The 288,358-nt window shown below is 38.5% G+C and overlaps 2 protein-coding genes, 2 long non-coding RNA genes and 2 pseudogenes across 12 annotated transcripts; 4 read left to right on the top strand and 2 right to left on the bottom strand.

Moving 5' to 3' along the window:
• Positions 1-15,992: 15,992 nt before the first annotated feature.
• LOC145817845 (putative disease resistance protein RGA3) lies at positions 15,993-20,876 on the top strand. The gene is made up of 3 exons (XM_082912765.1): positions 15,993-16,233; positions 16,378-16,575; positions 19,717-20,876. The coding sequence occupies exons 1-3, from the start codon at positions 15,993-15,995 to the stop codon at positions 20,874-20,876; spliced, it is 1,599 nt and encodes a 532-aa protein (XP_082768891.1).
• A 30-nt stretch (positions 20,877-20,906) lies between these two features.
• LOC145817832 (putative disease resistance RPP13-like protein 1) lies at positions 20,907-23,159 on the top strand. The gene has a single exon (XM_082912764.1). It carries the CDS (start codon positions 20,907-20,909, stop codon positions 23,157-23,159), a length of 2,253 nt encoding a protein of 750 aa, XP_082768890.1.
• A 15,908-nt stretch (positions 23,160-39,067) lies between these two features.
• On the top strand, positions 39,068-42,321 carry LOC114315604 (cation/calcium exchanger 4 pseudogene; annotated as a pseudogene).
• Positions 42,322-65,717: 23,396 nt separating this feature from the next.
• On the bottom strand, positions 65,718-233,100 carry LOC145820268 (nuclear pore complex protein NUP107-like; annotated as a pseudogene). The gene is made up of 17 exons (XR_014361486.1): positions 232,789-233,100; positions 109,036-109,271; positions 108,900-108,957; positions 105,516-105,604; positions 104,872-105,003; positions 103,674-103,796; positions 102,357-102,480; positions 102,089-102,276; positions 89,937-90,111; positions 89,695-89,817; positions 77,517-77,550; positions 77,143-77,345; positions 71,876-72,017; positions 71,078-71,254; positions 67,307-67,371; positions 66,984-67,100; positions 65,718-65,893 (listed from the first exon to the last, which is right to left on the bottom strand). The product of XR_014361486.1 is annotated as a nuclear pore complex protein NUP107-like (transcript).
• On the top strand, positions 220,360-229,628 carry LOC145820267 (uncharacterized). Of its 2 annotated transcripts, XR_014361477.1 has the most exons (5): positions 220,360-221,013; positions 222,404-222,489; positions 227,193-227,272; positions 227,950-228,006; positions 228,644-229,628. It is a non-coding gene; the product is annotated as an uncharacterized LOC145820267 (long non-coding RNA). The 2 variants fall into 2 exon arrangements; XR_014361478.1 differs by lacking the exon at positions 227,950-228,006.
• Positions 233,101-233,639: 539 nt separating the features above from the next.
• Positions 233,640-243,898, bottom strand: LOC114294086 (uncharacterized). Of its 7 annotated transcripts, none has more exons than XR_014361483.1 (10): positions 243,598-243,898; positions 242,291-242,403; positions 242,127-242,186; positions 241,007-241,140; positions 237,298-237,384; positions 235,921-235,979; positions 234,995-235,187; positions 234,819-234,865; positions 234,146-234,273; positions 233,640-233,817 (listed from the first exon to the last, which is right to left on the bottom strand). It is a non-coding gene; the product is annotated as an uncharacterized LOC114294086 (long non-coding RNA). The 7 variants fall into 7 exon arrangements; XR_014361485.1 differs by having other exon boundaries at positions 234,193-234,273; XR_014361479.1 differs by lacking the exon at positions 235,921-235,979 and having other exon boundaries at positions 241,007-241,256.
• Between the last annotated feature and the right edge of the window lie 44,460 nt (positions 243,899-288,358).

The following is a 288,358-nucleotide window of genomic DNA, read 5'->3' as shown; positions in this document are numbered from 1 at the left end:
CGTAGAGTAACCCTGATGGATTCTCCGCAAATCAGTGCAACAGCCGTTCTCCTAGACACAGAGAGGCTTCAATTTCAAAAAACTATTTGGCATGGACTTGCTACACTTTTACCCCTTGAGAGGCTCGCTGGGCCGAAAACCCGGAAGGGCGGTCCAGGCAAAAGTTAGAGCAAGAGAAAAATACAAAAAAAAGAGACAAAAGATACAAAAAAAATAAGAAAAGAAAAAAAAATAGAAAAGAGAAAAGAAATGAAAAAAGAAATAGAAAATGAAAAGAAGCTCGCAAGGTCGAAAACCCGCATTGGGCGCCTTGGCAAAAGTGAGAGCCAAACAAAGTGAAGGTTAAAATACCCGAGTGGACCTTAACCGGAACTACGTAAGGCTTGATTCCCATGTTTGGGATACGTAGGCAACTTCATCATGAAGTCCAGCCCCCAACGCTTTCATAAGCGTCTCAGTCCATGCAATGGTTTCAATTTCGTTCCAAAGTCCAGTGGCCAACACCTTCCAAGGTGACTGTGTCCATATATGTGTTATGGCCGTCTTCGTCATCTCTGTGTCCGAGAACTCGACCACCGCTAATGAAGACTGTCTGCAGATTGCTGCGGCACCACCCAAACAAGGGGCAACTTTCCGTTGCCACGAGCCGCTGTGAGCCGCCATTCAAACTAGGGGCAACTTTCCGTTGCCTCTCACCCCCCTTCAAACCAGGGGCAATTTTCCATTGCCTCCGATCCGAGGTTGCGCATCTCGAAGAGTAAGTTCCATTCTTGTTAAGCATCAGCTGTTTGAAAAATAGTTTTTGAAAATTTTTACTGAAGTTGACTATTTTCTCGAAAACTATTTCGTTTTCCAAAACCGGACCATTGTCTTGGACCCAAAAAAGGAAAATTTTCAGTGCTTGCAGCTTGACTTGCATGATTTTCAAATCAAAAGTCGAACAAGTACGTTAATCCAACTCTCGTTTTGATCAAAACCGTTTTAGTAGAAGGTAAAAACGAAAAAATGGTTAAAATGATGAACTAGGGGCACAGTTGAGCCAGGCGTTCTGTCTCTCCCCCGTCATCGACGTACTTGCCAGAAGAGCACTCTGCCCGCCGGAAGAAATAGCCGTGAGCTAACGGTGTTGAGCATGAACCCGCACCTTTCCATTTATCCATCAATCACCCCGGGGAGGGATGAAAATGAGAGATTGAAGAATAGAGAGGTGTAAGTTGAGAGAAAAGAGAGGAAAAGGGTTTTGAGAGAAAATCCGAGCTTGAGAGTCGAGTGATGTGAGGATCACAAATGAGAAAGGGTGGGAAACAATACCCAGATTGAACTGGCTCCTCGTGGTCCGAGGTCCCCCATCTTTGGTTACGCGTCTGTGTGTCGTGTCTCTTTCATTTGACGGTCTCGTCTTTTGTTTTGAGTCTCTCCCGAGCGTGTCTCGTTGTGTTTAGGTCATGCACCTCTTTATTTGAGTCCTTTCCGCTGTGTTCAGTGGTAGGCTCGATATCCCGGTTTGAAAAACCCTCATTCAATTTCAAAAATCGCTTATGCTCAGAATGCTGTGCCATTCTCTACATTTGAACGCATTTCGACACCAACCGGTTCCATCTTTGAGGTCCGTCCTGTCAAATTGGGCTGTTTGTTCAGAAATTGCTGTGTGCAGAATGAACCGAATGCTGTGTTTTGGTCTGTATGCAGATCAATCCCCAACAGAGTAAGGGCCGTGTGTCAAGAATCAGGCAGTGGGTTGCTTGGGTTATTTTGCTGTTGGCTGTTTAAGTTATCTGATTATTACAGTGCAAGTGTTCAATTTTCAGACAACCAATCAGTTCCATTTACATTGAGGTGTAACATGATGAGATGCGATGCAATGCATGAAATGTGTAAATGTAAACACTTTTTCAGATAAAAAGTCTGTTTCATTTCACTATCTTTTCAAATGTACAAGCTTTGGGAACAAAACCTGCCTGCGGCAGTACAAGGTAATCTATCTACCAACCAAAAAGAAAAGTACAAAGAAAGAAAGAAAAGATAGCAAAAATCTGCATCTGTGTCAAGCGCTCCGAAGGGCCGTCAGTCCGTCCTGGTCCTCTTCCTGGACGAAGGTCCAGGGGCATCATCAGCGTCGTCGTCAGAGCCCGAGCTAGAATCGCCTCCGGTCTCCTCCTCCGATGACCCTCCCTCCGCCTCTGACTCCTCGTCGTCGTCATCGTCCGGGACTGGAGCTCGCGAGCTGCTCCCGACGTGAGTACACCCACCCCTAGTGCGGGGAAATATCCGGCCCTCCTCATCTCTCCCCCGAGTAGGGACAGCAGGTCTAGCTGGAGCACCTCCCGCCATGGGAATCTGAAAAGGAGGCTGAAAAGTACACGAAAAGGAAATGCATCAGTATGCCGTGAGCAGTTTAACAGTGCAGAATGCAGTGTGTGAGTACAGTGTATGAATGCCGTGAGCAGTTTAACAGTGCAAAATGCAGTGTGTGAGTACAGTGTATGAATGCTGTGAGCAGTTTATCAGTGCAGAATGCAGCGTACGCAGTGTTCAGATACTGTGGGATCAGTGTATCGGATGTTGTGCCGTGCGTCAGATTATGTAAAGCAGAGTATGAATGGTTTGAGGCCAGTGTCAGAAGGACATACCGGTATGCTGTAGACGGCCAGGAGGTCAAATGTCCGCTGGAGCATCCCCATCATCGAGGCATTCATCGCCAACGACTGACGGGTGTACTCAGAAGAAACCTGCAAAGGTATCAGGTGCATTAGTATTCTGTGGAATATCAAGTAAACTGAAATGAGTAACTGTACGAAGTGCAATGATACATACCGGCGGAAGGTCGGGGATGTCAATGAACTCATGCCCAGCCGGTGGAGGGGCGAAGGGGATCTGATAGGTCGCCCCACCCTGCCCCTGGAAAGTCAGTACAGCGGGCAGGGCAGGCCAGCCAGCTCCTCGTCCACCCCGCACTCCGCCCCTGCCACGGACCCGGGCCCTCCTCGAAGATCCAGCCCCTACTCCTGCTCCGGCCCCAGCCGCCGATGCTACAGGCCTGGCCCCCTCTGCTCGACGACTGCTCAGGGGGCGCATCAGGTATGTCCGCACGTACTCCTGATAGTCTCCAGTGCCTCGGAAGCCGGCCTCCTCCCAGCCGATGGAGTAATCATCCAGCTGCTCAGCGGTAAGCCCCTCGGTCTCCCTCATCTCTGCAGGAGGGTGGGCCGGGACTATCTGCTCAGGTAACCCGCGGGTCTGGCGTAGAAAGCGCTCCCCCAGGTACCAAGCCCGACAGACCGGGCCCTCCAGCAAAATCCGGAAACGCGAGGTCTCCTCAGCACCAGGGAACCGACCCCGCATCGCCGACGGCAGCGAAGCCCATGGCCGCCATGTGATCTGAAAGTGACAGACAGTTTGTTATCTACTGTTATTGAAATATGCAGTGGGAAAGCGAAGCCTAAATGAACTGAAAGTAAAGCATACCTCCGTGGGGGTGATGGTGTCGAAATATCGGCGGAAGAAGCCGAACGTCTCCCGTGGTCGCCGGGTGCATCCCCCGTCAAAGCGACTCGAGAAGGGAACAGCCGGAGGAGGCTCCGCAACTGGCATGGGTGCAAGCCTAGGGAAGTAGGCGTAAACCCACAACTGCAAAACAGATGTCAGTATGACCATCAGATAAAGCAGAATATACAGAATGAAGCAGAAATGGCAGAGCCGTGTGTTGAGCCGTGTATTGTGTGCAGTGTACAGTGTGAACAGTGTACAGTCAGTGTAAGGCAGAATGTATGTGTGTGCCGTGTGTACAGTATACAGCAAGTCTAAGGCAGACTACAGTGTGTGCAGTGTACAGAGTACAGAAAGTACGAGACAGAAAGGAAAAGCGGAGAAGGAATGTACCTCCCAAGCCCGCCAGTAACCTCCAAGCAGCTGGCCGCTGCCACGAGAAGCCGAGCTCATATAGCCGTACAGGGTGGCCAGAGCAGCGCCGCCCCAGTCATAGTGCAAGATGTCCCGGACGTCCACCAGTGCGCTGAGAAGGCAGAGAGGCACGGTATTCGTCCGGTCGGTGAAGATAGTAGTCCCGAACAGGAACATGAGGAAGCCGCGGGCATACCTCTCCACGTCCTCCTCGGTCATCTGAGTCTCCTCTCCCAGTGCGGGCTGGACCCTGAACTGTGCCTCGAACCAGGAATATCGGACGAAGCCTGGACGAGCTAGCGGTGGGGCCTCCCCTAGTAGATGGACCTGAGCGGCGGTCCACTCATCCATCGCTATGTCGAAGGGGATCGGATCACCCCCTACCCCGATGCCTGTGAGCATCGAGAAGTCATAAGGGGTCATCGTCATGTCTCCTGCAGCAGAAAAATGGAAAGAATCGGTGGTGTCCCACCACCTATCCGCCAAAGCAGCGAGGAGAGGCCTGCATGTGGACAACCTAGAGAGCCCTCGGCAGAAGGTGCCGAAGCCCGCCCGATCCACGATGCGCTGGACCGCATCAGGGAGCTCATCATACCACTCCCACGCACCAGTATTCCCATACCCGCGAATGGTATGGGAACCCTCCTGCAAACAGAAAATGACAATTGCAAGACAACATTCAAAATGCAGTTGTGAAAAGACAGATATGGCATATATGCAAGTTTGTCAGATTCAGGCAGATACCGGGTGCCGGTGTGCTTACAGAAAATACGTGTGCTGTGTCAGCGTGTTTGGGTGTTTTAGAACAGATGTAGCATGTATGCAAATCTAACAGATTCAGACAAATACTGGGTGCCAGTGTGTATGCAGTGGAATGCAGTGTGTGCCGTGTGTTTGAGTGATTCAGGGCTAGCGCAGTGTGTGTGCATATGTCAGTCTCAAGCAGATATCAGTTGTATGTATGTTTACAGTCAACTACGGTCTACGGCATATCAGATTTCAGCAATTAAAGAATACAGCTAACTATGGCAGTTTTGTATCCTACATTGCAGAAAGTAAAGCAGAAGATGAAGAGTTACCTCGGGAGTGCCGAATGAAAGGTGGGAGGTAGGCTCACGCAGCAGTAGCTCAGGGGCCGCGTACCTCTCAAAGCTCCGGAACTGACGCAGGCCGTCTGGGGGCAGAACGTGGATCGCCGGCCGGTAGGTCGCCGGGTCGAACGGGCGCTCGCTCAGTGGTAAGACCTCAACCCCGGGATCCATCTCGTGGTCCGGGGGAGTCCCGCCATGTGGAATGTCGTCCGCCATGTAGAGAGTGGTGTGAAAATGGCCGGAAAAGGAAAACCGAGCCGGAATGCGAAGAGTCAACCGAAAAGTCAACTCCTGAGAGGGTCGAAAATGGCCGGGAAGGCCGGAATGTGAAGAGGCACGGAAATGAAGAGGAAAGTGAGGGGAACAAACCCCGAAAAGGCGAGAACGCCGAACGAGGCACCGAAACGAGAATGTGATCGGTGGAAAATGTCCGAAACGCGAAGAGGATCGCGAATCCGACGACGAAACGAGCGTAGAACGCGAAGAAACGGGCGAAAAATGAGAGAGAAGCACTCTAGAGAGAGAGAGTGAAGGATTTCGGCGGTGGAAAAGTAAGGAAATAGGGCATGAAGCCCTATTTTATAACACCCAAGGTGAAAAGACAAAACTGCCCCGCACCAGCAACTGTCTGCCGGTCGGCAATGTTTTGTGCCGGCCGGCACTTTTTTGTGCCGATGGAATTGTTTTTGTGCCGATGGCTAGCCGGTGGCCTCATCTTTCTGCCGGTGGGGTTCCCACAGCCTTGTGTAGGCCATTTGAGGAGTTCGTGGTCTTCATAGCTCAAGAAAGTGCAAGAAAGTGCATCTCCGACGTTCAACCGGCCTCCGTTTTGACCGCGGGCCGTGTCTCCAGTGCGTGGCACTCAAATTCGTACAAGGTGTATCCTTTTTGTATCCTTTTGAATTCAACAGTTACCCCATGTGTGTTGCACAAGTTCATCACACTACTTCGGTGCATTACATCGCGCTGTCGCGCGCCACACATTCGCATTGTTATGCACGTGTTACATGCGTTGCAACACGCACCCCTTTGCATTGTCGTGCACATTTCTCATGCATCTCATTGCATTTTGCATGCATTCCATCGCACTGTCCTGTGCACTCGCGTTGCCTAACGCATTGCGCTATCTTGCGCATCATACCATCGTGCAATATACGGTCTGGCGAGACCTTAAACGCGCACGGTCTGGCGAGACCTTAAAGGCGCACGGTCTGGCGAGACCTTAAACACGCACGGTCTAGGAGACCTTAAATCCTTTGGAGGTGCGAAACCTTCAGCGCATTGTCACGCGTCTTGCAATACCCCACGGTCTGGCGAGACCTTAAACACGCATGGTCTGGCGAGACCTTAAACACGTACGGTCTAGGAGACCTTAAATCCTTGGAAGGTGTAAGACCTTTAGTGTTCGCATTGTCGTACACTTCGAGAGCCGCGTGTTGTCGCGCATTCCATGCAACATGCATTTCACTTGCATCATTTGCATTTCAGAAAAAAAAACAAAACAAAAAAAAACATGCATTGTCATGCATACATTTTGCATCCCGGTCTAGGAGACCTTAAATCCTCTGAAGGTGCAATTCCTTCGGTGTTTGTCGTGCCCGAACGACTTTTCGGTGGTCCGGTAAAGCCACCAGTCTGTGCTTGCGATGAGTTCCTAGAAGACCAACTGGGACGGTGGAAACTAGAGTTCGAACGGCTTATGCCTAGAACGCAAAGGTTCGGGAGTTCCGAGACTAAAGTCTGGTTTAAATACCCAGAGGTTTACCCTCGGCTTGAAATCTGTATGGAAGCCCCATAGGTTGAGGCGGCATGTCTACGCCTCAGTTCTGGATACTGAACCAACCTAGTATATCACCCTGTTGGTAAGATAGGGAAAGTTGCAATCATAGTCATTGCATCATAGTGCATTGTCATGCATTTGCATTGTAGATTGCATGCATTCATTGCATCACCTTCCGCCTATGGCTTGCGCCTTTCCAGGTTGAGCTTGGTCTGGTATGTGTCCTTACATTTCATGTTAAAACACAGTTCTGTATGTGTATCGCGCCGATTCCACGTTGATATGTTGGTTGAGGGTTGCGGCACCTTTTCTGTGTTACACATGGCTCGTATGTATGCATGCCTTTCCTAGGCAAGATTTGGTTTGGCTTGTATGCCATATCCATTGTATCCATTCCATTGCATATTTGTAGATATTGCATTGTAGATTGCATGCATTCATTGCATCACCTTCCGCCTTTGGCTTGCGCCTTTCCAGGTTGAGCTTGGTCCGGTATGTGCCCTTACTTTTCATGTTAAAACACAGTTCTGTATGTGTATCGCGCCGATTCCACGTTGATATGTTGGTTGAGGGTTGCGGCACCTTTTCTGTGTTACACATGGCTTGTATGTATGCATGCCTTTCCTAGGCAAGATTTGGTTTGGCCTGCGTGCCATATTCATCCATTACATTGTAGTGTAATTTTTGCATCCGGCATTAGGATCGTAGTCCTTCCTCCAGCGGGTTGTTTCCCCACTTATGTCAATTCCACCCAATACTTGTTCTTGCGTCTGTCTACAATACTCATAGTTCAGTTGACCGTTCTATGGTAGACAGACTTGTTACCTCCATCAATCTATTTGACATAGGTGTGGTTTCGAACCGTTCGTGATTGGATCACGATTCAAATGCTTTGCATATAGCTTGCATTGTTTCAAATACATTGCATCTTCATTTGCATTGTTTATACATTGTTTTGTATATATTGCATTTCGTTTTGCATCCATTTTGCATTGTCATGCATGTTGCTAACAATATTGTACCCGTTAAGTTTGTTTTCTTTGCAGGCACGATATTGTATGTACGGTTCATTTGAAGCTGGTATAACCAGACGAGCCGCACAGGTATTGTATCTCCCGAGTGAGACGTATTGAGAATTCCATAATTCTCTTACATCCTTTCTGCATTGTAGTGTAGTTTGGTATGCTAGCTTAAAATTGTCGCATGTTTGCTTCATTACAGCTTTCTTTGCATGATCATAAGTTATGCTCGGCTCTGTGCATTGTCTTGCATTTTGCCCCTGCCTGCGGGCGCATACCTTGTTTGTCTTGCATGTTTGTCTAAGTCTTCGGCCTTGTCAAAAATGGGTCGTCTCTGGGCTTCGACATTCACTCCCGTCATTGTTATGACTTCCGAGTTCTGTCAAAGAGGGGCAACTGTAGACACCCCATTTTTGACCGTCCTCAAGACTTGGACGTCACCGTTTGAACACTCGGTGATTATCCATGTTTGTGTTCGTTTGGAGTTCCCGGAGGTCTCGGCTCGCGCGCCCCGCCTCAGGATCCCCGAACTCGACCGTTTAGTGTCTGGTTTTGCACCAAACACTTGCATCTTGCCTTTGAGAGGCAGGGTGGGGCTTGTAGACCATCCCCACCCATCACCGGTAGTGGCTAGATGCCACCGGCTGGTTTTTGCTGCCACCGGCAATATAGTTTGCCGGTCGGCACTATTTGTTGCCGGTCAGCACTTTTTTGTGCCGGTCGGCACTTTGTTTGGCCAAGATGGCATTTTTTGCCGGCCGATTGCTGTTCATCTGCTTTTGTAGATATTTTAGGACAGCTGTATTAACTTTTGCTCCCCTCCATACACGTGTATGGAGGGATCTCCCTCTTGCAAAGCTTGTCTTGTAAGCTTTACAAGAGGCTTATAGAGAGAAGCTCTCTCTAAGGCAAAGGAGAAGGCTTTAGACATTTTAGAGAGAGAAAAGACAGAGGAGAGCTCTGGTTTTCTAGGGTTAGGGTTAGATACACTCACCTATCTCTCTTTCTCTTCCATTTTGTTCACTAGGTGTTTTGTGCCTTACTATTGCACACAAACACCTAGTGTTTCACCTTCCTCTAGGAGCTGAGGTTCTAAAGAGTGTGTTTTGGAGTTTTTGTCTTGGATTCAAGCTCAAGGAGGCCATTGGAGCATCTTTGTTGAAGAAGGCTACAAGGGTGAGAAACTAGTCCCTTTTTCCCCCTTTTTTGCATTGAGTTTTCATCTATCTTAGAGCTATTTTTGTGATTATTGTATAACATAAAAAATTTCTATTTTTAAGCCCTCTTTATTGTTTATTAAGAGTGTTTTGTTGTTTGAGGGGTGTTGACCACCCTTAGGCCTCAAAAGGCCTCATTTTGAGCCATTTTGTGCTAGCTCCGGGATTTTGGTGTTGAGGTCTCTTCACCACTGAAATCTTGAGGGATTTCAGTGGTGAAGATGATGCTTTGAAGTCCCAAGAAGGAGAGGGCCACCCCCTCTCCTTGTTGTCCTTGAAAAGTGCACATTTTGGCCTCTTAAAGAAGCCTATGCTTGAGTGTGTGTTGAGCATGTTTGGTATGTTTTTCATGCTTATATATCCATGATATAACATGATTTCAAGTTGGTTTTGGAACTCCATGCATGCTTAGCATAGTTGCCTTGTAATGCCATATTTGTGCCTTAACATGTCTAGGTTGTTAGCCTTTGTTGGAGCATGTTTTAGGCTTGTATTTGTGAAGATTATATGCTTATTTTGCCATGTTTTAGATCTGTCCATAGTCGTTTGGGTCGATTTTAGCATGCATTATATGGCTCCTTTGTATTTGGGCTTGTTGGCCTTGAGTATGTGCATGTGTAGCATGCCATCTTTGCATTGTTTTGATGATTTGGGATCATTCTATATGTCATTTCAGTCCCATTTCCATGCTTGTTTGATTGCCTTGCATGCCTCTTTAATGCTTTGAAAGCATATGTTGCAATGCTCCATGTTTTGGTGCCTTTGCATGCCTTTGTCTTTGAGCCATCTAGACGCCATCTAAGTGGTCTTTTGGGCCTCATGTTATGAGCTAAAAACCTGTTTTAGGTTGTTCAATGCATGCCATGTTTGTTGTGATAAACATGCTTCAAAGCTTCATGACTTGCTTCAAGTGCTTAGACCATGCTTACATGCATTTGCTTGTCTTGCTTAATATGATTTGGCATCATTTTATGACATGATTTCAATGCTTAGGTTTCATGCTAGTTGCTCTCGTTTATCCCTTTTAAGTGTGCTTGAGGGTTGTTTAAATTGTGCCCAAGTGTAGGCCTTCCATCATGTGTATGTGTGCATGTGTTTTGGCTTCTTGTTTTGGTCATTATGGCCACTATTTTAGGCCTTATTAGAGCTGCCTAATTCATGTATAAGTCCATCTTGCCATCCATTTGCATTGCCCTATGTATGCTTGCATGATTGCATAAGTGCTTTGCCATGTCATGTTGCATTCCTAGCTTGTATGCCTAGGTTGCATTGCATTTTGCATGCATGCCTTGTTCCTTGAATTGGTGATAGGAATTGGGCCTAATTTGTTTGATTGGTTTGCATGCATTTGAAACCAAAGTTGCATACTTGGTTCCTTGGGCCATCATGCATGGAAATGCGTGATTGGTGGTCCGAGAACCGAGGCACATGTCCCTTTGAGTCATCACAATGATAAGAGACATGGTTAGTGCATACATGTCTTGAAATATGCTGTCATGCCTTGTTTTGCCCTCTGTTGCTGTGAGTTGCAGGTTCTGCAGGAATACTCTGCCGACCGGCAGTGTAATGTGCCGACCGGCACAATTTTCTCTGCCGACAGGCCCTATTTTGTGCCGATGGACATACTACACTGCCGGTGGAAGTTTCATTCAGCCGGTGATGATCCCCTCTGTCCAAGGATGCAGTCCTGAGGCTTTGACAGCCTCCAGAGGAGGAAAGGAAGGAAAACAGAGGCAGCTTGCGCATGGTGGCACGCTTCCCGAGGCGTTTTTCTGCTTTAATTAATTAGTTAATTTGTTAATTAGTTAATTTGTAATATTAATTAGCTTGTGTAGTTAATTAATTTGTAACATTTATTTGGTCCCTCCGAGCGAGGGCAAATCTGTAATAAGTGTGCGTGAGTGTGTGTATGTCTTCCAACCTCACGTCTTTCTTCCCTTTTATTTACCTGTTTACGATGGTAGATTAGGGCACGTTTAATTTAGCATACCTCATGCTATGCATGTGTGTATCCATGCATTTGTATTGCATGCATTAGGCTCGGTACATCACGCTAATTGCATCAATACTTCAAATTCTCAAACTGAATATGTGATAACTGTGCATTTTCACATGACATGTTTAGGATAGCCGAGCTTATTCTAGTAACATTTTGTATGCGATGTATTAGGCACTTCACATGGACTTGGATCATGCATGTTTGCTAACAAGTTCTTTGTTTTGGCACGGAGTACGATGTAAGTATTTCCGCTTTAGCATATCGCATGAGTGTGAATGTTGCCATAACAGCATGCTTAACATGTGGCTAGATGCTTATGTGTTAAACTGTTTTGAATGCCTGTGGGTGAAGGTTGGATTGTTTGAGTTGGAAAGACTCGTTGAAATCCGCATTTTAGCCTACTTGCGAGTAGCAAATTCCAAAGCATTTTCAAACCAAACGGATATGCAATGTTTATTTCCAAATTAGGCAATCTAGTCTATACTTGTTTGCTGTGCGCATAACATAGTAATTCTAGGCTAATAATTGGTTATAAGAACACATAAAGTTTTCAAAAATGGATATCACGGTTAGTAGAGGCCGGTCTTCGGACCGGGCGAAAGGGGGTGCTCATAGCTGACCTTCCCCGATCGTACCCAAGCTCCCGAGCCGAGACAACTCCGGTGATGACGGACATGTGGCCTTCGGCACCGAGTCAGGGTTTCCTAAATTCTCCCATAAAAAAAAATATTTAGGTGGCGACTCTGTATCTGGCAAAGCAGTCCATGTTTGGCACTACTTTTTCAAAAAAATCTGTTTTCTCAAACGATTTGCCAGATTTGGACTCTTTGGTTCAGATTAAGAACCGTGACACAAATCGAGTCCGAACTGTAGCACGAGGCCCCCACGCGGGCGCTGCTACACTTAGCGACAATTTAATTTGTTTTTGCAGGTGTTGCTATGGGTAATAGTTGCTATGATCGAGCAGGTGATATTGGAGCTAAACTAAGATTTTTTTTTAAAAAAAAAATTGAGGACTTAAATTTGTTAGTATTTTGTATAAATACTCTTAAACGATGGTTGATGGATATTTGTTTTGTTGTATGGACTTAAATTTGTTAGTATTTTGATGGATATTTGTTTTGTATAAATTTCTAGCAAAGGCTATGAAGCCATTTTGTTTAGTGTTTTCGCACATTTTCGAAGCAAATGCGCAACAGCAAGTGCATATAGAAAATTGAATGCCATTATTCAATCGTCTTTTCCCATAAAATATTCTCTTGAAAATGGCCAAACCATCATTTTAGCTCTGACAATTCTTTGCACAGTAGCATTTGCCACCAAAACGTCAATTGGAACTAATTGGCAGCATGCCTTGTTATTGTCGACCTCTTGTTTACTTTTATCATCGATGTTCTATGATTCGAGAATTTTATTTTTTTCATCTTGAAGAGTTCAGTTGGTACACCCTTCTCAATCTAGGGTCTTGGCCTTTTACAGCAATGAAAAGGATAAAGAAAGGTGACAGGCCTTTTACAGCTTTTAAAATTTTTATAAATATAAACTGAAAACTAAAAACGGAATAGTTACCAAACAGACCATAATATTGTAATCAAGTCACAAAGTTTTGTGATATAAAACAGAAAATACATAACTGCATCACTAATTGGCGTAACGAAATTGTTTAAAATTCTAGAAAATCACAAATGTCGTAACTAATTTCCAAAATTTCATAACATTAACCAAAAATTATGTAACTATCCACTAATTGGTGTAACAAAAACATCTAAATTTTTTAAATAATTTAATCACCAATTGGGATCTCTAATGATACAGATAAACACAGAATGTAATGACAATAATCAAATAATTTAATCCACGACTTATAGCCATGGAACAAAAAATGAGAGTTAGAGAAAATTAACCAATAGAGCGAAAGGAAAGGGAATATGAGTAAGAGAGACTGAACGGACTTGTCGTCTGTGAAAATAATGTCAAAGATGGTGTTGTTTCCGATAAGGAACATCGGAGATATCTACAGTGACAGTAAGGAATGAGAGAGATGTTTGATAGATGAAGAGAGCTGAGATAGCAAAACAGTACAACAAAATTGTAATATTCATTTTCAACAGTTCTATAAGATATGTACAAATTGATAAAATCATAACTACGGCCAAAGATTTGTATATGTATGAAAGTTTAGAGAGAATGAGAGTTTGAGAGACAAATTTGTTGTGAGAAATAAAATGTGAGAGGGGTGGTATTTATAGGACTTGGGAGGGAGGAGTTAATTTATATATATAAAAATAAAAAAAAATAAAATTGATTGTTGGTGGAATTAACGGTTATATGACCCTTTCAAATTGTTTTGATTTAAATTTTTGACCATTGCACTGACAATGGGGGCAAGGAGCCATTGGGGTCAGGTCGAGCTAGATGGGAAAGAAAATTTTGGGGCGATCTCACGGGATGGGTCACACTCCATAAAACACCAGGGTCGGGTCGGGCTCTAGAACACATAGCTCAGGGTATTAGGTTGGGTTTAGACTCAAGCCTAGTTAGGCCTACCCAGGGCACGAGCAGACTTGGGGTGTGCCGCGAGCTCATGGGCTAAATTTATACCCCTATATGTGGGTAGTGGTTCTGAGATATATGATCAGTAGTTATGATATATGTGATATTGATTATGAAACAAAGGGTGCTAGTTATGAGATGTGGTTATAATATATGTGGGTAAAGGTAATGAGATATATGATTAGTGATTACGAGATATGTGATTTTGGTTATGAGCAGAGTGGTATAGTTATAAGTCAAAAGGTGTTTGGTTATGAGATATGTGATTAGTAGTTATGATATATGTGATGTTGGTTATGAGATATGTGGGTAATGGTTATGAGTAAAGTGGTGTTAAAGGGTGTTTGGTTATGCTATATGTGTTAGTGGTTATGAGATATGTGGGTAATGGTTATGAGCAAAGTGGTGTCAAATGGTGTTTGGTTATGCTATATGTGTTAGTGGTTATGAGATATGTGGCTAATGGTTACGAGCAAAGTGGTGTCAAAGGGTATTTGGTTATGCTATACGTGTTAGTGGTTATGAGATATGTGGGTAATAGTTATGAGCAAAGTGGTGTCAAAAGGTGTTTGGTTATGCTATATGTGTTAGTGGTTATGAGATATGTGGGTAATGGTTATGAGTGGTTATGAGATATGTGGGTAATAGTTATGAGCAAAGTGGTGTCAAAAGGTGTTTGGTTATGCTATATGTGTTAGTGGTTATGAGATATGTGGGTAATGGTTATGAGTAAAGTGGTGCCAAAGGATGTTTGGTTATGGTATATGTGTTAGTGGTTATGAGATATGTGGATAATGGTTATGAGTGGTTATGAGATATGTGGGTAATGGTTATGAGCAAAGTGGTGTCAAAGGGTGTTTGGTTATGCTATATGTGTTAGTGGTTATGAGATATGTGGGTAATGGTTATGAGTGGTTATGAGATATGTGGGTAATGGTTATGAGTAAAGTGGTGTCAAAGGGTGTTTGGTTATACTATATGTGTTAGTGGTTATGAGATATGTGGGTAATGGTTATGAGTGGTTATGAGATATGTGGGTAATGGTTATGAGCAAAGTGGTGTCAAAGGGTATTTGGTTATGCTACATGTGTTAGTGGTTATGAGATATGTGGGTAATAGTTATGAGTGGTTATGAGATATGTGAGTAATGGTTATGAGCAAAGTGGTGTCAAAGGGTATTTGGTTATGCTATATGTGTTAGTAGTTATGAGATATGTGGGTAATGGTTATGAGCAAAGTGGTGTCAAAGGGTATTTGGTTATGCTATATGTGTTAGTGGTTATGAGATATGTGGGTAATGGTTATGAGCAAAGTGGTGTCAAAGGGTGTGGTTATGCTATATGTATTAATGGTTATGAGTTATGAGATATTGGTTATGTGACTAGTGGTTGTGAGATATGTGATGTTGGTTATTAGATATGTGACTAGTAGTTATGAGATATGTGATGTTGGTTATGATCAAAGTGATGTGGTTATGAGCAAAAAGGTGTTAATTATAAGATATGTGATTAGTGGTTATGAAATATGTGATATTGGTCATGACAAAAAGGTGTTGGTTACGAGATATGTAACTAGTGGTTATGAGATATGTGATGTTGGTTATGACTCAAAGGGATTGGTTATGAGATGTGGTTATGATGTATGTGGGTAGTAGTTATGAGATGTGTGATTAGTGGTTATGAGATATGTGATATTAGTTATGACAAAAAGGTGTTGGTTATGAGATATGTGACTAGTGGTTATGAGATATGTGATGTTGGTTATGACTCAAAGGGATTGGTTATGAGATGTGGTTATGAGATATGCGATCAATAGTTATGAGATATGTGATAGTTGTTATGATCAAAGTGGTGTTGGTTATGAGATATGTGATTATGATTATGAAATATGTGATGTTAGTTATGACTAAAATGGTGTTGGTTATGAGATGTGGTTATGAAATATGTGATATTAGTTATGAACAAAATGGTGTTGGTTGTGAGATGTAGTTATAGCTAAGTTATGATCAATTTGATTATAGTTATGAAGAAATATGATTTTAGCTCATAACTATAAAAAGTGACCTGTTTAGCAGGTCACTTTTAATGACCTGGTTATGAAGTAATATGGTATAAGTAAATAATTGAATATAACTAAGTTATGAGTTAATATGGTGATAGTTATGACTAATATGGTATAGGTTATGATATAAAATCATATAAGTTCATAACTAAATGTATGGTACACCTAAATGTACCATAGCATCATCCCTCGAAAGGAAGCTAATGGCAGAGGAGAAGATGATGGAAAGAAGACCAGCTATGTTTCGACGACTCTCTATTGTTCCGTTCAATCGAAAAATGGGTCTAAGCTAAATAAGATTACTAGTCAATTGCAAGAAATTGCTGCGAAAGGAAAAGAATTTGGTTTAGATAAAACAAACTTGTTGGGAAGATGTCTACAAACATATGTCCAATATCACCAAGTACATGTTTGAGGGAGCGTCACATTCATGGCAGAGATGAAGACATCAAGAAAATTATCGAATTGCTACTTGAGGATGCACCTACTGCAAAAAAGTTTGATGTAACTCCTATTGTAGGCATGGGTGGGATTGGCAAGACTACACTTGCTCAGCACATCTACAATCACAACCAAGTGGAAAAGCATTTCAATCTGAAAGCATGGGCTTTGTGTTTCTGATGAATTCGACGTTCTGAGAATAACAAAGTTAATTCTCGAGTCGTTCACTCATCGTTCATGTAATTTGGGCAGCTTAAATGACGTTCAAGTTCAACTTAAACACACACTGGAAGAAATTTTTTTTTGCTTGTCCTAGATGATGTGTGGGATTATGGATATGATGGGTGGAATTTGCTACGATCGCCATTTGGAACTGGAGCACCTGGAAGTAAAATTATTGTGACAACACGAAACACAAATGTTGCATTATCATATGATAGTTGTTGTTTAATCTTTTACCAACATGCATTTGAGAATAGAGATATCACGGAATACCCAGAATTGGAATCAATTGGTAAGAAAATTGTTGTGAATAGGTGCTGAGGCTTGCCATTGGCAGCCAAGGCCCTTGGCAGCTTACTACATTGTAAACAGGAAGAACATGAATGGAAAGAGATACTAAACAGAAATATATGGAATGAGGAAAGTGGCATTCTCCCAGCATTGAAATTGAGTTACCTTCATCTCCCTTCTCATTTAAAGGGGTGCTTTTCCTACCGCGCAATTATCCCAAAGGACTGCGAATTTGGGAAGGAGGAATCTTGCTATGGATGGCTGAAGGTTTAATTGAATAATCAAATGGTCAAGAGCAAATGGAAGACTTAGGTCGCAAGAATTTTCAAGAATTGGTATCAACGTCATATTTTCAATCCTCAAGTGATTACGATTTCCTATTCATTATGCATGACCTCATCAATGATTTAGTTCAATGGTTTTTCAGTATTTGTTCCCCCTTTCAAATTTCCAAGATGAGAACTATTGAGTGGTTCCATTTTTGTATTGAAATGCTAATTTTTATTTTTATTTTTGTTCTAGAGAGGACAACTATTGAGTGACTCATTTACTTAAACCAAGTTTTGATTCTGTATTCAGTTTAGTAGATGTTCGTAGCGCAAAATGCTAGTTTGGACCTTGGAACATAATACTTGCAAAAATAAAATAAAAAAACTATGGAGTCAAGTATAAAATTGTCTAGGGGAAAAAGGCAGAAATACATATATCATGTATGTGGACATACGTACATGTCTACGCCATACATATTGTCAAAGCCTTAAACTCATTTATCTAATCTAATTTCATTCCATTACTGTCGTATAGGCTGAGAATATTATTCCTCATTTATGGCTATCAACTTGTGGGATGATTCTTCCGCAAAATAGAGATTGATATAATGCTGAAGGGCCTCATGTTCATTATGGCTATATGGCGAGCTCAATCACTCTCAAGCTGAAGTTAGAACAGTTTGTTTAACTCTCAAAAACCAGACTGAGTCTTTTAATTTTAGGACTCATTTCTCAACACTTGAGAATGTGTAACTATTCGAATTTTCAAAAATTTGAAGAATCTGCTTGATATTCCCATGTCTCATCCAAAAACTAAAGAATTTGGAAAGTTTTTCTCAATTCAATGCCAGGCATCAAAGTAACAACAGGAGGACAATGATCTGAACCTATAGGGGCCAAGAAATCATCTTCGATTTCTTTGAGAGCATCTTCATCCCAAGGGGGGATACAAAACAGGACTTCATATTATTATCCAGAAATTCAACTGTGCAAGTAATAATTGTTCAGAGGTTTGCAACTTTGAAACTTTTAAGTTGTGTTTGGATAAAGGATTTAAGGAGGTATTTGTGGAAGGGAAGTAAAAGAAAACAGTGTAAGAGTATCTCTTTCTTTCTCATTTTATTCTCATTTATGAATTTCCAAACTTCTCTCTGTTTATTGTTTTCAAATCAGGTATGGGTATTCTTGACAGGTCTTTTAGTTGTAAGCTTGGTTCATTAATTAGCATCATTTAATTAAACTATTTCCTAAGCATTTCTATAATGTGTTCTCAATTTGGAAAGCATTTATTAATATGCATCATTCCCCTTCTAATCTGCCTTAAAGCTAATCATTTTGTTCACATTGTTTAATTAACCTATAGGTCCTAATAAATATCATCAATGTGACAAAATGAGAGGCCTACCTAATAGCACCTTGCGTTTGACAATCCCTTTTCTTTGAAATTTCTTCGAAAACAGTGTCGGAGCATTCCCCAATATCCATCTTTTCCTCGATTTCAATTTTTTATTTTTATTTTATTTTCTAAGTAATAATGACCCACTCTTCCTTTTCAGGATTTTCATTTGTTGATTTCACTTTCCACTACTTTTCATTTTATTTCCCACAAAGCATTTCATTTCGTTATGTCCAAACAATTTGCATTTAGTGTATCCAATGGGTTTCCAAGGATATTTGATTGATTTAACCCAAGTATCAACACTGGAAAACTACAACTTTATTTTCTCTGGAAACATAAAATAAAACCCACCTCAATTGCAGATTCTCGGAAAGATCCACATATAGTGGCAACCTATGAATCTGTTTTGGAAATTTATTTTGTTTCTTCTGTTCATTCTGCTGGTGAGATACATATAGCTTTGAGCAACTCTCAATATTTGGATTCTAATAAGCTCCACAAAATCTATATGCTATGACTAATTTCTTCCCTTGATCCGAACTTGCCCATATCTGGTCATCACCACAACAAATTTACGTATTAGAGAGAAAAAAATTAGGGACAAATTATCTTAGTTGCCAAAAGTGTCATTGTTGTATTTTTAGCAACGAAATTGAAAATTTCATAATGAATTACTATGCTTTTGGAATTTTTGTCACAAAAAGAAACCTTTTCGTACGAATTTATTTTTGTCCCTAAATATACTTTTATAACTGACATTTTAAAAAGTTACACATTTGCTTTTGGTCAAAACTTACAGTCTTCAGCTACTACACATTTGCAGAGCTTCTTCAAACTGTTTGTTTGTTTTATCTCTGTATTGCTTTGTTTTTGAAGAGTTTCTGGCTTTTCATATCCTTCATAATTCCAAAGTTGTTTGAAGTTTGCAGAGTTTCAGCATGTTTTTGATCTCTGTATGCTTCGTTTCTTACCTTTCATATCTTTTATTTTCCAAAGTTGGTCCAAGTTTGTAGAGGTTCTGCCTGTTCTTGATCTGTGTATTGCTTCATTTTGACTTAATTTCTTACCTTTGCCACCAAAGTCTGTTTATCTGTATTTTGCCGTAAACCTGTTCTTCAATTTCTTACCTTTCCTTCTTTCAGAACAAACACCATGGATGTATTTGGGATCTTTATCTCTCCATTAATACAAGCTATGGTTGATAAATTGTCCTCTTATTTTAGCAACTTAGTGAGCACAGTGGACGTTGGCACTGGCATCCACAATCTGAAGAAGGCATTAGAGGATTTATGCTGTGTTTGGTTGGGGGATTTGGGGAGGAATTTGAAAAGGGAAAGGGAAAAGGTGTGTGAAACTATGTGAAATGTAAGTATATTTTTTTTACATTTCACCTACCTTTTCTATTTCCCTTTCCAAATCCCTCATCAAATCCCTCAACCAAACACAACATTAGAGATTTTGTTGGCTGATGCAGAGAACAAACAGATATACCACAAGGATATCAAAAAGTGGCTTGAAGAGGTTTACCATTTGGCTTACGATGCAGATGACATATTGGATGATTTTGCCACTGACGATCTCGAAAGGAAGCTAATGGCAGAAAGGAAGCTAATGGCAGACGAGACGACGATCAAAAGAAGACCAGCTAAGTTTCCACGGCTCTCCGATATTGTTCCATTCAATTTAAAAAATGGGTCAAAGTTAATTGAGATTACTAGTCAATTACAAGAAGTTGCTACAAAAGGAAAAGAACTTGGTTTAGATAACAGACTTGTTGGGAGGATGTCTACAGATTTACGGCAGAGATCACAAACTACTTGTTTGAAGGAGCCTCACATTCATGGCAGAGATGAAGACATCAAGCAAATTATCGAATTGCTGCTTGCGGATGGTCCTGCTGGAAACTTTTTTGATGTAATTCCTATTGTAGGAATGGGTGGGATTGGCAAGACTACACTAGCTCAGCACATTTACAATGATGACCGAGTGGAAAATTATTTCAATCTAAAAGCATGGGTATGTGTATCTGATGACTTCGAAGTTACGAGGATAACAAAGGCAATTCTCGAGTCGTTCACTCACGGTTCATGTAATTTTAGTAACTTAAATGAGGTTCAAGTTCAACTTAGCAAAACGGTGGCAGGGGAAAAGTTTTTGCTTGTCCTAGATGACGTGTGGGACTATGGACGTGATGGGTGGAATTTGTTACGATCCCCATTTGGAGCTGGAGCACCTGGAAGTAAAATCATTGTGACAACGCGAGACAGAGGTGTTGCAAAGCAGATGGGAATGGATAAATACCACAATTTGCACAACTTATCATATGGCGATTGTTGGTTAATCTTTTCCCAACATGCATTTCAGAACAGAAATATTGAGGAATACAAAGAATTGGAATCAATTGGTAAGAAAATTGTTGAGAACAGGTGTAGAGGCTTACCTTTGGCAGCGAGGGCTCTTGGCAGCTTATTGTGCTGTAAACAAGAAGAACGTGAATGGAAAGAGATACTAAACAGCAATATATGGAATGAGGAAAGTGGCATTCTCACAGCATTGAAATTGAGCTACCTTCATCTCCCTGTCCAGTTGAAGAGGTGCTTTTCCTACTATGCAATTATCCCAAAGGACTACTGATTCACGGAGGAGGAATTAGTCTTGCTATGGATGGCTGAAGGTTTAATTGAGCAACCAAAAGGTGGAGACCAAATGGAAGATTTAGGCTGCAAGTATTTTCACGAATTGGTGTCAAGATCATTTTTTCAACCGTTAAGTGGTAACAAATCCCTATTCATAATGCATGACCTCATCAATGATTTGGCTCAAGATGTCGCAGGGGATAAATGTTTTAGGTTGGAAAATAATTTAGAAGGTGGCAGGCAGAGCAAGATTTCTGTCAAAGCTCGACATGCATCTTATGTTGGTAGCTACATTGATGGAATCAAAAAATTTAAAGTTTTTGATGATGCCAAATGCTTACGAACATTCTTACAGTTTTTTCCACTGAGTTTCCATGCAACGAGGTACTTGTTTCATGATTTGTTGCCAAAGTTAAAATGCTTACGTGAGTTGCGTTTACATTATAATAGCATGGATGAACTACCAGATTCCATTGGAGATCTAAAGCATTTGAGGTACCTTGATGTATCCTGTTCTGGGTTTACAAGGTTACCTGACACGGTAGTAACTCTCTACAATTTACAAGTCTTGTTTATGAAATTTTGTCGTCGACTTCGGAAGTTACCTCCAAACATAGGGAGGCTAGTGAACTTGCGCCATTTTGACATGACTGGAGTGCATATTCCATCATCAGAAGAGATGTCGCTACATATAGGTAAATTAACTAATCTCCAAACATTGTCAAATTTTATGGTGGGTAAAGATTGTGGGCGTAAAATAGGAGAGTTGAAAAACCTATCGCACATTCGAGGGGCAATACACATATCAAGACTGGAGAATGTCAGTGGTGTTAAGGATGCAAGGGAGGCCAATTTTATGTCTAAGGAGGAGTTAAAAGAGTTATCACTAGAATGGGGTAAATCTCACCGTTCACAGAATGACATAGTTGAGAGGGATATGCTAGATGTGATGAGACCTTTCAAATTGTTGGAACGACTCACCATCAGATGGTATGGCAGTACAAAATTTCCAAACTGGGTTGGAGATGTTTCGTTCTCCAAAATGGTGTTCGTGCAATTAAAAGGTAGCAAATGTTGTAGATCTTTGCCACCACTTGGACAGCTACCCTTGCTTAAAGACCTTTGCATTGAAGGAATTAGTGCAATAAAGCGCTTGGGTTGTGAGTTCTATGGGCAACAGTGTGGTGCCAAACCTTTCCCCTCTCTAGGGAGACTGAGCTTTGAGTTTATGCCAGAATGGGAGGAATGGTCTGCTTTTGAAACAGAGGGAGTTCAGCCGTTCAGTCATCTCAGTGAGCTTTCCATAAAAAATTGTCCCAAACTTGTTGGAAGATTACCAAAGGATCTTCCTCGTCTCAATTCTCTCAAAATTGATGGTTGTCCGCAGTTGTTGATTGATGTTTCGAGCCTCGTTCAACCATCACTTGCGTCCTTGTCAATGAATAATGTTATTCTTCCAAGAGAAAGCCATGTTACAGTTCTCAACTCCCTCTGTGATCCAAGCACAACTGATGAAGAGTTACTGGCTAATGAAATGTCTAACCATTTGACTTTAATAACTGCCTTGAGCATTTCTGATATTGAAAAACTGGCATGCCTACCAACATGGTTTACTCAAGCTTTGATGGGACTCGAGAAATTGGACATTAGTAACTGCCAAGAACTCATAACATTGTGGCGGAATAAGGTGAGAATACAAGTATGTCTCCCTTCCCTCTGCCATTTGAAGATTTCTCGTTGCCCTAAAGTTGTTTGCTTGTTTGAAGAAGAGCAAGAAAAAGGAGGAGAAGGTTGGAAAAAGCAGCAACATGAGGGGCTACCTTGCATGACGAGACTTGAGTATTTAACAATTGAAGAGTGTGGAATGCTGAAGAAATTGCCACAAGATCTGCACACATACACATCTCTTGGGGTGCTTAGAATCCACCATTGTGCAAGTCTTATCTCTTTTCCAATGAAAGGTTTGCCATCTATGCTGAGAGAACTTAGGGTTTCAAATTGTGATGCTTTGGAGTCGCTACCCGAGTTGATGACACTCAATAATCTGCAAGAGTTGCTGGTTTCTGAATGTGCATCACTCGCATATTTATTGTCAAGAGGTGGGCTACCATCCACACTAAAACAACTTGGGATTGAGTTGTGTGAAAATCTGGAGTCACTTTTCGTAGCGGAAGGGATCAAAATTGACTGTCCATCTCTTGAAACTATTCGTATCGAATTTTGTGGGAGTCTCAAATCTTTACCTGAAGCCAATAATCTTAGGAATCTCAGTGAATTGTAGATAAACTATTGTTATAATCTGGAGCCCCTGTCACTTGGTGGTCATGATGAGAACAACAACAACATGAACCAGCTCAGTTTGCTTCAAAAGCTGTGTTTATGTAAATGCAGAGCAGGAATGGTCTCCTACTTTGTCAAGGAAGGGAGTTTCCCCACCAACATCACTTCACTTGAAATCGGGAATTTGAGAGGGGACGACGTCGGTCAACTTCCACTTCCGTTAAAGTGGGGTTTGTACAAACTCTCTTCTCTTACAACACTCCAACTTCAAGGCCGAGATTGGCCGTGGAGAGATACGGTGTCCTTTCCAGAAGAAGGGATGTTCCTGCCCACCTCTCTTCTCAATTTGACCATCATCCAACGTGGGAAAATTTGGGCTAACCAGTCGTCCTCCCGGACGCCTGGTCGGTTGACTAGAATAGTGCTATTTTCTTATTTTTTTTTTAACAATTGGCACCTGGTATTTTTTATATTTTAAATAAAAAAAATTGGAAATTTTTAAATTTTTTTATAAGTTTTGAATATAATTTTGATTTGAGTTGTGTGTTTGGTTATAAGTTGTAAGTTTTTGTATCACATGTCACATCAAAAATTTCCCACTCAATTCAAAACTCATTCACCAAATAAAATTTTCACACTCAAATCATAATTCCAAAACTCATAAACTCAAAATACAACTCTATTCTCAAATCATATTTAGAAAACTCTACCAAACGCTACCAAAAGTTCTTAAATTACAACTCCAATCAAACTTAAAACTTAGTCTTACTATATTCATGAAAGAAAAACACAAATATAAAAAAGAAACCTATAGAAAAACTAGAAAACTCAAAAAAATGGTTCATGGGACATGGGCACACTTTAAGCTAATCAAGGCTGAATGCCGCCTTCCAAGACCTCGGTGTTTCCTTTAGTTTCTTTGGTACCTAACATAAAATGCCAGGGCAACGGGAATGCCAATGAGTGACGAGCTCAATAAGATACAATAACCCAAAATACCCACCCCAATAATAATACTCATAGTTAATGAATATTGTGTAGTAATAGAGTAACAAGCAGTGTTTAATATGTATAACAAGATTGCTATTAGTTGAAATAATAACAATAGACAATAAGAACAATGGCAAGCAGAAGCAGTATTTCATCATAAGGAAGATGCCAACTTTTCTTTATAATTCACATCGATTAGTTTATCGAGTGAGTCTAAGTAACTCCCCGTGGAGCATTATTTCCACTCAACCGCTAAACAATAGCCACGGGCAATTCTGACTCCCCCTTGGTAAAATATTCAAATGTTACTTGCTGTAACTACCAATGATGCCCACGCACCAGGGTTACGTACTCGAGTCGTGACATCACGGTCTGCCCCAAGGGAACAATATATGTTGTGACACCCGCACCACCAACCTTATATCGCCTATACCAATAAGAGCCGAAATACCTTCCCGTGCCATGTTAGGGTTCGCAACTCACTTGTGCAAGACTCTAAACTGGGCTCACCCCATCAGTTTTAAACTTTAATGCATATGTTCAATTTTGTGTTTCTTTACTTTGTCGAACTCACATTTTGATGCATGTGCGAGTTCTAGTTTGAAAACCATAGTAACATAAGGTTTATATAGCACAACACAACCATGTATGACAACCAAAATAAGTATTACTAAATGTCTTAGGAGTCATCACAAAATTTCTTAGAATTTCCCACACTTCTTATTTTCAGCACTGAATGATCGGACTAAAATTAATGAAACCCATACCAAACAAAATTCAATTATTACGATATTTTAACTGGTACTAGTTAATTGAGTTAGGAAAATATTTTGAGAGAATACCAGGGCTAAAAATGATTTTAAAATGACGAAATAAAATTTGGAAGAAAATTGTTTTTCTGGGACAGTGAGTTACAGCAACTTCCAGCACAGGTGTTCTGTGTTTGAAAAATAAAAAACGGCCTCAAACAGTGTCAAAAAGAGGTATGGTCAAAATGACTTGCTAGATATTTGAGTTTAGAACATATGTACAGAAGAGTTTGAAAACTGAAACCAATGGAAGATGGTCAAATAATTTTTCTAAGAAAATTGGACAGATTCTGTCTCATTTTAGTAAAATTGCGATTTCTCCTCTTAGACTTATCCATTTTTTGTGAAATCAGCGGAAAATGAAAGATAACTCTTATATCTAACCATCCCAATTGGTTGTGCAAAAAAATAACATTTTCAGAGAAAATGGAACCTATTTGAAGTCACTGTTCCTACTATGTTGTAAGCGGCACTTAGAACAAATATTTATTTCGGTAAGAACATGGTGTCCAATGATTTTAGAAAAAATTTACACCGTATAGAACACCTATATATACTCCTAGTAAAAACAGATTTTTGACACAAGTTATTTTCAATTTATTTGAGCATTTTTCATCCGATAAAAATCTGAAACAGTGAAGAAAATATAAGTTTCAAGTATAAGTGAATCAACTTTATCTCATTTTACTCTCATGCAAGATTATTTCAAATAATGGAAAATGTTTGAGCACGTAAGAACATAAAATCAATTGCTAAACCATCTAATCTATGCTTGCAAGAAGGAGTAAAAATCATATAATCATGAAATTCTCATTCTATCAAAATGTTAACATGCATTGAGCTATTCTTGCTATGTATGTATTAACAATGCATACTCTTGCATACATTTAATATATAGGTTCAGTAAAAAAAATATCTAAGGAAGGATAGGGGTTGAGTATTCCTACCTCAAGAGCTTTTGCACACTATTCTCAAGATTAGTTTTGAAATGGTGACCAACAAGCACCCTCTCCTCTTTCTCTCTTTTTCTTTTTCTTTTCTACTCTTTCTCTCTTTTTTTTTTTTCTCTTTGCTCAGCCGTAGTAGTAGAATGGCTGAATAGTGTTCTTATTTGTAGGAGTTTGGAGGCCTATTTTTATTTTATTTTTTCCTCTTGGCTTAGGAAATATTACCTACATGTATAGGCTTAGAGTGTAAATGTATGCATGCCCTCCAGCAGCCTTCTTAGAAAGGAGGGGGCCGAATTTCCCTGCCCAAAATCTGATTTCATATCTTTTTTTTTTTTGTGTGTGTACAAATAAAATTAGTTTATATATAACCTATTCACTGGATGTTTTGCTTCCTACTATCCTCTAACTAACTTAATTATTATTTGTTTAAATCATTTAGTTTTCCACAACTGTATTTATATACAGTCACCAAAAGATAAATAAATTTATTTAAAGGAGTTTAATATTGGTATTAATCATAATGCTATTAACATTATAATTTAATAATTTAATAATCACTATTAATTGACTTAATATTGTTATTAACAAACTAATTAGTTGTCTAAAAATTCAGGTTCTTACATCTTCTATGCAAGTCTTCAATGGAGGAAATTTCACTTCAGACCAAACTCTTCAAGGGCATGGGTGGGTCAACGTGGAAGTAGGGTCAATCAAAAGTGTGTAGGAAGACGGTTAGTGGTGTGTGTACAATGGTTATGAGTGAAGGGTGTAATTGTAACTTTAAGTGTGTGGATTAAGAAAATTAATTGGTAATCAAATTAATAAGTGAATGTATTGAAAAAAGATGTGACCTGAGCTAATTAGATGTGTGAAAATAGAATTTCTCTCGCAAGAGAGTTCCAGTTTGTTGTGCATGTTGAAATTACCAATACATTATTGATTAATTAAACACACTGCTCTGTTTTTCAATTCATTCTTTGTCTTTTCCTTTCAAATATTTCCTTTTCTCTTAATTTTCCCTTAATAATTGTGACATCCCGACTCTCTCATATTCTTTACTTATATGTGTGATTATATGTTTGATGTGAAATTACATGTTTAAATGTGTGACTTACATGATTATGAAATTGTATCTGTCGGCTATAAGAAAATCTATTGAAATTACGACACTTGGACTGAAAATTGAAAGTCTTAGAGGCACGATAAACCGAAATCGACTTTATAGTTATGATTAGCATAATTTGTAGGACATGATATAAAATTTTGTAAAAATTTGATTCGTAACGAATTAATTGGGTTTAATTATACTAAACTCTTAATTAAGCTTGACTATAGACTCAAATAAGCTAATCCTTAGTTAGACGAGAGATATATACATGAGCTTAGTCTTAAAACTTAGACTCCAACACAAAAATATCTCCTAGAGGAGAACTAGAGGAAGAAAAGAGAGAGAAAAGAGGAATTTCACCTAAAGCTTGGAGATTGAAGAAATTGAAAGAGTAATTCAAAGAATTAGCTCAAGGTAAGTGTAAATCAACTAAAATAGCTTAAATATTTCTTCAATTGGTTAAAATCAACACTTAAGAGGAAGCTTTGACACTCATAAAAGTTAGGGTTTTTGGATTATGATCTTAACTGAACAAATCTCATGAAAGTGAACATGGAATCCTTGGGTTTGTTTAATTAAAGGGTTGATTCTTTTATTTTGGGCTTGTCTTGTGTTAGATTGTGACAAATTGCTTTCTAATCTTGAGTCTTTGCATGATTTGAACTCATGTAAGCAAATATAAGCATGGACACCATGAAAAGATAAGGAAAATGAAGGAACTACGGAAGTTAGGGTTTTCTATTTGGAATTAAAGTAAGTTATGATCTAATTGAGCTTGAATGTCATTCTTAGTATGTTCATATATCATGTTTTTGAAGTGAATTTTCTTGAATTGAACCTTAGAAATGAGTTTGGGAACTTGAACATTGAATAATCTTCGGACTGCACAAACAGGGTAAGAACCGCACGTGCAGGGCTCACAGCCGCATGTTCGGAAAACAGGGCAATTCAGAGCATCGGTTCTGAAATAAAGGCACATGCGGTGGGGGTCTTCCACACGTGCGGAAAACAAGGGGAAAAACTATTAAATTTTGTTCATCTTTTTGACCCTCTGAATCTGTTAATGAGTGTGTTTAAGCCCTCCGAAATGCTTTAAGATAAATAGAAATTGAATGAAACAAAAAAATGATTAAATAAAAGAGGCTAAGAAAAGAATGAATTGCTTATTAAGTTGGATGTGTGTAATGTGTAGGTCACTCGCCAGAAGGGACCACTGCACGACCAAAATCACTGTGAGTAGTAGTAGTGTAACGATATGTTATGACTTATGTATTTTCGATCGTGAATGATATGCTTTATACAAGTTGTGTTTTGTTTGAAATGATTGAGCATTTGCCCACAATGGCATATGAAATGGACCCGAGGTCGTTCTGTTTCTGTTATATATGATGGGTCCGAGGTCGTTATGTTTGGTATGGATTGCTTATGAATTATGGGCCTAAGGCCGTTCCGTTCTATATAGGAGATGGAGACATGTCGATGTTCCATCTACTCTATGATACGAAATGTTTGGACCTAAGGTCGCTTAGAACAGCTGTTACCATGTTAGGCTTGAGACCGTTCCGTATTATGTTGGGCCCAAGGCCATTCCGTCTTATGTGGGCCCGAGGTCGTTCTGGAAAGCAATCATGAATGATAAATGTATAAGTTATATATATATATAGATTTCTCAAGACACATGCTCATTCATTTTAACCTCCTTACATTATTATTACTCACTGAGCCTCGCTCACTCTGTATTTTTATTAATATGTAGGTGATCAAGTCGGAGACCAGCCTTAGGTCGGCTTCAGGAGTCATTTTTGATGGACCTGCGTTGATAAGCCTCCAAAATGGAGCCTTTTGTCTTTTTGGGAATTTCTATGATGATAAATGTTTGTTAAGTCTTTTGCTGACTTTTGTTTGGACACTTTGTGAGCCTATAACTTTGAGTTGCTGACTTCTTGTATATATCTACATGAATTGTACTTGTATGTATGAACTGTGTATGCAAACTTTCAGCATATGACATGATGTCTAAATTCAGGCATATAAGCATTGCTCAATGGACGTTTTGTTATTTTGTTTGCTTCCGCTTAGGCTTTGTTATTATAAATTCTCTGTAATCTGTTTAAGGCTGTAGGTAATATAGCGATCCCGGTTTTTCCTTCCTTTGTATACTGTATTCTGGACTTGGTTCCGTGGACTTGTTTTTGTATCATTATCACTTCTAGCCTTTCCTCTTTGTATTTGAATCTTGGGTTGTGATGGGCAGGTTTGAAATAGGTTGGTTGCACTTTGAAACCAAAAGGTGATGTCCAGATTTTGGCCTTCACGCTCGAGCGGAAGTTTTAACGCTCGAGCGGGCTCTTCGTTGTTGCTTATCCGCTCGAGCGGGAGTTTTGACGCTCGAGCGCGTTTTTCCATCTCCCAGTACTTTACTCTGCAGTCCCTCCGCTCGAGCGGAGAGTTTGCCGCTCGAGCGGGTACCATCGCCTGCAAAACTTCTGGAAGTGTGCAATCGACGCTCGAGCGGCTCTTTTCACGCTCAAGCGTGAGTCTGTGTCTGACGCTCGAGCGGGGATTTTCACGCTCGAGCGGGGAGTCGACTACATCAGTCCGAGATTTCACTTTTTGGATCACTTTTTGACCTACTTTTCTTTCTTAACTTTTAGAAAATCGCCCCTTGAGAGTCTCTCTCTCTTTCTCTCTCTCTAAACCTGCCTTCTCTCTAAAAATTGATCTACCTAGGGTGAGTATCTAACCTTGGTCCTTTATTAAAAAGATAGAGTGAGTCAAGGGCTTTCATTCAATCTGAACGTTTGGTGGTTTGAAGCACTTTGGAATTTGGGTATTCATCTTCGTCTTCTCCATTCGGGTTATTTTCTTCGAGGTAGGGATTTCCTACTCCATCCTATAAGTTTTGTTCTAAGTTTTGGTATTTTGATATGTTGGGAGTACTTTGGTAATTTTGGGAAAAACCCTAGTTGTATTAATAAATTAATTTGTATAATTAATATAAGGAAATTGGGAAAATTGGTTAAATGCATAAAATTGAGGAATTCATTGATTAAATGGTGTAGTTGGATAATTAAAATCACTCGCCTATTGAATTGTTGATATATTTATTTCCAGTCTTGAAATAACAGTTTTGGGCTATCGGTGGAGGGTAGTCGTGTTTGTTGTAGACATTGCATGTGGATTAGGGAAAATTGAAACTAATCAATTTGTTTAAGTCATAAATTTAGACTATTGAATTTAATACAGAAAATACATGTATTGATTGAGCATTGCATATGCATATTGTTTGGGAGGAGATAGGGGATGTACTCCACGGTTTAGGGGAAGATAGGGGATGGACCTCTAAACCGGATTTTTGTTTGGGAGGAGATAGGGGATGGACTCCATTAGCATCACTATTATGTGTGCTTATTATATTGAAGTGTTTTTACATGTTATTGATACAGCACTAAAATGTGTATCAAATGAGAAGTACGAAGTGTTTTGATATGAGCTTGAGTCTCATCTGTGTTGTTGATATTGGAAGTAATGTGAATGTGATATATAGTTCACTGTTGTAAGTTTGGCCAGGTTGTGAGCCATATTGATAATAATGGGAATTGAAACATGTCATAGACATTAGTGTCATGAGACAGTATCAAGTTATAATTGATTATCTTGGTTAACCATCTATTGAATGCTATAGCTTTATTCAATGCTTATATTTGGTTTAGTATTTTTCTACTGGGCTGTGGCTCACCCTTTATGGGAACATCATTTTCAGGTTCAGGTGATAAGCTACCTCCAAGGGCTTAGCTTGGAAGGAATTGGAGTTGAAGACTCTGTTTAGTTTAGTTGTTATTTATTTGTTTGATATTACATGTAAACATTCAAGCCTAGGGCTTTATTTGTATTTGAGTTAGAACTCATATTCTGTGTCCAAGTGTTGGCTTGGAAAGATGTTAGCCCGTAGGGCATTTAATTTGATGTTTCATGTAACGCTTTTATTTAGTAATACTCTGATGAATGAATTAATGAATTGTTTTCTTTAAATATTACATGTCAGTGATATATATATATATATATATATATAGTGGGTTAATTTTGAGGGCGTTACAGGTAATCTGGCCGATCATGATCCAAACTTTTAGGGGCGGGTTTGGGTTGTGACAATAATGAATGGATAATTTTCATTCTCATTTGTAATTTTATCTTGTATTATTTATAGGTGCTGATGGAAAAATTGCCCTATTCGTTTTGAAAAGAGTTTTGAATTGTGTGTTTGGTTATGAGTTTTAAAAATAGTTTTTGAATTGAGTTTTGAGTTGTGTCTTTGGTTATGGATTTTGAAATTTTTTGATTAGAATCACAATTCCAGAAGTTAACCAAACGCAACCTATTTTTCTATAACATGTTTTCTCTAGAAAATGATCTCCTATGTTTGATTGCAACTTGAAACTAATGTACTAGTGGTTGTATTAGCAGTGGTGTTGGGTGCAGTGGAGGTGGTGGCGGCTGTGGTGGTGGTGCTAGTGTGGTGGTGGTGGTGGTGGTGGTGGTGGTGGTAAGACTTTAGACCAAAAAATGTTTTACACTTCAGGAAAAAAATTTCACCTTCAACAGTGTAAAGCATTTTTCACTCAAAAAGGTGTGTTTTTTATTGACCATAGAAAACATTTTCCATTTAACTTTCATTTTCTATCATACTAACCACCGAAAAATGTGACAAACACTTTTCCAAAAAACATTTTCGGCCAAAACAAACAGAGCATAAGAGATGAATTTTTTCTAGGTTTAGCAAATATTCTGTCAAAGGGGTGGCTATTGATGACTGTTTGGTTTCAAGTTTCTGTATCAAGTTTGTTCCCTTGTTTTTACTCACCCTGAGCTCAATTCATGCATAATCAACTGCCATTCTTCTAAAATTCTACTTGTTCCCACATTAATTCATCCATGTTTAAGTAAACAATAGAATCCTTGCACTTTTGTTCTACAAGTACCAGAATGGAAGGAAAAATTTTACTTCTGCACCATGTTTCAATTATATTTTGAGTTTGCATTTTTGTTAGGACCTTAAGAGAATCTTTATTTTACTGTTGTGCATTTAACATGGATTCCATCTCATTCTGGAGAAAAAAAAAATGCATGTACAAGCTTTGAACTTTGTAAAATAGTTTTTTGAAGTCTATTGAAAAGTATAGCATCACTTTTTGATACTCTTCACGATAGTAACTCACTCAAACATAATCCTTCTATTGTTACCATCATTGTAATTTTTAGTTGTTTCAGGTTCTAGCTTTTGTAAATTTGAAATTTACTGATGACAAGCTTATGCATAAATTTTGAGTTTCAGATTTTATGGTCTTGCTTAGAATGAATAGCTGGCAGATTGAAGAATTTTATTATCCTTAAAAGACAACAATGCTTCTCTCCCAAACCGTATAAGTGACAATCTCTAAAGATGTGGAGCTCATCAATCATCCAAAATCTTAGTCACTATGTTCATGGTCTTCTATGCTTACCTATGGATGACAATCAAAATCTACTCTGTAGGTTGTGATGGTTCACTTTTACTTTAGGAATACATTAGTTCTCTAATTCATCCTTGTCACCAACTCAAGCAAAAATATTTTTTTTCCAAGTTCTTCATTCACAATCTAAGCTAGACGGTACCTTTTCCCTTGATCTTTCATTTTTCCTGTATTGCTGCTTCGATTCCAGATAATTGGCAGACAAAATTTCCTTTGTCTTTAATTTCATTATGTTATCTATTTGTAGTCCATACCATGGCTTCCAGTTTCACTTCAATAGAATTAGAATTATTTATTCCACTTATGCAATTTTTTGGACTTAGGTGGGACATGAAAGTTTAGTGTGTCCCATTTATGTAGAACATATAGTAGTGTTAGAGACAGCATAATGTATAATTCCCATAGCAGCATGGAATATATTTTGGCAGCATGATGTATTAGCTAGTTGCATAATGTTTCCAATGGCTACAAAATAAATGGTTCAGTAATTTGTATTAGTTCGAATTATTTCTTCTTTTTTGAAATTGCCAAGACGAGAGCTAATGAGTGGTTCCATTTCACTTGGAATGTTGACATTGTTTTTCATCTGCTTCATGAGTACGTTCGCATATACTGCACCAAATGCAAACACACCTCCACGAGCATCGACAATATTTTTAACCCTAAAGAGGACAACTTCCCCAGTCTGTTACAAACCTGTATTTTCAACTTGTAAATCTGTGCTTTTCTGTATTTTTTGGGCAAATTACATATACCTCCCTCGATGGAGGTTTAGCAAAATTACAGATACCCCCCTGAGGTTTGAGAAATTACAGATACCCCCCTGAAGGTACTATTTGCATAACGAATTAGGGGGCAAATTGTTATGAAAATATAAACCTCAAGGGGCAATTTGTTATGAAAATATAAACCTCAGGGGGGTATCTGTAATTTTCGAAACCTCAGGGGGGTATCTGTAATTTAGCTAAACCTCGAGGGAGGTATATGTAATTTGCCCGTATTTTTTCTATGTTTGTTGAAAATTTAAATAGAAAAATGTACTGACTATTGTTATTACCTTTTTATTCTGATGGCTTTGTTGTTGTGGAAACAAACTTTAGGATGTATGCATGCTCATCATCTAAACTGCATTGTGAGTTTTTACGCCTCTTTTCAAGGTATGCCCGAAATTTGCTTGATAAGTGCTTTGGATGCTCTATTCTAAAATAAGGCTTTATCCAGTAATGTAAAAAACTCTCATAGGTGATAAAGGATTAAGAGACAGAAAAAAAAATGATAAATGATTAAGGTTCAAAAAAAAATGTTAAAGAAGTAAGAGATATTTCAAGATAATTGAGAAGAAGTCCTTTCCATAATTGAAAAAACCTCCCTCCAGCAGACTCTTAAGCAAGACTTTTGATCATTTAAATTTCCAGACCTTGCAAAAAATCAATTTGTGTTTTTAAGCCTTTCTCTTTGCATGCTATTCTACATTTGACAGTTAGTAAGCCATCTAGTCTGGTCAAAATCCATGTGGGCAATCCATAGTTATTTTACCACTCCAAAAATGGCAATATGGAAGAATCAATCATTTCATCTTTTACTTGATAGAGTAGCTAAGACTTTACAATAATAGTTAATAAAATGATGAAGTTTGGTCCTTTTTCCTTTACGTGGTTTGGTTGCTAATTTCAATTTATTTGTTATTAAGCAAATTCGCTTGCCTTCTCATCTCTACTACAATTGTGTGCATGTATATTACTTTGAACCTCTTATCAACTTATGGTTTTGTTTCCGTATCTTGTAGGTAGCTTTTGAGGATGCTTGAGACTCTCCACAGCAATGTTGAGGTTTGTTATGGGAAAACTTAAAAAAAAAAATTAAAAAATAGTAGTGCAGGCTGTAATACCCATGCACATCTGAGAGTTCCCTCGTCGTCAAAGGCAATAGATTCTGTGTGCAATCTGCAAGAAAGGATTTGAAGTGATTTGAATGTCTGGTGTGTGATGATTTGGAAAGTTAGACAAATTCCATGCTGATGCTAAATATAGCGACCCCGGTCTTTTCCCATTTGATTATTGTATCCGGACTTACGTTCCGTAGATTCCGTCATTGTATAATTGTTGTTGTCATTCATTATTTTCTTATTTTGAGTCTTGGGTTGTGTTGGGAAGATTTGGAGCAGGTTGGTTGAGCTTAGGAACCAAGTCTAGTTGCCCAGATTTTGGCTTGTCCGCTCGAGCGGGGGTTTGGACGCTCGAGCGGGGAATACACCCATCCAGTATGTCCTGTGTAGTGTTGGACGCTCGAGCGGGAGTCTGTGAGTGGCGCTCGAGCGGGGGTTTCCACGCTCGAGCGGGGCGACTGGTATAAAAATCCGAGATCCGACTTTCAGGATCATTTTTCATCTCCTTTTTGATTTTAAAACCCTAGAACCGTCTTCTCCCTCTCCCTACACACCTTCTCTCTTAGGTTTGATCTACTTAGAGTGTATTTCTACCCTAAGCCCTTTGTTAAAAAGATAGAGTGGGTCGAGGGCTTCCGTTTAATCTGAACAATCTTGGGTTTGGAGCACTTTGGTTTTCGCCATCTTCTCCATTCGAGTTCTTCGCTTCAAGGTAGGGATTTCCTACTCCATCCTATAAGTTTTGTCCTAAGTTTTGGTATTTTGATATGTTGGGAGTACTTTGGTAATTTTGGGAAAAACCCTAGTTGTATTAATAAATTAATTTGTATAATTAATTTAAGGAAATTGGGGAAATTGGTTAAATGCATGAAATTGAGGAATTCATTGATTAAATGGTGTAGTTGGATAATTAAAATCACTCGCCTATTGAATTGTTGATATATTTATTTCCAGTCTAGAAATAACTGTTTTGGGCTATCGGTGGAGGATAGTCGTGTTTGTTGTAGACATTGCATGTGGATTAGGAATAACTGAAACTAATCACATTGGTTAAGTCAATAATTTTGACTATTGCATTAATACAGAAAATACGTGTATTGATTGAGCATTGCATTTGCATATATATTGTTTTGTGTGGGAGGAGATAGGGGATGTACTCCACGGTTTAGGGGAAGATAGGGGATGGACCTCTAAACCGGATTTTGTTTGGGAGGAGATAGGGGATGGACTCCATTAGCATCACTTTTATGTGTGCTTATTTATATTGAAGTGTTTTATTTGATACAGCACTAAAATGTGTATCAAACTGGAAGTATGAAGTGTTTGATTTGAGCCTGAGTCTCATCTGTTTGTTGACATTGGAAGAATGTGAATATAATATATATAGTTCACTGTTGTAAGTTTGGCCAGGTTCTGAGCCATATTGATAAAGTTGGAAAGTAAAACGTGTCTTAGACAATATTGTCATGAGACGGTAAGATGATGTAATTGATTATCTTGGTTAACCATCTATTGAATGCTAATGCTTTATTCAATGCTTATATTTGGTTTAGTATTTTTCTACTGGGCTGTGGCTCACCCTTTATGGGAACATCATTTTCAGGTTCAGGTGATAAGCTACCTCCAAGGACTTAGCTTGGAAGGATTTAGCTTTTGGATTCTGAAGACCATCTTTAGTTATTTGTTTTTATTTGATATATAATCAAGCCTAGGGCTTTATTTGTATTTGAGTTAGAACTCATATTTTGTGTCTAAGTGTTGGCTTGGAAAAAATGTAAGCCCGTAGGGCATTTAATTTGGTATTACATGTAATGTTTTTATTTAATAATACTCTGATGAATGGGATAATGAATTGTTTTCTTTTAATATTGCATGTCAATGATGTATATATAATGGGTTTATTTTGAGGGCGTTACACTAAAGTTTGTTCCATTATTAATGAAAGCACTGATGTTTGAAATGCAATGAAGCTCTCATCACATAGTGCTTTTTGGATTATGAAGCTGAGTTTATATGTAAAATCCCTTTTTTTCCCAAGGGTCACTGATGACAAGCTGGTTTGGCACTTCACTAAAAATGGCATTCTTTTTTCTATTAATCGACATATCATTTGGAGGTGGATTTGCAAAGAAGAGAAAAATGGGTCAGTTCTTCCGATGGGGCGAGTTTTGAAAGGGCATTTTGGAAGAAGATTTGGCTACAGAAAGTTCTGAATAAAGTGAAAATCTTTGGATGGAAAATCTGTTTGAATATCCTTCATGTTCAGTGAAACTTGAGTAGGTGATTAGTGCTGTTTTTGGTGGTTTGAGTTAGCTTACAATGTGATTGACAATGTTAGCATTGTAGTCATTCACTTCCACACCTAACACAATTTGTGGATCAATGCAGTTCTAGGCCCTTTTTAAGTCTCTTGACACAACACATTTTCATTTGTAGCTCTGCTTAGGTGGCTGATTCATTAGAATTTAACTTTCTTCTTGTCTGTGCCACAGGGGCCTAATTGAATGTTCACATGGTATTTACTTTTCAAAAGCATTCTTGAGAGAGAGTATGTTTTGTTACTTCCTCACATAAATGATGTAGAAGCACAATCACTTGAACAAAGTTCTGATCCTGTATTCAATTTAGTTATGTTCTGAGGCAAAATGCTAGTTTGGCACATGGAACATAATACCTGCTCAAAAAAATAAAAAATAAAAAATTCTATTGAGTCAAGTATAAAATTGGCTAAAGGAAAAAGATGAAATACGTATACGTGGACATACATAATATATCTATACCACATATATATATGTGTGTGTGTGTATTCAAAGCCTTAATCTCATTTATCTATTCTAATTTCTTCCCATTATTGTCATAATGGCTGATAGTATTATTCCTCATTCTATGGCTGTCAACTTTAATCTTATTCTAGCATTGTAGTTGTGGAATGATTCTTTTGCAACAAACAAATTAATATAATGTTGAAGGGCATCTTGTTTTTTTATGGTTATATGGAGAGTTAAAAGACGTGGATCTAATTTAGTTTCTCTTTTGCTTCTAATGACTCTCAAACTGAAGTTAGAGTAGTGTTTTTTGTTCACTTTTCTTCGTACAAACTCAAGTCTTTTAATTTTAAACCCATTCTCAATACTCAGAGAACCTGATACTTGTTGAATTTTGAAAAATCTCCTTGATGTATCCATGCTTCATCCAAAAATTCAAGAATTTGAAAATTTTCTCAATTTAATTTTGGGTATTTAAAGTGATAACTGGAAACATTAGAACAATGATAGTTAAAAACATGAACCCATTGGGTATTATTAACTAATACTCTATCTAACTTGCTGGTTTTTTTTCTTTTTTCTTGTTTTTTAGTCCAAGTGAACCAAACTTTGGCATTAAGGTCTTCCACAAGTAGTTCAACAAGGCAACCATTGAACTCATGTATTGCAGCTCATCAAGATTGCTAGTTCTAGTGTTTCACTTTGAAACTTTCAAGGCTATGTTTAGATTAAGAATTCTGGGATTATGGAGGGGGAGAAAAATAGATAGGGAAGTGAAAAAATTTAGACTGTGTTAGGTGTGAGTTTCAAATCAAGTTTCCACCCTCATATTTGAATGCTATGTTTGGTTTGAGTTTTCAAATTTTGATTCCAAATCAATTTCAAAACACATTTTGAAAACACGTTTGGTAAACTAGGCAATTTTTGAATTTTTGGTCTACCCGGCAGTCTGGCCGCTTGACCGGAACAATACTCTCTTTTTTTTTTTTTTTTTTGCAATTGTCAATCGCCACCTGTTATTTGGAAAATATATATATATAAATATATATTTGTTTTTGATATTTTTTAAATATACAAATTATTTTTTTAGACCAAAATGACAAATTATTTTTTGGAATTAAATTTTAAAAAGAGTTTGGTTATGAGTTTTGAATAGAATTTTCAATAGAGTTTTGAGTTGTGTGTTTGGTTATGAGTTATAAGTTTTTAAATTAAGGTTTGAAAACTCTTTTTAAAACTCATAACCAAACAACTTTTCTAATTTCATATGTCATATCAAAAATTCAAAACTCAATTCAACACTCTTTTCAAAACTCATAGCCAAACAAATTTTCTCTTCTCAAATCATAATTCCAAAACTCACAAACTCAAAATACAACTCTATTCTCAAATCATAATTCTAAAACTCTGCCAAACGCTACCTTAGCTTCTATTTCATACATTTTTTCCCTTCTTTTTTTCCTTCCTTCCACAAATCCCCTGCAAATCCTTGATCCAAACGCATGCTAAGAATATCCTCATCCCAAGTGAGGCATGAATCATGTCATGTCGTGTCGTGTCATCATGGGTTCGTGTCCAAAACACCCAACACTAACATGATCCATTTAATTAAGTGTGTCAAATATCATGACACTAACCTAACCTACTTGTGATCATATCAATTTGAACGTGACACGGCTAACATGGTTAGCATTAGAATTTATTTTAGATTATAAACAGTTTGTGCAACCTAAATCAAGCAAACTTGTTTCAAATCACATATAAGGGTAACTTATATAAACATTAACACCCACAACATAATATATAGAAGAAAATACATTAAAGTGTGAATAACTTAAAGTAATTGCACTTATATGGAGATGCAAGTTGGAGCAATGTGAGAGGTGTATCCCATGCCACATATTCCACATGCAGCTCGTCATGTGTCACTTTCATTGATTTTGTATGCTTGTAAGGTGAGTGTGGGGGGAGCCATCGCATTTGTCTTGAGTTATGCGGTTTATGCATTTGTTGTTGCTGCGAATGAGATTTTGAAGAAACATGCTCGGAGGTTGAAATTGGATGTTGTTACGTTGTTGCTTCCTGTCAAAGGAAGTGTGTTCTCTCAATGGAACCAAGAGGGTGACTCTATCTATAGTACTTTGCTTGACATGGACACAAAAAGTGATACAATCATATCCCATAGTGCATTGCCTCAGTAGATGTGGGCATCAAATGTCGCAATATATTCAAATCAGTTAACTAAGGTGTCTGATAATGAGAGTCCTGTGTGGGGCTGGACTGATGATGGCATAGAAACTGAGCACTCGTTATTCTCCTATTCTAAACTATGTTTGATAATGGAGTTGCCTTTAACAGTGCCATGCTGGTTGACAATTCCTCTAGTTGAGGAGGAATCTTGATCAAAAGTCTCTATGTTGTAGGCAGTGCTTCACTTGCTCCCATTCTTTTGGCATTTCTCTAGAGTACTCAAGACTGTGGGTTCTAAAAGCAGAAAGGTTTCTTATACGCTTGGTGTTTCTATTGGTTGTGCACTAGGTGTTCTTGCATTTTGGTACACTAGATCACATCGTCCACCTCAAAAGTTTTTACTTCCATTGGTTTTGGATGGATTTTTGATAAGTATCGTTTGGTTCTACATGATTGCAAACGAGCTTGTTGCTTTGTTGGTAGGATTGGGTGTAATTCTAGGGGTTAATCCATCAATCCTTGGATTAAATTTATTGGCATGGGGTAACTCGATGGGTGATTTAGTGTCAAATGTTGCACTGGCAATCAATGGTGGGGATGGTGTGTAGATCACCTTGTCTAGATGCAATGCAAGTCTAATGTTCAACTCACTTATTGGTTTGAGGATCTCTCAATGCTGCTTGAATCCTGGTCAGAGAAACCTGGCTTGTACATTGTTCCACAAGACAGAAGCCTCTTCTATACTATGGGATTTCTCATCTCAGGACCTATTTGGCCACTTGTTTTACTAAGGAATGATATGCGTCCTACTAGGAGGCTTGGAGTCGGTAGCATTGCTCTCTACTTGATATTTCTCTCTGTTAGGGTAATCAGTGCCACGGGAATCATATCATTGGTTGGTCTAAGTTGACATTTGATGTAGCGAATATTAAGGAAGAGCAGGTTAACTACAAAGATTTTTGAAGATGATGATGTGTATTTTGTCTTATCTATTATTGTCATCTTGAAGCTGTTTCTCATGAAGGACTAGGAGAAGAAAAAAACCCATGATCATGATCAGTTATTGTACTTGCAAGTTGGAAATGGGTAATCAATTGTTGTACAATTAAATTCACTACAAGAAAAAAGGGATATGGCAATGCTTTTGTATGCTTTATTCTGATTTATGATTGCTTGTTTTGTACAAAGATAAGATGATATATTTTGAATTTACCATCCTCTACTTTTATGTTGTGATTTCCCTGTTTCAGTATAATTTGAAAATCAAACCAAACATGAAATTTGAAAATCAAATTTGAACACTGGAGGTAAGTAGTATTCTGTTAAAATTCTATTGGTTTCACTGAAATTGCAAGTGCAATCTTTCTCAGTATAATATGAAAATCAAACCAAACATGAAATTTGAAAATCAAATTTGAACACTAGAGGTAAGCAGCGTTCAGTTAAAATTCTGTTGGTTTCACTGAAATTGCAAGTGCAATCTTTCTTTACTTTCAAGATTTTTGTAGGTTAATTATTGACTTCATTTTCATATCAGACAATGCTTATGTTAGAGAACATATTCTTCTCATTTGGAAATTGGATTGGTTGCTTAATTATTATTGGGGGGAGAAAAAAAATTTGGGGTGGTTAAAATTAGTTGGATTTTTGTTTGTTAGGTAAGTAGTCGTTTTTGTATTATTGATGAAATTTTTTGTTACTTTTTTGGGTGGTTAATATGTATATTTATCTGTTTGTGATTAAATAGTCACTGTTATTTGTATAGTGTAGGCAACTGCATTTTCTATTAGGTGCAAAATCAAACTTCAAATTATAGTAGTGTCTTTTGGCTTCTATTGCTGGTATGTGTTATTTTGTTTTATCATAGTAGTTTTTATGTTTATTTGTATTATCTTCAAGGGCTACTTGCTCACTTTGATCTTCTCTCTCTTCACTCAAAATTTTGCACGAAATTTCTGATTTGAATATATATATATATATATATATGCAGTGATGAAGTTAATATTCCAGATTTGAGTATATATTGTAGATATGAAGGGGCATGAGTTTTGGAGTGGCCCCTTGACTGAGTTTTGGCTCAATGAGGTGTGTATATTTTGCAGTGTAATTGATTTATTTATACATATGTAGCTGATTTTTTCTTTTTGAATTTCAAAATGGCAATTTTAATAAATTTGCACTAGCTTATAGATGGGCCACTCCAAAGGCATTAAGTTCCATAAATTCTATTAAAAAAAATTAAACTAAACAACATTTACTTTGTTTGGCTTTGAATGATTTTGAGTTTTCAAAAACAATTTTTATTTTTTTATTTTTTGTGTTTTGTTATCTTTAGAGGGGGAAAATATATATTTTTTACTTTTTAGATGTACCTGACCTATATGCATCTAAAAAACAAAATATTGGTAATTGTTTTTTTAAAAAATTCAACGAATACAAAAAAAAAAAAAATTAAAATATACTATTTATTTATTGTATGTAAGTGAAGTTTTAAAATATTTTTCATAAATATTTTACTTTTGAAATGTATCTAAGTGTGTAGATTAAGTGAATCCACAAAGTAAAAAAAAAAAAATTACTTAAAATATTTGAAAAGTTCACTAAAAATGAAAAATAAAAAACTCAAAAACTATTTTTAATAATTGTAAGAGTGATTTAAACTTCTCAAAACAATAGATCGTGAATTTATATTTGATGAGGGTCTCTTAATTTTTTAATGAGATTAATTTATATCAAACAAAATATTGGTAACATAAATAATTTTTTTTAAATTTTTTTTGATAGTTTGATGGGTTACTCGGACCCCATCGGTTACTATGTGGAGTCGCCCCTAAACAAGATACATCTCCACTACTTAGTGACGATGGTGGACATTGATCACATTGACGACTACGATTGGGGTGGTGCTGCACTAGTCACCCTCTACAGATACGCTAGTGTTGTCATGCGTAGTTGAGAGATGACCATCGAAGGGCATTAGAAATGATGGAAGGTACAATTTACTGTTTTATGTCATTTCTACATTGCACATGTCATTTATGCATTTATTCTAAAATTTTTGCCTCATCTTGTACTAATCAACTCTTTGAATTGTAGATCTAGAGCTTTGAGTATTTCAGGGCTAATGCCCTTGACGCTCAGGAGATGGACTAGCACATTATCCCTTGGTCCCAACAATACTTTTGTTAGCATCGCCACCAGTCCCCACAATTGTCAAGCTTTTACAAGTTTAGATAGTATTTCAACATAGTCACCCCCGATCAGGTAATTGGCTTAATCCCTGTTCAATCATGTACTATATTGCTTTCATTCATTATGCTCTGAGATTTCTATACCTCAAACTTTTGTGACTTGGGCGTTGTGGGCAGCTATGGCATCGGATATCGTGATGTGCTTCATCGCAGTGCTCAACATCACTCTGGTGAGTTGGAGAGGATTTTGCTAAAGGGCCTCTTCTGTTGAGTTTGGTATTTCGACAAGCTGGGATGATGCTAGTCTATGGGGATGGCTGCCCCCAGAGTGCCTACCGTGGTAACAGATTGCATGCGAACTACTGACACCTTCACTCTAGAGGACATCATACCAGCCATAGAGGGCACCGATATAGAGATATTCTATGTTGTGGCATCTAATTCCTTCATGACCATGACTTCCCAACTAAGTGAAGGCAAAGAAGCATATATGGCACAGTAAAATCCATCCATCCCTAATATTATGATCAATTCATCAGGCATGCACCTTGTGTGAGATAAGAGTTTGTGCTTGTGTGTGACTACATCCATTTTTTATGAAAATGTAATAACCCTTGTCACTGTTTACCAATTAACCACTGGTTACTGCTAAATTGAGACTGATTATGATTGGTAACTGAATTGATTGAAGTACTAAACTGACTGACTGAAATCTGGAACTGAATTGATGAAGTATATCTGTTTAATTGTATGTCTATCTGTTGACTGTTTGATTATCTGTTCATGCCTTGTGTTTAAATTGTGAATTGAAGGCCTCATCGGCGGCCGAATCTGAAATTGATTGATGATTTGTGATCCTTAGAATTAATGTGATTTTATGGCATATTCAGTTAAAATGTGATTTAGTACGATTAAATTAGGTTAAATATTGATAAATTACATATATTGGCTTTAACTACCATTTTGCTACATGAGTGGCCCACTACCTAGACTATATTTGAGCCTCACAACACTTTAACAAAACATTTCATCAGTCCATTTCTTGTTCTTGCCGACTTGAGAGAGTGAGAGGTAGGGAAAGCTTGAGTTCTTCACAATTTGGCTTAGAGTCTTGTAGAGATTGAAGGATTCTTGCATATTGAGCCTCTAGACTTGTAATTGAGGAACCTAGGTATGAATTTCATCCTCCTTATTATGTATTTAAGTTCCTTCTAGCATGAATCATGGTAGTTTAAAGAGTTAAGCCAAGAATTGGTTCAATAATGTTGAATTGGAGCTCATTCCATTCATGCATGTTTGAATTGTTGAGTTGTGAGTTGATTTCATGGTAAAATGTTATATGCACGTTCATATTGTGTTTAAGTCCATGATTTCATCTTGTCCTTGGAAGAATTGGCTCATTAGAGCATGAAATTGAAGCTTTGAAATGGTTTAAATTCAAACATGTTATGTTTGATTTATGTTCATGAAAATTGGTTTCAAATTGATTTGAATTGATCTTCCTTTGGGGCTTTGATTTTACAATTGAGCTTTGAATCATGTTAAACTATGAGTTTTGATGTGTTTTCCAGCAAACTAGCCCAAGAGGATCGAAATTTATGTTTTAAAAGTTGAATTTGAGCTTGAGGTTCAAATCTGGGAATTCTAGATTTTGAACTCACACTCGAGCGGGGTGACTGGCACTTGAGCGTGAAATTCGTGCTTCCAGTACTTTGCACTGTTTTGAAGACCGCTCGAGCGGAATAATTGACACTCGAGCGGGACTTTCTGTCTCATGCTCGAGCGGGTGTCGAGCGCCCAATCGAGTGTGATTTTCACCTATCCAGTACTTTTGACTGTTTTTCATAACGCTCGGACGGGTAAGGATACGCTCGAGCGGAAACCTTTGTCTGCATGTCCGCTCGAGCGGAGTGACCTGCGCTCGAGCGTGACCCCTGTTTCTGAAAATTCTGAAAATGCTTTTAAAGTGCATCTTTGCATCTTCATCTCATCCTAGGCATTATTAGGCCTAGTTTAGGGCATCTTAATGAGGATATAAATGTAGAACACACCGAGGCAAATTAGGGATTAAGTTATTATTTTCCCAACTGTGTACCTTAGTGTGTATTCAATCTGTAAACTGTGTAGGGTTGGCGACTGGGGACGCGCTCTAGCTATACTGTAGCCCAGAACTCTGTGAGTAACAACTGTGTAAAGATATGTTCAAAATGATTATCTTCTGAACAATCGAACTGTACTGCTTTCTGAACTGATACTGTTAATTGAATGAATGTATGTCCTATATTCTGAACTGTATTGTGGCATCCTTAGCAACTACTGTTTACTATTACTGTTACAGAGATCTCTGTCGGTTCCCTTGTTGGAACTACTACTGTTTACCGATTGATGGCCATCATTTACTGCTCGGTCTTTTAAGACCTACTGTTTACTGTACTGTTATGCTAATGGATGTACCACATATGACTGAATAACTGATATACTGAATTAACGAACTGTTTTCATTACTGTAAGGACGTTCATTCTTAACCTCTTTACGCATTACGTTATTCACTGGGCTTTAGCTCACTGCTCATATATATATGTAGGTGTACAGGCACCAGACCGCGGCTAGAAGCGTCGGGGTTAAGCTCCAGTTTTGTCAAGCCAACCACTATGCCTCACTGCGAGGTTCCGAGCCTGTCAAGCTAAGGCTATGGGGTGTTTTAGTTTTCCCCCGTTTGTCCCTGTAACTGTTTTGTAAACTGTATAGACTGTTACTGTACTGTTTAGTAGGGATTGGGTCCCTGAACTGAATGATTGTTGATATGTACATACTGTTCATGTATATGTGTATGAAAAGTCTTTTTGGCATACAGACTGTCACAGCTCATTGAACATTGTTTATTTACTGTTTTGGCTTTCGCCATGACCCTGTACTCTGGATTACTGTGTTACTGTTAAGCAGGCCTTCGGTAATCTTGGATTACTAGCCGGTTACGGTGCTAAACCCATAGGGGCGGGTTTGGGTCATGACAGAGTGGTATCAGAGCGATACTTACCACGAGTTATACCGCACACACGTGTCCAAATGAGCTATAGGATGTCCTAGAAAAGCGATTAGGGCATTACATGAGCATGAAAAGTGTGTGTGGCTATGACATAACTGAATAGTGCTAATGTGATAAACCGTTTAAGTATACAACTGCTTATGTTTAAAATTGCTTTAACTGCTTATAGTGAAATGGATAATACAAGAACTGCAAATGAATCTGAATCCTCATCCTCAGAGGCAAGAATGGCAAGACTGGAAAGAATGATGGAACTAATAACTGAAAAACTAGATCAACAACAGAATCAACAGCCCCTACCTCCTCCTCCGGTATAGCCGGAACAGAATGCCAATGTTAATGATGGGGACATAATTGCTCTCACCCATAAGTTCAGCAAAATGAAACCGCCATCCTTTCAGGGAGGCCTTGAACCATTAAAAGCTGAAGCATGGGTTCTCGAGACAGAAAAATTGTTTGAGGTTTTTCCGTGCTCCGAAGCACATAAAGTGCTATTGGCCACCTTTACTCTGCAAGAAGAAGCTAGAAGGTGGTGGATGTTTATCCATGATGACAATACTGTAATGACTTGGGCTCAATTCAAAGGAGCCTTCTTTGAAAAGTACTTCCCTCAGTGTGTTAGGGACAGAAAAGTAACCGAATTTGAATAGCTGAGACAGGGCACAATGTCCGTTGCTGAATATGAAATGAAGTTCACCGAACTTGCTAGATAAGCACCACATATGGTTGACACTGACTACAAGAAGGCCATAAAGTTTGAAGGCGGCCTTAATGTTGCAATACTCGACAGAATAAATGTTCTGAAATTACCAAATTATGTAAATGTTCTTGACCGAGCCTTGATGGCTGAATCGAACATCGAGGCACTGAAAACTGAAACACCAGCGTCTGAATGGCGTGGTAAAAGGCAGGGTTTTAAATTCAAGAAAGGCAAGCATAATCCATTGAACAAGAAACAGAATACGGGGTCAACAACTAGCCCCAACCAAGGGAGTGGTTTCATACCACCCTGTTCTGAGTGTGGCAAGAAGCACAAAGGGGTCTGTTACAAAATATCTGGAGCCTGTTACAAGTGTGGCAAGGTGGGCCACATGGTTAAAGACTGCCCCTCTGCTCCACAAGCCAATAGTAAAGCTGCACCAAGCGTGGCAGCATCAACTGTTGCACCAAAACCGAACCCCAGAGCTACCGGGAAAGAGCCCATGAGGCAGGGCCGAGTGTTCGCCATAGTATCGGGAGACGTACAGAATACCGAGACCGTTGTGCCAGGTATTCTCTCTATTTGTACTCAAAATGCTTTTGTACTGATTGATTCGGGGTCTACGCATTCATATGTGTCGCATGCTTTTTCGCGAAAACTGAATAGACCATTAGAACCCATGAATTATCTGTTAGTTGTATCATCACCCATTGGGGGATCTATGACCTGTGCATATATGTACCCTGCGTGTGAAATTATTGTTGGAGATGCACATTTGTTTATTGACTTACTGCCCCTGAACATTGATCATTATGATGTAATATTCGGAATGGACTGGTTAACGAAATACCATGCTACCATAGACTGTGTAATGAAACAAGAAGTTTTCCGCCCACCGGGTTTACCCGAATTTGTGTTTAACGGGGTTGGAGTAGTACCTCCTCCGTATTTGATTTCATCTGTGAAAGCTGTTAAATTGATTAGAAAGGGGTGTAAGGGATATCTGTGTTCTGTATTGACTGTATCTACTGATGATAATGCTAATGTGAACAGTATTCCCATAGTCAGAGAATTCCTAGATGTTTTTCCAGATAATCTGCCAGGGGATTTGATTGACAGGGAAATTGAATTTACCATTGATGTAATCCCGAGTACCCAGCCAGTATCTAAAGCTCCTTACCGAATGGCTCCAACTGGACTGAAAGAATTGAAAGTGCAACTGCAAGAACTGCTAGATAAGAAGTTCATCAGGCCTAGCACTTTGCCATGGGGCGCTCTTGTTTTATTTGTGAAGAAGAAAGATGGCTCACGGAGACTGTGTATTGACTACCGTGAACTGAACAAGGTAACTGTGAAAAATAAATACCCATTGCCACGTATTGATGACTTATTTGATCAGTTACAGGGTGCTCAAGTGTTCTCTAAGATCGACCTCAGATCAGGATACCATCAGTTGAAAGTTAAACCAGAAGACATTGACAAAACTGCTTTTCGAACGAGGTATGGACATTACGAATTTTTAGTAATGCCTTTCGGAGTTACCAATGCACCTGCTGCATTTATGGACCTCATGAACAGAATCTTTAAACCATACCTTGATGACTTTATTGTAGTGTTCATTGATGACATACTGATTTACTCCAAAAGTATAGAAGAACACGAACATCATCTGAGACTTGCCTTACAGACTCTAAGAGAACAGAAACTTTATGCTAAACTGTCTAAATGCGAATTTTGGCTTGATCATGTTATGTTTTTGGGGCATGTTGTTAGCAAAGATGGAATTTCTGTTGATTCGCAGAAAATTGAAGCTGTAGTAAATTGGCCTAGACCAACAAATGTGACAAAAGTCCGAAGCTTTTTGGGATTAGCCGGGTATTACAGAAGATTTGTCAAAGATTTCTCCAAAATTGCCTTACCGTTGACTCAGTTAACTCAGAAGGGGATATTATTTGACTGGACTGACCAAAGGGAATCAACATTCCAAGAGTTGGAAACTTGACTTGTAACTGCACTGATTCTTACCTTACCTTCAGGTACGGATGGCTTTACTGTATTTAGTGATGCTTCTCATAAGGGTTTGGGATGTGTTTTAATGCAGATTGGGGGAGTTATTGCTTATGTTTCCCAACAACTAAGACCGCACGAAAAGAACTACCCGACCCATGATCTGGAACTTGCTGCAGTAGTATTTGCACTGAAAATCTGGCGTCACTATCTGTATAGGGCGACATGTGAGGTGTATACAGATCACAAGAGTTTGAAATATTTCTTCACACAGAAAGAACTGAACATGAGACAGCAGAGATGGCTAGAACTGATTAAAGACTATGACCTACAGATTCTGTACCATCCCAGGAAAGCCAATACCGTTGCCGATGCACTGAGCTGGAAATCAATTGGAAATTTAGCCTGTTTGCTTACCGGGCAGAAGGAATTGCTTTGTGACCTTGAAAAATCTAAAATTGAAATCGTTTTGCGAGAACAAGGTGGAACCTTAGCTGCTATTTCTGCTCAACCAGCACTAATTGAAGAGATTAAAGAGAAACAGCAACTGGATGACTTCTTAAAGAAGATCATCGAAGAAAGGGAAACTAAACCAAGACCGGGTTTCAAATTTGAAAGTAATGTACTGAAATTTCAAGAAAAACTGTGTGTACCAAATGATTCTGATTTGAAAAGAAGAGTTCTGCAAGAGGGCCACAATTCAAAAGTTTCTACCCATCCAGGGAATACGAAAATGTATCAAGATCTGAAACTGAATTTCTGGTGGCCCAGAATGAAGAAAGAGATTGCTGATTTTGTGGCAAAATGTCTTCATTGCCAACAAGTTAAAGCCGAACATCGGCGACCCGCAAGCTTATTGCAGCCCTTACCCATATCGGAGTGGAAATGAGAACATATCACCATGGATTTTATTGTGGGATTGCCTCGCTCCAGTAAAGGTATAGACTCAATTTGGGTTATTGTTGATAGACTGACTAAATCTGCTCACTTCTTACCTGTTAAGACAATTTATAATGCGGACAAATTGGCTATACTCTATATTGATGAAATTGTTAGACTGCATGGAGTGCCTGTGTCCATTGTTTCTGACAGGGATTCGAAGTTCACATCGAGATTTTGGCAAAGCTTACAGACTGCATTGGGTACTGAATTGAGACTGAGTAGTGTTTATCATCCTCAGACCGATGGCCAGTCAGAAAGGACCATCCAGACTCTGGAGGATTTATTAAGAATGTGTGCCCTTGATTTTCAGGGAAACTGGGAAAGCCGTTTGCCCTTAGCTGAATTCGCCTACAACAATAGTTATCATTCAAGTATTGGTATGGCGCCTTTCGAGGCATTGTATGGCAGAAAATGTAGATCTCCGATTTGTTAGGCAGAAGTTGGAGATGGGCCTTTGCTTGGGCCCGAGATTGTATACGAAACGACTGAGAAAGTGAAACTGATACAACAGAGACTGAAAACCGCACAGAGCAGACAGAAAAGTTATGCTGATGTCAGAAGACGGGATAGAGAATACGAAGTGGGTGATCACGTATTTGTGAAAGTGACACCGATGAAAGGCCAGACTCGTTTTGGAGTCAAAGGCAAGTTAGCGCCGAGGTACGTCCGACCATATGGGATTATTAAGAAAATCAATCCGGTGGCGTATCAAGTTGCGTTTGCTCCTGAAATGGAGCATATGCACAACGTCTTCCACATTTCTATTTTGAGGGACTACCTCTGGGATCCTTTTCTTGTGATAGAGCCTACTCGTGCAGTGCTGAGTGATAACTACACTCATGAGGAACGGCCTATTCAGATTGTAAACAGACGGATCAAGAAGTTGAGAAACAAAGAGATCCCGTTAGTGAGAGTTGACTGGCAAAACCATGGTGGCATGTATGCCACTTGGGAGAGGGAAGATGACATGGCTAAAAGATATCCTGAACTGTTTCCACTGAATCCTGTTTTCTTCCAAAGCGAAGGTAACTCGAGTTTAGAGGACTAAACTCTTTTTAAGGAGGGGAGACTGTAACAACCCTCGTCACTGTTTACCGATTAACCACTGATTACTGCTAAACTGAGACTGATTATGATTGGTAACTGAATTGATTGAAGTACTGAACTGACTGACTGAAATCTGGAACTGAATTGATGAAGTATATCTGTTTAATTGTATGTCTATCTGTTGACTGTTTGATTATCTGTTCATGCCTTTGTGTTTAAATTGTGAATTGAAGGCCTCATCGGCGGCCGAATCTGAAATTGATTGATGATTTGTGATCCTTAGAATTAATGTGATTTTATGGCATATTAAGTTAAAATGTGATTTAGTACGATTAAATTAGGTTAAATATTGATAAATTACATATATTGGCTTTAACTACTATTTTGCCACATGAGTGGCCCACTACCTAGACTATATTTGAGCCTCACAACACTTTAACAAAACATTTCATCAGTCCATTTCTTGTTCTTGCCGACTTGAGAGAGTGAGAGGTAGGGAAAGCTTGAGTTCTTCACAATTTGGCTTAGAGTCTTGTAGAGATTGAAGGATTCTTGCATATTGAGCCTCTAGACTTGTAATTGAGGAATCTAGGTATGAATTTCATCCTCCTTATTGTGTATTTAAGTTCCTTCTAGCATGGATCATGGTAGTTTAAAGAGTTAAGCCAAGAATTGGTTCAATAATGTTGAATTGGAGCTCATTCCATTCATGCATGTTTGAATTGTTGAGTTGTGAGTTGATTTCATGGTAAAATGTTATATGCACGTTCATATTGTGTTTAAGTCCATGATTTCATCTTGTCCTTGGAAGAATTGGCTCATTAGAGCATGAAATTGAAGCTTTGAAATGGTTTAAATTCAAACATGTTATGTTTGATTTATGTTCATGAAAATTGGTTTCAAATTGATTTGAATTGATCTTCCTTTGGGGCTTTGATTTTACAATTGAGCTTTGAATCATGTTAAACTATGAGTTTTGATGTGTTTTCCAGCAAACTAGCCCAAGAGGATCAAAATTTATGTTTTAAAAGTTGAATTTGAGCTTGAGGTTCAAATCTGGGAATTCCAGATTTTGAACTCACGCTCGAGCGGGGTGACTGGCGTTTGAGCGTGAAATTCGTGCTCCCAGTACTTTGCATTGTTTTGAAGACCGTTCGAGCGGAATAATTGACGCTCGAGCGGGACTTTTTCTCTCATGCTCGAGCGGGTGTTGAGTGCCCAATCAAGCGTGATTTTCACCTATCCAGCACTTTTGACTGTTTTGCATAACGCTCGAGCGGGTAAGGATACGCTCGAGCGGAAACCTTTGTCTGCATGTCCGCTCGAGCGGAGTAACCTATGGCGACCCCGGTCTTTTCCCATTTAATTATTGTATCCGGACTGTTCCGTAGATTCTGTCATTGTATAATGGTTGTTGTTGTTATTCCTTATTTTCTCATTTGGAATTATAGGATGTGTTGGGCAGGTTTGTTTCAGGTTGGTTGGGTTTAGAAACCAAGAGTTGCTGTCCAGGTTTTTGGTTCTTCGCTCGAGCGAGGAGTTGTTCGCTCGAGCGAGAGGTAGTGTTTGATTTGGACCTGTAGCTGTGCATTCTTGGCTCGAGCGAGCTTTTCTTCGCTCGAGCGAGTTAGTTCATCCTTCGCTCGAGCTATAGTTCCTTCGCTCGAGCGTGTGTCTGGGTTCAGACCTGAGGGTTTGAGTTCTTCGCTCGACCGAGCTTTCTTTCGCTCGAGCGAGCATTTGAGTTGTTGGCTCGAGCAAGTCTTCCTTGGCTCGAGCGTAGTTTCTCTGTGTCTGGTCGCTCGAGCGACCAAGTCTTCGCTCGAGCGAGCCTGTCCAGTTTATATACACAGCAGTGGGATTTGATCAGTCTTTTTCATTTTCTTTTGATTCCAAACCCTAGGTCCGACTTCTCTCTCTCCCTACTCACCTTCTTTCTTAGATTTGATCCACTTAGGGTGTGTTTCTACCCTAGATCCTTCATTAAAAAGATAGAGTGAGGCAAGGGCTACCATTTAATCTGAGCATTTGGCGATTTGGAGCACTTTGGTATTTGGGCACTCATCTCTTTCTTCACCTTTTGGGTTGTTTTCTTTGAGGTAGGGATTTCCTACTCCATTTTATAGGCTATGTTCTAAGTTTTCGTATTTTAATATGTTGGGAATACTTTGGTAAATTTTGGGAAAAACCTTAGTTGAATTATTGAATTGATTTGTATAAGTAATTCATGGAATTGGGGAATTCATTGATTAAATGACATAATTGGATAATTTGAATCATTTGTCTATTGAATTGTGGACATAGTTATTTTCAGTTTAGAAATAACTGTTTTGGGCTATCGGTGGAGGATAGTCATGATTGTTGTAGACATTGCATGTGGATTAGGAATAACTGGAACTAATCACATTGGTTAAGTCATTAATTTTGACTGTGGCATTGATACAGAAAATACGTGTGTTGATTGAGAATGGCATTTGCATACATTGTTTGTGTGTGGGAGGAGATAGGGGATGTACTCCACGGTTTAGGGATGGACCTCTAAACCGGATTTTGTTTGGGAGGAGATAGGGGATGGACTCCATTAGCATCACTTTTATGTGTGCTTATTTATATAGAAGTGTTTTATTGATACAGCACTAAAATGTGTATCAATCTGGAAGTATGAAGTGTTTGATTTGAGCTTGAGTCTCATTTGTTTGTTGATATTGGAAGGATGTGAATATGATATATGTGATTCACTGTTGTAAGTTTGGCCAGGTTCTGAGCCATGTTGATAAAATTGGAAAATAAAACGTATCTTAGACAATAGTGTCATGAGACTGTAAAATAAAGTAATTGATTATCTTGGTTAACCATCTGTTGAATGCTATTGCTTTATTCATTGCTTATATGTGGTTTAGTATATTTCTACTGGGCTGTGGCTCACCCTTTATGGGAACATCATTTTCAGGTTCAGGTGATAAACTACCTCCAAGGAATTAGCTTGGGAGGGTTTGGCTTCTGGATTGAAGAAGACTACTTTTAGTTAACTGTCTTAAATTATTAGTACATGTAAACATTCAAGCCTAGGGCTTTTCTTGTATTGAGTTAGAACTCATATTTTTGTATCCAAGAGTTGGCTTGGAAAGATGTAAGCCTGTAGGGCATTTTATTCGATGATACATGTAATGCTTTATTTTGTAATACTCTGATGAATGAATTAATAGATTGTCTTCTTTAAATAATGAATGTCAATGATATATATAATGGGTTAATTTTAAGGGCGTGACAACTTGGTATCAAAGCGTACCGGGTTTGAATACTTTGGGTACGTGGGAAGTGATTAGTATCACATTGGGTTCGTCTCGTTTGATAGAGACTTAGTGTAATGTTATATGCTTATGTGATAACATGTTTATGTGATTATGTGGGTATGGAATGTAGTTTCTAGGATGTTGATTGGACCCTTGAGTTTCTTGTAGTCTTGTTGGAAAGGCACTTGATCACTGCTGCTTCCAACCGGAACTATAGTAACGCATTGGGACTATCATTATCCGGGAATGAAATTCGTAGGTGCTTATCTGATTATGTGCTTACGTGGAATGAATTATTGTTGTCCATTGAATTAGGACGCGAGTGTTTAGCTTCGGCACATTTATTAATGTGCTAATGTCTTTGTTTCCTTTATTAGGATGTCAGGACGAGGACGAGGACATGGTAGGCGTGGTAGGCCGGGTAGGCAGGAGGTGCCTGTGCCAGAGGAGATTCCGGCAGCTCAAGAGGGAATTGGCCAGGCCAATGTGGCCGAGCCAGTAGGCCAGCAGGCTATGGGCGCTCTAGCCCGAGAGATAGCAGGGGCATTCAGGGAGTCAGTAGGCATTCTTAGAGCTGAGAATCAAGCTCAGGCTGGTATTGCGGATGCAGGACCTTCCTTTCTGAAGAGGGAGTTATTCCGGTCCAATCCGGATGAATTTGTGGGTGATCCTAAAGAGCCACTTAAGGCGGATGAATGGCTCGAACAGACAACGAAGACATTTGAGATGCTTGGCATCGAAGACGAGGGGTTGAAAGTGACCTTGGCATCTTTCTAGTTGAAGGGGGATGCGGGTCAGTGGTGGAAGTTTACTAAGGGGCGTATAGGAGGTACGTGGGAGGCTTTTGTGAATGCATTCCAGGAGAAGTTTTTATCTCCGGCAGTCAGGGAGAAGCTGCGAGACCAGTTTTGTCAGCTTAAGCAGGCGAGTTCTTCAGTGGCCGAATTTGAGGCTGCATTTACTAGTTTGTCCAGGTTTGCACCTGAGTTGGTGGCGTCTGAGGAACGCCGTTGTATTGAGTTTGAGAAGAAGTTGAGGCGTGGCCTCAAGCTGAGAGTTGGGGGAACTATGATTCGGGATTATGGGCGTATGGTTGATGCTGCAGCCCATATGGAGATCATGATGCAGGAGGAGGAGGATGGGCAGAAGGGCTCCAAGAGGAGTCAGGATAGTCAGAGTGATGGTAGGAGACAGAAGGGTTTTAATCCCCAGCAGTCTCAGGGTAGCTTTTCGAGATCGACTTTTCCTGTACCGAGTGCTAGTTCGGGGAAAGGCAGTCAGGGAGACATTACCTGTTTCAAGTGTGGCCAGCAGGGCCACAAGTCTCCAGTTTGTCCTCAAAGGGGAGGAGTTCAGAGAGCAGCATCTTCTTCGGCTCGATCTCAGAGCCAAAGTCAGGGTAGAGGTCAGCCACTCTCGTGTTATCAGTGTGGTCAGCCAGGGCACATGAAGAGGTATTGCCCACAGTTGGGTGGCACACCTGGTGCATCTGGTTTGAGGCCGATTCTGGGTCAGCAGCCAGCTCAGTCGGGTCAGGCCTCAAAGGCCAATCAGGGGGCTTCATCGTCTCAGTCGGTGCAGCAATCTTATGCTCCTAGGGTTGAGCAGGGTGATCAGAGGTCGTCTGGGCGCGTGTACGCTGTTACCGCGCAGGATCTTGTACCGACTCCATCAGTTGTGAGAGGTACCTTCTTGTTTTGCAACTCGGTTGCTAATGTTTTGATTGATACGGGTGCATCTCATTCCTTTGTGTCTGCTGCATTTGCATCTGTTTTGGAGTTGGAGTTAGCACAGTTAGCATCTCCTATATGTGTAGTATCACCTCTTGGGGGTGAATTGATTTTGAAACAAGGCGTTAGGGGTTGTGATATAGAGGTTGATTATCATAGAATCCCATTTTCCTTTGTAGTTATGCCTATGAGGGGTTTCGATGTTATTTTGGGTATGGACTGGTTATCGTCATACCGGGCAGTTATTGATTGCTACCGCCAGAGGGTCACTTGTTGTACTGTGAGCGGAGAGTATTTTCATTTTCTGGGGGACCGGGTTGGTGATGTGCTGCCACCGGGGTATGTTCCGCGAGGACGGAGTGAGCTTAGTGGTTTACTTGCTAACCTTTTGATTAACGAGGATGTTGAGACTCAGATTGAGTTGCCAAGGGTGGTTTGTGAGTACTCGGACGTCTTTCCCGAGGATCTTGTTGGTTTGCCACCGCATCGAGAGACTGAGTTCTCTATTGACCTGGTGCCCGGCACGGCGCCGATTTCTATGGCACCTTATCGTTTTGCCCCAGCCGAGTTAGTTGAGTTGAAGATCCAACTCCAGGAGTTACTAGACAAGGGTTTTATACGCCCTAGTGTTTCGCCGTGGGGAGCACCGGCCCTCTTTGTTAAAAAGAAAGATGGTGCTTTGAGACTTTGTATAGATTATCAGAAATTGAATCGGGCTACGGTTAAGAATAAGTATCCTATGCCTCGTATAGATGATCTGTTTGACCAGTTGAAGGGTTCCCGTTGTTTCTCTAAGATAGACTTGAGATCGGGTTACCACCAGTTGAGGGTCAGGGAAGAGGATATTCCGAAGACGGCATTCCGTACGCGGTATGGCCATTATGAGTTTTTGGTGATGCCATTCGGGCTCACCAATGCACCGGCAGTTTTTATGGATTTGATGAACCGGATCTTCCGGGAATTCTTGGATCGGTTTGTAGTCGTTTTTGTGGACGACATCCTTATCTATTCGCCTTCTGAGGAGGAGCACGAGGCACACTTGAGGGTGGTGCTTGAGTTACTTAGAGCCCATAGGCTGTATGCCAAGTTTGGGAAGTGTGAGTTCTGGCTGAGGGAAGTCAAATTCTTAGGCCATGTGGTATCCGGTGAAGGAGTGTCTGTTGATAGATCCAAGGTAGAGGCAGTGCAGGATTGGGCACAGCCTAAGAGTGTATTTGAGATCCGCAGTTTTCTGGGATTAGCTGGGTATTACCGTCGGTTTGTGAAAGATTTCTCCAGGTTAGCATCACCGTTGACTAGACTGACTCGGAAGGGAGTCAAATTTGTATGGAGTGAGACTTGTGAAAAGTCGTTTCAGGAGTTGAAAGTCAGACTGACTACCGCTCCAGTATTGATTATTCCAGAGAGAGGGTTGGGTTATGCAGTCTATTGTGACGCCTCATGAGAGGGTCTGGGTTGTGTGTTAATGCAAGAAGGGAAAGTAGTTGCCTATGGCTCTCGTCAGTTGAAAATTCATGAGCAGAATTACCCTACACATGATCTAGAGTTAGCAGCTGTGATATTTGCCTTGAAGATTTGGAGGCATTATCTTTATGGTGAGAAATTCGAGGTGTTCTCGGATCATAAGAGTTTGAAGTATTTATTTACACAGAAAGACTTAAACTTGAGGCAGAGGAGGTGGATGGAGTTCATAGAGGATTATGACTTTGAGTTGCATTATCATCCGGGAAAGGCCAATGTGGTGGCCGATGCTCTTAGCAGGAAACCTGTTGGTGACATAGCTTGCATAGCCATCCGAGAGTGGGAGATGTTGGGTGCACTTGGAGAGTTTGATTTACTTATGGGCGAATCCGTTGAGGCTGCGGCCTTGTTTTCTGTTATTGCACAGCCTTCACTTGTGACTCGAGTGTTAGAGGCTCAGAGAGGTGACTTTGAGGTAGAATCTCTCCGTGAGAAGATTTCCGGTGGGAAGGGTGAGAAGGGTTTGATGGTATTTTCTGACCTGAGTGTGAGATACCGTGACCGTCTGTTTGTGCCGGAGTCTTGCCGAGAGGAGGTACTCCGAGAGTTTCATCATTCACGCCTTGCGGTGCATCCGGGAGGCACTAAGATGTATCGGGATTTGAGTCGCCAGTTTTGGTGGCGGGGTATGAAGAGAGATGTAGCAGCTTTCGTATCTAAGTGCCTTACTTGCCAGCAAGTGAAGGCCGAGCATCAGAGGCCAGCGGGTTTATTGCAACCCTTGCCTATTGCTGAGTGGAAGTGGGAACACGTCACTATGGACTTCGTTGTGGGTCTTCCGAAGACTCAGCGGGGTAGTGATGCTATTTGGGTGGTTGTAGATCGGTTGACTAAGTCGGCACACTTTATTTCTATGCGTGTGAGAGATTCGGTAGATCATCTTGCCGACTTGTATATTCGGGACATAGTGAGATTGCACGGGGTCCCAGTGACGATCGTCTCAGATAGAGATCCTCGTTTTACTGCCAGGTTGTGGCAGAGTTTGCAGAGTGCCTTAGGCACTAAGTTGACCTTTAGCACGGCTTATCATCCTCAGACTGATGGACAGTCCGAGCGTACTGTTCAGATACTTGAGGATATGCTTCGGGGTTGTGTTCTTGACTTTAGTGGGTCGTGGGAGAGGCACTTACCGTTGGTGGAGTTTGCCTACAACAACAGTTTTCAGTCTAGTATCGGTATGGCACCATTTGAGGCCTTGTATGGCCGACCGTGTAGATCTCCTGTGTGTTGGGCCGAGGTGGGTGATGCACCTCTGTTGGGTCCAGAGTTGGTGAGGGAAACGACGGAGAAAGTTGAGCTTATCCGTAAGAGGCTTGTTACAGCACAGAGTCGTCAGAAATCGTACGCCGACCGTAGGAGGAGACCTTTGGTGTTTGAGGTGGGTGATCATGTCTTTCTGAAGATATCACCTAGACGGGGTTTGATGAGGTTTGGGAAGAGTGGGAAGTTGTCCCCTCGATTCATTGGTCCGTTTGAGATCCTTGAGAGGATTGGCGAGGCTGCTTATCGTTTAGCTTTGCCGCCGCAGTTGTCCGGAGTACATGACGTGTTTCATGTGAGTATGCTTCGGAAGTATGAGCCAGATCCATCACATGTGTTGGATTGGACCGATTTAGTAGTTGATGAGGATGTTTCATATGAGGAGAGACCGATTCGAGTCTTGGATAGGCGGGATCAAGTTTTGCGAGGCAAGACCATCCCTTTGGTCAAAGTTTTGTGGAAACACCACGGAATGGAGGAAGCCACTTGGGAACGTGAATTGAAAGTCCGCGAGAAATATCCGGACATGTTTGTTGTTTTGTAATCTTATAATTAGATTCTGTTATATTGTTGAACTTAAGAGCTTTACATATGTCTTAAGTTGTAAAACATTGAGTATGTTTTGGTAAATGGGTGTATCTTGAAACTTGTTTCATTATAGAAAGATTAATGTAACATTGTTTATGTTGATTACATTGTTGGATGTGGTATATATATCATGCAGTTGAATATGATATGGAAATTGTTAACATTGAAAGGAATAATGCATAATAGTGGTGCAGGTTGAAATACATGTTGTTTTATATATATTGTGGGATGCCTCTTGATAAAGAGATAAAGTGACCAGTATTGGGTCAAGTTGTTTATTATTGTTATATACTATCTTTGGGTATTGAGAAAGAAAAAAAAAAAAAAACCTGTTTTCAAATTTGTGCCTAATTTCGGGGACGAAATTCTTTGAAGGGGGGGAGGTTATAGCGACCCCGGTCTTTTCCCATTTAATTATTGTATCCGGACTGTTCCGTAGATTCTGTCATTGTATAATGGTTGTTGTTGTTATTCCTTATTTTCTCATTTGGAATTATAGGATGTGTTGGGCAGGTTTGTTTCAGGTTGGTTGGGTTTAGAAACCAAGAGTTGCTGTCCAGGTTTTTGGTTCTTCGCTCGAGGGAGGAGTTGTTCGCTCGAGCGAGAGGTAGTGTTTGATTTGGACCTGTAGCTGTGCATTCTTGGCTCGAGCGAGCTTTTCTTCGCTCGAGCGAGTTAGTTCATCCTTCGCTCGAGCTATAGTTCCTTCGCTCGAGCGTGTGTCTGGGTTCAGACCTGAGGGTTTGAGTTCTTCGCTCGACCGAGCTTTCTTTCGCTCGAGCGAGCATTTGAGTTGTTGGCTCGAGCAAGGCTTCCTTGGCTCGAGCGTAGTTTCTCTGTGTCTGGTCGCTCGAGCGACCAAGTCTTCGCTCGAGCGAGCCTGTCCAGTTTATATACACAGCAGTGGGATTTGATCAGTCTTTTTCATTTTCTTTTGATTCCAAACCCTAGGTCCGACTTCTCTCTCTCCCTACTCACCTTCTTTCTTAGATTTGATCCACTTAGGGTGTGTTTCTACCCTAGATCCTTCATTAAAAAGATAGAGTGAGGCAAGGGCTACCATTTAATCTGAGCATTTGGCGATTTGGAGCACTTTGGTATTTGGGCACTCATCTCTTTCTTCACCTTTTGGGTTGTTTTCTTTGAGGTAGGGATTTCCTACTCCATTTTATAGGCTATGTTCTAAGTTTTCGTATTTTAATATGTTGGGAATACTTTGGTAAATTTTGGGAAAAACCTTAGTTGAATTATTGAATTGATTTGTATAAGTAATTCATGGAATTGGGGAATTCATTGATTAAATGACATAATTGGATAATTTGAATCATTTGTCTATTGAATTGTGGACATAGTTATTTTCAGTTTAGAAATAACTGTTTTGGGCTATCGGTGGAGGATAGTCATGATTGTTGTAGACATTGCATGTGGATTAGGAATAACTGGAACTAATCACATTGGTTAAGTCATTAATTTTGACTGTGGCATTGATACAGAAAATACGTGTGTTGATTGAGCATTGCATTTGCATACATTGTTTGTGTGTGGGAGGAGATAGGGGATGTACTCCACGGTTTAGGGATGGACCTCTAAACCGGATTTTGTTTGGGAGGAGATAGGGGATGGACTCCATTAGCATCACTTTTATGTGTGCTTATTTATATAGAAGTGTTTTATTGATACAGCACTAAAATGTGTATCAATCTGGAAGTATGAAGTGTTTGATTTGAGCTTGAGTCTCATTTGTTTGTTGATATTGGAAGGATGTGAATATGATATATGTGATTCACTGTTGTAAGTTTGGCCAGGTTCTGAGCCATGTTGATAAAATTGGAAAATAAAACGTATCTTAGACAATAGTGTCATGAGACTGTAAAATAAAGTAATTGATTATCTTGGTTAACCATCTGTTGAATGCTATTGCTTTATTCATTGCTTATATGTGGTTTAGTATATTTCTACTGGGTTGTGGCTCACCCTTTATGGGAACATCATTTTCAGGTTCAGGTGATAAACTACCTCCAAGGAATTAGCTTGGGAGGGTTTGGCTTCTGGATTGAAGAAGACTACTTTTAGTTAACTGTCTTAAATTATTAGTACATGTAAACATTCAAGCCTAGGGCTTTTCTTGTATTGAGTTAGAACTCATATTTTTGTATCCAAGAGTTGGCTTGGAAAGATGTAAGCCTGTAGGGCATTTTATTCGATGATACATGTAATGCTTTATTTTGTAATACTCTGATGAATGAATTAATAGATTGTCTTCTTTAAATAATGAATGTCAATGATATATATAATGGGTTAATTTTAAGGGCGTGACAAACCTGCGCTCGAGCGTGACCCCTGTTTCTGAAAATTTTGAAAATGCTTTTGAAGTACATCTTTGCATCCTCATCTCATCCTAGGCATTATTAGGCCTAGTTTAGGGCATCTTAATGAGGATATAGATGTAGAACACACCGAGGCAAATTAGGGATTAAGTTATTATTTTCCCAACTGTGTAGCTTAGTGTGTGTTCAATCTGTAAACTGTGTAGGGTTGGCGACTGGGGACGCGCTCTAGCTATACTGTAGCCCAGAACTCTGTGAGTAACAACTGTGTAAAGATATGTTTAAAATGATTATCTTCTGAACAATCGAACTGTACTGCTTTCTGAACTGATACTGTTAATTGAATGAATGTATGTCCTATATTCTGAACTGTATTGTGGCATCCTTAGCAACTACTGTTTACTGTTACTGTTACAGAGATCTTTGTCGGTTCCCTTGTTGGAACCACTACTGTTTACCGATTGATGGCCATCATTTACTGTTCGGTCTTTTAAGACCTACTGTTTACTGTACTGTTATGCTAATGGATGTACCACATATGACTGAATAACTGATATACTGAATTAACGAACTGTTTTCATTACTGTAAGGACGTTCATTCTTAACCTCTTTACGCATTACGTTATTCACTGGGCTTTAGCTCACTGCTCATATATATATGTAGGTGTACAGACACCAAACCACGGCTAGAAGCGTCGGGGTTAAGCTCCAGTTTTGTCAAGCCAACCACTGTGCCTCACTGCGAGGTTCCGAGCCTGTCAAGCTAAGGTTATGGGGTGTTTTAGTTTTCCCCCGTTTGTCCCTATAACTATTTTGTAAACTGTATAGACTGTTACTGTACTATTTAGTAGGGATTGGGTCCCTGAACTGAATGATTGTTTATATGTACATACTGTTCATGTATATGTGTATGAAAAGTCTTTTTGGCATACAGACTGTCACAGCTCATTGGACATTGTTTATTTACTGTTTTGGCTTCCGCCATGACCCTGTACTCTGGATTACTGTGTTACTGTTAAGCAGGCCTTCGGTAATCTTGGATTACTGGCCGGTTACGGTGCTAAACCCATAGGGGCGGGTTTGGGTCGTGACAGAAAAATGCTAGGAACCCACACTTACGGAACCCAAAGTTATCTCAAATGTGTTTTTGTGTAGTGGAGATTGAATTGATGAACTATGAGGTCTACATATGAAATGAATATGAGCCATTGATTTTTTTTATTTTTTTTTCCTGGTAAATCCTTGGTTGATAAGGGTGGATTAGTAGTATTGTTGCTTTTTTATATGAGTCAGAGTTTCTATTTCATCTTACCAGTTATTTTATTTATTTATTTATTTTTGCATAATTCAATTTTTACAAGTTTTTATTTCCAAAACCACAACGTTATAAATTTTAGCCAATTGAGATTTTACTATCTTAACGTTAGCTTAGACAATGAAATCCAACCACCACCATCACTAACCATCACAATAATCATAGATGAAATATCATTTTGCCCCCCAAACTTTCACTCGTTTTTTAATTTGACCCCTAGACTTCGATTAATATCAATTTTACACCCAAACTTTTGAAATTTTGATCAATTTGACCCCTGCTGTCACATTTTGTCTACAATTGGACAGAATGTACTGACGTGGCACCAAAGTTCATTAGAAATTTTATTTTACCCCCAAACTATATCTTAAAAATCAATTTGCTCCCCAAACTATACCTTAAAAATCAATTTACCCCTTTTACTATGTTAACGTTAGCTTAGACAATAAAATCCAACCACCACCATCACTAACCATCACAATAATCATAGATGAAATATCATTTTGCCCCCCAAACTTTCACTCATTTTTCAATTTGACCCCTAAACTTCGATTAATATCAATTTTACACCCAAACTTTTGAAATTTTGATCAATTTGGCCCCTGCTGTCACATTCCGTCTACAATTGGACGAAATGTGTTGTCGTGGCTCCAAAGTTCATTAGAAATTTCATTTTAGCCCACAAACTATACCTTAAAAATCAATTTGCTCCCCAAATTAAAAATCAATTTGACCCCCAAACTATACCTTAAAAATCAATTTATCCCCCACGTCAGCACATTCCATCCAATTGTAGATGGAATGTGACGGCATGGGCCAAATTGATCAAAATTTTGAAGGTTTAGGTGTAAAATTGATATTAATCAAAGTTTAGGGGTCAAATTGAAAAACACGTGAAAGTTTGGAGAGCGAAATGATATTTTCTCATAATCATAACACATTTTAATTATTATATCAAATATCTTATAATTTGAAATATAAAAATCAAACAAACAAAACCCAAATTGATTAAAAAATCAATTTGTTCCAAAAATCTTAAAATTAATCAAGATTTTTGAAGCAAATCAATTTTTTAGGAACCACCAGAATTAATTTATGTATATTGCACATACATATCACTCCCTACATTAAAGACTCCAACATGAAACCCATGCTTTGATGTGCATACCATGCCTTTTTGGTGATTATTAATATTTTTTTTTTTGTGAGAAGCAAAGAAATAGATATATATTGGCTTCTGCAGCCATTAACTTGTCTAGCTAGTACATGAGTCTTGATTACCTTTAGAAATAGAAAGAAAATCAAAATCCTTACTAATTAGCTTAATATCATTAATAATAGTTGCAATGCTCCAATCAGGGATGCCTTGCCCTTGCAAAGTAGATATCAAAGCTTGACTATCCGTAAAAATGGAGATACTTAACAAATGCTGGCCTTTAGCCCAATGAATAGCTTCCCAGCACACTTTAACTTCGACCAACAATGGAGAAGGAAGCTACATCCTAGAAGCATAATCTTGAACCCGTGATTGATCTATATTGAAACAAACACATGCCACACCCGCACTTTGATTAGCTACCTACTGTGAACCATCTATGACAAAAGTCCACACCTTGTAATCTGTTATATTAGAGAGAGGATTTACAAGCATACATATATCATCATCATTACAAACATCAGCAATAGACGTTGAGGTATTAAAGCCTGCTCTAAACATAAGGATGATCTTCGAGTAACATTAGAGGTAAGCTTTTCAGCAAGAAGATTTGCTTGTCCTTGTGTCATATTCATGCCTTTAAACACATAACTATTTCTCTAATGCCAAACGGCCCAAAGAATAGCAATGGATTGAACAATAATTTCATGATCCCAAACCTTCTTAATCTATTGTTTGAACCAATTTCGAAAAAACATGGGCTTTCCTCTACAAAAATTAGGCCTAATGAAGAAGCTCACCAAACTCGTTGAGAATACTAGCATTCAAAGAAACAGTGTTCCACAATCTCAATCCCTTTATCACATCGTGGACAACTAGGCTCAGTGGAAACTCCTCACATATAACACCCATCAGACCGAAAAGATACAGTGAAGACACTTCTATAAGAAGAGTGTCCTCTTAGGTAGTCTAAGATTCTACAATTGCTTCCAAATGAGATCACTAGAATGGTAACGTGTACCCCTACGGCCTGAGCTTGTTGCATATAAATAACCCGCCTTAATGGTGTATTGGCCAAATTTAGTAAAGCCCCAAATAATTTGATCTTGCAAAGGCACCACTGATAAATAAATATCCCAAATATAATCTATGCACTCCAGTGGAAAGAATACTCGTAGAAGATTAAGCATGATTTTGAGTACCAATGAAGTGAGATAGATTCAAGCATGTTAAAGAATTGCGAATAGTTGGAATCCATTGATCCTCCAAAGAGGATTAATTAACTTACCATCCCCTACCACCCATCTTTTCTCTAATTTTAATAAGTCTCTTCCTCATAAAATTCCTTTCCATCCCCATGAAGCATATCGATAAGAAAAGATTGAGATGAACAATATTTCCCCAATAGAGCCTTGGAGAATAGGGATTTAGGTCAGTCAAAATCCTCCACACATGTTTGGCTATAAGTTCTTGATTAAAAAGACTTAAATATAATCATTTCTCGGTCTACTAATTATAATCGCCAAAAACATTTGATAATTATAATTAATAGACCAAGAGATGACTTGGTACTGAGCCCTTTTATTTTGTTATTGTGAATTATAATATGTTAATTAGTCTTCGATGTCTAATCTAAACATCAATGACCTATTTATATATTTTTATTTCTATATTTCAATTTGTATATGTAATTCATGGTTGGGATGCGCATTTAATTTAACCTTTTGAAGATCAAAATAACATTTTAACAAAAATCACAAGATATGGGCATGTTTTACGGGACAAACCGGTTCTTTTTATAACTAATGAAAATGATAAAAACATGGACTTGAAAAATTTTAATGGAATAAAAGTGAGAATTTTACTAAATAATTATGCTAAAAAATAATTAGTTTTCGATGAACTAATTTTTTTTTTTAAATTAAAAAATAATAATCAGTAGCTTAAAGGGGGAATTTCATTTCGATGTTAGTAAAAAAAATATTTTCAATTTAGTGGTTAAAGTTAGTTAAATTTTCTTTTGATATTGCAAAGTTTCCACTAAATTAATATTATTTTTTTTCAACTTTTCATTAAAATGGTATTCCCCTTGCGTAAAAAAGAACAAATACAGGATCTTCCTATTGCGTAGAAAGAACTATCCAAAACATGCCACTTACCAGTTTTGATCATCTCAAGCTATTTTAATTAAAATTAAAAAAAAATGAAAAAAAACTTCAACCCTTCATCCATTCCACAAAAATACCATGATACCGGCAGAGCATTATACAACACTACTACTAGATCAGCACCTCATAATTAAACCCTAAATCAGCACCTCATAATTTCATACAAATCAACAAGGAAGTTCGTCTCCAAGCTCCAATTTGCATATACAGTATTCTCTCTCTAATAATAAAAATTCCTGGACAAAACAAAACCAAATTATCAGCACAATCAATGGTATTTAATTGTTGTATCAACCAAAACAACGACAAGTTACAATGCAAAAATGGATTGTTTGTGATACCTATAAAATTCTGAATAAATTATCAAATAGATCTTAATAGTTGGATTTAATCTCCATCAAATCCTAATAAAACAGTCGCTAAAAATAATTTTTTGTAACAACTTTTTGCATTTCGCTAAAAATTGACAATTTGTAATTTTTTGTCACAATCTTCATAAATTGTCACTAAAACTTACAATTAGTGACGTTTTTCTATGATAAATTTTTTAAACTCACTGTAAGTTGAAAATTAGTGACTTTTTTTTTGTGATGATTTTTTTTAAACCATTGCTAAAACTTATAATTAGTGACATTTTTTGTAACAATTTTCAAACTATCGATGAAAATTAACAATTAGTGACGTTTTTAATAGTTTTTGATGAAAAATGCCATTAATTATCATATGACCTATTTAACAATAAATCCACCTATTAGGACCTATACGTAAATCCCCCTAAAATTCTCAAACGGATGAAAAATTATATACCTTTTATCTTTCAGGCAAATTTCGAACATAGTAAGATTATGGGTTAATTACATTTTTAGTTCCCAAAATATGACTAAATTGGAACAGTTTTTATACATTGGGGAAACGATTGACACAATTTAAACATTGAGGACCAAATTGAAACACCTTCATACATTAGGGACCAAATTGACACAACTTAAATATTGAGGACCAAAATGACACAACACTCATACTTTGGAAGCCAAAAATGTAATTAAGCCTAAGATTATGGTAGGGCCCTAATCTTGGCAACTTGACCAGAAACCAAAAAAATAAAAATAATAATAATAATAAATAAATAAATAAAAAGGTGGATGGGCAAAATTTAGGAGGGCAACACTATTGCCAAGGAAAAAATTATGTTGAATTGACAAAACTGCCATCCAAGTCAATTCTCCTGTCAGGGAAGTCAACGATGACTGAGAAGAATGAAAAGAGAAAATTTGATAATAGCCACCCCAAGCAAGTAAAGACTCGTTATCCAGATAATTAGATTACTTGCAATTGTTGCTGACTAAATAAATGGAGAAACCCAGTTTCAGGCAATGCAACTAGTTCAATCAGCTCATCATGGCTTTCGGGTGGATTTCCCGACTCCACAAGCGATACAGAAATCTGTGAATTTAGCAAGAAGCAAAACTAAAAACTACTGTTCTTTACCATAGATCCTTTGTTTCTCTTACAAATTTACTTGAGATTGCAAAGAAAAAATATGTTATTTTTAAAATGAAGAAATTGGCAAAATGGTAGAATGTTACATGGTAAACCAACTAATTTGAAGAAACACAAAAGGACTTCCGGCTTCCTGAAAACAACTTTACCTGCATACATCTAAGAATAACTTCTGGAATGCAACACCTTTGTGTAACATGTCCACGGGGGGGACCTCGTGCTACAGTTCGGACTCGATTTGTGTCACGGTTCTTAATCTGAACCAAAGAGTCCAAATCTGGCAAATCGTTTTGAGAAACAGATTTTGAAAAAGTAGTGCCAAACATGGACTGCTTTGCCAGATACAGAGTCGCCACCTAAATATTTTAAAATGGGGAAATTTAGGAAACCCTGACTCGGTGCCGAAGGCCACATGTCCGTCATCACCGGAGTTGTCTCGGCTCGGGAGCTTGGGTACGATCGGGGAAGGTCAGCTATGAGCACCCCCTTTCGCCCGGTCCGAAGACCGGCCTCTACTAACCGTGATATCCGTATTTGAAAACTTTATGTGTTCTTAAACCAATTGTTAGCCTAGAATTACTATGTCATGCGCGCAGCAAACAAGTATAGACTAGATTGCCTAATTTGGAAATAAACATTGCATATCCGTTCGGTTTGAAAATGCTTTGGAATTTGCTACTCGCAAGTAGGCTAAAATACGGATTTCAACGAGTTTTTCCAAGTCAAACAATCCGGCCTTCACCCACAGGCATTCAAAACAGTTTAACACATAAGCATCTAGCCACATGTTAAGCATGCTATCATGATAACATTCACACTCATGCGATATGCTAAAGCGGAAATACTTACATAGTACTCCGTGCCAAAACAAAGAACTTGTTAGCAAACATGCATGATCCAAGTCCATGTGAAGTGCCTAATGCATTGCATACAAAATGTTACTAGAATAGGCTCGGCTAATCCTAGACATGTCATGTGAAAATGCACAATTATCACATATTCAGTTTTTGATTTAAAAAACATATGCGGTTAGCATGATGTACCGAGCCTAATGCATGTAATACAAATGCATGGATGCACACATGCATAGCATAAGGTATGCTAAATTAAACGTGCCCTAATCTACCATCGTAAGCAGGTAAATAAAAGGGAAGAAAGACGTGAGGTTGGAAGACATACACACACTCACGCACACTTATTACAAATTTGCCCTCGCTCGGAGGGACCAAAATAATAACACAAATTAATTAACTACACCAGCTAATTAATATTACAAATTAACTAATTTAATTAACAAATTGAATAAATTAAATAAAGCGGGAAAATGCCTCGGGAAGCGCGCCACCATGCGCAAGCTGCCTCTGTTTTCCTCCCTTTCCTCCTCTGGAGGTTGTCAAAACCTCAGGACTACATCCTTGGACAGAGGGGATCATCACCGGCTAGATGAAATTTCCACCGGCAGTGTTGTATGGCCATCGGCACAAAGTTGAAGCTGTCGGCAGAGAAAATGGTGCCGGTCGGCACATTACACTGCCGGTCGGCAGAGTATTCCTGCAGAACCTGCAACTCACAGCAACAGAGGGCAAAACAAGGCATGACAGCACAATTCAAAGCATGTATGCACCAATCATGTCTCCTATCATTGTAATGACTCAAAGGGACATGTGCCTTGGTTCTCGGACCACCAATCACGCATTTCTATGCATGATGGCCCAAAGAACCAAGCATGCAACTTTGGTTTCAAATGCAATGCAAACCAATCAAACAACTTAGGCCCTATTCCTATCACCAATTCAAGGGACAAGGCATGCATGCAAGATGCAATGCAACCTAGGCATACAAGCTAAGGATGCAACATGGCATGGCAAAACACTTATGCAATCATGCAAGCATACATATGGCAATGCAAATGGATGGCAAGATGGACTTATACATGAATTAGGCAGCTCTAATAAGGCCTAAAACAGTGGCCAAAATGACCAAAACAAGAAGCCAAAACACATGCACACATACACATGATGGAAGGCCTACACTTGGGCACAATTTAAACAACCCTCAAGCACACTTGAAAGGGATAAACAAGAGCAATTAACATGCAACATAAGCATTGAAATCATGTTAGGATGGTGCCAAACCAAGCAACAAAATCAAGCCAAAACATGCAACGAATAGTCCAAGTGTTCAAAGCAAATCAATAAGGCATTGAACTACACTTAACATGACCAAACATGGCATGCATTAAACAACTAAAAACAGATTTTTAGCATGTTAAAACAAGGCCAAAGGACTCCTTAGATGGCATCTAAGTGGCCCAAATTCAAAGGCATACACCATGGCCAAAACATGGAGCATTGCAACACATGCTTTCAAAGCATTAAAGAGGCATGTAAGGCAATCAAACAAGCATGGAAATGGGACTGAAATGACATGTAGAATGATCCCAAATCACCAAAACAATGCAAAGATGGCATGCTACACATGCACATACTCAAGGCCAACAAGCCCAAATACAAATGAGCTATATAATGCATGCAAAGATCAACCCAAACGACTATGGACAGAGCTAAAACATGGCAAAATAAGCACATAAACTTCACAAATGCAAGCCTAAAACATGCTCCAACAAGGCTAACAACCTAGAACATGTTAAGGCACAAATAAGGCATTACATGGCAACTATGCTAAACATGCATGGAGTTCCAAAACCAACTTGAAATCATGTTATATCATGGATATATAAGCATGAAAAACAAACCAAACATGCTCAACACACACTCAAGCATAGGCTTCCTTAAGAGGCCAAAGTATGCCCTTTTCAAGGACAACAAGGAGAGGGGGTGGCCCTCTCCTTCTTGGGACTTCAAAGCATCATCTTCACCACTGAAATCCCTCAAGATTTCAGTGGTGAAGAGACCTCAGCACCAAAATCCCGGAGCTAACACAAAATGGTCCAAAAAGAGGCCTTTCAAGGCCTAAGGGTGGTCAACACCCCTCAAACAATGAAACACTCTTAATAAACAATAAAGAGGGCTTAAAAACAGAACTTTTTTATGTTATACAATAAGCACAAAAACAGCTCTAAGACAGGTGGAAAATCAATGCAAAAATGGGGAAAAAAGGGACTAGTTTCTCACCCTTGTAGTCCTCTTCAACAATGGTGCTCCAATGGCCTCCTTTGGCTTGAATCCAACACCAAAACTTCAAAACACACTCTTTAGAACCTCAGCTCCAAGAGGAAGGTGAAACACTAGGTGTTTGTGTGCAATAGTAAGACACAAAACACCTAGTGTGCAAAATTAGAGGGAAAGAGAGATAGGTTGTGTATGTAACCCTAACCCTAGGAAAAACCAGAGCTCTCCTCTGTCTTCTCTCCTAAAAAATGTCTAAAGCCTCCTTCTTTTTCCTTAGAGAGAGACCCTCTCTATATGCCTCTTGTAAAGCTTACAAGACAAGCTTTGCAAGAGGGAGATCCCTCCATACACGTGTATGGAGGGGAGCAAAAGCTATACAGCTGTCCAAAAATATCTGCAAAAGCAGATGAACAGCAATCGGCCGGCAAAAAATGCCATCTTGGCCAAAAAGAGTGCCGACCGGCACAAAATAGTGCTGACCAGCAACAAAGAGTGCTGGCCGGCAAACTATATTGCCGGTGGCAGCAAAAACCAGCCGGTGGCATCTAGCCACTGCCGGTGGTGGGTAGGGATGGTCTGCAAGCCCTACCCTGCCTCTCAAAGGCAAGATGCATGTGTTTGGTGCAAAACCAGACACTAAACGGTCAAGTTCGGAAATCCTGAGGCAAGGCGCGCGAGCCGAGGCCTCCGGGAACTCCAAACGAACACAAACATGGAAGATCACCGTGTGTTCAAACAGTGACGTCCAAGTCTTGAGGACGGTCAAAAATGGGGTGTCTACACTTTGACAAAGGCCCCGCACAATATATGTAGCTGGGGCTTCCAGGGAACCATCTTTGCTTGAATACCAGGCATCTAATCGTGAGATCTCCATTGTTATACCAGCTTGAAATCGAACAAGCTCTCCTGCATTCATACATTATATAACCCAGAAGAAAGTCAATGTTGTTTTAAACAATATACAACCTATAACTAGCGGCTCACATCCAGGTTGGTCATTGTGTTTACATCTCCATTTACTAAATACCATGTAGGAAAGGACATATGATGTCAAACAGCTCCTAGTAATTCCTGTTGGATGCCTTGTATTAGACTTTAACCAATCCGACATATAGAACCAAATCGTATTTCAGCAAATTTAGACAAGGACCTAAAGGTATTGGCCAATTTGTGACAGAAGAGCCAACAATCCAACTGCCAATATCCTTTTTTCAAGCAACGTGCAGAGAGGGCCAAGAAACTTTTGTAGACTTTCAAATTATCCCATCAACCTTTGTATTTTAGTTGTAAATTCTATTCAACACATAAACATGGCATGATTTTTTTGGAAACAAAAAAGTATTTAATTAAAGCCACAAGCTTGCAACTCTGTGTACATGTTCATATATACATATAACAAGCTTCTATTTTTTCAAGGTGTATTTGGATGTCCCCTCAAATTTGATTAGTTCTATTGCACATCATGTGGAATCTGAACTAAAAGTTGATCACCTAAAAAATTGAGCCATCAAGTAAAATAGGAGTCTTCAACCAATTCCAGTTATCAGATTTAGGTTCCAAAGTAATGCAGTTACAACCAGCCCTTACCTTTAAAGCCAGCAGCAATCACTGTAGCAAGAATACCACCATCATTAAGTTCATGTGGACCAAGTCCATCACCGTCTGCTGCCAAGCCGCGAAGAACAACCTCAATGCAGCAATTGTCTGTTGATGAGATAGAGACGCTCACCTTGCCATCAAGTAAAAATGTCAGAGACAAAAGATGTGTGTATATATATATAGAGAGAGAGACCTAACTTAAAAAGCTTATGTGGTGAAAACTAGTTTTTTTTTTTTTTTTTTTTTTTTTTTTTTTTTTTTTGAACTAGATGAAAACTAGTTTGGAAGAAGCAAATTTTACATATTACATAATTATATCCTACACCTCATCAACATATGTAGATTATACAGGACTTAAATATCAAGTGATTCATAAACAAATCAACTGATATGTAATGGTATTGTTTCAGGAACTAAAAGGTTTAATTTGAGTTGCGGTCAAAAGTTTTTAAAGGCGAATGCGTAACTCGAGGATTTATTTATTTATTTTTTATTGGCACCGGGTGTCCGGATCACAGTCTGACTAATTCCCAACGGTGCGCAAGCCCTCGGCAAGGATCTTTCCGCAAGTGGACCACGGTTAATTCAAGGGTTTTCCCCCCAATCTGATAGCTCCAAGAAATTGTTAGCACCTCAGAGGTTTCGATCCCTGAACCTTGGAGGGAGCACACCCCCAAGACCCAAGGCTTTGCCTCCAGGCCAACCCCTTGGGGTTTAACTCGAGGGGAGGCGTAAGCCTTAATGCGTTGAGGCATAAGCCTTCAAAATTTATATTTTAATATTTAGCTATTAAATCAAATATTTTAAATTACTAGATAAATAAAAAAAATTACTAAAATATAAAAGTGTAAATATTTTTCTCCTTAGATTAAACATTTCACTGTAGAGAAGGAAACTTGCCTTCATTAAAAGTGAAATCATTAGCTTTAGTGATTGAACTTCTCACTTGACCATTAACTATGTTTTTTCTTGATTGATCATTTCCTCTTATAGAATATAGTTGCAAAAATGGTTCTTTTTATTTTTTGCTTTTTTATGTTTGTTTCATCTACTAGACTAAGTTTAACAAGAGCCTAGGGGAACTTCTTCATATGCCCTCATATGCTTCTGTGCAAAAAATGTACAAGGCTTGACTATGATGCGCAACCCTTTGGGAAACATAGTCTAAAAATCAAAGCCTTGATATGTTTTACCTTAGCCTTGAGGCAAGGTGAACATTAGGGCGAGCCTCAGTAAAACCTTTTAATACTTTGGTTGTGGTATGAAACCCAAGAAGTAAGGATACAGACAACACAGCAAGTTCCAAATATAACCACAGTTGAGTCATGGCTAATTATCTATTTAATATGAAATTAAAAATAAATTATTGATTTTTTTACATAGCAAAATTTCTATTTACTGTATGAAATAATAACAAATACATCATGTTCTACATATAAATGTTGAAAAGAATTAGGAAGAGAACTTAATGTTTTGCTTTTAGAAGTCACAATTGACGAACAATTTTGAAGTTGTAAAAGTTAAGGGTTCTAAATATTAAAAAACCCAAATGATCGATAAATATATAAATCCATACTGCTAATTGTTCTTTGAACTTTTCAAAAAACCACATGTTCATACTTTATACATCATATTCTATGAAGCACGGACACTTCATCTGACGTAACATATCAGTGTCCAACACGTCTGGGACACAAATATGTTCGGAGACGCGGCAGATATGTGTTGGACACACCCTCTCTTGTGTCCCATTTTTTTCACTTTTTTTGGTTGTTGGACACACCTCTGACATTCTCCAGACATGCGTGTCCCTTTCTGGAACAATCCTTGGACACAATGATGGCCTCAAAAAAAAAAAAAATCACTGATTTTGTTCATGCAGCCTGCAGGAACCCTAGATCTACGATTCAAAGAAAAAGTAGAACTAATCATGCCAGCATAACCATGATTAATGTTAAAAAAAGAAAAGGCAAAAGAAAAAGAAACGTACTTACCTAAGTTCAGCTTAGTCTTCTTCAACAAATCTTTACTTTTTTATTAGGGTTTGTAACCTTTACATCTCACCAAATGGGCTAGGCTGTAATACTCTCTTTTTTTGTAACGCCCTCAAAATAACAACATTAAACCCATCAATAAGGATATGCATTAATATGTAAAAGTTCCACGTTCTTCCATTTATCAGAGTTTCATTACAAAAAGTATTACATGTTAACAACAAAAGCAAATGCCCTATGGGCTTACAGCTTTCCAAGTTAACACTTGGTTACAACAAAAGAGTACTAACTCATTTACACATTAAGCCCTTGCCTGAATTTACATGTAATACATCAAAATAAACAAAACGACAAAAGTATGTCCGCCTCTAGCCTCCCAAGCTATGTCCTTGGAGGTGGCATGCTACCTGTACCTGAAAATGATATTCCCATATAGGGTGAGCCACAGCCCAGTAGAAATACACTAAACCAACCATGAACAATGACTAAAAGATTAGCAATTGATAGATGGCCAACACTGATACATCCACACAAATCACATTTTATGTCATACGACTTATGAGTCCAAGTTACTTTTCATTTTTCCTTTTTCAACAGATAAACATGTTAGCTCTATCATCATTTCAACAGATATGGATAAAAACTATATCCCACATTCACAGATAAGCATATAAGCTATATCCACATTCCCAACAGATATATATAGCAACAATATCCCACATTCACAGATAAGCATATAAGTTGTATCCACACTTCACAAAGATAAGCATATAAGCTCTATCTTCACTTCTCTAGACAAGCATATGAGCTGTATCTACGGAGTTCATCCCCTATCTTCTCCCAACACTATCCGGTTTAGAGGTACATCCCCTATCTTCCCCTAAACCGCGGAGTACATCCCCCATCTCCTCCTCTACACATAACGTATACAAACACATTGGTTCTATATACAATCACTCAATACATACAGTTAATGTATTCTATCAACCGTCAAATTCCATGACACATTCCATTGATTAGTTTCCGTTTGCCTAATCATCATGCATTGTCTACAACAATCACGACTATCCTCTACCGATAGCCCAAAGCAATTATTTCTAAACAGAAAATAAATGCACAAATGGATATTCAATCAACATTTCATTCCAGTGAGTGATAAATAATTCAACTACACCCTTTAACCCTTTACATTCCCAATCTCAACAATCTCATTTCATTTCCTCATTTCTCACAATTAATTATCCCAATTAATTAAACAATGTAATTAGGTCATTTTTCATAATTAACATTTCAACCCTTAGGTCCCATTTTCATCAATGATTCAACATTTATTCCATTTCTCTATGCCAAACATGCATCTAGGTTTATTATGAATAAAACCCCAACTTTTGTAAAATAACACAAAAGCCCCAAACTTTCACCAAATTACCAAACCAACCCCAACATCTCAAAATACTAAAATTCAAAGACAAAATCCATAGAGAGGAGTAGGATATCCCTACCTCGAAGTTTGAGCCAAAAAGGAGATGAAGACTCGAAGATCAACGTGTTCCAAATCCAAACTTTTTCAGATTAAGTCGAAGCTCTCAATGCCCTCTATCTTTTTAACAAAGGCCCTAGGCTAGATTCACACTCTAGGGAGATCAAATCTTAGAGAGAGTGTAGGTTTAGAGAGAGAGAGTCTCGGATCTAGGGTTTGAAAGAAAAAGAAAGTGAAAAACTGATGTTCAAAAACGCTACTATCCGCTGATATAAAACACGCTCGCTCGAGCGAAGCCTTTGTCGCTCGAGCGACCAGACACAGAAAACTCTCGCTCGAGCCAAGAAGTTCTCGCTCGAGCCGAAAACTCAGAAGTGCGCTCGAGCGAAAGAATGCTCGCTCGAGCCAACAACTCAAACCCTCAGGTCCAGAACCAGACGCAATCGTTCGCTCGAGCGAAGCCACTCTGGCTCGATCCACCAGACACGAACTCAACTCTCGCTCGAGCGACCAACTCCTCGCTCGAGCGAAGGTCCAAAAATCTGGGCAGCAACACTAGGCTCCCAAACACAACCAACCTGTAACAAACCTGCCCAACACATCCTATAACTCAATATACAAAGTAAAAAGGATGCAAACAAGATAACAAACAACTACCAACATCCACGGACACATGTCCGGATCACTGTACAACAAGGGTAAACCCGGGATAGCTATATTTTTGTTGGTCTGTTGTACACCTATTATGGGATTTGTTGGGTGTTTTATTCTACATTTCCATCGATCCAATTCATTATGCAAGGCTTTGCATTTGGATCTTAGTTGAACGAAGCAGGGGTGGGGGAGAGAGAGCATATAGAAGTTTTTAAGGTTGGGAATGCCTATGGAAGCGTATATATATTTCATAAATTAAATGTATAAATATATTCTAACAATTAATTTTCTACGTAGACATAAAATATGTATTAAAATATGAATAAGAATTTGTGATTGATGTCAATTCCAAATTGTTTTTGTCAAGTATGAATACACATATTATATAAATAGAAAGTACTATCATTAGCTTAAGTTGTTATTCTTTTGTTTCTTTAATATTTGTATGTTTTTCGTTTCTATCTCAGTTGAGAGCTTGTTTCTTCCTTAACTGAAGGGAGTTTCTTACAAGTTTCTTACTTGGAAGCACAGAAACACGTAAGAAGCGCCACCTCAGTAGAAGTTTTCTGCTACTAAAATTTGGATATCATCAAGCCCATCATTTCAAAGGAAGATACGTGGAAAAGAAACATTGCAAACAAAAAAATAAATAAATAAACTAGTTTATTATTAGATAAAAACATGTCCAACAAAAAAGAAAAAAAAGCATAAAACTCAATATTAATTTAGTATTTTTGAAATTCATGAATATTGTAATGTATATGGCATATAAAATATATAAAAATGTCTTTTCACGCGTCCATAGACATGTCGTGTCTTGCTTTTTTGAAAATCGTTGTGTTGGCAAATCCGAATCATGTTGTATATTTGTCACGTGTCAAGTGTCTGTGTAATAGATGGACCTAATCATGGATAAAGTAGCAGTGACCTTTGGAAAAAAGTGCACCTTAACACATTACCAGACCATCCCACTTAAAATAATGCAATCAAATTTGGCATATAGATCCTTAAGGCACAATGAAGCACAAAAGTGTAAAGCTATCCTCAAATTACCAAAAACTAATATACCATTTCATTTGGCTCCTATCCCTCTGAATCATATGACAGGACAAAAGGAAGCAACATACCATGAGCTGGCGATTTAAGACAACTTCCTCGCTTACTGAAGAATAAAGGGCACTCATTAGTGTTGCACACAAGGTGGCATCTGGGCACATACATTCACCAGAAGGCAGACAGAGCATTGCAATGGCATGCAATTCTAGGAACAAAGGTTCTACTGATTCATAAACACGATCTTCATTGGGAACCAACCATGGATTTTCTTTTCCTAAAAAATAAAATATATCAATTAATTCAAACCTGAAAGCTCAGAAGTGGAAGAACATAAAATGATGTGACCAAGTCAACGATCCGTAATAAAAACTACACAAATAAACATCGTGGCTACTCCAATGATCTCTACATGCAATGTTTGTAGCATATAGTTAAATCAACTCACTTAAGAGCAGTGAAAATGATGAATTTAGTGTTTCCTTATATAGCGATCCCGGTTTTCCCTTCATTGTTTAATTGTATTTCAGACTCGGTTCCGTGGATGTATTGTTGTCTTTTTCCTGTTTCCATCCTTTACTCTTTGTATATGAGTCTTTGGTCGTGTTGGGTAGGTTTAAAACAGGTTAGTTGTGTTTGGAAACCAAGGGTTGATGTCCATTTCATTCCAACTAGTGTCTATTAAATTTTCATAATGGTTCATTCAATTCGAATTAGCGATCCATTCATATTCCATTAGTGGGATTTTATGACAAACTTGTCCATTCATATTTCTAACTAGTGTTCATTTAATTCTAGTTAGTGTTCATTTAATGCTAGTTAGTGTTCATTTAATTCTAACTTGTCCTTTCATTTTCCAATTAATGGGCTTTAATAACAACCTTTCAATATCACTTGTTCATCTCCCTTTTGATTTCAAAACCCTAGAACCATCTTCTCTCTCCCTACACACCTTCTCTCTAGGTTTTCATCTCCCTCTAGTGTAAATCTATACTAAGTCCCTTGTAAGAAAGGTAGAGTGGGTTGAGGGCTTCATTTTTAATCTGAAAGTTTGGCGATTTGGAGCACTTTGGTTTTTGGCCTTCATCTTCTCCATTTGGTCTCTCCATTTGAGGTAGGGATTTCTTTGTTCCTTTTCAATACTCCGTCTATAGATAGACATGTGGTAGTTTTGTATTGCATGAAAATCATATCCGTGTTGGATTTGTTTGAAAATCATGAGGGGAACCTAGGGTTGGTTGTTTAAGAATGGTTTTGTTATCACTGACTGTGGTTTGGACTAATTAGAGAGTAAAATTAGCATGTTATTGTTGAAAGAAGAGAAAGTCCTAAATTATATTTTGATTTGGTAAAATAAAAAGGATTTACGGTTGAACAATGTTGGTAAATTTCTATTGTTAATATGAGTTGTGTAGAAGGTGTTAACAGTTAAGGGATTAATTATGGTTTTGGGGTTATTTTGAAATGAACGTATTGAATCAAGTTGGGTTATGGCTTATTATCCATGGAATTGATTTTGTAAAATGAAGAGAATGTAATTGGTTTTGTGAAAAGGGAAAAGTGTTTTTGAAATAAGTGATGGAACATGTTGACTTAAGAAAATTATGAAGTTGATCTTGAAAATGGTAAATGAAATGTTAACTCTATGTGAGTCTCGGAAAATAAATTTGAGAATTAAACTATTGTATCATGAGTGTCGAATACACATATTTGGGGGTTTTATCCTTACCTATCGTACTAGTGTCGCTGTTGGGTTTTGTAACGCCCTCAAAATTAACCCATTATATTTCATTGACATGCGTTATTTAAAGAAGACCATATATTTATCCATTCATCAGAGTATTACTAAATAAAGCATTACATGTAACATCGAATAAAATGCCCTACAGGCTTACATCTTTCCAAGCCAACACTTGGATACAAAAATATGAGTTCTAACTCAATACAAGAAAAAGCCCCAGGCTTGAATGTTTACATGTACTAATAATTAAAGACAATTAACTAAATGTAGTCTTCTTCAATCCAGAAGCCAAACCCTCCCAAGCTAAGTCCTTGGAGGTACTTTATCACCTGAACCTGAAAATGATGTTCCCATAAAGGGTGAGTCACAGCCCAGTAGAAATATACTAAACCACTTATAAGCAATGAATAAAGCAATAGTATTCAACAGATGGTTAACCAAGATAATCAATTACTTCATTTTACAATCTCATGACACTATTGTCTAAGATACGTTTTAGTTTCCAATTTTATCAACATGGCTCAGAACCTGGCCAAACTTACAACAGTGAATCACATATATAATGTTCACATCCTTCCAATATCAACAAACAAATGAGACTCAAGCTCAAATCAAACACTTCATACTTCCAGATTGATACACATTTTAGTGCTGTATCAATAAAACACTTCTATATAAATAAGCACACATAAAAGTGATGCTAATGGAGTCCATCCCCTATCTCCTCCCAAACAAAATCCGGTTTAGAGGTCCATCCCCTATCTTCCCCTAAACCGTGGAGTACATCCCCTATCTCCTCCCACACACAAAACAATGTATGCAAATGCAATGCTCAATCAATACACGTATTTTCTGTATCAATGCCATAGTCAACATTAATGACTTAACCAATGTGATTAGTTTCAGTTATTCCTAATCCACATGCAATGTCTACAACAATTACGACTATCCTCCACCGATAGCCCAAAACAGTTATTTCTAAACTGAAAATAACTATGTAAAGAATTCAATAGACAAATGATACCAATTACCCAATTACGCCATTTAATCAATGAATTCCCCAATTCCATGAATTTAACCCTCTTTTCCCAATTCCATGAATTACTTATACAAATTAATTCAATAATACAACTAGGGTTTTTCCCAAAATTTACCAAAGTATCTCCAACATATCAAAATACCAAAACTTAGGACAAAACCTATAAAATGGAGTAGGAAATCCCTACTTCAAAGAAAACAACCCAAATGATGAAGACAGAGATGAGTGCCCAAATTCCAATGTGCTCCAAATCACCAAATGTTCAGATTAGAATGAAGCCCAAGCCGCCCTCTATCTTTCTTACAAAGAACTTAAGATGGATTCACACTAGAAGTAGATGAACACCTAAAGAGAAGATGAGTTTTGAGGGAGAGAAGTCGGACCTAGGGTTTAGAACCAAAAAGAATAAGAAAAGACTGATCAAAACCCGCTGCTGGGTATATAAACTGGACAGGCTCGCTCGAGCGAAGACTTGGTCGCTCGAGCGACCAGACACAGAGAAATTACGCTCGAGCCAAGGAAGCCTTGCTCGAGCCAACAACTCAAAAGCTCGCTCGAGCGAAAGAAAGCTCGATCGAGCGAAGAACTCAAACCCTCAGGTCTGCAACAAGACACACGCTCGAGCGAAGGAACTATTTCTCGAGCGAAGGACGAACTCACTCGCTCGAGCGAAGAAAATCTCGCTCGAGCCAAGAATGAACAGCTACAGGTCCAAATCAAACGCAACCATTCGCTCGAGCGAACAACTCCTCGCTCGAGCGAAGAACCAAAAACCTGGACAGCAACACTCGGTTTCTAAAGCCAACCAACCTGAAACAAACCTGCCCAACACATCCTATAATTCCAAATGAGAAAATAAGGGACAACAACAACAATTATACAATGACAGAATCTACGGAACCTAAGTCCGGATACAATAATCAAGTGGGAAAAGACCGGGGTCGCTATAACCTCTCCCCCTTCAAAGAATTTCGTCCCCGAAATTAAGCTTAAGTTTTTGAAAACAGATTTTTCTCAATTCCCAATGATATTATAAAACAATAATAGACAGCTTGACCCAATGCTGGTCACTTCATCTCTTTATCAAGAGGCATCTCACAACATATACAAAATAACATATATTTCAACTTGTATCAATATTATGCATTATTTCTTTCAATGTTAACAATTTTCATTTCATATTCAATCGCATGATATATACAACCCATTCACAATGTACTCAACAAATGCAATGTTACACTAAACTTCTATAATGAAGCAAGTTTCAAGATACACTCTTTTACCAAAACAAACTCAATGTTTTACAACTTAAGACATATATAAAGCTCTTAAGTTAAACAATATAACAGAATCTAATTATAAGATTACAAATCAATAAACATGTCCGGATATTTCTCGCGGACTTCTAACTCACGTTCCCAAGTGGCTTCTTCCACTCCGTGGTGTTTCCACAAAACTTTGACCAAAGGGATGGTTTTGCCTCGCAAAACTTGATCCCGCCTATCCAAGACCCGAACCGGTCTCTCCTCATACGAAATATCCTCATCAACCACTAAATCGGTCCAATCCAACACATGTGATGGATCTGGCTCATACTTCCGAAGCATACTCACATGAAACACGTCATGTACTCCGGACAACTGCGGCGGCAAAGCTAAACGATAAGCAGCCTCGCCAATCCTCTCAAGGATCTCAAACGGACCAATGAACCGAGGGGACAACTTCCCACTCTTCCCAAACCTCATCAAACCCCGTCTAGGTGATATCTTCAGAAAGACATGATCACCCACCTCAAACACCAAAGGTCTCCTCCTACGGTCGGCATACGATTTCTGACGACTCTGTGCTGTAACAAGCCTCTTACGGATAAGCTCAACTTTCTCCGTCGTTTCCCTCACCAACTCCGGACCCAACAGAGGTGCATCACCCACCTCAGCCCAACAAACAGGAGATCTACACGGTCGGCCATACAAGGCCTCAAATGGTGCCATACCGATACTAGATTGGAAACTGTTGTTGTAGGCAAACTCCACCAACGGCAAGTGCCTCTCCCACGACCCACTAAAGTCTAGAACACAACCCCGAAGCATATCCTCAAGTATCTGAATAGTACGCTCGGACTGTCCGTCAGTCTGAGGATGATAAGCCGTGCTAAAGGTCAACTTAGTGCCTAAGGCACTCTGCAAACTCTGCCACAACCTTGCAGTAAAACGAGGATCTCTATCTGAGACGATCGTCACTGGGACCCCGTGCAATCTCATTATGTCCCGAATATACAAGTCGGCAAGATGATCCACCGTATCTCTCACGCGCATAGGAATAAAGTGCGCCGACTTAGTCAACCGGTCTACAACCACCCAAATAGCATCACTACCCCGCTGAGTCCTCGGAAGACCTACAACGAAGTCCATAGTGACATGCTCCCACTTCCACTCGGCAATAGGCAAGGGTTGCAACAAACCCGCTGGCCTCTGATGCTCGGCCTTCACTTGCTGGCAAGTAAGGCACTTAGATACGAAAGCTGCCACATCTCTCTTCATACCCTGCCACCAAAACTGGCGACCCAAATCCCGATACATCTTAGTGCCTCCCGGATGCACCGCAAGGCGTGAATGATGAAACTCTCGGAGTACCTCCTCTCGGCAAGACTCCGGCACAAACAGACGGTCTCGGTATCTCACACTCAGGTCGGAATACACCGTCAAACCCTTCTCAACCTTCCCACCGGAAATCTTCTCACGGAGAGATTCTACCTCAAAGTCACCTCTTTGAGCCTCTAACACTCGAGTCACACGTGAAGGCTGTGCAATAACAGAAAACAAGGCCGCAGCCTCAACGGATTCGCCCAGAAGTAAATCAAACTCCCCAAGTGCACCCAACATCTCCCATTCTCGGATGGCTATACTAGCTATGTCACCAACAGGTTTCCTGCTAAGGGCATCAGCCACCACATTGGCCTTTCCCGGATGATAATGCAACTCAAAGTCATAATCCTCTATAAATTCCATCCACCTCCTCTGCCTCAAGTTCAAGTCTTTCTGTGTAAACAAATACTTCAAACTCTTATGATCCGAGAATACCTCAAATTTCTCACCATAAAGATAATGCCTCCAAATCTTCAAGGCAAATATCACAGCTGCTAACTCTAGATCATGCGTAGGGTAATTCTGCTCGTGAATTTTCAACTGACGTGAGCCATAGGCAACTACTTTTCCCTCTTGCATTAACACACATCCCAGACCCTCTCGTGAGGCGTCACAATAGACTGTATAACCCAACCCTCTCTCTGGAATAATCAATACTGGGGCGGTAGTCAGTCTAACTTTCAACTCCTGAAACGACTTTTCACAAGTCTCACTCCATACAAATTTGACTCCCTTCCGAGTCAGTCTAGTCAACGGTGATGCTAACCTGGAGAAATCTTTCACAAACCGACGGTAATACCCAGCTAATCCCAGAAAACTGCGGATCTCAAATACACTCTTAGGCTGTGCCCAATCCTGCACTGCCTCTATCTTGGATGTATCAACAGACACTCCTTCACCGGATACCACATGGCCTAAGAATTTGACTTCTCTCAGCCAGAACTCACACTTCCCAAACTTGGCATACAGCCTATGGGCTCTAAGTAACTCAAGCACCACTCTCAAGTGTTTCTCGTGTTCCTCCTCAGAAGGCGAATAGATAAGGATATCATCCACAAAAACAACTACAAACCGATACAAGAATTTTCGGAAGATCCGGTTCATCAAATCCATAAAAACTGCCGGTGCATTGGTGAGCCCAAATGGCATCACCAGAAACTCATAGTGGCCATACCGCGTACGGAATGCCGTCTTCGGAATATCCTCCTCTCTGACCCTCAACTGGTGGTAACCTGATCTCAAGTCTATCTTAGAGAAACAACGGGAACCCTTCAACTGGTCAAACAGATCATCTATACGAGGCATAGGGTACTTATTCTTAACCGTAGCCCGATTCAATTTCCGGTAATCTATACAAAGTCTCAAAGCGCCTCCTTTCTTTTTAACAAAGAGAGCTGGTGCTCCCCACGGCGAAACACTAGGACGTATAAAGCCCTTATCTAGCAACTCCTGGAGTTGGATCTTCAACTCAACTAACTCAGCTGGGGCAAAACGATAAGGTGCCATCGAAATCGGCGCCGTGCCGGGCACTAGGTCAATGGAGAACTCAATCTCCCTATGCGGTGGCAAACCAACGAGATCCTCGGGAAAGACGTCCGAGTACTCACAAACCACCCTTGGCAACACAATCTGTGTTTCCTCATCCTCACTAATCGAAAGGTTAGCAAGTAGACCACTAAGCTCACTGCGTCCTCGTGGAACATACCCCGGTGGCAACACATCACCAACCCGGTCCCCCAGAAAATAAAAATACTCTCCGCTCACAGTACAACAAGTGACCCTCTGGCGGTAGCAATCAATAACTGCCCGGTATGACGATAACCAGTCCATACCCAAAATAACATCGAAACCCCTCATAGGCATAACTACAAAGGAAAATGGGATTCTATGATAATCAACCTCTATATCACAACCCCTAACGCCTTGTTTCAAAATCAATTCACCCCCAAGAGGTGACACTACACAAATAGGAGATGCTAACTGTGCTAACTCCAACTCCAAAATAGATGCAAATGCAGCTGACACAAAGGAATGAGATGCACCCGTATCAATCAAAACATTAGCAACCGAGTTGCAAAACAAGAAGGTACCTCTCACAACTGATGGTGCTGGCACAAGATCCTGCGCGGTAACAGCATACACACGCCCAGACGACCTCTAATCAACTTGCTCAACCCTAGGAGCATAAGATTGCTGCACCGACTCAGACGATGAAGCCCCCCCTGATTGGCCCTCGAGGCCTGACCCGACTGAGCTGGCTGCTGACCCTGAATCGGCCTCAAACCAGATGCACCAGATGTGCTACCCAACTGCGGGCAATACCTCTTCATATGCCCTGGCTGACCACACTGAAAACACGAGAGTGGCTGACCTCTACCCTGACTCTGGCTTTGAGATCGAGCCGAAGAAGGTGCTGCTCTCTGAACTCCTCCCCTCTGAGGACAAACTGGAGACTTGTGGCCCAGCTGGCCACACTTGAAACAGGTAATGTCTCCCTGGCTGCCTTTCCCCGAACTAGCACTCGGTACAGGAAAAGTCGATCTCAAAAAGCTACCCTGAGACTGCTGGGGATTAAAACCCTTCTGTCTCCTACCATCATTCTGACTATCCTGACTCCTCTTGGAGCCCTTCTGCCCTTCCTCCTCCTCCTGCATCATGATCTCCATATGGGCTGCAGCATCAACCATACGCCCATAATCCCGAATCATAGTTCCCCCAACTCTCAGCTTGAGGCCACGCCTCAACTTCTTCTCAAATTCAATACAACGGCGTTCCTCAGACGCCACCAACTCAGGTGCAAACCTGGACAAACTAGTAAATGCAGCCTCAAACTCGGCCACTGAAGAACTCACCTGCTTAAGCTGACAAAACTGGTCTCGCAGCTTCTCCCTGACTGCCGGAGATAAAAAATTTTCCTGGAAAGCATTCACAAAAGCCTCCCACGTACCTCCTATACGCCCCTTAGTAAACTTCCACCACTGACCCGCATCCCCCTTCAACTGGAAAGATGCCAAGGTCACTTTCAACCCCTCGTCTTCGATGCCCAGCATCTCAAACGTCTTCGTTGTCTGTTCGAGCCACTCATCTGCCTTAAGCGGCTCTTTAGGATCACCCACAAATTCATCCGGATTAGACCGGAAGAACTCCCTCTTCAGAAAGGAAGGTCCTGCATCTACAATAACAGCCTGAGCTTGATTCTCAGCTCTGAGAATGCCTACTGACTCCCTGAATGCACCTGCTATCTCTCGGGCTAGAGCGCCCATAGCCTGCTGGCCTACTGGCTCGGCCACATTGGCCTGGCCAATTCCCTCTTGAACTGCCGGAATCTCTTCTGGCACAGGCACCTCCTGCCTACCCGGCCTACCACGCCTACCGCGACCTCGTCCTCGTCCTGACATCCTAATAAAGGAAACAAAGACATTAGCACATTAATAAATGTGCCGAAGCTAAACACTCGCGTCCTAATGCAATGGACAACAATAATTCATTCCACGTAAGCACATAATCACATAAGCACCTACGAATTTCATTCCCGGATAATGATAGTCCCAATGCGTTACTATAGTTCCGGTTGGAAGCAGCAGTGATCAAGTGCCTTTCCAACAAGACTACTAGAAACTCAAGGGTCCAATCAACATCCTAGAAACTACATTCCATACCCACATAATCACATAAACATGTTATCACATAAGCATATAACATTACACTAAGTCTCTATCAAACGAGACGAACCCAATGTGATACTAATCACTTCCCACGTACCCAAAGTATTCAAACCCGGTACGCTCTGATACCAAGTTGTAACGCCCTCAAAATTAGCCCATTATATTTCATTGACATGCGTTATTTAAAGAAGACCATATATTAATCCATTCATCAGAGTATTACTAAATAAAGCATTACATGTAACATCGAATAAAATGCCCTACAGGCTTACATCTTTCCAAGCCAACACTTGGATACAAAAATATGAGTTCTAACTCAATACAAGAAAAAGCCCCAGGCTTGAATGTTTACATGTACTAATAATTAAAGACAATTAACTAAAGGTAGTCTTCTTCAATCCAGAAGCCAAACCCTCCCAAGCTAAGTCCTTGGAGGTACTTTATCACCTGAACCAGAAAATGATGTTCCCATAAAGGGTGAGCCACAGCCCAGTAGAAATATACTAAACCACTTATAAGCAATGAATAAAGCAATAGTATTCAACAGATGGTTAACCAAGATAATCAATTACTTCATTTTACAATCTCATGACACTATTGTCTAAGATACGTTTTAGTTTCCAATTTTATCAACATGGCTCAGAACTTGGCCAAACTTACAACAGTGAATCACATATATAATGTTCACATCCTTCCAATATCAACAAACAAATGAGACTCAAGCTCAAATCAAACACTTCATACTTCCAGATTGATACACATTTTAGTGCTGTATCAATAAAACACTTCTATATAAATAAGCACACATAAAAGTGATGCTAATGGAGTCCATCCCCTATCTCCTCCCAAACAAAATCCGGTTTAGAGGTCCATCCCCTATCTTCCCCTAAACCGTGGAGTACATCCCCTATCTCCTCCCACACACAAAACAATGTATGCAAATGCAATGCTCAATCAATACACGTATTTTCTGTATCAATGCCATAGTCAACATTAATGACTTAACCAATGTGATTAGTTTCAGTTATTCCTAATCCACATGCAATGTCTACAACAATCACGACTATCCTCCACCGATAGCCCAAAACAGTTATTTCTAAACTGAAAATAACTATGTAAAGAATTCAATAGACAAATGATACCAATTACCCAATTACGCCATTTAATCAATGAATTCACCAATTCCATGAATTTAACCATCTTTTCCCAATTCCATGAATTACTTATACAAATTAATTCAATAATACAACTAGGGTTTTTCCCAAAATTTACCAAAGTATCTCCAACATATCAAAATACCAAAACTTAGGACAAAACCTATAAAATGGAGTAGGAAATCCCTACTTCAAAGAAAACAACCCAAATGATGAAGACAGAGATGAGTGCCCAAATTCCAATATGCTCCAAATCACCAAATGTTCAGATTAGAATGAAGCCCAAGCCGCCCTCTATCTTTCTTACAAAGAACTTAAGATGGATTCACACTAGAAGTAGATGAACACCTAAAGAGAAGATGAGTTTTGAGGGAGAGAAGTCGGACCTAGGGTTTAGAACCAAAAAGAATAAGAAAAGACTGATCAAAACCCGCTGCTGGGTATATAAACTGGACAGGGTCGCTCGAGCGAAGACTTGGTCGCTCGAGCAACCAGACACAGAGAAATTACGCTCGAGCCAAGGAAGCCTTGCTCGAGCCAACAACTCAAAAGCTCGCTCGAGCGAAAGAAAGCTCGATCGAGCGAAGAACTCAAACCCTCAGGTCTGCAACAAGACACACGCTCGAGCGAAGGAACTATTGCTCGAGCGAAGGACGAACTCACTCGCTCGAGCGAAGAAAATCTCGCTCGAGCCAAGAATGAACAGCTACAGGTCCAAATCAAACGCAACCATTCGCTCGAGCGAACAACTCCTCGCTCGAGCGAAGAACCAAAAACCTGGACAGCAACACTCGGTTTCTAAAGCCAACCAACCTGAAACAAACCTGCCCAACACATCCTATAATTCCAAATGAGAAAATAAGGGACAACAACAACAATTATACAATGACAGAATCTACGGAACCTAAGTCCGGATACAATAATCAAGTGGGAAATGACCGGGGTCGCTATAGGTTTAAGGTTTGCTTGAGAGTTGAGTCTCTTTTATTAGGTGTACTGAATACATGCATCTAGAGGTTTTGTCCTTGGTCATCGGTGGAGGATGACATTGGTGTGTTGAATTGTGATGTATGCGTTACACTTGTGTTTGTTAAACATTATTGAATAGTTTATGTGTATGTATTACACTTGTTATTGATGCTTTGTTGTATTGAGGAATTTGTATATGATAATTGTTTATATACATTGTGTTGTGTGGCAGGAGATAGGGGATGTACTCCACGGTTTAGGGGAAGATAGGGGATGGACCTCTAAACCGGAAACTGTTTGACATTGATACAGCACTACAATGTGTATCATTTGTGAAGTATAGAAGTGTTTTTGTTTGATATTGATACAACACCAAAATGTGTATCATTTGTGAAGTATGGAAGTGTTTTTGTCTGAGATTGATACAGGACTAAAATGTGTATCTATTATGAGGTATGAAATGTTTAAAATGAGTTATTATCTCGCTTATCGCTTTGGCATATCCTTAGCTACTGTGCATATAGCCGGTAGAGCAGAGTTTTAATTGTTATCGTCAGTGTATCTGAGTATGTTATGGGTTGCGATGGTTACTGTTTTGAAAGGCTGGGCTGCCTCATTTGTGGATTATATACATGTTGATGATTTGTTATTTCCCTTTTATTTAAGGCATGCATGTATTGATATGAATGTATTAGGAACAAACCAAAATTCCATTTTGAGATTTTGGAAAGTGTGAAGGAAAGTGGGGTATTTGTGAACATGTTTTCAAAAAAGGTCATTTTGTTGTAATTACGGAAAGTGGGGGAAGAGTGATGGGCTTGGTGAAATTGTTTTTTTTTTTTTAAAAAAAAAACTGTTATAGTCATGAAAGTTTGGGAAAATGGGTAATTAAAAGGAAAGAAGGTGAACCGCTTATAGCGTTGAATGAAATGGCTGTTTTCGAGAAAAGTTCATACTTATGTATATTTTGTATAAACTGCCACATTACTATTCTAGTATGAGATTGAACATTCATGATCATAGCTATCTGTAAGTTGTTATTGTTGAGGATCATGTTGAGATCTCTACTGGACTATATGTTCATCCCACGTTGTTGAATCTTTTTCAGGTGATAGCCAGGATGTGCTACAAGGTTTTGGATCTTCTTATTTGTTGGCCACGGGGCCTCTTTTGTGTTGGCGGAATGCCATTTATGTAAAAGGGTTATATCCTTCTTCTTGACTTTTAATGATGTAAGCCCAAGGGCAATTTATTTAGTGTTCTCATGTTGTATTTACCTGCATACGAATGAGAGCAATGTTATTCACTTCTACAAGTTGAATATACGAGTTTATTTCTGCATGTTATCTCTGAAATGGAATTAAGTAAATGAAATTGGTAATACTTCGAGTAATAAAAAGTGGGGCGTGACACCTTAACTGCGGCAATCGCTCTTTGCTTTTCCTCGACTGACAATTCAAGGGGAGAAACTTCCATATTCTCTAACTCAACTTTCAACCAGTTGCGATAAGTTGCATCACAAGAGTAGTACTCACTCTAATTTAATGAAACATTGTACAAACTTGCAGTCTTAGAAGTGATAATGTATCAAGGCCAAAAAAAAGCATAAACAACATTGAGTGCAATGAACAAAAACAGATCTAAATAAACCATACCCAGTCCTGGAATTCTCTTAGGTTCTCAGAAACATCATGATCCTCAGTAGAAAGAAGAGTTTCAGCTGGCTATTTCAAAGGCTCTGCAAGAAATCTTAGCAATGTGTGGGCACCTATGGGCATTGCAGGCACCCTCCACATGGAAATAAGAGCAAACTCCCTGAACAGTATGTTGCTACAATAACAATGAAAGATCAGTATATAGCAAGCCAACAAGATGAGAACAAGAAAATAGGTAGGTAAGAAAAATAGTAAAGTAATTAGTCAAGCATGTATAAGAATAATGCAAGAAGAGACCACAGTAGCAGACAATGGGAGAAACTAGACAAATTCAAACCACAAATAGATGATAGAGCTTAATCAAAGGAACGAGAAAAACATATTCAAAACCTAGGTTACCAGAAAACGCTAATACCCTAACAAATTATGTATTGGTATGCACGTTCCAAAACATGGTACACTTCCGTTCCAAAATGATAAATTTAGTGATCCAAAGCGATTCCAAAAGTTTTTTTCAATATATGTCCTTAAATGTTACCTTAGAAGGAAAAATATCAAATATAATGAACTAAAATCTAAGGTGAGTTAAGTTTTGACAAGACAAAAACATCAACAAAAAAAATGGGTCATAATGCTAATAGAAAATATCACATTTATTGGATGTCTAATAGTTTTAAGAAAATTATTTTAGAAGTATCTTAAATTTTTAAGTACAATATATGCAGGTCTACCCCTATCATACCACATTTTAGAGCATGTGGCATATCACGTGCCCGTTCTCGTTCCTGTTTCACGTACTGGAACGATCCATGTCCCTGGTAACATAGTTCAGAACCCAGAAGCACTAGCATTAAAGACAATATCACAAATGTAATTGCTTCCAATTTTAAATCATGTAAAGAACAAAAATAAAAATAAAAATAAAAATCACTAAGCTCTCATCATTCACTGAAAAAAAGCATTTTTTACATGATTTGTGGACATGTATACAAGTATCAAATGTCAGTACTAGAACCAAATGTATGATATGGAAAACCGCACAATTCAAGACACGGGGAAAATGACTCATATTTGTATTCATCTAAGTTCCATTACCCTTGTACTAAATACACTCCTGTAACTTGGTAGACATCAGATGGGTAAAGAAATTTATAACTAGGTGAGGCCAAAGCCAATTTGCTGGTGTTGGTTCGACCTATTGAAAGCATTAGGAGAAAGTCAAATTTAAGCATAACTATATGGGTGAGAAGGAAATTACCTAGTGTTGATTTCTCCAATATGGGGAACAAATCAAACTAGGAACAAACCTCACATTTGGCGTAGGTACAAACAAAACCTTTTGTAATTTTTCAACAAAGTGACTATCTTCATGCCCAAACCTTCATACTCACACTTGATAACCCACATTTATCCATAATTTGGTAGAGCCATTCACATTGATTATGTTAGTGCAATCTATGACGCATCGACGCTTCAAAACGAGTGTCGTAGCCGTATTGGACACGCAGGCATTGCGGGGACACGTATAGGACACGCCACATGTCGTGTCCCCTTATTTAATTAATTCAGTTTTAGGGGACACGTGGCACCACTTCGGGGACACATATAGGACACACGGCGTGTCCCCTTATTTATTTTTAAAACAAGTGCTTTTGGTGAATGTTGGACGTTTACAGTGTTTAAAAAGGCTCTAGGCGCACTGAGGCGATACGGTCTGCTATAGCCTAAGCGCGAGGCGCGAGGCAAAGTGCGTGCCTCACCAAAGCGAAGCTCAAGTAGTAGAAGAAAAGCAAAATTATAAAATAGGCAAATTTTTCAACATAACAAATATATATATATATATATATATATAATATTTAAAAAATCATAACCATTTTCGATAATTTCTGAACATAACATTCAATCTTCTAAAAATTAGAAATATAACATCCAACAAAAGATATAAAGTATAACATTCAATCTTTTATCACTTTTTGCTCTCTTTTGACTACATTTGGTCATTTTATATTGAATAGTTTTGAATCCCTGTGGGTATGTCCACAAAAAAAGCACTTAATCAACAATTGGAGTAGAAAAATGGGTAAAGCCCATGAGGCCCACGCCTTGCGCCTCACAGAAAGCCCTCGCCTCAGCGCCTAAGCTGCGCCTCGCCTCGATCTGTTCGAAGCGCAAGGTTGCACCTCATTGCGCCTCGTGCTTAGGCGCGCGCCTTTTAAAACACTGGATGTTTATTCTTTTTTTGTTAGATTTAAATAATTAATAAATCATCTATTAAAAAAAAAAGAAAAAAAAAGACATAAATGATAAGTGTTAATTTAAAAGTTTTTTTTTCCAAAGAATTAGTGTTAGATTTTGTTAATTTTTGATTGTTTGTAGATGTAATATTAATCTACATAGCAAATAAAAATATATGAAAAAATATTTTATTGTTGTGTCACCACTGGGTCTGTGTTGCATTTTTTGAGATCACCGTACCTCGTGTCCATGTTCATGCTTCTTAGAGTGCAATTAAGCATATAAACAAAAATAGATGATAGGGATCATCCTGAAGTATTTACAATTCATTTAAAGCTTCAATAATTACTTGAGTACATGGGCTTATGGACCACTTGTTTCCAAGTTGAATCTGGAGGTATGCAGAAAAGCCTCTTTGAGCATGGTGTTTTATTTTTGAACTCAACTTCCAGTTGCAGCCAACAAAGCACCAATAGGAGGGGAAAAAAAATAAGAATTCCACTCTAATGGACACATCCTCTGAAGACTCAAGAACGCCTAGGCTGCTTCAAGTGACAGGATAGGACAGGAAAGGAAAGGAAAGAAAAGGAAAATCATTTTCTTTTACTGTCATGTACACGTGTTCAATTGTTACAAGAAAATGTAGGTTCCACCATAACTATTTCCTTTAAGGAACTAGTTTTCCTCAAATCCTTTCCTATAAAAAGTACAGGATTCAGCATCGCGGAAAAGTTGAAATTATTTTTTTACATAAATTTTCTTTTAAACTGAATAAATAACAAGAAAACAAATTATTTCTATTTTATTTTCCTTTCCTTTATGTTAAACCATTTTCTCAAGAAACATTTTCCGGTCACAATATATGCCTGACATCAAGTTGTGGAAGGGGGCTATTCTTTTTTAATTTTTTCTTTACTGTTTGTATTAGAATGAGTCTTCCTGAGACAATTTTTCTACATTTCAAGTGGATTCAAAGCCTCATAGAAGGATCTGCCTTTACAAACTTCACTTTCTAGAGTTGTTGCCAGGTGTTTCACATATAAAATATTTTTCCAACCAAAGAATTTTCTTTCACATATTGCAAGGCCTTTAGTTTAAAGCTACTATGGATATGTCTTTGTGAGAATATATTGTATATATTCTATATAGGCATAGTTCTGATTGTATATAGTTGGCTTGATTTAGGCACGATTGTAATTATGTTATATTAGGTATGAATGTGATTATGTAATCTTTGTATTTCCTCTTTAGTTTTAGGTAACGGGTTACATATACTGAGGTTTTGATGTAACTATATATACAATTGAATATACAAATTTCTCATAAAACCTACAGTCTTGACATATAAAATCATGAAATTCCTTTATAGATAATAATGGATCCACTATAGAGAAAACTACAACCAAAACATTTCAAATACCGTCAATTCCAAACATGGTTATTGAGAAGTTGGCAATGTTTTTTTTTTTTTTTGATCAGCAACAGAAAAGAAAAATTTTATTAAGGCACAAGGCCAAAAAGAAAGAGAGGATGAGGCATCCTCAACAAGGAAAAAGAAAAAATACATCCAAAGAAGACAAAGAAAACCAAAAGACCACCAACTACATATTATTCAAAGCAAACCGACACCCAATCTGAAGCAATAAAAAACAAAGGGATCCCGCGGAACACAGGACTCGCCGAAGCCCAAAAAGATGCCAAGTATCTCACTCTATCCCATAAATAATCTATATCACTATTTCCTCCTTCGAAAATACGCCCATTCCTCTCCAGCCAAATGACCCAGGAGATTACAAAGACTACACAACTGCAAAGAACTTTAGCCCTCTTTGACCTTCCAAAAACTTGAAAATCAAATAATAGTATTTGAGAAACTCCTTTAGGAGCCACCCACTGTACATTGCCCAAACCAAATGCCCCATTCCACAAAAGCCCTCCCACCGAACAATGCAAAAAAAGATGATCCAAAGATTCTCCACTTTTGCAACACATTATGCACCATTGAGGATTAAGATACCATGAAGGTCTTCTCTTTTGCAATGAATCATTTGTCAAAGTACCCCCATGAACCAAGATCCACATGAAAACTTTCACCTTAAGAGGAGCACATGCCTTCCAAATCATTTTGTGAAACAAAAACTGAGGTACATGCGGAATATCAATGATTTTATCCAGAAAGGATTTGCAAGTAAAAGATCCTGGCGAATGAATATTCCAAAACCATCGATCCTCCAAAATTGGAGACAAAGAAACATTTTCAAGCCTTGACAATAAAGATATCAACTCGGGAACTTCCCTATCATGAAGATGACGGGAAAAATTAAAATTCCACGAACAAGGAGCCAACGAAGAAACAGCCACGGACGAAACAGAACAATTATGAGATTGAGAAACTCTATACAGAAGCGGATAGGATTCAGCAAAGGACAAAGAACCCACCCAAACATCTTCCCAAAATCTTACCGTGTCCCCCTTACCCACCCTTACAGAAATGAATTGGGACCAAATTGGATAAATATGAGAGATAGACTTCCACGGAGCACACCCGTTACCCCTAGAAACCACCCGAGAGTCCCTCCTATTAACATGCAACCCATATTTACTTTTGATAACTGCATGCCATAATGAATCACGCTCAATTGGGAATCTCCATAACCACTTGCCCAATAAAGCCATATTTCTAGCCAGTATATTACCAACTGCCAAGGCCCCCTTCTCCTTTGGTAATGACACCGTTTCCCATTTCACCAAATGATCCTTCCTTCCTTCATCCTTCCCTTCCCACAGAAAATCTCTCATTAGCTTTTCTATGGTTTTTGCTACCTTGACCGGAATCTTGAACAAAGACAAGAAATAAATAAGAATCCCACTCAGCACTGTCTGAACCAAAGTGTACCTACCCCCACGGAACAATAAGGCCCTACTCCACCCTTCTAACCTCTTACCTATCCTTTCTACCACTGGATTCCAAAAACCGTCACCTCTTGGGTTACCTCCCAATGGGAGGCCTAAATACTTCATAGAAAAAGTCTCAATTGCGCAACCAAGCAAATCGGGCACACTTTGAATCAGCCTAGGATCGGCATTAATACCCACTACCCTACTCTTTTCTAGGTTAACCTTAAGCCCTGAAATCACCCCAAAGAGCCTTACCACAGAAAAAAGGTTTGCCACTTGGCACTCGTCCCCCGTAGAGAAGAAAATAGTGTCATCCACAAATTGCAAATGTGACACACTAATTCTATCTCTACCAACCTGTAAGCCTTCAAACAGGCCTACCTCTTTAGCTCTCTCAATCATCCTATCTAACACATCCACTACCAAAATGGATAGAAAAGGAGATAAAGGGTCTCCCTGTCTCAACCCTTGTGAGGCCTTAAAACACTTCCCTGGCTTACCATTAACTATCACCGACATATTACAAGACACCAAACAACCCCTAATCCAAGATCTCCATCTCACACCGTACCGTTTCTTATTCGTCACGAAATCTAAAAAACGCCAATCTACATGATCATAAGCTTTCTCAAAATCTGCCTTGAACACAATACCTGCCTTTCCCGACTTCCGACACTCCTCTACCACCTCGTTTGCCACCAGAACCACATCTAGAATCTGTCTACCTTGCACAAAAGCCCCCTGTGTCTAAGAAATTGTATCCCCTACAGAACATCTCAGCCTTTTTGGCAATACCTTACCCAAAATCTTGTAGAGTGATGTAATCAAACTAATGGGTCTAAATTCTCCCATTCTAATGGCTCCCTACCTCTTAGGAATCAAACAGATAAAAGTGGCATTTGTACATAAATTAACCACCCCTGTCTCGTAAAACTCCATGAAAACTCTTACCAAATCCCCCTTCACCACCTCCCAGCAGTCTTGAAAAAACCACCATGGAAAATCCGTCTGGACCCGGAGCCTGATCCCTTTCACACTCAAAAACTGCTTCCCTAATCTCGTTTTCCTCAAAAGGTCGCTCTAACCACATCGCAATTCCCTGATCAATAGGCTGCCACTCAAGCCCGTCTATCCCAGGCCTAACAATATCATCCGCCGAAAACAAATTAGAATAAAAATAAAAAATCCCTTGAACTATTTGCTCCTCTATCCACCACTACACCTGACCTTACTTCCAATCGCTTAATGAATTTCTTCTTCCTTTTCCCATCCGCAATTCTATGAAAAATTTTTGAACTAACATCCCCTGCCTTTAGCCATTTCACCTTTGCTTTTTGTGCCCAAAAAATCTGCTCCCTAAGATTCAACTCTTCCAATTTCAAACCTAACTCCCTCCTCTCTCCCCTCAAGGCCTCAATCTCACTCCCTTGCATCTCCAAAGTATCTATCTCCTCAATCCTGCGCAAAACCTGACATTTAGTTGATTCCAAGTTCCCGAAAACCTCCCTATTCCACTATTTCACATTCTCTTTAATCACTTTCAACTTTCTCATGAATCTATAACCCTCCCACCCCTGACAAGTAGCTGAATTCCATCACTCCTCAAAGGCCTCTTTAAATGAATGATGTTCCAACTGCATACTCTCAAATCTAAATGGAGCCGGACCCCACCTAAAAGGACAACTCTTAAACATCACTGGACAGTGATCAGATACCAATCTTGGTAATGCCTCCTACCTGACATTGGGAAAAACCCCCTCCCACCCCAAAGAAAATAAAAATATGTCCAATCGACAACATACCCGCATTTCCCTTAAATTAGACCATGTGAACCTAGCATTAAATAGAGGAGGGTCAACCAACTCGCACCCTTTAATAAAACCATCAAAATCTCTCATACTTCTATTGATTCTGTTCCCATTAAGCTTTTCTGAAACCTTCCTAACCACATTAAAATCCCCCCCTAAACACCAATTAGGAGAGCATAACCCAAATAAACCAAATAACTCACCCCACCAATCCTTTCTCCTAGAAGGGCCATTTGGACCATATACCCCCGACAGCCACCACTCACTGAGATCTAGATTCCTAAACCTAATTGATAGTGAAAACTCTCCGACTACTGATTCACACTCTGACACAACCCTCTCATCCCAAATACTTAAAATACCTCCTGACCTTCCCACTGAAGGTACAAAAGCCCACCTTTTATGTCTAGTTCCCCAAATACTTTTAATAAAAGTCCTATCACAAGCCTCTACTTTAGTTTCTTGAAAAATGACTATGTTAGGTTGATGTGTCCTCAAAAAACCCCTAATGATCCCCCTTTTCTTTCGGGATCCCTAACCCCTCACATTCCAACTAACAATCTTCATTGATAATCATTGTCACCCCTAACCTCCACATGCCTTCTGTCGTAATTAATTGTACTCACCAAATTCCTTAACTCCCTGGCCCCCTTTCTAACCGAAACCCCTCCTCGTCTAGTACTCTCTCCTCTAGTGACACTATTATCCACTCTACTACCATCACCCTTTACCATTTAAACTTACTAGGGGCAGCCCCATAACTTGAAGCAAATGCTTGAAATGGGGTACTTCATTCTCCTCAATTGGACATGATGCATACTTGCTTAACTCCATCAACCAACGCTCTGTCTCTACCTCACTATAACTCAAACTACTAAAAACACAGCCTCTTCTGTGCAAATGCATTACAGAAACTCCCTCTTGAGCATCATTTACGAGGACTGCATTTATATTTGCATTATAGGATACAGGGTTAGTGATAGGAACATCCCTCATGGCTCCCGAGATATCTGGAGTGACTCCTCTATCATCCCTTCCCCTAACAGAACACTTGAGACCAAGACACTGAGAAACCCCTATCCAATCCCCAAGAGAAAAAGAGTCAGGAATAACAATGTGACCCTTCTGTGATGACAGTTCTGTATAGTCATGATGAACAGAGTCACTGACATGATCCATTGTTTCGGAGACCTCAATTTCATCCTCCTTGATAATGTCGTTCTCAATTTTGTCCTCCTCAACATTGTCCTTCTCAGTAAAAAGATTAATAAGCTCGAGATCAGATTCTTCTTGATCTTCTTCTTCACAACCTGAACCAGAGTCATAGTCTGAACTCTCCTCAGACCCAGACCCATAAATATTCAAGGCTTGCAACACTTCAGTAGGTTCGAAACACCCTTCATCCACCTTTCGACTCAACAATTCAGCATCATTCTCTTCTTCGATTCTTTCATCGACCCATTCATCCACTTCCGCCGTTAGTCTCTGCTCTCCTTCAACAGAGTCGTCCACCCTATCAGCTAAACCAAGCTGAATCTCCTCCTGCGTTAGTCAATCCTGACTGTCCCTCTGTAAATACCCATCACCTTCGCCATCGACACCTCCTTTCGTGCCAGACGACAGCCGTCGCTGGATCTCTATCGCTCCAAGTGGTTGTCCTTCGTCTTCGATCAAATCGGGTCGAACTTTAGCTCCCAATGGTTGAGACTCAGCCCTAATTCCCTCCTCCAAGATATGAGCCCCATTCATATAACCCACTGGGCCCAATTCATTTGAATTGAGCTCGTCACTTCTATTAGGCCCACCATTATATTCCTTGTATTGTTTAGAAAATGGCCCATCCCTTGGAAAAAACAGAAATGGGCTTTTGATAATTAAACTCTTGGCCCACATTTAGAAAATCACTTGAACCCAAAATTTTACTCGGCCCATCATGTTCCTTCTGTGGCCCATTCAATATCATTTTGATCCCCCTATCTCTTGATCTTCCCCCTACCACCACTACATCATCGAATCTGTCCCCAGACCCTTCAACTCCTTTCTCCCCTTCGACTTCCCCTAACCAAGCTTCCACGTGTCCTCCCTGACCCATCAACTTCCATGTCATCGGCGATGGGATCGCCTGAAGGTGCTGGTCGGAAAACCTTTGGCCACGTTTCCACTTGGCGGCGCACTGTCTTGGACAAAGATTTCAGACGAACCATTGACGATCGTCCTTCCATCTTCACCTCCATGAACGCCAGCAGAAAACTAGAGTCGAAGCCTCTGACTTTCAACCTAGCCTCAAAAAGATTATCCAAAGCTATGGTTCTTCGATCAACTTCCAACAAACCACCACATTTCTCTCCTATGATCTGGAAAACCTGATCATTCCAAAAGGTAAAAGGCAGATCGCACATTGGCAAGTTGAAAAAAAAGATTAGCATCCATTACACTGGCAAGTTGAAAACGAGTTGAGAAATACCTAGGTGTAGAAGTTATTATTAAGGATGGGATGTTGGGGTTAATAGTAGGGTTGTTCATTATACCTACTAACCCGCATAAATCGTCCGACACAGACTGCCTCATGATGTTAGAGACAATTTCAAGCAAGTGAATGATTGGCTACGGTTTTCTAATATATTATTTCACCAGTTTGCGGTCGAAAATGGATACAAAAAATACACACCTGACCAAATAAATAAAATTATATAGCATTTTATACTGGTGGCCTTGGAAGTACACTTGTGTCAGTCTGAGTTCTCTATGACAGACTGCTACACTTTCTCATAACCATTCAATATCTTTCTCTCATAAACCCAAAGCCTTTCCCAAAAAACAAAGATACTTTCTATCTCTCACTCTCTCTTACTTTCTCCTATTTTTCTTCATAGCCATTCAATGTTTTTCACTTTCATAAACCCTAAAAGTCTTTTCTAGAAAACTAAGAAGACTCTCTATCTCTCAGTGTCTCTTCACTCTATAGGTCACTCACACTCTATTTTTTCTTCTCTCCATGGAGTCTTAAGAAATATTCTACCTCTCACTCTCTCTCTCTCTCATCTCTGCTTCTCTCTCTTTTCCCTTCCATCTTCAATCTTCCTCCCCTCTTTAATGGTGGTGGTGACAGTGACAGTGGTAGACAAAGGTGATCGTGACGGCAAGCATTGGCGGTCATGGTGGTTGCAGATGCGGTTGCGATTCTCCCTCTCTCTCTCCCTTTTGCCTCATTTTCTTCCTCCACTCTCTCTTGCACAGATCTGTAAATATATACATATATATAAGTTTTAAGGTGTATTGTTTTGAAATTTGAATTTCATTTTTAATAAATTTTTTTCTACTCTTTCTCTGCCTTTGCTGGATCTTCAAAATCGATTGAATTGACTATTAAACCGAGGTCTATGATTCGATTGATTTTGAACAGTATATCGATCAATAACGGGGTGACTGATTTCTTCACCTGATGGTGTCGGTTCGGCCGGCGGACTAAGGGTAAACCTGACCCGACTCAACTCGTGAACACTTGCAGTTAATATAGCATGCGTATAGGGGACAAAAGAAGACTCACAATTCCACCAGTCATCGATTATGGGACTTGAAATTTTGGTCAAGCAATACCACAAAAGGATTTTGACGCTGTGAGTACTTATACCACCCCGACATGTGGTGAGCCCTACGAGCACCACGATATTATCACCATGCCTATACATGACAAAGCTCGGAGACCCGACGATGTCCTCACAAGACAAATTGAGGTTGTATGCCTAGCTTAAGTATACACACCAAGTATGGATGCTTAGCTCACTAAAGCAGGTGCTGCCCTAACAAGCAAGTGCTCCAAAGTGAATGAGTCAAAAGTATGAAGAGTACAATGCATGGTTGGGAGCATATGTGGCAAAGCCGAGTTCATTGCTTAGCCATAACCTACTCAATAACACCATGGCTCTAGAGCACCCAGCTTGCCTAGAGCCTATGTTGCCCATTGTTCTTTGTACCTCATTCTTTCTAGGAACACTCGAGAATGACTATCTCGACTCAATCAACATAACCTGGTCCTCTGCTTGCCTATGCCTCCCTTATGCACTCCCTATGTCTCCCTAGGCATTCACTAGTCGAGATCATTTAAGGATTATAGATTGAAGGCTAGGATCAAGGGTTTGTCGAGGATAACTGGCCACCCTAAGAAAATAACTCCACCTTGACTAGGCTTAACAAGAGGGGACATTGAACTTTCACTCTCGCTTGCTACATGCCTTAATACACCTCCCAAGATATCATACCTACCCATGCAACTCCTATGATGACCTAAACAGTGAGTAATTTAAGCTTTAACAGTTAAATTAAGGGGTAATAGGTATAGGAAGGGATTAAAGTTGACTTGGGGGTGAATGGATAGGGCTTTGAGGTTGAAAAGTGCACTTTTTGAGGGCTGTGAATAGTAACCCAATATTAATAACTAGGGTATGTGAGAAGAAGAAGATAGGTTTAGGAATCAATCCTAAAATCCCTTGGTTATTATTGGGACTAAGAAAGCTTTCTTACTTATTATCAAACCCTAATGGATTTTGGAGCTTTCACAGTCCATAAGAAAGCTTCAAAGCATTGAAATATTTTTAATATATCGACTCCATTAAATTATAAGCATTAGATGGCTTTATATAGAACTAGGAGACTTCCTACACCAACTGGAATAAAAAAAGAAAACTACTAAAACTATTTTTGACTTCCAAAACCAACTTAAGACCAAATAAAAAGCATAAATAAAAACCAATTAAATAACTAGACCCATAAGACAACTCATGGGCAACCGCTACAGCCCATGTCAACAAATTTGAAACTACTAAAATACCTTTGACTTAAAAAGACTAGAAAACAAAAAAAAAAATAATCATAAAATTAGACTCTAATAATACTATAAACATAATTATATAAAATTCCTATAACTTTCTTTTTGAAATCATGCCAATGTCTAAATATCATTGCTTCTTTGAATTTAGCCTTCCTTGAGCCTCTTATATTCTGCATCCCCACCTCTGATACCTAATACCTACAGACTTGAGTTGGTAGATGTATACTGATTGACCTCTCGAACATTTGAGATAATCCTCCCACTTTTTCGATTTTTGTGCGTGTAGAAAACTGTCCGTGTAAATAGAAGAGACCTGTTGCAATTTTTATGGGACCAAATACAAATAGAAGTACAAATATATATATATATATATATATATATACTTGTGTAACAGTGCTCGGAGGAGAAGTTTGGCACTAGAAGCCTGAGCATCATTAATAGTGGAGGGAGGTGTAAAGCAGAGCCATTGTACAACCATAGCCTTTTGAAGACTTTGCAACTGATGTTGCTCAGCAATATCAGATGATTTATCATATTTTCCAGCTTTGATTTCCCGAGATCTTGACAGAACCTTGTTAGAGTAGGTTGTAAATGAACTCCCCAGTTATAAAAATAATACTATTCAATTCACCCTGTCTTAAACAATAAAACTAAGGTCAAGGAAATAGATAAAATCCTCTCAACAATTTCTTCGAAACTGCCTTTCGAATCATCTCTAGGAGAAAATGGTAAGTACTCAATAGCAGAAACAAAGATTTTATATTTGACATGCACACTGGCCAAAGAAAAAGCAACATGTTACCACATTAAAAACAAACTCACAACTTCATATTTAAGAATCTTATAATCTTTCTGTGTATCCAGGATAGTTGGTAGCACAACATTTTCCCTCCCAGTTCTACACACAATTTGTTGAAAAGGGAAATTAGAAGCATGTTTATCACACAGCTAGTGGGATATTTTACAGCAAATGAACAAAGAGAACAGTTATGAAACTGTTCACAGTACAGTACCCATAGGCCAACGAAATAAAGAAGCCAAGGCTCCTCATTTCAAAAGAAACAACCATACACCTCCTTAATGACAACACGGATAATCTTGCTAACATAGTTTAGCTGAGAAAACCTAGGCACAGTAACATTATCACTGCATTCACAGAATAAACATGCTCATTATGTTTGCAAAATAGTGTACATTTATACAATACAAACATAATGAGCATGTTTAGAAACAAAAAATATCTAACCGTATGCACACACAAAAAAAAAAAAAAAAATTTCCCATTTTGTTAATATATAGAGAGGACATAGGACCATTACAAAGACAAATACTGTTTTCTTCCGAACTATAGTATTTTCTAGAAATTCTCTTCTTTCAGTAACACATCTGTAAAAAATACTCAATCCTGGATTGAAATTACCACCTCCAACTATATGGTCGTCTTCAGTTTTATTTAGGGTGAATTACAATACAGGGTGTAGGACCAAAAAAAAAAAAAAATTAACAGAACATGGGAGGGTGCAACTCATTTTCTGATGGGCTGCAACTCAAACACTGGGGAGTTGCACCCCTCCATTTTGTGTAAATTTTTTTTTTCCTGTCCCACTGTTTTGTGATTCCCCCAATAATAAATAGTGAAGCACAATTGACGCACCTATAAATTGTGCACAAGCCTAAAGAAGCATCAACTCCAGCCCGGCCAAAAAAATATGGAAAAAAAAAAGACTAAATAAATCAAACATGAAGGAAAAGGAATGAACAAGTTGGAGAACAAAAGAATGAGTAATGCTATACACAAAACAAATCAAACAAACTTTTTAACTCTTATATCATTGAAGTGAGTCCAGTTTCCAAAGTTTCATTATTGTACAGTTAGCAAGAAAAATTTGTGATTTGTTAGTTTGGATAGCATTTTTCCAAAACTATTAAAAAGATGAAACAAATTTCAGTTCTGCCTTGAAAAAACACCTGCTGTTCAGCCTTAACTCCATCATGTGCACAAAGAGGTCAATGCAACGATGATGTGCAAGTTGAGAAGCATAGATGCCAACCAACTCTTCATGGTGCTTTGAAAATAGAAATATCGCATACCTGGAAAATTAGAAATTGCATTTCCCAGTTAATGGTTGCACATAATGTCTCCCAATGCATGACAATACCAAGCTAATGTAGACAATTGTGTCTGACTTTGTTAAACATATTACCAAATCATATAATGGAAAAAAAAACATAACCTTCGTCATTCTTCACAAGGCAAGTAAGCCATCCTATCTACGGATGGCACACATTTCAGGGGTATGAAGCCAAGTCTCATCCAAGAGATTCTCAAATGAATCAACTTGACCACATGGATGCCATCATGTCCTTTATATAATGGACAAGAAGAAAATTACTGGTACAAATTATAGAATCTAAAGACCAAGGTCTTACAAACCAAAAAGCAAATACAGACCAAAAAATTTCTAACTGAAATCCATTACAACAATTGAGATTTGGTTTTCTATACAATACGTCACATGTCAGTTGTAACTTGTGTTCGATAACGCTAATTAGCTTTAATACAGTTACTCTCTCTAAAGAAACCAACTTGATTCTATGCTTTAAAACTGTAACTCTTTCATTTTTAATAAATAATTACCATCAATTGTTACTTGTTAGAGTGCTTTCTCCTGCCACCCGTGCAACTATCTTACTTATCAAAAACGAATATGAAGACGAATTGTTCTACTATATCATCTTTATATGTTCTTTCAAATGATAATTGCAAATGAACATGACATAGCTGGACTCTCTACCTTGATAACTCTGAGGACAAACAACAAAACAAAAGGCACAAATAAAAATAATCGACACATGTAAAATACTATTGTCCAGGGGTGACCATTGGTTCAATGGTAAAACCGTGACCTAATAACCTTGAGCTTACGGGTTCAAGTCACGGGGCAACCACTTTGTACACTATGCCAAAAGTTAGGTGTGTACCCAATCTTTCTCCTCCCAAACACATTAATGTGTACTAATTGAGCTTTGTTTTTTTATGTAAAACACTATTGTCCAACTCTAACCATGTTAAAAAGATAACTCCACTGTGACAATTATTTTAGGTATGACAATCTATTGATATGTAAGAATGAATGATTAATAAGCATGGCTCAGAAACGCTTACATATGAAGAATGAGGTCACCAACAGTCATGAGCTTCTCTTTGAAAGCACCCTTCATTTGTTCTACAAGTAAGTACCTAAGCACAAGAACCAAGTGTGCACCAAAACGAATCATCTGAGGTTCACCATAAGGCCTGAGAGAAAGCAAAAAGCACAGCCAGCTCAATGACATGAGTATCCCATGCTCAGGTGGATGAATGTTTATAATAACAAATAGTGTTTAAGCAAACACGGATGCATGCATGCATGTGCACGATATGTTCTTTTCACTTTTATTTATTTATTTTTTTTAAATGGAAGAAAAATTTCCAAACATGGCCCATAGTGAAACAGAATGCTACTTCGAATGCCTGTAAAAAACATCAACATAGTTATTTTAAGATGTTTTCCTTTTAAGCATTTGGCAATATATTTCAGCCACCTATCATGGCCTAGTTTTCAAATAGATCAACACAAAGCTGTGAATGATGAGTTGGATTTTATATCTATTTCATTAATCACAAAAAGAATAGAACTAATATAAAAGGTGGCCACAAATTGGAAGGACCATAACAAGTTATAGGCACATGAACATCTAAAAGACAACAAAGGTTTGTCTCTAGAAACAGACTCTAACTTTAAATGTAGATAAAAAGTAAAAAATCACCTGAAGACGTTTTCCCCATCTTCAGATGGTGATATCCATGACCACATAACGTCTAGCAGATGCGGTATATCCCCCATCATAAGATTCATCTAGACATCAATGTTCAGTAAGAGAAGACTAGGCAATGACATATTCAAACCGAGGAAACTAAAACAATTGCCACATTTGCTTATATATACAAAAAAGCAAAAACTTCTTTCTATAGTAGAAAGCAAAAATGACCAAGCATAGATACTTTGTTTTTATTAAAATTAAACAGAGCAAGCAAACATACAATGCAAGGACTTTGAAAAAAGAGAAGTCAGGAAGAGAAACAATAAAACAAATAGTGGTGCTCCAAACTTGTTTCTTGGAACAATATACACAAGAACCAAACCGAAGTAAGCCTTGTGTCCCAACACAATACACACAAGCAGCAGAAAAATATATGTAATTCATCAACAGGTTACACGGATGTCATGATTCATGACATGGTGTATAGGGACCTACATTAGGTTTTTTTTTTAAATAAAAAATAAAAAACTGCCAAAAGTAAGATAAGGCGTGAAATTCTTCCATTCTACATGGAAATACATACAAAGGCGAGAAAGGAGATACACAAGTAATCCAATGTATGCACAATAGATCTACTGTGCTAAACAGATAATCAGCAAAGTATTGTAAAGGCAATATGATACCAATGAGTTGCTAGCAATAGGTTCGTCACCAAAATATTGTAAGCCCTTTGCTTTTTCTCATCCAAAGAGGGAACTGAATTATATTAAGCAACAGAGTACAAAACACCTCATAAATGACAGGACCAAATAACACATGTTAGAATTGTGTTCTTTCTGCACCCAATTACTCAACTCACCTAAACAAACTTTTTCCCTATTACATGTGGTTGGATACATGGTCATTTCCCTTAGCTGGCAATATTTTAAGTTGTATCCTCAAATAATTCCAAATCAATTATCTCTTTTCTTATCATCTCAATCCATCTCCTCCTGGGCCTTTTACTTCTTTTACCACTCAATGTGGATCAAATAAGTCCTCCTAACATGTGCACATGTTGGTCCAGGCTGCACATGCTTATAAAATGCACACTAGTTTCATACCCATGCAATGTGGGACTCTGCTTCATAGTCATACCATCGCAAACGGCCTTCTTCCATTTTATCATGAGTTGGTGCCACTTTTAACTTAGGGGTGTTCAAAACGCCTGTTAGGTTTTATTCTTGGCAACCCCGTTTGACAAAACTCTTTTCAGTTGTATTTATTTTCGTACTTTTATTTCAGTGAGGCTATGAGTGTTTAGATGCGAATCCAACCCGAATTGTGCCTTTCAGAGAAGTTTGTGATGATAAAGCTTTCACGATTGCCACTTCGCTGATTATGACGGGGATCGAGCTGCCCGATCAGCTCGCGGGGGTCGAGGGGGCAACGCCCCTTGGCGGGTCCAGGGCAGCGCCACGGCGGGGTCGAGGGGCAGTGCCCCCGAAGTAAAATGCAAAAATGCATTCCAAGTTGCCTGTCCGCTCGAGCGGACATACCCGCGCTCGAGCGGAGAATCCCTGGTTCCAGCAATTTGTCAGGTCTGTAAAAATACTGGAAGCTGTGATTTCGCGCTCGAGCGGGCTCTCTAGCGCTCGAGCGGACCTCTGTTATATTACGCGCAAATTTTGCTGAAGCCGCTCGAGCGGGCTGTTGGGCGCTCGATCGGAGATCGCGGGATAGATTCTATAAATTCGCATGTTGGGTCAGATTTTAGGATTACTACTCCAGATCTTCTTTTTGGGTTCTAGGGTTTATATCTGGGGGTACTTTGTGAGTTTTCTTTGATGTTTTAATTGAGTATTCAACTCATGTTTTAAAGTATATACATCAAAGGTTTGGTTTGTTCTACAAGTTCTACAAAAGAGAGAGAGTTGTTCTTCGGTGGATTCTGAAGAATTCGAGCCTGAAGCTGTGGTGGATTCCGGGGTGGCTCATCGTAAAGACAATTCTGAGGTGAAGACGGGTTGGAAGAGGCACATAGAGGTTGGTTCAATTAGGCGTGGATTCGCTAGGTAATTGAGAGTATACCTGTGTAATTCCTTTAAATCTTCTTAGTGGATTGTTTTGTGGCTGTTGCCCGTGGTTTTTTTATCACAGTTGGAGGTGTCCAATTGTGGTTTTTTCCACGTAAAATCGTTGTGTTTCTTTGTCTTGATTGTTTGATTGGGATTTTTATATTCTGCTTAAAATTGATACATAATCACAAATCAACATCTAGGGGATTTCTAGATTTTTCAACGCCGAATCACCCAACCCGCCCAATCTGATCACATTACAAATGGTTTCACCAATCCTACTGTCGACAATGGTTGAGAATCTCAAAATTTATTTGAATTTGAGTCGGACATCGAGGACAATTCATTTTTTCTCAAAATGCCTTATAAGTTATAGCAATCCAACCAACTCTAATTCTTTCTATGAGCCACATTTTCCTCAATCTTTATGAATAATTGACTCAAAGCATCAGGAATTGACCACTCTTGGGTACCACTTACCCCTCCTCAAGTTTTACTCGATCTTTACGTTTATTTCTAAGTTCGCTAAAATTGCATTCCACATAATTTGTTTTGGTCGTATTTAACCTAAAACCTTTAGATTCAGTAGTGTCCCCACAATTTTAACCTAAAAGTTTGCCCCCCTTATTTGTCAACTAAATGATATCATTTGCATACTATCTCACGCATGTTGAACATCAAATGTGTCGTAACATGTTTGGTCACCTAGTCAGCAACGACCGTGAAGTTTCTTTATATCCAATTAACTTTGGAACTCATAATCTACTACTCAACATGGCTAAATATTGTTCCTACATAGAGATATTGAATGGTCTAAATATTGCTACTTCGGTTATTACTATGTAATTGTGCAATGTATTAGTTTTCATGCATGCTTAGGATGTGAGAGCAGTAAAGCAGAGTTAAATTCCTTTAGCTTGTGTTTGGATCATAGATTTGGGTAAGAGTTTGGAAAAGGAAAGGAAAAGGAAATGTTGGTGAAATGTAGCTATATTTCATTCACAATTCACTAACTTGAACCTTTCCCTTTACGTTTCCAAATCCCTACCTAAATCTATGATCCAAACACAACGTAAAATAAACCTTGATGATTGAAACCAGCAATAGGTGGCTTGATCCTTACATTACTGCAAAACAATCCGCTTTTAGGCAGTCCATCAAACAAGTTAACTATCAACAAGACATCATTTCCAGCAAGTCATAGCCACCCTTATTTATAGTGGAACAGGTGGCCCGTGAGACTTCATTTTAGAGTTCAAAATCAATCCATATAAAGAAGTGGCATTTGAATATTCAAGTATGCTAAAGTCTTTTGCTAAGAAGATGCTCTTACTTCAATTTGCCGGTGCTGTTCCTTGCATTCTTGAGTAATAGCTTCATGTACTGAGTCGCTAAATCATGCAAAAAAATAGAATTATCAAATACTAATATGCCCCACTAGAAAATCGTAATAAATTGACGACGTATACCTTGAATGGAGTTTCTGAAGAAGCGCAGATAGATGCCGAGGTTGCTGATTCAGAACTTGTAGTGGCCAATTTTCTGGTCCAACTGTAGATGGAGAAACACCGTCTCCTTGTCCATGACTTCTGTCAATTGCATCTTCATAAGTTTTAAATTGATCCATTCCACCTGGTTGTAAGCGGGCTAGTTCAAGATCCACCTGAACATCAAGCCATGACTTGGCCATCGCCCAACATGCTGACTGCAAAAGCATTGGAATTTAATTTCCCAGATAACTATAAACTACATAAGTAACAGGGCAAGAAAATGAGAAGAAATGAAGATCAACGCAACTAAAACTGCCTAGAAATATTGCAAAGGAAGCAGCTAAACCTCAAGATTTGAGCAATTTAAACAAATTACGTATTTAAACTACGAATCAGAATTCACTGCCTCAAGCTCTAAACTTAACACATTGCTTATTCACAAAACTTGATTAAGTTGTCTACTAGTATAATATGAGAAAGTATTCATGACAATGGAAAGCGACGAGCATAAACAACAATACAATGTGGATGTTGTGAAGGCAAATATGTGGCTTGATCGTTATTTTTCTCCCTTCAAAAGGTGGGGGTTTATTGGAATGATACTCTATTGACCTCATAATGGCTAAAATACCACTAAGGCCTTATTAGGGAACTTGGTCATTTTAGTTGGCTTTTATGGTTTTTTGGCTATTTTATGAGATGAAAAAAAGTCGTGTTTGTGATGATTCGTGAATTTTTTAGTAGTTGAATATATGGTTGTGAGAGAAAAGTGATTGATTGATGTGTAGGATGTGACATTTTGTCTTATTGCCTATTTTAGCCTTTTTTGTCTTTATAGGCTATTTTAGCCCCAATCCTTTTTCCCAAATAAGGCCCAACTCTATTATCCAATCACGGCCAAATACAACTTGTTAAGAGAGGGCCTTGAAAGTTTATTACCCCTTCGCAGGAGGTGCTTCTTGTAAAGTATAAGCTTCTAGGACTGAAGCATCTGCCTACAACCAAAGCAGAAGTTAAATAAAATTGTGCCTTGTTGAAAATTATTGAAAAGCTCAACGTGGTTTGAAGATTGGGATTAGATAAGATGTTGGTCATGCAGTATTAAATAGAATTGGGAAGAACTACAGTATAAAAAGGTGCCTCAGATGTTGTATGGCTGAGCTTTTATCTTTTTTGTATAATATCAATATACATAGGTTGAGCCTTGAGGCTGTGAACCAAGCTGTCATGGCGAAAATTGGTGAATACAACCACAATGAAAACTTGGAAGCTTCAAATAGCATTTTGTGTGCTTGGTAGTTGTGGGTAAGTGAGGTTAGTGGTGGTCGGTTACAGACCTCTAGGAAAATGAAGAGCACTTTAGTGGTTTGAGAGCACCGGAGGTGGAGAAACAGAAGACCAAAGCAGGCTTAGAGATGGGGGAGCGTAGTGAGAGACCTTGAACACTTAGAGCATGTTTGGTACGAAGGAATGGAATCAATATGGGAATGGAATGCAAGGTTGAATGGAATGGAATGGAATGGAATGTTCATTCCCATTCCATTATTTGGTTGTCAACATGGAATGACATAGAAATAGAATGATAATTCTTATTCTCATGTTTGGTTATGCCTTTAAATTAATGGAATGGAATATTTTTTATATTTTATTTATTTATTATTTTTATTATTTTTTTTAACAAGCTAGTAACAAACAAGTTAACAATTCATACAGATTATGATAGTTGTGAAGCGATGGTGTGAGTGTTGGTATTGGTGGCGGCATCAGTGGCCGTGATAGTAGTGGTATTAGGATGGTGGTGGTAAGCTAGTGTTGTGGTGGTTGTGGCGGTGGTGGTGTTGGTTGGCGACAGTGATGATGGCTAGTAGCGGTAGTAGAGTGGTGGTTCTCATGATAATGGTGGTGTGATTTTTGTAAAAATGGTGATAGTAGTGGTAAGGTAATGGTTGTGGCAGTGACGATGGTGGTGTTGCTGGGTAGCAGTAGTAGAGTGGTGGTTCTTGTGATAATGGTGGCGGTGGTGTGCTTTTTGTTAACATGGTGGTAAGGTAATGGTTCTAGCAACAAAGGCAGTGGTGATGGTAAAAACGGAGCTAGTAGGGTAGTGATTCTAACGATGGTGGTAGTGATTGTGGAGGTGGCAGTTGTAGCAGTGGTAGTTGTGGTGATGGTGGTATTGGTGGTGGTGGCAGCAATGGCGTAGTAGGGTGGCGGTAGCGGTGGTTGTGGAGGTAGTGGTAGTGGTTGTGGAGGTGTGGTGGTGGTGATGCAGTGGTTGTGGAGGTGATGTGGTGCTTGCAGTTGTGGCGGCGATGGTGGTGATAATGTAGTAATGGTAGTAGTGGTAGTGATGGTGGCGGCAATAGGGTGGTGGTGGTGATTGTGGCGATGTCAATAGTAGTAACGGTGGTGGCAATGGTGGGAGGGAGTGGTAGTAGAAGGGAATGGTGGTCGTAGCTAACTGATAATGTTTTATGGTGATTCTATGATAGAATGGAATGGCTATTCCTTGGGTTAGAGAAAGGAATGGGCATTCTCACATGTTAGAATAGCAATTCCATTGAAATGACTATTCTCACTTAGATAAGACATACCAAACATGGGAAATGGAATGCAAAGTTAGAATGGACATCCTATTTTAGCCCATTCCATCGTACCAAACGTGCTCTGAGGGTTTGTGTAGTTATAGTAGTGTTGTTGTATGATGATTGTGGTCGTTGCATGTATGATACGTTATATAAGCTCTTCAAGTATTGGAGGAGCCCAAGCAACTTGAGGGGCAGGTGGCGGGCTCCCCTCACCTCAAGAAGCTGATATAAACTTGGCTGTCATCTGGGGTGACAGGTCTGATATCTTCAAAGGCAACGTATCATGCATGTAGAGGCATGGATATAAGGTCCACATTGCCTCTATCTAAGGAGATAGCCAAGCAAAACCTTGACGGTACCATGGTCTTAGCCTCCAGTCCACAGACCACAGTCCTTCGATGGTCCCCAAGCGAGGTTGCCTAGGCCCAACTCCCAATAGTGACATTAAGGCAAGCCTTAGGCTGCTATGCAAGCATATGTTGGCCAAAGGACTGAATAGGCAGCCAAGGGCTCAACTTTAGGCCTCCAAGAGAGAGTGGGTAAGTAGGAACCCAAATGGGCATGCAAGTGAGTCTAGGTCCTCAATGAGTGCGTAGGCAAGCTGACAGCCCAGCTCATTTGTCTTGGAGCTCTCCATACTTGATGGTGTGCATGCCTCGACTTAGGCTAGGCATGCAATCTCAATTGACAGTGGTGCCTTAGAGGTTTCCCATGTGGGGGTGTGATGACAATGATGCGGTGCCCGAAGGGCTCGCCACGTGTCGGGCATGGTATAGGTACCTACAGTAGTCTTGTATAAGATAATAATATATAATTGTCTCCTCAAAGAAAACGGACATTACCCCGTAAATGTGACATCAAAAAATAGACAAAGTGATCTCACCATTCTGCTACTTCATTGCCCTTCTACAACTACATTTAAACAGTTATTCAACTGGATAACAATACGACAGGTCAACAACTAATTCTCCTTTCATTGCAGCAATTCAAGAAAACTAAATTACAAAGATTAATTATTTGCAATATCAACCACCTCTTGTATCAGTTTACTAAATATTTTTCAGGGTTATAATTTCAGTTTTATCCCCCAAACTATTGTCTTTTTTTTTCTATTTCATCCCTAAACTATCAATTTATCTAGTTAATCCCTAAAATTTTGATTTCAGTTTATATGGTTCAATTAGAGATGGCTTATCCAAATCAATAATGAGGAAAAGCTAATCTACTAGGCAAAAAGATAATTTCACAGTTTGGACAACCTAATAGTGGGTTTGGCAATTGCTTTTTTAGTAGTTTTTTTATTGGTTTTTTTGGTCTTTAGTGAACTTTTATAAAAAGAAAAATTCAAAAAAGTTCACTCTTAAGTCCTGCTATACTAGATATACTTGAAAAGCAACTTTAAAAAAAAAACATTAAAATTGACTTTTTTGAGTTTTTTTCTCTAGTGAACTTTTCTTGGAATTTTTCAATTTTTCCTACTTTTAAGATCCATTTAGACTTGACAAACCTAAAAAGTAAACGTTTTGGCACAAATTTTTTAAAAAAAATACTGAAGAGAGAAAAAAAAAAAAAAAAAAAAGCTCTGCAAAAAAATGTAGCTTTGTTAGCTATTGCCAAACATAGCCTAAATCATACAACTACTATATTAGACAACTTACACTCTACAACCATACACCCATCTTCTTCTATAACCCTCATTTCAAATTAGCAAACAAAAAAATGATTGTTTGGTCATGTGGTTTAAATTGTTCAAATATTAAAATGACTTTTTGCCCATCAAATTAGGTTTTAACATTCAATTGGACTACTTTAGTAGAAATTAATATATTTAGGGACTAAATAAAAATAAAGGGTAACTTACAAATACACCCCCTGAGATTTGCTTAAAATACAAATTACCCCTTATCGTTTTGGAAATTACATTCCGCCCCTTCAAGTTTCTAATTGCATAACCAATGACCCATTTTATTAATAAATCATCAAGTCAGTTAACTGTTTTTAGTATAGGATAGTTAAGAATTTTATTTTTTCTAATAATTTTGTTAATAAAAAAATATGGCAAGGGGATATTTGTAATTTTCAAAACTATAGGAGGCAGTTCGTATTTTAACTTAAATCTCAAGAGGTGTATCTGTAATTTAGCCTAAATAAAATTAATAGTTGAAGAATGAAACACAGAGTGGCGATAGTTTCTAGAAACATTTTTTTGAGCATCAACAAAGAATTTTATTAAAAAAGAAAAATGAGAGGAGAGGACAAGAAGCGCTCAAACAAATAGAGAAAGAAAATGCAGAACAGTCAAAACAAATTTCACTAAACTCCTAGCACTAGAGATGGCAAACAACGACCCAATCTCTAGAAATCAAGAAAAATGAAACTCCTTCAAAAGGAAGCCAAAAATTCCACAAAGCCAAATATGAAGCCAAATAAAGACGAATATCCCGCCCTATTCCACAAAGGCTCCTCATCTGATTTTTTGTTATGAAAGATTTGTGCATTTTCTCCAACCAGATAGTCCAGAAAATAGCAAACACAATATAGGACCACATTGTTTGGGCTCTCTTGTTGCCGCCAAACCCTTCAAACCTAACACAAAGCATATGAATGCAGTCCCACGGAGCAACTCACTAAACATCACGTCGGCCAAACAAATGTTGCCATAAAGCAAAAGCCACCGGGCAGTCCAAAAATAGATGATCTGCCGATTCCGAGTTCCTCTTGCACATCACACCATTGAGGACAAAGAAAGTGATTGGACCTTCTCATTTGGAAAAGGTCATTGGTTGTGACACCCTTTTGAGATAAGGACCACATGAAAACTTCACTTTATGAGGAACAGTCGCTTTCCAAATTTTCTTATGAAGAGGAAACAAAGGGACAGAGGGTTCATCAATGAATTTATTGAACAGAGATTTACAAGAAAAGACCCCTGAAGAATTGATATTCCAAACCCTACTATCACAAGAGGAAGAAAGAGAAGCCCCATCAATCAATGACAACAAAGAAGCCAACTCGCCAACCTCCCTATCATTTAAATTCCTACGAAAACCAAGATTCCAAGAAATAGGTGCCATATTAGAACATGCCACCGATGCTATTGAAACATCCCGAGTACAAACCAATCTGTAAAGGAGAGGAAGAGCTCAATTGAATGAGGAATCCCCTAAACCAAACATCCTCCGGAAATTGGATACTCACCCCATTCCCCACTTTCAATGATAGGAAATTGGACACTTGTGGATACAAAAGAGAGATCGACTTCCAAGGAGAACGACAATTGCCTGTAGTAACCACATTAGAATCTCTACCATTGGCCTGAACTTCATACTTGCTTTTAATGATAGAATACCATAGTGACATTCTTTCAACAGGAAATCTCCATAACCACTTACTCAAGAGGACAATGTTCCTAGTAACAATGTTTCCTATAGCATTGCCCCTTTATCCCTAGGAAGAGAAACAACCTCCCACTTAACTAGATGATCCCTTTTACCCTCATCGCACCCTTTCCAAAGAAAATCTCTTATCAATTTATTTTCCTTGCAATGTTGACCGGAATCTTGAACAAGGATAAGAAGTAAATAGGAACCAAGGTTTTGAAAAGCGGTTGCGATCGCTGTAACTGTGGCGGTGACGCGGTTGCGGTTACGGGGTGTAAAGGCCATAGCGTAACAGTTGCGGTAACCGGAATCGTGAATTTTTTTATTTTTCACACAATTTGAAAAAAACTTACCGATACGCACATTTTTTTTCCATGATCATATTTATTGGGTTTTAAAATAAATATTGATCAATTTTTGTAAATTTTTAAGTTTGATCCAATATATTTCGTATTTTTAAATAACTATAAACTAAGTTTTTCACATTTTATTTTAATAATTAATAACTTTATATTATACAAAAAATCAATCACTAACTATTATATATAAGATAAACAATGACAAAAGTAAGAATAAATAAAAACTTAAATATATATATATATATATATATTTTTAATCAAGCCAAATAGATAATGACCACACTTATTATTATTATTTTCAAACAATATATAGATAGACACACACAAACAAAATGGTTGAGTGATAGCAGCTGAATACAATAGCATAGGTCTTATAACTTCAACAAATCAATAACCTGTTCTCCATCGTCCCTCTCTCTTGCTCCTCCATCTTCCCTCTTCTCTCTCTATCTCTCTTCCCCCATTTTCAAATTTTTTTTTTGCGTGTTTTTTTGAAAGAAGCAATTCGAAACCGTTACGTAATGGTGCGTAACAGGCCGTTATGGTCGTTATGGCCGTTACGGCACCGTTACAACCGCTATAGCGGCCGCTACGGCCGACACACCTATGAATCTCAATCACACTGTAAAAGCGGCCGTAACAGATGGCGGCAACCACCACAACCGTTACGTAATGGCGTTACGCAATGGTTGTGGCCGCTTTTTAAAACCTTGATAGGAACATAACCCAACACGGACTGTACCAAAGTATACCCCCCCCCCACGGGGAAATAACAAGGATTGTTTCCAACCCTCTAATCTTTTCCCAATTTTGACAAGTACAGGCTCCCAAAAAGATGCCGATCTAGGTTCTCCTCCCAATCGAAGCCCAAAATATTTGAGAGGAAACTGCTCAATGGGACATCCCAACATATCTGCCATCCATTGCTCATAGGTAGACTTCAAATTAATACCCACAACACTACTCTTACTAAGATTAACCTTGAGCCCGACACAATTTCAAAGATTCTCAAAAGCATTAGCAAATTGCCAACCTTACCCTCCTCATTTGATGAAAAGAAGATAGTGTCATCCGCAAATTGTAATGGGTGACACCAATCCTATCCGTACCCACCACTTATGAAGCATGGGTACTCCGAAAATATAGTTATACTCGTACCGTGTACTTACCAGGTACTGGTAATCGTACTGATAGGACTACATGCGTACCGAGTACTCGAAATACATACCGGGTACTTTTTATACATTCTTTGATAGTTGGGTACTGGATAGGTACTTCATGGGTACATCAGGAGTACATCAAGCTATGAGACATTGGTGGGGATACGTTTAATTTGTTAGAGAGTTCTTATTTACTTGAAATTGTAAATCCTTTACATAATGTGCTAGAGATGAAAGATATATTATTCAATGATGAAGTTGATAAAAGTGAAAACTAAAGCTTCAAGTTTTTAAATTTTGCTTATCTTGATTTTGAAATGAAACTTTATTTTGTAATTTCTCCTATTTAATGGCATTAAAATAGCTTATAGACTTTGCTTTGGTATTGGTATTGTTGAACCATGATTTCTCTTTTGGTTTTATAATTTCTCCTTTTAGTTTTGGTATTGAACTTTAATTTATAGATTGGACCTCAAACTATAAATTATAAAAAAATAAAAAAATTATTGGCGTATCCCAGCTGTACCCGTATCCTATTTTTTTTAAGTCTTGCCATATCGGCATACCCGTATCGTACCCGTACCAATATCGGTACCCGCACCCGTGCTTCATAGCCCACCACAAATCCTTTGATAATATCCTTTTCAACTACTAAAATAAGCAAAATGGTGACATATTGCATGACGACATTCACAATGACCTAAAAGAATTCCCAGCCTTACCATTCACAATGACGGCCATATTGCATGACGACACACCCCCCGAAACCCACCTCCTCCACCTAGACCCAAAGCCCTTCTGTGATGACCCACCACATACAATATCTTGCATTTAATTAATTAAGGAGATTTGGATTTTAATTAGTTATTATTCTGATTTAGTATGGGATTTATAAGAATTATGGAGTCTGATTTGTATATGATTCTATTAAGGATTTATTTTGGAATTAGAAATTAAAAACCTAAATGACTTAAGGAGGTGAAATTGACGAGTTGAATCAGTTTAATTTCAAGTATTAACCCATTTGGGAGTTCAATAAATATTCGATTCAGTTTAGTAAAATTAAGATTTGATTAATTGGGTCCGAATTGGAGTTAATTAAGTTATGAGGATTGAGAATTATGATTATTATGAATTAAATTTAGTTATGAGGTGTCCAATTTGAATATGTAATTTATTGACAGAGATTTTGAGTTTAATCTGAAATTGAAGGCCTTAGAGATTTGAGAAACCAAAATTGATGATGGCAATAAGTTTAATTTGATATTTGGAGCCTTTTGGGAGTTTGATTAAAAATCTAATTCAGATTGGTAAAAATTAAATATATTTAATCGGGCCTTAATTAAAGTTAATTCGACTAATTAAATTATGTGGGATTTGTAATTAATAATGATTAATTAAATTATGTGCTAATCAAGAATTATTAAGACTCTGTGTTGCTTAATTAAGTTAATCTTAATCATAAATAGAATTGTGGAATGGTCTAGAATTTGAGGGTGTATGTGGGTGTGGGTGTGGGTGTGCTGAGAATTCTGTGTGCGCGCTGAGAAATCTGTGTGTGTGTGTGTGTATGTGAGTGATGTGCTGGAAGAATTCCAGTGTGTGTGTGTGTGTGCACGTGTTCCCTAATGAAAAAGTAGGGTGTGTATACGTGTATTGCTAATGAGTTCAAGGGTGTAACTTCATTACTCATGTTTTCTGCTGGGCAATTTTAGAGAGAGAGAGAGAGCTCACCTTTAGCAAGAGAAGTTCAAGATTTGAAGAGAAGAAGAAGACCCAAGGGGGGAATCAACTTTAATTTCTGAAATTAGAGCTTAAGGTATGGGAATCATGCTTGATTTTTGTAGAATCTTTGTATTACACTTGAAATTAAAGATGAGTTTGGAATCAACATCATGCAATTGGAAGAAATTAAGAAGAAAATGAAGGAAATTGAGCTAGGTTCATGGTTTTGGAAGTTATTTGGAAATTAATCATTTTGGATTTGATTTATATTGCCTTGCATGAAATGGAATTTCATTTTCACATACATGAACAAATGCTATAAGTTTTGATACCTAAAATTTACATGCATTTTACATTTCAAGAATTTTGAAGAATTGATTCTATGTTTTGAAGAGAACTAAGACGAACATTTGAATTATATCTTAACTTAATTAATTTGTAAAGTCCTAAACAAATGTTTTCTTCCCCATGAAATTTTTATGTCATGTTTTTAAGTTTATGAGTTTGATTTTGGGTTTGGATTTTGAAATACTGTTACATGAAAGCTTTTGTATTGCATTTATTTCAAAAAATTAAGTTTCCATATTCAATTTCATGTTTTGTTCTCTAAAGAAAAGAAGTATGGAAAATCTTTACATGCATAAAGATTTAATTCAAGTTTTTGCAAATTATTGAGGTTTCAAGTAAATAATTCCCGAAGGGTCATGTATTGGTATTTTTCCAAATTATTTTCATGATTTCAAACAAGCCATGGATGACACCAAGTTTTGAAATGAAGTTTGGAAGCTAAATCTTCAGTTTTGAAAACCCAGAAAATTTACAGATCGCTTGAGCAACCAATTAGTGGCTCGAGCGAACATTACAAGCTTCCAAAACTTTTGCAGTCTTTCCAGACCGCTCGAGCGACCAATTGGTGGCTCGAGCGAACCCACCTTATGTTTGCTAGTTGTTCGAGCAAAAAAGTGTTAGCTCAAGCGCACTTTTGACCCATCCAGTATTTCTGCAGACTGTGCAGTCCGCTCGAGCGACCAAGAGGTGGCTCGAGCGGTCAGGCAGTTTCAACATGTTTTGAAAAATTACATCTTTTTCATATTTTCATTCTCATCTCTTCCCAAGCATTCTTAGGCATAAATTGTGACTCATTGAGGATTAATCCATTCTAAGAGGAAATGAGAACACTGCAATGTTAATCAACAAGACAACAATAGCATAGGGAAATTAACAACAAAGAAAATAACAACATTCAATTTAACGTGCTTAAAATTAAATGGGTATAAAACTAATGAATGAGCAAAATGCGGAAGCAGGTTTTAGAAGAAGACAACTACAACTTCTAACTGTAACACCCTATCCCACATCGGAAGTTTGCATGGGTGATCTTGGGCATATATAGCACCACTACCTTGCTACTAAATAACTTGGACTTAAGCTTTTGGCTATTGTTGGTCGACCCACAAGTTATTTGGGCCAGCAAGTAGTGGGGCATTACAAATTGTCACGCCCCAAGCTCTGTGACAACGCCGCACACTCATATAAGTGAGCATGCAAGGCTAAGAATCCAATCACATAACCCACAATGTAAAATACTCAAATTAAATCCTTAATTGTCATAATGCCAAAATCCATAAAAATAAATAGTTCTTATATGAAAATGCCTACCAAGTCCACTAATTTAATCCACTAACAAAACAATAATCCAAGTACTTAAATCATGGTCCTACTCTCGGCACTCCCACATGTAAAAAATCCCACGCAGCTCTACTCTTCAGAATCTTAAAAAAATAAGAGTAAGCTAGATAGCCCAGTAAATAACCAACCATAATTGCTAGCTGGATCAAGTATACAAAAATAAATAAATAAATCGATAACTAATAAATATAATTTTTTCTACAGTTTAATAAATGAACAATTATTTGTAAGGTGGTTTCATAACTAAAAATAAACAATGTACAATACATTTTAAATGAAAAGCCAACAAGATAATTCAAAGTAATTCGTTGCTCAAATCAATGGTTTGATATTCAGATGGTTCAATGATTTGATTCACAAAACCCAAGTCTTGGTGACTACGGTCACTTAGCCTGTGACAAGGCCTAGAACCACACATAGGCCGGTGGTAAAGCCCCAAAAGAAACTAGTTTCTGTGCCAATAAATAACCCCCATTGGCTAGGGTCCAAATCATAGTCAGACTAGAGTGATGTTCAAAATTCAAACAATACACAACTTTTAAATAAAACATTTGATATTTTCAGAATAAACGTTTAGTACAATTTTCAGAATAGTTTCACCAAATATTCAAATAATTTTCATAATAATATTCGATGTTGTTTTATACTTGACCCATATTTTATTTTAAGAGAACATGAAGGCCATAAATAAATATTTATGATTTTAAACGATTCGATAGGAATAAAAAAAAATGAACCAACAGTGATAGAGGGTTACTTACCTTCAAACAGCTAAAATAATATTTTCCAAGCTAATCTCAAATTACCAAGATCCACCTCAATCTCACAAACCTAATAAAATATTACACCGCTTAAACAATTATTATGTGCACCCATCCATCTTTTCTTGTAACAACAATAGAATAAATTATCCCAATAGTCTATTAGGAACTCCCACGATTTAGCATCAAAACAAAGCCATCACGGCTTCAAAAATTCTCAACCCATATTATTCTATTGTTGTTTATATACATGTAAAAATTTGTAATTGCTTGTAGTCAATCGTGTATCCCACAAATACACCACCATTAAACTTAACCCATCACATATCAATCTCAAAATATGAACCACCCAAACGGGATGCAAAATACACTCTAAAATTGAGCAAAATCGAGACCCCCAACATAGACTACATCAATATATCTATTTAATCATATATGCCCATAAAATCATCTATTGATATATTAACACCAAAATCATAGATAAGAATACAATAAAATAAATCTTACCTTAAGTGATGAATAAAGAAAAATCACCACTCTATGAATCCTCCTTCTTCACTTTGGTTTTGTTTTCTTTTCTTTAATTTTTCTTTTACCTTCTCAAACCCTAGCCGCCTATGGAGCAATTCTCAGCCTCTATTTTGTTTGTTTCCCAAGACTTAAAGCCACAATAGGTGGGCTTATTAACATAATTTCTCAAAGTTACAAAATTACCCATCTAAGTAATAGAAAATATAATGCCATCTCATAACTAATTCTTTAATATTAATAAATGACCCATATAAATTAATTTAATTACTAATCTATCCAATAAAATAATCCTACACACAACTTGGGTTTTACATTCTTCCCCTCTTAAAAGAAATTTCATCCTCGAAATTTGACATACCTGTAGTCTCAAAAAGTTGTGGATACTTTTGTCTCATTTCATCCTCAAGTTCCCAAGTAGCTTCTCTCTCCGAGTGATTGCTCCATTGAACCTTAACGTAGTGGATGACTCGACGCCTCAAAACCTACTCCTTATCAACAATTCTTACAGGGTGTTCCTCATAGGTCAAATCCTCCTTTAAACTGTAATGGTGCATGATCAATCACATGATTGGGATTCGGTATATACTTCCTCAACATCAAAACATGGAAGACATTATGAACTACAACTAGTGAAGGTGGTAGGGCAAGTCTGTAAGCTACCTCACCAATTCGATCTAAAACCTCAATTGGCCCAACAAATCTAGGACTCAATTTACCACGAACACCAAACCTTATTACTCCTTTCATAGGAGACACCTTAAGGAACACATGGTCTCCAACCCCAAACACCAAATTGCGTCTCCTGTTATCTGCATAACTTTTCTGTCTACTCTGTGCTGTGCGAAGTCGCTCTCTAATAAGATTGATCTTGTCCACTGTTTGTTGCACAATCTCAGGCCCTAATAACTTCCTTCCACCCACATCATCCCAACAAATAGGTGATCTACACTTTCGTCCATATAAAGCCTCATATGGTGCCATCTGAGTGCTCGCATGATAACTGTTATTATAAGAGAATTCCACTAAGGCCAAATTCTCATCCCAAGAACCTCCAAGATCAATAACACAAGCCCTCAACATGTCTTCCAAGGTTTGAATAGTTCTCTCTGACTGTCCATCAGTTTGAGGATGAAAGGCAGTGCTAAAATTCAAACTAGTGCCCAAAGTTGTATGCAAACTCTTCCAAAACATAGATACAAATCTGTTATCTCTATCAGGCACTATGGTCACCAGAATACCATGCAACTTCATAATCTCCTTGATATACAATTTTGCAAACTTCTCTAAGGAGAACCCTACCTTAAAAGCTAGAAAGTGAACGGATTTGGTCAATCGATCAATGATAACCCAAATAGCATTGTTACCACCTTGGGTCCTAGGCAACCCCATCACAAAATCCATGGTAATATGTTCCCACTTCCACTCAGGAATAAGAAGAGGTTGTAACTTACCTGCAGGTCTCTGATGTTCAACTTTCACTTGTTGACATACCATACATTGAGCAACATACTGAGCAATTTCCCTCTTCATATTATTCCACCAAAAGTTCCTCTTCAAATCTTTATACATTTTAGTGCTCCCTGGATGTACAGTATACCCTGAACTGTGAGCTTCTCTCAGGATTTCTCTCTTGAGCTCTAAATCATTAGGCACACATAACCTCTCTCCAAATCTCAAGGTTCCATCTTTATGCATACAAATTCCATCTGTAGCCCTATTTCCATTTCAGCCTTAAGTTTTTGCAACTGAGGATCTCTTCCCTGAGCATCTTTAATTCTATCAATCAATGTGGGTTGAACTCGAAGGTTTGCCAACTGCACTCCATGGCTATGCCATCTAATCTCAATATTCAACCTCTGCAAGTCCTCCAAGATATTCTTTTGGTCAGTGATCAAGGTAGCCAAACTACTCGGGGTCTTTCTACTCAAGGCATCCGCCACTGCATTGGCTTTCCTGGATGATAATTAATAGTCAAATCATAGTCATTTAATAGCTCCAACCATCGCCTTTGCCTCATATTCAATTCTTTTTGAGTGAAAATATACTTCAAACTTTTATGATCAGTGAATATCTCACATTTCACCCCATACAGGTAGTGCCTCCAGATTTTCAATGCAAACACCACGGCAACCAACTCCAAATCATGCGTAGGATAATTCTGCTCATATGGCTTCAACTGCCTAGACGCATATGCCACAACTTTATCATTCTGCATCAGGACACAAATCAAGCTCATCTTCGATGCATCACTATAGATGGTAAAACCTTCATCTTCGGACGGAACTATAAGTACTGGAGCACACACCAATCGACTCTTTAGATCTTGCAAACTCTTCTCACAATCATCATACCACTAAAATTTAACTCCTTTTTGTGTTAAACGAGTCAAAGGCATAGAAATTCAGGAAAATCCCTCAACCAACCTTCTATAATATCCTGCTAAACCCAAGAAGCTACGAATTTCAGTGACACTAGTAGGCCGATTCCACTCCACCACCGCCTCCACTTTCTTGGGGTCAACAGACACCCCATCTTTAGATATCACATGACCCAAAAATGATACACTCTCCCACCAAAATTCACACTTCTTCAATTTAGCAAATAACTTCTTCTCCCTTAATATCTGCAACACTATTCTTAGATATTCTTCGTGCTGCTCTTTACTCTTCGAGTACACAAGAATGTCATCAATAAAAACTACCACAAACTAATCTAAGAAGGATTTAAATACTATGTTCATTAAATCCATAAAAGCTGCAGGCGCATTGGTCAACCCAAACGGCATCACTAAAAATTCATAATGCCCATATCTAGTTCGAAAGGTTGTCCTAGGTATATCTTCTGCCTTAACCTTCAACTGGTGATAGCCAGAACGAAGGTCAATCTTAGAAAAGACTTGTGCTCCTTGCAACTGATGAAATAGGTCATCTATCCTAAGCAAAGGATATTTATTTTGAATTGTCACCTTGTTCAACTCTCAATAATCAATGCAAAGGTGAAAACTACCATCCTTCTTTTTCACAAATAAAACGGGTGCACCCCAAGGAGAAACACTAGGCCTAATAAAGCCCTTATCTAGTAACTCTTGTAATTGTTCCTTCAACTCTTTCAACTCTGCTGGGGCCATCCCATACGGAGCCTTGGGGATAGGACCCGTGCCGGGTATCAATTCGATGGCAAACTCAATCTCTCTAAATGGTGGCAACCCCGGTAAGTCGTTAGGAAAAACATCGGGAAATTCCTTTACAACTAGAATATCCTCTAATTTCAATTCAGTCTCACGAATATCTCTCATAGAAGCTAAATAACCCTCGCAACCATTCCTCAACAATCGTCTAGCTTGCAAAGCTGAGATTACCAAAGGAGGAGTGTTAACTCCACTACCCACAAAACAAAATTCTGGTTGATCAGGAAATTGAAATACTACCCTTTTGCCTCGGCAATCAACAAAAGCATAATTGGTTGCCAACCAATCCATTCCAAGAATTATGTTAAAGTCCCGCATATCTAAAACAGTCAAGTCTACAAGCAATCTCCTGCTATCTATACTAACCACACGAGATTTGCCAATGTCTCCTCATGTTTCATTGCAACCTATATGCATCAACAATAAAACCTCATCTTATTCTATTCTCAAGTCCCTATAACATGTAATTAAAATAAACATTATACTAAATTATAAGCGTTCCCAATCCTACATCTACCCAATCTCAGTACTATTCTATACCAATCTTTAAAATTATAACTTGGCTCTGATACCACAAAATTGTCACGCCTCAAGCTCCATGACAACACCGCACACTCATATAAGTGAGCATGCAAGGCTAAGAATCCAATCACATAACCCACAATGTAAAATACTCAAATTAAATCCTTAATTGTCATAATGCCAAAATCCATAAAAATAAATAGTTCTTATATGAAAATGCCTACCAAGTCCACTAATTTAATCCACTAACAAAACAATAATCCAAGTACTTAAATCATGGTCCTACTCTTGGCACTCCCACATGTAAAAAATCCCGCGCAACTCTACTCTTCAGAATCTAAAAAAAATAAGGGTAAGCTAGATAGCCCAGTAAATAACCAACCATCACTGCTAGCTGGATCAAGTATACAAAAATAAATAAATAAATCGATAACCAATAAATATAATTTTTTCTACAGTTCAATAAATGAACAATTATTTGTAAGGTGGCTTCATAGCTAAAAATAAACAATGTACAATACATTTTAAATGAAAAACCAACAAGATAATTCAAAGTAATTCGTTGTTCAAATCGATGGTTCGATATTCAGATGGTTCAATGATTTGATTCACAAAACCCAAGTCTTGGTGACTACGGTCACTTAGCCTGTGACAAGACCCAGAACCACACATAGGCCGGTGGTAAAGCCCCAAAAGAAACTAGTTTCTGTGCCAATAAATAACCCCCATTGGCTAGGGTCCAAATCATAGTCAGACTAGAGTGATGTTCAAAATTCAAACAATACACAATTTTTAAATAAAACATTCGGTATTTTCAGAATAAACGTTTAGTACAATTTTCAGAATAGTTTCACCAATTATTCAAATAATTTTCATAATAATATTTGATGTTGTTTTATACTTGACCCATATTTTATTTTAAGAGAACATGAAGGTTATAAATAAATATTTATGATTTTAAACGATTCAATAGGAATAAAAAAAAATGAACCAACAGTGATAGAGGGTTACTTACCTTCAAACAGCTAAAATAATATTTTCCAAGCTAATCTCAAATTACCAAGATCCACCTCAATCTCACAAACCTAATAAAATATTACACCGCTTAAACAATTATTATGTGCACCCATCCATCTCTTCTTGTAACAACAATAGAATAAATTATCCCAATAGTCTATTAGGAACTCCCACGATTTAGCATCAAAACAAAGCCATCACGGCTTCAGAAATTCTCAACCCATATTATTCTATTGTTGTTTATATACATGTAAAAATTTGTAATTGCTTGTAGTCAATCGTGTATCCCACAAATACACCACCATTAAACTTAACCCATCACATATCAATCTCAAAATATGAACCACCCAAACGGGATGCAAAATACACTCTAAAATTGAGCAAAATCAAGACCCCAACATAGACTACATCAATATATCTATTTAATCATATATGCCCATAAAATCATCTATTGATATATTAACACCAAAATCATAGATAAGAATACAATAAAATAAATCTTACCTTAAGTGATGAATAAAGAAAAATCACCACTCTATGAATCATCCTTCTTCACTTTGGTTTTGTTTTCTTTTCTTTAATTTTTGTTTTACCTTCTCAAACCCTAGCCGCCTATGGAGCAATTCTCAGCCTCTATTTTGTTTGTTTCCCAAGACTTAAAGCCACAGTAGGTGGGCTTATTAACCTAATTTCTCAAAGTTACAAAATTACCCATGTAAGTAATAGAAAATATAATGCCATCTCATAACTAATTATTTGATATTAATAAATGACCCATATAAATTAATTTAATTACTAATCTATCCAATAAAATAATCCTACACACAACTTGGATTTTATACTAACATGGTCAAATTTCCCCTGGTGCATGCAGGAAAAATCATAGTTGGGTGGATAGTGGAATTCCGTGTAGCTGGTTGTGGAAGGAACACTTTTAAAAAAGAAAAAAAAAAAAAAACACGGATTCACACAAAGCGAATGTTATCACAAAAATGACCTTCTGCAGCTACTTCATAAAGGAACACTGACCTTTTTTCGAATTCTGTGGCATATTGACAACATGCCAAAGACAACTGTTTATATATTTTATGTTAGTGTATATTAATGTATGCTTACTTTATGCTTACTTTAGTGTTAGTGATGTTAGCCTTTCGGTTGTATGTAATAATAGTGCTTCGGCCACTCTTAGTCCCTCTCCTTTATAAAGGAGCAAACTCTGAACATCAAATATATCAATAGACACACAATTTATTCTCTCTCTTTCTCTATACATTATTCTAACATGGTATAAGAGCAATAAGATTTAGGCCTACATTTCTTTCTCACCGGCGGGCAGCCGGCTGGCAACTTTGCCTTCGCAGCTGGAGTTTTCTACACATAGCTTCGAGTTCTTCGCAATCTCTCAGCATATAACTTCATCTTGAAGCTTCAGGCCTCAGCAGCAGCTTCCTCCTCCTCATCGTCAAGCGCAAAATAAGGGTTATGAACCTTTGGCCTGAAATTGTACCCAGTGAGTGCATAAAAGGCAAGGGTCGCCAATTCAGCAGCCACCACACTCGTCCACTGATACTGATACGAGGTAATAGTCTCGAGAGCATAAACAATGACCCGGGTGAAGTAAATGTAAAAGATAACAACAATGTAGTATTGTCTAAACAAAGTGAACTTCATCAAGTTCACCGCAGCCTTGCCATCAGTCCTAGCCTCTCATCTCATTCAATCAAATTGAAAGCGAAGACCGAGCTCTAATCAATTTGTTCAGTCAACATGGCCTCAGTCTCTGCAATTGGATTTGAGGGTTATGAAAAGAGACTTGAAATTTCAAGAAAGACAAGGATGGTTTCTGGCTGTGATACCACTCTAGCCTGAACTGTCACCAAAGCCTGCATGCAGCGCAGGGTCATAGTAACTTGTTTCCTCACTAGATTGGATCTTTATGACAGCAGCTTCTTCAATAGCAGTGCCTCTTCCGGTGATACTTGGCCGCCGCGGCGGGTCAGAATGGTGCGGAGGGCATTGCCACCACTCCGCCACCGCCACTGGTGTTGGAATGGAAAATGACAGAGGAAACATGCAACGGCAGCACAGGCCTCTGCTTCAGTGATCCGGGTAACCGCCGCCGGAAAGATGATGATGCAAAAGTTTACTCTCAAATTGCCCTTGGATCTCATCCACCTTCCTTCTTCCCCGATGTCGCTCTTCAGGAGTTCAAGAATGGTTATCCAAGTGCTGGACTAGCAGATAGCCTTCTATGGTCTCAAAATATCACTTCCAAGCAGTCCAGCATCACAGCACCTCTTGATTCCCGGTCATTAATATGTGTCAGCAGTCCATATTCAACTACCAAACCGAAAGGCAGAGATAATCAAGCAACGGGAGCTACCAGTGGTTCCTCGCATGAGCAATCAGATGATGATGACCTAGAGACAGAAAAGTTCTACCAGCTGTGCTTGCTTTCTACTTCTTGAACGTCTAGCAGATTCCTTGTTCGAAACCATTCTTTTAATGCGTTTTACATCAATAGTAGGTTCAGTGCTCTGTTCACAAGGACCAACTTCTGTCTCTGGATCATCATCATCTCGATCGTTGTGTGTCTCTCTCTTTCTCTCATATTTCCACTTTCAAAACCACAATCCTTTTTTTAATATTTCAGCCTTTTCCTTCTTTTTTTTTAATTCTTCAACTCACCTGGCATGTCTCTTCATGATTTTTATTTTCTTTTATCACCATCACATTGCACTCATCATTTATCCCACATTTATTTTAATATTTCCCATCATTTCTTTTAAACTTTTCTTCTACCAACCTGTTCCCCATTGATTTTATAATTTCATTTATTTTATCACATACGTATTAAAAAAAAAAAAACAACCACCATAAACACAAACACAAACACAAACCCTTTACACACCAATTGATTTTTCTGTTTAGTCTTGTACCATTCATGCCATCCGGTTTGCATAACAAACTTGTTTTATTCATATCAGGGATCAACCCCGATCACAGTTCTACACCAAAAAAAAAGAAAAAAAGCAAGCACACACACAGGAGGGATTTTTCTTTCCTCTACTCTGCCGCCGATCTTTTCCTCTTGCCTTTGTCTTGGTCGACCCTTGATGGCCCTCCCTCAGTGCTTCCATGACCGCCGAGCGGGTTGACACCCCGCTGCGCCTCACACGCAGCATATGGCGGACCTCCGAATCGGACCATGATGGTGGCCTTCCGCCTTCAGTGCGCATATCTCTGCTCGCGCATCCTTATACATGCGCTGGAGCAGAGCGAGTTGGGCATTTCCCTAGTGCACCTCACTCGTTCTATTCTGCAGCCGGTGCGATAACTTGGAGACCGCAGTCACTGTCTCCAAGCAAGACTTCAGCATATAATGACAGTATCGGAAAGTTCAACGGAGCAAAAACAGGGGCGCTTGGTCCTGGGGTGCTTGGTTGTGCTTCAAGGTCGACAGAACCGGTTATCTCTATTGTGGACTCGTTTAGGTCTAGAAAAAGGGTGAGTGAACTACGGGAAGAGGAGGCCATATCAGAGGCAGCACAAGCAAGGGGTTGCAGAGTTCGTCGCTTTGGTTTGCTTTCAATCTCTAACCAGCCTCAGCCTCAGCCTCAGCCTTGGTTTAAATAAATAATGCAGAGACTGAGACAACAAAATAGGAGCGCGAGCCGAGGCAGACACGACGCTCTGTCGGTCACGTGCATCGCGCGCCACTCGACGCCACAGTGTCGGGTGTGACTTTTGAAGGCGGGGTGCGACTTTTGAGGGCGCAATATATATCTATATATATATATATATATGTATATCTTTTGGGCAGCCTATATACATGACCATACAGTGTCTTCTACAACTATCTGACATGACCACACAGTGTTTTCTACAATGGTTCGACACGAACACATAGTGTCTTCTACAACGGTCTGACACAACCACAGAGTGTCTTCTGCAACGGTCTGACATGACCACACAGTGTCTTCTACAGCGGTCCGACACGACCTTACAGTGTCTTTTATACCGGTCTGACACGAGCCATACAGTGTCTTGCACACCATTCTGCCACAACCATACAATGTCTTCTACAACGGTCCGACACGACCCCATAGTGTCTTCTACAACAGTCTGACACGACCACACAGTGTCTTTTACAACGGTCCGACACGATCACACAGTGTCTTCTGCAGCGGTTCGACACGACCTCACAGTGTTTTCTACACTGGTCTGACACGAGCCATACAGTGTCTTCCATACCAGTCTGCCACAACCATATAATGTCTTCTACAGCGGTTCTGACACGACCATACAGTGTCTCCTATCTTATTTTATTTTATTGTCATTTTATTTTCCTGTTTGTTACTCTCTCCAAACTCAAGTTGGTTTATGTTTATCCTCCTTGAGTTTGAGGGGGGCTGTTAATATATTTTATGTTAGTGTATATTAATGTATGCTTACTTTAGTGCTAGTGCTGTTAGCCTTTCGGCTGTATGTAATAATAGTGCTTCGGCCACTCTCAGTCCCTCTCCTTTATAAAGGAGCAAACTCTGAACATCAAATATATCAATATACACACAATTTATTCTCTGTCTTTCTCTAAACATTATTCTAACAACAACCATTGACCACAAATTTTTAGGTTAACTAGACTCATTGTATAATAAGATTTGATGCCCTTGGAGCCATACGGGTATGAAGCAAACATAATTTAATATGAAGTCAAACACTACTTAGATCTTTTGTCATATTTATATGAAGCAAACATCTGAAAAATTGTTTATTATGCTCCAAACACTACTTAGATCTTTTGTCCTTGAAAATGTGTTTAACTAACCAAATAAGAAAATAGAAAAACAAGCAAAGCAATGTCATTTTGTGACATAGGAGTTGCTGCTGCACTTAGGGGGCAGTAACCCCAAACTTGGTGCGAGTCCACTCTCAACCAAAATTATGTTCTTTATTGATCAATTAAAATATTTCTAAAGTTTCAAATACACTGATACTGATTTTCAGAGCCATATGTATATCTTTTAGCCTTGGCTAATTTTATTCTTGCCAGTAATACCTTAATCCCTTTTTAATCATTGTCATAAAATAGAATTTCACAAAAGTAGAGCAGTTTAATGTAAAACATAATTAGCACTTCATGCTTTCATAAAAATTTCATTGTCCTAAAAATCTTAAAAAACCATATCAGGATTAATCTAATATCCATCAAACCTCACATATCAAAGAAACACAATAACTGAAGAATGGAAGGAATGAATTAGCACTCACAAATAGGGAAGAACACCATAATATTCCTTTCCGGATTGTGTGTGTTTATGTTTACACACTACTGTCATTGATCCTAATCACTCAAAAAGCTGGTTGAGGATGAATTTGCAGTGAATTGTTCCAATGTTATGAGCACCTACTCAGAAAATGAAACAAAAGTACCCAGTTAGGTGTAAGTGTCTTTCTTCAACCATTTACATCATAAACCTTTTTCAGTGTTCAATTTCTTTTGTTTTCCTAAGTTTCTTAAGTCACCAAATGATGCAATCCAGAATAAATAACACAGAATTTTAATTGCAATAACATCAGAGAAAGAAGTTGGAGGGCTCAAGCTAATTGACAAACAACAAAATTCATGCAAAAGGTAAAGGACATGCATTCAAAAAAAAAACATGGATTTCTTTTCCTTGAGAAAAATTTAGGAAGAAAAAGAAATATCAAGAATTAAGAACAAGAAATTTCACCTCATTGAAACAATCATGGAAGATGAGCCGCAATAATGCTTAGTGACATTGGAGCAGACTTCATACAGACGGCGAACCTTTAATCGGATGATTTGCCCAGATTGGGGGCAAGATTCGTGGTAGAAATCATATTTGAGTGAACTGGGATTGCAAGTTAAATAGCCCCCATCACTCATTTAAAAGGTGTGAGAGAAGGTCCAATAACCTAATAATTCAGCAAAATATTCAGACTAAGGGCATTTCAAGTTACCAAAATGCCAAAGGTAATAAGAAACTGAAGCTGTGTGCATATTAGCATCTGGTTGTAACTCCTGTAGAGAAAGAAAGTGAAGTGCAAGGTATAAAGCTAGAGAGAAGTCATAGACGATAAAAAAATCCCATTTTGTGGGCTTCCGAGCTTGAAATTTTCCATTAACACTTTAATCCCTTTGTTTCCTTTACTTGCAAAATCATTCAACAATATTAACTGTATCTAATTCAAATATTGTTTAAATCTCTATAGTTTTTTTTAAGAATAAATCTCTATAGTTAAATATTCACAATTCTTCAAGCCAAATATAAAGATCCCTGCTGCAGATACAACTTCTATCAACATCAAAATATTTCACAAAAGCCTACATATACATTGATAAGCCTCTTCCTCCAAAAACTGTTTAACGATCCACCTCCATAAAGTCATATCCAAATGACGAATGCATATAACCCACTATACAAAATGATATTAGAATCTTAACTGGGATAATCAACTGCTCTTTGAAAATAAATGAAGTTATTATTTTTATCAATTCAATTTCAGATAGGCCACACTTCTTCTCACTACTAAAAAAAGTACATTTTGCGACTGCTACAAGCTATCGCAAAAAATAGAAATACGGTGGCAAAAAGTTTTTGTGACGGCCCATGCGACGACAAATAGGGATGCAAATATGGGGGTGGAAAATACTTTTCGCGACGGCAAACTTATTGCATCTGCCATTTTGAGCAATGCTTATATGGCTGTCCTAGCTTGCCACCTGTGCATCAACGAAAGAGTTAGAACTGCTAGAACTGGCACTGTTTTGTATCATCAATAAATAGTTCAATTATGAACAAAAAATAATACCTCCTCTCTCTCTTCTTCTTTCCCTCGTCAAATGCTGCCTTCTCAGCCTGCAAAAATCAATATAATCCCAAACATCAACAATCGGAAAAAAAAAAATTCAAAAGAATAAAACTTGCTTTTGAGGGGCAAAACCAACATCTTTTTTGTTCGACACAAGAAAGAGTCCTCGTTTGGGGGAACCTATTCATCTTTTATCAATAAGTTAGGTATTAGCAAGCATCCTAAAAGCTCCCAAAAGCTCTAACTTGGCCCGGTAGATACTTGAATCTTCCCTGGAGACACCACACATACATTAATTACAAAGATTTGAAAAACATGAACATGGTTTAGAACCTTGACTTCATATGAACATATTAGAATTCAAAAGCTCACAAAGCCAATGCACCAGATTGACACTTAGACATGCAAATCTTTCCGACATTTCATCGAACACCATTCAACCAAAGCAATGGTTGTTGCTTCAAAGGACTGCTCTTCCCTCCGTCTATCTTCATGGTCTCTTCTTCGTCTTCGCTCCCTCTCTCTCTCTCTTGAACGCGTCTCTCTCCAGCTAGTTTTTCTCTATTTTTTCCCTTTTTTTGGGACCAGGGAGTAGACATTTAGCCTTTAGGCAAAATTTTAGGAGGGAATTTTAATTTAGGCAAAATTTTGGAGGGTTTGTTTCAAATATTGAGAAAAAATTTGAATATGGGACAATATTTTATAGTAAAAATTGGTCTTAATATATACATTTTTTTAAAGTTTTATTATTTATGTTTGTAATTTTACCTTTATTAAAGCTTAATTAATATTTTGAATGAAAAAATAAATTTAGGAAATTTTATGATTTTAATCAATAAATAATAATTATATTAAAAAATAATTACTATTATGTTCTTAATAATTTATTATTTAATTATTAATAGTTATTTCAAATAGTAACAAATTTAATTAATATTAACATTAAAATAATTTAACATTTTAAATTAAATATATAAATTAATCAAACAATTATAAGCCCAAAGTTATAGTTAATTAATACATTTTTTGGGCACTTACCAATCAGCCCTATTAATTAGATTTATTTAAGTCCAAATATTCATGATGACAGTGTAACATACCAGAGTACAACAAAAACATTTTAAAAAAATAGAGAGATTGAAAGATACCAGAGAAAATGGTGACTAGTACCGTTGGAGAGCACGAGCAAGGAAGCGAAATGGAGAGTGACGCAAAGAGTGTAAGTGGAGAAAGAGAGCAAAACCGAAATGGAGAGAGACAAAGGGGGAGTAAGTGACCAAAATTCTATGTGGGAAATGGAAACGAGTTGGTGAGATTAGAAAGGAGAGAGACAGTCGGTGATGATGAATGGTATTGGGTTGGTGGGATTTCAGAGGCACAGTCTGCCAACGTTGGTTTTTGTTCCAAATTTGGAAGGGAAATAGAAACTTACATGACACGGTACTCACATGTGCATCATATGTTAAGGGTGCTAGGTCCTACATCATTGAGCATATAACAAATTAAAAATTGACACATTAAAACAAAAAAATTATTCAAGATTTCACAATTCAACACACAATGATATAATTTAATATGTGTTAATTTGTGATTGGTTATCAACTCAATAATATGGGACCCATCACCTTAACCCATCATTGTGAATGCATTTTGAAAATCTAGAAATCCCCTAGATATTGATTTGTGATTATGTAACAATTTTAAGCAGTATATCACAATCCCAATCAAACAATCAAGACAAATCAACACAACGATTTTAACGTGAAAGAACCACAATTGGACACCTCCAACTGTGATTAAAAAACCACGGGCAACAGCCACAAAACAATCCACTAAGAAAATTTAAAGGAATTACATAGGTATACTCTCAATTACCTAGCGAATCCACACCTAATTGAACCAACCTCTTTGTGCCTCTTCCAACCCCGTCTTCACCTCAAAATTGTCTTTATGATGAGCCACTCCAGAATCCACCGAAGCTTAAGGCTCGAATTCTTCAGAATCCACCGAAGAACAACTCTCACTCTCTCTTGTGTATAGTAAACAAAACCTTTGATGTACTCTCTTTAAACCATGAGTTGAATACTCAATAAAACATCAAAGAAAACTAACAAAATATCCCTAGATATAAACCTTAAGAACCAAAAAGAAGATCTGTAGAAGCTCAGAAGTAGTCTAGTTTTGGGAGAAAACCAACTACTTATAGAAAAACCAAAAGTAATCCTAGATTTGGAAGAAAACCTAATCCTTATTGAAATCCGGAAAACTGTGTTCGTGCGGTCCGCTCGAGTGCCCAACAGCCCGCTCGAGCGTCTTCAGCAAAATATGCGCGTGATATAACAGAGGTCCGCTCAAGCGCTAGAGAACCCACTCGAGCGCGAAATCACACGTCTCAGTATTTTTACAGGCGACCAAAACTGCTGGAACCAGGGATTCTCCGCTCGAGCGGGGTAATGTCCGCTCGAGCGGACAGGAAACTTGGAATGCATTTTTGCATTTTGCTTCGGGGGCGCTGCCCCTCGACCCCGCCATGGCGCTGCCCTGGACTTGCCAAGGGGCGCTGCCCCCTCGACCCCCGCGAGCTGACCGGGCAGCTCGATCCCCGTCATAATCAGCGAAGTGGCAATCTTGAAAGCATTAGCATCACAAACTTCTCTGAAAGGCACAATTCGGGTTGGATTCGCATCTAAACACTCATAGCCTCACTGAAATAAAAGTGCGAAAATAAATACAACTGAAAGGAGTTTTGTCAAACTGGGTTGCCAAGAATAAAACCTAACACATTTGTTGGTGTTAAATACAAAATTTGTACCATTGTTGGGAGGGAAATTGTCCATGTAGAAAATCAGAAAAATATCTCCTAAAAAAAATTAAGATTTTACAGGGAAAAAAAAGGTTAGGATAAAATACTACAAAAAGTGTTGAAATTGTGAGCAATGAAAATTGGACATTAGTGATGCAATTATTTTCCTCCTTGACTAAATTGTTGTCTAAGAAAATACACATTTGCGGACAAAAGTACGCAATTTTGTGAAATAAAATTGTTTACCAAAGACTTGTATTTTTTTAAAATCACTTACGTAAGTTGTGAAGTTTTACGCAATTTTGTGAAATAAAAGTGTTGTCCAAGAACTTACTCGTATTTGTGACTACTTATGTATTTTTTGGAAAATCAGTTACGTCAGTTGTAAAAACTTAGGAATTTTGTGTTGTTGAAAATTTTAGGAGCAAACTAACGCGTGATTTTGTGGTAACTGTTGGAACAATCTTCTATGTAAAAAATATACACTAAAATAAAATAAATAAATTACTTACAGGAAGTTCTGGTTCCAGAAATTGAGAACAAGAAAATCACTAGAAAATTTAGAACAGAAAAAGCAAGATCAAGTCGAGTGTGTGACACTTTGTCCTTAAGACAGATTCACCGCAGCACATGTGCTCACGGGTTATCGTCATCTATCTCCCAAGATACAGTGATCAAACACACAGATTATAGCAGCACTACAAACAATCTGCCAGGCGAATCAAACCTGAGTTCTGCAACTCTCCGAAATCTCTATGAACTAATATGAAGAATATATGCAAGAGAGAAGAAAAATGGGAAGTAATCAATTTTTTGAATCTGTAGGAGGATCATGTATTTATAGGCATTGTGGTGCCTATTCGGAAGGGTAAAACACCTCTCTGAACAGGTGCGAATTTGAACCGCCGGAAAAGATGAAGGAAAATGACCGGAGAGGCACTAGTTCGGACAGAAAATTCGAATTTGAATTTTTGGCACAAAATTTGAATTAAATCCGTTAGAAATTCAAATTTTCCTGCAAGAATTTGAAAAAATTCAAATGAATTTTGTCCAAAAAATTAATGTTAGGACCCGACCCGAGCCGACCCACACCACGCACCCGCGCTCGACCCAGCACGGCTCAGCTCGGCGGTCAGACGGACGGTAGCGGCACGCACCCGCATGTGATAGTTTTGGGCCAAAGCCCACTTTGTCCATAACTTCCCTCCTTACAAACCTTGGGGTGCCCCTTGGGACCCAACCCAAGTCTATCCACCTAGAGCTTATATACTCATACAAGTTCTCTTAAAATTTCAATATAGGACAACCAAAATAAGAAAACCCGCACTTGACTATTCAACTTCCCATTTCACGAACCTGAAAAACGACATCAACTTCCCATTCACTCATAAATGGTTTTGATGAACCGTTTTCACCGTGTGACTTGCCATGCCGCACGGAACACATCACCACTTGGACCCACCTCAAAAGACGTGTGGGCCCCACTTAAATTTGGGCTCAAAGTTGGCCCAAAATAAGCCTATAAAACCAATATTTCCAACAATCCCCCACATGAATGGAATTGACGACATGATGTTTTTACAGAGAGTACAGAAATCGAAGATATTCTACAAAGGATAGGTAGCTTTTGGTTTTGAACCGTCCCTTGTGAGACATTATTGGATTTATTAGCTAATTAGTGAACATGATGTCTTGAACTGTTTAGCCATTTGTGTAAACCAATACAATAGAACTCACACAGCATATTTCCAAACACAGTTTGGTTCTCACTATTGTGTTCATTTTGGCCCTGAACAACCTGGTACTTCATGAGTGCTCTAGAGAATTGTAGCCTTCACAAAACTCACAGAACCGGCCCAATTCACACTCATATAGGTGATTCTTATGAAGAGTATCCTTCCATACTCCACTAGGTATTCGTAGATATATGAATCATTAAAAGTATTACTTAACCTAATACGCTGCAGACATCACTATCTCTTCATAGAAATAGGTAAGAGTTTGACTCCCCAGTGATTCTTATGAGTCATACACAACTCGGTTGTCCCTTTGAACATAAATCTTGGGATCTCTAGTCAACTATGTTGGGTTGCCATTGTAGTAACTCTTATTTAATAGGCTTAAGTCCCATTCCCCTCGATGAATTCTCAACTAACTCTCTTGCTAACCCTTTGGTTAGTGGATCCTCTATGTCATCTTTAGACTTCACATATTCAATGGAAATTATTCTATTAGAGTGTAACGCCCTCAAAATAACAACATTAAACCCATCAGATAAGGCATGCATTTACATATAAACTAACCACATTCTTTTATTCATTAGAGTTCCATTACATAAGTATTACATGTTAACATCAAAACAAAATGCCCTACGGGCTTACAGCTTTCCAAGTTAACACTTGGTTACAACAAAAGAGTACTAACTCGTTTACACATTAAGCCCTTGGCTTGAAGTTACATGTAATACATCAAAAGTTAAGCGACAAAAGTATGTCCGCCTCTAGCCTCCCAGCTATGTCCTTGGAGGTGGCATGCTACCTGTACCTGAAAATGATATTCCCATATAGGGTGAGCCACAGCCCAGTAGAAATACACTAAACCAACCATGAACAATGACTAAAAGATTAGCAATTGATAGATGGCTAACACAGATACATTCACATAAATTACACATTTATGTCATACAACTTATGAGTCTAAGTTACCTTTCATTTTCCCTTTTTCAACAGATAAGCATGCTAGCTCTATCATCATTTCCACGGATATGTATAAAAACTATATCCCACATTCAGATAAGCATATAAGCTATATCCACATTCTAAACAGATATGTACAACAACAATATCCCACATTCACAGATAAGCATATAAGCTGTATCCACACTTTACCAAGATAAGCATATAGGCTCTATCTTCACTTCTCTAGACAAGCATATGAGCTGTATCTACGGAGTTCATCCCCTATCTTCTCCCAACACTATCCGGTTTAGAGGTACATCCCCTATCTTCCCCTAAACCGCGGAGTACATCCCCCATCTCCTCCTCTACACATAACGTATACAAACACAATGGTTCTATATACAATCACTCAATACATATAGTTAATGTATTCAATCAACCGTCAAGTTCCATGACACATTCCATTGATTAGTTTCCATTTGCCTAATCATCATGCATTGTCTACAACAATCACGACTATCCTCCACCGATAGCCCAAGCAGTTATTTCTAAACAGAAAATAAATGCACAAATGGATATTCAATCAACATTTCATTTCCTCATTTCTCACCATTAATTATCCCAATTAATCAAACAATGTAATTAGGCCATTTTTCATAATTACCATTTCAACCCTTAGGTCCCATTTTCATCAATGATTTAACATCAATTCCTTTTCTCTATGCCAAACATGCATCTAGGTTTATTATGAATAAAACCCCAACTTTTGTAAAATTACACAAAAGCCCCAAACTTTCACAAAATTACTAAACCAACCCCAACATCTCAAAATACCAAAATTTAAAGACAAAATCCATAGAGAGGAGTAGGATATCCCTACCTCGAAGTTTGAGCCAAAAAGGAGATGAAGACTCGAAGATCAACGTGCTCCAAAACCAAACTTTTTCAGATTAAAACAAAGCTCTCAACGCCCTCTATCTTTTTAACAAAGGCCCTAGGCTAGATTCACACTCTAGGGAGATCAATTCTTAGAGAGAATATAAGTGTAGAGAGAGAGGGTCTCGGATCTAGGGTTTGATCAAAAAAAGAAAGTGAAAAAGTGATGTTCAAAACGCTACTGTCCACTGATATAAAACACGCTCGCTCGAGCGAAGCCTTTTTCACTCGAGCGACCAGACACAGAAAACTCTCGCTCGAGCCAATAAGTTCTCGCTCGAGCCAAAAACTCAAAAGTGCGCTCGAGCTAAGGAATGCTCGCTCGAGCCAACAACTCAAACCCTCAGGTCTGCAACCAGAAGCACGCTCGAGCGACAGACCCCTCGCTCGAGCGAAGAACAAACCAGACCGCTCGAGCCAAGAAAAGCTCGCTCGAGCCAAGAAATGCAACTCTCAGGTCTAGAACCAGGTGCAAGCGCTCGCTCGAGCGAAGCCACTCTGGCTCGACCCACCAGACACGAACTCAACTCTCGCTCGAGCGACCAACTCCTCGCTCGAGCGAAGGTCCAAAAATCGGGGCAGTAGCACTAGGCTCCCAAACACAACCAACCTGAAACAAACCTGCCCAACACATCCTATAACTCAATAAGAAGTAAAAAGGATGCAAACAAGATAATAAACAACTACCAACATCTACGGACACATGTCCGGATCACTGTACAACAAGGGTAAACCCGGGATCGCTATATAGAGAGTAGTTGCCTCATGGTATTATGTCGACAACGAATGTGTTGTGACTTACCATTATACATATGACTCTACGCTCTATCTATTGTCGATTGACTACCACAATGTATACATATAGAAAGTATAGGTTTTGGCCACATTAAAATATCTTCAAGGAAGTGACGAAGCCATTCTGCTTCTTCCCCGGCTTTATCCAAAACTATAAATTCTAATTCCATAGTAGACCTAGCAATGCAAGTCGGTTTGAAAGATTTCCAAGATACAGCCGCACCACCAAGAGTAAAGACATACCCACTGGTGGATTTTGAGTCTCTAGTATCCGATCAATATCTAATTTACATTACAGTATCCTTCAAGTACCGCTGGATATCTAGTATAGTATAGCCCAATGTTACGAGTAAATCTGAGATATCTTAGAACCTGTATAATAGCTTTCCAATGTTCTACTCCTGGATTACTCGTATATCTATTTAATTTACTTATTGCATATGTGACACTCGAATTTTTAATTTAATACCGTGATTATATTAATTACTAATGAATAGAAAATATAAAATAAATAAATAAATAATAATAATAATACTAATAATAGTAAATAAATATATAAATAAATAAATAGAATTCCTTAGTATATCAAAAAGTGCTTAGTGAAATTTTATGATTTAAAACGTTAGCTGTTATTAATTTTAAAATATTAGAAAGCTTTGTTTAAAGGGATAGATTGTGGGACACCGCATTTTTAATATTAAATATTTTAGTAAGCGGTAAGTGATGTTTTATAGTTTGGTGGTGAGATTTTTAGACGTGAACCTAACTCATACGTAATTTTAAGGGATCATTGTAAACTACCAAGAGGGTAATAACCATACCAATTGTGAGAAGCCAAATCAACTTTTACATGCGCCAAAGAGTTAAGTGACTCTTGGGAAATTTAGGGGTTAAAACCTGAGGAGTGAAACAGGTGGCAAGAGGAGAAATTACCTACTCGTGTGTTTCTCTTGCTTGGGCCTCACTCTTAAGTCATGTATAAATATGGAGGGTTGGTGCTGTAGCAAGAGCATTCAAGCAAGAATCACACGTATAAGGGATTCAAGTTGTAGAGGAGCCTTAGAATGGGGAGTGAGTCAAGGTTAATTTCAGAGTAATTGTACGGTGAGTTATATTATACCTTGAGTCACTATAATATATTTTACGGATATTTTGAGTCACCACAATTTATTTTATATAATTTATATTTTATGGTTATGTTAATGTTTCAATTATGTGAGTTATTTTCTGAACTTTATTTGCTTAAATTGAAACCCATGGATATGTTGTTAAAATTTTAGAAATTATTTGACAATAATTTTGTAAACAATTATTTTCTATAAGAACCACCACGGGAGTCCCACGCCTTGGGGGAAATAAACCATTGGCTTCTGTTTGGTCACTTTGTGGTCCTCTATTTGTCATGGATCTATTGACTTCTATTTTGTTTGTCACTCTAGTGACCTTTGTTCTGTTTTGTTCTGCACCATGGTTGTGGTTATTTACATAATTTCTGTATTTTAGTTTCTGTCATTTAAATAATTTTTTTATTCAAATTAAGTTATATTAATGTTTTAGCTTAAATAACTATCCATGGTTATTTTTGTGCCCCTATACTCATAGTATAATATTTCTCACTCTGCTATGTGCTTATAGCTGTTACCCCTTTTAGGTGATGAGATTTAGCAGGATCAACATGGGGGATAAATCGCAGTGTTTTATTTATTTGTTTATTTATTTTATTTACTATCTGTATTTCTAATTAGACTCGTGTAATAAAATAACTAGCCCAAATGACTATTTTTCTTTTTAATAAACTTTTGGTACCCATTTATTTTGCTTTAATTTATTTAATTTATCCACTTGTGCTACTACTACAAACAAATTTAGAATTATTTTATTTTTATTATCTTGTTGCAATGACGAACCTTTGGGTAACGGGTTTGGGTTGTGACAACATAGGCTATATCTAGGTGAGTGCAATTCATTAAGTACCTTAAACTTCCAATAATCTAGGCATACTCTAATTGAGAAATGCTTTCATGTACATTCTTAGAAAGAAACAAATAAAATCCATAAGTGTTCTAGCAAGATGATTATCATCTTTGCTAAATTTGTCAAGTATTTTCTCAATGTGACGTGATTGTGACAAAGCATATCCTTCTGATATTTTGGTAGTTTTCATACCAAGAATTACATCAGCAATCCCCATATCCATGTCAAAATGTTTATTCAACATTTTCTTGGTAGTTTTAATCATGTCATTATTGTGACACCCCAAATCCGGGCATGACCGGTCGTAGCCCACAGGGGCTTAGCCCAAGGCACACGTAAGCCTAAACATGAACCCAAAACCATAAAGAATAAATGTGATGATAGCCCAGAAATAAATAAATCAACACTCAATCCAGTGACATACCACAAGTGAAAAACAAGTCATAACCAACTTCCTAAATATATATATATATATACTAAATGGGACACAAACCGCCCACAAAATAAAATAATTCTAAATAAAACCCAACCACAATGTATGCACAAAACTCGACAAAGCAACCTAAAACAAATTAAATAAATGCCCTAGAGGTCTATGCAATTAAGTCCCCGCTACGCCATGAGTCCACTCTAAGTCCTTCTAACACCTGAAAATGGTAAACAACTAAGTCAGCTGATAGCTTAGTGAGTAACAACATGGATAGTAAACACAGTTTTGAAAACAGGGTTCAATTCCAAAATAAGATATATATATATATATATATATATATCACAGAAACTAGATTGGCATACAGTTTGGTAAATACAATCTGTTTCAAAAAGAAGGTTCCACAATTCAACACTTAAAATACTCATGTCACGCAAGAACATGATAAACGACATTTTCCACTTAAAACAGATTATAACATGAACACCAATAATTTTCTGGGTACCAAAAAAAATAAATAATATGCCACACAATTCTCAAGGCTATAAGCCCCGTTGGATCCAATACCAAACTAAGAGTCATCCTCAGGGTGGCACCTGGGCCTTTTCTCAAAGACGATCCGATTGAAGGTCACCTAGTTGTTTTTAAAGGTCTTTTCCTTACAATCGAGCACTAGAGTCATCACGGCCCAACTCGGATCTGTTCCCTAGTGGCCAGAGTCACCACACACAGTGGAATAATTTCCCTGGACTAAATACACACATGGTCCCAATAATCAATACACATCAGTTTCGCAAAACATGGTGGTTCATCATTATAAACATGAGACCAAAACAAATAGTTTACAGTATGCCAAGTTCACACATGTTTCAGAAATAATTTGATTCAATTGATAATATAATAATTTATCAAAACAGTTTAGTCTTGAAACAACAATTTAATTTTCCAACAGTTCAGGGTAGGGGAACATTTATAAAAATACGTAGCATGAAACTACTCACCTGGAACCGAAATAATATAATCCTCGAATAGAGTATGAAAGTCCAACTAGTGCCCTGAACCAATATGAAAACTACACGTCACTACTAATTTTAAAATACTAAAGAATACGAACTGAGTAACCCCAAACTAAAGCGCATTAACACGGCTCAACCCAACTCACCGTTACTTTTAAATATTACCTAAGTTCATGTTCTTCAAGGTCTAAAATCACCCAAGGCATAGATTCCGATCGAAACTTAACTAAAAGTGACTTTAAGATAAAACAGAATTTCAAACAAGCCTTCCCAACCTATTCGCTAACTTTGAAAATTACAAAACCCACTCCACGCTATTTGAAAAATTCCAATAACCTCCAGATATGATCTAATATATCCTAAGTTTCAAACCTAATTGGTTTCACTTGATTTGCTTATCAAAATAATTATCTACAATTTATTATATCCAAATAGGTTGTTTTCTGCAGCACTTTAAAGAAATTGACGGTTCTCTTAATATACAAGAGCAATCAATGCAAGGCCAAAAACGTACGAAACTAGACTCGTAACCGGTTCTAATGACACTAATTTAATAATTTTTGGATTTATATCCAAAGAGAACAACACTCCCGATTTACTGTTTCGGACTGGTTTCCTGGACAGATTTGAATACCTCAATTTATATGGATTTTGACTCCCAAAAATTATGAAAGAATTCAGATACGCAACTCAATATGTAATTGATCTACTGTAAAAATTTCAGTTCAAAATTCATCCGTTTGATATGGTTTCTTGATTTTTAAAATTCGTGATTATGAGCAGAATTTTTTAACTAAGAATAATACCCATTCTTTATACATGAATTTAACTCCTCAAATTTCTTAACAGTATATATATATACAAAATATATAAACCTACAACCTCCATAAATGAATAAAATAATAATGGAATAAGGATAAAAACAAAACCAAAAGGAAGAAGAAAGATAAAGACCCACCACACCCAAAAATTCCTCCTTGCTTGCAACCCTTCTTTTCTCTCAACCTTTCTCTCTCTCCCGTGGTGGCTCCTACTGCTGTTATGAATAGTATGAGGCAACCTAGGGTTACATATGTATCTACACAAAAAGGCCCTAAAATTATAGCGATCCCGGGTTTTTACCCTTGTTGTACAGTGATCCGGACTTGTGTCCGTGGATGTTGGTAGTTGTTTATTATCTTGTTTGCATCCTTTTTACTTTGTATATTGAGTTATGGGATGTGTTGGGCAAGTTTGTTTCAGGTTGGTTGTGTTTGGGAGCCTAGTGTTGCTGCCCAGATTTTTGGCCCTTCGCTCGAGCGAGGAGTTGTTCGCTCGAGCGAGAGTGAGGTTCGTGTCTGGTGGGTCGAGCCAGGGTGGCTTCGCTTGAGCGAGTGTTGCGTCTAGTTCTGGACCTGAGAGTTGTCTTTCTTGGCTCGAGCGAGCTTCCTTCGCTCGAGCGGTCTGGGTTTTTCTTCGCTCGATCGAGAACTTCTTGGCTCGAGCGAGAGTTTCTGTGTCTGGTCGCTCGAGCGACAAAGGCTTCGCTCGAGCGAGCGTGTTTTATATCAGCGGACAGTAGCGATTTTGAACTTCAGTTTTTCACTTCTTTTTTTTGATCAAACCCTAAATCCGAGACCCTCTCTCTCTAAACTTACACCCTCTCTAAGATTTGATCTCCCTAGAGTGTGAATCTAGCCTAGAGCCTTTGTTAAAAAGATAGAGGGCGTTGAGAGCTTTGATTTAATCTGAAAAATTTTGGATTTGGAGCAAGTTGATCTTCGAGTCTTCATCTTCTTTTTTGGCTCAAACTTCGAGGTAGGGATATCCTACTCCTCTCTATGGACTTTGTCTTTAAATTTTGGTATTTTGAGATGTTGGGGTTGGTTTGGTAATTTGGTAAAGGTTTGGGGCTTTTGTGCAATTTTACAAAAGTTGGGGTTTTACTCATAATAAACCTGGATGCATGTTTGGCATAGAGAAATGGAATAAATGTTAAGTCATTGATGAAAATGGGACCTAAGGGTTGAAATGTTAATTATGGGAATTAACCTAATTACATTGTTTAATTAATTGGGATAATTAATTGAGAAGAATGAGGAAATGAAATGTTGATTGAATATCCATTGTGCATTTATTTTCTGTTTAGAAATAACTGCTTGGGCTATCGGTGGAGGATAGTCGTGATTGTTGTAGACAATGCATGATGATTAGGCAAACTGAAACTAATCAATGGAATGTGCCATGGAACTTGACGGTTGATAGAATACATTAACTGTATGTATTGGGTGATTGTATATAGAACCATTGTGTTTGTATACGTTATGTGTAGAGGAGGAGATGGGGGATGTACTCCGCGGTTTAGGGGAAGATAGGGGATGTACCTCTAAACCGGATAGTGTTGGGAGAAGATAGGGGATGAACTCCGTTGATACAGCTCATATGCTTGTCTAGAGAAGTGAAGATAGAGCTTATATGCTTATCTTGGTAAAGTGTGGATACAGCTTATATGCTTATCTGTGAATGTGGGATATTGTTGTTATACATATCTGTTGAGAATGTGGATATAGCTTATATGCTTATCTGAATGTGGGATATAGTTTTATACATATCTATGGAAATGATGATAGAGCTAGCATGCTTATCTGTTGAAAAAGGGAAAATGAAAGGTAACTTAGACTCTTAAGTTGTATGACATAAATGTGTAATTTATGTGAATGTATCTGTGTTAGCCATCTATCAATTGCTAATCTTTTAGTCATTGTTCATGGTTGGTTTAGTGTATTTCTACTGGGCTGTGGCTCACCCTATATGGGAATATCATTTTCAGGTGCAGGTAGCATGCCACCTCCAAGGACATAGCTGGGAGGCTAGAGGCGGACATACTTTTGTCGCTTAACTTTTGATGTATTACATGTAACTTCAAGCCTAGGGCTTAATGTGTAAGCGAGTTAGTACTCTTTTGTTGTAACCAAGTGTTAACTTGGAAAGTTGTAAGCCCGTAGGGCATTTTGTTTTCATGCTAACATGTAATACTTATGTAATGGAACTCTAATGAATAAAGAACGTGGTTAGTTTATATGTAAATGCATGTCTTATCTGATGGGTTTAATGTTGTCTTTTTGAGGGCGTTACAAAAATATTATCTTTATATTACTTTATTTTCTAACACATTAATTAAATAAAATATAACTATTATTGTAACAAAATATACTTACTATCTTGCCCTCAATATTTAAAAAATAAATAAATAAATCTTGTCTCTAAATTAAATACTTTCACCACAAATTTATTTTAAGTTTAAAATTAATTAAAAGATCCTCCAATAATATTTAATTTGCACCTTAGAATTCACCACCAAAATATTTGAGATTGTAATATTATTATTTAATTATTTACTTAATTTTTATATTCGGGTTCTCACAATTATTATAACCTATGACGAGCATAACATCCACATAAAGACATACTATAACATAACCTTTGTATGTGTTTTTAATATAAACACATTTGTCACATTCATTAATTTTAAAACCATTTGACATCATTGCTTTGTCAAATTTCCCATGCCACTGCTTTGGCGTTTGTTTTAAACGATATAATGATTTAACCAATTTACACACTTTTTTTTCTTTCCTAGGGACAGAAAATCCTTCTGGTTGTTCCATGTAAATATCTTCATTTAACTCACCATTTAAGAAACTTGTTTTTACATCCATTTGATGAATTTCTAGATTGTACAAAGATGCAATGGCAATTAGCATTCTAATTGATGTTATTCTAGTAACTGATGAGTATGTGTCAAAATAATCAAGACCTTCCTTTTGTCTATATCCTTTGACCACAAGTCTTGCCTTGTATTTGTCAATTGACTCATCTACTTTAATTTTCCTCTTGAAAATCCACTTGTACCCAAGAGGTTTACAACTTGGTGACAAATCCACCAATTCCCATGTGTGATTTTGCAAGATGGATTCAACTTCGCTATTTACAGCTTCTTTCTATAACGGAGCCTCAGGATTGGACATAGCTTCTTTAAAAGTTAAATGCTCATTTTCTAACAAAAAGGTTAGAAAATCTGGACCAAAAGATTTTGAAGTTCTAGCACGTTTACTATGCCTAAGTTCTTTTTCCTCATTTTGATCCATCTCTTACTCTTGTACTTGATCTTGTTCTAGATCATGACTAGTAATAGCATCATAAGATCTTTTATTAGTACTAGTCTCTTGTCCAGGTTTATTACGAAACACATGTTCAAAAATTGATACATTCCTAGATTCAATAATAGTATTTACATGCATTTCTGAGGGTTCTGACTTATGAATCAAAAACCGATGCATTACTATTCTTGGCATAATCGATGAATATGCAATTAACAGTTTTTGGACCTATCTTAGTCTTTTTAGGATTAGGAATAGTCACTTTAGCCAAACACCGCCACACTTCTAAGTATTTGTAGGATGGTGGTACTTTTCCATGCCACATTTCATAAGGTGTTTGATTCACTTTCTTTTGGGGTACTTTATTAAGAATATAATTAACAGAAAGTATTGCTTCCACCCTACAAGTTCTGAGGTAATCTGGAACTTATTAACATGACATTCATCATTTCTTTTAAAGTCCTATTTTTCCTTTCACCAATTCCATTTTGCCGAGATGAGTAAGAAGTGGTGGTTTGATGAATTATTTCATGTTCTTTACAAAATTCACCAAAAGGTGGATTCATATTTACCACCTCTATCACTTCTTAGAATTTTAATTTTCTTGCCAAGTTGATTTTCAACTTCATTCTTATATTGAATGAAAGTTTCCAACGCTTCATATTTAGTTCGAATTAAATAAATATAATTATATCCAGTATAGTCATTTATGAAAGTGATAAAATATTTTTCCCACCTCTAGTTTGAATTGATTTAAAATCACAAATGTCACTATGAATTAATTTAAGTGGTTCTATATTTCTTTCAATTGAATGAAAATGAGTATTAGTTAATTTTTCCTCAACACAAATTTCACATTTATGATTTGGATCAATTTCAAATTTAGGCAAACATTCCATATTAATTAATCTACGCCAAGATCCATAATTACTATGCCCTAATCTTCCATGCCATAAATTAGAAGACTCAAGCAAGTAAGAAGAAGATGTATTTTTATTAATCATAGGAGTACATTTATTTTGAAAAGGCCATCATTCATATAATCTTTTCCTACATACATCCTGCCACGACCCGCTCCCCGTACCCAAGGGTTAAGCATCGTGATATCCAGTAACTGAAGTTACCTCTGGCCAATTCTTGAACAAATTAATAAACGCGAGCGGAAATAATATTTAAGTGAGGGTACCAAAATAATCATTGGAGTTTCTATTTTAATTACAAAATTTATTGACCAAAAGGCTGATATTTACATATAGAAATATCATAAAAGTGCTGTGTGTGTCTATTCTACAGCCCCGCATCTAAGATTTTCCAAAAGCTATTTCTGAATTGCATTGTTTCCTGAAAATTGGTAAATAGCTATAAGCACATGGCAGAGTGAGAAATGTTATGCCAAGAGTATAAGAGACACAAAATAATCATGGATAGTTATGTAACTAAAATATTTAAGATAGCTTAGTTTGAACAAACAATTCTTTAAGTAGCAAAACTGAGATTATGTAAATAAATAACCATAACGACGGTACCGAACAGAACAGAACAGAACAGAGGTCACATGAGTGACAGTCAGAACAGAGGTACGGATTCAATAGGTGGCTCGTACGGATTATAGAGGTGGTTCCCACAATAGTGTAGCACTTATCTCCGCATAGCACTTATCTCCGCACAGCACTTTGCTCCACACAGAACAGAGGTCAATAGATCCATGACAATAGAGGGCCACAAAGTGACCAAACAGAAGCTGATGGTTATTTAAGTCCCCCAAGGCATAGGACTCCAATGGTGGTACTTTCAAAACATAATTGTTTATAAGGTCATAGTCAAATATTCTTTAAAATTTAAACAAACATATCCATGGGTTTCATTTTAACAAATAGAGTTTAGAAATTAATCCACGTAATTGAAATATTTATGAAACATAACTTGTATTAATATAACTAATAAAATACAACTTGTATAAAATAAATTATGGTAAGTCAAAACATACGTAAAATATATTATGGTAACTCAAGATATAATATGTCGTTCAAAAAAAAAAAAAAAAACTCAAGGTATAATATAACTCACCTTAAAATTAATACCTCACTTTTACTTTCCGTCGTCGCCAGCTTTCCTTACTTTCTAATTCCCTTCCTCTCTTTTTATTTTGTTCTTCCCTATATCATGAGCCAATCCTCCCCATTTATAGGGGAGGCAACTGTAACGCCCTCAAAATTAACCCATTATATATCATTGACATGCATTATTTAAAGAAGACATTTTATTAATTCATTCATCAGAGTATTACTAAATAATCGAATAAAATGCCCTACAGGCTTACATCTTTCCAAGCCAACACTTGGATACAAAAAATACGAGTTCTAACTCATTACAAGAAAAGCCCTAGGCTTGAGTGTTTACATGTACTATCAAATAAAAGCAAACAACAGAAAAATAGTCTTCAGAATCCAAGTCCTTCCAAGCTAAGTCCTTGGAGGTAGCTTATCCCCTGAACCTGAAAATGATGTTCCCATAAAGGGTGAGCCACAGCCCAGTAGAAATATACTAAACCACATATAAGCAATGAATAAAGCAATAGCATTCAACAGATGGTTAACCAGGATAATCAATTACTTCATTTTACAGTCTCATGACACTATTGTCTAAGATACGTTTTACTTCCCAGTTTTACCAACATGGCTCAGAACCTGGCCAAACTTACAACAGTGAATTACATATATCGTATTCACATCCTTCCAATATCAACAAACAAATGAGACTCAAGCTCAAATAAATCAAAACACTTCATACTTCCAGATTGATACACATTTTAGTGCTGTATCAATAAAACACTTCTATATAAATAAGCACACATAAAAGTGATGCTAATGGAGTCCATCCCCTATCTCCTCCCAAACAAAATCCGGTTTAGAGGTCCATCCCCTATCTTCCCCTAAACCGTGGAGTACATCCCCTATCTCCTCCCACACACAAAACAATGTATGCAAATGCAATGCTCAATCAATACACGTATTTTCTATCAATGCAATAGTCAAAATTTATGACTTAACCAATGTGATTAGTTTCAGTTAATCCTAATCCACATGCAATGTCTACAACAATCACGACTATCCTCCACCGATAGCCCAAAACAGTTATTTCTAAACTGAAAATAACTATGTCCACAATTCAATAGACAAATGATTCAAATTATCCAATTATGCCATTTAATCAATGAATTCCCCAATTCCATGAATTTAACCATCTTTTCCCAATTCCATGAGTTACTTATACAAATCAATTCAATAATTCAACTAGGGTTTTTCCCAAAATTTACCAAAGTATTCCCAACATATTAAAATACCAAAACTTAGAACATAACCTATAAATTGGAGTAGGAAATCCCTACCTCAGAGAAAACAACCCAAATGGTGAGGACAGAGATGAGTGCCCAAAGACCAAAATGCTCCAAATTGCCAAATGTTCAGATTAATTGAAAGCTCTTGACTCCCTCTATCTTTTTAATAAAGCAACTAGGGTTGAAACACTCTCTAAACAGATCAAACCTAAGAGAGAAGGTGAGTCGGGAGAGAGAGAGAGGTCGAACCTAGGGTTTGGAATCAAAAGAATATGAAAAAGACTGATCAAAACCCGCTGCTGTGTATTTAAACTGGACAGGCTCGCTCGAGCGAATACTTGGTCGCTCGAGCGACCAGACACAGAGAATCTACGCTCGAGCCAAGGAAGCCTTGCTCGAGCCAACAACCCAAAAGCTCGCGCGAGCGAAAGAAAGCTCGATCGAGCGAAGAACTCAAACCCTCAGGTCTGAAACCAGACTCACGCTCGAGCGAAGGAACTATTGCTCGAGCGAAGAACAAACTAACTCGCTCGAGCGAAGAAAAGCTCGCTCGAGCCAAGAACGCAAAGCTACAGGTCCAACCCAGACGCAAACTCTCGCTCGAGCTACCAAACCCCGGCTCGAGCGAAGAACCAAAACAACATCTCGCTCGAGCGACAAACTCCTCGCTCGAGCGAATAACCAAAATTCTGGACAACAACACTTGGTTTCTAAACCCAACCAACCTGAACAAACCTGCCCAACACATCCTATAATTCCAAATGAGAAAATAAGGAACAACAACAACAACAATTATACAATGACAGAATCTACGGAACAGTCCGGATACAATAATCAAATGGGAAAAGACCGGGGTCGCTATAACCTCCCCCCCTTCAAAGAATTTCGTCCCCGAAATTAGGCACAAATTTGAAAACAGGTTTTTCTCAATACCCAAAGATAGTATATAACAATAATAAACAACTTGACCCAATACTGGTCACTTCATCTCTTTATCAAGAGGCATCCCACAATATATATAAACAACATATATTTCAACCTGCACCACTATTATGCATTATTCCTTTCAATGTTAACAATTTCCATATCATATTCAATTGCATGATATATATAACACATCCAACAATGTAATCAACATATACAATGTTACACTAATCTTCTATAATGAAACAAGTTTCAAGATACACCCATTTACCAAAACATACTCAATGTTTTACAACTTAAGACATATGTAAAGCTCTTAAGTTCAACAATATAACAGAATCTAATTATAAGATTACAAATCAACAAACATGTCCGGATATTTCTCGCGGACTTCCAATTCACGTTCCCAAGTGGCTTCCTCCACTCCGTGGTGTTTCCACAAAACTTTGACCAAAGGGATGGTCTTGCCTCGCAAAACTTGATCCCGCCTATCCAAGACTCGAATCGGTCTCTCCTCATACGAAACATCCTCATCAACTACTAAATCGGTCCAATCCAACACATGTGATGGATCCGGCTCATACTTCCGAAGCATACTCACATGAAACACGTCATGTACTCCGGACAACTGCGGCGGCAAAGCTAAATGATAAGCAGCCTCGCCAATCCTCTCAAGGATCTCAAACGGACCAATGAACCGAGGGGACAACTTCCCACTCTTCCCAAACCTCATCAAACCCCGTCTAGGTGATATCTTCAGAAAGACATGACAACCCACCTCAAACACCAAAGGTCTCCTCCTACGGTCGGCATACGATTTCTGGCGACTCTGTGCTGTAACAAGCCTCTTACGGATAAGCTCAACTTTCTTCGTCGTTTCCCTCACCAACTCTAGACCCAACATAGGTGCATCACCCACCTCGGCCCAACACACAGGAGATCTACACGGTCGGCCATACAAGGCCTCAAATGGTGCCATACCGATACTAGACTGGAAACTGTTGTTGTAGGCAAACTCCACCATTGGCAAGTGCCTCTCCCACGACCCACTAAAGTCTAGAACACAACCCCGAAGCATATCCTCAAGTATCTGAATAGTACGCTCGGACTGTCCGTCAGTCTGAGGATGATAAGTCGTGCTAAAGGTCAACTTAGTGCCTAAGGCACTCTGCAAACTCTGCCACAACCTGGCAGTAAAACGAGGATCTCTATCTGAGACGATCGTCACTGGGACCCCGTGCAATCTCACTATGTCCCGAATATACAAGTCGGCAAGATGATCTACCGAATCTCTCACGCGCATAGAAATAAAGTGCGCCGACTTAGTCAACCGGTCTACAACCACCCAAATAGCATCACTACCCCGCTGAGTCCTCGGAAGACCTACAACGAAGTCCATAGTGACATGCTCCCACTTCCACTCGGCAATAGGCAAGGGTTGCAACAAACCCGCTGGCCTCTGATGCTCGGCCTTCACTTGCTGGCAAGTAAGGCACTTAGATACGAAAGCTGCCACATCTCTCTTCATACCCCGCCACCAAAACTGGCGACCCAAATCCCGCTACATCTTAGTGCCTCCCGGATGCACCGCAAGGCGTGAATGATGAAACTCTCGGAGTACCTCCTCTCGGCAAGACTACGGCACAAACAGACGGTCTCGGTATCTCACACTCAGGTCGGAATACACCGTCAAACCATTCTCAACCTTCCCACCGGAAATCTTCTCACGGAGAGATTCTACCTCAAAGTCACCTCTCTGAGCCTCTAACACTCGAATCACAAGTGAAGGCTGTGCAATAACAGAAAACAAGGCCGCAGCCTCAACGGATTCGCCCAGAAGTAAATCAAACTCCCCAAGTGCACCCAACATCTCCCATTCTCGGATGGCAATACTAGCTATGTCACCAACAGGTTTCCTGCTAAGGGCATCGGCCACCACATTGGCCTTTCCCGGATGATAATGCAACTCAAAGTCATAATCCTCTATAAATTCCATCCACCTCCTCTGCCTCAAGTTCAAGTCTTTCTGTGTAAACAAATACTTCAGACTCTTATGATCCGAGAACACCTCGAACCTCTCACCATAAAGATAATGCCTCCAAATCTTCAAGGCAAATATCACAGCTGCTAACTCTAGATCATGCGTAGGGTAATTCTACTCGTGAATTTTCAACTGACGTGAGCCATAGGCAACTACTTTCCCCTCTTGCATTAACACACAACCCAGACCCTCTCGTGAGGCGTCACAATAGACTGCATAACCCAACCCTCTCTCTGGAATAATCAAAACTGGAGCGGTAGTCAGTCTAACTTTCAACTCCTGAAACGACTTTTCACAAGTCTCACTCCATACAAATTTGACTCCCTTCCGAGTCAGCCTAGTCAACAGTGATGCTAACCTGGAGAAATCTTTCACAAACCGACGGTAATACCCAGCTAATCCCAGAAAACTGCGGATCTCAAATACACTCTTAGGCTGTGCCCAATCCTGCACTGCCTCTACCTTGGATGTATCAACAGACACTCCTTCACCGGATACCACATGGCCTAAGAATTTGACTTCTCTCAGCCATAACTCACACTTCCCAAACTTGGCATACAGCCTATGGGCTCTAAGTAACTCAAGAACCACCCTCAAGTGTGCCTCGTGCTCCTCCTCAGAAGGCGAATAGATAAGGATGTCGTCCACAAAAACGACTACAAACCGATCCAAGAATTCCCGAAAAATCCGGTTCATCAAGTCCATAAAGACTGCCGGTGCATTGGTGAGTCCGAATGGCATCACCAGAAACTCATAATGGCCATACCGCGTACGGAATGCTGTCTTCGAAATATCCTCTTCCCTGACCCTCAACTGGTGGTAACCCGATCTCAAGTCTATCTTAGAGAAACAACGGGAACCCTTCAACTGGTCAAACAGGTCATCTATACGGGGCATAGGGTACTTATTCTTGACCGTAGCCCGATTCAACTTCCGGTAATCTATACAAAGTCTCAAAGCACCTCCTTTCTTTTTAACAAAGAGGGCCGGTGCTCCCCACGGCGAAACACTAGGACGTATAAAACCCTTGTCTAATAACTCCTGGAGCTGAATCTTCAACTCAACTAACTCGGCTGGAGCAAAATGATAAGGTGCCATAGAAATCGGTGCTGTGCCTGGCACTAGGTCAATGGAGAACTCAATCTCCCGATGCGGTGGCAAACCAACAAGATCCTCAAGAAAGACGTCCGAGTACTCACAAACCACCCTTGGCAACACAATCTGTGTCTCCTCATCCTCACTAATCGAAAGGTTAGCAAGTAAACTACTAAGCTCACTCCGTCTTCGTGGAACATACCCCGGTGGCAACACATCACCAACCCGGTCCCCCAGAAAATGAAAATACTCTCCGCTCAAGGTACAACAAGTGACCCTCTGGCGGTAGCAATCAATAACTGCCCGGTATGACGATAACCAGTCCATACCCAAAATAACATCGAAACCCCTCATAGGCATAACGACAAAGGAAAATGGGATTCTATGATAATCAACCTCTATATCACAACCCCTAAGACCTTGTTTCAAAATCAATTCACCCCCAAGAGGTGACACTACACATATAGGAGATGCTAACTGTGCTAATTCCAATTCCAAAACAGATGCAAATGCAGCAGACACAAAGGAATAAGATGCACCCGTATCAATCAAAACATTAGCAACCGAGTTGCAAAACAAGAAGGTACCTCTCACAACTGATGGAGTCGGTACAAGATCCTGCGCGGTAACAGCGTACACGCGCCCAGACGACCTCTGATCAACCTGCTCACCCCTAGGAGCATAAGATTGCTGCACTGTCTGGGACGATGAAGCCCCCTGATTAGCCCTCGAGGCCTAACCCGACTGAGCTGGCTGCTGACCCTGAATCGGCCTCAAACCAGATGCACCAGGTGTGCCACCCAACTGTGGGCAATACCTCTTCATGTGCCCTGGCTGACCACACTGATAACACGAGAGTGGCTGACCTCTACCCTGACTCTGGCTCTGAGATCGAGCCGAAGATGATGCTGCTCTTTGCACTCCTCCCCTCTGAGGACAAACTGGAGACTTGTGGCCCAGCTGGCCACACTTGAAACAGGTAATGTCTCCCTGACTGCCTTTCCCCGAACTAGCACTCGGTACAGGAAAAGTCGATCTCGAAAAGCTACCCTGAGACTGCTGGGGATTAAAACCCTTCTGTCTCCTACCATCACTCTGACTATCCTGACTCCTCTTGGAGCCCTTCTGCCCTTCCTCCTCCTCCTGCATCATGATCTCCATATGGGCTGCAGCATCAACCATACGCCCATAATCCCGAATCATAGTTCCCCCAACTCTCAGCTTGAGGCCACGCCTCAACTTCTTCTCAAACTCAATACAACGGCGTTCCTCAGACGCCACCAACTCAGGTGCAAACCTGGACAAACTAGTAAATGCAGCCTCAAACTCGGCCACTGAAGAACTTGCCTGCTTAAGCTGACAAAACTGGTCTCGCAGCTTCTCCCTAACTGCCGGAGATAAAAACTTCTCCTGGAAAGCATTCACAAAAGCCTCCCACGTACCTCCTATACGCCCCTTAGTAAACTTCCACCACTGACCCGCATCCCCCTTCAGCTGGAAAGATGCCAAGGTCACTTTCAACCCCTCGTCTTCGATGCCAAGCATCTCAAACGTCTTCGTTGTCTGTTCGAGCCATTCATCTGCCTTAAGTGGCTCTTTAGGATCACCCACAAATTCATCCGGATTAGACCGAAAGAACTCCCTCTTCAGAAAGGAAGGTCCTGCATCCGCAATAACAGCCTGAGCTTGATTCTCAGCTCTGAGAATGCCTACTGACTCCCTGAATGCCCCTGCTATCTCTCGGGCTAGAGCGCCCATAGCCTGCTGGCCTACTGGCTCGGCCACATTGGCCTGGCCAATTCCCTCTTGAACTGCCGGAATCTCTTCTGGCACAGGCAACTCCTGCCTACCCGGCCTACCACGCCTACCGCGTCCTCGTCCTCGTCCTGACATCCTAATAAAGGAAACAAAGACATTAGCACATTAATAAATGTGCCGAAGCTAAACACTCGCGTCCTAATACAATGGACAACAATAATTCATTCCACGTAAGCACATAATCACATAAGCACCTACGAATTTCATTCCCGGATAATGATAGTCCCAATGCGTTACTATAGTTCCGGTTGGAAGCAGCAGTGATCAAGTGCCTTTCCAACAAGACTACTAGAAACTCAAGGGTCCAATCAACATCCTAGAAACTACATTCCATACCCACATAATCACATAAACATGTTATCACATAAGCATATAACATTACACTAAGTCTCTATCAAACGAGACGAACCCAATGTGATACTAATCACTTCCCACGTACCCAAAGTGTTCAAACCCGGTACGCTCTGATACCAAGTTGTAACGCCCTCAAAATTAACCCATTATATATCATTGACATGCATTATTTAAAGAAGACATTTTATTAATTCATTCATCAGAGTATTACTAAATAATCGAATAAAATGCCCTACAGGCTTACATCTTTCCAAGCCAACACTTGGATACAAAAATACGAGTTCTAACTCATTACAAGAAAAGCCCTAGGCTTGAGTGTTTACATGTACTATCAAATAAAAGCAAACAACAGAAAAATAGTCTTCAGAATCCAAGTCCTTCCAAGCTAAGTCCTTGGAGGTAGCTTATCCCCTGAACCTGAAAATGATGTTCCCATAAAGGGTGAGCCACAGCCCAGTAGAAATATACTAAACCACATATAAGCAATGAATAAAGCAATAGCATTCAACAGATGGTTAACCAGGATAATCAATTACTTCATTTTACAGTCTCATGACACTATTGTCTAAGATACGTTTTACTTCCCAGTTTTACCAACATGGCTCAGAACCTGGCCAAACTTACAACAGTGAATTACATATATCGTATTCACATCCTTCCAATATCAACAAACAAATGAGACTCAAGCTCAAATAAATCAAAACACTTCATACTTCCAGATTGATACACATTTTAGTGCTGTATCAATAAAACACTTCTATATAAATAAGCACACATAAAAGTGATGCTAATGGAGTCCATCCCCTATCTCCTCCCAAACAAAATCCGGTTTAGAGGTCCATCCCCTATCTTCCCCTAAACCGTGGAGTACATCCCCTATCTCCTCCCACACACAAAACAATGTATGCAAATGCAATGCTCAATCAATACACGTATTTTCTATCAATGCAATAGTCAAAATTTATGACTTAACCAATGTGATTAGTTTCAGTTAATCCTAATCCACATGCAATGTCTACAACAATCACGACTATCCTCCACCGATAGCCCAAAACAGTTATTTCTAAACTGAAAATAACTATGTCCACAATTCAATAGACAAATGATTCAAATTATCCAATTATGCCATTTAATCAATGAATTCCCCAATTCCATGAATTTAACCATCTTTTCCCAATTCCATGAGTTACTTATACAAATCAATTCAATAATTCAACTAGGGTTTTTCCCAAAATTTACCAAAGTATTCCCAACATATTAAAATACCAAAACTTAGAACATAACCTATAAATTGGAGTAGGAAATCCCTACCTTAGAGAAAACAACCCAAATGGTGAGGACAGAGATGAGTGCCCAAAGACCAAAATGCTCCAAATTGCCAAATGTTCAGATTAATTGAAAGCTCTTGACTCCCTCTATCTTTTTAATAAAGCAACTAGGGTTGAAACACTCTCTAAACAGATCAAACCTAAGAGAGAAGGTGAGTAGGGAGAGAGAGAGGTCGAACCTAGGGTTTGGAATCAAAAGAATATGAAAAAGACTGATCAAAACCCGCTGCTGTGTATTTAAACTGGACAGGCTCGCTCGAGCGAATACTTGGTCGCTCGAGCGACCAGACACAGAGAATCTACGCTCGAGCCAAGGAAGCCTTGCTCGAGCCAACAACCCAAAAGCTCCCTCGAGCGAAAGAAAGCTCGATCGAGCGAAGAACTCAAACCCTCAGGTCTGAAACCAGACTCACGCTCGAGCGAAGGAACTATTGCTCCAGCGAAGAACAAACTAACTCGCTCGAGCGAAGAAAAGCTCGCTCGAGCCAAGAACGCAAAGCTACAGGTCCAACCTAGATGCAAACTCTCGCTCGAGCTACCAAACCCCGGCTCGAGCGAAGAACCAAAACAACATCTCGCTCGAGCGACAAACTCCTCGCTCGAGCGAATAACCAAAATTCTGGACAACAACACTTGGTTTCTAAACCCAACCAACCTGAACAAACCTGCCCAACACATCCTATAATTCCAAATGAGAAAATAAGGAACAACAACAACAACAATTATACAATGACAGAATCTACGGAACAGTCCGGATACAATAATCAAATGGGAAAAGACCGGGGTCGCTATAGCAACCGTGGGCAACAAGCCATAGAAAGCCCCGATAACCGACACGTGTTACCTTTGTTAGATTCAATATTATCCTTTTATATATTTTTTTTCTTTTACTTATCCACAGCAATTAGATTAATTCTAATTAATAAAATAATAACTCCTAATCATAAAATCAATTATTTAATTTTATTATTATTACCACTATTATTATCATAATTAATTATGATATTAATTAAATATTTAGAGTTTTTCTCATTTATAATTAATATAAAATTTAAGAGATAACTTAAATTTTTAGGTTGTTTCATACTCGTATTTGTGTTCACTTACGCATATTTATGAAATCACTTGCATGATTTATGAAAGCGTAAATTACACTTTCAACCCTTGCACTTTGCACCAAATCTCATTTTGGCCCCTACAAATGAAATCATAATAGTCAACCCCCTATACTTCTGATCAAATCCCACTTTGGTCTCTACACATAAAATCATGACAATCAACCCCCTACACTTTTACTCAAACCCCACTTTGGTCCCTATACAACTGTCAATGTCCCTCTTCTGTTACTTTATTTTTAAATTTTTAATAAATCCAGTCATGTGGCAAAAATGTGGCTACGAAATAAGAGCAAGAGAGAAAAATCATCTATGTTTTCCACCAATACACTTTATCCTACGTGATAAGCACATAAGAATTATATAACACAATATATATATATATATATATATGTTCGTATGGAAAAAAATTAGGATGAACAGGCAAGAAGTAGAGTTTTTGAAATAAAAAAAAATGCGACAAAGAAGTCAAAGAGAAAGAAAAATGAATAGACAGAAGACTGTGTTACTGTGACAAATAGTGTTTCATGATTCCAATTTATGCAAAACCCCAGTTCACCTTCTTAATTTTTCACAATCTGCGTTTTGTTTTAGCTTAATACAGTCATATTTTGATATAAATTTAGAGATAAAGTGTGTATTGGTGAAAAATGTAGATGGTTTTCCTTTCTTACCCTCATGTTATAGTCACATTCTTATCACATGACTAGATTTTATTAAAGATTTAAACGATTTAGTAACAGAAATAGGACATTGACACTTATGTAAGGACCAAAGTGAAATTTGACTAAAAGTATAGGGGGTTGACTCTCATAATTTCATGTGTTGTTCAAAATTTTTGAGAACAAAATTACGCATTTTTGTGAAAACTAACGCATTTTTATGAAATCACTTACATGAGTTGTGAAAATTTATACATTTTTTTCAAATCTAAGTTTCCTTCTAGGGACTTACTCGTATTTGTGTTGACTTATGTATTTTTGTAAAATCACTTACGTGATTTGTGAAAACTTATGCATTTTTGTGTTGTTCAAAATTTTTGGAAACAAAGTTATGCATTTTTGTGAAAACTTTTGCATTTTTGTGAAATTACTTACAGCATTTGTGAAAACTTATGCACTTTGTGAAATCCAAGTTTTCTTCCAAGGATTTACTCGTATTTGTGTTCATTTACGCATGTTTGTGAAATCACTTATGTGACTTGTGAAAACTTACGCATTTTTGTGAAATCCAAGTTTTCTTCCAGGGACTTACTTGTAATTGTGTTCACTTACGCATGTTTGTGAAATAACTTACGGGATTTCAGAAAACTTAGGCATTTTTTGTGTTGTCCTAAATTTTTTGAAGCAAAGTTACGCATTTTTTGTAAAATCACTTGTGCGAGTTGTGAAAATTTATGCATTTTTGTGAAAGCCAAATTTTCTTCTAGAAACTTACTTGTATTTGTGTTCTCTTACGCATGTTTGTGAAATCACTTATGTGATTTATGAAAACTTACTCATTTTTGTGTTGTTCAAAATTTTTGGAAACGAAGTTACGCATTTTTGTGTAATCACTTACGTGATTTGTGAAAATTTATGCATTTTTGTGTTGCTTAAAATTTTTGGAAACAAACTTATGCATTTTTGTGAAAACTTACTCATTTTTGTGAATTTCGAGTTTTCTTCCAAGGACTTACTCGTATTTGTGTTGACTTATGCATGTTTGTGAAATCACTTACGTGATTTATGAAAACTTACGCATTTTTGTGTTGGTCTAAACTTTTGGGAACAAAGTTACATATTTTTGTGAAAATTTACGAATTTTTGTGAAATCTCTTACATGAGTTGTGAAAACTTTTGTGAAATGACTTACGTGATTTGTGAAAATTTTGCATTTTTGTGTTGTTCTAAATTTTTGAGAATGAACTTATGCATTTTTTTGAAATAACTTACGTGATTTGTGAAAACTTACACATTTTTGTGAAATCCAAGTTTTCTTCCAAGAACTTACGCGTATTTATGTTTACTTACGCATTTTTGTGAAAGCACTTACGTGAGTTGTGAAAACTTATGCATTTTTGTGTTGTTTTAAATTTTTGAGAATAAACTTATGCATTTTTGTGAAAACTTACGCATTTTTTGAAATAAGTTACTTGATTGGTGAAAACTTACGCATTTTTGTGAAATTCAAGTTTTCTCCAAGAACTTACACGTATTTGTGTTCAACTATGCATTTTTGTGAAATCAGTTACATAGTTTGTGAAAACTTACGCATTTTTGTGTTGTTCTAAATTTTTGAGAATAAACTTACGCATTTTTGTGAAAATAACGTATTTTTTTGAAATAATTTATGTGATTTGTGAAAATTTACGCATAATTCTGAAATTAAAGTTTTCCTTCAGGGAATTACATGTATTTATGTTCACTTACGCATTTTTATGAAATCACTTACGTGATTTGTGAAAATTTACTCATTTTCGCGTTGCTCTAAATTTTTTGACAAAAAACTTGAGTATTTTTGTAAAAATTTATGCATTTTTGTGAAAATACTTACACGTATATAATATAATCTATTATTTTATTAGTTTTACTTGTAAGTTGACCTGCTTAGCAGGTCAACAATGTATAAGTGTTAACACAAATTTGTATAAGTACTAACATAAACTTACATAACCTAAAACAATAAACGTATAAGGAATGTTTGGGAGCCTTGCATATGGTATGCAATGCATACCTAAGAAAAAAGGTTGTTGATGATTTGATATATAGGGCCATCAAAAACACTCACACTATTTTATTTTTACAAGGTCTACATAGGAAATGGCCCCATATATTTTGAAAAACTTCCAATTTCTTATTTTGAGAAGATCGACTTTAAAAAAAGTTGCACTATTAATTTGGGATAGTTTCTATGATTTTATTAATACTAGTTGGAACCCTACATGCAGTTGCAATACGTTTTTTTATATAAAATTTATGTTGCTGTTGTTCTAAGATGGATGGAAAAAATAATGAAATTGACATATACATATGCAAATAACCAAGTATGGCCAAAAAAGAGGGAAAAAAAATTAAATAAAAAGCGAAACCAATTTGAGAGAAATATAGAAACAAAAAACATAAAATTAGAATTAAGAATTAGAAACTTTTAGACTTCTGATTTTGTCATGTGAAGTATCTCCCATATTAATTCTAGAGGAGACTGTTAGGTTTTATTCTTGGCAACCCCGTTTGACAAAACTCCTTTCAGTTGTATTTGTTTTCGCACCTTTTATTTCAGTGAGGCTATGAGTTTATTAGACGCGAATCCAACCCGAATCGTGCCTTTGTCAATTTCCATGGATCAAAACCGAGGTTGTAACAGGATCTAGTTTTCCAAATTTTCCAATTTTGGTCGTCCCGCTCAAGCGGGGATAGTGACGCTCGAGCGAGGATTGCAAGCTCACAGCATCTTTGCTTCGCCTGAAAAAGTACTGGATGGTGTGATTCTCCGCTCAAGCGTGGAAACTTCCGCTCGAGCGTGAAGCCTATATGAATCACACAATTTTGAGCGGACCGCGCGAACACAGATTTCTATAAGGAATTGGTTTTCTTCAAATCCAGGATTACTTTGGATTTCTATAAAGAATTGGTTTTCTTCAAATCCAGGATTACTTTGGATTTCTATAAGGAATTGGTTTTCTTCCAAAACTAGGATTACTCTGGTTTTCTATAAGTAGTTGGGTTTCTCCCAAAACTTGGACAACTTCTCCAGATCTTCTTTTTGGATTCTAAGGTTTATATCTGGGGATATTTTGCTAGTTTTCTTTGATGTTTTGATTGAGTATTCAACTCATGGTTTAAAGAGTATACATCAAAGGATTATTTGTTTGTTCTACACAAAAGAGAAAGTTGTTCTTCGGTGGGTTCTGAAGAATTCGAGCCTGAAGCTTTTGTGGATTCCGGAGTGGCTCATCGTCAAGACAATTCCGAGGTGAAGACGGGGTTGGAAGAGACACATAGAGGTTGGTTCAATTCGGGCGTGGATTCGCTAGGTAATTGAGAGTATACCTGTGTAATTCCTTTATATCTTCTTAGTGGATTGTTTTGTGGCTGTTTCAGAGACAAATACAAATGAGAAGTAAAATCTAACCAATTCCAAAATAAAGCAAGGGAGGCTGATATTTGACATAATATAAATACCATTCCGCCCCTCTAATCCACAATGGATGCAATAAATGAAAGCATAGATTCAATTTGTAGAAGTCAAGCAAAGCGATTCATTATGGGATACAAAATATTTGCATACGTGAATTTAGATATTTGGTTGAATTCTTCAAATATCTTATCAATTTCATATGTGATCTCTGTCACACCCCAAACCCGAGCATGACTGGTCGTGGCCTGCAGGGCCTTAGTCCAAGGCACACGTAAGCCTAAACACGAATCCATAATCACATAGAATAAATGTAATAATAGTCCAGTAATAAATAAATTAAAACTCAATCCAGTGATATGTCACAAGTATAAATGGGCAAAACCAACCCTAATCAATACCATCTAAACCAATGGGACACAAACAACCCACATAACAAAATAATCCTAAATGAATTTCAATCAAAAAGTGTGCACAAAATTGACATAACAATCTAAAAAGAAAAAAAAAATGAATGTTCTAGAGGTCCATGCAATTGAGTCCCCACTACACCATGAGTCCATTCTAAGTCCTTCTATCACCTGGAAATGGTAAACAACTAAGTCAGCTGATAGCTCAGTGAGTAGAAGCATGGATAGTAAATACAGTTTTGAAAATAAGCTTCCATTCCAAAATAACATGTATATAACAGAAACTAGATTGGCATACAGTTTTGATAAAAACAATTTGATCCAAAAACGAGGTTCCACAGTTTAATGGTTAAAAGTATTCATGTCTCTAACAAATGACATTCTCCACTTAAATTAGACAACAACATAATCATCATTATAATCTGGGTACTAAGAATAACAAGTAACCTACGACAAAGGTCTCAAGGGAATAAGCCTGTTGGATCCAATATCGAACCAAGAGTCATCCTTGGGGTGGCAATCCGAGCCTTTTCTCTAAGACAATCCGATTGAAGGTCACCTAGCCTAGCCCAGGATTCCATTTTGTTGTAAATGTGGAAATTTCTAGTACACTGAATGAACACATGGTGACCCCAAAAAGTATTCTAGCAGGAAACATAAAAGAAAAAATAGGTGAATAAAGCTTTAGTAATGGAAAGATGGAAGGAAGTAGCAGGGAAGAAGAAGAATTCAGAGAGGAGAAAAGAGAAAAAGTAGAGCAGCTCGAATTGAGAAGAAAAAAAAAACACTGTTTTTATGTTCATTCTCTTTCTTTCCCTTTCAAATATTTATTTTTCCTTTTCTATCTATATCTATATGCCACTACAGAATGGATGAACTTCATTCTCATTTGGTATTTAATCCGTATTATTTTACACCTTAGAGGAAAGTAAGAACTATTTCAAGTTATGAATGGAGATTTTCATTTTTGTATTTGGTAATGAGGATCTCCTTTTATGATTGGTTGAAAAGAGTACGTTTCAATCATTTCTAGTCTTTGCAGTTTTATTTTATCGGTCAGTATATGCTGCGTGACCTCCATCTCATTCTTATCACTAAGAAATAAATTTTTGCTAGTATAATGTATGACATCATGGATTGGCTTCATAATGTTTCTAACAGCTACAAATTAATTGGTTTAGTAATTTGATTAGGACATGGTATTCGTTTCCCGTTTCAAATTTCCAAGATGAGAACTATTGAGTCGTTCCATTTTTCTATTGAAATGCTAATTTTTATATTTATTTTTATTCTAGAGAGGACAACTTCCTGACTCTATTACAAATCTGCAGTTGTGACTTTGAATGCGATCTTCTTTTTTTTTTTTGTTCAATGTTTTGTGAAGAAATATGAATAATTCTACACATACTAACAATTTAGGATGCAATTGGTTGCTATTTTATGAGTTTTAGAAATGTTATTAGCTTTTTTTATTGAATATGTTGATTTACTTTTGTACAATAATGCTGAAAACTCTTGTTAGTGATAAATAAATAAGAGATTAAAAAAAAAACAATTAGTACACATTAATGTGTGTTTGGGAGGGGAAAGATTGTGTATACACCTAACTTTGACTTGAACCCATGACCTCAAAGTTATTAGGCCAAGGTTTTACCATTGAACCAGTGGTCACCCCCTATAAATAAATAAGAGATATATCAAGAAAATTGAGAAAGAAGTCATTTCCACAGACTATAATTGAAAAAGCCTTCCTACTATACACTCTTCAAAGGCGAGAATTTTGATCATTGAAACTTCAGTAAATATGTTTAATATCACATGTTTTAAAACCCTTCTCCTTGCATGGTAGACTACATTTGAGAATCCAAATCCAAGGCAAACTCTAGCATTCTTTCATCTATTAACCATGTTAGTTATTACACAATTTTGTCAAAATGGTTTTCATCAAAAAAATTCAAAAAGTTGGAAGAATTGACATATAACCCCAATCCTGCATCTCATAGGAACATGAAAATTTTGTAATATTTTTACTACAAGAAGGTCCTATTTGTTCCAATAATTTGACAAAAGGGGAAATTTGTCTAATTGTAAAAAAATGGCGTTATGGCAGAACTTGCAATAATCAATTCGTAGTTGTCTTTTGAGACCATGTAAGAAGTCATTTAATATGAGATGAAATAGCTTAATTAAGTTGGAAAAAAAATGAAATGACTTCCAAGTAATGATAGTTAATGAAATGATATAGTTTGGTCCTTTACTTGTGTTTTCCTTCAAAAGAGCTTGAGCTTGGTTGCTAATTTCAATTTTTTTTATTAATCAAATTTGCTTGCCTTCTAAGTTCTAGGGTAAAAAATTAAAAATTATCTCCACTAAATTTAGGGTAAAAAATTAAAAATTGCCTTCTAACCTTTTGTATTGGATGTTGATTAGGTCATATTGAAGCCCTATGCTTTGTGGTATACAGTTTTGCATTGAAGATTCTTCTTCAGAATTGTTCAGGAGATATTTCAGTTATTGGAGACATTGTGGAGGAGATTAATATAATTTGCAACAGCTTGAATCCTTTACGGCGTTCTTGGAAGAGACGAGAAGCAAACTGTTGGGTTAATGCTTTAGCATTTGAGGCTGACAACATAGTGGATGAATATTTTGGATGGACCCTTCCTGCTAAACTTCCTATCCTTCTAGAACATTCCTATTATTAGCTGTCTCTGTTTTATCCAAATGAAAAAAAGAAGTAACTCATGCAAGAGGTCCAACACCATCCAACTTGCTCACACTTCAGCAGTTAACATCCCATGCACTGTCGGCATTCACAGCTTTATTACAATTTCTTGGGCACTCCAAGTTACAGAATGTAATCAGATAGTTGATTTTTTTTAATCGAAACCATGATGCTTCTACTGTATTTTATTGCATACTGCCCCAATAAACAATTGGAGTTGTAGCTTTTTGATCATAGTATAGCTAAATCAGCACAATTTCTGTTTTATCCAATTCTCCAGTCCATTAGACGTCCCACCGATCAATTATTTCAGCTATTAACTTGTACATTGTTTTTTTGCCAGTGTAGAAGTTTCTTTAATGAAACAACATGAATACATATGAAAGAAGAAGTCCTGAGCCTTGTTTTAAGTCCTTGGATACACATCTCATTTGTAGGTGGTTAGGTAGCTGATTTATTAGAATTTAACTTTCTTCTACTCTGTGCCACATGGCCTAACTGAGTGTTCACATGGTATTCACTTTTCAAGAGCATTCTTGAGAGAGAGTATGTTTTGTTATGTGATTGTATAAATGATGTAGAAGCACAATTACTTGAACAGAGTTCGGCTTCTGTATTCAGTTTAGTAGATGTTCCCAGGGCAAAATGCTAGTTTGGACCTTGGAACATAATACCTGCCAAAATAAAAATTTAAAAAAAAAAAAAAAAAACTATGGAGTCAAGTATAAAATTGTCTAAGGGAAAAAGACAAATACATATATATGGACATACATAATATATCTGCACCATATATATATATATATATATTCAAAGCTGTCATCTTATTCTGGAAAAAGACAAATACATATATGTAGAATGATTCTTCTGAAACATAGAGATTGATATAATGCTGAAGGGCCTCCTGTTCATTATGGTTATTGTAACGCCCTCAAAAATAAACCCATTATATGTATATATCATTGACATGCATTATTTAAAGAAAACAATTATCAATTCATTCATCAGAGTATTACTAAATAGAAGCATTACATGTAACATCGAATAAAATGCCCTACAGGCTTACATCCTTCCAAGCCAACACTTGGATACAAAATATGAGTTCTAACTCAATACAAGAAAAGCCCTAGGATTGAATGTTTACATGTACTAATTAATAAAGACAATTAACTAAAGATAGTCTTCTTCAAAATCCAGAAACTGAACCCTCCCAAGCTAAGTCCTTGGAGGTAGCTTATCACCTGAACCTGAAAATGATGTTCCCATAAAGGGTGAGCCACAGCCCAGTAGAGATATACTAAACCACATATAAGCAATGAATAAAGCAATAACATTCAACAGATGGTTAACCAAGATAATCAATTACTTCATTTTACAGCTTCATGACACTATTGTCTAACACATGTTTTACTTTCCAATTTTATCAACATCGCTCAGAACCTGGCCAAACTTACAACAAACATATGAGACTCAAGCTCAAATCAAAACACTTCATACTTCCAGATTGATACACATTTTAGTGTTGTATCAATAAAACACTTCAATGTTGACCACCCTAAGGCCACTTTTTCTTGCCCCAAACCACATATTTGTGTTGTACACACCTGGGAGGCCACCAATATCATATGGCCGGCCAGTAATTGTGTGTGACCCTTTTGAACCCCTCCTAAAAGTGGGCTTTTCTCTCTCCTGGTTTACTTTCTCTAGTTTTTGACCACATGGTTCTGTTGTGCACACATGGGAGGCCACCAATCTGGGGTGGCCAGCCACTAATACCTCTTGACCCTTTTGACCCTTGGCCGACCGACCATGGGAAGGGCCGGCCGGCCACCTGCAACTTCAATAGCCGGCCGGCCATGATCCCCTCCTCTGGTACATTACAAATATGTATTTTGTTTCCCCCCAGATTGTGTATCCGGGGGGCTGCACTTTTGGGGGGAAACTTGAATTCATTTCCCCCCCTTTTTTCCCACACTTTTGCCTATATATCAGGTCCTCCAGCTCCCATTTGAAGGGTTACAAAAATTTGCTTTGAGCTCCTACATTGTATCTCTCTCTCTCTCTCTACACTCCAACCATCAAAACCTCCCAAACCCTGCACCATTTCTACACCACCACCTAGCACCACACCACCACCATCCATTCCATCCACTTGGAGCAGTTTTCCAGAGCTAAGGAGCCACCAAACTTGGTCCAAGAGTTGTCAAAGCATTGGTCTTCAAGGGTAAGTCTCCCATCCCTCTCTTTGGCCCTATTTTTGCTCAATATATTAGCTCTACTTGCTTGCATATTTGGGCTCTGACCCTAACTAAAAATAGCATTATTTTGAGCTTCTTTTCATGTTTTTTTAAGGGCCTCTCCCTGTTTGAGACTTCCTTTTTACATTTTCTTCTTTACCTCTCTTGTATGCCTCTTTCTTGCATAGTATTTTAGGCCTATTTGTAAACTGTTTTTAGCTCGGTTATAAACTGAAAAGTGGCTTATTTTGAGTCCTTCTTTAACATTGTTGAAGGACTATTCACTTTTTGAGGCTTCCTTTTGTCACTTACCTCTTTATCCCTCTTTTGGCCTTATTTTTGCATGTTTTGTTGGCCCCTTGTGCTTGTATTTTTTGGCTCCGTGCCGAACTGAAAATAGTCATATTTTGATCCCCTCTTCATGTTTTATTAATGGTCTTTTCTTGTTTGAGACTCCCTTTTTACACTTTGTGTTTAAACCTTCTTTTAGGCCTATTTCTTGCATAGTATTTTAAGCTTACTTGTGCACTGTTTTGGGCTCGGCCATAAACTGTAAAATGCCTTGTTTTGAGCCCCTTTTCAACTTTTTTAAAGGACTCTTCATTTTTTGGGCCAGCAGCTGCTACTTGCTTCTTTATCTCTCTTTTGGGGCCATTTTTGCATGCTAGCTTAGTCCTATTTGTGTTCATTATTTGGCCTTGCTTAAAAATGTAAATATTCTTGTTTTGGGACTTTCTTCATTCTGTCTTCACACTTCATGTTCAAATAATGCATGCTTTGCATAGCCATAGGTCATTCCATGTACCTAATTTCATGTTTCGGGTCTCATTCCATGTATCGGGTGCCATGTTTCCATGTTCTGGGGCTGTTTTGTATCGTGTTTCATACCTTTCCATGCTTTGGTATAGTGACATTCGTGCCTTAGGGTCGATCCTCAGTTTGCGTGCACGTGTGCATGCATTTCGAGTTGTCTCATTTTCATCGTATGGCCTGTTATGTGAGTGTGGCTGAGGTCCACTCATGTTGGTGTAAGTCCATTATGCATTGTGTATGCCATTTCATTTCATAGCATTGCGTATGCTAGGTTGTATGTTAGCGCATTGTGTATGCCATGTTATCTCGTGCATCGTGTATGCCATTTCATAGCATTGTGTATGTTAGGTTGTATGTTAGTTGCATTTCATGCATATCATGCATATTGCATCGTGCTTGGGATAGGAGTTAGCCCGAGCACGGGAAACGAGGGACGTTTCGTACTTCGAGTGACGGAGCGTGTCTCAATTCCCTGTCACCGACACTCTGGATTGCCCATGATGGAGTTAGGTCTTGTTGTGTTTTCATATGCATTCATTCTATATTGAGTTGCACAATTCGACTCCTTGGCCATCATGCATCGAGATGCGTGATTGGTGGCACGAGGATCGAGACATGCATACATTTGTGAAAATACATTGCCATGCCCTTTTCCTGCTCTCTGTTGCAGCAAATCAAGAATCAGTAGCCTTTCAAAAGCCTTGCACAGCATTCCGGCATCAATCGCAAACAGAGGCTAATTGGGGCATCGCAGTGGATTTCTGTGCTAAGCAACCCGAGCATGCATCATACATCATCCGGAGCGGAGTCGAGGCAGTCCCTAGCTTGCATGCTAGTTTACAGCTTTCTTAGTTTAATTTGTTAATCAATTAGAATTCGGTATTCATTTGGACTGTATTATTTATTTGGACTGTACTATTTATTTGGGACTGTATATTATTTATTCGGACCCTCCGAGCGAGGGCAATGTTGTAATAAGTGTGCGTGAGTGTGATGCATGTCTTCCAACCCCACGTCTTTCTCCCTTTTATTTACCAGCTTATGATGGTTAGATTAGGGCATGTTTCAATTAGCATACAGTATAATAGCATGTTTGCATTCATTCATCTGTTCTGCATGCACCGGGCTCGGCGCATCATATTAACTGCATTGTATTTTCAATTCCAAATTGAATACATGTTAGCTGTAGCATTTCATATGCCATGTTTAGAATAGCCGAGCCTGCTATAGTTGCATCTTTGCATATGTTGCATTAGGCATTTCTGTATAATTAGGATCATGCATGGATTTCTAATTAGCTTCTGTTTTGGCTTGGAGTACTCGATAAGTTTTTATGCTTTAGCATCCTTGCATGTGTGTGAGTGACTGCCATGATAGCATGCTTACCATGAGGCTAATTGCTTATGTGATATAACTGCCTGAATGCCTGTTGGTGAAGGTTGGGTTATTTGAATTGGAACAATTCATCAAATGTGTGTTTTAAGCCCACTAGATAGTGGCAAAATCATATTTTTCTAAGCCCACCTGAGGGTGGCAAATCCAAGTCTTAGCCTACTTGCGGGTAGCACCATCAAACCATTTTCAAATAAACAAACATGAAATGTTTTGTTCCAATTCAGGCGATCCAGTCTATACTTGTATGCTGTGCGCATCACATAGTAATTCTAGGCTAATTACCGGAATAAGAACGCATAATGTTTTCAAAACTAGATATCATGGTTAGTAAAGGCCGATCTTTGATCGGGCGAGCGGGGGTGCTCATGAAGTGACCTTCCCCAATCGTACCCAAGTTCCCGAGCTGAGGCAACTTTGGTGATGACGGACATGTGGCCTTAGGCAATGAGTCAGGGTTTCCTAAATTCCCCCAAAATAAAATATTTAGGTGGCGACTCTGTATCTGGCAAAGCAGTCCATGTTTGGCACTTCTTTCAAAAATCTGTTTTCTCAAAACGATTTGCCGGATTTGGACTCTTTGGTTCAGATTAAGAACCGTGACAATTTGAGAGTCCGAGCTGTAGTGACCCCAAATGAACAGAACGGGACTCACCCTCCCGGGGCATTCGGGGACGTCTACAGTTTCTGGCGACTCTGCTGGGGACTTAGAGAACTTGACTCGAACTCATGATATCTGGTTTTGACTACACTTGTGTGTTTCTTTGCATTGCATTTGCATTGGTGCGCCTAGGACACCGTGTTTGCCATCTGCTATTCCTGAACGGTTTGCCGAAGGCTTGTCTTGTCAAGACATGACCATAAGGCTGACCGGTTGTGGGCTCTGCCAGTATGGGAACACAAACCCCGGTTTTACCGGGGCACCCTTTTTGACCATTCGACCTAGTGCATATTCGGAATCCATAGTGACCATTCCAAGCTAGGACAGGTTGCTTACCCGTTTCTAGGTTGTTTGAAACCGCTGCGTGCGTAGTGAAACCCTAGCTCCTGACAAAATAGGACAGGGAAACCCTACCCCAACATAGGGGTGTTTTGGCTCTCACTTGTCTGCTATGTGCTTTTAGAGTACGTCTCTATAGGAATGCATGTATCAGTCTACAAGTTTGGGCATCAGGCCTGCGGGCAGCAGTTTAGTAGTTTGGGCATCAGGCCTGCGGGCACCAGTTCAGTACTTTGGGATTCAGTTCACCTGAGGGTATCAGTTTACGGGCAGAATTTTGGACAGAATTCTGTAGGAGGCACAGTCATTCAGCTCTGCTCATATGGGTAATCATGAAATCGGGCTGAGATGCTACATGTTTTCTCTTTTGCTAGGTAGCCTGGGAACCATAGCTTCAAAGGGCTCCAATATCCCCCGGGTACACCAAACTTGTGTTGATAGACATTGTCAGGTCAGAGATTCAGTTCAAAGGCAATCAGTGTTCCTTTACCAGAGGCAGGGTGAAAAGGTCGGTCATGCACAGACCACCAGTACAGCAGCTACCAGCTCAGTGGTCTTTGAACAGCCAGGTTGAGATTTCTGAGCCTACTGCAGACACAGATATACCAGCTGCTCAGGACAATATGTCGAGTCTGGAAGAGATGGTGCGCCAACTCCAGGGTAGTATGAAAACCATGCAGCAAGATGCTGTCCGTCAAGCGGAATTCGCCAAGCAACAAGCCGCGACTATAGCCCAGCAGGCAGAGACAATTGCCAGGTTAGAGCAGCAAACTGGAGTATCTACTTCACGCCAGGCTCCTCCCCCACCAAGAGTTCCTATACTCGGGGAGGCAACCCACGTCCAGGATGATACGGACATTCCAGTCAGGCTAGCCCCACCCCCGGTTCTACCCCAGCTATCTAAAGCACAAACCAACCTACCGAATTCCCCTTTTGCGCTCGAGGTGGACCCCACAGCGTTGAAAGTGAGCAAACTGGAAAAACTATTCAAGAAGTCTCAAGGAGCTCAATCCATTCCGGACATAGAGGATGGTTATACCGACTCAGTGGTGACATTGCCAGATCGGTTCAAGATGCCACATATCGATTGATTCGATGTCTCTGGAGACCCAATGGTGCACCTCCACCTGTTTTCTGATATCCTAAGACCAATGGGTTTGACCACAGCCCAGAAGCTATCACTATTCGGTCGAACCATGTCTGGGATAGTCGTAATCTGGTATGCGAAATTGGAGAACTCTGTGAAACAAAACTGGGAAGAAATGGCTGAGGCCTTCAGTGATCAATACTCCTACAACACACAGATTGAGGTCACAACTCGTGATCTTGAAGTCACCCGCCAAGAGCCAAAGGAGGGTTTTTCAGAGTTTGTGATGAGGTGGAGAGCAAAGGCCTCGATGATGGCTACAAGGCCTTCCGACAAAGACCAGATAAGGATGGTTGTGCGCAACCTCCAACCCAAACTGATGCAGAAAATGATCGTGCTCCCCTTCCCTACCTTTTCAGATCTGCATGAGATGGGGGTACAGATCGAGGATGCTATGAAGCAGGGCCTTATTGATCAGGAGAAGGAGCAGCCCAGGAGGGCATTTACCCGCAGTTCGAATGCGACCACCAGCGGTGATGCAGCTGCAAGATCTTCTGAAGTGGGCATGGTCGCCACCACCACACCAAGAGCAGCCACCCCCTTTGTTGGTGCATCCAATCCAAACCCCCGAACTTCAGACTATCTACCCCGAGGCAAGAGGGTTTTCACCCCGCTCTTTATGCCTTTGTCTAAAGCTCTAGGGGTCCTACTCAGGAAAGGACATTTGAAACCGTTAGAACAACGGCCCCTACCCGATCCTCTCCCTGCAAAGCATGACCCGACTAAGTACTGTGCTTTCCATCAACAAATCGGTTATGACACTGACGGTTGCGTCCGTCTTCGTCACGAGATACAAAATCTGATTGACAATGAGGTCATCGTCGCACCAAGCTCTGCAAAGTCTATCGGCACTTGATCAGTGAACCTGTGGGGGGATAATGTGACTGTGATCGGGGGATGAACCACCTGCAGGCGGCGTTCAGTTTATTTTGGATGTGGCGTATGGCACGTACTGTTTTGAGCATTTGTGAATGCTTGTTTTGTACGTTCTGGCTTGGGTATTGAGTCAGCTCTGTTGTCTTGTTTTGAGTCGGTCTTTCGTTTTGAGTCAGTCTTTTCATACTGAGTCAGTCGAGGTCTGTCTTGTCGTATCGAGTCAATCCTGTTGTGTAGGAGTCGGGTGATTCCGGGGGTGTTACCTCGGACATCACTATCTTGTTTTGTGTTTGTCTTTTTGCTTTCTTTTGAGTCTGTTTCTGCCTTGGAGCCAGTTATGCCAACAGATTTGAATGGAACAGCAGTGATTTTCACACTTTGTGTTTGCTTCTGCCGTGTGCCAGTTGTGCCAGTTGTGCCAGAAGTTTGAATGAAATGACAGTGCTCTTCGCCTGCCTTTTCTGTGCCTTTGAAGTCATTGTAATGACCTAAGTATTTCAAAACTTTTTTCGAAACATTGTGATAAAAACGAAGAGGAAGGAATTCCTCAGGTTTTACAAAACTTGATCAATTGAGAGAAAGAGAGGCACGCTAAGCCCTTAATGATTGAGATCATGCTTGTTAATGTGAGTACTGAGAAGGACCCTGGCTTGATCCAGATTGGTTCTACACTGTCTTCGGCGAGAGCGATTTGTCGCTTTCTTAAAAAAATTTCAAAACATATTTTGCGCGGTCCTGTGAAGTCTTGTGTGGGATCGCTCTTGAGATTGTACAGCTTAGGATCGCTCTCAGCCTCGAGATTCGACCCCTCACTTTCAAACCTTGAACCTGAGTTCAGAACGTTCAACGGTCAACCACAACGTGAGGCCTGTGTGGCCATTTTGAAGCAGCCCTCGAACAAGAGGCACCAAAGTCAGATCAAGAAGATCAGATCAAAGGAAGCTTGTAAAGCTAGATCAGAAGCCCCCCCTCAAACTAAGGGCAAAAATGTCAGATATGCTCGAAGAGCCGAAGATGGATTCTTCAGTAAATCAATACAACAACCACTCTCCTGGATACGGATGGCTTCAAAACCCTAAAACCATTTGGCATGAACTTGTTACACTTTTACTCTTTGAGAGGCTCGCTAGGCCGAAAACCCGGAAGGGCGACCTAGGCAAAAGTTAGAGCAAGAGAAAAATACAAAAAAAAAAGAAAAAAAAAATGCAAAAGAAAAGAAAAAAAGAAAGAAAAAAAATCCAAAAAAAAAAGAAGAGAAAAAAGAAATGAAAAAAATTGAAAAAAAAAAAGAAGAACAAAGCTCGCAAGGTCGAAAACCCGCAACGGGCGCCTTGGCAAAAGTTAGAGCCCAAAAAGGAGAGGATAGTACCAGAGTGTACCTTACCCCGAACTACGTAAGGCTTGATTCCTATCTTTGGGATACGTAGACAACTTCATTCTGAAGTCCAGCCGTAAAATACTTTAAATTCAACTGTGTCCATGAAATGGTTTCAATCATCTTTGCCTTCTCTATATTCGAGAGTCTGGTTGTGTTCGTCGCTCTGAGGACTGACTACAATGCGCTGCGGTGCCGTTCAAACAAGGGGCAACTTTCCATTGCCATTCAATGCACTGCAGTGCCGCTCAAACAAGGGGCAACTTTCCGTTGCCATGCAGCTCCCCTCCAGCAAGGGGCAATTCTCCTCTAGATCTGAGGTTGTGCGTCTCAAAAGTAGGTTCCGTGCTTGTTAAGCATTGGCCGTTTGCAAAAATAGTTTTTGAGAACTTTTACTAAGGTTGACTAATTTTCTCGAAAATTGTTCCATCTTTTCCAAAAACTGGACCATTTCTTGGACCCAAAATAGGAAAATTTTCAGTGCTCATAGCCTGACTTGCATGATTTCAAATCAAAAATCGAACAAGTGTGTTAATCTAACTCTCATATTGGTCAAAATTGTTTTCGTAGAAAACCAAAAAAAATGGTCAAAATGATAAACTAGGGGCACAGTTGAGTCAGGTGTTCTGTCTTTCCCCCGTCATCAACTACTCGCTAAGAAGGGCACCCTACCTGCCAAGAAGGGCACAACTGAAGTCAACAACAAAAGGTCCGAAAAGCTCTCTCATCCTCCAAGCAACGAGGTATCGAGCCAAGTGCGAAGCACGAGTTGGAATGGATCAAGATATTCTACTTCCTCATCTGGACAAATCTGATCACGTCCAAACTCCCCAGCAGAGCATCGTCAACCGATGTCAGCTGCAAATTTGCTACACGCCCAGTTGTAGCGCAGCCCCTCTATGGGAGAAGCTCACTGTTGTGAACAAGATTAAAAATCTGGTAGAATACCAGCGGCAAGAGCCCACAATTTCCAGTTTATCCATCAACCACCCAGGGGAGGGATTGAAAAATGAGAGATTCAAGAATAGAGAGATGTGCGATGAGAGAAAAAGTGAGAAAAGGGCTTTTTCAGAAAAATAGAGCTTGAGGGCCGAGTGATGTGAGGATCACAAATGAGAAAGGGTGGGAAACAATACCCGGTGAAACAGGCTCCATGTGCACGTCTGTGTGTCGTGTCTTTTGTTTTGTCTCGATTCTTGTCTTGAGTCGTTCCGAGCGTGTCTCGATGTGTTTAGGTTGTTTACCTTTTGTTTTTCGTTGTTGAGTCTTTTTCACTGTGTTCAGTCGTAGGCTCAATACCCGGTTAAGAACTATTTTCTTAATTTCAAAAATAAAATTGTTTTATGCTTAGAGTGCTGTGCCATTCTTCACGTTTGTGCAAAACAAGATTTGTTCTTTCATAAAACCGCAGGGTTCAACCCAGGTCATGTGAGAACCATAAAATCAGGATCTATCTGAAGCTATATAGGTTCCGGACTGCGAAGCAAAAGAAAAGAGAGAAAATTGAAGCATCTGAGTGTGTTTCACCTTCAGCAAATTCTGTGATTGTACTCCGGATGTACCTCTTCAGGCCTTGTCACTACTCCGAAGTATGGGTGTACCTCTACCTCAAGCTCAAGATCAGGTCTGCTTCAAGCCAGAATGGCAATCAACGTGCTCCCTCAGAAAACCAGTCCTTGCCAGGAAAGAAAGGTAGTAACTGCGTTTTGGAAGTATAAGCAAGAGTAACCCACTTTCGGCTCAAATTGTTTCTGCGGAATTTTCAATTCATGTCTTCGATGTGTAGCTCATGGTCAGTCGGCATGCACGAGGTGTATCCTTTTGAAATATATATTGTGACCCTTCTGAGAGGTAAATCGGAGGTTGTGTTTGAATTGGTCTTGTTAAGGCTTGTATTCCTTTATTCGGCATTTTGTTCCAAATATACGTTGTCACGCCCGTTCCACTCGCGTTGTGATGCACGTTCCAATTGCATTGTTATGCACCCACTTCACTAGCATTGTTATGCTCATTCATTGCATTGATTTTGCACATCTATCTAGCATTGTCATGCTCATTACTTGCATTGTTATGCACCTTTTCACTTGCAATTATCATTCTTTCTCCTCGCGCGTGCGATGATTTAGACCTTCTCTGGTTAAAAGCATTTGCAATACGTTTCAATGCTCACACCATTCCGAAACACCGGGATACGTCCCTACGTTTCTCTCTCCTTTTTTGAAACACCGGGATACGTCCTTATGTTTCTTCTCCTTCCGAAACACCGGGATACGTCCCTATGTTTCTTTCACCTTTTTTTGAAACACCGGGATACGTCCCTACATTTCTCTCTCATTCCGAAACACCGGGATACGTCCCTACGTTTCTCTCTTTTTGAAACACCGGGATACGTCCCTACGTTTCACTCCTCCTTTTCCGAGACACTGGGATACGTCCTTATGTTTCTCTCCCTTTTCCAAAACACCGGGATACGTCCCTACGTTTCTTTCTCCTTTTCTGAAACACTGGGATACGTCCCTACGTTTCTTCTCCTTTGTCGAAACCTTCGGGATACGTCCCTAACCTTTGGGATACGTCCCTATCCTTGGGATACGTCCCTAACTTTTGGGATACGTCCCTAATCCTTGGGATATGTCACTAACTTTTGGGATACGTCCCTAATCCTTGGGATACGTCCCTAACCTTTGGGATACGTCCCTAATCCTTGGGATACGTCCCTAATCCTCGGGATACGTCCCTTTGTCTCCCCCTCTTCGGTTAAAAGCGTTCGGAATACGTTCCAAAGCTCACACCATTCCGAAACACTGGGATATGTCCCTATGTTTCTCCCTGTTCCATTCCTTACACGATTTCAGCGTGTTTGGAATTCATCTCAGGTTGCGTTGTGTATGCACCTGGGCGGTTGTTTTCGGACCTCTTCTCACGATTTCAGCGTGGTTTGAGTGTCCCCTTCCTTACACGATTTCAGCGTGTTTAGAATTTATCCCAGGTTGCGTTGTAGACACGCTGGGCGGTTTGTGTTTGGACCTCCTCTCACGATTTCAGCATGGTTTGAGTGTCCCGTTCCTCACACGATTTCAGCGTGTTTGGATTTTATCTCTAGTTGCGTTGTGTGCGCACTTGAGCAATTGTTTCGGACCTCTTCTCACGATTTCAGCGTGGTTAGAGTGTTCTTTTCCCTCACACGATTTCAGCGTGTTTGGAATTTATCTTAGGGTGCGTGGAACACGCTCCTGATTTGATTTTCTTTGTTCTTCCTCCACTCACGAGTCCAGCGTGGTTGGCGTGTGTTCACCCTTTGCATCTATTGCACCACATCTATTACATCGTATCTATTTTACTGTCTGGTCTAGGAGACCTTAAATCCTGCATCTTTATTCGCACTGTCTTGTGCACTCCCCGGTCTAGGAGACCTTAAATCCTCTAAAGGTGTAATTCCTTTGGTGTTTGTCGTGCCTGAATGACTTCTCGTGGTCTGGTATAGCCACCTGCCTATGTTTGCAGTGAGTTCCTAGGAGACCAACTGAGACGGTGAAAACTAGAGTTCGAATGGCTCATGCCCAGAACACAAAGGTTCGGGATTTCCGAGGCTAAAGTCTAGTTTAAATACCCAGAGGTATATCCTTGGCTTGAAATCTGTATGGCAGCCCCATAGATTGAGATAGCATGTGTATACGCCTCAATTCTGGATACTGAACCAACCTAGTCTGTCAACCTGTTGGAGAATAGGGGAAACTGCGACCATAGTCAGGGAGAAAAGTAGTACCAGCGGTTCAACCAAGGAGAAGCGAAAGATCCTCAACAGCATGAGGTAAGTCATTGCCAATTGCCCCTATAAGGTACCTTTACCTCTTAGCTATTACATTACATTTTAGCCACTACATTACAGTGCATTGCATGAATCCTCAATTTTCTAACCGGCTTCGCGTAGCGTATAAGTCCAATTATCAAACCGGCTTCGCGTAGCGTATAAGTCCAATTTTCAAACCGGCTTCGCGTAGCATATAAGTCCAATTATCAAAATCTTCATGTATATCATTTTGCATCTTGCCCCCTTCCTGCGGGCATGCCTGCGGGCACATCTCTGTTTATCTTTCCTGTTTGTCTAAGTCTTCGGCCTTGTCAAAAATGGGTCGTCTCTAGGCTTTGACATTCACTCCCGTCACTTATGACTTTCGAGTTCTGTCAAAGAGGGGCAACTGTAGACACCCCATTTTTGACCGACCTTAAGACTCAGACGTCACCAGTTGAGCACTCGGTGATATTGCATACTGTGCTCGTTCAGAAGTTTCAGAGTCCCGGCTGCGAGCCTTGCCTCCGGACTTCCGGACTCTTTCATGCTTTACCTCGGTTTGCGAACCAGGCTCTGTTTTCTCTGTTTTATCTTTCCGAAGGGAGGGAGAGTTCTCGTAGATCATCTCTCAGTAGCCGTAGGCTACGTTTCGTGGTCGTAGGCCATTTTGCCCGTTTGGAGTCCGGTTTTCGGTTTTTCGGAGCCGTTGGCCGTGTGCCTCGGTTCGGGACCGCTTAACCACCTCCGTTTGCTCCGGTTTTTGGCATGCATCTTATTTGCTCCCTTTTGAGGGACACTGTGGCTCGAGAAACCAACTTCGTGGTTGAACACCACTTCCGGTGCCTAACAGTCAGTTTTCAGGGCCTCGGGCAGCGCGTTTCGGCCCCCGAACCTTCATTTTGCATCGGTTTGGGCTCATTTTTGGCAGGGACCTCTGTTTCATTGTTAGGAAGGTCGTAGAAGGGTGGGAGGCCAGTAATTGTTCTAACAACCAGTTTTATTCCTCCATCGCCCTCCGTCCCCCGTTTTTCTCACTTGAAAGCCAATGTTGACCACCCTAAGGCCACTTTTTCTTGCCCCAAACCACATATTTGTGTTGTACACACCTGGGAGGCCACCAATATCATATGGACGGCCAGTAATTGTGTGTGACCCTTTTGAACCCCTCCTAAAAGTGGGCTTTTCTCTCTCCTAGTTTACTTTCTCCAGTTTTTGACCACATGGTTGTGTTGTGCACACATGGGAGGCCACCAATCTGGGGTGGCCAGCCACTAATACCTCTTGACCCTTTTGACCCTTGGCCGGCCGGCCATGGGAAGGGCCGGCCAGCCACCTGCAACTTCAATAACCGGCCGACCATGATCCCCTCCTCTGGTACATTACAAATATGTATTTTGTTTCCCCCCAGATTGTGTATCCGGGGGGCTGCACTTTTGGGGGGAAACTTGAATTCATTTCCCCCCCCCCTTTTTTCCCCCCCTTTTTTTCCCCCTTTTTTTCCACACTTTTTCCTATATATCAGGCCCTCCAGCTCCCATTTGAAGGGTTACAAAAATTTTCTTTGAGCTCCTACATTGTATCTCTCTCTCTCTACACTCCAACCCTCAAAACCTCCCAAACCCTACACCATTTCTACACCACCACCTAGCACCACACCACCACCATCCATTCCATCCACTTGGAGCTATTTTCCAGAGCTAAGGAGCCACCAAACTTGGTCCAAGAGTTGTCAAAACATTGGTCTTCAAGGGTAAGTCTCCTATCCCTCTCCTTGGCCCTATTTTTGCTCAATATATTAGCTCTACTTTCTTGCATATTTGGGCTCCGACCCTAACTGAAAATATAATTATTTTAAGCTCCTTTTCATGTTTTTTTAAGGGCCTCTCCCTGTTTGAGGCTTCCTTTTTACACTTTCTTCTTTACCTCTCTTGTATGCCTCTTTCTTGCATAGTATTTTAGGCCTATTTTTAAACTGTTTTGAGCTCGGTTATAAACTGAAAAGTGGCTTATTTTGAGCCCTTATTCAACATTGTTGAAGGACTCTTTACTGTTTGAGGCTTCCTTTTGTCACTTGCCTCTTTATCCCTCTTTTGGCCTTATTTTTGCATGTTTTGTTAGCCCCTTGTGCTTGTATTTTTTGGCTCCTACCCAAACTGAAAATAGTCATATTTTGACCCCCTCTTCATGTTTGATCCAGGGTGTTTTTCTGTTTGAGGCTCCCTTTTTACACTTTGTGTTTAAACCTTCTTTTAGGCCTATTTCTTGCATAGTATTTTAAGCTTACTTTTGCACTGTTTTGGGCTCAGCCATAAACTGTAAAATACCTTGTTTTCAGCCCCTCTTCAACTTTCTTGAAGGGCTCTTCATTTTTTGGGTCCAGCAGATGCTACTTGCTTCTTTATCTCTCTTTTGGGGCCATTTTTGCATGCTAGCTTAGTCCTATTTGTGTTCATTATTTGGCCTTTCCTAAAATTGTAAATATTCTTTTTTTGGGACTGTCTTGATTCTTTCTTCGCACTTCATGTTCAAATAATGCATGCTTTGCATAGCCATAGGTCATTCCATGTACCTAATTTCATGTTTCGGGTCTCATTCCATGTATCTGGTGCCATGTTTCTATGTTTTGGGGCTGTTTTGTATCGTGTTTCATACCTTTCCATGCTTTGGTAGAGTGACATTCGTGCCTTAGGGTCGATCCTCGGTTTGCGTGCATGTGTGCACGCATTTCGAGTTGTCTCATTTTCATCGTATGGCCTCTTATGTGAGTGTGGCTGAGGTCCACTCATGTTGGTGTAAGTCCATTATGCATTGTGTATGCCATTTCATTTCATAGCATTGCGTATGCTAGGTTGTATGTTAGCGCATTGTGTATGCCATGTTATCTCGTGCATCGTGTATGCCATTTCATAGCATTGTGTATGTTAGGTTGTATCTTAGTTGCATTTCATGCATATCATGCATATTGCATCGTGCTTGGGATAGGAGTTAGCCCGAGCACGGGAAACGAGGGACGTTTCATACTTCGAGTGACGGAACGTGTCTCAATTCCCTGTCACCGACACTCTGGATTGCCCATGATGGAGTTAGGTCTTGTTGTGTTTTCATATGCATTCATTCTATATTGAGTTGCACAATTCGACTCTTCGGCCATCATGCATCGAGATGCGTGGTTGGTGGCACGAGGATCGAGGCACGCATACATTTGTGAAAATACATTGCCATGCCCTTTTCCTGCTCTCTGTTGCAGCAAATCAAGAATCAGTAGCCTTTCAAAAGCCTTGCACAGCATTCCGGCATCAATCGCAAACAGAGGTTAATTGGGGCATCGCAGTGGATTTCCGTGCCAAGCAACCCGAGCATGCATCATTCATCATTCGGAGCGGAGTCGAGGCAGCCCCTAGCTTGCATGCTAGTTTACAACTTTCTTAGTTTAATTTGTTAATCAATTAGAATTCTGTATTCATTTGGACTGTATTATTTATTTGGAGTGTATATTATTTATTCGGACCCTCCGAGCGAGGGCAATGTTGTAATAAGTGTGCGTGAGTGTGATGCATGTCTTCCAACCCCACGTCTTTCTCCCTTTTATTTACCAGCTTATGATGGTTAGATTAGGGCATGTTTCAATTAGCATACAGTATGATAGCATGTTTGCATTCATTCATCTGTTCTGCATGCACCGAGCTCGGCGCATCATACTAACTGCATTGTATTTTCAATTCCAAATTGAATACATGTTAGCTGTAGCATTTCATATGCCATGTTTAGAATAGCCGAGCCTGCTATAGTTGCATCTTTGCATGTGTTGCATTAGGCATTTCTGTATAATTAGGATCATGCATGGATTTCTAATTAGCTTCTGTTTTGGCTTGGAGTACTCGGTAAGTTTTTATGCTTTAGCATCCTTGCATGTGTGTGAGTGACTGCCATGATAGCATGCTTACCATGAGGCTAATTGCTTATGTGATATAACTGCCTGAATGCCTGTTGGTGAAGGTTGGGTTATTTGAATTGGAACAATTCATCAAATGTGTGTTTTAAGCCCACTAGATAGTGGCAAAATCATGTTTTTCTAAGCCCACCTGAGGGTGGCAAATCCACGTCTTAACCTACTTGCGGGTAGCACCATCAAATCATTTTCAAATAAACAAACATGAAATGTTTTGTTCCAATTCAGGCGATCCAGTCTATACTTGTATGCTGTGCGCATCACATAGTAATTCTAGGCTAATAACCGGAATAAGAACGCATAATGTTTTCAAAACTAGATATCATGGTTAGTAAAGGCCGATCTTTGATCGGGCGAGCGGGGGTGCTCACGAAGTGACCTTCCCCAATCGTACCCAAGTTCCCGAGCTGAGGCAACTTTGGTGATGACAGACATGTGACCTTAGGCAACGAGTCAGGGTTTCCTAAATTCTCCCAAAATAAAATATTTAGGTGGCGACTCTGTATCTGGCAAAGCAGTCCATGTTTGGCACTTCTTTCAAAAATCTGTTTTCTCCAAACGATTTGCCGGATTTGGACTCTTTGGTTCAGATTAAGAACCGTGACAATTTGAGAGTCCGAGCTGTAGTGACCCCAAATGAACAGAACGGGACTCACCCTCCCGGGGCGTTCGGGGACGTCTACAGGTGGGTGATCATGTCTTTCTGAAAATATCACCTAGGAAGTTGTCCCCTCGGTTTATTGGCCCTTTTGAGATCCTTGAGAGGATTGGGGAGGCTGCATATCGTTTGGCATTGCCTCCGCAGTTGTCCGGAGTGCACGACGTGTTCTATGTTAGTATGCTTCGGACATATGAGCCGGATCCGTCACATGTATTGGATTGGACTGACTTAGAGGTAGATGAGGATGCTTCGTATGAAGAGAGACCGGTGAGGGTCTTGGATAAACGGGACCAAGTCTTGCGAGGTAAGACCATTCCCTTGGTCAAGATTTTGTGGAAACATCATGGAGTGGAGGAAGCCACTTGGGAACGTGAGTTGGAGGTCCGAGAAAAATATCTGGACTTGTTTATGGATGTTTGAATATGTAATGAAATTTTAACCTTTGTAAAGAACTATGAGAACATTGCATATGTTTTGAATTATGAAGTTATTGAAATTGTTGAATATGTTTCGGAACTATGAAATTTAACATTGTATATGTTGAATGTGTTGTAGAAATGCAAATATGTTATTAACATTGAATATGTTAAGGAATTATGGAATATGAGTATTGAAATTTATTGAATTTCAAAGGAATGCATATTGATAATGTATCTTGAGCTTTATATTGTGAATCGTTCTCTTGAGAAGAGATGGAATGACCGGTAATAGGTCGCGATGGTTCGTGTTGAATTGTAAACAAGTTGAGAAATGAAATAATCTTGATTTTGAAACTTGTAATTTCGGGGGCAAAATTTTTTAAGGGGGGGAGGTTATAACGATACCGATTTTTCCTCTATTATGTATTTTGTTCCGGACTTAGGTTTCATTGTTGTTGTTGTTGCCTATATCTTGTTTCCATCCTTTAATTCTTTGTATTTGAGTTTTGGGATGTGTTAGGTAAGTTTGTTACGGGTTGGTTGTGTTTTGAAACAAATTGTTGTTGCCCAGAATTGGCTGCTTTGCTCAAGCGAGGCTCTTTGCGCTCGAGCGAGGCCTGGGTATTTGCTTCTTCGCTCGAGCGAGAATTCTTGTGCTCGAGCGAGTATTGTGGGTCTTCAGGTTTCTTTTCAGATGCCCCTTCCGCTCGAGCGAGCTTTATTATGCTCAAGCGAGGTCTGTGTTATTTGTCTCTTAGCTCGAGCGAGAACTCTTGCGCTCGAGCGTGCGTGGCGTCTAGTTTGGACCTGAAGGTTGGTATTCTTCGCTCGAGCGAGCGAGCTATATGTTTTGTGATCCTTCGCTCAAGTGTGCGTCTGGTTGCAGACCTGAAGCTTTGAATTGTGCACTCGAGCGAGACTTCTTACGCTCGAGCGAGGTGTTTGTTGTGTCTGGTCGCTCAAGCGACCACTCCTTCGCTCGAGCAAGCCCTATATTTATCAGTTCGCAACAGCGGGTTTGAACATCATTTTTTCATCTCCATTTCTCTCCAAACCCTAGATCCGACTCTCTCTCTCTCTCTCTCTCTCTCTCTCTCTCTCTACACACTTCTTCTCTCTATATATACACTTGATCTAGAGGGTTTCTACCCTACCTCTTTTGTAAAAAGGGTGGAGTATCGTATGGGCTACACTTTGATTCGAAAAATAGTGGATTTGGAGCATCTTGGGTTTTTCTCTTCATCTCCTTTGAGTCTCTTCATTTGAGGTAGGGATACACTACTCCTTCTTATGAGTTTTAACATAAATAATAGTCATTTTGTATAAATGGTGAGATTTGAAAATTTTGGAAAGCTAGGGTTTGACATTGAAATGTTTAAAAGGGGGGTTTCTTAGTTTTGGGCCCCTTGTAAATGTGAGGTCTTGAAATAGGATCATGTGTGTTTAAATTGATGAAATTGAGCCTTAGGGTTGATGTTTGAGAAAGAGGAAAAAATGCCCTAATTGGGATTAAATGAGTTCTGTATATAAATAATGAATTAATTATGGGAATGCATAATTGAGTTGGAAATGATGAAATTGAGGGAGAATGTAATTAATTGGTATAGTTGGATTCAAAATCGCTTACCTATGGAAAATATATTAATTTATCTGTTTGATAAATTTAATTATCTGTTTAGAAATAACTGTTTTGGGCTATCGGTGGAGGATAGTCTTGATTGTTGTAGAACTGCATGATGATTAGGTAAACTGCAACTAATCAACTGAATTATGTCATTGAATATGACGGTTGGATTAATACATTGAATATGTGGCTTAATTGATCATTGTATATGATAATGTGTTTAAATACATTGAATATGTATCTTTGTATTGGAGGAGATAGGGGATGTACTCCATTGTTTAAGAGGAGATAGGGGATGTACTCCATTGTTTGGGAGGAGATAGGGGATGTACTCCGTTGATAATTAAGTTGGCCAGAGTGTCCAGGGTGAAAGTCCCAAAAGCCTTATATACATCTGAATGATGCTGATGAATTGAAGTACTGACTTTATGAGTTGTAGTCTCATTTTAAATTGTTAATGAATTAAAGTATTGTCTTTATGAGTTATAGTCTCATTTGAATTATTTGAGTAAACGAACCATGTCAATAATGTGAATTGGAATTAGAGATGAATATCAATGTTGATGGATTATAGAAATGATGTCAACCGATGTGTGTGTGTTGAACATTTCTCAAATGCTAATGTTTTAGTTATTTCTCATATCTAGTTTAGCATATTTCTACTGGGCGTTGGCTCACCCTATATGGCACATCATTTTCAGGTGACATGCCGCCTCCAAGGACTTAGCTTGGGTGGTTTTGACGCTAAAGTCTCTTTTGGTGTAACCAAGTGTTGGCTTGGAAAGTTGTAAGCCCATAGGGCATTTACTTTTGTTGTCAACATGTAATACTTTTGTAAAGAACACTCTGATGTATGTATGAAAATGTGATTATCTATCAAGATTATAGAACTGTTATGAGATGGATTTATGTTTATTTTGAGGGGGTTACACAATATTTGGAATTTTTAGAACATTATGGTAGGTTCAATTGAAATTCAATTCGAAACGAATTAATTAGAATAAAATAATGCCCATTTGATTAGTGGTAAGCCTAGTTAATTAAACTTTCTAATCAAGCCTATATAAGGCCAATATAAGGTCTAGAACATGACATACACCCATTTCACCATCTTGTTGAGCTTATACACATAGAGAGAGAGAAAGGGAGAGGCTTGAATCAACTTAGAAGAGGAAAGGAAGAAGACTTGGTGGGATTTGAAGATAATTTTGAAGATTAAGCTAAAATTTCATTACATTCAAGTGTTAGGTAAGATTATTATCCATAACTCTTGCAATTACTCTATGTAGGAGTAGATCATATTAAATAGGTGAGATCATTTGCATGAGTATGTAGAGAAATACATGAATTAGAATAGAGCGAATTAAGCTCATGCATGTACAATTCACCATGTATTGAAGTTATTTCCAAAGAATTCCCTCATTCATGTCATTGTTTTGACTTAGTTTTGGAAATTCATCAAGTTTCATGTCATTTCATATCATTTGATCATGTTTTAGAAGGTTAGAGTTCATGATAATTCATGCATGTTATGTTTTTAATATTTCAAGTTTAGTTTTGTATAATTGGAATGCTTTTGGGCTTTGATTTTGTGAAATGGCTTTCAAACCATGAAGTTCTATGAATTTACATATGTTTCCTCAAGTTTGGGCCTAAAAGGATGTGTTTTGTTGGTTTGAATTTGAGTTTTGGACTTAGAACAGCAATCTGGAAATTCCAAAACTTTGCATCTCCGCTCAAGCGACCGAAGTTGCACTCGAGCAACCACCATTTGTTTTGTGCTTTTACTCGAGCGAAGAAGTCTAAGCTCGAGCGTAAAATTCATGCTCCTAGAAGTTTACAAAATTTTGCAAACCGCTCTAGCGACACAAGTTGTGCTCGAGCGAGGACCCTATTTACTCAGCCTTCCGCTCGAGCGACCGTCGAGCGAAAAATTCATGCAACCAATACTTTTGCAGACCTAGGGGCTCGCTCGAGCATAGGAAGTGACGCTTCAGCGAGGTGCCCTATTTTCAAAAAATTTGCTAAGTGTTTTAAAATGCATTGTGGCATCTTCATTGCATCTTAAGCATTCATTAGCCATAATTAAGGTTCAATAATGAGGATAAGACTTATAAACATGCTAAGAACGAGACGAAATAAGATAAGTGTTATCCAAATGTGTATTTCAATATATGTATCTGTTATGTTTGTGTAGGTCACGCACCATGAGCGGTTTGATCCATTTGTTCTACTACCAAAACTATCTGTGAGTAATAACTCTGTAAAGTTATGTTTAACTTTAATTATTTTCTGATGATATGAAATGATCAATTTTCTAAAATGTTATGTTTTGTATGAATGAATGATGATTCAATTCTTTGAGAGGTATTTGTGGTATCCTTAGCAGAGGTCCTCACCCAGGAGACATAATACTATGGCTTATGGTCATGAGGCCCTTCCCAGGAAAAACAATACTGTGGCCTATGTATGTTATAAGATACCCGGTACCAGAGGTTCCATTATGGAACTTGATAAGCACGATATGCATGACCAATGTGATATGTTAATGCTAATGGATGTACCACACATGATTTGAATATGAATATGATTCTGTTTCTGATAAAAAAAGAACATGACTATGTTACCGAGTGATAGGAGATTTGAAATCCGAATTTATTATGGGCATCATTCATCAAAACCTTTACTTTGTTATTATTCTCTGGGCTTTCACTCACTCTATTATTTATGTATATAGGTGACCAGGCGCGTGACCAGGTTCAGTGATGATTGCCTGGAAGTCATTTTTGTCGACCAACCTTTGTGTCTCTCGAGGAGGTTCCGGAAAAAGTCAAGTGGTCGAGTTTTGTGAATCAAGTTATAAGTTTAAGACTTTTGTTTCTTTTGTGTTATGTTAATGACATTATAAGATGGACGTGTACATGACGTCATATGTGGATGTATGTATATAAAGTTTTAAATTATCTGCCCTATGTATGTTTGCACAGCTCTATGGACATTATTATATTTGTATTTGCTTTTGCTAGCCCCTGTATTTTGTTAACTTGCTTAGAGGCCTTTGGTAATCTCAGGATTACTAACCAATTACGTCGTTAAACCTATAGGAGCGGGTTTGGGTCGTGATAGATTTGAACAGGTAGAAGAGAAAAAAAAATTGAACAAATAGGGTTTGGTGATTTGGTTTGGCTTCGTATTTCAAAAGATTAAAACATAAAATAAAAAAATTAAACAAATAGAAGAATTTAAAGAAAAAAATTGAACATATAAGAACATTTGAATAAATAGAAAATTTACGCATAAAAAATTTGGACAGATAGAAAATTTACGTAGATAAAATTAGACAGATGGAAAAAATTTAAATAGATAGATATAAATTTGAACAGATAGTTAAAAAATTTGAACAAATAGGAAAAAAATTGAATAGATAGGAAATTTTTTTTTGAACAAATAAGAAAAAAGTTTGAACAGAGAGTCAATGAACATCAACAGATAAAAAAAAGTCAAAAGATAAATTAAGGGATAAAATTGGAAACAAAATATCCTTCAAAACAAACAAAATGACTTCTCACCAAACTATTCCACAAATTGTGGACCTCTCACCAACAAAAATATCCATTGAACCTAATGTGGACTTTTCAACAATTATCTCGTTTGATAACCTCATTCAGCACTTAAAATTAAATGTATTAAGTGATAATCAATCAAACTCATTTGATAATTATTATTATATCACTTAAAAATTAAAGTCTCTTAAAATAAATGTTAAAACTTAAGAAAATTTTAAGTATTGTTTGGTAGAGTTTTAGAATGATGATTTGAGAATAGAGTTGTATTTTAATTTTTTGAGTTTTGGAATTCTGATTTGAAAAGAGAAAATTTGTTTGGTTATGAGTTTTGAAAAGAGTTTTGAATTTTTGATGTGATATATGAAATGAGAAAAGTTATTTGGTTATTCAAAATTTAATTGAAAAACTTATAACCCATAACCAAACACACAACTCAAAACTCTATTGAAAATTCTATTCAAAACTCATAACCAAACTCTTTTTAAAATTCAATTCAAAAAAATAATTTTTCATTTTGGTTTAAAAAAATAATTTCTATATTTAAAAAATATCAAAAATAAATATAATTTTTTTTTCTTCCAAAAAATAGGTAGCGATTGGCAATTGAAAAAAAAAAGGTATTGTTCTGGTCAACCGACTGGACATCCGGGTAGACAAAAAATTAAAAAATTATCTACTTTACCAAACATGTTTTCAAAATGTATTTTGAAATTGATTTGGAATCATGATTTGAAAACTCAAACCAAACATAACATTAGAATGTAAGGGTGTAATTAATTTTAGAAAACTCTACCAAACACAGCCTTAAGTTATGAAACTTACTTAATTTTAACTGAATTTATAACTATTATACATAAGCATCAATATACACTATTATAAATCCACCACCACTACTACCGCCACAAATACTACCATCAAGCTATTGCCACCATTATCGTTACCACTACTATCACCACTACCATTACTATTGCTACCGCCGCCGCCACCATGCCATAATCACTACTACCACTGCCACACTACCACCATGCAACATCCACTACTACCACCACCACCACCACCACGTCACCGCCACCACTACCACTACCACTACCACCATCATGCCACCACCACTACAACCACCACATTCATCATCATTGTCATTGTTGTCATAAGTATCACTATTATTTTACTACCACCACCATCGCTACCGCCATCACCACTATGCCACCACTGCCGCTACCACCACCATAACAATATAAAAATTGAGATGTACAATTTGAAAATAATAAATTTTAAATTTGAACTTATATATATTAAATAATTTATTTTTAGTTCAGCACTTAAATTTTTATCAAATAATTTTTCAACTTAAAAAATTTAACATTTAATTTTTAATAATTAATTTTCAAGTTTCAATTTTACCAAACACCATCTTATTTGGCCACCCATGTGGGGTTGTTGTATTATTGATTTCTTTCGATTACGATGCTATTTGTTGGGTTTGTTGTTGGGGTATTCGATATTAGGTATGTGTTGTATTGTGTTTAGACTCTGGATAATTATCTTATATTTGTAAACTCTTAGTAATTGACAAAAAAAAATAAAAATAAAAATAAAAAAATCACCTTTTGATTGAGTTGATTGGTGAAAGTCCATTCTTACGGTCCTACGTTATTTGATCCAAGGTTTAGTTTTTTTTTTTTGGTGGTGGGAACACAAGTTGAAAAATCCTCAAAAAAGTTGTCAAAAATTTGTTCAAAAAAATCGCTTGCAGCTAATAGCTAATGGGCGGTGAGATGGATAGATAGGTAAATAGATTTATATATATATATATATAGGCGATATTTGATTAGATATGTAACACGTACCCAGATAACTAACATCGGATTAGATAGGAAACACGTATACAAATAGGTGATATTTGAACAGATAAGTGACATTTTGATTAGATAGGAAACACGTATAAAAATCAGTGACATTTGGACAGAAAAGTAACATTTAGGCAGATAATAAAATAGATAACTTTTGAATATGTAGGAGTCCTTTTTTTAATTAATAAGTGTCATTTGGACAAATAATATCTTTTTAACTCAAAAAGATTTCCGTCACTTGAGCGTCTTTTTTTTTATGTTTGAATTATAGAATTAAATAAATTGAGTTAAATTTTATTTTTAGATCTATCAATAATTTAAGGGCTTGTTTGATTGGGTGGATCATAGTATAAGATTGAGACTATTAATCTATAATATTCACATTTTATTATTTGGTTACAAATTTTATTATTCGTATTAGATTCCAATGGCCATTTTAGCTAACAAAATTAACCCATTTTATTTAACAAAAATAACCTTTTTTTTTTAAACCTATGACTAATAACATATAATTTAGATTATATATTTTCATATCTATTACAAACCAAACATATCCAAGAAAGAATTATATATCTCATTAATTCAATTAAATAATTAATTTTATATTAATTCCATAAATTATTAATCTTTTTCTTATTAATTCTGCTAATCATATAGACTCAAAGGCATTATTTGAAGGTGTATTTAAATTTTGGCATAGTTTGGCATAATTTAAAAAAGTCAAAAAGTCAAAAAGTCAAAATCCTATTTAAGTCACATCATTTTATTTAAATCACATCATTTTTTTACCACATCACTTCAAACCTATCATTTTATTTAAATCACATCATCTTTTTACCACATCACTTCAAACCTAACCCATATTTCACGTTTTTTCATAAAAAATTAAAAAATACACTTATTTAGATAATTCCAAACAACCCCTTTGTCAAAATTAGGAGTCAATGCAGTCACCTATCTCACCCACCCCAACTACCGATGTGTACGCGTTCAGAAAAAAAAAAAAAAAAAAAAAAAAAACTGTCTTATTTTCTTTAAAACCCCGTCACTTACTCGGTTTCGTTTCATTTTCCTTTTGTCATTTATGTTTTATATCTTAAGCTTGTTTTGGTAACTCAATTAGAAGTTAATTTTTTTTATTTTTTAATTTTTTAAATCATAGCATCTCTTTAATTTTTTTTATATATTTTTAAAAAAAATTAAAAATTAATTTTTAACTTACTTTTCAAAATAAATACGGCTTGTTTGGTTTTGTTTTTCTGAAAATAGTTTTCAGAAAATTCTACTTTCTTATTTTCCGTGTTTTTTTTTGTTTTTAATGAATTTTTTTAATATTTTAAACAATTTTTTTTAATTTTTAGATATACCTAACATAAATATACCTAAAAAATAAAAAAATTGTGAAAAAACTTTTTAAAAATTCACTAAATACCAAAAATATATATAAAAAAAAAGGAGAATTCAATACATTTTTTGTATTTTTATGTATTTATTAATTTTTTAAAATATTTTTTTACATTTTTTTTACTTTTTAGATACATCTAAGTAAGGTGCATCTAAAAAACTAAAAAAAATGGTTAAAATTTTAAAAATATTCACTAAAAATAAAAAAAGTGCGAAAAATAAAAAAATTAATTTTTAAAAAACTAAATTCAAAAAACTCAAACCAAACATTAATTACTTTTCAAAATAAATACACAACCACCCCTTCCCGTTTATCTAACAACAACTGCGAGGTGATATTTCAATTTCTTTAGTCCTATAAGCTAGCATAGATGCCACTGAAATACGGAGAAGTGCAAAGTAGGCCACTGAGATGGGCCTCCATTATTGTCTTCTTTCATTTACTTTATGACTATGATTTGATAGTAGAAAGAGAGGGCCCTGCTAAGGGATGTAAAGTCTTATTTGGCATAATCTAAAAAAAATTAGAAAGTTAAAAAATTATTATCCTATTTAAATCAAATCATCTTATTTAAGTCATATCATCTCTCTTTCACATCACTTTAAACTCAATTCATACTTAACCCGTATTTCATAAAAAGTCAAAAAGTACACTTATTTAAATTATCCCAAACTAGTCCTAAATCTGTCCCAGTCCGACTTATATCGGGTCTCACATGCTCTCATCAAAATTCGGATCAGATCGGGCTAACCTAAAGGCCAAAAAATTAAGCCCAGGCTCAGACCCAGGGGTATTCGGCCTTAGGTGGGCCGGCCTGGTGGGCATGGGTCTAGCCTCGGGTTTGGGCTGGGTTTGGGAGGGCCTGATCTTTTTTTTTTTTTTTAATTTTTCTACTAAAATTTTATTTTTTTCATTAAAAAAGACATTGGGCCTCGGGTGAGACGGGCCTCAGGGCGGGCCTTGAGTGGGCCTTAAGTGGGTCGATGAGCTGGGCCATAGGCCAGGTTTCAAAATGATAGCCCAGGCCCAAGGACTCAGGCTGGGCCTGGGCCCAAACGGGCCTAAACCAGTCGGGTCCACAGGCCATGGGTCATTTTTACACTCCTAGACCTACTCTATCTAAAATTATTTGATACAGTCGCATAATATATTATTAAATATGTTTTGATTAATAATAAAAAAAAATTACGCTTAAATCTCTTAAAGTTTGAGTTTAATATATATCATTCTTGATGTTTGAAAAATTACACTAATTCTTTGTCATTGTAATTATTTAAACGGAATAAAGATATTGAACTCATGCACTCTATTTTCTTACTTTACTATATTTTCTCTATTTTTTTCCTTTCCTTGGCTTTATTTTTTTTTCAATGTAATTTTTTTTTATTTTTCTATTAGGAGCTGTTATCTTTTATACAAGTAAGGAGAGATTGTGAAATGAAATTATTAACCACAGGGATAAAAATATAATTTTCAAAACTTCAAAAGATAAAATATAATTAAACCAAACCTCAAGAGGTGTCAATATAATTTATCCATAAAAACAAGTAAGACGAAATTCAAAATTATATATTAATTGATTCAGGGGTATTTTGGAAACTTTGATAATAAAAAAAAAGGTCAATTTTTTTTTATTTTTTTACACAAAAAATCATAAAACAAACTTTTTAACACAAAAAAACTAAAAAATTATTTTTTTACTGACTTTTCAAAACACCAATCAAAAACCTAAAACAACATAAAAATTTGTAATTAATTGGTCACGTGATACCTCTGTTTTTGATCGAGTCACATGGGGTACCTCTGAACGCCACTTTCTTTTTAGCTTTTGAAAGAGAGTTGCTCTTTCACCTTTAGTTAAGGCTGCCTAAAAACTCGAATTCAACCACTCCACAATTGTTCCATTTCTTAATTAAATTTTTTGAGGGTAGTTTAGAAATATGTTATTTTAATAATTTTTAATTTTCTTTTAAAGTTAGTTTGAGAATATATTTTTTTAATAATTTTTAATTTTTTGACTATAATATGAGATAAAAAATTAATATATTTCGAATGATTTTTAATTTTTTACAAAAAGATATGTAAAAAAAAAGAAAAAAAAAAGAAATCTTTAATTTTTTTGATATAAGTTATAAATCTTTTTTATTTTTAAACTAAAAATGTTACATTCTAAACTAGACCTAAAACTTTAAAATGTTCATGTGTGGGAGAAAATCTGACCGCACTGCCCGCTTAGTAATTCAGCTGTAGAACACTGGTAGAATAGAAGGCACCTTACTGACTTGCAACAAAAAGAGAAGGCTCCGACGGTGGTTCTTCCACCCGGGGGCACTCCGACGATCAAGTCAGTATATCTCTCAAAGATAATCAAGTGTTAAACTTATTGCTCAAAACATAAATTGCGTACCTTAGACCCACGGGGGTGCCTCTCTTTTATAATTAACTCAATCCAAGTCCCACTAAAAGCATGACTTCTATGGATTCCAATTCAGTGCTTACTTTGGATTTCTCAAGAGATAAAGATAAACTCCCTAAGAGCTTTGTCCTTATCTTGGCTAAGTCTCCTCTTTGTCTTAGGACTCTGGTCCTCCATCCGATTATCTCGAATTCCGATATCTTCGGAGGTAACCTCGGCAATTCCGAGATCACCTCGGCGTAACTACCACGACACGTGGCACCTCGGCTGACACGTCGGCGTCACCATGCCACGTGTTGGTACTCAGAAAATATATCCTCACAACTGCCCCCTAGGTTCTATTACCTCGGCATTCTGAGGTGATGGAACCTATATCGATATTTCTTTCTTCATATTGGCTCAAAAACTGTTTAGCCGAGATCATTCATTTCAGGCCGACGTGTTCTCTTCGGAGAACAAGAATTCAAATGAATCCCTTTATGCGTATGAGCTGTCATACATCACTTTTCAACCGTTTTACTCACGCGTTATATCCTCATTGGCCCGTGTCCGTGACGCGCCTGTAAGCCGTCTTTCCTCCGTCTGCGCTGTCTGACGCACGCGTTCCTCTAGCCGCAATAAATGCCGTGTTTTTGCCGCCGTTTCAAGTTTTTTACAAAACTTTTCTTTTCATCTTCACTTTTGTATTCGATTTTCTGGCTCTCTCTCTCTCTAAACTTTCTCAAATCTGCCATTGCTCTAGCTCCAAGCTCTGCAACCGTTTTCATTCCTTCATTCCAACGAAGCTTTTCGCCGTTCTGTTGTGTCTGCAATCGTTGCCTTACCTCGGCGACTTTCATTCCGGCTTCATTTGTTCTGGTAAGATTCTGTTCCTTTTATTCCCAATTTCTTCTATGCGCCTTCGTTTACTTGCTACCATTATTGCTTTGTTCAAACCTTGGATTTGCTGAACTATTCATCTGAATGCGTCTGTTCCATGATTTTGCTCATATCTTGAACACTTGCATTATTTCGACACTTTTCTTGCCACTATTCTTGACTTTTTTACTTCTGTATTTCTTTCGCTTTTGAGAACCGTACCTCTGTTCTTTGATTCTGAAACGTCATACTTTGTTTCTTGTTTTCTGTTTTGCCTTTCCAGATCTCTGCTTTTGATCTTTATCTTCATAGTTCTTAGGCTTGGGATTTGTTTGTAGAACCTTCAATTTTTAGGGAAAACTGAAACAAGCCGTACCAATACTTACCTAGGTTTTTGCCAAGGTTCCAATAACCCTTTAAGGACACCTTCTTCCTGAGACCTAGCCTTCTGATTTTAGGCCGATGTTATGGGTATGTGGAGACATAGGGTAAACACCCCAACCAAACTCGAATACTTTAGGCAGGAGTTCTCCATCCCTGCCGATGTCCACCTGAGACTGGCTGGGGATGATGACTCCATTATGCCTACAGATAATACGATGCCTTTTCCTATTGTAGCCTTTACTGAATGTGGACTCCGGCTTCCACTAAATCTTCTTTTTCGCGAAGTTCTCCACTTCTATAGGTTGAACCCTATGCAACTTACCATCAACTCCTATCGAGTGATTAATGGTATCATAACCCTGGCTAGGCAGGAGAATGTTAGGATCACCCTTGCCGATGCCCAATACTGTTATACCATGTGCCCACTTAACCTGAAGGAAAAAGGTTACGTCTACTACCTCAAGCCGAGGTCCACCGAGTTCAAAATTGTAGCCGACCTCCCAGACTCCAACAAGGGAGCCGGGGATGACTTTGTTATTGCTTCGGGAAGTTGGGAATTCGGCCCAGACGAAGATGTTCACCTCTACCCTCTTCCTCGAACAGTTAAAGAGGGCAAGGGTAAGAGCCCAGCGTCAATACTTAGTTATTTCTTTTTCAAGTCTTCATAACTTTGTCTGTTTCTAATGTCTGTTTGTTTGTCCTGCAAACCTTCACCAGCCACAAAAAAACTTTCGCCAATCATACTTCCCAGGCAAAGACCTAAAAAAGCTCCTAGATCTTCCCATCCAGAGGCGCAAGGCTCCACTGGTGCTGAACTTTATTCCAACATACAAATCAACTCTGCCCGACATCCCAAAGTCGAAGAGAAAGAGCCTCTCTCCACCTACTGCCACAACTCAAACCGCCTCTACATCACGAACAGACCAAGGATCCACTTCTGACCCAGCCGATCTTCCATCCAGTTCGGCCCAATACTTGATCCCTATACTTGAAAGGAAACGTCGGCGAAGACTTGTCAAGACTGTCGAAATGGGTCGTCCGAAGCCCGTTGCCCAAGGCCTCCTAGCTGACCTACTAGCCGATGTTGATGCTGCACCGACCCAGTCCATGCCCCCACCAAAGCAAAAACGGCTCAAAAGGGCTCAGCCTAAGGCCAAAGCCACTGAGGTTGAGGCAGAGGATTCTTTGCCTATCTCTCAACTGGCTGAGAGTAAAAAGACTACTTCTGCCTCTGCCAAAAGGTCTGCTGAGGCCCCGCCTTCAGAGTCCACCCAATCCAAGAAGCCGAGGTCATCATCTGCGACGACCTCGGCGTCCAAGAAGCCCGACGTCCCCTGGGCCCCTCAGCTTACTTTGGAGGACAGACCGATTATGTCCAGTGAGAGCGCCGATGATATTAACGTCGTCGTTGCCCTCAGTACGGCGCTGCTCCTTCCTGGTGATCTGGAGCACAATGCCCAGTATAGTGAGTACGAGAACTATGCTTTAATGCTCCAGTACTCTGTTCAAGTAAGTGTTCCTGCTTGGTACCTTTTCCTTTCTTTTTGCTTTATACTTAAGATATTTTCTAACACTTTGTAACAATTTTTGCCTTGTGCTCTTTTCAGGCCATTCAACATGCCCACTCTCTGTCTATGCAAGCTTTTGAAAATAGGACGAAGTTGACCGACATGAGGAGGGAGATTTCTGCCTTTAAAAAGGAGAATAAAACTCTTCAATCCAAGATGAAAAAACTGGAAGACCAGGCTGAGGCTGCCACCAAAGCCCGAACTCTGGCTGAGGAAAAAGCCGAATCGGTCGAAGCCATTAAGAAGGTTGCTGAGGCCGAGAGGAGAGAGGCCGAGGTAAAAAAGGCTCAAGCCGAAAAAGAGCTTGAGGAGGCCCTGGCCACTAAAAACGCCAAAATTACTGAAGCCGATGAAAAGGCTTACGCCCAAGGAATGGCCGATGTTGCTGAGGACTATAAACTGCAAGTCAAGCAGGCATGCAACAAGGGCTTTTCCCTTGGTTGGATGTCCCTGGCCAAAAAGCTCAATGTTCCTGAAGATTCTCCTCTGCGCAAGGCTGAAGCTATTCCTCTCCCATTCCCACCTCCTGCTCCACCTTCAAGTCAAGCTGAAGATGAATCAGAATCTGAGGCTGAGGATGAAGATAACAATGATGATGAGGCCTTGGTGAGGAAATCCAAGGATGTTGCTGAGGCCAAGTCCCCTCCTTCAACTGAGCAAGTCATGGACTTAACTTTGGATGAAGAGGGTGATGAGGTTGGGGAGGCGCCTAAGGAAGCTGTTACAGGGCAATTATCATCCGACCTTCTCTTAGCTGAAAGAAGTCTTGACAAAACGCTTGCAGAGATTGATGCCGAGTTGGCTGCAGAGAAGACTGCTGAAGTAGTTCCCCAGGAATCTGCCGAGGTCCAGACCCAAATCGCTCCTGAAACTGAAGAATCATAACTTGGATGTCTTCCGTACTCTTTTTGTTTCTTTGGATAATATAAGTTTTTCTGTACTTCTGGTTTTGAAACAATGTAAGCTCTTCTAGTTAGCTGATGTATCTTTTGCTTCTGTTGAATACAACTTTATTTCTGGTAGGCCGTAGTGCCTTCTTTGTATACAATTGCAACTGTTTTCGTCTGAACGCTTTAATCTTTAATTTCTCTTGATTGCGTCTGTATGATTCTATACTTGGAATATTTTGTATGCCTTTCCATTTTGCCTCCTTTGTGTAATCTTCTCGGGGTTACGTACCTCGGGTACAATAACGTCAAACTTTACTTCGGCAAGATACAGACCCGTAAACTCTTCATAAATTCCAACAAGTGTTTAACATATACTATTCAATGTTAACTCTGCAAACGTTTCTCAAGTTTCAACAAGTGTTTAAACTATGATCTCAGTCTAACCCACTTGTAAATTGCTACAAATTTCAACAAGGATTAACAAATACAGTAAACTTTGCTCAAGTTATAACAAGTGCTAAACAATGATCTGCTTGTAAATTGCTACAAATTTCAACAAGGATTTAAATGATATACTTAGCTTTTACTTCAACCTGTAAATTGCTACAAATTTTAACGGATGATCATATGTCGGCTTAACGTCATCTTGTAAATTGCTACAAATTTCAACAAGTGTTAAGCATCTTCTTCGGGTTAACCAACTTGTAAATTTCTACAAGTGTTTAACCAATAACCTCGGCTCTACTTCGGCTTGTAAATTGCTACAAATTTCAACAAGCGAAGAGAAGCAGTAATCTCGGCTTAACTTCAACTTGTAAATTGCTACAAATTTCAACAAGTGAAGATAAGGAATCAGCTTAACTCCAACTTGTAAATTGCTACAAATTTCAACAAGTGAAGATAAGGAATCAGCTTAACTCCAACTTGTAAATTGCTACAAATTTCAACAAGTGAATTAAGGAATAATCTCTGTCTTCCCTCTGCCCCCAATGTGAACCTGAGTTCTACTTGGGTTCTCATTATTCATGTCTCCAAAAAATATGTAATTTTATCAATCATATGTGTTGAAAGAACTCTGAAAAAACTTTATTGATGACATCGGCCAAAAATAATGCACATCTAATGATAGAAAAATTTCAAATTACAAGTGTTCAAAGGTCTTGACAGTGCTTTGCCCTCGTTATCTTCAAGCCGATGAGCTCCATTGCCTAATACCGAAGTAATTCTGTAGGGTCCTTCCCAGTTTGGGCCAAGCTTGCCCTCTCTGGGATCCTTCTTGTTGCCGACGACTTTTCTCAAGACTAGGTCACCGACTTGAAAATTTCTTGGATTAACCTTCTTGTTGTAAGCTCTGGCAAGCTGTTGCTGGTATACTGCGAGCTGAATTGCAGCTTTTTCTCTTCGTTCTTCCAAAAGATCCAGATCTCAGGCTAAGAGTACGTCATTGGTGCCATTCTCTGCTCCTTGGGTTCTGATCCCTGGGATGCCGATCTCCAATGGGATGACTGCTTATGTGCCATAAGCCATGGCAAAGGGGGATTCCCCTGTTGATCTTCTCGGCGTAGTCCGATATGCCCAAAGTACATTGGGCAACTCGTCTACCCATTTTCCATTTGCTGCCTGCAGCCTCTTCTTTATTCCATCCAAAATTACTTTGTTCGATGCTTCTGCTTGCCCATTACTTTGGGGAAAACTTGGTGTTGAAAAGTAATTCTTGATCTTGAATTTTGCACAAAAGTTCTTGATGAGTTTGCTGTCAAATTGTGTTCCGTTGTCGGCAACTATTGCTCTTGAAATCCCAAATCTGGTGATGATATTTCTCCATATAAAGTTCTTGACGTCCACATCTCGGATTTTGGCAAGAGGTTCTGCCTCTATCCACTTTGTAAAGTAATCTGTTGCTACCAGCAAGTATTTTCTCTGCCCAGTTGCCTGGGGAAGTTGCCCAACTAGATCCATGCCCCATTGGGCGAACGACCAAGGGCTGGATACTGGGTTCAGGTCAGCAGCTGGCTGATGTATCAAAGGTGCAAACCTTTGGCATTGTTCACACTTCTTCACGTAGGCTTCAGCATCCGTTTGCATGTAGGGCCACCAATACCCCTGGGTAATGGCCCTGTGGGCTAATGATCTGCCCCCAGCGTGGCTTCCACAAATCCCTTCATGAACCTCGTATAGAAAATCTTCAACCTGCAAAGGGTGTATGCACCTTAAAAGGGGTCCAGTGAAGGACCTTCTGTAGAGATGGCCCTCTGCTGTCAGACTGAATCTGGCCAACTTCAATCTGATTTTATGTGCTTCCTTATGGTCATTTGGCAGCTTTCCCTCTTTTAGGAATGCAATGATTGCATCCATCCAGCTTGGTCCTAAGTCCACGCACATTGCTTCTTGCTTGGTGCTCTGTGGTTCTATGCTTGGGCACGACATATAGTCGATCATAATTGTCCTTGTTTTTCTAGTCTGAATTGAACTTGCCAGGTTAGCCAACACGTCGGCGTGGGTGTTGTCATCTCGGCTAACTTGGAGTACTCGGCAGTTCTGAAATAGGGCTGCCAATCTGATGACTTCTTTTGCATATGCCGACATTCTTTCGTCCCTGGCTGCAAATTCTCCTGTTGACTGGTTAACAATAAGTTGTGAATCACAAAAAACAATTACCCCATCTGCTTCTGCTGCTGCTGCTAGTTTTAGCCCTGCAATTAATGCTTCGTATTCCACTTCATTGTTTGAAGCCTTGAACCCCAAACGGATGGACTGTTCTATTATTTCTCTATCTGGAGATATCAGCAGTACTCCAGCCCCCGATCCTTGACGGTTTGAACTTTCATCGACGAACAGTCTGAATGAATCGCCGATGTAGATGCTGCAGGGTCTGAGTTTTTCCTTCCTTTGCTATTTTGCCTTTGGCTGGGATTCTCCTTGCTTGCTGGGACAATGCTCATCTTGGCTCAACGGAGCCCGATGTTCGACGGTTTCAGGCATGAATTCTTCCAGGAAGTCGGCCAAAACTTGGCCCTTTATTGCTGTTCTTGGCCTGAACTCCAGGTCATATTGGCCCAGGGCAACTGCCCATCTTGCTATTCTTCCTATTAAGTCTCCTTGTTGCAACAAGGATTTTAGTGGGTGTTCTGTTAGGACCACAATCTTGTGCGCTTGAAAGTAATGGTTCAACTTCTTTGAAGCCATTACTAAGGCTAGCATTAATTTCTCCAGTGGTAGATACCTCGTTTCTGCATCGGCCAAGGTTTTACTTACATAATAAACAGCTTTTTGCTCCCCTTTTTCCTCTCGAATTAGTACTGCACTGACTGCGTGTTCTGAAACTGCCAAGTACAAAAACAGCTCTTCCCCAGGTTCAGGTGTTGAGAGGACTGGGGCCGTCGTCAAGTACTTTTTCAGGTTGGTCAATGCGACTTCGCATTCTTCTGTCCACAGGAAGTCTGTGGCTTTTTTCACCAGGTTGAAGAAGGGTCTGTACTTATCTGAGCTTCTACTGATGAATCTGTTTAGGGCTGCGGCCCTTCCAGTAAGCATCTGAACCTGTTTTGCCGACGTCGGGCTCTTCAGCTCTAGGATGGCCTTGATTTGGTCTGGGCTGGCCTCAATGCCCTTTCTTGTTACCAGATACCCTAGAAACTTACCTGATCCAACTCCAAACGCGCACTTTGATGCGTTGAGTCAGAGCCGGTATGTTTTGAGTATATCAAAGACCTCTTTTAGGTCGGCAAGATGACCCTTAGATTCCCTGGTCTTCACGACCATGTCATCGATGTAGACTTCTACCGTTTTTCCAATCAAGTGCTTGAACATCTTTGTTACTAACCTTTGGTAAGTTGCTCCTGCGTTTTTCAACCCAAAAGGCATTACCTTGTAACAGTACAGGCCTTTAGGGGTGATGAATGCGGTCTTCTCCTCGTCTGGAGGGTACATGGCAATCTGGTGGTACCCCCTGTATGCATCCAGAAAACTCATCCTTTCATGCCCTGAAGTAGCATCTACTAGCTGGTCAATTTTGGACAGAGGAAAGCTGTCTTTGGGGCAGGCTTTGTTGAGGCTGGTAAAGTCTACATAGACCCTCCATTTGCCGTTCTTCTTTTTCACCACTACTGTGTTGGACAGCCATGTCGGGTAGTGAACTTCTCGGATGGCCCTGGCCTCTAGAAGTCTGTCTACCTCTTCTTCTACTGCTTCGACGTGCATCAACGTCGGTCTTCTGGCGCATTGAATCACAGGTTTTGCCGACCTGTCGACATTCAGTCTGTGGCAAGTGACCTCGGGGTCAATGCCAGGCATTTCATAAGGTGTCCAGGTGAACACCTCTATGTTTGTTCTCAAAAAATCTTCTAGTTCTCTTTCTTCTTCTTTGGCTAAGCCTGAGCTGAGAAGAAAGAAACGCTCTTCGTCGCCCTCCTGGACGAGGATTTTCTTTAGTGCCTCTTCGCTCTTCTCGGCTGGTTCTTTGCTGACGTCTTCTAGGACCTCCACGTCCTCATCTTCAACTTCTGCTTTCTTTGGCTCTCGTACGCTGCAGGTAGACTTCATTGCTGCCATGGAGCAATTCTTTGCCTGCAGTTGATCTCCTCTGACTTCTTCAATCCCATGCTCTGTTGGGAACCGCAGTAGTTGATGCAACGTTGAGGGAACTGCCCCCATTGCATGCAACCACGACCTTCCCAAGATGATGTTGTATGGCGAGGGCGTGTCAATTACCAGAAACTCTGTTTTGATCTTCTTAGTACCTGCTTGCACTTCCATGCTTGCTGCGCCCAGTGGCCATGTCGGCGTTCCATTGAAGCCGACCATTGGGCCGTTAGATTGCTCTAACTCATCAGGGTGAAGGCCCAGCTCTTTGTAACATCTGACATACATGATGTCGCAAGAGCTGCCTTGATCTATCAGGATGCGTCTCACTTGGCATTCCCCAACCTGGAGGGATATTACCAAGGCATCATTATGCGGATGTTAGACCAACTCCAGGTTGGCTTCGGTAAAGGCTATCATCAGTCCTTGGCACTCTTCTGGTCGATGTCTCTTTTACCCGACTTGGTAGACATGCTGTAAATGCCTTACCCTCTGGGTCTCTCCTCTGACTTCGTTCTCGTTGACCCTTGAGTGGATTACATTAACTACCCGTGGCCCTCCTGCTTGTGGTTGCTGTGCTGTGGAAGGCGGAGCTGCTGGTGCTTGAGGCAATCTTGCCTGTTCTTCCCTTGTCCGGGCTTCATCGACCAGGTCCCTCAGAAGGCCTTGCCTTACCAAGTCCTCTAAGTGTGCTTTCAAGGCTCTGCAACCCTGAGTTGGGTGCCCTTCTTCATTGTGGTAGGCACAACGCCTACCAACGTTTCTTCCCATGAATTCCCCTAGTGCTCTTGCCGGTGCCCTGAAATAGGGTTGGTTTCGAATTTGATCCAGGACTTTATGGATTGGGATTCGGAATACCGTCGTCACTGCCTGTTTACCCCTCAATTCCGTCTCTTGTTTGGTCGGCCTGTTGTTACCTCGGCCTTGCTTCGGCGAGCCGTTTCCTTTTTCCTGCTTTACCTCTTTGTTTCCCAACGTATCTTCCTCGGCTCTGGCGTACTTCTCAATTCTCGCCATGAGTTCTTCCATGTTTTTTGGCAATGTTTTTGCCAAAGACTTCCGTAGTAGGCAGTCATCTTTCAGGCCGTTCTTGAAAGACACGAATGCCACTTCTTGGTTGCATTCGGGTATTCGATTGAACACCTCGTAGTACCTCTTTGCGTAGGCCCTAAGGCCTTCATCCTTGGTGATTCTTAAAGCCATCAGAGCATCAACCCTCAGGGGCTGTAGTTTGTTCGTCACAAACCTGGCCACAAACATATCGGCCAGGCCTTCCCAGTTCTTTACGCTTCCCTTCGGTAGTTTATGGAACCAATCAGATGCAATCTCCCCAAAGGATGAGGGGAATACTTTGCAGAGCAACGGCTCGTTCCCACTATATAATGCCATTGAATTCAGGTATAGCCCAACATGAAAGTTGGGATCTGACTTACCATCATAAATTTGGAACCTCGGCATACTGAATCTCTTTGGTGCTTCAAATTTGTCCAGTTCCACTGAGAATGCTGTCCTCGGCTTAACTGGGGAGTTTACCTCGGCTTCAACATTCTGTTGCTTCCTTTTGAAGTAATCCCTCAAGTCTTCTTTACTCCTTCCTGGAGCTCGGCTATCTCCGGACTTCAATCTTTTTGGCACACTACTTTCGGCCTCGTGGTGGGCCCGTTTCGATTTTTCTCCGTGGGTTGTGTCAAAGCAGAGTGCTTGCCTTTGAACATGCCGATGTTCTTTGGGCTCTGGATCCTTCGTGTGATGCATTCTTCGGGACTCTTCTTGCCTCGGCTCTTCTCATCCGACTTCCCTGGAAGGCCGGTGAGAATGCCTTCCGCTCCTGGTGTGCTGAGGGACTTCGGGGATTGTTTTCCTTCCTCCCTTCTGGGTATTAATTGCTGGCATCGGTGTATCTTGCAGTGGGTAGGGTGGCTGCATAACATTATTCTGCATCATAAAGTTGACGACCGACTGTATGTCTGCCAACTTGTTTGCCAATTCTTTTACTTCTTCATCCCTCTGTAGGCACCTGTCCCTCCATACCTGGAGGTTATCTTCATTGTAGTACTTCCCTTGGTCTGTCCTCTTCGAAGTGTCGCCCTCCTGGACGACGTCTTTCTCTCTATGACCCTGGTCATGGGTTTCTGCATTGTGGTTGTCTCCTTCAATGTCAAGGTCAATTGGTCTGCCACTCCCAGCGGGAGCGTCGTCCCCAATCTTTTCCTTCTGTTCGTTACTGGCCATCTATTCTTCCTTCTTCCCACAGACGGCGCCAAATTGTGTGGAAGAAAATCTGACCACACTGTCCGCTTAGTAATTCAGCTGTAGAACACTAGCAGAATAGATGGCACCTTGCTAACCTGCAACAGAAAGAGAAGGCTCCGGCGGTGGTTCTTCCACCCGGGGGCACTCCGACGATCAAGTCAGTATATCTCTCAAAGATAATCAAGTGTTAAACTTATTTCTCAAAACATAAATTGCGTACCTTAGACCCACGGGGGTGCCTCTCTTTTATAATTAACTCAATCCAAGTCCCACTAGAAGCATGACTTCTATGGACTCCAATTCAGTGCTTACTTTGGATTTCTCAAGAGATAAAGATAAACTCCCTAAGAGCTTTATCCTTATCTTGGCTAAGTCTCCTCTTTGTCTTAGGACTCTTGTCCTCCATCCGATTATCTCGGATTCCGATATCTTCGGAGGTAACCTCGACAATTCCGAGATCACCTCGACGTAACTACCACGACACGTGGCATCTCGGCTGACACATCGGCGTCACCATGCCACGTGTTGGTACTCAGAAAATATAACACATTTGGTAAAACTTTTAATAAAATTTTTAAAATTTCTAACATTTTTAATGATTTATTAATCAAATTTTTTATGATCCTTCTTATTTACCGCAATCGTCTTGTTTTTATTTATTTCGGTCCTCACTTTATCATTTGAATGATTGGCTGATCCACTTGTCGGCATAAATAAATTTGGACAATTTCAATTAGATCAAATTCATATTTTTATAATTTTTTTGTTATATTTTTTTATCTAATTTTTTATTTTGTAGCTACATCAACATTATTAGAGCATTCGCAATGGAAGGGTTAACTCTTCCACTAGTGTCAGGTGTTAATTATTTGGCCAATCAAATTATTTTTTTGTTTATATAATGGAGCTGTTAAACACATTGTTAGAGCACATTATTTGTATCGGATGTTAAATACATTGTTAATTATAGCTAGCAGGTTGACACACAAAGAGAGGGAGAGAGAGAAAAAAAAAAAAGATAGAGAGAAGCACTAACAGTGCAGTGGGGGTGGGAGACCACTGCACAGGAAAATATATTAATTTATTTTATTTATTTATTATTTATATATATATATATATATATATATATTTTTAATACACATCTGAACACATTTATTGTACTACCATTCACTCTCTAAAATTAACAAACTCTTAACACACCTTAATACACATTTTTTGGTCTCACTTTTATCACTTTTTATCATATAACATACTTTAATAAATAATTTTAATACATCCATTGTGGATGCTCTTCTGCATGAAAGAAGCATTTTAAGGTTGTTTTCAGAAATGATAAATAAATTGATTTTTTTACTTATTATGAAAAAAAAAATGTAAAAAGTAGAAAGGTAATATGATTTAAATAAGTTAAAAAGCTAATAAATTAGCTTATAACTTATAAGTCACTTCTCAAAAGAGATATTATAAACAATTTACAAAATTTGTTAAATTGATTCTATTTTCTACCACCCATTGCTCCACCACCGCGATCTATTTCGCTCCCGCCTCGATTTTATTTATGACAAATTTTACTTTACTCCTTATCGTTTGAATCAAGTGCAGTTTATTCCCTAATCTTTAGAAATTATCACATAATCCCCACGTGGTTTGTGAACTAAAATGCATAGTTAGACATTCCGTCCAACTTAACAGCAAGTGTGAAACACGTGGGTAGACATAAGGGGGTTATGTACTCATTTTCAAATTTCAAGGAGATAAATCACACATGGAATAAAGTACAAGAGATTAAAGTGCACTGTACCTTTCAAAAAATTACGAAAATATCCGTAGTTCACATACCTAAGTTACTTATATACACTGGTATTTTAGTCTTTTTATTAAATCATTAACGGGCCAAACAGTGCATTTCAGTCCACAATCATGTGGATGTTATATGGTCATTTCCAAACGTTAAGGAAGTAAATCGCACATGACCCAAACCACAGAGAATAAAGTGAAGTTTGAACTTTTATTTATTAAATATATTTATATATATAATTTAATTTTTTAATATAATAAAAGTAGAATATTAAAATATTATAGTTAATATTTATTTGCACTCATTTATTTATTATAATACATCTTTTAACTCTCATTAATTATAAATTATTGTTTATAATTTTACTAAAAAAATTTATTTGTAAAGTTACAAAATTAACTCACTTCCTGCCCTTCCTAATGGGCGGAGGTGGGGACGGATGATGACAAACCTGCTCCAAACCTATTTCGTTGCCATCCCTACTCATTGCTACCAGCTACCATCACCAATAATCTCCTTCGCCAACCACAACCACCATCTCCCTCAATCGCTAATCACCTGCCATCGCCACCAACCATCTCTTATCGGCGATAAACACCTTTGGCTACCACATTTTTTTGAAAATCACTTTCAACCAGCACTTTATAAATTAAGACAACTATTAAAAACTAAATAATAACTAAAAATCTCTCTATCCATAAATAAATAAACACAGACACAAACGTAAAATCCTAAATTCTAAATGAAGACAGAATTTAAATCATAATTATACCACTTTATCAATTTATTCAATTTATAATAGGTTTGAACAATTTCAAATAGGAAATTGACAACCACTGTGTAAAAAAAATATTGAAATATATGACAAGTATATGAAAATTGCAAGGAATTTTTTTTTTATAAATCCCATGTATAGGACTATCTACCTAAAAACTTTTACTTTTTGTTTTTCTTATAACTCATTTAATCCCGTGGCATGCAAAACTACATAAACACTCAAATATTTCAATCACACATGTTTTGGAGTTTGAATTGTAAACTCCTAAGTAACGCTATAGAAAGGTAACTTTCTCAAATCTCCAAACATGAATTCATTGCTACGAATATCTTAAATCAATATTTCAGTCTCATTGTGGAATCCTATTATTGCAAATTTAACAGTGATTTTGACAGGCATCCGTTATCATCCTAGTCAAGTTATCTTACTTCAGTGGCTTCGTTTCGCAAGTTTGGTTCGGACTAAAATAGTCACTAAAAGATAAAAATCAGCTAAAAAGTCAATAATATAAGATGTCACATTCAAATCATAATTATTTTTTGCTTTTTCTCTTCAAAAAATCAAAGAAGGCAATTCAAACGAATTTTTTAATTCCAAGTTAAAATAACTAAAAAAACCAAAAAGCCAATTAAAAAAACCAATTGACAAACAATGACATTGCTTTTAGAAACACATTCAACATCAAAAGTGTGAACATTCACATTTGAGTTAGGCAATGTAAATACAAAAGATAAATTGTAAATTTGAAATCATGGAAGCTAATAAATATTGTATTTAAAATATGAAAATTAATAAATATTTTATTTTCACACTTTTTTATAATATGCAAAATTTTAAAATAACGCAACAAAAAATCTAAACGAAAATTAAATTACAATGTAAATGTTCACTGTAAATAACAAATATATAATTAATATTCGAAAAAACAAAATATCTACCAAAGAACAATGTGAATGTTCAACAGTAAATAACAAATATACAACTAACTTTCAAAAAAATAAAACTCATATCAAAATATAATGTGAATGTTCATAATTTACAATTAACATACAATTGTCGTTAACAAAATTATCTCATAGCAATGTAAACATTCAATCTGCAACGTGAAAACATGAAACAAAATACAAAAAAAAAAAAAAAAGAGTAAAAATTGATTATTTCGATTGTTCATTGATAACAAAAAATGATTGTTCAATCAACAAGTATAATGAAAAAAACAACAAACATACAACTAACCTTCGAAAAAAATAAAATTTATACCAAAATATAATGTGAATGTTCACAGTTTACCATTAATAAATAACTAGCCTTAAAAGAGGTAAACTTCATACCAATGTAAACATTCACACTGCAATATGAAAATATGAAATAAAATTGAAAAAAAGTAAAGCATTGACTATTTCAATTGTTCAATGGCAATAAAAATGATTGCTCAACCAACAAATATAATAACAAATAATATACAACAAATCACCAATCAATATATAAAAAATCATCAAATAGTTCATATATATATTGACGTATGTTTTTTAAAAAAATCTGTATATAATAAACTTCGGCATAATATTGGTATATAAACTACACAATATTGATGACTACACAAACCGACAGGGAGACTAGGGTTTATGTATAACAATGGCAAAAAATGATTGTTCATTGTCGGTTTATCATCTATGTTGCGAGTCCACCACCATCTCTATCATTAGTCTATATGTACAATTAACCTTCTCTTCTAAATGTTCTTCCATGACAGAAGCTTATTGTAAAATAATGGGAAGGAAGATCTTTGATAAAAGTGAATCCTTTACATTAAGGAAAACAACACACTAAGAATAACAATCTTCTATATTTATGTACAATATTTTATAGGGCGCTCGAGCAAAAGTTCTAATTTTCAATTTTGTTTGGTCAAAAGTCCAAACGCTAGAGTACTTTGTACAAAAGGACAAGCTTAAACAAAATAACCAACATGCCCCTAGCCCCTCTCTCTCCATCTTCAAACCCTAACCCCCTCTCTCTGTATTGTAGTCGCTAGAGTCACCTGCGTCGTCAGAGTTGCTATTCGACCTCTCAATCGCATTGCACCACCAGCGAACTACTGCAACACCTCTTCTTCATCCTCTTTCTCCTATGTCGTCCTCTGCCGCCGAAGGCCTAAAGAAGAAGATTCAAAGCGACTCTTTGCCACCAACGTCCAATCTATCTATCGAAGTCAGTGCTATACTCTCATACGGCGATGAACGAGGAAGCGGTGGTGGCAGATCTGGATCTTTTAAAGCTTGACGAAAACGGCATCACAGTAGCTTTCTCAGGTGTTGGTAGGGTTTTTATCTACTCCTAGTTTTCACCTATAGAGAAACCTCGATCTAAGATGATCTTCTGCCATATCGACTCCCCCCTTCATGGTTTATGGCGAACTTTGGCGATAGAAGTCAACTCCAGCGAGTAACACTCTATTTGGTGTCCGTCAACGCTGAATATCTCAACCTATCTAATTTTAAACCTCCCAAAATCCTTCTTTATAGGGTCTTTAGATGTCTGCCTAGATGTAGTGTAGATGCATCTGATGAGCATTTTGTAAGGTGTGTATCAACATGTGTATAAAGATCCGAGTCATCCCATAATTTTGGGTTTCCGATTCAGCTTGTCATATTTATAGCGATCCCGGTTTCCCTGTTCTTTAATTGTTGTATCCGGACTTAGGTTTCGTGGAGTTAGTTGTTGTGTGTGTTTTGTTTACATCCTCTACTCCTTGTGTTCGAGTCTTGGGTTGTGTTGGGAAAGTTTGAAACAGGTTGGTTGAACTTGGAAACCAAGAGTAGTTGCCCAGATTTTGGCCTTCACGCTCGAGCTGGGATTTTTACGCTCGAGCGGGCCCTTCGTTGTTGTCTATCCGCTCGAGCGGAGTTTTCGACGCTCGAGCGTAGTTTTCCATCTTCCAGTATCTCCTCTGCAGTGTTGTACGCTCGAGCGGGAGTTTTGACGCTCGAGCGGGATGTTGTGTGTGATGCTCGAGCGGGAGAGTTGACGCTCGAGCGGAGACCTAGTTCTGTAAAAGTTCTGGGAGTACGTATCCGCCGCTCGAGCGGGATTGTTGACGCTCGAGCGGGAGTCTGTGAGTGACGCTCGAGCGTGGCGACTAGGTTAAAGCTCCGTGTTTTGACTTTTCAAATCACTTTTTCCACTTCTCTTCTCTCTCTTACTTTTCCAAAAACACCATTGTTGAGCTTCTCACTCTAGAGTTCTACCTTCTCTCTAGGTATTGATCTAGTAGGAGTGATTTCCTCACCTTTGGCCTTTACAAAAAAGTTGTTGATCGTCGAGGGCTACCATTTGATCCGAGAAATTCGTGGTTTGGAGCATTTTCATTTTCTTCACCTTCTTGGTTGGGAGCCATTCTTTGAGGTAGGGATATCCTACTCCTCTCTATGAGTTTTGTCTTTAAATTTTAGTATTTTGAGATGTTGGGGTTGGTTTGGTAATTTCGTGAAAGTTTGGGGCCTTTGTGTAAATTTACAAAAGTTGGGGTTTTAGCTATGTAAAACCTAAATGCATGTTTGACATGAATGAATGAAGTAAATGTTGAAACATTGATGAAAGTGAAACCGTGTAGGGTTGAAATGTTAATTATGGAAAATGCCCTAATTACATTGATTGATTAATTTGTAAAATTAATTGTTGGAAATTGGAAAGGGAAGGGATAAAAGGGTGTAGTAGAGTCACTTACCGCTCACTGAATTAAAATGTTGATTTAATATCCATTTGTGCATTTATTTTCTGTTTAGAAATAACTGCTTTGGGCTATCGGTGGAGGATAGTTGTGATTGTTGTAGACAATGCATGATGATTAGGCAAACTAAAACTAATCGATTGAATGTGTCATAGAGTATGACGGTGGATTGAATACATTAATTTTATGTATTGATTGATTGTGTATAGAACCTTTGTGTTTATATGCATTGTGTATAGAGGAGGAGATGGGAGATGTACTCCGCGGTTTAGGGGAAGATGAGGGATGTACCTCTAAACCGGATAGTGTTGGGAGGAGATGGGGGATGAACTCCGTAGATACAGCTCATATGCTTGTCTAGAGAAGTGAAGATACAGCTCATAGGCTTATCTTTGAGAAGTGTAGATACAGCTCATATGCTTGTCTAGTGAAGTGTGGATATAGCTTATATGTTTATCTGTTGATGCGTGATATGTTTATCTATTGATATGTTGATATAGCTAATATGCTTATCTACTAAATAAAGGTGGAGAATGAAAAGTAACATAGACTTGTATGTTATGAAACTGTGATGAGATATATGTGGATGTATCGGTATTGGCCATCTATCAATTGCTAATCTTTTAGTCATCGTTCATAGTTGGTTTAGTATATCTCTGCTGGGCTGTGGCTCACCCTATATGGGAATATCATTTTTAGGTACAGGTAGCATGCCACCTCCAAGGACGTAGCTTGGGAGGCTAGAGGCAGGCGGACTTTTGTCGTTTTATTTCTTTGATGTATTACATGTATATTCAAGCCAAGGGCTTAATGTTTAAATGAGTTAGCACTCTTTTGTTGTAACCAAGGGTTAACTTGGAAAGCTGTAAGCCCGTAGGGCATTTGTTTTTGTTGTTAACATATAATACTTTTGTAAGAAACTACTCTGATGAATAGAAGAATGTTTATCTTTATTACCAATTCATGTCTATATTGATGGGTTTAATGTTATTATTTTGAGGGCGTTACAGTATTCATGTGATTTGTGTAACTAAGTATCGCTAGATCTGCTTTGGCGAGGTATTTGGTCACTCAGAGTTTAGCATTCAAGATAACTGTGAGGCCAAATACATTTTAATTGCAAAATAACCTAGAATACAGATTTGTTGAACAAAAATGCTAGAATACAGATTTGTTGTTACAGATAATTTTTTTTTTCTTTATTGTTGTTGTTGAATACATAAAACCTAAGAAGCATGGACACAGACACGTGACACGACATAGATACAACACGGACACACTGGCATGTTAATTTTCAAAAAATGAAGGACACGACACGTGAGGGATACACATGAAATATGTAATTTTATACATTGATTATATGTTATATATATGAATATATCATTCAAAGATAATAAAAAATGCAATATTACACTAATTCCTATAAATTTATATGGTTTTTGTTTTATTATTGTATCTTAAGTTTTTTTGTTTAAACTTATAAGTAGTTTCACATGTGTCCCATCGATAGACACGTGTATTTATGCGATTGACACATGTGTCCTCCAAGTGTTCAAAAAGTGTTTGGGTCTTTAAAAAAATTTAAAAAATAGGACACATTTTGAAGAGTGTCGGATACGTGTCCTAAGAGTGTCGGTGTCCGACATAGACACGACACGACATGGCACGGATACGTCACATTTTTAGATCTGTCTGTGCTTCTTAGGATAAAACAAACAGATAATTTTTGTTCTTTGTTGTTGTCGTTGTTGTTGTTTTTAATCATCCCTCCCTAATGATAATTTTTTTTCTTTGTTGAACAGATATATTTTGGATTTAGTTGTTCATATCTATAAAATTGTTTTTTTTTTATCTATTTTTTGTTGTTGTTTTTTAATCTGTTGGTGTGTTGTTGTTGTTGCAGTGGATAATTCCAATAGATAGAAAACAAGTTTGTGAAATTTCAAATAGATAGAAAAATGGACCTTCAATTTGAACAGATAGAAAAAAAAAATTGAATAGATTAGATATAAAATTCAATAGATAGCAAAAAAAGTCAACAGATAAAATAAAGTCAATAGGTAAATTAAGGGGTAAAATTAAAAACAAAAATGTCTTCCCAGAATAACAAAAATATTTCTCACCAAATTATTTCACAAATCACAAAATTTGTAACATCAATCAAAAAATACATAATCTCCTTACAAATTAAAGTAATAAATTGTCTAAAATTTTGTGGTTCATGCTACAAAAGTTTGTGATTTGGTTAGGACATTTTTTGTTACCCTAATTTGTGGCAAGATTATGTATTTTGTGATTGATATTATGGAATTTTATAATAAAATTATTTTTGTTTGTGATAGGGTGCATATGGTAAGAGTGTGCAAACCATAGGCTTTCTCTCATTTTAATGATTTTTATTCATTAATAAATTTTAAATTTTTATTCAATATATTTAATATTTGACTCATTTTAAATGTGTGATTTCACTCTTTTTAATGATATCAAATTTATAAAAATTAAATATACATATTAAAAGTTATGGAGTTGGCTTTCTCCGTTATTGGATTGGACGGTACTATTAGGCCATTTGGGGCCTTAATTTGGGCTCATCTCGATAATATAAACCGTTGAATGTGTAGAGTCCATTGACTATATTATCCCTGCAAAAAAATCACAGTGATCGGTTATCAATGGCCACTTGATCATGTCACATTTTTATTACAGTTTATTTTGAAAATTGTGCATGCCATTGATAGAAATGTGATCTAATGAAATGTCTATAATATCCGATTAACGTGATTTTTTGCATAAATGATGTACTCAACGAGCTCTACATTGAATGGTTTGAATTATCAAGATAGGCCCGGATCAAAGACCACAACAATCGAACAGCGCCCTCCAGTTTGATACCAAACTGGAGAAGAGCTAATTCCAAAAGTTAATTATATTTTATAACATATAACAAAAATTACAAAAAGATATGATTATAGATAAAGTAGAAAGAAAAAGTTTTGACGACAAAATTGGTATTTAAAAATATGAATAATGTTATAGAGATACTCCTCCATGTCTTATCATCTCTCTATATTTGGAGGATCAACCCATGCTCTCCTTCCAAATGGAGACGATTTTAGAGGATGAGTTGGAAGTAAAAATCCTTCATACGTGAAGATGTAGATGGTGAGTTGAAGAAGCTCTAACAAAGTTGTTATAATTGGAGAAATTTTAATTCAGGAATAATTTTAAAAAATAATTAGAAATACGTAGTAACAAATTTTATAAATATGAATAATTAAAAATATAAATTTATAATAATTTTTTTCAACTATCACTGATCTATAATTTTCTCATTATAATTTAACAATAACAATTACAGTCATAGAGTTGTAGAAAAAAAAGTGTTTTTATTAGGGCTGAGCAAGGAATCCGTGAAATCCGTAATCCGATCCAGTCCAATCCAATCCGATAGGTTTGGATTGGTTTTTTAAATCCGTGGTTCGGTTCCGGATTGAAGAATTAAAAATCCGTAGACCACGGATTGGTTCCGGATTGAACTCCACGGTTCCGGATTGGAACCGATCTGGACCGTATACAAATAGTCTATATTTTTATTATACATCCTCCCCCATAGTATCTTCTCTTATTCTATATAAAATCTAAACTCAAACCTAAAACCGTATAATATCTTATTTTATTACTTTTGTTTGTATTTTCTTATGGTTGTTTAAATTCAAGAACAGTATGTCACTATTATAGAAAAACATGTTGCTATTGTGGAACTGATATAGCGCTATGTTTATATTTTTATGAAATTAAAGTGTTATATATATATATATATATTTTTTTTTTGTTATTTAATTATGTGAATCCGTGGTCCTAAACCGATCCAATCCGTATTTAAATGGATTGGTTCGGATTGGTTCCATGATTTAAACGGATTGGATTGGTTCCAATTTTTCAGGAACCGTAGATAACGGATTGGTCCTGGTTTTATCCCAATCCGGTCCAATCCGGACCATGCTCACCCCTAGTTTTTATTATCTATCAAACTTCTCTTTTAAAGTTGTGCTACCACTCAAGTCAGGAAATGAGCAAACAAACTAGAGTGCAAAGTGGGCCATTGAGATTGAGAAATTTTTTTTTTTTTTTGAACAGCATTGAGAATGAGATTGATTTATGTATGATTATGATTTCAACAGTAGAGAGGGAGGGGGCCCTATCTGCTTTATACCCAGTTTGATAGAGAACAGAGAGAACCATCGAAAATCATGTTCTTCATCCAAACTTGTTTGAAACAGAAACTTGCACAGTTTCAAACTGCTCCTTAATTCTCTCTCTCTCTCTCTCTCTCTCGCTCTCTCTCATATTGCTTTGTTTCATACATTCCTTCCTGGGCTCTTTCACAACAAAGACGAGTAGACATGGATGTGGTGGGGATCTTTATCTCTCCATTGCTTCAAGCTGTGATTGACAAGTTGTTGTCCCCTGATTTAATCAACTTTGCGCGTTGTGACGGTGTCACCACTTCCATCAAGGAGCTGAAGAAGTCATTCGAAGATATAAACCATGTTCTTGCTGATGCAGAGGACAAGCAGATATCTGACGAGACTGTCAATAGGTGGCTGAAAGAGCTCCAGCATTTGGTTTACGATGCGGATGATGTGCTGGATGAGTTTGCCACTGAAGTTCTACGCAAGAAGCTGATCAGGGCAGAGACTGATGCTGATGTTGATGTTGGTGAGGCCAGCACACGTAGGAAGGTACGACGATTCCTCCTTCCTACTTGTTGCACTAGTTTTACTCCAAGTGCGATTTCATTCAATTTCACAATTGGGTCCAAGATAAAGAAGATCAATGGTCAGTTACAAGATTTTACTACAAGAATTAACGAACTTGGTTTGGTGAAAAAGGCTATTGGGGGGACTAATAAGCCTACAAATGCGTGGCCGAGACGAGAAACTACATATTTGCTGGATGATCCTTTTGTTTGTGGCAGAGATGAAGATAAAAAACGGATTGTTGAATTGCTTCTTAGAGATACACCAACTCAAAACAAAGTCGATGTCATTCCCATCACCGGCATGGGTGGGATTGGCAAGACTACTCTGGCTCAACTCATTTATGATGATGATGGTGTCAAAAACCATTTCGATCTAAAAGCGTGGGTTTGTGTATCTGACGAGTTTGATGTTAAGACAATAACAGAGGCAATTCTGGAGTCATTCACTCTCCAGTCATGCGATTTGACAAAGTTAACTGCCCTTCAAAGTAAACTTGAGGTCATGCTGGCAGGAAAAAAGTTTTTGCTTGTTTTAGATGATGTGTGGAACCATAGAGATGAAGAGTGGAGTTCACTACAATCTCCATTGCGAGCTGGAGCACATGGAAGTAAAATCATTGTGACAACACGAATCGCAGCTGTTGCGGAAAAGGTGATGACGATTAAATTTCACAATTTGCCAAGCTTATCACCTGATGTTTGCTGGTTAATATTTTCCCGTCATGCATTCAAGAATATAAATATTAGTGAACATCCAGAATTGGAATCAATTGGCAGGCAAATTGTTGCCAAGTGCGGAGGCTTGCCACTGGCAGCAAGGGCCCTTGGTGGCTTATTACAATGTAAACAAAATGAGCATGAATGGAAAATGGTACTAGCTAACAATATATGGGATAAACCATACGAGGCAAGTGGCATTCTCCCAGCACTGAAATTGAGCTATCATCATCTCCCTTCCCATTTGAAGAGGTGCTTTGGTTATTGTGCAATTGTCCCAAAGGATTACGAATTTAGGAAGGATGAATTAGTCTTGTTATGGATGGCAGAAGGTTTAATTGAACACCCAGAAGGTGGAGAACAAATAGAAGATGTAGGCCGCAGGTATTTTCACGAATTGGTGTCTAGGTCATTTTTCCAATTGTCAAGGCATAATAAATTGCTATTCATAATGCATGACCTCATCAATGATTTGGCTCAAGCAGTTGTAGGGGACATCTGTTTTAGGTTGGAGAATAATTTAGAAGGTGGCAACCAGAACAAGATTTCAGACAAAGCTCGACATTCATCTTATGTTGGTAGTGAATATGAAGGAATCAGAAAATTCAAAGCTTTCTATGATGCCAAATGTTTACGAACCTTCTTAAGGTTTTCACCGAGTGCATTCAACTACACAACAAGGTACTTGATTCATGATTTGTTGCCAATGTTAAAGTGCTTACGTGAGTTGCGTTTGTGTTATTCTGGGATAGATGAACTACCAGATTCCATTGGAGATTTAAAGCATCTACGGTACCTTGATGTATCCTATTCTCAAATTAGGAAGTTACCTGAGTTGGTGGTAACTCTCTACAATTTACAAGTCTTGTTTTTGAAATTTTGTGTTAAACTTGAGAAGTTGCCTCTAAACATGGGAAGGCTAGTGAACTTGCGCCACTTTGACATGACTGGGGTACATATTCCATCATCAGAAGAGATGTCACTACATATAGGTAAATTAACTAATCTCCAAACATTGTCAAATTTTATGGTGGGTAAAGATCGTGGGCGTAAAATAGGAGAGTTGAAAAACCTATCACATATTCAAGGGGCAATACACATATCAAGAATGGAGAATGTCAGTGGTGTTAAGGATGCAGTGGATGCCAATTTAATGTCTAAGGAGTTAAAAGAGTTATCACTAGAATGGGATGAATCTCATAGTTCACAGAATGACATAGTTCAGAGGGATGTGCTTGCCGTGATGAGGCCTTTCAAATTTTTGGAACGACTCACCATCAGTGGGTATGGTAGTACAAAATTTCCAAACTGGGTTGGAGATGTTTCATTCTCTAAAATGGTATTCATGCGATTAAAAGGTAGTAAATATTGCACATCTTTGCCACCACTTGGACAACTACCCATGCTTAAGGACCTTTACATTGAAGGAATGAGTACAATAAAGCGCCTAGGTTGTGAGTTCTATGGGCAGCAGTGTGGTGCCAAACCTTTCCCCTCTCTAGAGAGACTGAGCTTTGAGTTTATGACAGAATGGGAGGATTGGTCTGCTTTTGAAACAGAGGGAGTTCAGCCGTTCAGTCATCTCAGTGAGCTTTCCATCATAAATTGTCCCATACTTGTTGGAAGATTACCAAATGATCTTCCTTGTCTCAATTCTCTCAAAATTGATGGTTGTCCACAGTTGTTGATTGATGTTTCGAGCCTCGTTCAGCCATCACTTGCATCCTTGTCAATGAATAATGTTATGCTCCCAAGCCTTCCAGCACTCTCAGGGACAAAGAACATGATTGAACTTGGTTCCCTCACCTTGGATATTAGCCATGTTACAGTTCCCGACTCCCTCTGCGATCCAAGCACAATTGATGAAGAGTTACTGGCTACTGAAATGTCTAAGCATTTGACTTCAATAACTGCTTTGAGCATTTCTCATGTTGAAAAATTGGTTTTCCTACTGACATGGTTTACTCGAGATTTGATGGGACTCGAGAAATTGGACATTAATAACTGCCAAGAACTCATAACATTGTGGCGGAATAAGGTAAGAGTACAAGTATGTCTCCCTTCCCTATGCCATTTGCAGATTTCTTATTGCCACAAACTCGTTTGCTTGTTTGAAGAAGAGCAAGAAAAAGGAGGAGAAGGTTCGAAAAAGCAGCAACATAAGGGGCTGCCTTGCATGACGAGACTGGAGTATTTAACAATTGATTGGTGTGGAATGCTGAAGAAACTGCCACAAGATCTGCACACATACACATCTCTTGGGGTGCTTAGAATCCACAATTGTGCAAGTCTGATCTCTTTTCCAATGAAAGGTTTGCCATCTATGCTGAGAGAACTTGGGGTTTTAGGGTGTGATGCTTTGGAGTCCCTACCCGAGTTGATGACACTCAATAATCTGCAAGAGTTGAAGGTTTTTGACTGTGCATCACTCACATATTTATTGTCAAAAGGTGGACTACAATCCACACTAAAACAACTTGGGATTGAGGGTTGCAGAAATCTGGAGTCACTTTTTGCAGAGGAAGGGATCAAAATTGATTGTCCATCTCTTGAAAATTTTGAAATTAACCGTTGCAGCAGTCTCAAATCTTTACCTGAAGCAAATAATCTCAAGAATCTCAAGAATCTCAATCATCTGCAAATATACGATTGTTATAATCTGGAGCCCCTGTCACTTGGTGGTCGTGATGAGAACAACAACATCAACCAACTCACTTCGCTTCAAAAGCTGCGTTTAGTTGATTGCAGAGCAGGAATGGTCTCCTACTTTGTCAAGGAAGGGAGTTTCCCCACCAACATCATTTCACTTCGAATCGGGAGTTTGAGAGTGGACAACGTGGGTCAACTTCCAGTTCCACCTCCATCTCCATTAGAATGGGGTTTGCACAAACTCTCTTCTCTTACAAGACTCGACCTGAATGGCGGAGGTTGGCCGTGGGGAGATACGGTGTCCTTTCCAGAAGAAGGGATGTTCCTGCCCACCTCTCTCATCAATTTGACCATCTTCAACTTCCCAAATCTGGAAAGACTCTCTTATGAGGAGTTTCAAAACCTCACCTCTCTCCAAACACTTGATATCTGGAGTTGCCCTAAGCTTGCGTCCTTTCCAAAGGAAGGGTTGCCTCCCTCTCTTTTGCATCTATGCATCGCGTATTGCCCTGAGCTAGCGACCTTTCCAAAACAAGGATTCCCTCCCTCGCTTTTGTCATTGGAGATCTGGGGATGTAATCCAATACTGAAACAGAAGTGTGAAAAGGGGAAACAATATTGGCCCATCATCCAATACATTCCTCAAGTAGATGTCGTAGTATAAGCAGCTACCTGCAAGGTACAAACAAACAAACACAAAATCTGTCCTATCATTTTTATTTATTTATTTATATTATCATTACCAATTTCAGATTTTTATCACAAATGAGGATTTATTTATATTTGCATCCTTTGCCATCACAATATAAAAATTAAAAAAGTATAATTAAAAATAATAAATTTTAAATTTAAACTTTAAATTTTAAATTTTAAATTTGATCTTATACCTATCAAATAATTTGTTTTAGTTTAACATTTAAATTTTTATCAAGCAACTTTTCAACTTACAATCAAGCAAACACAATCTATCATACCTATATTGGAGCATGCATATATTTTATATATTAAATTATTAAATATATAATTATATTCTATAAATTATTTTTTTCTTTTTAGTTAGTTTTAATATATTTGTTAAAATACATAGTTTTGTTGGAGATTGATATCAACTACAAATTGTCTTTATTAAATATAAATAAATATTATGTACATAGAAAGCACTATAATAAGTTTCAGTTGTTTTTCTTTTATTTCTTTAAGATTTGTATGCTTGAGAGATTCTATCTCAGTTGAAAGCAAGTTTATTCCTAAAAATGAGCGAGTTTCTTGCTAGTTTCTTATTTGAAAGCGTGGAATTGTGTTTCTTAAGAAGCATCACCAAATTAAGAGTTTCCTGCTACTATGGCTTGTGCTACTATGGTCTAGTCAACTCAAATTGATCATTTTGTGCCTTCAACTACATCTCCACATCAGCTCTAATAATTCTGATTTATAGCTTCTATTTTTCACCTGTATCAACACACAACAATGTTTTTACGTTCATTCCTTTTTTCTTTTCCTTTCAAATATTTCCTTTTCCTTTTTTTATCTATATACCTCAACTGAATGGATGAATTTCATTCTCATTTTTATTTTATTTTTACCCTGACTCTACTACAAGCACGTAGTTGTGACTTTGAATACTATGCTCTTTTTGTTGTTCAGCTTGTAAAAGTTTATTTTTCTATATTTTCTCAGTTTTCTGTGAAAAAATATAGTAAATATGCTTTGTTTCGTTTAGTTTTGAAAACTATTTTTGAGAGCTCAAAACCCAAAATTTGTTTGGTTTACAATTTTCCCAAAATTGTTTTCAATCACTTTTTCTATCTCATCTTTCCTTCTCTCACATCCTACACATCAATCAATCACTTTTTCTCTTACACCCATCTATTCAACTACAAAAAAATTTCAAATCATTCCAAACTACAAACCTACAAAACTAATTTCAAAATATACAACCAAATAAATTTTCAAATTTTGAAAACTCTTTTGAATCTTATCTTTCAAAACTAAACCAAACGCAGCCTTTGTGGGCAGTTTAAATAGTGAAACCCACTAACTATTGTTGTTATCACCCTTTTGTTCTTCAGGGCTTTGTTGTTGTGGAAACAAACTTTAGGATGTATTCATACTTACTGTCTAAGCTGCATTGCAAGATTTTCTGCCTCCTTTCAAGGTATGCCAGAATTATGCTTGGTAAAGACTTTGGCTGCTCTGATTTAACTCAATGCTTCTTGGCTTGGGAGAGAGCTACAATTTTGAATTCAGTGGGTCACTATTTTTTGAGTTTGAGTTGTCATGAGTTTTTTTTTTTTTTTTTTTTTTTTAAAATTTCTTTTTAGAATATATTCATATACTATTGCCCAGTCATGGCAAAAGCTCTCATAAGTAACAAAGGAGCAAGAGATATATGAAGAAAATTGAGAATAAAGTCCTTTCCTGATACTACATTGTAAACGCGTCCCTACTGCACATTGTCATGCAAGACTTTTGATCATTAAGACTTCCATGCCTTGCAAGAAGGGAATTTTTTTTAATATCAAGTTGTATTTTTAAACCATCCTACTTGCATGCTGGACTACATTTGACAGTTACAAAGCCACATGTAATCTTGTCAAAATCCATGTGGGCAATCTGGTCTAGTAGTTGGAGGGATTTAGGCTTCCTTTATTAAATGCGAGTTGAGAAGCCATGTCACGCCCTCAAGATAATAACATTAAACCCATCAAATAAGACATGCATTGAGATGCAAAAGTTCCACATTCTTCCATTTACCCGAGTTCTATTACATAAGTATTACATGTTAACAACAAAAGAAAAATGCCCTACGGGCTTACAGCTTTCCAAGTTAACACTTGGTTACAACAAAAGAGTACTAACTCATACACGTTAAGCCCTTGGCTTGAGTTTACATGTAATACATCAAAAGTAAATCAACAAAAGTGTGCCCGCCTCTAGCCTCCCAAGCTATGTCCTTGGAGGTGGCATGCTACCTGTACCTGAAAATGATATTCCCATATAGGGTGAGCCACAGCCCAGTAGAAATACACTAAACCAACCATGAACAATGACTAAAATGTTAGCAATTGATAGATGGCCAACACTGATACATTCACATAAATCACATATTTATGTCATACGACCAATGAGTCCAAATTACTTTTCATTTTCCCTTTTTCAACGGATAGGCATATAAGCACTAGCCACATTCTCAACAGATATGTATAACAACAATATCCACATTCACAGATAAGCAAATAAGCTATATCCACATTCTACAACAGATATGTATATCAACAATATCCACAGATAAGCATATAAGCTATATCCACACTTCACAAAGATAAGCATATGAGCTCTATCTTCACTTTACTAGACAAGCATATGAGCTGTGTCTACGGAGTTCATCCCCTATCTTCTCCCAACACTATCTGGTTTAGAGGTACATCCCCTATCTTCCCCTAAACCGCGGAGTACATCCCCCTTCTCCTCCTCTACACATAACGTATACAAACACAATGGTTCTATATACAATCACTCAATACATACAGTTAATGTATTCTATCAACCGTCAAGTTCCATGACACATTCCATTGATTAGTTTCCGTTTGCCTAATCATCATGCATTGTCTACAACAATCACGACTATCCTCCACCGATAGTCCAAAACAGTTATTTCTAAACAGAAAATAAATGCACAATGGATATTCAATCAACATTTCATTTCCTCATTTCTCACAATTAATTATCCCAATTAATTAAACAACATAATTAGGTTGTTATCCATAATTACCATTTCAACCCTTAGGTCCCATTTTCATCAATGATTCAACATTTATTCCATTTCTCTACTCCAATCATGCATCTAGGTTTATTATGAATAAAACCCCAACTTTTACAAAATTACCAAACCAACCCCAACATCTCAAAATACTAAAATTTAAAGATAAAATCCATAGAGAGGAGTAGGATATCCCTACCTCGAAGTTTGAGCCAAAAAGGAGATGAAGACTCGAAGATCAACGTGTTCCAAATCCCAACTTTTTCAGATTAAAACAAAGCTCTCAACGCCCTCTATCTTTTTAACAAGGCCCTAGGCTAGATTCACACTCTAGGGAGATCAATTCTTAGAGAGAGTGTAAGTTTAGAGAGAGAGGGCCACGGATCTAGGGTTTGGATCAAAAAGAAAGTGAAAAAGTGAAGTTCAAAATCGCTACTGTCCGCTGATATAAAACACTCTCGCTCGAGCGAAGCCTTTGTCGCTCGAGCGACCAGACACAGAAAACTCTCGCTCGAGCCAATAAGTTCTCGCTCGAGCCAAAAACTCAAAAGTGCGCTCGAGCGAAAGAATGCTCGCTCGAGCCAACAACTCAAACCCTCAGGTCTGTAACCAGAAGCACGCTCGAGCGACAGACCTCTCGCTCGAGCGAAGAACAAACCAGACCGCTCGAGCCAAGAAAAGCTCGCTCGAGCCAAGAAACACAACTCTCAGGTCCAGAACCAGACGCCATCACTCGCTCGAGCGAAGCCACTCTGGCTCGACCCACCAGACACAACTCAACTCTCGCTCGAGCGACCAACTCCTCGCTCGAGCGAAGGTCCAAAAATCTGGGCAGCAACACTAGGCTCCCAAACACAACCAACCTGAAACAAACCTGTCCAACACATCCCATAACTCAAATACGAAGAAAAAGGATGCAAACAAGACAATAAACAACTACCAACATCCACGGACACATGTCTGGATCACGGTATAACAAGGGTAAACCCGGGATCGCTATAAGCCATCTACCCTACTTGGAGTATTATTTAGAATTCAAATACTAGGCAAATATTTAAAAAAATATAGGAAACTATTAGAAATTGGTATACCGTATAGAGTTTTTGGATTTGTTTGTTTAAATTTACATGTTGATTTGTTTAGACTTGTCATGAAGTGGGCGATATGGAAAACAATAAGAAGAAAACATATGGGGAAGTTCATCTAATAATAACAAATAGTTCTCTAATCTTTGATAAAATCGGGTTCTTTTCTGGATGGGGTTCACCAAAGACTGAAGTGTCTTAGCAGACACTAGAGAGAAATCCTCGCTACTTTGCCACTCCAAAAATCTTCTGGCAAACTCCAAAACATGAAATATTAAAAAATGTTTGGAATAAGAGTCTTAGCTTTAGATATATTTATTCTACTAGATCATAGGCTATTTAAAAAATAGTCGATTATTTATTCTACTAGATCATAGGCCAACTACAAGGTACAAACAAACAAACACACCATCTATCATACCATTTTTATTTATTTATTTTATCATTATCAATATCATCTCAGATTTTTATCACAACTCAGAGTTTACTATCTACTTCTTTTGGATCGTAGAAGAGTTTCAGTTTGTTGTGAATGTTAAAATTACCAATACATTACTAATTAATTATTATTAAACACACTGCTCTGTTTTTCAATTTTCATTTTCAATTGTTATCTTATGTTGTATTATTCATAGGTGCTGATGGAAAAAGTGCCTTATTTGTTTTGAAAACAGTTTGGTTATGACTTTTGAAAAGAGGTTTGAATTGTGTGTTATGAATTTTAAAAATAGTTTTTGAATTGAGTTTTGAGTTGTGTGTTTAGTTATGAGTTTTGAAATTTTTTGATTAGAATCACGATTCCAAAAGTAAACCAAACGCAACCTATTTTTGTATAAAATGTTTTCTCTAGAAAATGATCTCCTATGTTTGATTGCAACTTGAAACTAATGTACTAGCGGTTGTATTAGCGGTGGTGTCGGTTGTAGTAGGGGTGGTGCTGGCGGTGGCAGTGGCGGTGGCGGTGGTGATAATGTGGTGGTGTCGGTAAGACTTTGGACCAAAAAATGTCTTACAGGAAAAAAATTTCACCTTCAAAAGTGTAAAGAATTTTTCACTAAAAAATGCTTGTTTTTTTATTGACCATAGAAAACATTTTCCATTTAACTTTCATTTTCTATCATACTAACCACTAGAAAATGTGACAAACATTTTTCCAAAAAAAATTTCCGCCAAAACAAACTGAGCATAAGAGACGAATTTTTTCTAGGTTTATTATGTCAAAGGGTGGCTATTGATACTGTTTGGTTTCAAGTTTCTGTACCAAGTTTGTTCCCCTGTTTTTACTCACCCTGAGCTCAATTCATGCATAATCAGTTGCCATTCTTCTAAAATTCTACTTGTTCCCACATTAATTCATCTATGTTTAAGTAAACAATAGAATCCTTGCACTTTTGTTCTACAAGTACCTGAATGGAAGGAAAAATTTTACTTCTGCACCATGCTTCAGTTATATTTCGAGTTTGCATTTTTGTTAGGACCTTAAGATTACATCTCATTCTGAAAAAATATACATGTACAAGCTTTGAACTTTATAAATCTGGTTTTTTGAAGTCTATTGCAAAGTATAGCATCAATTTTTGATACTCTTCACGACACTAACTCACTCAAACATAATTCTTCTATTGTTACCATCATTGTAATTTCGAGTTGTTTCAAGTTTTGACTTTAGTAAATTTGAAATTTACTGATGATAGATAAGCTTATGCATAAATTTGAGTTTCAGATTTTAGGGTCTTGCTTAGAATTAATAGCTAGCAAATTCAAGAATTTTATTATCCTTAAAAAGACAACAATGCTTCTCTCCTAAACCGTATAAGTGACAATCTCTAAAGATGTGGAGCTCATCAATCATCCAAAATCTTAGTCACTATGTTCATGGTCTTCCATGCTCACCTATGGATGACAATCAAAATCTACTCTGTAGGTTCTAAAGGTTCACTTTTACTTTTGGAATACATTAGTTCTCTAATTCATCCTTGTCACCAACTCACTCAAAAATATTTTTTTGTCCAGGTTCTTCATTCACAATCCAAGCTAGATGGTGCCTTTTCTCTTGATCTTTCATTTTTCCTGTACTACTGTTTTGATTCCAGGTAATTGGCAGACAAAATTTCCTTTGTCTTTAATTTCATTATGTTATCTATTTGTAGTCCATATCGTGGCTTCTAGTTTCATTTCAATAGAATTAGAATTATGTATTCCACTTTTGCAATTTTTTGGACTTAGGTGGGACATGAAAATTTGGTGTGTCCCATTTATGCAAAACATATAGCAGTGCCAAAGACAGCATAATGTATCATATCCATGGCAGCATGGAATATATTTTGGGAAAATTGATCTGTTACATCAACAATTGAAATGTTGACATATGATGTATTAGCTAGCTGCATAATGTTTCCAATGGCAACAAAATAAATGGTTCAATAATTTGTATTAGATCGAGTTATTTGTTCTTTTTTGAAATTGCCAAGACAAGAGCTAATGAGTGGTTCCATTTCACTTGGAATGTTGATATTGTTTTTCATCTGCTTCATGAGTACGTTCGCCTACTCCACCAAATACAAACACACCTCCATGAGCATCGACAATATTTTTAACCCTAAAGAGAACAACTTCCTCAATCTGTTACAAACCTGCAGTTACAGCTTGTACAATTGTGATTTTCTGTATTTTTTCAATGTTTTGTTGAAAATTTAAATATAAAAATGTACTGACTATTGTCATTACCTTTTTGTTCTAATGGCTTTGTTGTTGTGGAAACAAACTTTAGGATGTATGCATGCTCATCGTCTAAACTGCATTGTGAGTTTTTGCTCCTCTTTTCAAGGTATGCCAGAAATTTGCTTGATAAGTGCTTTGGATGCTCTATTCTAAAATAAGGCTTTATCCAGTAATGCAGAAAACTCTCATAGGTGATAAAGGATTAAGAGACCAAAACAAAAATGATAAAGGATTAAGAGACAGGAAAAAAAATGATAAAGGAGTAAGAGATATTTCAAGATAATTGAGAAGAAGTCCTTTCCGTAATTGAAAAAACCTCCCTCCAACACAATCTTAGGCAAGACTTTTGATCATTCAAATTTCCAAACCTGGCAAAAACTCACTTTGTGTTTTTAAGCCTTTCTCCTTGCATGCTATTCTATATTTGACAGTTAGTGAGCCATCTAGTCTGGTCAAAATCCATGTGGGGAATCCAGAGTTACTTTACCACTCCAAAAATGGCATTATGGAAGAATCAGTCATTTCATCTTTTACTTGACAGAGTAGCTAAGCTCTACAATAATAGTTAATAAAATGATGATGTTTGGTCCGTTTTCCTTTATGTGAGTTTGAGTTTGGTTGCTAATTTCAATTTATTTGTTATTAAGCAAATTCACTTGCCTTCTCATCTCTACTACAATTGTGTTCATGTATATTACTTTGAACCTCTTATCAACTTATGGTTTTGTTTCCTTATCTTGCAGATAGCTTTTGAGGATGCTTGAGACTCTCCACAACAATATTGAGCTTTGTTATGGGAAAACTATAAAAAAGAAAAAGAAAAAAAAAATGATCCTGCAGGCTAAAATACCCATGCACATTTGAGAGTTCCCTCATCGTCAAAGGCAATAGACTCTGTGTGCAATCTGCAAGAAAGTATTTGAAGTGATTTGAATGTTTGGTGTGTAATGATTTGGAAAGTTAGACGGATTCCATGTTGATGCTAAAGTTTGCTCACTTATTGATGAAAGCACTAATGTCTGGAATGCAATGAAGCTCTCATCACATAGTGCTTTTTGGATTTTGAAGTTGAGTTGATATGTAAAATCCCTTTTTCCCTAAGGCTTGCTGATGACAAATTGGTTTGGCACTTTACTAAAAATGGCCTTTTTTCTGTTAATCCGCATATCATTTGGAGATGGATTTGCAAAGAAGACAAACACGGGTCAGTTCTTCAAATGGGGCGAGTTTTGAAAGGGCATTTTGGAAGAAGGTTTGGCTGCTGAAAGTTCTGAATAAAGTGAAAATCTTTGGATGGAAAATATGTTCAAATATCCTTCCTGTTTAGTGAAACTTGAGTAGGTGCAAAGTAATTCAATTTGATGAATGTTATTGTACATTAGTGCTGTTTTTGGTGGTTTGAGTTAGCTTACAATGTAATTGACAATGTTAGCATTGTAGTCGTTCACTTCCGCACCAAACAAAATTTGTGGATCAATGCAGTTCTGGGCCCTTTTTAAGTCTCTTGACATAGCACATCTTCATTTGTAGAATTTAACTTTCACATGGTATTCACTTTTCAAGAGCATTCTTGAGAGAGAGAGTATGTTTTGTTACTTGCTCATATAAATGATGTAAAGCACAATTACTTGAACAAAGTCCTGATCTTGTATTTAGTTGATGTTCTGAAGCAAAATGTTAGTTTGGCACTTGGAACATAATACCTGCCCAAAAAAAAAAAAAAAAAAATCCTATTGAGTCGAGTATAAAATTGTCTAAAGGAAAAAGACGAAATACGTATATGTGGACATACATAATATATCTATACCACATATATATATATATATATATATATGAATGTGTGTGAGTATTCAAAGCCTTAATCTCATTTGTCTATTATAATTTCTTCCCATTATTGTCATAATGGCTTATAGTACTATTCCTCATTCTATGGCTGTCAACTTTAACCTTATTCTGGCATTGTAGTTGTGGAATGATTCTTTTGCAACATACGGATTAATATAATGCTGAAGGGCCTCTTGTTTTTTTTATGGTTATATGGAGAGTTAAAACATGTGGATCTAATTTAGTTTCTCTTTTACTTCTAATGACTCTCAAACAAGTAGTGTTTTCTGTTCACTTTTCTGAGTACAAACTCAAGTCTTTTAATTTTAAACTCATTCTGAACACTCAGAGAACCTGATACTTGTTGAATTTTGACAAATCTCCTTGATATATCCATGCTTCATCCAAAAATTCAAGAATTTGAAAAGTTTTCTCAATTTAATTTTGGGCATTTAAATTAGGACAATGATATTTAAAAACTTGAATCCATTGGGTATTATTAACTAATACTCTATCTAACGTGCTTGGGTTTTTCTTTTTTCTTGTTTTTTAGTCCAAGTAAACCATTGATCTCATGTATTGCCGCTCGTCAAGATTGCTATTTCCAGCGTCACTTTGAAACTTTTAAGACTGCGTTTAGATTCAGAATTCTGGGATTATGGAGGGGGAGAGAAAAAGAAAGGGAAGTGAAAAATTTTAACTTCTATTTCATACATTTTTTGCCTTCTTTTTTTCTTTCCTTCCACAAATCGCTTGTAAATCCTTGATCCAAATGCTCTCTAAGAATATCCTCATCCCAAGTGAGGCAGGAATCATGTCATGTTGTGTCGTGTCATCGTGGGTTCGTGTCCAAAACACCCAACACTAATATGATCCATTTAATTGAACGTGTCAAATATCAAGACACAGACCTAACCTACTTGTGATCATATCAATCCGAACATGACAATGCTAACATGGTTAGCATTAGAATTTATTTTAGATTATAAGCAGTTTGTGCAACCTAAATCAAGCAAACTTGTTTCAAATCACATGTAAGGGTAATTTATTTAAATATTAACACCAACAACATAATATATAGAATAAAATACATTAAAGTGTGAATAACTTAAAGTAATCGCACTTATATGGAGATGCAAGTTGAAGCAATGTGAGAGGTGTATCCCATGCCACATATTCCACGTGTAGCTCGTTACTCTTGTGTCACTTTCATTGATTTTGTATGTTGGTAAGGTGAGTGTGGAGGGAGCCATCGCATTTGTCTTGATTTATGCAGTTTATTCATTTGTTGTTGCTGCGAATGAGATTTTGAGGAAACATGTTCAGTGGTTGAAATTGGATGTTGTTACATTGTGGCTTCCTATCAAATGAAGTGAGCTTTTTGGATGAGTTTTTTTATTGGCTTTTTTTCGGCTCTCTTGTTGCCACCAAACCCATCAAACCTAACACGAAGCACATGAATGCAATTCCGCGGAGCAACCCATTGAACATCACATAGGCCAAACAAACGCTGCCATAAAGCAAAAGCCACTGGGCAATGCAAAAATAGATGATCCGCCGATTCCGAGTTCCTCTAGCACATCACACACCATTTAGGACAAAGAGAGTGATTGGGCCTTCTCCTTTGGAAAAGGTCATTGGTTGTGACACCTTTTTGGAAAATAGATTAGGGCTCATTAGGTTTCATTTTTAATATTTTTTTTTTGTTTCTGGTTTCCATTTTTGTTTTTCATATTTTCAAAAACAAAGACAATATGAAGTTTGCAAATACAATTGTTTTCATGTTGCCTACCAGGTTAGGCCAAGGGCTGGGTGTAAGTCCTCTTTGGTGGTCAAAGGATTGGGAGCCCCCTTCCCCCACACCCATTGCTACCTCTAATGGAAACTCTTTGAATCACCTGTGCTTACAAATTTTGTCAATTCTAACAATTGCCTTAATAATTTTCTTCTTCATTTGCATTTCTTTATTCATCCAGTGTTTTTTTTTTTTTTTCATATAATACATTGTCTTAACATACAATACCATTGAGCAATGGTTTGTTAGATAATATCACTATTGCAATGATCTACTGAGCCTTGAAGGGATTACCATCAATCGTAAAACTTTGCGAGTTTGAATATTTAAAAAACTTCACAAACAAAGAGATACCATGGTTGTCATAAAATACTTTTAACTTCTACCCCTTGCTAAAATCATTACATTCACCCTGAGACTTAGATTTCATATGGTTTCGATTAGTAAAATCTTTTCTGTGTCTACTTACATCTCTAGGCTTCTATTACGATCTTTGAGTAGAACTCACCCTTGCAAACCAGCTTGCAAGGGGAGGGTGCCCAAGAGGCTTATATGCACATTTCACATGGTCATTGCCTTTGTTAATCGATGTGGGATCGTAACAACATCTAGTTAATATGCAAGGACTTGAGTTTATCTAAAAGGATAAAAATCATTTATAGAATTCTAATGAATTATCCATCATACATTACTTAGCATAAAGAAACAATTAACTATGTCCAAGTTTCTAACATCTTTGTGCTATTTCTTTATAGTTGTTGGAACATAACAACATTATTGTATTAGATTCAATAATATGTTTCCAATGTATTACTTCCAAACGTAAATAATATATTTTCAGAAAAATAGAAAAATCTTAGCAAGCGTTCTACTGGCAGAGCAAACCAAACAAACAAGAAAATTGAAACACCAAACAGAAAGAAGTCATCACTACAACTGTAATCTCCGATTTGGTATCATGAAGATAGGAGTGAGAGATACAGCAGATTGAACGATTCAGAAAACTTGTTTATGCTTACAACAAGCACAATCTTAGCACAAATAATACAATTTTTGTATCCACAAACTAGTATTGATTGGTCAAACTCAACTCAAATTTGAAATTGATTTAAATACACCCTAGACAAGCCTAAAAACCGAACTCTCTCTCTCTCTAGATCAACTCATTGAATTGATTTCACCTCCAAAATTCACTAGTAAAAACGAAAAAGAGTGAAACAATCTCTCTACACTTTGGAGTTACGAAATCGGAGACAACTAAATACGTACCTTGCCTTCGGGATGAAAACAGGGGTGGATAATTCCATTCATGTCGAGGTACATGTTATCGAACTCCATGCCATTAGGGTTAGGTTTGGCGATATCGATGGGGAAGAAGACGCCGTTGATGAGCTCCCTGGGCTCTTCCTCGACGACGTCGGAGATCGACTGAGGGTACCGATCCGCCAGCCACTTGTATAACGCCGGCACTCCCATGGCTTCTGATCTTCAAATTGCTCAACTTGCTTTGTTTTGTAGTTGCACAGAGGAGAGGGAAGATAGGGAAGGTTTTCGTTTTTTGGGTTTTTTTTTTTTTTTTTTTTTTTTGTGACACTACTACAAATATAGATAAAGATCACACTTTTTTAGTGTGATGTATGTTTTTTAATCACACCTTTTAAGTTTTGTTAAAGTGTGGTCTTTAGGAGTGTGATTAAAAATGATCATTTTTAATCACACTTTTTAAGTGTCATTAAAAAATACTTTCATCACACCTTTTAAGTGTGATTAATAATATTTAGATCACACCTTTTAAGTGTGATTAAAAACTTTAGATCACACCTTTTAAGTGTGATTAAAAATATTTTGATCACACCTTTTAAGTGTGATCTTTGGAAGTGTGATTAAAAATGATCATTTTTAATCACACTTTTTAAGTGTGATTAAAAATATTTACATCACATCTTTTAAGTGTGATTAATAACATTTAGATCACATCTTTTAAGTGTGATTAATAACTAATAAAATCTGTGATAAAAAAAAGGTGCTACATATTTGAAAAATAATCAATATTATTTTTGTATGCACATTTGAATAATGTAATACACACTATATACTATATTTTGAATCATAACCACATATTGAATAGAATAACGTCATATATTTCATAAATGGAAATTAAATATTCAAAACTATATACAAAGGAATTAAATAAAAAAAATTATCTGTGCTTACATATATTAAAAAATGAAAAAACTTAAAAAACTAAGTTCTTTAATTCTTGGACCATATTTTGCATCTCTCCAAAAAATTTCTGACCTGAAAAATGAAAACACAAATTAATTCAGAAACCGCTGATGCATATGAATAAACTAAAAAGTTAATTCAGCAAACCAAAATAAGAACATTAATCATTTCTACTTGATCTTAATCATTTTGGAAGTAACTTCCCTGTTAACAATTAGATGCCATAAGAGCTCAGTGTCAATGACATTGTAATTAGGAGGTCAAAAATGAGCACAGTATTTAAAAATGATAAATCTCAATACAGCTTGTGTACGATCTTTTTGTGAATGTATATTATTATTACTGTTGAACCATAATTCTAGGTACCCATAAATAAATAAATAAAAACTCAAGAATTTACTCCATTTTTTTTTTTTTTTTGGTTGGGGGTGCAATTACTATCACCACCAGCAGCAGCAGGTTTTGGCCAAAACCCAGTGTTTGAGCAACCATTTGAGGAATGCGTGACTTTGGAGCAGCACTGCCATTCTGCATACAAGGGAAAATTTGGATGGCTTGATGATCAATATGAATAATGAAAACAGGTTTAAAAAAATATAAAAATAAAAATCCAAATTTGCATGATGCAACTTGTAGTCATAAAAACAACGAGAATTAAAGTATATATATATCAGCTTGGTAAATAATGCATTAACTGGTACTTACAGTGGCTACAAATAACTTAGTTTTGTACTGTTCATACAATAACTTAGTACATTTATCACTGAGAATTTAAAAAAAACAAACAAACAATTCAACTACTTACACTTCCCACATAACACAAATAAACTAAAAATAAATCAAAACTCACAAACAAAAGCCAAAATATCCCCAACATTTATCACTTTGATAAATTTCTTGATATCACTACCAGTACCAAATGATCATTCCACTAACACAAATCACATCAAAAAAGTCTTCAAAATTTCTCATTATCAAAATGATTGACAAATACCTATCTACTACCATTTCACATGGTATTATATGATCTACTTAAACAACTGTTTTACTCCTGATGCAAATATATCAATTACCTAAGGTTTTACCATTGCATTTGAAGTTGCACTTGTTCTTCTTTAACCTGACATACATGCATACCAACAACAACAACAAAAAAAAAAAAAAAAGGAAGAAGAAAAGAATAAGAAAAATCGTACAAGCATTGCCTAGAAAAAAAGCAATGATAAAAAAGTAGGGCTGTTCATCTAACCTGGAGACCCGGCAAACCGTCCAATCCGAACCCACCCGACGAGCTACGGACAGTTTTGCATGTGCTGTGGTTCGGTTGTGGGTGTAAATCTATTGTTTTAACAAGTTCACGGTCGGTCATGGGTAGGAAGCTTGAACCAAAAACCATTTTAAAATACCTTCAACTTCTCAGACTTGGAAACCCAAAAGACAGCCTGGGACAGAGAAAAGATACAAATAAGAGATGAGGGAGGAAGAGAAGATAAAAATATGAGAAGAAAGAGAGTAAAGAGATTTAATTTAACATAGAAGAAAAAAAGCCAAGAAGCAGAGAGAAGAAGAGCGCATCTCTTCCAAATATTTCAATTTTAATTCCTTTTCAAAGGCATCATCTCATTTTCTCGTAAGAGGCCCTAATAATACGTAGTTACCATATGAAACTACCCTAGCCCATATAGTAAAAACTTCAGCCCAAGAGTTTATCCCTAAAATTCTATATATAAAAAAAAAATTTAAAATAGAAAACAGCAATGCATACAACTAAAGCAATCACAAGTCCTAACAGAATTCTAATGATTGAAATACATCAATTGACAATCATCTTCTCAGTTCTCATAGTCTTAGACCAACTTGGGTGCATTATGTCAGTAAAATCATATTATTACAAATACACAGTGATTATAATAATCATTATTGTTGATTTTAAGTCTTATGCTTTACTAATTTCTAAACAAAGGAAAAAGCTACCAAAGAGGATTGTCCTTGTTACTCCCATATTTAATGATATGTTGAGCACATTAGGACCACGGATTTAAATAATTAAATAACAAAAAAAATATAGACATTACATTTTCATTTCAAATTTTAAACTGTAAACCATTCCAAATTAAACTTTCATTTCACTAGCATTTCCATTCTATTCCACTAGCATTTCCATAAACTGAAAACCTGTAAACATCCTATGCCACTAGCATTTCCATTCCAATAGCAACTCCATTCCTGTAAACCTGTAAACAATATAAGTAAAAACAACACCCATTCCAAGTAAACAACATCCATTCCATTATAAACTGGAGCAAACATCCTCCATTCTAAGCAAACATCATCCATTCCAAGCAAACACACATCAACAATAGTGCTGAATCAATTCCAACAAGAAAAAGGTAAAGAAGAGGGAATAAAAAGAAAAAGGTAAAGAGCATTGTAAAACAGAAATTCAACATGCAAGCAGTTCCTAGTTCCTACTTTCTAAAAAAAAATTACTATTTATGCAATCTCTCTTTTGGTTCGAATTGATATACTTACCATTTCAATATTCATAACTTAAGAACCGAACAAAGAACCTCAATAAATTATATACAATGTAAACAAATGAACAAACACCACAACAAAACTCAAAGATCAAGTTGATTAGAACCAAAAGTAACTATATGAAACTTGATCTTCTAATTAACACATCAACAAACTCTGAAACTCTTTCAACTCTATGACAAAGAGACTCACACAATGCTCTATAGAAAACATTTTCAAAGCTTAACACAGTCCAAGTATTTGATGCAAGAACAAAAAATAAAAATAAAAAAACTAAAACCTTTCAAACTGGATCAAATAAAATTACAACATGAAGGAAAACCCATCAATAAAAACATTCAATATGCAACTGGATCTTCCTATTAACACAGAAACACACTCTGAAACCATTAAATTTTATGGCAAAGACGCTCACACAATGCAATAGAGAAAAAATTTCAAACATCAACAAATTATGCAGCCTAGGTATTCGATGAAAGTATCAGACAAAAAAAAAATTGAGTCTTGAAACTGGATTGAATAGCGTTAAAAATGAAAACCCATCAACAAAAAACACATTAAAAAGCAGAAATAAAAAATAAGCTCCATGAAATTTTTATATATTCAATTTGACATGAATTCTGAAAGTTCTGGGATAGACCTACCATTTCATTCATGTATGCTTTTACACTGCTTGTATACAGGTATGTATGCTTTTACACTGTTTGTATACACATACGTAGATACCATATATATGGAAAATTGCTTTGTGGAATGGTAAATGCTTGGATTGCAGATTTTAATCTGAGGGCAGCCGCTTCATGCAAACAATGCCAAAGATTGGGTTTGTAGCAGCCACTAATCAACCAACCAACAAAAACATCCAAGGGTCTATTTTTTGATTTCATATTAGAATTTGATGTTGATATTAAAATTTGTAATGATGACTTACTTGAAACATGAAAATGACATTAAAAAAGAGGACAATATTGATTTTTCTATTCCATAAAAAATATATATAAGTGAAATACTTACCCCGATTAAAAGGTTACATTTCATGACTTCCAAAAGAGGATCTCTGATGTGTTTGTGGAGAAGCCTGGTGAATGCCATTTGATCCATCTGTCACCTCATTTATACAATAAAATTCACATGAGTATGATAAATTTAGAAAAGGATAACATATGATAAATTAATACATCATTTAGATACAAGTATTTGTTTTTTCATGTTATGAACATTCTTAGAATTATCAATACAATAATATAAACATAATTTGTCCATTTCTTTGCCTAATTCTCATATACGTATATGTATATATATATGTATAGATGTAATTAATAAAAAACTAACCTATTAATCAAATTAAATGAGCATTTTTTTTAAAATCAACAAAAGAAAAGGATCTTTATTGATGAATCATAAGCTTACAATTGCAGCAACAATACATCAATGAAAGGTGGGGGCAAGCTCAATCAAGTCCAGCCAAATATAGCAGTGTACAAAATAAAAACTAGCTCTGTTTCTCCTCTGTTCCAACAATAAATTCAGTCACAAAAAGTTCCATTCCAGCACTAAAACATAACAGCAGCAGTGTGTTTGTGCATGCACATTGTGCTCTAAAGTACTTTTTTTTTTACTTCAACACGTTTTGAAAATAATCTAAGATTGGTTCTAAAGAAATTTTTGAACTTCTTATATGTAAAAAGGAAACATACCCTAAAAGGCTAAAAAATCTTATATATTTCTATTAAGCTCACTGGCCTCTATTAAGCTCAATTGAAGATACCCTACAGGAAGCCCACTGGCCTCTATTAAGCTCAATTGAAGATTTTGTGATTTTAGGGTTATTGCAACATCCCAGCTCTACTATCTTTTATTATATGTTATATCTTATAATCTCTTATATAAAAAATGGTTAATTATGTGTCATTCCTGCTTTAATTGTGTTTCTGAGATTAGTAGTGTAAAAGGTTACTTTTATTGGTAAGCAAGGAAATCCTTGAAACCTTAATATGTAGATTTTTGAAGCTAAATAATTTTCTTAATGAGCTTTGATAAAAATTTCTAATTAATGTCTTTAATTAACTTAAAACTTGTTTTCAGTTAAGTGTGATTATAGCATGGTTAATTAACCTAACCTATGTTGTGATTGGTTATGTTCTGGGCTTTGATACAAAGTGATCTGATCTTGTCTTAACCCTTGGTTATTGGTCTAAACCCTAATTATGGTTAACCAATTTGTATTTAGGAAAGATTACTCAAGGAAAACAGGGTCACATTTTGTTTGTCTATTGTTGAGGATAGACAAACAAAGTATAAGGATGTGTTAAAATAAGTTAAATTGAGCCTGAGTTGGGATTAATTAAATCTAAGTGTGGTGATTAGGCATAATTGATGATTTATATGTGTTGACATATTACAAACCTTACAATGGTTTGAGAGAAATATGTTATGAAACCCTAGGTTTAGGGTCATTTTGGGTGGAGTGGTTACGTCTGTTATAATTTAGATGTACTTGTGGTATGGTCAAACCTTAGGTGAAATGATGACCTTAGAATTCTGGGTAGATTCCTAGGTATGTGAACTTGTAGTATATAATTTGTGTTTATTCTGTGTCCTATTTATACGAGTTCAGTATAGGCGATAAGTGTAAAATATTTACTTTGTTTATACCTAGTTGGGACATGAGGAGAAGCAATGTAATAAGTTTATAATATACTTGTGTGGTTTTGGGTTGAGATGTGAATTTTGATTCAAGCTGTGATCTGATTATGGTTACACAATATTGATCGCTTACAAGTTAATTAGTTACGCTTCCACTAACCAAATTGTCACTATTAAGCAAGTATTCAACTCATTTGGTTCCATAAGAGGCCTTGGTGGCTGGTCATATTTACAACTCCCAAAAGTGTGGGGTTGGAGATATGACAGGGCGGTATTTAGAGCATTAGGTTATGAAGCCGTAGATTTAGGGTCATTATCTGTTGGTGTTAATACGAATTTGCCATCTCTTCCTATCAAGTTGGTGAAGACTTGTGAGGAACATGTTTCAAATTCTTGAGTCAATCTTTTTAAGAGATCAATGAAAATATTTTTCATTTGTATGAGAATACTCTAGATTTTGCACTGATATTAACCATGGTGTTTTTTTGTTTTTCTAAAAAACATCACACAAGAATTGGTACACACAATTACTAAATATGTACATATATTAAATCTTTAATTAGTGATTGTCTTACAGGCAGCATACACTGTGGGGGGGCATTCTTTCAGTGTAGCTGCCACAATGCTCCTTACGTCAAATGCTTTGAGGAGCATGGGCTTGGATACTTGTAATTCAATAAAAATGTTTTGACTCGTAATGCTTGTATGGAGGTCCTAAACAGCAGAAAATGGATGTCATAATTTAATTTTTGAATGCTATATTACGAAAATGTCCAGCACTTTTTGTTGTTTCTGTTTGGCTATCAAAGCTTAAGAAGGTAGATGTATACATGTTCATGTTAGTTTCAAGTAAATACTGATACATTTTTTATGTAATGCAGAGAATCCATCTATTGGAAGCATTGGAGGCATTCTTGAACTTCTTATATGTAAAAAGGAAACATACCCTAAAAGGCTAAAAAATCTTAAATATTTCTTAGGATGGCCTATATATATTTCTTAGCATGTATTAGGTTGGCAACTAATACATAAATTTTTTTTCTATTCCCTTTATTTTTTTTATTTTCCTCTTGCTGAAAGGGAAGCACATGGACTTTATGTCTACAGTTGAAACTATTGCCACAATGCTCCTTACGTCAAATGCTTTGAGGAGCATGGGCTTGGATGCTTGTAATTCAATAAAAATGTTTTGACTCGTAATGTTTGTATAGAGGTCCTAGACAACAGAAAATGGATGTCATAATTTAATTTTTGAATGCTATATTATGAAAATGTCTTGTACTTTTTGTTGTTTTAGTTTGGCTATTAAAGCTTAAGAAGGTAGATGTATACATGTTCATGTTAGTTTCAAGTAAATACTTATACATTTTTTATGTAATGCAGAGAATCCATATATTGGAAGCACTGGAGGCCTTTAGTGATATGAGAATGGCTGGTAACTTCCTTCAAGAAATGTGTCTTTAGATTCAACAAAAAAATGGCATACACAAATGTTGAATTTCCTCTAATCACATTATTAAGCCAATAAAACATTACAAACTATGCATTAAATTCATGGACAACAATTTTCTCAACAAAAACAAAAACAAAAACAAAAACAGAAAAACAAAACAAACCAATAAAGAAAATAGTAGGCCCTATTGCTCCATTGTGGCATTTTGTCAAATACCTAGCATACATAATGATTCCTCATTGATATTCACAATTAGAAGCATGAGATTTCACTTCACTAATTATATTGATTAAAATATGAATATCATAGATGATCAAATATATATGTGTGTGTGTGTGTGTGTGAATATCATAATCAGAATACAGTTAATCAATTTATTTTCTAAATTATTTTCCCAAATCAAAATCATTCAAGATGTTCATGAAATGCTTCAAAATAGAGAAATTTTGGAGATATTAGAAGCAATATAAATGGAATGGCAAGTGCCCAAACTTCTCCGAAGACAGTGAAAGTAAAAAAAGAGAAACTGAGAGACTAAAAGAAAGAGAGAGAGGTAGAGAGAGAAACCGAGAGACCAGAAGAACGAGAGAGGTAGAGAAAGAAAAACAGAGAGAACAGACTGACCTTGAAATCATAGTGGTGCTGTAGCTTGATGTCGTCAATACATCGGTGGAGGATGAACGAGATACTTCGTGAAAGACGTGTTGATAAATTAGGGCACAAAATTGAAATCAAGGAGTTGAAGGGTTTCTTTGGGACTGATTTTGATATGTTATTCACCAAAAAAAATAAAAAATTGATAAGCGCGAAATTAGAATTTGTTTGGCGCCTTTATTTTGCTTGGTTTATTGTAGCGGTTGTGTTCAAACCGTTACTGCAAAAAAATATATAACAACGCTTTAAGAAAAAAATGCGAGTAAAAGTTTTATGTTTAATGGCAGTCAACAACCGTCACAATAGCTCATTTATAGCAGCATTTTTCGAGCCACTACAATAAAAAACGCTGCTAAAACTTGATTTTCTTGTAGTGATATGCATTCAGAAGAATATACATGCAAACTTTTTACATACAGATGTAAAAAAACAAAAATCAGAAGAAAATTATTAAGCCAAAAAAGAGTTCCACCGTGATAGTATGCAAATAAGTTGGTATGATATATAAGCATAACAATATAGATGTAAAGATCTAGAGAGATTAGGAGAAGATAATGCAATGACCACTTAGAGCCTTCATTTTCACAGGCCAGTTAAAGAGAAGTTCTCTCACATAAAAGCAACTGTAATTTTATAAAACAATGCTCCTGAGTCTTGACATACTTAAAAAATGACAGCATATAATCATGCACTCTACATAGCAAACCGCAATGACAAACATTGAATTGTAAACCAACACAATATTTTACAAATAGAGCAAGTTTTTACAACAGAAGGTATATAACTCCTCTGTGAAATAACATAATTCAGCACAGGGATTCTACTTTGATACTTAATAATCATTGTCCATTTGACTATTAATTAGATAATAAAAGAAATACATATGAATAAAGACACCTTGCATCTTGGATTGTGTCTAACATTTGATAAACATCTAACAAGACTGAGTTTGATGTTGTCAATACTTTAAAGGTGCTAAAATTTTGTTCTAAATTAAATATGCCCACAAAAAAGTCATAAAACTTTATAACATAAAAATAAATAAGCAGTAAGCAGTAAAAGACCTGAGTGGCAAGTTCTTGACTCATACCTCTACAGTCGTCCCAACGATTGCAAACCTCATCCTCCCATTATCAGGATCCCTATGAACCTGAACAAAATTTTACAAATAATGCTACATTGAGATAAAAGGCTAGTGAAACAAATCCTAGGCACAAAGAAAATAACTATTGAGCTGTCAATGACTTCACAAACCACGCCGATGGTATAAGGAGTATCAACTTGGCACAAAGCTCTTTCAATAGCAGCTATAAAGTTAGGTTGTATAACTCTTAGAGGAAGGGTAGCCTCTGGAAACAGAACAAACCCTAGAAAAAAAATTATAAAAAATATATATACATATTAACAAAAATACAGAAAAGGAATTAAAGCAATGAAGATAAGACTGAGACAAAAGAAGCTACTTAAATTGTTCCTAAGCCATGCGCATATGACACTAGGTCAATAAGCTACACCAAGACCTATAAATCATTGTCCCTCAGCTCTATGTCATTTCATGCTACTTGGTTAAGCTAAATCTTGAATTCATGAACTCATAGGGCCATACATGGGTCACAAACCTCTGGTTTTGAAGAACTAATTAAAAAAGAAATCTATAATTAGGAACCACCACAACTCAAAATTCACATGAAATCTTGAAATGTGCAAGGGAAAAATGAAAATTGATTAGAAAATTGAAATGTGCAAGGGAAATATGCAATGATAACCATTTTACTTGCCAGCACAATCCAAAGAGAACAACAGATGGCGCATGCACACTTTTTAATGCCCACGTTTCCTCTTCAAAGAATTAGTTGAAACATTACTATATCAATGCTAGCAACTACTCGTATACTTTTTTGAGTATTTCCTAAGTCAATCGAGAAATTATTTAATGTTTCTAAAGCAAATTTAAGTAGTGTTTTAAATGAGTAGTTATTAGTTTAAATTATGAAATCTATTATTTTTGTGTTAAAATTTTAAAAAATAAAGTGTCAATCTTTAAATAGAATAAAATAAAATATTGCTTTAGAAATATTGAATAATTTATTAAGTCAATTCTTTTGTTTCCAAGGTAATCCGACAACATCACCATTTCATCTCTCAATAGAAACTGCCAACCACACTACACAGATTTACTGTCAAATTATTTCCATCAACAGTATGGCGTCTAAGATCATATCTGTGTATTTCTAAGAGAAATTATCAAAAACCCTAACAAGCTTTGAGTTCCCAAGATCAAATTTATAATCATACAAACCCCAAGCAAGAACAAGAAATCAATAGATACATACATATTTCAATAGACTAGCATGAAATTGATCAAGAAACATAACAAAGTGAAATCAAATCAAACTCAATCTAATGGGATCTTCTAACCTCAGAATGAATTTATTCCTGTAAAATCTAGAGAGAGAGAGAACAAAAAAAAAAGATGAAAAAAGATGGAATAACTGAGAATATTTACATTCATCTAAAGAACTGTAAAATACATACAAAACATAGTTAGGGTGTTTAATTACCTATAGCTCTCTAGGGTTTGGTCATCCTTCAAGATCTGCCATCGCCGGCACTGAGGTGGTGGTTCTGCGGCAAAAGGAGGTGCTGCGCGACGGGCAACAGCAGCGGATCGGTGATGGCAGATCCAACACTGATGGTGATTGTTGTTGTTGGGGATGGGAGTTTCAACGCTAGGGTTTCTATAGGGGAGAGAAAGATAATAAAGCCCTAGCTATTGCTAAGTGAGTAGTGAGAGGGTGAGAGGGTGAGAGGGGTAGACAGGGAGACGGGAAGAGGGGGTTTGATTTGTTCAAGTATGGACACTATTGTATATATACATATCAAAAATGCTAGAGGTCCCAAAAATTCTACCAAAAGTTTTACCAAATGCCTCACATGGGTGTGGGACCCACATGGGACCCACATTGTGTGGGTCCTACACCCATGTGAGGCATTTGGTAAAACTTTTGGTAGAATATTTGGGGTCTCTAGCATTACTCTATACATATATATATATATATATATATAAATAAATACTAAATATAATCACTTAATTAAAAATATATATATATATATATATATAATCACATTTCATTAAAAAGTGTGGTTAAAATATATATATATATATATATAATCACACTTAATTAAAAAGTGACATAAAAAATATATATTATCACACTCAATTAAATTAAGTGTGATTAAAATATCAATCTAATTTTTTTTATCACACTTCTAATAAAAGTGAGATATTTTCATTTATCAAAGTGTGATCTTTAACTGTTTTTACAGTAGTGATATAATCACACTTTAATTAGAAGGTGTGATTAAAAAATATATAAATAATCACGCTTTAATTAGAATGTGTGATTAAAATATATATATATATAATCACACTTACTTAAAAAGTGTGATTAAAAAGTAGTAGTATATATATAATCACACTTTAATTAAAAGGTGTGATTAAAAAATATATAAATAATCACACTTTAATTAGAATGTGTGATTAAAAATTATATATATAATCACACTTGTTTAAAAAGTGTGATTAAAAAGTAGTAGTGTATATATAATCACACTTTAATTAGAAGGTGTGATTAAAAAATATATATATATAATCACACTTAATTGAAAAGTGACATAAAAAATAAATATTATCACACTCAATCAAATTAAGTGTGATTAAAATATCAATCTAATTTTTTTTATCACACTTCCAATAAAAGTGTGATCTTTTTTTTTTTTTGTCAAAGTGTGATCTTTAACTATTTTTGTAGTAGTGTGAGAATCGAAACGGTCGCGATTCGGTGGAGTTCGTTTTTTTTTTTAATGGGTGATTCGGTGGAGGTGTTAAATCCCTAGGGCTCGTGTCATTTCTGGGGTAATGTCATACGCATTCGGGGTGATTGTGAGTCAAATTGGGTCGGCGACATTTATTCATGGTCCTTCTTAGGTAGGTGGAGAAAAATTATGGAAAATAAAAAAAATTGATAAGAATGGTGTAATATTATTATTACTAGTGTATGCCCGTGCCTAAAGGCACGGTGTCAATAATATTTTGTTTGAATAATTTTTATTTATCACTCTCTCTTAAGTTAGAAACATTGAGAATCAAGTATACCTAAAATTCTGTTTTCCCATGACATACAAAAAATGAATAGATAACATACATTTGAACAAGAGGATCCCCTTTATTATAGACACAACTTCAAAATAAGAGGAACAATAAAATGGTGTTCTCCCTTTCGAGCACACCATGCCAATACGAAAATAGTAGTCTTGATCAAAATCTAAATAACAAACACCTCCAAATGTCTACCTCTCAAACCAAACCAAATCTATATAAATTTACATAATGTCAATCTGCTTCTAAATAATCTTTAACTTTATACAACGTCAATCTTTTCAAAGTTTGTCAACGATAAAACCAAAAATAGTGTAAATTCTGCCATCGAGATTGTTGCTCACTCGAGATTGCCCCTCTTTCAACACTCATCAATCAAAGAAGTACACGTTTAGTTTACACAACAATAAATAGAAAATCATTAGAGAGATAAGAAAAACTTAAGCTTAAAAAAATGTAGACCTGTAAAAAAGAAGTCAATATTGCCATTCGCTTCTAGTCTTCAATTCAAAAAGCCAATATAAGTCAATATTACCTATAAAATACAGAAAAAAGCCAATATGATAATTAAAAGAGACTATCCAATTCAAAACAAACACCTGCACTGTCACACTAATGAATGGTTTTTTATAGACCACCTAATTCAAACTAAACACAAACAATGTTTTGTTTGAATAATTTTCATTTATCACTCTCTTAAGCTAGGAACATTGAGAATCAAGTATACCTAAAATTCTGTTTTCCCATGACATACAAAAAATGAATAGATAACATACATTTGAGCAAGATGATCCCCTTTATTATAGACACAACTTCAAAATAAGAGGAACAACAAAATGGTGTTCTCCCTTTCGAGCACACCATGCCAATACGAAAATAGTATTCTTGATCAAAATCTAAATAACAAACACCTCCAAATGTCTACCTCTCAAACCAAACCAAATCTACATAAATTTACATAACGTCAATCTGCCTCTAAATAATCTTTAACTTTATACGACGTCAATCATTTTCAAAGTTTGTCAACGATAAAACCAAAAATAGTGTAAATTCTGCCATCGAGATTGTTGCTCACTCGAGATTGCCCCTCTTTCAACACTCATCAATCAAAGAAGTACACGTTTAGTTTACACAACAATAAATACAAAATCATTAGAGAGATAAGAAAAACTTAAGCTTAAAAAAATATAGACCTGTAAAAAAGGAGTCAATATTACCATTCGCTTCTAGTCTTCAATTCAAAAAGCCAATATAAGTCAATATTACCTATAAAATACAGAAAAAAGCCAATATGATAATTAAAAGAGACTATCCAATTCAAAACAAACACGTGCACTATCACACTAATGAAAGGTTTTTTATAGACCACCCATTTCAAACTAAACACAAACATTGTTGCAAAATAATAATTGGTTACCCAATGCATACACTACGAACAAACACAACACATTGTCAACACAGATACAAATTAATGATTGATAAAAACATTAATTTACAAAAATCAATCAATCTTTTCTTTGGGTTTTATTTTTTTCAACTCTTTCTTTTTGGAACTTCCTTTAATTGATCACATAAGGTTATGGGGAAAATTTAAGAAAGAAGTGTTCTGAAGAAAGAATTTAATAAAATAAAATTCAAAAAGCAAACTCTTCACTTGGTAATTCAACAACAAATTCTAACTAACTTAATTCCTCCATCATTTACAAATCAATACAGCCTAAAAATCCCCATTTATTTTGTCCAAAAACCCAAAGCCATTAATTATATCAATTTAGTCCTATTAGTTTTGTGTATGTAACCCTCCATCACCTTCTTCAATCTTCACCTAGACCGATTCAGATTCATTTTGCTTCCAACCTTAAATTAATTTTGAATATTTGTTAGCAATACATGACCATAAGCAAAATATCAAACCAACCCCTTTGGATCTATTTGGTTAGCTCATGGGTAGCAACCAACAAAATTTAGATTGAAATTAAATAAACTATAAGACTAAACTGATATAATAAAATTCAATGGATAAAACAACAAATCAACAACATGCAGTAAGGGGACAATTGTTTACAGGGTCTTAAAAAAGTAATAGGCAATGCGGAAACTATATATATATTTTTTTATCACAGCTTACCAATCCCCACTCCCAAATAAAGGGGAAAAAAAATAGAAAAACACAAAAAGCCCAATAAATATAGGAAAATCCATATCAGTATTTAAAGAGTATTTAGCAAACTCAGAAGTATTTATAGATTCGTAGACATTTATGAGTATTTAGCAAACAATAGCAAAACTCATAATATAGAAAAACCCATTTTATAAATAAAAAATTAGCACCCATTTAAAAAATTAACACCCATTTCTCATTAAAGAATCAAACATTTCATTAACTCTGTGTGTGTGTGTGTTGAGTCAGTACCTTTGAGACCCAAAAATAGTAGGAAGTGTCTGGTTCATCCTCCTCAGTCACAACATATAAAAAAAGAAAAAAGAAAAAAAAAATGTCACTAAGATTACTTGCCTCCAATTCTTAACTAATGTCTAATTCTTTGCCCTTTCATGAACTCTCTCAATAAGTCATCCTCTTTCTCCGAGGCCAAACACTATTCTTCTCTCATTGAACCAGTTTCTGCTCATCATCTTCCAAAACAGCTTGGCATGCAGAACCGGGATTAGAGGTCAGCGATATTTAGATGATTGTTTAAACACCTCTTGGCATAATGTTGTTTTAAATTGGGGTTATGTTCCTGACAGAAAATTGACTATATGGTCAAGAATTATGTGATAAAATATTGAATTTGGTTTATAAACATGTCTATTCTAAGCAAAAGGAGCTTATTCTAGCTTGAATGAAACAGAACTTTGATATTTGTTCATAATTATGTGATCTCAAAAGTACTGTACACATACCTCATTTGTTTGTCAGAAATCAAAATCTAATTATGGGAATGGCTATGAAACTATATGTTTATTTATTTTTGAGTTGAACAGAAAGGTCTGGAACCATTATTCTGATATTGCTTTCTTAGTTGGAGAAAATTGTGGCCAAAATTGCCCATTGATGTTATAGGGCGTTTGGGTTATTATTAGACCAAAATGGGGGCAATCCCTCTGGATGTCTTTTTATTCTTTATTTTTTATAGCAACACTCTGGGCTTTTCTGGATTCTGATTTCATTCTTGTTTTGAGAGGGAATTGGAGTTTAACAGATCCCTCAATACTTTTCTGTCTCTCAAGGCATTTGTGTCCCTCTAAAATGTAACAGATCCCATACTACCAAGTATTTGTAAGTGCATTCCTATTATAAAAAAAGTGGTTGTTATTTCCTGGCAAAAAAAATAAAAAGCAAACTGACTGAATCTATACAATTTAGTGCTTAAAAGGAATGCATACCTTACACTTCCATGTATTATTTTTCATTTCTGGAATAGATATTGCAAGGAGAACTGAAAAGAGTGTACCTCACATTTTGTTTGGTAATGTGTTAGTTTTAGTATTTTGTTTATAGGAAATAGAAATTTATGTTTATTTTTTTTTGCATAAAGCATGAACAAAAATATTGGTGTGAACATAGTTTATAGTCAACAATAAAGCAAAAAGTTTTGCAAGCAGGTAAAGAACAAAGTTTTCCAACTCTTTCAGGATGCTCATGTCTCCTAATTTCCTAAAATTCCAAACCAATATGAAGGACTCACAGACATTTTGTCAGACACCTAAACTACAAAACCAAAAATTACTCATTCAAGTTGGAGAATTAGACAAATCCAAACAACATAATAAACCAACAACAGCGATCAAGAGCAGAGAAATGGGAAAACACAACAATGATCAAGAGCAGCGAGTTCGAAGTCTTACCTTGCGAGTGCAAGTTCGAAGGGAGTTGAAGGGAGCCGAAGGAGGAGCAACGTCAGCAAGGGAACTTCAACGTAAAAATGGTAACCTAACACAACCAAAAATAAAAATAAAAATAGATACAGCCATGAAAAAGCCATCAGCCAATTTGAAGGAGGAGAGGAGAAAAACAACATAATCAACATCATCAATGATAGTTCGAAAGAAGATGAGAGAAACAACATAATCAACAGCAACCGAAATCATACAAACCTCCAAATAGAATTAAACTCATATTTTGTAAGGGGAGCGAATAATTTTCTTTATTAAGACTAAGAGAGTCTTGTTATAAGAAAGAAGAATTTTTGAAGGCTGTAAAACCAAACAAAATTAAATTTTAAAACAATTAAAGCTTGCCTTGTGTGAAGTATCCATTTTTGGCTGATCATGCTCGTTTGAGTTTCCATCCCTGTGATAATGCATAACTCATTTTCTAGTTGATGCATTATGTATAACAATTAGTAGGTGTGGGGATATATTTTCAGAGTACCAACACGTGGCAAGGTGATGCCGACGTGTCAGCCGAGGTGCCACGTGTCCTGGTAGTTACACCGAGGTGATCTCGGCAAGGCCGAGGCTATCTCCGAAGATATCGGAATCCGAGATAAACGGATAAGGGACAAGAGTCCTAAAATGAAGAGGAGTTTTAGCCAAGATAAGGATAAAACTCTTAGGGAGTTTACCTTTATCTCTTGAAGAGTCCAAAGTCAGTATTGAATTGGAGTCCATAGAAGTCATGCTTCTAGTGGGACTTGGATTGAGTTAACTATAAAAGAGAGGCACCCCCGTGGGTCTAAGGTACGCAATTTATGTTTTGAGCAATAAGTTTAACACTTGATTATCTTTGAGAGAGATACTGACTTGATCGTCGGAGTACCCCCGGGTGGAAGAACCACCGCCAGAGCCTTCTCTTTCTGTTGCAGGTCAGCAAGGTGCCATCTATTCTGCCAGTGTTCTACAGTTGAATTACTAAGCGAGCAGTGTGGTCAGAAAATCACCTACACAATTTGGCGCCGTCTGTGGGAAGAAGAAAGAATAGATGGGCAGTAACGGACAGAAGGAAAAGATGGGGGACGACACTCCTGCTGGGAGTGGTAGACCAATTGACCTTGATATTGAAGGAGACAACCACAATGCAGAAACCCGTGACCAGGATCATAGAGAGAAAGATGTCGGCCATGAGGGCGACACTTCGAAGAAGACAGACCAAGGCAAGTACTACAATGAAGATAATCTCCAGGTATGGAGGGATAGGTGCCTGCGGAGGGATGAGGAAGTAAAGGAGTTGGCAAACAAGCTGGCAGACTTACAGTCAGTCGTCAACTTCATGATGCAGAACAACGTTATGCAGCCACCATACCCACTGGAAGATACGCCGATGCCAGCAATTAATACCCAGAAGGGAGGAAGGAAAACAATCCCCGAAGCCCCTCATCACACCAGGAGCGGAAGGCACTCTCACCGGCCTTCCAGGGAAGTCGGACGAGAAGAGCCGAGGCAAGAAGAGTCCCAAAGAATGCCTCACACGAAGGATCCAGGGCCCAAAGAACATCGGCATGTTCGAGGGCAGGCATTATGCTTCGACACAACTAATGGGGAGAGATCGAAAAGGGCCCACCACGAGGCCGAGAGTAGTATGCCGAAGAAACTAAAGTCAGTAGATAGCCGAGCTCCTAGACGGAGCAAAGAAGACTTAAGAAACTACCTCAAGAGGAAGCAACAGAACGGAGAAGCCAAGGTTACCTCACCCGACAAGCCGAAGACACCGTTTTCGGTAGAACTGGACAAATTTGAAGCGCCAAAGAGATTCAGTATGCCGAGGCTTCAAATATACGATGGTAAGTCAGACCCTAACTTCCACGTTGGATTATTCTTGAACTCAATGGCATTATACAGTGGAAACGAGCCGTTGCTCTGCAAAGTGTTCCCCTCGTCCTTTGGGGAGATTGCGTCAGATTGGTTCCACAAACTACCAAAGGGAAGCATGAAGAACTGGGAAGGCCTGGCCGAGATGTTTGTAGCCAGGTTTGTGACGAACAAACTACAGCCCCTGAGGGTTGATGCTCTGATGGCTTTAAGAATCACCAAGGATGAAGGCCTGCGGGCCTACGCGAAGAGGTACTACTAGGTATTCAATCGAATACCCGAATGCAACCAAGAAGTGGCGGTCGTATCTTTCAAGAACGGCCTGAAAGATGACTGCCTACTACGGAAGTCTTTGGCAAAAACATTGCCAAAAAACATGGAAGAACTCATGGAAAGAATCGAGAAGTACGCCAGAACCGTACTGTGTTGGACAGCCATGTCGGGTAGTGAACTTCTCGGATGGCCCTGGCCTCCAGAATTCTGTCTACCTCTTCTTCTACTGCTTCGACGTGCATCAACATCGGTCTTCTGGCTCGTTGAATCACAGGCTTTGCCGACCTGTCGACATTCAGTTTGTGGCAAGTGACCTCGGGGTCAATGCCAGGCATTTCGTAAGGTGTCCAAGCGAACACCTCAATGTTAGTTCTTAGAAAAGTTTCCAACTCTTTCTCCTCTTCTTCGGCTAAGCCTGAGCCGAGAAGGAAGAACCATTCTTCATCCCCATCCTGGACGAGGATTTTCTTCAGCGCCGCTTCGCTCTTCTCGACTGGTTCTTTGCCGACGTCTTCTAGGACTTCTACGTCCTCATCTTTAATTTCTGCTTTCTCTGGTTCTCGTACGCTGCAGGTGGACTTCATTGCTGCCATGGAGCAATTCTTTGCTTGTAGTTGATCTCCTCTAACTTCTTCAATCCCATGTTCTGTTGGGAACCGTAGTAGTTGATGCAACATTGAGGGAACTGCCCCCATTGCATGCAACCATGCCCTTCCCAGTCTAGACAAAGCCTTCCCCAAAGACAGCTTTCCTCTGCCCAAGATTGACCAGCTAGTAGATGCTACTTCAGGGCATGAAAGGATGAGTTTTCTGGATGCATACAGGGGGTACCACCAGATTGCCATGTACCCTCCAGACGAGGAGAAGACCGCATTCATCACCCCTAAAGGCCTGTACTGTTACAAGGTAATGCCTTTTGGGTTGAAAAACACAGGAGCAACTTACCAAAGGTTAGTAACAAAGATGTTCAAGCACCTGATTGGAAAAACGGTAGAAGTCTACATCGATGACATGGTCGTGAAGACCAAGGAATCTAAGGGTCATCTTGCCGACCTAAAAGAGGTCTTTTATAGGCTAAAAACATACCGGCTCTGACTCAACGCATCAAAGTGCGCGTTTGGAGTTGGATCAGGTAAGTTTTTAGGGTATTTGGTAACAAGAAAGGGCATTGAGGCCAGCCCAGACCAAATCAAGGCCATCCTAGAGCTGAAGAGCCCGACGTCGGCAAAACAGGTTCAGATGCTTACTGGAAGGGCCGCAGCCCTAAACAGATTCATCAGCAGAAGCTCAGATAAGTGCAGACCCTTCTTCAACCTGGTGAAAAAAGCCACAGACTTCCTGTGGACAGAAGAATGCGAAGCCGCTTTGACCGACCTGAAAAAGTACTTGACCACAACTTCGGTTTTTTCCAATCCAGAACCAGGGGAAGAACTGTTTTTGTACTTGGCAGTTTCAGAACACGCAGTCAGTGCAGTACTAATCCGAGAGGAAAAAGGGGAGCAAAAGGCAATTTATTATGTAAGTAAAACCTTGGCCGATGCAAAAACAAGGTATCTATCACTGGAGAAATTAATGCTAGCCTTAGTAATGGCTTCAAAGAAGTTGAACCATTACTTTCAGGCACACAAGATTGTGGTCCTAACAGAGCACCCACTGAAGTCCTTGTTGCAACAAGGAGACTTAACAGGAAGGATAGCATGATGGGCAGTAGCCCTGGGCCAGTATGACCTGGAGTTCAGGCCGAGAACAGCAATAAAGGGCCAAGTTTTGGCCGACTTCGTGGCAGAATTCACACCTGAAACCGTCGAACATCGGGCTCCATTGACCCAGGATGAGCATTGTCCTAGCAAGAAAGGAGAAACACAGCCACAGGCAAAAGAGCAAAGGAAGGAAAAACTCAGACCCTACAGCATCTACATCGGCGATTCATTCAGACTGTTTGTCGATGGAAGTTCGAACAGACAAGGAGCGGGGACAGGAGTACTACTGATATCTCCAGATGGAGAAATAATAGAACAGTCCATCCGTTTGGGGTTCAAGGCCTCAAACAATGAAGCGGAATACGAAGCATTAATTGCAGGGCTAAAACTGGCAGCAGCAACAGAAGCAGATGAGGTAATAGTTTTTTGCGATTCACAGCTTATTGGTAACCAGTCAATAGGAGAATTTGCAGCTAGGGACGAAAGGATGTCGGCATATGCAAAAGAGGTCATCAGATTGGCAGCCCTATTTCAGAACTGCCGACTACTCCAAGTTAGCCGAGATGACAACACCCACGCCGACGCGTTGGCTAACCTAGCAAGTTCAATGCAGACTGGAAAAACAAGGACAATTATGATCGACTATATGTCGGGCCCGAGCATAGAACCACAGAGGACCGAGCAAGAAGCAATGTGCGTGGACTTGGGACCAAGTTAGATGGATGAAATCATTGCATTCCTGAAAGAGGGAAAGCTGCCAGAAGACCATAAGGAAGCACATAAAATCAGATTGAAGTCGGCCAGATTCAGTCTAACAGCAGAGGGCCATCTCTACAGAAGGTCCTTCACTGGACCCCTTTTAAGGTGTGTACACCCTTTGCAGGTTGAAGATTTTCTGTACGAGATTCATGAAGGGATTTGTGGAAGCCACGCTAGGGGCAGATCATTAGCCCACAAGGCCATTACCCAGGGGTATTGGTGGCCCTACATGCAAAAGGATGCTAAAGCCTATGTGAAAAAGTGTGAACAATGCCAAAGGTTTACACCTTTGATACATAAGCCAGCTGCTGACCTGAACCCAGTATCCAGCCCTTGGCCGTTTGCCCAATGGGGGTGGATCTTGTTGGGCAACTTCCCCAGGCAACTAGGCAGAGAAAATACTTGCTGGTAGCAACAGATTACTTTACAAAGTGGATAGAGGCAGAACCTCTTGCCAAAATCCGAGATGTGGACGTAAAGAACTTTATATGGAGGAACATCATCACCAGATTTGGGATTCCAAGAGCAATAGTTGCCGACAACAGAACACAGTTTGACAGCAAACTCATCAAGAACTTTTGTGCGAAATTCAAGATCAAGAATTACTTTTCAACACCAAGTTTTCCCCAAAGTAATGGGCAAGACGAAGCATCCAACAAAGTAATTTTGGATGGAATAAAGAAGAGGCTGCAGGCAGCAAAGGGAAAATGGGTAGACGAATTGCCCAATGTACTTTGGGCATATCGGACTACGCTAAGGAGATCAATGGGGGAATCCCCCTTTGCCATGGCTTATGGCACAGAAGCAGTCATCCCGTTGGAAATCGGCATCCCAGGGATCAGAACCCAGGGAGTAGAGAATGGCACCAATGACATACTCTTAGCCCGAGATCTGGATCTTTTGGAAGAAAGAAGAGAGAAAGCTGCAATTCAGCTCGCAGTATACCAGCAACAGCTTGCCAGAGCTTACAACAAGAAGGTCAATCCAAGAGATTTTCAAGTAGGTGACCTAGTCCTGAGAAAAGTCGTCGGCAACAAGAAGGATCCCAGAGAGGGCAAGCTTGGCCCAAACTGGGAAGGACCCTACAGAGTTACTTCAGTATTAGGCAATGGAGCTTATCGGCTTGAAGATAACGAGGGCAAAGCATTACCAAGACCTTGGAACACTTGTAATTTGAAATTCTTCTATCATTAGATATGCATTATTTTTGACTAATGTCATCAATAAAATCTTTTCCCTTTTCTTTAAACACATATGATCGATAAAGTTACATATTGGTGTTTTTGGAGACATGAATAATGAGAATCCAAGTAGAACTCAGGTTCACATTGGGGGCAGAGAGAAGACAGAGATTATTCATTATCTTCACTTGTTGAAATTTGTAGCAATTTACAAGTTGAAGTTAAGCTGGTTCCTTATCTTCACTTGTTGAAATTTGTAGCAATTTACAAGTCGAAGTTAAGCCGAAATTATTCCTTATCTTCACTTGTTGAAATTTGTAGCAATTTACAAGTTGAAGTTAAGCTGGTTCCTTATCTTCACTTGTTGAAATTTGTAGCAATTTATGAGTTGAAGTTAAGTCGGTTCCTTATCTTCACTTGTTGAAATTTGTAGCAATTTACAAGTCGAAGTTAAGCCGAGATTATTCCTTATCTTCACTTGTTGAAATTTGTAGCAATTTACAAGTTGAAGTTAAGCTGGTTCCTTATCTTCACTTGTTGAAATTTGTAGCAATTTACAAGTTGAAGTTAAGTCGGTTCCTTATCTTCACTTGTTGAAATTTGTAGCAATTTACAAGTCGAAGTTAAGCCGAGATTATTCCTTATCTTCACTTGTTGAAATTTGTAGCAATTTACAAGTTGAAGTTAAGCCGAGATAATTATCTTCACTTGTTGAAATTTGTAGTAATTTACAAGTCCAAGTGAAGCCGAGGTTATAGTTTGCACACTTGTAGCAATCTACAGGTTGGTCCAACCAAAGAAGATGCTTAACACTTGTTGAAATTTGTAGCAATTTACAAGATAATGTTAAGCCGACATGTGATCGTCTGTTGAAATTTGCAGCAATTCGCAGGTTGAAGTAAAAGCTAAGTATATTGTTTAAACACTTGTTGAAATTTGTAGCAATTTACAAGTAGATCATTGCTTAAACACTTGTTATAACTTGTGAAAAGTTTATAGTATATGATAACACTTGTTGAAATTTGTAACAATTTACAAGTAGGTTCGACTAAGATCACTGTCTAAACACTTGACTGAAACATTGAGAAACGTTCGCAAAGTTGACATTGAGTAGTATATGTTTCATACTTGTTAAAATTTATGAAAAGTTTGCAGGTCAGTATCTTGCCGAAGTAAAAGTTTTGCTGTTATTACACCCGAGGTATGTAAGCCCGAGAAGATTGCACAAGGAAGGAAGAAGTATGTAAATCATGTAAAGTATTCTAAGTATAGAAACCATGTAGAAGCAATCAAGAGAAATTAAAAGATTGAAGCATCCATAGAAAAACAGTTGCAGTTATGTACAAAGAAAGGCACATCGGCCATGAAAGGAAGCTTACATTATCCAGAAAACAAAACAAAATACAAGGGTGCAAAAGAAAAGACATGAAAGTTAGGACTTTTCAGCATCAGTAACTGGCTGGATCTGAACCTCAAAAGTCTCCTGAAGAGAAACCTCGGCTTCCTTATCTGCAGCAATCTCGGCGTTGATCTCAGCAAGGGTTTCATCAACGCTCTTGCCGACTGGAGGAACATCGGATGACGCTTGCTCAGGAGTGGTCTCCTTGATAACCTCCTCATCCTCCTCATGAGTCAAGTCTAGGACTTGATCATCCTGAGGAGGGGACTTAATCTCACCAGCCTCCTTGGACTTCCTTACTAAAGCCCCGTCCTTACCTTCCTCCTCACCTTCAGACTCAGATTCAGATTCTCCTTCAGGTTGACTTGATGGAGGAGGTGGGGGGAACGGCAGAGGAATAGCGTCGGCCTTGCGCAGTGGCGAATCGTCAGGAATGTTAAGCTTCTTAGCAAGGGCCATCCAACCAAGGGAGAAGCCCCTGTTGCATGCTTGCCTGACTTGAAGTTTGTATTCCTCAGTGACGTCGGCCATGCCCTGGGCGTAAGCCTTCTCATCAGCTTCCTTGATTTCGGCCTCTTTGGTTACCAGAGCCTTCTGAAGCTCTTTTTCGGCTTGGGCCTTTTTGACCTCGGCCTCTCTCTTTTCGGCCTCGGCAACTTTTCTGATAGCCTCAGCAGACTCCGCTTTTTCTTCGGCCATCTGTTGGGCCTTAGTGGCAGCCTCGGCCTGATCTTCCAGCTTTTTCATCTTTGATTCAAGAGTTTTGTTCTCCTTTTTCAGGGCAGAAACCTCCCTCATCATATCGGCCAATCTTTGCCGATTTTCAAAAGATTGCATTGAAAACGAATGGGCATGCTGGATGGCCTGAAAGAAAACAGAAGTGTTAGAAAATATTTTAAGTGTGAAACAGAAAGAAAAGTCAAAAGTTCAAAGCAGGAACACTTACTTGAACGGAGTGCTGGAGCATTAAAGCGTAGTTCTCATACTCACTGTACTCAGCATTTCGCTCCAGGTCCCCTGGAAGGAGAAGAGCGGTGCTGAGGGCGACACCGACGTTAATGTCGTCGGCGCTTTCACTAGACATGATTGGCATGTCCTCCAAAGTAAACTTTGGGGCCCAGGGGATGTCGGGTTTTTTGGACCCCGAAGCCGTTGCAGAGGACAACCTTGCTTTCTTTGACTTTGATGATTCTGCTGGCTGTGTTTCAGCCGACCTTTTTGTGGAAATAGAAGCAGTCTTCTCATTCCCAGCCAATTGTGAAATTGGCAGAGTATCTTCAGTCTCAACTATAGTGGCTTTGGCCTTGGGCTGAGCTTTTTTGGTTCTTTTTGGCTTTGGTGGGGGCATGGATTGGGTTGGTTGTGCGTCAACATCCGTACGAAGGTCGGCTAGGAGATCTTGGGCAACAGGCTTCGGGCGACCTATCTCAGCAGTTTTGACGAGACGTCGGCGACGCTTTCTTTCGGGTATTGGGACCAAGTATGGAGCTGAAGTTGACGGTTGATCGGCTGGATCAGAGGTTGACCCTTGATCTGTTTGTGATGTAGAGGCGGTTTGAGTCGTGGCAGTAGGGGGAGAAAGGCTTTTCTTCTTTCTTTTCGGGACGTCGGGCAGAATCGATTTGTATGTGGGAATGAAGTTTAGGAGTAGAGGTGCTTTTCTTTTGTGGAAAGGCAAGTCTAGAAGCTTTTTTAGGTCCTTGCTGGGGGAATGTAGGATTGGTGGAAGTCTTTCGCTGGCTTACGAACGTCTGCAAGAGGAAACAGACAATAGAAACTGATAAAATATTGAAGACTTGAACAGAAACAACTAAGTATTGACACTGGGCTCTTACCCTTGCCCTCTTTAATTGATCGGGGAAGAGGGTAGAGATGGGCGTCCTCATCTGCACCAAACTCCCAATTTCCTGAAGCGATAACATAATCATCTCCAGCCCCCTTGTTGGAGTCTGGAAGGTCGGCTACAATTTTGAATTCAGTGGACCTCGGCTTGAGGTAGTAGACGTAACCTTTTTCCTTCAGGTAAAGGGGGCACATGGTGTAACAATACTGCATATCGGGTAGGGTGATTCTAACGTTTTGCTGTCTAGCTAAGGCGATGATACCAAAAATCACTCGATAAGAGTTTATGGCAAGTTGCATAGGGTTCAACTTATAATAATGCAGAATCTCGCGAAAAAGGATGTTAAGTGGAAGTCGAAGTCTGCATTCAGTAAAGGCAATGATAGGGAGGGGCATGGTGTTTTCGGTAGGCATGATGGAGTCATCATCCCCAGCCAGTTTCAGGTGGACATCGGCGGGGATGGAGAACTCCTGCCTGAAGTTTTCAAGTTTGGTTGGGGTATCTATCCTGTGTCTCCACATACCCATAACGTCGGCCTAAATAAAGAAGGCTGGGTTTCAGAAGAAAGATATTGCAGAACGGTTGCTAGAACCTCGGTTTCAAATCTGAGTAAGGACTGGCAAGGCTTGTTTCAGTTTTCCCTAAATTGAAGGTTCTACAGACAAATCCTAAACTTAAATCTACGAAAGTGAAGATTGGGGGCACAGATCTGGAAAGGAAAAACAGAAAACAAGAAACAAAGAACGACGTTTCAGAAACAAAGAACAGAGGTATGGTTCTCAAAAGCGAAAGAAATACAGAAGTAAAAGGTCAAGAACAGTGGCAAGAAAAGTGTTAAAATAGTGCAAGTGTTCAAGACATGAGCAAAATCATGGAATAGACACATCCAGATGAATAGTTCAGCAAATCGAAGGTTTGAACAAAGCAATAATGGCAGCAAGTAAACAAAAGCACATAGAAGAAATTAGGAATAAGAGGAATAGAGACTTACTAGAACAAATGAAGCCAGAGTGAAAGTCGCCGAGGTAAGGCAACGGTTGCAGACACAACAGAACGGCGAAAGCTTCGCTGGAATGGAGGAATGAAGACGGTTGCAGAGCTTGGAGCTAGAGCAATGGCGGATTTGAGAAAGTTTAAAGAGAGAGAGAGCCAGAAAATCGAGTGCATAAAGTAAAGAAATGAAGATGGAAAGAAAAGTTTTATCAAAAACTTGAAACGGCGGCAAAACAGTGCATTTATTGCGCCTGGAGGAACGTATGCGTCAGACGGCGCAGACGGATGAAAGACGGTTTACAGGCGCGTCACAGACACGGGCCAATAAAGATGGAACACGTAAGGGGAACAGTTGAGAAGAGATGCATTACAGCTCATGCGCGTGGGGGAGTTCGTTTGAGTTCTTGTTCTCTGATGAAGGCATGTCGGCCTAAAATGAATGATCTCGACTGAAGAGCTCCTACGCCGACGTACTGGAAAGAGGAACGATATAGGTTCCATCACCTTAGAATGCCGAGGTAATAGAACCTAGGGGGCAGTTGTGGGGATATATTTTCAGAGTACCAACACGTGGCAAGGTGATGCTGACGGGTCAGCCGAGGTGCCATATAGCGACCCCGGTCTTTTCCCATTTGATTATTGTATCCGGACTGTTCCGTAGATTCTGTCATTGTATAATGGTTGTTGTTGTTGTTCCTTATTTTCTCTTTTGGAATTATAGGATGTGTTGGGCAGGTTTGTTCAGGTTGGTTGGGTTTAGGAACCAAGTGTTGTTGTCCAGAATTTTGGTTATTCGCTCGAGCGAGGAGTTTGTCGCTCGAGCGAGATGTTGTTTTGGTTCTTCGCTCGAGCCGGGGTTTGGTAGCTCGAGCGAGAGTTTGCGTCTGGGTTGGACCTGAAGCTTTGCATTCTTGGCTCGAGCGAGCTTTTCTTCGCTCGAGCGAGTTAGTTTGTTCTTCGCTCGAGCAATAGTTCCTTCGCTCAAGCGTGAGTCTGGTTTCAGACCTGAGGGTTTGAGTTCTTCGCTCGATCGAGCTTTCTTTCGCTCGAGCGAGCTTTTGGGTTGTTGGCTCGAGTAAGGCTTCCTTGGCTCGAGCGTAGATTCTCTGTGTCTGGTCGCTCGAGCGACCAAGTCTTCGCTCGAGCGAGCCTGTCCAGTTTAAATACACAGCAGCGGGATTTGATCAGTCTTTTTCATATTCTTTTGATTCCAAACCCTAGGTTCGACCTCTCTCTCTCCCTACTCATCTTCTCTCTTAGGTTTGATCTGTTTAGAGAGTGTTTCAACCCTAGTTGCTTTATTAAAAAGATAGAGGGAGTCAAGAACTTTCATTTAATCTGAACATTTGGCAATTTGGAGCATTTTGGTCTTTGGGCACTCATCTCTGTCTTCACCATTTGGGTTGTTTTCTCTGAGGTAGGGATTTCCTACTCCATTTTATAGGTTATGTTCTAAGTTTTGGTATTTTAATATGTTGGGAATACTTTGGTAAATTTTGGGAAAAACCCTAGTTGAATTATTGAATTGATTTGTATAAGTAATTCATGGAATTGGGAAAAGATGGTTAAATTCATGGAATTGGGGAATTCATTGATTAAATGGCGTAATTGGATAATTTGAAATCATTTGTCTATTGAATTGTGGACATAGTTATTTTCAGTTTAGAAATAACTGTTTTGGGCTATCGGTGGAGGATAGTCGTGATTGTTGTAGACAATGCATGTGGATTAGGATTAACTGAAACTAATCACATTGGTTAAGTCATAAATTTTGACTATTGCATTGATAGAAATTACGTGTATTGATTGAGCATTGCATTTGCATACATTGTTTTGTGTGTGGGAGGAGATAGGGGATGTACTCCACGGTTTAGGGGAAGATAGGGGATGGACCTCTAAACCGGATTTTGTTTGGGAGGAGATAGGGGATGGACTCCATTAGCATCACTTTTATGTGTGCTTATTTATATAGAAGTGTTTTATTGATACAGCACTAAAATGTGTATCAATCTGGAAGTATGAAGTGTTTTGATTTATTTGAGCTTGAGTCTCATTTGTTTGTTGATATTGGAAGGATGTGAATACGATATATGTAATTCACTGTTGTAAGTTTGGCCAGGTTCTGAGCCATGTTGATAAAACTGGGAAGTAAAACGTATCTTAGACAATAGTGTCATGAGACTGTAAAATGAAGTAATTGATTATCCTGGTTAACCATCTGTTGAATGCTATTGCTTTATTCGTTACTTATATGTGGTTTAGTATATTTCTACTAGGCTGTGGCTCACCCTTTATGGGAACATCATTTTCAGGTTCAGGGGATAAGCTACCTCCAAGGACTTAGCTTGGAAGGACTTGGATTCTGAAGACTATTTTTCTGTTGTTTGCTTTTATTTGTTAGTACATGTAAACACTCAAGCCTAGGGCTTTTCTTGTATTGAGTTAGAACTCGTATTTTTGTATCCAAGTGTTGGCTTGGAAAGATGTAAGCCTGTAGGGCATTTTATTCGATTATTTAGTAGTACTCTGATGAATGAATTAATAAAATGTCTTCTTTAAATAATGCATGTCAATGATATATAATGGGTTAATTTTGAGGGCGTTACAACTTGGTATCAGAGCGTACCGGGTTTGAATACTTTGGGTACGTGGGAAGTGATTAGTATCACATTGGGTTCGTTTCGTTTGATAGAGACTTAGTGTAATGTTATATGCTTATGTGATAACATGTTTATGTGATTATGTGGGTATGGAATGTAGTTTCTAGGATGTTGATTGGACCCTTGAGTTTCTAGTAGTCTTGTTGGAAAGGCACTTGATCACTGCTGCTTCCAACCGGAACTATAGTAACGCATTGGGACTATCATTATACGGGAATGAAATTCGTAAGTGCTTATGTGATTATGTGCTTACGTGGAATGAATTATTGTTGTCCATTGTATTAGGACGCGAGTGTTTAGCTTCGGCACATTTATTAATGTGCTAATGTCTTTGTTTCCTTTATTAGGATGTCAGGACGAGGACGAGGACGCGGTAGGCGTGGTAGGCCGGGTAGGCAGGAGTTGCCTGTGCCAGAAGAGATTCCGGCAGTTCAAGAGGGAATTGGCCAGGCCAATGTGGCCGAGCCAGTAGGCCAGCAGGCTATGGGCGCTCTAGCCCGAGAGATAGCAGGGGCATTCAGGGAGTCAGTAGGCATTCTCAGAGCTGAGAATCAAGCTCAGGCTGTTATTGTGGATGCAGGACCTTCCCTTCTGAAGAGGGAGTTCTTCCGGTCTAATCCGGATGAATTTGTGGGTGATCCTAAAGAGCCACTTAAGGCAGATGAATGGCTCGAACAGACAACGAAGACGTTTGAGATGCTTGGCATCGAAGACGAGGGGTTGAAAGTGACCTTGGCATCTTTCCAGTTGAAGGGAGATGCGGGTCAGTGGTGGAAGTTTACTAAGGGGCGTATAGGAGGTACGTGGGAGGCTTTTGTGAATGCTTTCCAGGAGAAGTTTTTATCTCCGGCAGTCAGGGAGAAACTGCGAGATCAGTTTTGTCAGCTTAAGCAGGCGAGTTCTTCAGTGGCCGAGTTTGAGGCTGCATTTACTAGTTTGTCCAGGTTTGCACCTGAGTTGGTGGCGTCTGAGGAACGCCGTTGTATTGAGTTTAAGAAGAAGTTGAGGCGTGGCCTCAAGCTGAGAGTTGGGGGAACTATGATTCGGGATTATGGGCGTATGGTTGATGCTGCAGCCCATATGGAGATCATGATGCAGGAGGAGGAGGAAGGGCAGAAAGGCTCCAAGAGGAGTCAGGATAGTAAGAGTGATGGTAGGAGACAGAAGGGTTTTAATCCCCAGCAGTCTCAGGGTAGCTTTTCTAGATCGACTTTTCCTGTACCGAGTGCTAGTTCGGGGAAAGGCAGTCAGGGAGACATTACCTGTTTTAAGTGTGGCCAGTTGGGCCACAAGTCTCCAGTTTGTCCTCAGAGGGGAGGAGTGTAGAGAGCAGCATCATCTTCGGCTCGATCTCAGAGCCAGAGTCAGGGTAGAGGTCAGCCACTCTCGTGTTATCAGTGTGGTCAGCCAGGGCACATGAAGAGGTATTGCCCACAGTTGGGTGGCACACCTGGTGCATCTGGTTTGAGGCCGATTCAGGGTCAGCAGCCAGCTCAGTCGGGTCAGGCCTCGAGAGCTAATCAGGGGGCTTCATCGTCCCAGACAGTGCAGCAATCTTATGCTCCTAGGGGTGAGCAGGTTGATCAGAGGTCGTCTGGGCGCGTGTACGCTGTTACCGCGCAGGATCTTGTACCGACTCCATCAGTTGTGAGAGGTACCTTCTTGTTTTGCAACTCGGTTGCTAATGTTTTGATTGATACGGGTGCATCTCATTCCTTTGTGTCTGCTGCATTTGCATCTGTTTTGGAATTGGAGTTAGCACAGTTAGCATCTCCTATATGTGTAGTGTCACCTCTTGGGGGTGAATTGATTTTGAAACAAGGTGTTAGGGGTTGTGATATAGAGGTTGACTATCATAGAATCCCATTTTCCTTTGTCGTTATGCCTATGAGGGGTTTCGATGTTATTTTGGGTATGGACTGGTTATCGTCATACCGGGCAGTTATTGATTGCTATCGCCAGAGGGTCACTTGTTGTACCTTGAGCGGAGAGTATTTTCATTTTCTGGGGGACCGGGTTGGTGATGTGTTGCCACCGGGATATGTTCCACGAGGACGGAGTGAGCTTAGTAGTTTACTTGCTAACCTTTCGATTAGTGAGGATGAGGAGACACTGATTGTGTTGCCAAGGGTGGTTTGTGAGTACTCGGACGTCTTTCCTGAGGATCTTGTTGGTTTGCCACCGCATCGGGAGATTGAGTTCTCCATTGACCTAGTGCCAGGCACAGCACCGATTTCTATGGCACCTTATCGTTTTGCCCCAGCCGAGTTAGTTGAGTTGAAGATTCAGCTCCAGGAGTTATTAGACAAGGGTTTTATACGTCCTAGTGTTTCGCCGTGGGGAGCACCGGCCCTCTTTGTTAAAAAGAAAGGAGGTGCTTTGAGACTTTGTATAGATTACCGGAAGTTGAATCGGGCTACGGTCAAGAATAAGTACCCTATGCCCCGTATAGATGACCTGTTTGACCAGTTGAAGGGTTCCCGTTGTTTCTCTAAGATAGACTTGAGATCGGGTTACCACCAGTTGAGGGTCAGGGAAGAGGATATTTCGAAGACGGCATTCCGTACGCGGTATGGCCATTATGAGTTTCTGGTGATGCCATTCGGACTCACCAATGCACCGGCAGTCTTTATGGACTTGATGAACCGGATTTTCCGAAAATTCTTGGATCGGTTTGTAGTCGTTTTTGTGGACGACATCCTTATCTATTCGCCTTCTGAGGAGGAGCACGAGACACACTTGAGGGTGGTGCTTGAATTACTTAGAGCCCATAGGCTGTATGCCAAGTTTGGGAAGTGTGAGTTCTGGCTGAGAGAAGTCAAATTCTTAGGCCATGTGGTATCCGGTGAAGGAGTGTCTGTTGATACATCCAAGGTAGAGGCAGTGCAGGATTGGGCACAGCCTAAGAGTGTGTTTGAGATCAGCAGTTTTCTGGGATTAGCTGGGTATTACCGTCGGTTTGTGAAATATTTCTCCAGGTTAGCATCACCGTTGACTAGGCTGACTCGGAAGGGAGTCAAATTTGTATGGAGTGAGACTTGTGAAAAGTCGTTTCAGGAGTTGAAAGTTAGACTGACTACCGCTCCAGTATTGATTATTCCAGAGAGAGGGTTGGGTTATGCAGTCTATTGTGACGCCTCACAAGAGGGTCTGGGTTGTGTGTTAATGCAAGAGGGGAAGGTAGTTGCCTATGGCTCACGTCAGTTGAAAATTCACGAGCAGAATTACCCTACGCATGATCTAGAGTTAGCAGCTGTGATATTTGCCTTGAAGATTTGGAGGCATTATCTTTATGGTGAGAGGTTCGAGGTGTTCTCGGATCATAAGAGTCTGAAGTATTTGTTTACACAGAAAGACTTGAACTTGAGGCAGAGGAGGTGGATGGAATTTATAGAGGATTATGACTTTGAGTTGCATTATCATCCGGGAAAGGCCAATGTGGTGGCCAATGCCCTTAGCAGGAAACCTGTTGGTGACATAGCTAGTATTGCCATCCGAGAATGGGAGATGTTGGGTGCACTTGGGGAGTTTGATTTACTTCTGGGCGAATCCGTTGAGGCTGCGGCCTTGTTTTCTGTTATTGCACAGCCTTCACTTGTGATTCGAGTGTTAGAGGCTCAGAGAGGTGACTTTGAGGTAGAATCTCTCCGTGAGAAGATTTCCGGTGGGAGGGTTGAGAAGGGTTTGACGGTATATTCCGACCTGAGTGTGAGATACCGAGACCGTCTGTTTGTGCCGAAGTCTTGCCGAGAGGAGGTACTCCGAGAGTTTCATCATTCACGCCTTGCGGTGCATCCGGGAGGCACTAAGATGTATCGGGATTTGGGTCGCCAGTTTTGGTGGCGGGGTATGAAGAGAGATGTGGCAGCTTTCGTATCTAAGTGCCTTACTTGCCAGCAAGTGAAGGCCGAGCATCAGAGGCCAGCGGGTTTATTGCAACCCTTGCCTATTGCCGAGTGGAAGTGGGAGCATGTCACTATGGACTTCGTTGTAGGTCTTCCGAGGACTCAGCGGGGTAGTGATGCTATTTGGGTGGTTGTAGACCGGTTGACTAAGTCGGCGCACTTTATTTCTATGCGCGTGAGTGATTCGGTAGATCATCTTGCCGACTTGTATGTTCGGGACATAGTGAGATTGCACGGGGTCCCAGTGACGATCGTCTCAGATAGAGATCCTCGTTTTACTGCCAGGTTGTGGCAGAGTTTGCAGAGTGCCTTAGGCACTAAGTTGACCTTTAGCACGGCTTATCATCCTCAGACTGACGGACAGTCCGAGCGTACTATTCAGATACTTGAGGATATGCTTCGGGGTTGTGTTCTAGACTTTAGTGGGTCGTGGGAGAGGCACTTGCCGTTGGTGGAGTTTGCCTACAACAACAGTTTCCAATCTAGTATCGGTATGGCACCATTTGAGGCCTTGTATGGCCGACCGTGTAGATCTCCTGTGTGTTGGGCTGAGGTGGGTGATGCACCTCTGTTGGGTCCAGAGTTGGTGAGGGAAACGACGGAGAAAGTTGAGCTTATTCGTAAGAGGCTTGTTACAGCACAGAGTCGTCAGAAATCGTATGCCGACCGTAGGAGGAGACCTTTGGTGTTTGAGGTGGGTGATCATGTCTTTCTGAAGATATCACCTAGACGGGGTTTGATGAGGTTTGGGAAGAGTGGGAAGTTGTCCCCTCGGTTCATTGGTCCGTTTGAGATCCTTGAGAGGATTGGCGAGGCTGCTTATCATTTAGCTTTGCCGCCGCAGTTGTCCGGAGTACATAACGTGTTTCATGCGAGTATGCTTCGGAAGTATGAGCCGGATCCATCACATGTGTTGGATTGGACCGATTTAGTAGTTGATGAGGATGTTTCATATGAGGAGAGACCGATTCGAGTCTTGGATAGGCGGGATCAAGTTTTGCGAGGCAAGACCATCCCTTTGGTCAAAGTTTTGTGGAAACACCACGGAATGGAGGAAGCCACTTGGGAACGTGAATTGGAAGTCCGCGAGAAATATCCGGACATGTTTGTTGATTTGTAATCTTATAATTAGATTCTGTTATATTGTTGAACTTAAGAGCTTTACATATGTCTTAAGTTGTAAAACATTGAGTATGTTTTGGTAAATGGGTGTATCTTGAAACTTGTTTCATTATAGAAGATTAGTGTAACATTGTATATGTTGATTACATTGTTGGATGTGTTATATATATCATGCAATTGAATATGATATGGAAATTGTTAACATTGAAAGGAATAATGCATAATAGTGGTGCAGGTTGAAATATATGTTGTTTTATATATATTGTGGGATGCCTCTTGATAAAGAGATGAAGTGACCAGTATTGGGTCAAGTTGTTTATTATTGTTATATACTATCTTTGGGTATTGAGAAAAAAAAAAAAACCTGTTTTCAAATTTGTGCCTAATTTCGGGGACGAAATTCTTTGAAGGGGGGGAGGTTATAGCGACCCCGGTCTTTTCCCATTTGATTATTGTATCCGGACTGTTCCGTAGATTCTGTCATTGTATAATGGTTGTTGTTGTTGTTCCTTATTTTCTCTTTTGGAATTATAGGATGTGTTGGGCAGGTTTGTTCAGGTTGGTTGGGTTTAGGAACCAAGTGTTGTTGTCCAGAATTTTGGTTATTCGCTCGAGCGAGGAGTTTGTCGCTCGAGCGAGATGTTGTTTTGGTTCTTCGCTCGAGCCGGGGTTTGGTAGCTCGAGCGAGAGTTTGCGTCTGGGTTGGACCTGAAGCTTTGCATTCTTGGCTCGAGCGAGCTTTTCTTCGCTCGAGCGAGTTAGTTTGTTCTTCGCTCGAGCAATAGTTCCTTCGCTCGAGCGTGAGTCTGGTTTCAGACCTGAGGGTTTGAGTTCTTCGCTCGATCGAGCTTTCTTTCGCTCGAGCGAGCTTTTGGGTTGTTGGCTCGAGCAAGGCTTCCTTGGCTCGAGCGTAGATTCTCTGTGTCTGGTCGCTCGAGCGACCAAGTCTTCGCTCGAGCGAGCCTGTCCAGTTTAAAAACACAGCAGCGGGATTTGATCAGTCTTTTTCATATTCTTTTGATTCCAAACCCTAGGTTCGACCTCTCTCTCTCCCTACTCATCTTCTCTCTTAGGTTTGATTTGTTTAGAGAGTGTTTCAACCCTAGTTGCTTTATTAAAAAGATAGAGGGAGTCAAGAACTTTCATTTAATCTGAACATTTGGCAATTTGGAGCATTTTGGTCTTTGGGCACTCATCTCTGTCTTCACCATTTGGGTTGTTTTCTCTGAGGTAGGGATTTCCTACTCCATTTTATAGGTTATGTTCTAAGTTTTGGTATTTTAATATGTTGGGAATACTTTGGTAAATTTTGGAAAAAACCCTAGTTGAATTATTGAATTGATTTGTATAAGTAATTCATGGAATTGGGAAAAGATGGTTAAATTCATGGAATTGGGGAATTCATTGATTAAATGGCGTAATTGGATAATTTGAAATCATTTGTCTATTGAATTGTGGACATAGTTATTTTCAGTTTAGAAATAACTGTTTTGGGCTATCGGTGGAGGATAGTCGTGATTGTTGTAGACAATGCATGTGGATTAGGATTAACTGAAACTAATCACATTGGTTAAGTCATAAATTTTGACTATTGCATTGATAGAAATTACGTGTATTGATTGAGCATTGCATTTGCATACATTGTTTTGTGTGTGGGAGGAGATAGGGGATGTACTCCACGGTTTAGGGGAAGATAGGGGATGGACCTCTAAACCGGATTTTGTTTGGGAGGAGATAGGGGATGGACTCCATTAGCATCACTTTTATGTGTGCTTATTTATATAGAAGTGTTTTATTGATACAACACTAAAATGTGTATCAATCTGGAAGTATGAAGTGTTTTGATTTATTTGAGCTTGAGTCTCATTTGTTTGTTGATATTGGAAGGATGTGAATACGATATATGTAATTCACTGTTGTAAGTTTGGCCAGGTTCTGAGCCATGTTGATAAAACTGGGAAGTAAAACGTATCTTAGACAATAGTGTCATGAGACTGTAAAATGAAGTAATTGATTATCTTGGTTAACCATCTGTTGAATGCTATTGCTTTATTCGTTACTTATATGTGGTTTAGTATATTTCTACTAGGCTGTGGCTCACCCTTTATGGGAACATCATTTTCAGGTTCAGGGGATAAGCTACCTCCAAGGACTTAGCTTGGAAGGACTTGGATTCTGAAGACTATTTTTCTGTTGTTTGCTTTTATTTGTTAGTACATGTAAACACTCAAGCCTAGGGCTTTTCTTGTATTGAGTTAGAACTCGTATTTTTGTATCCAAGTGTTGGCTTGGAAAGATGTAAGCCTGTAGGGCATTTTATTCGATTATTTAGTAGTACTCTAATGAATGAATTAATAAAATGTCTTCTTTAAATAATGCATGTCAATGATATATAATGGGTTAATTTTGAGGGCGTTACATGCCACGTGTCCTGGTAGTTACACCGAGGTGATCTTGGCAAGGCCGAGGTTATCTCCGAAGATATCGGAATCCGAGATAAACGGATAAGAGACAAGAGTCCTAAAATGAAGAGGAGTTTTAGCCAAGATAAGGATAAAACTCTTAGGGAGTTTACCTTTATCTCTTGAAGAGTCCAAAGTCAGTATTGAATTGGAGTCCATAGAAGTCATGCTTCTAGTGGGACTTGGATTGAGTTAACTATAAAAGAGAGGCACCCCCGTGGGTCTAAGGTACGCAATTTATGTTTTGAGCAATAAGTTTAACACTTGATTATCTTTGAGAGAGATACTGACTTGATCGTCGGAGTACCCCCGGGTGGAAGAACCACCGCCGGAGCCTTCTCTTTCTGTTGCAGGTCAGCAAGGTGCCATCTATTCTGCCAGTGTTCTACAGCTGAATTACTAAGCGGGCAGTGTGGTCAGAAAATCACCCACACAATAGGCAACAAAAAAAGAATCAAACTGAAAATTAAACCTAAGGTTCATTAAACAACATTAATTGTACTATTTTTTTAAACAAAGATTACAACCAAATACATAAAAAAGATACTTACCACAACTGAAAAATGAAAGAGAGAGAATGAAACATAATTAAGTAGAGAAACGGAACAGTTAAAAAGAGAATGAGAGAAACATAATTAATACTCCAAATCATATAAACAGAATAGTTACATAGGGGAACTAAATTAAACAAAATAAAGATAAGTTTCTGAAAATCAGTACATGAAAATTGCTTTTAGAAACCCATTCAGAAACCCATTTTAATAATTGTGCTGGTTCACTTATCCTTTTAATATTTTTGGAATCAAAACCATTCAGAAACACATTTAAATCTAAACCATTTCAAAAAATCATTACACGAAATTTACGGCTTTTCCTCACCTCATACCCAACACCACCTTTGCCTCAAACCAATCAATTGACCTGCCTACTAAAAAAAAAGAAAAAGAAAAATGGATTAGTTGGTTTGTATGCTTTCTAAGTGATTGATAACATGTTGTATACTCCAAATCAATCACCAAGAATTTGCCCACAACATTCAAGAGGGCACTTCACCAACATTAAGGGTTGAAAGAGAAACCACTTTCCTCTTCACTTATGAGGTACCATTATGCATAATCATCCAATTAAAAGTATAAAGTAGGTTTAAACTACTTCAAGCATAAAGTAAGTTTTTGCTATCACTCATTACTCCAAGATGACTAACTAATAACAGCCAAATATTTGAAGAAAAAAAAAGAAACAACCAATAGGGTTAAAACTGGTTTTTGTTACTCTAGACCTCTTTACTGTTTTTCTTTTACAAATTCTTTCTAGTCCACATTGAGCCAATCTCAGCATTGTTCATAGAGTCTTACAAAATAACTGGCAAAGTTGAAAGTATAATTTTTTTATTTTTTTTTATCAAAACTTACAATCCACACTCTGAAAGTAAAATAAAAAAATGAGAGGAGAAGAAGAAGAAGAAAGAAAGAAAGAAAGAAAAAATAAATAAATAAATAAATAAAGGAAAGAATAGGTTCAGCTCTTGTACAAAATAAGAGATGATTTTCACCCAACGAAACTAAAATATATTGAGTTGAGTCACAGGGGTAAAGGGAAGAAGAAAAAAAAAATTTACTTTAACCCATCCAATCAAAATTTTAATTTATTATAATCGAATTTGTTTGTCACCTCTATTTTAAAATGAATGGCATTTTGTAACATTCCTGTTATGGCAGTTTGTGTGTTCCTGTTATGTTGATGCAAAATCTATAATGTCTATAATGGGCATAAGTTATGGCAGTTTGTGTGTTCCTGTGCGTTCCTGAAGGCACTGACAACAATTTTTTTTGATATCACGTGCTACGAAACTCAGTGGTAATAAATCAATTCAAAATGATAATATTACTCTGATTTAAAACTTCACCTATAAGAAACTGAAATTGTTTCTACACATTGAATTAGCGAAAGCATTTATAAATTTCATTTATCATTTTCATATTTTTGAAATCAAAACCATTTAGAAACACATTTAAATCTAACCCATTTTAAAAAATCATTACATGAAGATAGGTTTCTAAAATCTAAACCATTTCAAAAAATCATTACATAAAATTCACGGCTTTTCCTCACCTCATACCCAACACCTCCTTTGCCTCAAACCAATTAATTGACCTGCCTACTGAAAAAAAGAAAAGAAAAAGGGATTAGTTAGTTTGTATGCTTTGTAGGTGATTGATAACATGCTAGTTATTAAGTGAGGATAGAGAAAAGTGAAAAAATAAAAACTTTATTATAAACACGCCCAATAAAACTTAAGAATATAAAACTTTATTGATAGCCCGTGCCTGAAGGCACGCCCAATAAAACTTAAGAATATATTTTAATTTTATTATAGGCATTTGGTTTCTATTAACAAAAACCAAAGTGTAAGCTTCACATCAACACTGAAGTGTAAATCGCTTGCTAAACAAAGCACACAAACCAAAGCTATTGTACACATGTTAACGCTTTATAATCCCAAAAAAAAAAAAAAAATTACTAAACACCAGATAAAGCACACCAGCAAGTGTTTTGCAATCCCACAAAAATTAAAACTAAACACCAAACAATGCACACCAACCAATATTCTGCAATATAAAAATATTGAAATTAAAATGGACACCAACCAATACTCTGCAATTCAAAAAAATTAAAATTAAAATGCACATTAGTTAGTGCTCTACAATCTCACCAAACAATGTACACCTCCTACTGCTACTACTGCCAATCACATTTTAACAGTTCTTTGCAAATTATAAACCCGAAATATAGTGAGAAAAATAGAGAAAAAAAAAATGCACTGCTATAATTTTTTTAACCACAAAGCACTCCCATATAAAGACCGCTTAAATGGTGAAATTTACTCTCTATAAAAATAAAAAATAAAAATCCCTAAAAAATAGCCAAATTAAAAGGATTCGAAAAGAATAAGTTAGATGGATTAAAGCCATTTTGAAATAAAAAATAACTAATGTTTGGCTATTTCCAAATCACATCACATAGTAAGCAGTGAACTTTCTAACTGCTAAAAAATATGCTAATTCTTGTGGTACCTGCTCCCATGTTCTTCACCTTTTTTCCTCATCTACTTTTACTATCTTCTCTAAAGCACTTGATAAAAAATAAGCACACATATTTTCTCTTACCAATTGAATCATATTTTGAAAAAAATGAGCTCACATGTAGGAAGAACAATGGGACAACAAAAGCAATACACTATGATTTTGTTAGCTTTTATTCCAATGGGGATTAAAACAAATGTGATAGAGACGGGGAAGGGAAAAAAACGTTTGCAATTTATAATTTCTCTGTAAATAAAATGTGTGGGGATATATTTTCTGAGTACCAACACGTGGCATGGTGACGCCGACCTGTCAGCCGAGATGCCATGTAGTTATGCTGAGGTTATCTTGGCGAGGCCGAGGTTATCTCTGAAGATATCGGAATCCGAGATAAGCGGATATGGGACAAGAGTCCTAGGACAAAGAGGAGACTTGGCCAAGATAAGGATAAAGCTCTTAGGGAGTTTATCTTTATCTTTTAAGGAATCCAAGTAAGCACAGAATTGGAGTCCATTGAAGTCATACTTCTAGTGGGACTTGGATTGAGTTAACTATAAAAGAGAGGCACCCCCGTGGGTCTAAGGTATGCAATTTATGTTTTGAACAATAAGTGTGGCAATTGATTATCTTTGAGAGATATACTGACTTGATCGTCGGAGTGCCCCCGGGTGGAAGAACCACCGCCGGAGCCTTTTCTTTCTGTTACAGGTTAGCTGAAGCCATCTATTCTGCTGGTGCTCTCCAGTCGATTACTGAGCGGGCAGTGTGGTCAGATTTTTACCTACACAATTTGGCGCCGTCTGTGGGAAGACGGAAGAATAGATGGCCAGTAACGAACAGAAAGAAAAGATTGGGGACGACGCTCCCGCTGGGAGTGGCAGACCAATTGACCTTGACATTGAAGGAGACAACCACAACGCAGAAACCCGTGACCAGGGTCACAGAGAGAAAGGCGCCGTCCAGGAAGGTGACACTTCGAAGAAGACAGACCAAGGAAAGTACTACAATGAAGATAACCTCCAGGTATGGAGGGACAGATGCCTACGGAGGGATGAGGAAGTAAAAGAATTGGCGAACAAGTTGGCAGACCTACAGTCGGTCGTCAACTTTATGATGCAGAATAATGTTATGCAGCCACCATACCCGCTGCAAGATACGCCGATGCCGGCAATTAATACGCAGAAGGGAGGAAGGAAAACAATCCCTGAAGTCCCTCAGCACACCAGGAGCGGAAGGCACTCTCACCGACCTTCCAGGGAAGTCGGACGAGAAGAGCCAAGGCAAGAAGAGTCCCGAAGGACACATCTCACAAAGGATCCAGGGCCCAAAGAACATCGGCATGTTCAAAGGCAAGCACTTTGCTTTGACACAACCCACAGAGAAAAATCGAAACGGGCCCACCACGAGGCCGAAAGTAGTGTACCAAAAAGATTGAAGTCCAGAGATAGCCGAGCTCCAGGTAGGAGTAAAGAAGACTTGAGGGACTACCTCAAAAGGAGGCAACAGAATGCTGAAGCCGAGGTAAACTCCCCAGTTAAGCCGAGGACAACATTCTCGGTGGAACTGGAAAAATTTGAAGCACCAAAGAGATTCAGTATGCCGAGGTTCCAAATTTATGATGGTAAGTCAGATCCCAACTTTCATGTTGGGCTATACTTGAATTCAATGGCATTATATAGTGGGAACGAGCCGTTGCTCTGCAAAGTATTCCCCTCATCCTTTGGGGAGATTGCATCTGATTAGCTCCATAAACTACCAAAGGGAAGCGTAAAGACGTGGAAAGGCCTGGTTGAGATGTTTGTGGCCAGGTTTGTGACCAACAAGTTGCAGCCCCTGAGGGTCGACGTTTTGATGGCTTTAAGAATCACCAAGGATGAAGGCCTTAGGGCCTACGCGAAGATATACTACGAGGTGTTCCATCGAATACCCGAATGCAACCAAGAAGTGGCGGTCGTATCTTTCAAGAACGGCCTGAAAGATGACTGCCCACTACGGAAGTCTTTGGCAAAAACATTGCCAAAAAGCATTGAAGAACTTATGGCGAGAATTGAGAAGTACGCCAGAGCCGAAGAAGATACATCGGGAAACAAAGAGATAAAGCAGGAGAAGGGAAACGGTTCGCCGAAGCGAAGCCGAGGTAACAACAGGTCGACCAAACAAGAAACGAAATTGAGAAGTAAACAGGTAGTGACGACGGTATTCCGAATCCTAATCCATAAAGTCCTGGATCAAATTCGAAACCAACCTTATTTCAGGGCACCGACAAGAGCACCAGGGGAATTCATGGGAAGAAACGTTGGTAGACGTTGTGCCTACCACAATGAAGAAGGGCACCCAACTCAGGGTTGCAGAGCCTTGAAAGCACACTTAGAGGACTTGGTAAGACAAGGCCTCCTGAGGGACCTGGTCGATGAAGCCAGGACAAGGGAAGAACAGGCAAGATTGCCTCAAGCACCAGCAGCTCCGCCTCCCCCAGTACAACAACCACAAGCAGGAGGACCACGGGTGGTTAATGCGATCCACTCAAGGGTCAACGAGAATGAAGTCAGAGGAGAAACCCAGAGGGTAAGGCATTTACATCATGTCTACCAAGTGGGGGAAAAGAGACATCGGCCAGAAGAGTGCCAAGGACCGATGATAGCCTTTACCGAAGCCGACCTGGAGTTGGTCCAACATCCGCATAATGATGCCTTGGTAGTATCCCTCCAGGTTGGGGAATGCCAAGTGAAACGCATCCTGATAGATCAAGGCAGCTCTTGCGACATCATGTTTGTCAGATGTTACAAGGAGCTGGGCCTTCACCCTGATGACTTGGAGCAATCCAACGGCCCAATGGTCGGCTTCAATGGAACGCCGACATGGCCACTGGGCGCAACAAACTTGGAAGTACAAGCCAGCACTAAGAAGATCAAGACAGAGTTTCTGGTAATTGACACGCCCTCGCCATACAACATCATCTTGGGAAGGCCGTGGTTGCATGCAATGGGGGCAGTTCCCTCAACGTTGCATCAACTACTGCGATTCCTAACAGAGCATGGGATTGAAGAAGTCAGAGGAGATCAACTTCAGGCAAAGAATTGCTCCATGGCAGCGATGAAGTCTACCTACAGCGTACGAGAGCCAAAGAAAGCAGAAATTGAAGATGAGGGCGTGGAGGTCCTAGAAGACGTCGGCAAAGAACCAGCCGAGAAGAGCGAAGAGGCGCTAAAGAAAATCTTCGTCCAGGAGGGCGACGAAGAGCATTTCTTTCTTCTCGGCTCAGGCTTAGCCAAAGAAGAGGAAAGAGAACTGGAAGATTTTTTGAGAACGAACATAGAGGTGTTCACCTGGACACCTTATGAAATGCCTGGCATTGACCCCGATGTCACTTGCCACAAACTGAATGTCGACAGGTCGGCAAAACTTGTGATTCAACGAGCCAGAAGACCGACGTTGATGCACGTCGAAGCAGTAGAAGAAGAGGTAGACAGACTTCTAGAGGCCAGGGCCATCCGAGAAGTCCACTACCCAACATGGCTGTCCAACACAGTAGTCGTGAAGAAGAAGAACGGCAAATGGAGGGTTTGTGTAGATTTTACCAGCCTCAACAAAGCTTGCCCCAAAGACAGCTTTCCTCTGCCCAAGATTGACTAGCTAGTAGATGCTACTTCAGGGCATGAAAGGATGAGTTTTCTGGATGCATACAGGGGGTACCACCAGATTGCCATGTACCCTCCAGACGAGGAGAAGACCGCGTTCATCACCCCTAAAGGCCTGTACTGCTACAAGGTAATGCCTTTTGGGTTGAAAAACACAGGAGCAACTTACCAAAGGTTAGTAACAAAGATGTTCAAGCACCTGATTGGCAAAACGGTAGAAGTCTACATCGATGACATGGTCGTGAAGACCAAGGAATCTAAGGGTCATCTTGCCGACCTAAAAGAGGTCTTTGATATACTAAAAACATACCGGCTTCGACTCAACGCATCAAAGTGCGCGTTTGGAGTTGGATTAGGTAAGTTTTTAGGGTTTCTGGTAACAAAAAAGGGCATTGAGGCAAGCCCAGACCAAATCAAGGCCATCCTAGAACTGAAGAGCCTGACGTCGGCAAAACAGGTTCAGATGCTAACTGGAAGGGCCGCAGCCCTAAACAGATTCATCAGCAGAAGTTCAGATAAGTGCAAACCCTTCTTCACCCTGGTGAAAAAAGCCACAGACTTCATATGGACAGAAGAATGCGAAGCCGCTTTGATCGACCTGAAAAAGTACTTGACCACAACTCCGGTTCTTTCCAATCCAGAACCAGGGAAGAACTGTTTTTGTACTTGGCAGTTTCAGAACACGCAGTCAGTGCTGTATTAATCCGAGAAGAAAAAGGAGAGCAAAAGGCTGTTTATTATGTAAGCAAAACCTTGGCCAATGCAGAAACAAGGTATCTACCACTAGAGAAATTAATGCTAGCCTTAGTAATGGCCTCAAAGAAGTTGAACCATTACTTTCAGGCGCACAAGATTGTGGTCCTAACAGAGCACCCACTGAAGTCCTTGTTGCAACAAGGAGACATAACAGGAAGGATAGCAAGATGGGCAGTAGCCCTGGGCCAGTATGACCTGGAGTTCAGGCCGAGAACAGCAATCAAGGGCCAAGTTTTGGCCGACTTCGTGGCAGAATTCATGCTTGAAACCATCGAACATCGGGCTCCGTTGAGCCAGGATGAGCATTATCCCAGCAAACTAGGAGAATCCCAGCCAAAGGCAAAAGAGCAAAGGAAGGAAAAACTCAGACCCTGGAGTATCTACATCGGCGATTCATTCAGACTGTTTGTCGATAGAAGGTCGAACCGACAAGGAGCGGGGGCAGGAGTACTGCTGATATCTCCAGATAGAGAAATAATAGAACAGTCCATCCGTTTGGGGTTCAAGGCCTCGAACAATGATGCGGAATACGAAGCATTAATTGCAGGGCTAAAACTGGCAGCAGCAGCAGAAGCAGATGAGGTAATAGTTTTTTGTGATTCACAGCTTATTGTTAACCAGTCAACAGGAGAATTTGCAGCCATGAACGAAAGGATGTCGGCATATGCAAAAGAGGTCATCAGATTGGCAGCCCTATTTCAGAACTGCCGACTACTCCAAGTTAGCCGAGATGACAACACCCATGCCAATGCGTTGGCTAACCTGGCAAGTTCAATGCAGACTGGAAAAACAAGGACAATTATGTTCGAATACATGTCGGGCCTGAGCATTGAACCACAGAACACAGAGCAAGAAGCAATGTGCGTGGACTTGGGACTAAGCTGGATGGATGGAATCTTTGTGTTCCTAAAAGAGGGAAAGCTGCCAGAAGACCATAAGGAAGCACATAAGATCAGATTGAAGTCGGCCAGATTCTGCCTAACAGCAGAAGGCCATCTCTACAGAAGGTCTTTCACTGGACCCCTTTTAAGGTGCGTACACCCTTTGCAAGTTGAAGATTTTCTATACGAGATTCATGAAGGGATTTGTGGAAGCCACACTGGGGGCAGATCATTAGCCCACAGGGCCATTACCCAGGGGTATTGGTGGCCCTACATGCAAAAAGATGCTGAAGCCTATGTAAAGAAGTGTGAACAATGCCAAAGGTTTGCACCTTTGATACATCAGCCAGCTGCTGACCTGAACCCAGTATCCAGCCCTTGGCCGTTTGCCCAATGGGGCATGGATCTTGTTGGGCAACTCCCCCAAGCAACTGGGCAGAGAAAATACTTGCTGGTAGCAACAGATTACATTACAAAGTGGATAGAGGCAGAACCTCTTGCCAAAATCCGAGATGTGGACGTAAAGAACTTTATATGGAGAAACATCATCACCAGATTTGGGATTCCAAGAGCAATAGTTGCCGACAACGGAACACAGTTTGACAGCAAACTCATCAAGAACTTTTGTGCGAAATTCAAGATCAAGAATTACTTTTCAACCCCAATTTTTCCCCAAAGTAATGGGCAAGCCGAAGCATCCAACAAAGTAATTTTGGATGGAATAAAGAAGAGGCTGCAGGCAGCAAAGGGAAAATGAGTAGACGAATTGCCCAACGTACTTTGGGCATATCGGACTACGCCGAGGAGATTAGCGGGGGAATCCCTCTTTGCCATGGCTTATGGCACAGAAGCAGTCATCCCGTTGGAAATCGGCATCCCAGGGATCAGAACCCAGGGAGTAGAGAATGGCACCAATGACATACTCTTAGCCCGAGATCTGGATCTTTTGGAAGAACGAAGAGAGAAAGCTGCAATTCAGCTTGCAGTATACCAGCAACAGCTTGCCAGAGCTTACAACAAGAAGGTCAATCCAAGAGATTTTCAAGTCGGCGACCTAGTCCTGAGGAAAGTCGTCGGCAACAAGAAGGATCCCAAAGAGGGTAAGCTTGGCCCAAATTGGGAAGGACCCTACAGAATTACTTCGGTATTAGGCAATAGAGCTTATCGGCTTGAAGATAACGAGGGCAAAGCACTTCCAAGTCCTTGGAACACTTGTAATTTGAAATTCTTCTATCATTAGATATGCATTATTTTTGGCCGATGTCATCAATAAAATCTTTTCCCTTTTCCTGAAAACACATATGATTGATAAAGATTACATATTGGTGTTTTTGGAGACATGAACAATGAGAACCCAAGTAGATAGATTCACATTGGGGGCAGAGAGAAGTCAGAGACACTTAATTCACTTGTTGAAATTTGTAGCAATTTACAAGTTGGAATTAAGCTGATTCCTTATCTTCACTTGTTGAAATTTGTAGCAATTTACAAGTCGAAGTTAAGCCGAGATTATTCCTTAATTCACTTGTTAAAATTTGTAGCAATTTATAAGTTGAAATTAAGCTGATTCCTTATCTTCGCTTGTTGAAATTTGTAGCAATTTACAAGTCGAAGTTAAGCCGAGATTATTCCTTAATTCACTTGTTGAAATTTGTAGCAATTTACAAGTTGGAATTAAGCTGATTCCTTAATTCACTTGTTGAAATTTGTAGCAATTTACAAGTTGGAATTAAGCTGATTCCTTATCTTCACTTGTTGAAATTTGTAGCAATTTACAAGTCGAAGTTAAGTCGAGATCATTCCTTAATTCACTTGTTGAAATTTGTAGCAATTTAAGCTGATTCCTTATCTTCACTTGTTGAAATTTGTAGAAATTTACAAGTCGAAGTTAAGCTGAGATTATTCCTTAATTCACTTGTTGAAATTTGTAGCAATTTACAAGTTGGAGTTAAGCTGATCTTCACTTGTTAAAATTTGCAGTAATTTACAAGTTGAAGTTAAACCGAGATTACTGTTTCTCTTCGCTTGTTAAAATTTGTAGCAATTTACAAACCGAAGTAAAGCCGAGGTTATTGGTTAAACACTTGTAGAAATTTACAGGTTGCTTAAACCTAAAGAAGATGCTTGACACTTGTTGAAATTTGTAGCAATTTACAAGATAATGTTAAGCCGACATGTGATCATCTGTTGAAAATTGCAACGATTTACAGGTTGGATAAAAAGCTACGTATATTGTTTAAACACTTGTTGAAATTTGCAGCAATTTACAAGTAGATCATTGCTTAAACACTTGTTATAACTTGAGAAAAGTTTACAGTATATGTTAACACTTGTTGAAATTTGTAGCAATTTACAAGTAGGATTAGACTGAGATCACAATTTAAACACTTATTGAAACTTGAGAGGAAATTTGCAAAGTTAACATTGAATGATATTTGCTTTACACTTGTTGAAATTTATGAAAAGATTGCAGGACAGTATCTTGCCGAAGTAAAGATTGTAGTTATTATACTAGAGATATGTAACCCCGAGAAGATTGTACAAGGAAGGAAGAAGTATGTAAGTCATGCAAAATATTCTAAGTATAGAAACCATGCAGAAACAATCAAAGAGGAGACAAAGATTCAAGCATTCAGAAAAGGAAAGCTGAGTTATCATTTACAAAACTAGGAGGCACGTCGGCCATACAAAAGTCTACATTATCCAGAAAACAAAACAAAGTACATGTGTACGAAATAAAGAAACATGAAAATTAAGATTGTTCAGCATCAGCAGCTGGGTGGATCTGAGTCGCAGAAGTCTCCTGAAGAGATACCTCGGCCTCCTTCTCTGCTGCTATTTCGGCGTCGATTTCCTGAAGAGTTTGTTCAACAGTCTTAACCTCGGAAGGGATGTCGGCTGGAACAGTATCAGGAGCAGCTTCATGGATAACCTCGTCACCTTCTTTTTCTTGAGTCAAGTCAAGGACTTGCTCATTCTGAGGAGGGGACTTAGCCCCATCAGCATCCTTTGATTTTCTGACCAAGGCCTCATCCTCTTCCTCATCGGCATCTTCAGACCCAGATTCAGATTCTCCTTCAGGTTGACTTGATGGAGGAGGAGGGGGGAACGGCAGAGGAATAGCGTCGGCTTTGCGCAGTGGCGAGTTATCTGGAATGTTGAGCTTTTTGGCAAGGGCCATCCAACTGAGGGAGAAACCCCTGTTGCATGCCTGCCTGACTTGCAGTTTGTACTCCTCAGTGACGTCGGCCATGCCCTGGGCGTAAGCCTTCTCATCAGCTTCCTTAATCTCGGCTTCCTTGAGCCTTCTGAAGCTCTTTCTCAGCTTGAGCCTTTTTGACCTCGGCCTCTTTCTTCTCGGCCTCGTCAACTTTTTTGATGGCCTCAGCAGACTCGGCCTTTTCTTCGGCTAGGGTTTGGGCTTTGGTAGCAGCTTCAGCCTGGTCTTCCAGTTTTTTCCTTTTTAATTGAAGAGTTTTGCTCTCCTTTTTAAGAGCAAAAACCTCCCTCTTCATGTCGGCCAACCTCTCCCTTGTTTCAAAAGCTTGCATGGAGAGGGAGTGGGCATGTTGGATGGCCTGAAAGAACACAAGGCACAAATTGTTACAAAATTTTACAAATCAAAAAAGAAAACAGATTTCAACACAAAGGCGCTTACTTGGACAGAGTGTTGCAGCATAAAGGCGTAGTTCTCATACTCACTCATCTTGGCATTTCGCTCAAGATCGCCTGGGAGGAGTAGAGCAGTACTTAGGGCCACGTCGACGTTTATGTCATCGGCACTGTCGCTGGCTAGGACTGGCTTATCTTCCAGAGTAATCTCTAGTCTCCAAGGGACTTTTGGTATTCTGGAACCCGAGGTCGTCGCAGACGATGACCTCGGCTTCTTCGATTGAGTGGACCCCGATGGTTGGGCCTCAGCAAACCTCTTGGCAGAAGTAGAAGCACTCTTTTTATAGCGACCCCGGTCTTTTCCCATTTGATTGTTGTATCCGGACTTAGGTTCCGTAGCTCCTGCCATCGTATTATGATTGTTACCGTCCTTTAATTTCTTATTTCTGAGTTGGGGGATGCAATGGGCAGGTTGTAGCAGGTTGGTTGAGCTTGGGAGCAAAGGGTTGCTGCCCAGAATTTTGACCCTTCGCTCGAGCGAGAAGTTCTTCGCTCGAGCGAGCTCTTTGTTTTGGTCTGTCGCTCGAGCCAGGGTTTATTCGCTCGAGGGAGGATTGCGTTTTGTAGTCAGACCTGAGAGCAGAGGTTCTTGGCTAGAGCGAGCTTTTCTTCGCTCGAGCGAGTTAGTTCGTTCTTCGCTCGAGCGAGAGTTCCTTCGCTCGAGCATGTGTCTGGTTACAGACCTGAGGGTTTGAGTTCTTCGCTCGAGCAAGATTTCTTTCACTCGAGCGAGCTTTTGGGTTGTTGGCTCGAGCAAGGCTTCCTTGGCACGAGCGTAGCTTTTTTGTGTCTGGTCGCTCGAGCGACAAAGTCTTCGCTCGAGCGAGCCTGTCAGGTTTAAATACACAGCAGCGGGTTTTGATCAGTCTTTTTCATCTTCTTTTTTATTCCAAACCCTAGGTCCGACCTCTCTCTCTCCCTACTCACCTTCTCTCTTAGGTTTGATCTGTTTAGAGTGTGTTTCTACCCTAGTTGCTTTATTAAAAAGATAGAGGGAGTCGAGGGCTTTCATTTAATCTGAACATTTGGCGATTTGGAGCACATTGGTATTTGGGTATTCATCTCTGTCTTCTCCATTTGGGTTGTTTTCTTCGAGGTAGGGATTTCCTACTCCATTCTATAGGTTTTGTTCTAAGTTTTGGTATTTTGATATGTTGGGATACTTTGGTAGTTTTGGGAAAAACCCTAGTTGTATAAATAAATTAATTTGTATAATTAGTTTGAGGGAATTTGGTTAAATTCATGAAATTGAGGAATTCATTGATTAAATAGTGTGGCGGGATAATTTAAACCACTCGCCTAGTGAATTGTTGTTATATTTATTTCCAGTCTAGAAATAACTGTTTTGGGCTATCGGTGGAGGATAGTCGTGATTGTTGTAGACATTGCATGTGGATTAGGAATAACTGAAACTAATCACATTGGTTAAGTCATTAATTTTGACTATTGCATTAATACAGAAAATACGTGTATTGAATGAGCATTGCATTTGCATACATTGTTTTGTGTGGGAGGAGATAGGGGATGTACTCCACGGTTTAGGGGAAGATAGGGGATGGACCTCTAAACCGGATTTTGTTTGGGAGGAGATAGGGGATGGACTCCATTAGCATCACTTTTATGTGTGCTTATTTATGTAGAAGTGTTTTTATTGATACAGCACTAAAATGTGTATCAATCTGGAAGTATGAAGTGTTTTGATTTGAGCTTGAGTCTCATTTGTTTGTTGACATTGGAAGAATGTGAATATAATATATATATAATTCACTGTTGTAAGTTTGGCCAGGTTTTGAGCCATATTGATAATGTTGGAAAGTGGAACGTGTCATTGACATTAGTGTCATGAGACTGTATAATGATGTAATTGATTATCTTTGTTAACCATCTATTGAATGCTATTGCTTTATTCAATGCTTATATTTGGTTTAGTATTTTTCTACTGGGCTGTGGTTCACCCTTTATGGGAACATCATTTTCAGGTTCAGGTGATAAGCTACCTCCAAGGACTTAGCTTGGCAGGATTTGGATTTCGAAGACTATCTTTAGTTATTTGTTTTTATTTGATAAACACACAAGCCTAGGGCTTTATTTGTATTTGAGTTAGAACTCATACTTTTGTGTCCAAGTGTTGGCTTGGAAAGATGTAAGCCTGTAGGGCATTTAATTTGATGTTACATGTAATGCTTTTTTTTAGTAAGACTCTGATGAATATTATAATGAATTGATAAAGTGTTTTCTTTAAATAATGCATGTCAATGATATATATAATGGGTTAATTTTGAGGGCATTACACTTTTTACTCTCAGCCAATTGAGAGATAGGCAGAGCATCCTCAGCCTCAACCTCGGTGGCTTTGGCTTTGGACTGAGCCTTTTTGATTCTTTTCGGCTTCGGTGGGGGCATGGATTGAGTTGGAACAGCATCAACGTCGGCTGGTAGGTCGACTAGGAGATCTACAGCAATAGGCTTTGGACGACCCATCTCAGCAGTCTTGACAAGTTGTCGCCGACGTTTCCGTTTAGGAACAGGGATCAGGTATGGAGCCGAGGTAGATGGTTGATTGGTTGGGTCAGATGTGGACTCTTGGTCTGTTTGGGATGTAGAAGCGGTTATAGTTGTGGCAGTAGGTGGGGAAAGACTCTCCATCTTCTTCTTCGGGACGTCGGGCAGTGTAGACTTGTACGTCGGAATAAAATTCAGTAACAGTGGAGCCTTGCGCTTTTGGATTGGCAGATCTAGGAGCTTCTTTAAATCTTTTCCTGGAAAGAAGGATTGGCGGAAGTTTTTTGGTGGCTGATGAAGATCTGCAGGACAAACAAACAGACATTAGAAACAGAAAGCATTAAAGACTAGAACAGAAACAACTAAGTGTTGACACTGGGCTCTTACCCTTGCCCTCTTTAATTGATCGGGGAAGGGGGTAGAGATGGGCGTCCTCGTCTGCACCAAACTCCCAATTTCCCAAAGCAATAACATAATCATCTCCAGCCCCCTTGTTGGAGTCTGGAAGGTCGGCTACGATTTTGAATTCAGTAGACCTCGGCTTGAGGTAATAGACGTAACCTTTTTCCTTCAGGTTAAGAGGGGACATGGTGTAACAATACTGTATATCGGCAAGGGTGATCCTAATGTTCTCCTACCTAGCCAGGGTTATGATACCATTGATCACTCGATAGGAGTTGATGGTAAGTTGCATGGGGTTCAACCTATAGAAGTGGAGAACTTCGCGAAAAAGGGGATTAAGTGGAAGCCGGAGTCCACATTCAATAAAGGCTACAATAGGAAAAGGCATCGTATTTTCTGTAGGCATAATGGAATCGTCATCCCCAGCTAGCCTAAGGTGAACATCGGCAGGGATAGAGAACTCCTGCCTAAAGTATTCAAGTTTGGTTGGGGTGTTTACTCTATGTCTCCACATACCCATAACGTCGGCCTAAAATCAGAGGGCTAGGTTTCAGAAAGAAGGTGTTCTTAAAAGGTTATTGGAACCTCGGCAAAAACCTAGGTAAGTATTGGTACGACTTGTTTCAGTTTTCCCTAAATAAAAGGTTCTACAAACAAATCCCAAGCCTAAGAACTATAAAGATGAAGATCAAAGGCACAGATCTGGAAAGGAAAAACAGAAAGCAAGAAACAAAGAATGACATTTTTAGAATCAAAGAACAGATGTATGGTTCTCAAAAGCGAAGGAAATACAGAAGTAAAAGGTCAAGAACAGTGGCAAGAAAAGTGTTGAAATAGTGCAAGTGTTCAAGATATGAGCAAAATCATGGAATAGACGCATCCAGATGAATAGTTCAGCAAATCAAAGGTTTGAACAAAGCAGTAATGGCGGCAAGTAAACAAAAACACATAAAAGAAATTGGGAATAAGAGGAACAAAGGCTTACCAAAACAAATGAGACCGGAGTGAAAGTCGCCGAGGTAAGGCAACGATTGCAGACATAACAGAACGACGAAAGCTTCGCTGGAATGGAGGAATGAAGACGGTTGCAGAGCTTGGAGCTAGAGCAATGGCGGATTTGAGAAAGTTTAGAGAGAGAGAGTCAGAAAATTGAGTGCATAAAGTAAAGAAATGAAGATGGAAAGAAAGGTTTTATCAAAAACTTGAAACGGCGGCAAAACAGGGCATTTATTGCGCCTGGAGGAGCGTATACGTCAGGCGGCGTAGACGGATGAAAGACGGTCTATAGGCGCGTCACAGACACGGGCCAATAAAGATGAAGCACGTGAGGAACGGTTTAGAAGTAATGCATGACAGCTCAGGCGCGTGGGGAAGTTCGTTTGAATTCTTGTTCTCCGAAGAGAACACATCGGCTAGAAATGAATTATCTCGGCTAAACAGTTTTTGAGCCAATATGCAGAAAGAAATATCGATATAGGTTCCATCACCTCAGAATGCCGAGGTAATAGAACCTAGGGGGCAGTTGTGGGGATATATTTTCTGAGTACCAACACGTGGCATGGTGACGCTGACGTGTCAACCGAGATGCCACGTAGTTATGCCGAGGTTATCTTGGCGAGGCCGAGGTTATCTCCGAAGATATCGGAATCTGAGATAAGCGGATATGGGACAAGAGTCCTAGGACAAAGAGCAGACTTGGCCAAGATAAGGATAAAGCTCTTAGGGAGTTTATCTTTATCTTTTGAGGAATCCAAGTAAGCACAGAATTGGAGTCCATAGAAGTCATACTTCTAGTGGGACTTGGATTGAGTTAACTATAAAAGAGAGGCACCCCCGCGGGTCTAAGGTATGCAATTTATGTTTTGAACAATAAGTTTGGCAATTGATTATCTTTGAGAGATATACTGACTTGATCATCGGAGTGCCCCCGGGTGGAAGAACCACCGCCGGAGCCTTTTCTTTCTATTGCAGGTTAGCTGAAGCCATCTATTCTGCCGGTGCTCTCCAGTCGATTACTGAGCGGGCAGTGTGGTCAGATTTTTACCCACACAAAATGGATATAAACCAAAAACCCAAATAAATTCAAAAGAAAGAAAGATTAAGGAGAGAAGAGGAGGAGAGGGGTGGAGGGGAAAAAAAAAGTACAAAATACCAAAAGATCCAACAAAAGACCCAATACGTAATAGACCCCAAAAAAATAAATTTACTAAAATTTTGAGTAATGAAACAGATATAATAAAAAACAAAAAAATCGCTTAGAGTTTATACCTTTGATTATATCGAAAACCCATAAATTGATGACCTGTAACAAAACGACACAACACGACATGAAAATGACGGAAAGAAACAAACTGAAATTTAGGAAAACTAATTACTAAAGGGAGAAAGGCACTCCCATATATACTTTAAATGGACAAAGTAAAAAATGGCCAAAGTAAAAGGCTTCCAAAGCCATCCAATAGATAATTTACTTGTGACTAAAGCCATTCCCAAATATATTCTAATCCAAACTTAAACCAATGCCTTATAGATAGAGTGTAACTTTATGGTAACTGTTACATAAAAGAACAATTCAATCCAATAAAACATAGCCCATGAAATATAATTCTGACAAAACAAAATTCTCAGACCAACCTCAATGTAAAATGCAACTACTCCCAAGTCTTCTTATTAGTCCCAGCAATAATATGTCCCAGAAAAACCACCACTCTTCAGGCTATCAAATATCAATACAATTTACCAATTAAAAATCAGCATATGTATTCATTAAAAATCAGCATCCAATTATGCATGTAGTGACAAAAACACAATAGACTTCATGTGTGAAATAATGAGAAAAAGAGAGGGCTAACCAAACCAAAAAGAGAACGCTGGTTTAAAAAAAACAAAAAAACAAAAAAAAAGTGACAAAAACCCAATAGGCTTTATATGTGAAAGAATGAGAGAAGAAGCGAATGTTAACCAAAACCAATAGAGCATGCTGTTTTCTTTTTATAATTGTTATAATTTGAAATGTCAATTTTATTGAATAAGTTCTAATGGTTAAAAAGAAAATTGACATTTCAGCCAAATTGCCACTCACACCTTGAAACACATCACAAATCAGTAGAAAACACCAGCACCCAGAAACAGCCAACACCAGCAAACACGACAGAGATGGGCGACAGAGAACAGAAATCTAACCATATTTATAACATCTATAAATACCTACAAACCTGAAATCCATGTATTAAACAAACAGAAAAAGAAAAATTATTTATTTATTTTTCTAGGCCACCTGTGGTTTTTCATTTGGAAATGACTGATAAAGCACATATTACTGGAATTTTGCAAAGTGTTTTGTCTGTTTTTTTGGCCTTTCATGTCTGGGGCTACTTTATTTATTTCTTTATTTAATTTTATTATTATTTTTATAAATTCATTTTTTTAGCTGCCTTATCACTTGATTGTACCACATTACCTATATGATTTGTTAGTTGTATGCTTAATGCTTTTCTAAAACTGTTGTATCTTTATCGCTTTCTATTTAGTTATTTTTGTATTTTATTAGACTGATGTCTTTGAACATTGAAGTACGAAAAAGTTGAGAAGATTGGTGAAGGAACCTATGGTGTGGTCTATAAGGCTCGGGACCAAGTGACAAATGAAACTACAACCTTAAAGAAGATTCGTTTGGAGCAGGAAGATGAGGGTGCACCAAGCACGGCAATTAGAGAAATTTCTCTATTGAAAGAGATGAAGCATGTAAACGTTGTTAGGCATGTTTCCAATTTCCATAATATGTTTATTTAAATTTAGGTGAATTTTGGTGTTTCTGTTGATAGCACTATGTTTTTAGTATGAGCCATTAAATATCCTGAATGTACCGAATTGAGCTACACAACTATAAAAAAAATCCTAGTCTTGAGCTACACAACATGTATGTACCGAATTGAGTCAACCTGTCTTTTGTAACGCCCTCAAAATAATAACATTAAACCCATCAATATAAGCATACATTTATATACAAAAGATCCACATTTCCTCAATTCATCAGAGTACTTCATTACAAAAGTATTACACGTTAACAACAAAAGTAAATGCCCTACGGGCTTACAGCTTTCCAAGTTAACGCTTGGTTACAAAAGAGAGTATTGACTCGGTTACATATTAAGCCCTTGGCTTGAATTTTACATGTAATG

Source organism: Camellia sinensis, chromosome 2 (assembly GCF_055761805.1).
Source record: "Camellia sinensis isolate YWXY chromosome 2, ASM5576180v1, whole genome shotgun sequence".
NCBI classification, from domain to species: Eukaryota; Viridiplantae; Streptophyta; class Magnoliopsida; order Ericales; family Theaceae; genus Camellia; species Camellia sinensis.
The sequence above is the reverse complement of the archived record's forward strand: the minus strand, read 5'-3'. Positions and strand labels throughout refer to the sequence as shown.

What these genes read in the sequence shown, in the direction of transcription:
- LOC145817845 (XM_082912765.1), top strand. Translation starts at nt 15,993, where the DNA reads ATGTCTACAAACATATGTCCAATATCACCAAGTACATGTTTGAGGGAG. An exon ending in TCTGAAAGCATGGGCTTTGT is followed by an intron (nt 16,234 to 16,377) that starts GTTTCTGATGAA and finishes TGCTTGTCCTAG; the next exon opens with ATGATGTGTGGGATTATGGA. An exon ending in CCCAGAATTGGAATCAATTG is followed by an intron (nt 16,576 to 19,716) that starts GTAAGAAAATTG and finishes TGGCTGATGCAG; the next exon opens with AGAACAAACAGATATACCAC.
- LOC145817832 (XM_082912764.1), top strand. Translation starts at nt 20,907, where the DNA reads ATGGCTGAAGGTTTAATTGAGCAACCAAAAGGTGGAGACCAAATGGAA.